This window comes from Zootoca vivipara, chromosome 6 (assembly GCF_965207765.1).
Source record: "Zootoca vivipara chromosome 6, rZooViv2.hap1.1, whole genome shotgun sequence".
In the NCBI taxonomy this organism is placed as follows: Eukaryota; Metazoa; Chordata; class Lepidosauria; order Squamata; family Lacertidae; genus Zootoca; species Zootoca vivipara.
Window position 1 is genome coordinate 7911716 of NC_142589.1, and position 253386 is coordinate 8165101.

A 253386-nucleotide genomic window follows, 5' to 3' on the forward strand; every position below is an offset into this window, starting at 1 on the left:
CGGGAGCTCACCCCATTGCGGGGATTCGAGCCGCCGACCTTCTGATCAGCAAGCCGTAGGCTCTGTGGTTTAACCCACAGCACCACCCGAGTCCCCAAGTTCTTGGTAGGGAAGTCCAATTTCTAAGTCCAGTGCCCAGACTGTTGGCTGGGGTATAAGTTCCCTTTGTTCTGTGCTAGTTACCGGGAGGGTCTTTAATTTACTTAGACACCCTCCTTCCTGATGGTCGCTAGTGAAAGGCAGGCTGTGTGCGTTGGTAGATAAATCATGCCCCCCTGTTGTTTTTTTACTGAGTTAGATGGATCACAGTACGGCAGATTCCAGTTTTCCTAAGAGGCACAAGAGGATTAAAATGAAGCATTCTTGGTGTTTTACTTTAAAAACTGGTATCTTTTGAAGTGAATACTTTTAAAGTTATACATTAAGGGGGAAGGCAGGGGTGTAGTTGAGAGGCTGTTGCATTTCTCTCATTCATATATGGCTGCCACCACGTGGGTAGGGAAATGTGTCTGTGTGTTTTACAGGCAGAATAGGAAAAAGCCACAGACCTGTGCTTTCCAGAAGCCACATTTGCTATCACAAAGCCACCAGCTGGGTTGGGAGGGGCCAGCAGAACAATTACCTTTGCTTTATATCTAACAGCACCTGCAGCCCAAAAGTAATTTATGGCAACGCATCAAATTTTACGAGACATAAAGTCCTACACAACTCTGGCAAGGGATTGCCTGCTCCTTCCATAAATTGTGCTGTTTTCAGGCTTTCATTGTAGCAGGATCCCAGAAGTGATAGCGTGCAAGTTTTTAGAAGAAAGGTTACTTTAAAAAATGCAATCCTCACCATGGCAAAGGAATTTGAGTCACTTCGGTTCTTCCTGAAAGGCTTCCGTCTTCCATTGGCCATGGTTACTATCCAAGGTGCTGAAACTCTTTGTGCCTGAGAAGATTCAGCATAGCTTTTCTTATATGGCCTGTGGAAAACTCCCAACAGGAGGGCTGCTTAACTGGTTAAGCAATTTAACAATGCCTTAGTTGGCTAACAAGAAGCCCCAAATTAATTGGATGCTAGATTTTATGTCTATTTTTAAGCCAAGCACGCAAACATTAAGAGAAGCTGAAGAAGGCACAAGAAGAAATGGTTTGCTTTTAGACTTCAATATCTCTGTTTTTATAGTCCCTGCCATAAACGTATGGTTTAGCATTTAACTGAATCCTTTTCAGGATGTCTGAAGTGCTGTTAATGCTTTAAAAAGAGAGATAATCATAGACAAAGACCGAGACCAAAACATAGATATAGAAATGGACACCTCTGATGGAAACTGGTGGCATCTTCCAACAACGGTTTTAGAAGCTGGGAAAGAATAACAGAAGTTCAGCAAGCAGCCCAGGGAAGCAGCAATGAAGATCTCAAATGCCACCAACAGTTAAGCCATGGGTGGCAAACCCTCAAGCCGTGACCCAGATCATTCTTGCAGAACCATTTGGAGTGGGTCCCCAAGCCCCAACCTCCCCATCAAAGCTCCAGACTGGGAGAAGAGTTTTCTTGCAAAAGGTTAGCCACCCTGGGTCTAAGTCAAACATTGAAAAGGATGGAGAATCATTGAAATGAATGAGAACAAGGCCCTCACGTTTCAGGGTGGATCATGCCGCAAGCTGCTTTTGCTCTTCTCCAGATCTGAGCATCTAACGCGATCTATACAAAAGAGGAAAATGTATTCATTGCTTTGTTTTCTTCCATTATGGAACCCCCAGGGGGCATCTGCCAGGCAAGGTGGCAGCAAGGTGGGGGCCTCCTGTGGCTTCAGAGCCACTTGGGCTTCTCACATTCTGCTTCAACTGATCCCATTTCACAGTGGGTCTCATCTTGAATCGATTAGTTCTCCAGGGATATCTAAGGGGAGAAGAGGGCTCCAAAGATATACATTTGGCCACACTGACATTCAAAAACACGTTGTTGTCTTTTCATCTGACAAGTCAGTACCGTGATGCAAATCAAGCAAGTGAGAGGCAGGCGAGAGAATCCCATTTCAGCTTTTGAATTTCTCAGGCCTCAGAAGCACCCAAAACAATTATTTTCTACACGCCTCAGCCAAGCAGATCTATAATTCTTGGGTGACAAGGGACCAGTGCTCAGGAAGTGAGCTGCTCGCCCTGATGGATGGATGGGTCAATGAAGAGTGCAATGATCAATTGGCTCAGGAAAATTTCCAGCACCCGACAAACATTAAATCAGAGGCTGGCAGGAGCCGGCCTCCCAAGCTGTTATCTGGGATGGCTCTGATATTGGGCAGCTTGGCAGTCAAAGGGCCAAGGGAGCAATCTTCAGGGAGGGTTTGTGTGCCAAGGCAGAGAGGGAGTCTCGCTTCTGTATTTTCACAAACAATTAAACATTCACACCAGACACTTTCAGAAAGCGCACATCCACCGTGTCTCCTGGGCTTGCATGTGCAACTGACATCCAAACTAACTCTCGGTTACCTCTTACGAAACTGTGCTCCATCTAGGAATGTAGAAATCTGTGTTAGACCCAGCCAGCCCTGCATCGTTTACACCAAACTTCCCCAAGCTGGTCGACTCCCAACTCCTATCATCCTTGATCACTGGGCACCAGGGGATGGAAGGCAGCTTTACACTGACTGCTGGCAGTCGTGGCCCTGCTCTGACCTTGGTAGCAAGCAGTAAGCATCCATGGAAAGCTCTTATAGCAACTTGCTCCAACCATGTCCAGGCATGTTACCTGTAGAGGGCAATGGACCTTCAGGGTATGTAAGCTTTCAGACTATGAATTCAGGAGGCAGGGGTGAAACTAGGCTTTCTTCTACCTGGGGCAACAACTCAGTTTGGCATACACACACCCATGTTTACATGCACACGTGCTTACATACACATGCATGTGCACACACACATACACACACAAAGCTCAACACATTTATTCTTAAAGGGCATTAGAAACCCCAACATAACTTAGAATCCTAGAATTGTAGAGTTGCAAACGACCCCAAGGAAGATCCACAACCTCCCAAGGGAGTCAGTTCCATGGCCAAACAGCTCTTACTGTCAGAAAGTTATTCCTGATGTTTAGTCGGAATCTCCTTTCTCGTAACTTGAAGCCATTAGTTCAAGTCCTACCCTCCAGAGCAGGAGAAAACAAGCTTGCTCCATCTTCCATGAGACAGCCCTTAAGATATTTGAAGATGGTTCTCCTATTTCCTCTCAGTCTCCTCTTTTCCATGCTAAACATACACAACTCTCTCACCAGTTCCTCCTAAGGCTGGGATTCCAGACACAATGATCATCTTGGTCGCCCTCCTCTGCACACGTTCCAGCTTGTCAATATCTTTCTTAAATTGTGGTGCCCAAAACTGAACACAGTATTCCAGGTGTGCTCTGACCAAGACAGAATAGAGTGGTACTATGACCTTCCTTGATCTGGACACTAGACTTCTGCTGATGCATCTGCTGCATCACACGGTTGACTCATGTTAAGCCTGTGGTCCACTAAGGCCCCAAGATGCTTTCCATGTGTACTGTTTACTTGCTGCTACTGTTTTCTTGGTTTTATGTGGCTATATGTTTGCCTGTATTTTATTTTTGTTTTTAAACTGAGCTGCCCTGAAAGCAGTCATGTGCTAAAGATGGAGGAAATACATGAAACAGATAATAATAATAATAATAATAATAATAATGGTAACTGAGCCTCCCCAGCATCTGATACTCAGAGATAGACTGCGCCTGTACATTCTGGCTCTATTTTTTTTAACTATCATGACTATGCATCATGACTAATTCGGAAGGAGGGATTTGTCGCAATAAATACCGTGTTTCCCCCTTTTTAAGACACCGTCTTATTACTTTTTTTTCTCAAAAAACCACAGGGTGGCTTATTTTTGGTGGGATGTCTTACTGGTACCGGTATTTTTATTACGAGTCTGAGGGAAGGGAGGTGTGTGCGTCCCTGGTGCAGCCCTCTCTCCCCGGCCCTGGGATGTTCGCGAAGGGCTGCTCTCTCTCTCCTCCAAGGTGGGGACTCACTTAATAGCAATCTGCTACACTGGAGCTTCTTAAATCTAAACCAGTATAATGGAATCTATCTGTGTGATACAGTCCTAGCAGTAGCCTATACCTAAAGCAAGTAAGGATCTCTACCAGCCAGCTGCCCAAGACTGCAAGACTGTCTGAAGTTCCAACAACATAGCACTTTGCAGTGCTATCACTGATAGCAAAGAAGCTACCTGCTGAGCACAAAGAAGCCAGCTAAGCAGCAATTAAGATTGCTGACTTGGTAAATGGTAGCAATTGAGAAGCAATTGAGCCAGCGAGGTGAGGAAGCACGTGTTGTTAGGACCGGCAGTTTAACTTTTGTGTAAAGCAGCGTTTAGCAGCTCCTTTTAGCAGCTCGCAAACAGCGAAGGAAAAAGTCCTTAATAAATAAATAAAAGTCCCCAAGGCAAGGACTGCGATCCAGACTACTTACAAATCCTTAAAGGGGCAGCTCCACAGACAACCAAGCAGCATAAGGTAGAAAGAAAACTGCAGCAGGATTTTTAAAAGGCTGCTTTATGCCCGGTAAAAGCAATGAGACAACAATCAGACACGGGAGATTCCCGTTAAGAGGAAATCAACGTGCATTGAATGGAAGGGAATTTAGGGAAAGGTGGGGGGAAGCGAGAGGTGGGCTGTGTGTGTGTGTGTGTGTGTGTGTGTGTGTGAGAGAGAGAGAGAGAGAGAGAGAGAGAGAGAGAGAGAGAGAGAGAGAGAGAGAGACGCAGGGGGGGGGAGAGAGACAGACGCGCGCACGGAGGTCTCTCCCTAAAAGGGAAAACAGCCTTTGCATTCTTCAATCGCCCCTCTTTTCTTCCTCGTGCCTTCATCTCCTCCCCACCCCACTTTTCTCCCCTTCACCAAGTAGAGCTTACACAGCTTGGCTAAAAAAATTATTTTTGGATCTTTTTATTTAAAAAAATGCTCTCAGAAACGGGGAAGGGAAATCACAAGGCTTCGGCAGCCAGCAGCTACGGCTGTTCGGTGCATTTTTACAAGCTTTTAAAGGAAATACGTGTCTGTGGAGCGACAGCAAAATGGGGAGAGATTTTTAAGGGGGGAGTTGGCTGGCAGGAGGGGGGTTATTGCTAGTGGGTGAAGGGTCTATCAGTATGTCTTATTTTCGGGGTATGGCTTGTATCGCGCAATTGCTTAGAAATCCTGCTATGGCTTATATAATGACTACGTCTTAAAAAAGGGGAAACACGGTACATCCGTCAATAAATTCAAATTAGATTTAATTGTCCCTGAGATTACCCAGAACAGCTGACTTGGAAGGTCCCTTCCAGCTCTGATCGTGTACAGAAAGCACCTCTCTCTCAGAGTTCATTTTTCATTATTACTACAATGTCAGAATGCATAACTGACAAAGTCAAGAATAGATTTTTATGAACTAATTCAACATGAAATAAAAGCACTTGCTGCCCTCTATTGGCAGGAGAAAGAGAAAAATCTATTTTTTATTATTATTTTATTTTATTTGAATTTTGTTTGTTCTTTTAAGCATATCATTTTGTTGATGATGATGATGATGATGATGATGATTTCCAGAATCTCCATGCTTGCTCTTTGGGATTAGAAGTTCCCAGTTCTGTGCTATACAACTTTACTCAGAAGTGCAATCCTACTTAAACTCAATGGGACTTATTTGATTAATGTTCTTCAAAGTCTAGTGGCCATGATGGCTCAAGAGGTAGTATGTTTTTCCATATCAGTCTCTGGGACTCAACAAGTGCAGTTGTACTCAGGTCCTGCTTCCAGACTTCCCATGGGAATGTAGCTGGCCACTGTGAGAACAGGCTCCTAGACTAGATGGGCCTTTGGTCTGATCCAGCAGGACTCTCCTGATGTTCTTACTTTGGAGTAGACATGTACAGGATTGCACCGTCAGACCTCTGCCTCACCTTAGCTCATGGCACCAGCTTACTGAATTGCTGTGGTTAATTGAATAGGTCACATAAAAGAGATAGGTAGCCAGGGACCCGTCTCTGCAGCACACCCAGGTGCCAACTCTGCCTCCGTGTCTGCTACGGCAACATCAATAATGGACCTAACACGGTAATCTACAATATCAGGACGTTGTATTCACCTACTCACCCTCCAATGTTATAAGGTGCCAACATCTGCCAGCAATGCCCTTCTGCATTCTACGCAGGACAAACATGATACCTGTTGTGCAAAAAAATTAAATGGATACATGTCTGACATCACATCAGAAACGGCAGTACCCAAAAATGGTGGAACAGGACAACACTTTTAATTTCCCAGACTACACTGTAACTCTCCTTGGATATGACCATGCTGCAACAGAGATTGCACTATGAAACCAATGAATTACAGTTCCTCCAACGGTTCAGTGCTATCATGTGTGGATTGAAGCAGGACAATGGGCTTTTAAATCACACTACATGTGCTAATTGGCTTACCAGAAGTCTGCATTATCCATAACTTTTCCTTTTTGTAAATGGCCAACGTTCATAACCTAATGATGGCCCCTTGTAATTTCTGGCATTTCAATTCCTCGGACCTCACGGTTGACAACTCCCCCGCCCCAACCCCACAGATTAACATAGCTGCCAGGTTTTCCATTTTCTCGCGAGGAAGCCTATTCAGCATAAGGGAATTTCCCTGAAAAAAAGGGAGAATTTGGCAGCTATGGATTAACATTCTACGCATCAAATGAGGTGTGCTGCAGTCTGGAAAATTAAGACCATCATATAATGGCCCATTGGTATTTTTTTAAAAGAATCAGATTCCCCCCCAGAAACTATGAATGAAAAGCACAGAGGTGGGGGTAGGAGATGGGTTATTTTGATGCCAATGACATGAATGGGCACTTTTAAAAAGTCCCAACACCTCTCTGGGTGCACCCTTGGACTCTAAGGTCCCACCATACTGTTGCTTCTGCTGCAACTGACTAGCACAATGAGAGCAAAGGAACCTGCCTTTTTACAATGACAGACCATTTATCATCTAGCTCCGTAATGTCCACAGTGACTGGCAGCAGCTCTCTATGATTTCAGAGAGTCTCTCCCAGTCCTACCTAGAGACGCTACTGGGGATTGAACGTGGGACCTTCTGCATTCAAGGCAGATGCTCTGCCACTAAGCTATGCCCTGTCCCAAACTGTTGTTGCCATCTGTTTGTCTCAAGGGACAATGCACCTCTCCAGGGATTACCGTAAGTCAAACTGAAGTGACCTCCCCTGGGGCACAAGCCTAAGCAGTGTGTATGGGGGTCCCGGGCTGCCCAGGCAATAACACCCTGCTCATGGCCTTGCTGATAGTGGTCCAAAGGAAAGCAGAGCAATACATTTGGCACCAGTTTGGCTGCAGGAGTCGCTGGAAGGAGGCGTGCAAGGCGCCATCCAACTGCCTTAGGGACTCCACTCCGTATCTGTAGGGTTTACGCCTTAGCTTTTTCTTCTCCTATAGATATCCTGCAAGACAGCAGTGGTTTAGGAGCTTAGGTAAAGGTAAAGGGACCCCTGACCATTAGGTCCAGTCGCAGACGACTCTGGGGTTGCGATGCTCATCTCGCGTTATTGGCCGAGGGAGCCGGCCTACAGCTTCCAGGTCATGTGGGCAGCATGATGAAGCCACTTCTGGCAAACCAGAGCAGTGCACAGAAATGCCGTTTACCATCCCGCCAGAGCGATACCTATTTATCTACTTGCACTTTGACGTGCTTTCAAACTGCTAGGTTGGCAGGAGCAGGGACCGAGCAACGGGAGCTCAGGGATTCGAACCGCCGACCTTCTGATCAGCAAGCCCTAGGCTCTGTGGTTTAGACCACAGCGCCACCCGCGTCCCTTGGTTTAGGAGTTTCCTTCTCCTAAATGGGCTACTTTCTCAGGTAAGCAAGCCCCATCTGCCCCAACTACCCCTCTAGAATTTGTATTTTTAATCTGCTTGGAGCCTTGTGTTTATCTTAAAGAGTTTAAAATTAAAAAGGGGGTTTTATTATGTACAGTATAACATTTCCTAGTCTAGTGCCTGCTAACAATGAAAAGCATTCCCTTAAAAAAAAATCTGTCATGGATACTTTGGCTGAGATTCCTGCATGGCAGGGGGTTGGCCTAGATGGCCCTTGGTGTCCCTTCCAACAGTACAATTCTGATTCTATATGGTATTATCTCATGCACGTGGTCATTCAGCGCCATAAGTACCTAGCTCATTTAAGAGTATATATATTCTTAATATGGAAGAAATTCACAAGTGAAAAATACTGTGTTTTAAAAAAAACAAAATTGTAAATTGGATTTTGTATTAGTTAATACATTATTATTCTTTTGGAACTGTGCTGCAACTTCGCACGTTTGTCTTTCCAGGGTGTAATGCTTTGTAGTTACTTCCCACCCCACCCCCTAGGTTTCCTTTCTTTTTACCATGTTTGCACTTTTTGTTAACAATAAAAAGCATTAAAGGGGGGGCATATGTTTGCAGCTTCAGAGCACGGAACTTCAACTCATGTACTACTGTACAGCATGTTTTTTCTCTATATAAAATGCTTTCGTATTTGAAAAGGGAACCACTAAAATCGAACGGACAAAAATTAAAGGCTTTTGCTGCCGTCTGCTTTTGCAAACGCGAGATCCATTAACCGGCCCGGGCCTGACGTCGCACTCGCGCACACCTAAAATTCGCGTAAGCCTCACGCCCGTTGCCCCGGCAACCAGGCCGCCATCTTCCCCGGGCGCTTTCCGTCCCCGCCCTCGAAACCTCTCCATTGGCCAAACCCGGCTTTCTGGACGGACGGAGACTTGGACCAATCGCAGCCGTCCACGAACACCGAGCTTCTCATCCCTCCTTGCCCGCCCTCTCCAGCGGAGGGAACGTTGGCGGGGACTTACAAACAGATTGGCGGGGCAGGATAGCCAATGGAAGAAGAGCAGATGAGCTGAAGGCCTTGTCTGCGGAGGCGGGACAGAGGGAGAGGGGCGTGCGCAGGGGCCAATAAGAGAGGAGGGAGGAGGGTAAGAGACGGGCGGAGACCTCCGCCAATGGGCGGAGACAAAGTAGAGGAACTGGAGGTTGGATTGGAGGGAGAGGAAACGATGCGCCGGGGCAACAGGAGGGAGGTAGGAGGCGGGAAGGGGAGGCTTTGGGGGAGAGGGGGCTTTTGGGGGGGAGTATTTGGGGTTTTAGGGGGAAGGGGTCGAAATGTGGGAAGGGGGTTAAAATAGTTATTTTTAATTAAAAAATGGGGGTGAACAGTGGAGCTGCCCCTATTTGTGTGTCGGGGAGGGAGGGAGAAAGTGGGGCAGGGTTGGGGGTCAGGAAAAGGAAGAGGGTGTTGTGTGGGGCGAATCGGTAGCCGTGTCTCGTTTGAGGGGTAGAGAGAGGGGCACAGAGGAGACAGGAGGGAGGGGGCTTCGGGCTTCGCTGGTGGGGGGGTCCCCCATTCGTTTGGGAGAAGGTAAAGTGGGGTCACGAAGAGTCGGACACGACTAAACGACTAAACAACAACAAAGTGGGGCATGTTGGAGGGAAAGCTAGGAAGGGAGCAGAACTGGGAGAAGGAATGAGGGGTGAGGTGCCAGGCTGGGTCTCGGTTGAGAAGGTCAGAAGAGGGAACAGTATTTGGGGGGGTGTCTCTAGTGGTGGGTAAGTAGGTGGGTGAAGTTGGCGGAAAGGGGGAAGGTTGGACGTGAAGAGAAGAAAGAGATCAGGCCATCTCTCATGGGTACTTCAGCTGCGGTTCCTGCATTGGAGAAGGTTGGGCTAGATGACCTTTGGGATCCCTCCCAACTCTACAGTTCTGTGATTTGGTAGTGGGAGATCGCGGGTTATTCTTGGTGGCTCTGCCCTAGCTTGATGTTCACGGTTGGTTGGATGCATAGTAAATGTGTTTGGTGTTTTTTTGAACTGAACACTTTATAAATTTGCCGCTGGGCTGGGTTGCATACTGAACCTTCAGACTTCCTGCCTGCAGAGAAGCAGAATGGCATTCAGGTGAGCAGGTTCAGATGCTGTTCAGGTGGGCAAGTAAACTCTACTACAACTTCTGTGGGTTTGCTCCCCAAGCTGAGTTAAGGCTGACCTGTCACAAGAAGGGACAGCTGGCATTGGACGGCCTCTAGAGGCCGAGACCTGCTTTGCAGGTTTTAGGTATGAAAGCCCTGAAGTGGTAGACTGGACTGGACCACTTCGGCTGGTTCATTTTAAAATGGTCCCCTGTCTAAAGAGCTGTGTGCCAGATGATCATAGTCATCTAGTCCAAACCCCTGCAATACAGGAATCTCATCGAAAGCATCCACACTCTGCTTAACAATCTCCCCCAAAAAGAGGAGTGTCCACCATGTCTCGTGGGAGTCTATTTCCCTGTCGAACAGTTCTTATCATCATAAAGTTCTGTATATTCTTAGATGTTTGTAACTGAGAAGGAGCCCAAGGGGTCATCTAGTCCAACTTGAATCCATTGTTTTGGGTTCTACCCTCCGGAGCAGCAGAAAAGAAGCTTGCCCCGTCTTCCATGTGACAGATCTTTAGATACCTGAAGATGGCTATCATATCTCCTCTCAGTCTCATCTCTCCAGACTAAACATACCCAAGGCCTTCAACTGTTCCTCATAAGGCTTGGATTCCAGACCCTTGACCATCTTGGTCACCCTCCTCTGCGCATGTTCCAGTTTGTCAATATACTTCTTATATACTCTGACCCCTGATATGGGGTGTGGTATATAAATTTTCCCTTGGCTTTTTTGCTGGCCCATGTAGGACCAGCATGGATAGTTGGCTCGGTTGAATATCTGATGTTTCCTCCCTTTATGGTCTTGATTTATGGGCTACTACTAAAATGAGGCTGGATTTTAATTAACTGTTTGTTTGTTTGTTTTTCTATTACATTTTATTGTAATTCATATTTGGTGTTAGCCATTCTGAGCCCGGCCCTGGCCAGGGAGGGCGGGGTATAAATAAAATTATTATTATTATTATTATTATTATTATTATTATTATTATTTTATTATATTGTGGCACCCAGAACTGGAGACAGTACCCCAGGTGTGGTACAATCCATTCTGCCACCTCATTATTGTACATGGGTAGGCCTACTCTAAAAGTGCCATGAACATCGGACACTACAGCCTAGGAAAATGGAAAAAGGGGGATTCGAATGGCTGGACAACACAGGTGGCGATTGCCTTTAATTTGTAATTTTGTAATTTGCCTAGCAGGTTGTAGAATCATAGAATTGTAGAGTTGGAAGGAATCAACCTAGCTGGTGTCTAAGTGACTTACAATCAAGTTTAAAAACATATAGAAATGGGTTTTTTTTATAAAAAAAACAAATGGCAACAACCACATACTCCACAGAAAACAGAGAGAAAAACAAGCAATCACTCAAAATAACGCTAATGAAGCTATGGCACAATAGGATCATATTCAGTCAAATATCAGGGAGAGGAGAAATGTTTTAACCTGATCCGTGTTGGTGCCAGGCAGGCTTCATTTTGGAGAGAGTTCCACAGGACCCATGACCAAAAAGGTCCTCTTCCTTTTTTATTTCCTCTGACCCTCTCTCTGAGGGAAAACTCAGGGAAGGACCTCTGGGGGGATGATCTTGGGGTATGAATAGAGTCATGCTGAAGGATGGTATTTGGGTCAGTTCAGAGAGAAAGAGGGCAGCAAGAGGGCCGCCTGGATGATCCTCCTTTGTAAACTTACCCATTTCCATTCCTAGGTGAGGCCTGCAGGAGAAGGAATGTGCCTCTTGCCCTTCCCTGAGGCCAGATGAACCTTGTATCGATGGCAGCTGTGGTGGCAGTGGCAGAGCCGGAGCTGAAATGGGTGTCCCTGTGGCTCCGTGTCCGCTGGGTGGCGGTGCTGGTGGTCCTGCTGGCTGCACTCCTCATGTTGCTGCTCCCGTTGGCGTCTGTGGAAGAACAGTGCCATGTCTTTTACAAGAGCTTGTCCTTGCTGAAGAGCAAGCTGGGATTGGGCTACACAGGGATCACCACGTACACAGGGCAGACGACAGGCCTCAGCGTGACATCGGGTGGATTGCAGCTGCTGGTGTTGAAGCCCAAAGCCTCCCAAGGTATGGGAGTGGGAAGGGGAGTGTCTAGGCTCCAATAAATCTCTGTGTTGATAGCAGTTCAAGTCCACATAACAGGGTGAGCTCCTGTTGCTCTGTCCCGACTCCTGCCAACCTAGCAGTTCGAAAGCATACCAGCACAAGTAGATAAATAGGTACCACTGCGGCGGGAAGGTAAACGGCGTTTCCGTGCGCTCTGGTTTCCATCACGGTGTCCCTTTGTGCCAAAAGCGGTTTAGTCCTGCTGGCCACATGACCCAGGAAGCTGTCTGTGAACAAATGGCGACTCCTTCTGCCCGAAAGCGAAATGAGCGCCGCAACCCCAGTCACCTTTGACTGGACCTAACCATCCAGGGGTCCTTTACCTTTTCTTTTACCTTACTTCATATTATTATTATGGCAATTATTTTATTAATCACCTCCTAAATTGCTACAGTGGAACCTCAGATGTCAAATGCCTCCATAGTCGAGCATTTTGGCTTTCGAACACTGAAAACCCGGAAGTAACTGCTCTGGTTTTCGAACTGGTTTTTTGGAAACTGAACATGCTGCGTGGCTTCTATTTTGAGTTGCCCTATTTCAAAAGTCGGTCTTCTGGAATGGATTATGTTCGAAAACTGAGGTTCCACTGTATCTCAAGGTGATTTATATATAAAAAAAATTAAGAACAGTTAAAAACAATGCATTTAAAACAAGACTTAAGGTAACAAATGGACATGCATGGTAAAGACCCCTTTATCCAGCTGGAACAAAAATGCCCTTCAACTCTTTCTGGAAAGAGCAGATAGTGGGTGCCTGTTATATCTCAACAGGAATGCTGTTCCACAGATCAGGGGCCACCACACTAAAGGTCCTGTGGAGTGGGCTTCTGAGTTCTTAGGAACTTGCAGAAGAAACACTCTCACAGTGATCTACTGTGTGAGGGTGTGTAAGGGATAAGAGCTATATAGGGACTTAAAACAGCACCTTGAACTTGGCCTGGAAGCAAATAGACAGCCATTGCAAATCCCACAAGCAAGGTGGTTTATTTGTAATATTCTGTGGTACATTTGGTATATTTCTATCCCAGCATTTGATATTTGAAAAGCAGTAGCTCATGCGTTAATAGTATAGTGCAACTTCAAAATACAGTGGTTACTCGACTTACGAAATTTCTTGTTACGAATGGAAAAAATTGGTACGCTTACATTTTTTTCGACATCCGAAAGGAAAACCGTTGCGGTTTAGATGGGGTTTTTTCGACTTACAAATTTTAGATGTGGTTTACTCGACTTACGAATTTTCCCGTTTCCAATGCATTCCTATGGGAAACCGCTTTTTTCGACTTACAAACTTTTCGACCTACGAATGTGCATTCGGAATGGATTAAATTCGTAAGTCGAGGGACCACTGTAAATCTTCGCCCCACAGAGGTTAAGGAGGTTGGAGTGAGTTAAAAAGAGCACATCAGCTGCTAAGACAGAGAGAGGGCTCTTGCATTAATCCAAGAATCAGACATTGTATAAAAAAAGCAGTTCCAGCATCCATACTTCCATACAAAAAGAGCTGAGTCTTTGAATAACCAGGTAGACAGGAGGGTAATGTAGCAGGCTGGAATTCCTTTATCACAGCTCTCATCATCCATAACTGTTGGCCATTCTGGCTGGCACCGATAGGAGCTGGAGGCAAACAGCCACTGCAAGAGCCATGGGTTCCCCACCTCTGCTCCATAGCACACCTTTCTGCAATGCTAACCCTGGTTGCTTCATTTCAGAGGTCAGATTAGAAGCCAGAGCAGCCCTGAACCAGGCCCTGGAGATGAAGAGGCAAGGTAAACGGGAGAAAGCCCACAAGCTTTTCTTGCACGCTCTCAAGATGGACCCCGATTACGTTGATGCCTTGACCGAGTTTGGCCTCTTCTCTGAAGAAGAGAAGGACATAATTCAGGCTGACTACTTGTATTCCAAAGCCTTGACCATCTCTCCCCGTAATGAGAAGGCTCTGATCAGTCGTGACCGGACGTTGCCCCTCGTTGAAGAGATTGACCAGAGGTACTTCAGCATCATTGACAGCAAAGTCCAAAAGGTCATGTCCATCCCGAAAGGCAGCTCCGCTCTCCGCAGGGTGATGGAAGAGTCTTACTACCACCACATCTACCACACGGTGGCCATCGAAGGGAACACCTTGACGCTTTCTGAAATACGGCACATCATTGAGACGCGGTACGCTGTTCCCGGCAAGAGCCTGGTGGAGCAGAACGAGGTCATCGGCATGCATGCAGCCATGAAGTACGTCAACACCACGCTGGTGTCCAGAATTGGGTCCGTGACCCTCACGGACATCTTGGAGATTCACAGGCGAGTGCTTGGCTACGTGGACCCAGTAGAGGCTGGGAGGTTTCGGACTACCCAGGTCTTCGTAGGGCACCACATCCCTCCGCACCCTTGCGATGTCGAAAAGCAAGTGCTCGAGTTTGTACAGTGGATCAACTCCGAAGACGCCATGAGCCTGCACCCGGTTGAATTTGCCGCCTTGGCCCATTACAAGCTGGTCTACATCCACCCCTTCGTGGACGGCAACGGCAGGACTTCACGCCTCTTGATGAACCTCATCCTCATGCAGGCGGGCTACCCGCCCATCACCATCCGCAAGGAACAGCGGGCAGAGTACTACCACGTCTTGGAAGTGGCCAACGAAGGCGACGTCAGGCCCTTCATCCGTTTCATTGCCAAATGCACCGAGACCACTTTGGACATGCTGCTCATAGCCACAACTGAGTATTCCGTTGGGTTGCCCGAAGCACATGGCAGCACCACGGATTGCAAGCAGACCATCCCCGTCAAAACCCGAACATGAATGCCAGTGTAGGGGTCGGAACCTGCTTGGCTTTATCGAACACATGACTACTGGCACTTTCTTTTAAGCATTTCATTTATTTAAATACGTTTTAAGTTAAATCTGGGGGGGGGGGAGAGACAAAGGATATTTCAATATTTATTATTCCTAAAGTATATATATTTTTCAGTTTCACTGGCTTTATTATGGAGAGGGGAGCAGGGCAGTGCCCTGAGGTGGATTCAGCCAAGGACATCTTTGCAAATGGTCATTGACATCACTGTGTTTAGGGGAAACTGTTCTGCAATGGACTTCTCAGCCAGCGCTCATTGGACAAGAAAAGCCTGTGGTTTGTTTGCCTAGGACATTCTGGCTGAGGAGTCCCTTCCAGCAAAGCAGTTCAGTTTGGCTTGAAGGCATGGTGGTGCCCTAATTCAGTGGGGGAGTGGGGGCTGTATTTGACTGAATCAACCCCAGGCTGTATTTCAGATCAGGGAGTGGCTAACCAGTGGTCTCCAGGTGTTGTTAGACTCCAGCTCCCATCAGGCTCCAGCCAGGACATCCCATGGCCAGGAACGATGGGAGCTGTAGCTGACCCACAGTTGCAGAGCCACAGGTTAGCTACCTCTGCTTTGGAACGCATATTGCTTTACCCCCATTTTTGTGTGTGTCAGTTTGTATTCCAAACCTGAAACCCAACATATTTCCCTTTTACCCGGTAACTGTGGGGCCTAGGTTGTTCCTTCCTCATAACACATGCTTGCCTATTTACCCACCCACCCCCTTCAAAAATAGCGGGGGGGGGGGATACAACACTCCTGTGAGACATTTCGATTGGTGCACCAAAAGGATACCACAAGTAATTCTGTTGGTGCTGGAGCCTGTTTGGAAAACACAACTTGATGATGCAGCAGGGGAAACTTGGGATATGTGGGGGGATAAGGAAGGTTTGCTGTTCAAAAGTTGGACACCCTGTGTACATACATGTACATGTATGTAAGGGCCCTGGTTTGGTACTGTTCACTTGTACAGTTGATTTCATGGCCCGGCATATATCCACTATTTTTTTTTTAAAAAAAGGTATCTAAAGAAAATTTGAACAGATAACAGATCCGTTATCACCCCTTTTTGATAGCACTTTACAAATTCACTTGACTTGCCAATAAAGTAATAAAGTAATGGTGCTAAGCATGGCACCCGATCTGCGAAAGACACATTTGTACATGAGTGATATTGCTAATATCCAGCACTTAAACATGCATGCAGTATTAGTGGCAGAAGAGTGGAGTCTGAAAGCGCTTGCCCTTTTTTTCCCATCTCTCACCTCATTCTCTGCTCCTCTACTGTCCTAGTCTTCTGACTGAAAAACACGATCATACAAAGCACTACAAAATAAATGTATTAGAATTGAACGGATCAAATTTAAGAAATCAAGTACACCGAGGTGCCAGAGGGAGGATAACATACAGGGGTTATCTGTGCCTTTAAAGCACTGTCTAGATGAGAACATGCTGATCAAATGGGATGTAGCAAGAGAAGCTCTTGTCTTTACAGCAGCCTTTACCAGCCTGAGGTCTGCCAGATGTTTTAGGCTGCAACTGATTTATGGTTATGATTGTAGGCAGCTTTAATTCCAGAACTCTTAAATGCAATAAGGTTGATAAAAAAACTTTTAATAACAAATATCAACTATACTATGCTTGTATAGGCTTGCTGAAACCTTAGTTTCCAGCAGACACAACTTCTGGCTGGCTGGGGCTGATGGAAGTTTGTAGTGCAGAACATCTGGAGGGCCCTACATTGGTAAGGGATGCTATATAGCATTGTGAATTAAACATTCTCTGATGCACAACTACCCAGTATTTTTGAATAGTACTGGAGTGCTATGCACTATGGGCAAAGATGGGCAGAAGGATGAGATCATCTGGTAGAGCTCTGGCTGATTGGCAGATGGGCAAGGTAAGAGAGACAATTGTCTCCCAGTAATAGAGACAATTCTTTTCCATCCTTGGAAAAGACCCTGATGTTGGGAAAGATTGAGGGCACTAGGAGAAGGGGATGTCAGAGGACAAGATGGTTGGACAGTGTTCTCGAAGCTACCAACATGAGTTTGACCAAACTGCGGGAGGCAGTGCAAGACAGGAGTGCCTGGCGTGCTCTGGTCCATGGGGTCACGAAGAGTCGGACACGACTAAACGACTAAACAACAATAGAGACAATAGTTTTTGCACCAAAATACGGCTTCTGAAATTAAGAAAACAGTGAAGTTCAGTTCTAGTATACTAAAAACTAATTATTTCAAAATGTGCTCAGTTGCATTGTTCTAACTACAGGTAGGTAGGCGTGTTGGTCTGGATCGAAGTAAAATAAAAAAAATTCCTTCAGTAGCACCTTAAAGACCAACTAAGTTTTTATTTTGGTATGAGCTTTCGTGTGCATGCACAAGCTCATACCAAAATAAAAACTTAGTTGGTCTTTAAGGTGCTACTGAAGGAATTTTTTTTATTGTTCTAACTGTATGACTTTTGCACCTGGTTCTGGTTAGATCTTGGAGCCCTAGTTTTGTTTTAAAAAAAAAATCAAATCTGAAGCCTGCCCGTGCCTGCACTATGGTATCTGGTTTTACACAAAGCACTGTGTGACTGTAGCTGAGAGTATGATCCTAAGCACGTTTATGGAGTTAGCCTCGTTGACTTCTGTAGGGTTAGGGTTTAGGACAGGCATCCCCAAACTTCGGCCCTCCAGATGTTTTGGACTACAATTCCCATCTTCCCCAACCACTGGTCCTGTTAGCTAGGGATCATGGGAGTTGTAGGCCAAAACATCTGGAGGGCCGCAGTTTGGGGATGCCTGGTTTAGGAGAACGTGAAATTATGGAAAACCTGTGAAATCACTTCCAAGTGTTTATAACCTTTTTTCTGGGACTCTGTTTTCTTTTACAATTCTGTCTGTTGCATTAGGGTGCTTCACATTCTTTTTAAGTGGACAGGAGCGGGTGGCTGGTACTTAAAACGAGGCAAGCCAGGGAAATATGAAGGAAGGTGGCGCCTGTTGCATTCACACACTTTCTTCTCTTTTTTTTTTTTACCCCATCCTTGTTTTGGGCAGGACCAGCCCTTCCCCGAGGCAGCAAATTCCGAGAGGCGGAAAGTGACTCAAAATGTGTGTCACTTGGCCTGCCCTGCAGCCCCTAAGCTCCCTTGCTGCCCTCAGGGTGTGATAAAGGACCCTGTTTAGTCACGATTTTGTGCAGAAGGGGGAATGCAACATTTTGTCCTTTGCCTTTGGCAGCAAAATGGGCCGCTCCTGGTTGTGGGGGCATGGGGTGAGGTCCTTGCCTCAGCTCACCGCTGCTCAGCAACCCTTTGTGGTACATGCCAGTCCTTGATTCGCAGCTGCCTGAGACGCCACCACAGAATCTGAGCCAAACCTGCCCCCCCCCCCAGTGCCTCTGTCCCTCGGCCACTTCCACGCGGCAAGCAATTCTGCCACGTCCCCTTCTTTCCAGGGCTCCGTTTTGAATACCGTACCGTACTGTTACAACTTCACCCCCTCCTCCTATCCTCTTGTTCCTTTGAGGCAAGGGGGAAACAATCATAACACCATGTGATTTTCAAAATGGGAAACCCTCCAGGAAGGCACAAGAGAGCCAGGATGAGAGCCAAAGGGCAGGTGGGTGGGGTAGCAGCTTCTCATCCTCCAGCTGCCGCCCCTCTCAGGTGCTTCGATGAAGCAAACTTTTTCACTTTGCTTTGTGGGTGTACCAGCCCGATGTGATTCCCAGGGAGGCAGAGACCCGGCTGAGCCCAACAGAGCAACTCTTTCCTTCCTCAGTTCTTTGACTCTGGAGCTGGGTTTTCTTTTCGTCGTTTTATAGCCAAATTTAGCATTCTTCCCCACTGTGCCGCTGCTTTCAAGCATTATGGGTGCATCTGCACTACTATGCTTTTTTTCCCCTAAGGGTGGCTTTTAAGTTATCAGCTTCCCTCTGAAAGTCTGTGAACTAATCACAAAGCAGGATATGTATCTGTTAGAAGGAAGAACAGAATTGCCCGGAAAATATCATCTGTTTATTGTGAGACTCGTTCATAACCATACGGAACTGGGTTCTCTCACACTCAGCGCATCCATCCTTTCACATAAACTTTTTAAATTTTTCTTGCGGAGTGGGATAAGGATAGCCCTATTGCAAACCACACACACATACAAACACACAGCCCAGGTGAGCTTTCTCATTTCGAGGCTGGTGCAGATTGCTACAATTTCCAGTAATTCTGGCACGGAGGAGGGACACGGTGGGCGAGTACAGGCGGCACCATTGCTCTCTTTTCAACAGAGGAAATGGGGCCAGCACATCTGGGCCAATCAAAGAGGAAAAGAGCTGCCTGGCTCCTAACACACCCCCACCCACCCCACCCACAGGAAGGCGCTCCGGGGCACTAGTGGGGGTCTCAGTGCTTCAAGAGGGACCAATGGCGTAGCGTTGGGTTTCCGGCACCCGGGGCAGTGTGTGTTTGTGCACCAGGTGGGCAGGGAGGGAGGGTAACCCAGCCCTCACCAGCAACGCCGCTGGAGTGACCCTACTTCCACCGGAGCAATGCAGAGCCATGCTGAGCTGTCGGCCCACCTGGCTGATGCAGGAGGGCTGGGCTGGGGTCACCTGCATGGGGTTGCCTGGTTCGCGCCCCCACAAAAATTGTACCAGTCAAGGCCTCCTCCTAGGGGTTGCAAACTCTTTGGAATTCTTCCAGAGCTGCAAACCCTCTAAGGAAGCTCGGCCGGAATCCAGTTGCCAACCAGGCTCAAAAACAAAGCCCAGAATGGCTGGGAGGAAACACGTTGGGTTCCCTCATGGCAATGTGGCATAGCCTGCCCCCATCTCGCACCAGGAGACGGACCAACCCAAATCTGGCCGCCTGCAAGCTTTCTACTCGGGTGAGGTACAACTCTTTCCACTCCCAGGCAGGTCTCAGATTTCAGAGCTGACGGCTGGCAATGGGTGGCGGGGCTTCTCCCCTGGAGGAGACAACTAGCCTGCATGACGTCTCTTGCTATGAAGGGGCACCTCCACCTTGGCATAGTGGAGGAGCAGGTAACACGAGGACTTTTAATGGAGGAGGAGTGTCGTTTCCGGGGTCTTTTGCCAAGTGGGCAGCGGCGGAATGAAGGACAGTGTAGCGACCAGTGGAAATAAATAAAATGGTCCCGTACCAAGGGAAGGCGCCGAAGAGGCACCGCCCTCTTTCATGTCCACACAGGCATGTGTGTCTGCGCCCAGCGTCACCTCATGACAGGGGTGATTTGGGTGGCAGCAGCGGTGGCAAAGATGGGTTCGTGGAGCGGAGGCCACAAGGGCTGCTGCTGGCTCAGCTCCTTCTCCAGCCTTTTGAAGAGCTTCTTCGACGACTTTTTCCCACACAGGTTCCGGAGGCCATTGAGAAGCCCATGGTCCAGGCAGGTCTGGAGAGGGCGGAAGAGAGAGAGAGTGAGTGACATTGAGGAGCTGGCCACCCTGCCAAGACCACTGCAGCCAACAGCAGCTCCCACAACAGAGGCTTCTCTGGCGAGTCCACAAGCGAGGCTGGAAGGCAGCAGCTCCCTCTCTGTGGCCTGCTCCCAACCTGGCACACAGGGGTAGACTGCCCCTAAATGTGCAGGTTCCACTCAAGTGTCGTGGTTATTAGCTGTGGGTGGGCCCTTCCTTTCACACACCCTCACCCTCAGATTTGCCTAACCCTTTTTAGAAAGCCAACTTTCGTCAGGAGCCATCGCTTGTCATCTGAGACGCTTCTCGCCCATCCCAGAGAGGTTCGGAGGGTGGCAACAAGAGAACGGGCCTCTTCTGTGGTGGCTCCCTGACTGTGGAATGCTCTCCCCAGAGAAGCCCGCCTGGCGCCATCACTACAAGTCTTCAGGTGCCAGGCAAAAACATTCCTCTTCACCCAGGCCTATGGTTATTAAATAATCTATGGTCTGTGAAAGCATGGGGAAGTGGACTGTTATTATGATTTTACTATTAGGCTGTCTGTCATTATGGGTTTTGTTTGTTTGTTTTTTACGTTTCTATCACTGATGTTCTGTAATGTGTCTTTTTCATGTTAACCCTGATAAAGGGCAGTATATCAATTGAATAAATTAACAACAACAGCATCCTATTGATCATTGCTTCCAGAAAGACATGGCTCCTCTGACTTACTTTCCCTGACTGCCAGTGGTTAAACTCACTCTGGCAGTTCCCTCACTGCGAGAAGCCAAGTTGCAGGGAACCAGGCAGAGGGCCTTCTCGGTAGTGGCGCCCGCCCTGTGGATCGCCCTCCCATCAGGTGTCAAGGAAATAAACAACTATCTGACGTTTAGAAGACATCTGAAGGCAGCCCTGTTTAGGGAAACTTTTAATGTTTGATGGACTATTGTATTTTAATATTTTGTTGGAAGCCACTCAGAGTGGCTGGGGAAGCCCAGCCAGATGGGCAGGGTATAAATAATAATTTGTTGTTGTTGTTGTTACTCAAGTGTTTAGGGAAGGGGAGGAGGAAGAGGAGGAAGCTCCCTTCTCCCTGTTCCTCCCCGCCCCCATCCTTTTCTCAGACACCATGTCCCCTGCCTCCCTCTTGGCCATGACTTGTAACTCTCTCCTCCCTGCCCACCCAATACCTCCAGCATGAAGGCTGTGAAGAAGTGGAGAGCAGCCATCCCCAGCAGAGCGAGCTTGAAGTTCAGGTCGTCAATGGCCTTCAGTTTCAAGAGGTATCTCATGAAGCCCAGCGGGTAAAGGGTTAACCAGATCATGAGGCCGAAAAGGATGATTAAGGCTATCAAGAACACCACTGTGGGGCAGAGGGGAACAAGGAGAAAGTATTGTGAGGCAAGGAAAAGGATGAGCACTTACAACATGCTGAGAGGCACAGAGAGACAGACAGACAGACAGACACATACACCGCAAGTCTAACTGGACAGCTCAGTTGGTAGAGCACGAGACTCTTACATCCCAGGGTTATGGGTTCAAGTCCCATGTTGGGCAAAAAAACCCTGCATTGCAGGGGGTTGGACTAGATGTTTCTCATGGTCCCTCTCAACTCTATAATTCTATGATTCTTAAGGCAAAGCTTTCCAAACTTTTCAAGGTAGGTGACCCACTTTTCAGACATTTCAGACAGTAATTCCGTTTTGCTAGCCAACTGGAGATTAAGCCTTCCCAACCCTGGGGAGCAGCGTGGGGAGCATTCGTGTGACACACCTACACACTAAAAACGATGCACAGTTTGGAAAGGTCTGTTCTAAAAGCCTCAAGGCACAGGGAAGCTCGCAAAAGTCAATAGCTGTTTGGGGAAGAGGGAGAAGCCCAAACAGGAAGAGGAAGAGAGGGGCAAGGGACGGACTGAGATTCACTTCTCCCTAAGGCTTAGCAGTGAAGATGGAGGACGGTGTCAAGGAAGCTCTTGGGGAGGGGGCAGACTCACCGTTCGTGTAGAGGGGCTTGCGGAAGGGCTGCCCCTTGGACATGGCCACTGCCAGGATGAGGTACTGGAATCCGGAAATGCAGAAGACAACGGTGTTTTCGTAATTCGGGAGGTTCTGAGGGGCTGCCACCGTACTGTTCAAGGGGACGTACCTGGGGCAGAGGTAGGAGGGGCAGAGGATGGTGACTCAACCACCCATCCCTGGGCCCTGACGGCCGGAGAAAAGGGGTGCTCTTTGACCAGCAGGTTGGAACTGGCAGGGCAGCCAAATCAAATTGGAAAATGCCAGCCTGAGAGCTTGCCATGGCTGACACCGGCTCCTCAACTGCCCATCATGCTGGTTTGACCCCCTGCGCCCATTGCTCACCACAGCTGAGAGACAGTGATGTAGTAGCTGGTGACCTGGATGGCGATAAAGAGGCTGGTCTGGAGGGCGAGGCTGCTTAGGACAATGATGTTGATGAGGGCTCCTAGCGGGCGCTTGGAGCCCAGATCCTTCGCTGGCGCCGTCCTGCCCATCAGAGCAGCCACCGTGGTGGTGATGATCAGGTCAAAGAACAAAAACTGCAGGTCGCTCAGATTGGTGTTGATCTGGGTTGGGGTGGAAAGACAACCAGAGCCTCCATGGTTCAGAAGCAGTCTACCTTTAATTCTGCCGCCTACGCACCCCTCCCATTTGAGATTACAGCGACACAGTACGCATACCTACCAAGTTCCTGTGGGAGAAATAAGGGACCAGACCGGAAGTAGCAGACCGGAAGTAGCGCTGCCATCATTTTGGAACTGGGCGGAGCATGCTCAGAAGCGACTTTTGATGCGGCTTTGCCCAGTTCCAAAATGGCCGCCGCGCCAGAAGTCGCACTGCAACCATTTTGGAACTGGGCAGAGCTGCATCAAAAGTCGCTTCTGAGCATGCTCCGCCCAGTTCCAAAATGGCCGCCACGCCAGAATAAACCGGGGGGAAACAAAAAAATCTGTTTTTTCAGCTGAGAACAGCTAGAAAAACGGGGGTTTCCCGGGGAATACGGGAGACTTGGCTGCTATGACAGTACGAGCCTCTCCTGGAGACAGGAAAACGGGCTGGATGGGTCAGAGCTCTTGCGTTGCAATTGCTACGCACATCCTAACCTGTGGGACTCCTTGCCACGGGATGCTGTAGTGGCCCAATAGCATGCACAGGTTTATGTAAAAGATTAGAAGCAGTTGGAGAGGAGGACAGGCCTCTCTGCTACAAATGGGAGAAGATATTGAAGAAATAATCAACCTGTAATTATATGAGAGTATTTAGTATTCCGAATCCAGAGGGACCTATCAAAGACAGGATCCCATCTGCCTTGAAATCCACCGTGCTCTCTTTGGCATATGGGTCTATAAGTGCGCAAACATCTCTCAGTGGTGGCTGAAAAATACAACCAGAAAGTGCTCTGGAGCCCCCTCAAACTTGCAAATGCACAATAGCGGAACTTCAATAGAATCACCAGCATCCATGTCTTGGGCCCTCAAGGTCCTGACAGCAGCGAGCATGGAAACACGAGAGCAGGAAGGGAACTCAAGGCAGAAGCTTTTCTTTTTCACGCAATCCTTACCGTGTAGAGCAGGAGCACAGAGACAAACTGCACGAGGCTGTAGAGTGCCATGTATTTGAAGACCGCAAAGGAGGTGACCAGAGAACATCTCCCTTCCCTAAAGGGCCAAGATGGCCAGGAAAAATTAACATCAGGGAATGTGTCAGGGTGGGGGAACACCCAGTGAAACTTAAGGGACAAACTCCTCCCTTTCTACCAACTGCTGTTCTTCCAATGTATTTTCATCAAAATTTACCATAGTGGCTAGCATGTGTGAAGTCCATGCCACTAAGTTCACAACCTTTTTTTTTTAAGGGAAATAACTGATTTTTCCGAAGCCACCTCTCTTGCTTTTTTAGAGGAACCCCCAAAAAGATTTCTAGTTACAATTAAAGAGGAGGAGCTACATTTTTTGAGACGATGGTGGGAAAGAGAATCAACTACGGCAAGCTCAGCCTCCCAGAAAGGTCGATTCTCCCCAGACCTACCGGATGGCAATGGGGACACACTCGATGTTGGCTATCTTGGAAGTGAATGGTGACGCCACGGAGGCTTCCGCTTCGGAGAGCGAGATGCCCACATCAGCTGCCTTCAGAGCTCCACAGTCGTTGGCACCATCCCCACACATCCCCACGCAGTAGCTGTGAACCGACACGTGAAGAGGTGAGTCGGTGCCTCATTTCCCCGCTTCCACCAGTGGCCAACACGCTGGAAGCCCCTGGTGTCAATTCTGCCCAACACCCCCTACCCCCCACCAAACCCACCCCCTTCTCTCCAACCTTATCAAAGAGGAGAGCCGAAATGTCTGGAGCAAATGGCAGCCACAATTCAAGGTTCTTCCCCATTTCAAGGTTCTTTCCATTGCTCTCGCGCACGGAAGTGAGAGCGCCATCCCTTCCTGCAGTTCAGGAACAAATCCCTCGCCCATCACACACCTTTGCGACTCCCCCCACAATATCCCGGCAGTGGGGGTGGGGGGTGGGCAGTAGAGCGTTCCCCCCCTATGAACGCCACAGACTTACTTCAGGTCTCGCAGGTTCTGGACCAGGAGAGTTTTCTGGTCGGGCGACATCCGTGCAAAAATGGTCGCCCGGACCAGTATCTGCAGAAGGCAGAGAGAGAATCTGTTTCAGAGCTTCCACTGCCCTGAGAATCCGCAAGACATCCAAGGCAGCTCACACAAGGAGGGGGGATCACTTAGTGGGATGGCAGGACCTCATCCAAGAGCAGCAGAGGCCTGCGGCTCCTGGGCTTTGTGTGCAAAAGTTCCTTGGCAACACCTGCAGGTCAGACTGGGAAATGCCCCTCCCTACTGGGAGATGCTGAACCAGGGTTGGGGAACCTGAAACCCTCCACAAGTTGCTGACTACAGGTCCCATCATCCTTGGCAACTGGGATGGGCTGGCAGAGGCTGATGGGAGCTGCAGGCTGGATAGACTTGGAATAAGGCACCTTCCTTGTTTCCCAGGCTAGGGGGCACTTGTGGTGCAAAGAATCGGCTGTCTTTAATTGACACGAGTGGATTTCTGGCCAATTTTGTTTAATGCCTCTCTCCTCCTCCCCAGCCAAAGGAAAGCTCTGGGGCATCTGCTCCCCCTGCCACTCCCAAGTTTTTCCCTCACCCAGATCTGCCCTATTTCTTTTATTGCACACACACACGGGGGGGGGGGGGAGTAACCTGACTTTGGGGAGCCATGTTACCCGTTGCAGCAGCATTGCACATGGTGCCTCATAAGAGTCTGGTGAATGTAGCACCCTTTAACGTCCCTGCGAACATTCATCAGCTCTAAGAGGTAGCACAAGAAGCCAATCAATCACCTTACTGACGAATAATCATCAATAATAGCAAGCAATCGTGCCAGATTTGAAGAGACGTGCCAGATTTGAAGAGGTGCAAAGCAGGGACAGGACTTTTGAACCGGCCTCCGCTGCATACCTGCCAAGTTGCTGTCGGACAAATAAGGGACCGGGCGGAAGTAGCAGACCGGAAGTAGCGCTGCCGCCATTTTGGAACTGGGAGGAGCATGCTCAGAAGTGACTTTTGATGCTGCTTTGCCCAGTTCCAAAACGGCCGCCGCGCCAGAAGTCGCACTGCAGCCATTTTGGAACTGGGCAGAGCAGCATCAAAAGTCGCTTCTGAGCATGCTCCGCCCAGTTCCAAAATGGCCGCCGCACCAGAATAAACAGAAATAGGGGATTTCTACGGGGAATACGGGAGACTTGGCAGCTATGTCCCGCTGTCGTGGCTCTTGGTGGGTGCATAGGGGCAGAAGAGGGGTCTTCGCCTCCTCCTGCTACCGGACCCTTTTCCACTGGAGATTGTCCCCGAGGGCTTCTGCAGGACAAGCACCAGCTCCTCCCTCCCTCCCTCAAAAGACATCACCGGACTCTAGGAGGACATGTCAGGGGGGGAAACAAGCCAGCAACTTCCATTCTGATGCCGTTAGTCAGATCTTCTGAGGACTTACACAGGAACAAAGAAAGCTGCCTTATACCACATCGGACCACTGGGTCCATCTGGCTGAATACTGCCTACACTTACTGGCAGTGGCTCCCTCCAGGGTTTTAGGCAGGGGTCCCTCCCAGCCAGTGGTGTGTGGTCATTGGACTAGGGAGACTAAGCTAGCCCCCTTAATGTTCCCAATAAATTAGAGTATTAAAGCCTGGTGCCTCCTTCCCGAAGCCTGGGAAGCTTCTGCCTGGCTTAGGGAGGGAGCAGCAATGCTTTGACAGGGTCCAAGAGCCTTCCTTCCACCTCCCCAAAGCCTGCCCAACTTTGGGAAGGAGACAGCAGGGCTCCAGCATCCTGTCAGAGGCCTGGCGACTCCTTCCAAAAGCCTGGAAAGCTTCTGCCTGGCTTAGTGAGGGAGGCTGATGCTAGCCTGCGGGGTATCACCCCCACCCACACCCCAATTGCCCTCGCAAGCTGTTCCCCTACAAAAATTTCACTGCACCCCACTGCCCCCAGTCCTACATGGAGATGCTTGTTGGAGATTGAACCTGAAACCTTCTGCATGCAAAGCAGGTGCTCTATGCAGCCTTTCTCATACAGACTTGCACCTGTTCAGTGCATCTGTGGACTGTGAACAGAGAAAGCCCTTTGCCAGAGGGTGGGGTTAGGTTGGGGGGGGTGGACAGCTGGGCAGCAGCAGCAGGCAGCTCTGCCTCTCACCCTGCAGGGCTCCTGCATCCAGCCTTACCTTCGGCAGGAGGTCCGGAAAGTGATCGCAAAGCACCGCGAAGGATTGCCCATTAACGGCCAAGTGGTACGGGTGCTGCTGCTCCAGGAAGTAGCTCTCCCGTTGGTACGAACCCTGCAAAAACCCAGCAGTCGACATTCAGGCCTCTTCCCAATGCCCCTACAACAACAACAATAATAATGATTTTATATACACCCCGCCCTTCCCAGTTTAGAAACCGGGCTCAGGGCGACTAACAACAAATATAAAACATTGATTAAAAACTTCTTTTAAAAATATCTTTAAAACAGCATAAAGTACAACATAAGTATAGCATCGCCAGGGCTAACTGGCCAAGTTAGTCCTGCTAAGGCCAACAAGGAGACCAGGGCAGAATTTAAATGTGGAGACCCAGAAGGGGTTTTTCATAGAAAAAGGGAAAGGAAAAAAGAATGAAGGATCAGGCTAAATTGAAGGCCAGGCGGAATAACTCTGTCTTGCAGGCCCTGCGGAAAGAGGTCAAGTCCTGCAGGGCCCTGGGACAGAGCATTCCACCAGGTCGGTGCCATCACTGAAAAGGCCTTGCCCCAGTGCCTGGGCTGGTCTCAAGGCCACGCAGGAATGTGACGGAAAGGTTGCAGCTGGCACAGATAGGGAGGAGGTGGGCACTGCAACCCCACTGACTGTAAGGTGCACAGCAGGCCAGCGAGCAGGAAGGGAGCAAAGTGGAGCGAGAGCTCTCTAAGGAAAACTGGCATCAGGTGCCCCGTAGCCGGTCAAGCTTAGCTCTTTTCACGGACAGGCTCAGAGCTGGCCCAGGGTGACCACAGGAGCCTTTAAAGGTGGCATTCCCACCTCTACTCCTCCCCAATCCTAGAAGCGGCCTGGGCGTGCCACCTCCCTGGAAGCCATGAGGGCACTTGCTGTGCCAGGCTGCCCACAGAGGAAGTTTGGGTTGGGAAGCACTTGCATCGGGCTGCTCCAGGTGATGCTCGGAAGGGACGAATCTGAGGGCAGCCGGCTCATCCCGGCCGCGAGGAGGGGCGGCGTGGACGAAGAGAACCCGCTCCTTGGCATTCACCATCCGGCAGCTCCTGGCCACATTCACAGCAGTCAGCATGTTGTCTCCTGGTGGGGGAGAAGAAGAGAGGGAGAGGAACAGAGGTGGTGGGCTTTACCACACCTAGATGGCAACAAACACAAAATGCAGAAAGAAACGCACCCTCTTCCCCGTCTGATACCTGTGACCATCACGGTTCGGATGTCTGCATTGTGCAGTAAGTGGATCACTGGAGCAGTCTCGGGCTTAAGAACGTTCTTCATCACCAGCAACCCCAGGAAGACCATCCCGCTCTCCACATCATCCCTGCCGGCCCAAGGAGAAACCCCCGTTATCAGTGGGCCTCTGGGCAGAGCAAGGGAGCCCAGGTCAGAGAGGGAGGAAGCCGCTGCCAGGTCCCCGGGCACCTTATCATGTCCTGGGCCTCTTCGAATGTCCCAATGGCAGCAAGGGGCTTGAAAGCCAGCCCAAGGACCCGGAACCCGTCGCTGGTGAAATGGCGCAAAGTCTGGGTGAAATCCGCAGGGACTGCAATGCCAAGAGAGGGGGGGGGAGGGTCGGTTTAGGAATGCATCACTGCAAAAGGCAAGAAGGAAGACCTCTCCCAACAGCCCCACATGCCGAAGATGGCTGCTGAGGGTTCCTTTCCCCACCCCTTGGAGGATCCTCTCCTCCTTCCTCCATCATCAAAGCGATGCCAAGCACCCCATAACTGCTCAGCTACTCAGGAGACGTTCCTGGGTGTTCCTGGGCCCAACACACCCCTCCCTGGACCCCCAATGGCTCCAGCAAAAAAAGAAGTGGCATGGCACCCAGGAAGAAGAGAAACCAAGTATGTGGGTTAGTAGAGAGCAGGTTGGTAGTTACACCTGGGGTGATCTGGTGGGAGGGAAGTTAGCCAATACCAGAAGGCTGCGTAGACTGACCCGATTCCTTATCGCAGAGGCTGGCCACCATCTCTGGAGACCCCTTCATGTACGCCTGCAAATGCCCCCCACCGGTGGGCTTCACCAGAACACTCATTCGCTGCAGGGCTGAGGAAAACGGGAAGCGGCGGAGAATAGCCACGGGCGCCGGGTGTTCCTGAGTCGGACACAGAATGGCAGAATGGCCCAGGAATGGTCTCTTGGCAAGGAGGAGGAGAAGCCAGAGTCTTCCACCCTGCAAGCTCACGTTTTAGCGTTGCCATCCCAGCATGCATTGGGAAAGGAGGGCTGATGAGGGAAAGGGGCCCAGGTCCTGTTCTCCCACGGGACCAAACACCCTCAAGCACTGCAAGGGGGTGATGTGAGCTGTTCCACAACACTCTGCAGCTACTTGCAGGGAGATGCCCCACGGCCTCACCTTGCCATGAAGCTGCTCCCCCAGTGGTGGAGGCCTCATCACCGCCAGGGCTCTGGTCCCAAAAAGCTGGGTCGCTTCTGCCTCTGCTTCGTCCCTTTCAGTTTCCTCCTGGGTCTGGAAGGAAGACAGGCATTACAGGAGGCAGAGGCTCCACCTCCATTGCGCCCAGTCAGGGGTGCCCACCTTGACCATTGGGCCCATCTAGACCCTTGTTATCACCACTGCCATTATAACAGGGCCACTGCCCCCCAGGGAGATGACTCCCTAAATTTCAATGAAGGGAGGTGGGAGGAGACTAAGAAGGTCCCAACTCCTGACATCAGCTCTAGTTCCCCAAGGTCTGAATGGACAGAGAGGTCTTCCTCCACCTCTGCAACCCAAGTTTCCTTTAAAACAGCAACCATGAAAGATGCCAGATTGGAAACGGGCCTAGAATCATCATCGTCATTCACCACGATGGCTGCGTATCCCAGCGCTGGGGGCGGCCTCCCTTCTGTCTCCTCCAGCTGAGCTGAGGCCTCCCTTTCCTCTTTTCCTCAGCCGGGGTGACAAGATCCAGCCACTCCTTTGCTCTTGCAAACGTGGCTCGGTGTAGTCAGAAACTCAGTGCCGTTTCCTCAGCAGAGCAGAGCTCAGATCGGTTCCCCTCCCCGCCTCTTTCTCTGCCTCTCTGCTTCTCTCTCACCCATCCAGTGGATTCCAGCAGCTTGAGGTCAACAGGGTCTCCAATTAGCTGCTCCCCAAGCCAAGAGAGGGTGTGGCAAGTGGCCAAGCAGCAGAGCAGCGGGCCGCTGTCCAAGCTGCGCAGCTCATGGACGAGGGGCAAGAAAGAGCCATTCTCCAGGGGAACCACGCCCCAAATGTCCAGGCCGTCCTCCGTGAGGGTCCCTGTCTAGGGGAGGCACAGGCTAAGTCAGAGCATGGGCAAGGCAACAGGCAGGTGAGGTTAGCAGCCCATTCCCTCCCAATCCCACACTGCCCTAGGACCCTCACCTTATCAAAGCAGACCAGGCGCACCTTCCCACAGAGGTTGATCCGTGGGGGGCTGATGCAGAAGATCCCTTGCTGCTTCAGCCTGTTCTGGGCATAAATGGTGCCCACCGTCATCGCAGCCGGCAAGGCCGGGGGCACAATCACCGTCACGACATCCAGGGCACGCAGAATGATCTGCCGGAGCGTTTCCTGTTGGAGCGAAGGATGCAGGGAATCACGAGAGGGCTGCCTTGCCCTGGGTCAGCCCCTTGGCCACCTAGCTCAATACCTCCTACACTGGCTGGCAGCAGCTGCCCTCCAGGCAGAGGAAGCCCTACTTGGAGATGCTGCTGGGAATTGAACCGGGGACCTTCTGCAGGCAATGCCATCTCCAGCCACAGCCTATCCTCAAGAAGGCCCCACGCCCCCATGGTTCACCAGCAGCCGGGTTCTCCACACCTGAAGCGTTCCCTGCAATATCCGAAATGCTACGCCAGCTGCACGGATGAGGCCTGACACCGCTCCACTAAAGGGTGCTGCCTGGTTCTGAGACATCCAAGGAGACTATTCTCCTCTTCCTGAAGTGTGTATGTGTGTGTTATTGGCCAGACAAGATGGAAGGACTCCTGGGGACACCTTGGCAGGAACCACCCCATACCCAAGCATTCTTCCCATGGGGAGTCTCATTCTCAACCACCTGCAATTCAGAGTGTTGGGCGCGATACTGGCAGCCCTATTAACGCTCTAGAAATGGGGTTCTGCCTCTTCCCACTTGAGTCGCCCACCCCGAAGCAGAGACCCTCGTCATTGGAGGCCCTGCCAGAGCCTTTGTGCCCCCCCAAGTGATGTCACTTCCTCTTGCCAGGAGAGATCTCCCTGATGTGCCATTTCTTCATTTCCTTCCTTCCTGCTCTTTCTCTCCCCAGGTTTTCAAAGTTTCATTATGCCAGGCTCCTTCACCTGTGGTGCCCTGGAATTTTTAATTTTCACTGCCTTGCTGCTGACATGAGTCAAAACGAGCCAACGACTTGCTTGTTTGTGCTCGGCTGGCATTCCCCGAAGTTCCCCCCCCCAATGCTTTGGTGGGGTTTTCCTGAGTTCCTGGGAGCTGCCTTAAACCCCTTGCTGGGCTAAGGTGCAGAGCAAAAGTGCAGCTAAAACAAGCAAAGCAAAACACCCAAAGGGCGCCTTTCCTGGAAGGCCGACCAGAAAGACGGGTACGAAGTGCAAAGGGGTGTGGAGGTCCATTAGGCCTCCGTGTGGTGGTGGCTTGCTCTGGCACAACTATCAGGTGCAACTCTCTTAAGTTGTGAGAAGCACCTCCTATTTGGGGAATAGGAGTGCAGGACGGGGGGCTCAGAACCCCCCCCCCATGAAACTTCACTGACCTGGTTTCGGTATAAGATGTAGATGCTGTAGCCAGTACCAATAGCAGCTGGAGGACGAAGGAGAGAGAAAGGAGATTTGACTGTCACAAACCCACAATGGGGAATAATCCCACAGTAACCCTGAATTCTAGCATTAGGAGAAAGGAAGGAAATCTTTTTTCCTATCCACATTTCTGCATGCTGTGCATAATTTTATTTATTTATTTATATAGTTTTTATTAGGTTTTCTGTTTGTACAATTTGAAGTACTCATTTTTACATCTTTAAGATATCAATGACCTCCCTTCTTCTCTTTCCATGATTCATTTTGCATATCATAAATCCCTACATATTTTACAAAAACCATACCATTCAGTATTCCATCATTACATCCATCAAAACTTATTTACACCGTTGAATTTATCTTAACGCTGCCCGCGTTTTCAGCTGTACCACAGTTATTCCCCATATATTCAATAAACGCTTTCCAGTCTTCTCTAAACGTATGTTCTTCTCGTTCTCTTTATTCTATATGTTAAGTCTGCAAGCTGCGCATATTCCGTCGACTTAAGGTGCCATTCTACTTAGGTTGGGACCTCGCTCATTTTCCATTTGGGGGCTAACAAAACATGGGCATACATAAATAACCTTTTCTGACACCTGGGAATTTCAGTCTGGATTATCCCCAACAGAAAGGACTCTGGGTTTGTTTTTTTTGTTGGAGTTTTTTTTTTTTTTGGGAGAAAGTACTTTTGAACATTTCCCCCCCAATTCATTATGTATCATTTCCCAATACTATGCTATGCATAATTTTATAAATTTCCTATCACAGCACCTCTTACTCACCTTTTCCCTAAACTAAAACGTCCCCAAACATCGCAACCTTTCCTCATGCCCTTTTCGGAACCTTTTCCAACAGTAGAATCATAGAGTTGGAAGAGACCACAAGGGCCATCCAGTCCAACCCCCTGCCAAGCAGGAAACACCATCAAAGCATTCTTGACATATGCCTGTCAAGCCTCTGCTTAAAGACATCCAAAGGAGGAGACTCCACCACACTCCTTGGCAGCAAATTCCACTGTTGAACAGCTCTTACTGTTACAGTCTCCTTTGTTAGGTGCGGGGTTACCAGAACTGCAGACCGGACTCCTAAGGCAACCACACCATAGATTTGCGGCATTATGACACTAGCAGGTTTTTTCCCCTCGTTTTTTTCCCCCACACGATCCCTGGGGCATGAAGTTTGCTTTTTTCATGGCTGCCAAACAGCGGGCTGACATCTTCACAAACTTACCCAGGACCGTGAGGAAACCAACAAACTTCCATGCGTCTTTATAAAACCGAAAGCTGAGTGGCTTGGGGTGAAGGATGGAGCTGATGAGGTCTCCTTTGGCTGTGTAAAAGCCTGGCGAGAGAGAGGGGGGAAGGGGGTGAGGCAGGCAGAACCCAAAAACACGCCGAGGGAAAAGTCCAAAGTGCAGCAGCAGCAGCAAACTTCGAGGGATCAAACTAGCATCTACAGCTCCAGGTCTCTGGCAGGCAGCAGAGCCAACCCATGGGCAGGGAGCCCTCACTGCAGGCTCAAAATCGCTTTGCCCTGGGGGCCTTCTTCCCTTGGGAGTGTGCAGGGGGCATAGACACACCTGCCAGACTTTTAGAAGACATCTGAAGGCAGCCCTGTTTAGGGAAGCTTTTAATGTTTAACAGACCATTGTATTTTAATATTTTGAGTGGAAACCCAGCCAGATAGCATAGCTGCCAAGTCTCCCGTTTTTCGCGGGAAACCCCCGTATTTTGTTACCGTTTCCAGCTGTTATCCCGAATTGATTATATCCCGTAAATATCCCGTAAAGCTCCTGCCGGTGGCCATGTCCTGGCTCCCGGCTGTCTGTGCATGTCTGGACATGCACAGAAGCGATTTGTGGTGCCCAGACATGCAGACACGGGCAGCCCGGCACCAGAAGTCGCTTCTACGCATGTCTGGACATGTGTAGAAGTGACTTCCGGTGCCGTGCCGCCACCGCGTAGAAGCGACTTCCAGTGTCACGCCACCATTGATCCCGGATTTTTCAATCCGGGAGTTGGAGGGTATGCCAGATGGGCAGGGCATAAATATATTATTATTATTATTATTATTATTATTATTATTATTATTATTGACCATGAGGCTGCAGTTTCAGAAAATGCCATCTCAGCCACAGGAGAATAAGGACACTCCAGGAACACAGGGGGTTGCTGAGCAGATTGCTCTCCAAAAGAAGCTCAACACCTTCAGCTAAGGGACAAAAAGGGGGGGGGGGACATCCCACTTCATCAGGGTGGATAAAAATCAATGTTTGTTTGTTTTTATTTAAAAAAACAACAGATTTTTTTTTAAAAAAGATAAAAAATCAGATTTTTTAATTTAAATCAGTTTTGGTTTTTTTTTAGATAGGATTTTTTTATTTACCGGTAGATCGGATTTTAAAAATAAAATGCTTTTGGAGGAAAAATCTTTCTAAAGATAGTTTTCTATTTAAGTTACATTACAGTCCAAAGGCTATTCATCAGGAAATAAGCATATGTTTTAAGTTTTAAGTTTAAGTCTAAGGGGGTGTGTTTTAAAAAAAATTGTTTAACCACATCAGTTAACAAACACGGATACATATGGTATAATGTTATTGTTTTAGTTAAATAAATTGCTTAAATTGTTATTAAGGAAATTATTGTTTTTCTCCTTCCAATAAAGTACAGCAGAAAAGTTGTCCAAATGTTAACTTATTAAACCTCACAATAATTTCATAATTATCTGTCTATGTACTTCTAATAGTATAACCAAATCAGTAATTTTTGATAGAACTGTAAAAACTACTCTGAAAATTGTTTATTATTCCAAAAATGAAACCTTCATCTGGTTGTAAATACAGTGGTACCTCTAGTTGCGGACACAATCTGTTCCGGGGTGCCATTCGCACCCTGAAATTCTGCAACCAGAGTGGCGCTTCTGCGCAAGCGCGGAGTATGATAGAGCGCTTCTGTGCATGTGTGAAGCGCGTAGAACACTTCTGCGTGTGTGCCAAAACCCAGAAGTATACACATCCAGGTTTGCCGCGTTCGCAAGCCGAAAAGACACAACATGAACCTAACGCAGGCATCCCCAAACTTCGGCCCTCCAGATGTTTTGGACTACAATTCCCACCATCCCTGACCACTGGTCCTCTTAGCTAGGGATCATGGGAGTTGTAGGCCAAAACATCTGGAGGGCCGCAGTTTGGGGATGCCTGACCTAACACAACACAAGGTATGATTGTATTAAGATTATACCAGCAAGAATGAGTCTTTCTGTAAAAAAAAATATTTAAATCAAGTCTTACTGACTAGTGATTTAAATCAAATCAACTCTGCGCTTCATTAAGCTGACCTGTGCGAGTGACCACTGCCAGAACCTCTGGGCCCACGTAGGGTCTTGCCTGGATGACCTGCGTTCCGCAGAACAGCGTGTGGCGCTTGTGTTCCTCAGGGGAATAGACAGTGCTGGTCGCTTGGGGGCCTTCGGGCAAAGAGGTCTTCATCACTGGGATGCTCTCACCTGGAGGGAAAGAGGCCCGCTGAGGATGAACGGTCAACACCCAGCCAAGCCCCGTGGCAGGCCCTAAAGCAGCTCATCCCCCAGCCAGAACCCTGCTCTGTCCTCACCGGTCAACATGCTCTCGTTCACCAGGCACTCGCCTGTCAGCAAGGCGGCATCGCACGGGACCTGAATTCCATCCAGGGGCACAACAATGCAGTCGCCGGGCACCAGGTCCATGGAGCTCACTGTCACCATCTCTGTTCAACACCACCAGCCACCAAAAGAGAAAACGGGTCACACCTCTCCGGGAAGGAATAAGGCAGGAGTTCTCAGAAGTTTTAAAAAGAACAAGAAAGGGGGGGGGAGGCTACAACTAGAGCTAATTTCTAGAAAGGTCAGGTCCTCTCCTGCTTTTTTGCCATTGGCATAATAATAATAATAATGTGATAAAACATCAAACATTAAAAACTTCTCTAAACCGGGCTGCCTTCAGATGTCTTCTAACAGTCAGATAGTTGTTTATTTCCTTGACATTTGATGGAAGGGCGTTCCACAGGGTGGGCGCCACTCCTGAGAAGGCCCTCTGCCTGGTTCCCTGTAACCTCACTTCTCGCAGCGCGGAAACCACCGGAAGGCATCCCAAGAGATGGGAAAGCCCAAACTCGACACAAGAGCAAACGTCAGATTAAAACGTTGCCGAGGAATGAAACGAAACAGAGAGGAACTCAACCAAATATAAAACAGAGGCAACCCAAGGAAAGCAGAGCGAATGGCAAAACTTGTTTACAGGCCGAGGCGAGCAAAGGAAGTGGGTGGTCAAGGCCAAGGAGAGCGAGCTGAACATGGAAGAATTCCCTTCCCAAGGGCCAAGGGGGAGCAGCCTCAAGGACGGGGGGAGCTGTCGACGGCTGCTCACTTACCTCCGGAGGCTCTGCGGATTTGCAGGTTGACGGCCATCTTCACCATCTTCTGCAGGGTGATGCTTTGCTGCAGGGACCAAGCGTGACCAAGCGTCAGGAAGGGCAGGACTAGTACCAGCCGCCAGACCTCACTCTGGAGCTCAATGGGAGTCCCCTGCTCTGCCCACATGCCCAAGAGGTGCCAGGCCTATTGTAATGCCAAGGGACTTTGTAGCCAAGGGAGCACGGCTGCTGCCCAGCACTGGAACGCCGCACCTGAGAGGCACTGGTGGGTGAGACTGCATTCAACGGTGCCTGGCAGCCCCTTCCCCCTCCCTGCAGGGGGCTGTGCTTGAGGGTTGAGGCTGCCTGTCCAGGCTCAAGCACAGGGTTGTCATACATCTAGAATCTCCCAGACAGTGTCTGGGTGGAAATCGGCAAGACGTCTGGGAAAAACTGGACGTACGGGAACGGTTTTCCTTAAAAACAGCTCAAAAACGTCAATTTTGCCAACAACTTTGTCCAAAAAGAAGCTCAACAACTCTTTGTGTCCAGATTTAAAGTATGGCAACCCAACTCAAGCCCCCCGCCTTTGCGCAACTGAGGCTAAGCCCACCTTCCTCGTCTCGTAGAGCGAGAGACCGATGGAGACCGCAGAAATGAGGAAGATGCAGGCAGCATAATAATAGTACTCATCAAAGCTCCACAAGACAATGCTGAAAATCTGGAAGATGTAAAACGGGTTCAAGACCTGGAGTGGGGAGGACAGCAGAAGGGGAGGGCAGAGTTAATAAAACGTTTATCAGAAGATGCAAGGCCACTTGCAGGAAGCTTGTGGGGGGCGGTCTGTGAGCTGGTGGCTGTCAGCACAGGGGGGAAACCCTCTCCAGATGGTCCCCAGCTAAAAGCATTTTGTGGACCACACTGGAGCTCAGCTTCCTCAAAACCTAAGCTTCTGCCCCACTGAAGGGCAGGGGAGGCCGTTCTCTATCAAATGACACACCCACCCCCGGCCAGAAAAGTATATTCAAATGAGCACTGCCAGCCTGTCTAGTCTAGGGACCCATTTTCCCAGGGAAGGAAAAGGTCTTCCCCTCCCCATGTCCAGCAAACCAGGGTGAAATTGACTTTCCATAAAGGCAAACCTCATCTCTCAGCAGCCTGAAGTAAGAATTTACAGGTACATCGATCAGGTTCCGCCCATAAATCTTTCTCCTGTCCAAGCAGAGGGTGAAGAGAGAAGAGAATGCACAGGTCAGTTTGGCACAGGATCCAAAATATCACCAGATGTTCTGTGACTGGGCTGAGGGTTGCATCTGTTTGCATTTCTAGCCAACCCTACCTGGCTGGGGGAGCTGAGAGGCTCCAAGAAAACATCAACATCAAAGAGATATAAAGCGCTGATTTTTAATAATAAAAAAAAACACATGGAAGAGTAAAACAAAAGAAACTAATCTACACCCCTTCCTAGCTCAGGCCTTGCCACAGAGAACCAAATCAAATAGATTTTGCAGCCCTTCTGAAGGAGGTAGAGGCTTGGGTTGGGTTGCAGAGTCCCTCCGGCGGAAGCGAGTTCCACAGTTGTGGGACAGTCACCACGCAGCTAAGCAGAGATGGCAGCCTTGAGCACTGGAAAGGGGGGGTAGAAGCCGAAGGGAGAAAGTTGGCGCTCACGGAGAACATGCACACATTGCATCGCATCTTATGAAGGCTGGAAAACCCAAAGCGAGATTTAATCCAACAGTTTTGGGCAACAGCCCCTCAAATGCACCACAGCACCCCTTTTGAACACTCTGAATTTAGAAAGCCTTTTTTCTGCCGAGTTTCATTGCGTGTGCCGACAAATGTTCAGTTAGTTGTTGTTTTATTGTGACTACAGCTTGCATCAGTCTTGGACATTTTGTAAGCCATTTTTATAAGAGTCAACAACACACACATGGTGGAATATACATCTATAAAACAAAATAAAGCCCCTGTGTTTGAATTAGAGCATTAAGTGTGAATTGCTTATTTCATAGATTTAAGGAGCGATTTCAAAGAAATAATTAGTGTTACTCAAGCCAAGATAAATCTGCCTTTATTAATTGATCCCTCTAACCATCCCTTTCATTTCATTGCTGGTGTGGGGAGCAAAAAGAGAATGCGGGCATTTGAACCAACAGCCTCTGAACCTTTTGGCAGAATCTGCTGTTTTCACAGGATCCTCAGTTGTGCAAAATTAAGAGTAAAATCCAGATTTCTGCAGAGCAAAAATCAGAGAAGTTTGGCAAACGAAAGACAGGTGGCAGCCATGGGGCAACTTTATGACCTTTTGATAGGCATCAGTGCTGCTCACGCTCACCTGACAGCTTGTTCTTCAGCGCTTAGTCCACAGAGGGAGAGGTGGATATCTGAGAAAGTCCAGCTTTCATCCAACACACTGCAAAATACACAGAGAGACAAAGAGACAGCCTGTATCTGCCAGTTAAAAACAGGCATTTCCTTATTTCGGAGCCCTGAGGTTCCATTGGTTAAGTTGCTGTGACATTACAGAGGGTTGCATTCAATGCTTGGCTCACTCAAATCAGACTCACTGAAGTTAACGGACACAACTAATTTAGGTTCTATAATTCCAATGGGTCTAATCGAAGTACTACTTAGCTGGATACATTCCAGAGCATTCTGGCAACCAATGGCAAACAACCAGTCATGGGACAGAACGTGCTAGAGGCAAAATGAAAAGCTAGAGAAACCTGCTACATACAAATTGCAGGAATCAAATTTGGGGGCGAGGGATATTTGCACAGACCCATGCAAACTATACAATTTCAGCTGCTGGCAGCAAGAGAGTGAGTGCACTCCCAGACTGGTGCACCCCGAAGGCAGAGGCTTACCTGGCCTTGCAGAAGGTACCCCACTTCTCAATCCAGACATAGCGCAAACCTTCAAATTGGTAGTAGCGAAGGACGTTCTTCTGAAAAGATTTTTTAAAAATGTTTTACTACTACTTTTAAAAACTTCATTTTATGCTCTGCTGGTCTGCTTAGCAATGTACGAGTGGGATGTCATTGTTCCCCTTTTCCTAAATGGAACCCGGAAGAGAGAGATGGATGCAAAGGGGGTGAGTGGGTGGGGCAAAGGGGGCACATACAGTGGCACAGAGGAGAAAACAGGTCAAGAGGCAGGGGTTGCCAGCGTTTTAGCCAGGTACCTGTTGCATTTTGCGACTGGCAACCAGCCTTTTGCGACTGGATGAAGATGTCCAGGCACAACCCTTGGCGCCAAGCATCTCCACCTGCCTGGCTGCAGTTAGCTGGTCTGACACGTCTTTTTTGCTGCCACGCTGACGGATGAATCAGCTGTTGAGACTCCCTGATTCACCCGGCAGCAAAAAAATTACATATATTTTAAAAAGGTGACTTATACATTCTGATTTGGCACCCACAACCCAGGTCCCAGGAGCCATTTGGCTCCTAGCTTTTCTATCCCAGTTTCTAACACTGGGGTTGCCTTGAGAGAGCTTTGGCATCTCAGGGGGCAGCCTTGGGCAAGTCTCTCTAGTTTCCCAATGCCGCTCTCAGAATAGACAACCTTGCAGGGTTCAAGCTGAGATAAGGGCATATTTAAAATTAGAACCTAGAGGCACCTGGAAGCCCATCTGAGTTCTCTGGCTCACATCCATGCCTGTGAGGCAGCACAGGTGGGGGTGAGGGTTCCAGGAAAATTTGGGAGGATACTTGGGGCAGCAGCGGAGCAAACCGATTGGGTGCCCAGGGCAGTGGGGGCGGGGCCAACGGCGTGCGGGGCTCCTCCCCCTCAGCTGCCCTACAGGAGAGATGTGTGGATCAGGTGTGCTGCAGGCCCCACGGTGAGTGCTGCCCAGGATTTGTCACCCCTTTCTAGGGTGGCACCCGGGGTGCACCGCCCCTACCACACCCCCGTCGCTCTGCCCCTGACTTGGGGGTATTCCAGTGACCTACGCAGCTGGGTCAGGCAGACAGAGAGGTTCTGGATTCATGGGATGCAAGGGGCTGAACTGACCTCCTCCTTCTGATGGAGCCCAATCGTATCTCGACTTTCATCTTCGTCCTCAAACATACCCACAGCGATGCTGTCTCCTCCACCATCTCTTCCGTACTCGAGGCTTTGCAGGAAGAGGGAGGGAAAGGGGCGAAGGAAACAGCACAGCACTTAGCCATCAGTTTGACTCTCATCCTCTTTGAAGAGGAGGGTTTAGCCTCCAAATGCATTTTCTCCTGAGCAAGTCCCAGTCATGCTGAAGCATGCAAAGTCGTAACAAAAGAGAGTGTGCCTCTCTCAGTATGGGCTGAATGACTTCCCCATTCAACCTGGATCTGGCATTGAGGGCGGGCTTCAACGGGGAGGCAGTGTTAGAAATTAGCCAGGCTCCAGGCAACTGGCATGGGTCCAACTGCCACCATGTGGAGATCTCTGGGTGCCAGGTTGCCGACTGGGGAAAGCAAAACGTCACTTAATCAAGGATCTGAAATATTTTCCTTGACGCGTGAATTTGTTTTATCCTTGATTGTTTTAAATCACTTTGAGATTAGTTCTTTAAAATAGAAATAGAAATGATGATGATAATATCCTGGAGGAGGGGCGAGAACTAGACGTTCCACTGTGGCAACCATAACCTAGGTTAAAGGTGCCATTTGGCGATGAGACTACAGTGGTACCTCTACTTACGAATTTAATGCGTTCCGAACGCACATTCGTAAGTCGAAAAAAATTGTAAGTCGAATCCCATAGGAATGCATTGGGAGAAAAAATTCGTAAGTCGAAGCAACCCTATCTAACCCGCATCCAAGATGGCGGACGGAGCTCCATTCGTAAGTAGAAACATTCGTAAGTAGAGGTACCACTTTTACAGGGTGGGGTGAACCCACTGGAAGTTGGAACTGCTGCAATGCCATTTATACGTTTCAGGTCTGCATTTGCAAGGCCAAAGGCCCAGAGGTTGGACACTTATTGTGGGGCACACCGACCCACAAAGAGTTTGCATGTCCCCCAGCCCCTTTCTGATTCATTCATGTCTTCTGCAAATTCAAGACCAGGCGAGAGTGGCCCCCAACGCCTCACTCACCTGCCTTCTCTCATCTGCTCTGTTCGGACACAAGCTGTGAAATACTGGCCAAACTGGTCCTGGAAGAGAAGCACAGAGGGCACTTGGCTCAACTGTGGGGAAAGAGTTTGGCTCACAGAATCAAAGAAAGGAGAACAGGAAAGGAGAACAGTGTTGGCCCTAATCTTGATCAAACAGCCAGCCAGTTCTTTCCTGCAGCTTTAAACCTCCCAGACACCTGAAATCATAGAATGGCAGAGTTGGAAGGGACCTCAAGGGTCATTTAGTCCAACCCTATGTTGGAGTGCATCAATCTGCAACTCACCAAACCAAACACAGCTCACAGCCCACAAAAAAATTCTTCAATATCCAGACAGGCAGGGAAGAATTGCTTATAATTGTTTTTTCTACGGGTTTTAGTACCTTTTTGAATATTTTTGAATTGCATGGATTAAATCTGCTTTATTGTGCTTTTTAAATTTGGGGTTTTTTATTGAAAGGCAAGGTACAACTCCCTCAAACAAAGGAAGCTCAGAATTGTTGATCCCCTCAAGGGCCACATTCCGCATGGAGAGGGGTCAAGACTTGGACAAGCCTGACTGAACTGCCTTGAGGCTTCAGGGTTTGTTTTCAAATGTGGCCCTCAAAAAGGAGGTTACCATCTCGCCATGGAACAAACGGCTCAACCTGCAGCATGCCACCAGTGTGGGAAATTGCAGTCAAGCATAGCTAGCAAGTATAGGGCTAGTTAGTACATGAAGGGGTTAAGACAATAGTTGTGTTCCTAGATTCAACTAGATCACGAGCCCTCAGAAATGAAGCTTTCTACTTCCTTTCTCTCTCTTTCTGCACCATGAAACCAACAAAGGAGGACATGTGTAAGCTTGCTCCCAAGCTTAGAGCACATGTTTGGAACCATATTCTATATTTTCTACTCAAGAGTATTTTGCTGGTGTTCTCCTTGAAGCTGCATGGAACAACATACACATCAGACCTTTGAATCTGTAAGTAATACATTTTAAACTTAAACTGTGTGGTCTATTCGTTGAAAAAGGGGTAGAAAAAGGGGAGCAGCATGAATGGGATAAAAGGGTCCAACAACCTATATTCCTGACACTGTACTGCTGCACAAGTTGTGACGATTTTAAACTCTGCTGGGGCTTTCTGTGTGCTAGCCCCACATTTTGAATCTAGGCACCCAGCCAATTCTTTTTGTTATTCACCCACACACTTCAGTCCACAGGGATTCATATATTTAATTCCCTTATAACCAGGACCCTTTATCATTTCTGAATATGTGACATTTGGGGTACAAATGGCAAAAGTGTGCCTGCACACCAGCTCCATCGCACCGCCCCTTCTCTCCCAAGCCTTCTCCCCTCGCCACCCACCAATTCCACTCACACGGATGACGACCCAGTCAGCTTGATGAAGGGGGCAGCGGCTGCATTTGGCCTGGACTTTGAGGTGTGGCTTCCAGTGGAAAACTATCAGTGGGATTCCCACGGTCAGCAGAGAGAAAAAGTGGCAGAGGATGATCTTCCATGTTTTGCTTTGGTAGCCTGTGACTTCCTGGGGGTGGAACAAAAACAGGCATTTTAGGCCCATGCCAATTATGACCTCCACAAACACACACGGCCGGGGGGGGGGGAACCCTTGCAATTTAGAAAGGTGCATTTGAGAGAGACCCCAGCATCCTCCTCCTGAGATGGGGAATGACTTCTCTCGCCCAATTAAATGGCATTTTGGTTAAATTGCAGTGATAGCAGCTCACAAAGAATTCTACTGCAACTGGAGGCCCTCAGGCCAAATCTGGCCATCTGAAGGGATGTGAATTGACTGTCCAGGTTGCTAGCCTGATGGCAAAAGAGCAAAGCGGTTCCCATGGCAACGAAACCTCCTTTAGGGAAGGGCCAGTTATACGGCTTTCCTCCCCTCCCCATCTCCTCCCCTCACTTATCCATGTGGCTTTCCAGGAAACTTTGTTGTTGATCAGGGTTTAAGGACCTTTAAGAATGACGCAGCAGAGGCAAATGAGCTCTGTCCTTGATTTTCTCTTTTTTTTCGGCACCCCCCCACCCCCACCCTGTACTTACCATGCAGGTATTAGGAGGGCTCTGGTTGAGGGTGCAGTAGCCGAGTCGCCGGCCTCCCAGCAGCCTCCTGGTGTCTGCAATCAGAAAGAGAATGAGATCAGTGCAAAATTATGTTCCGAAACGCAGGACACAGGCAGAAAGGTGCTTCATCCTGCTGTGGCTATGGACCAAAGGGTAGGTTGAAATCCCAGCCGGGACTGCTCTGGGGTCTTTCATTCTGTTAAGCGGTATGTAATTTTTGCTTGCTTGTTTTGTTTATTGAAAGCTGCCCCTGCTCCCTCTCCCTGGTAAAGGAACCAAGGTCTCGGGAGAGCTGTGAAATGAATGAGTTATGAAGGAGAATGAGTGGATCTGAATGAAGAGGGAGAAGAGCAATGCTCTTGCAAGCCCCATTTCAATTAGCTTGGAGAGCAGCCGAGGTCCTGCAAAACCCTTGCAGCCAATCACACATACTCTGCCCATGCAAAGACACCCTAAGTGTCAACCCTGTTACTCAGAGAACTCTCAGCAAAGCCAATGCTAGTCCACATTTTCTCCAATTCATTCATTGACTATTACTCCTTCTTTCAGAAGGTGGGGTCTTGGGACAAAGGCGGAAGAGCTTGAGTGAAGCTGCCTGGCCTTCCAGCCGGTCTTGAACCCAGCAGCACCTCCGCCTTTCACCAGCTCTCATCCTCTTGCAAAAAGGCCGCTGGGATACAGGGAAGCAGTTCGAGGCTCTTACCTTCTCTGGGTTCTGACCTGCTTCCCACCCCAAATCCCTGCTTACTTGTTTCTCCTGGGGTCCTGTCCTGTTATTCCAAGGGAAGACGTGGCCGAGCTGCACCCGAGGCTGCGCTACCTATCCGCCACCAGCCCCACCCCTTTCCCAAACACAGTTGCAGGAAGCAGCAGGCTGGCACCAGGCCAGGGGAGCACCAAGTTGCTCCACAGCTTATCCACTTCACACAGCTGTGCCATTTGCTGTCGACAGCCGGCTGGCTGGCTTGGCCCTGCCGAGGAAGCTTGCACACCTGACGCACCCACGTTGCAGGAAGCTCAGTCCAAAAGCCACGCTGTGACCGGGCAAGATGCCTCCAGCCAGACCCAGAAATGCTCCAAGTGACCAAACCGGTTTTCCCAATGAGCAAAATGGGCAGCCAGTGATGGGTGCAGGGCAGTGATGTGTACCAGGGAGAGAGAGAGAGAGAGAGAGAGAGAGAGAGAGAGAGAGAGAGAGAGAGAGAGAGAGAGAGAGAGAGAGGAAAGAGCAGGTAGGAGGAGGGGTCTGGAGGAGAGTCTTTGGCAGGGGCACTTGGACCTTTCAGAAATGGCCTCTTCTGATGGAGGTAAGCAGGAGCACCTCCAGAGTTTGGTGGTGTGTGGGAACACAACAGGGGACTGAAGTGGCCCATGGTTGTCACAGCCTTTTTCTTCTTCAGCACTAAAAAAACCCCTCCTGAGCTGTGTTTCCCCAAATGTGTTTTGGGACTACAACTCCCATCGTCCCCTAGCTAACAGGACCAACAGTCAGGGATTATGGGAACTGTGGCCCCAAAACAGCTGGCAACCCAAAGTTTGGGAAACACTGCTCTGCAGCAAGAGGAGGCAACCAGCTGTAGGGGCAGGGGGCAGAATTGCAAAGGCGAGCGGAGCCAGGAAGATTCTCCGCACACACGTGTCTGTTTACCAGCCAATTAATCTTATTAAAACATTATGAATCCCTGCTGAGCTGCAACAGGCGTTCACTATTTGTACTTTCAGGAAACAATTGAAGATGTTGTTGGTTCAACAAGCTTTTCCAGCTGGGTGAAAATGTCTCTGGTGTAGGTGCTCTCTTTTTTTTGCTATTGTTTCAAAACCTACATTTGGTTGTCTTTTGTACTGGGTTTTTAATTACTTTTGGTTGTTGTTATGTTTTAGGAGATTCCTAAATAAACAAACCATTATTATCCAGACGTTTGGCTCCAGTCTTTATACTTTTTGTTAACATTTGTTATTTTTTAGCTGGAAGCAACCAACGTATTGGCAAAGTCTCGCTGCAGATTCACATTCTCAGGAATGTCCACATTATAGATTTGGGTGGAAATCATTTTTTAAAAATCAATATTCTCCCCTGAAACATGGTCAGAGGACATCTCTCCCTCCAGTTCCTCCCCTCTCTTGAATCCTTCAAACTATTATTCAGCGGAGTTTTGTTGCTGTTGTTGATATTAATTTTTAGTTCTTGAGATTTAATGTAGAAACTGTTCAATTTGGTTGTGTACTTTTTGGTCTGTTTTATTTGTTGTTTATGACTACATCTTTTATGTTTGTGATTATGTAAATCTTTTTATGTTATAAGCCACCTTGAGCATAGCATCCAAAAAAAAAATGATGATGATGATGATGATGAAGAAGCTGGAGGAAAAGCCACTGAGCAGTAAATAGCTTACCCGGTTTTTCAGTTTTCCCATGATTTCTAGCCAAAAAACTATGAACATGTCAGGTTTTTTTTATTCTTGTAAATGATTCAAAGTTAGGAATCAGCATAAGCAGATAAAAAGTCTTATAAGTCTTCCCTTCTGCCAACTCCTCTTCACAAAGTAAACAAGTATTCCAACAGATGGGGAGACTGGTATCAGTTTCACAAGAGGCTCATAAACCATTTAAAAAACAGCAGATTTTTCTGTGACTGTGTGTGCTCTGGTCCCGCACATCAACCACCCACAGGTCAGTCCCATCCTCAAAATGCCCCTTGTCTGCTTGCAGCCCCAGGATATACAACTGCCACCACCTCTTCCTCTAAATCCCTTCTTTCCCACGTGGCTCATCCCCAGCTTCAGGCAAGCTCTGAGATGCCTAACAGAAATGGACTTAGTTCAACTGCTAGATCGGACCTGAAGAAGGATAACGACCACCAGGCTCCTCCTCACCTGGCACTACCCCTCAGTGGGAAAACCATCCTCCGTCATTTTTCTAGATAGGACGATTTATATCTTTTAAAAAAAACCTCCCAAATGATGTTCTAAAACTGCCTGACCAAACCTTGCCACGTTCTGCAGCCTCCGTCATGCAGATCTGGCTAGAAACATGCTTTTTAAAAAGGGCCGGCTGCTTTTGGCAGGAAGCCACATTCAGTGGGCTCTCAGTGCTTCCCTGCCCCCCTGGTCCTGCTGAGTGCTGGTGTGAAGGGCCTTTATGGGGTCCCCAGCAGTTGGGGGCAGGGATTCAAGGGCATCTTGCCTCAATTTGCTACATGCATACTTTTTTTTAGAGGGACAGAAAGTTCTTAGTGAGGCAGTGTTTGAAATTAGCCAGGCGCATTTTGCACCTGGCTATTGACCACTTGCAGCCAAGTGAAGATGCCAGGGAGCCAGGATGGCACCTGATATCTCCACCATTGGATCTGGACTGTTTTCATACACTGTAGAATTATATCAGTTATATTTTATTTGGAATGAATTTCTGGAACCAAAATGCTTTTTCTGTGCAGCCTGAGCAGAAGCAGTCACCATTAAGAAAAAGAGGTCAGGACAGGCCAATAGATATGTGGGCTGTCCCTGGATCAAGTGACTTTTCTTCTTTCAAACCTCAAAGTTCTTAACCTAGCTTAAGGATGTCATCTGAACTAGCCAGACTTTTAATTGAGAAGCATTCACAGTCATCCCATCATTTGAAAAACAAGACTTTAGAGCCGTCTTGGTCAAAAATGGCAAGTAGACACCCTGTTTTGCCAACTGCAACCTTTGTTTAAGGGCCCATTTCACGCCTAGCTTGCATATCTGAGTTTCTAACACTGGTGCAGAATTAGGATTTCCTCAACACATTTTCTTTTCCAGGGCAGAGTTTGTAACACACAGCTGGGCCCAACACAAGCAACTTTCTTTCCCCTTTCTCCCTCAAGCCAAGATGGTCCCTGTGACGTTCTCTGCTATGCAGCCTTACACAATCCCAGTCACAAGACCCACTTTCCACCCCGCTCAAGGCATAAGATGGCCCAGAATCTTCCACAAATCAGTCTCTCTCATGTTTCTCCTGCAGAGACTGCCCCAGAGGCCCTTCCAGGTGGGAAATGGAGGGGCCAAAGCCCCAAACTCCAACTTGCCATTGCCTCAGCAGGACTCTGTGTGGTGTCCACATCCACCTTCAGAATGGCAACTGGAGCCTCCCCATTAGAGAAGACTGATTTGGAGCCGGTATATGGGGTGGAAGGGGGGGGGAGAGAAGGACAGGGAGCAGTTGCTGCCAGTCTGTGTATTACAGGCTGTAACAAAAGGATCAAAAAGAGGACAGACCACTCTGGTGCTCAGATGAAGCAACTCAGAGAAGGATAACAATCACAATAGTCAGGATAGCTGCATTCACCTCCAGAATCAGAAGCAGCAGTCTTTCCAGGTGCTGGGAAGTTTGTGGTGGTGGGGAGATGATGCTCAGGCCCTGCCAATCGCCACTGGGGCGTCTGAATGGCCACAGCGGGAACACAATTACTGAATTATTATTTATTAAATTTATATACCACCTTTCGTTCAGAGATCACATGCGCCGTCTAGTACAACCCCCTGCAATGCAGGAATCTTTTACCCAACGTGGGGCATAAAACACAAAATGCATATAATAACAACAACAACACCAGACTAGAGGGGGAGCCTTGGGCCTGATCCAGCAGCTCTTTGTGCTCCCATATGTAAACCTCCCCCTCCCAATAGAAAAACTGTGGATTATATTTTAAACCTTCATCCTTTATAACCTCCCCCCCCCCGCGGTTCAGTCCTTGGCTCCGGTGACGGTACTGGTGTTCCCAGCCTGGAAGCCCCACTTTGCGTAACTTCAGAAACTTTCCCTTTCTCCCCTTCCCCCTTTTAAAAAAAAATCGCTCACTGAGGCGAAAGAAGATGAAAGAAAAAGGGAAGTCAGCAGTTACGGGAAACGTGGGGCAACCCAGGCTGGTCCGGGGTTGGGGAGTACGCCTGACTGCCTCACCGTGTGCCCCCCCTTCTCGGCTCAGGCGCCCCTCTCCGCTGAGCCCACCGACCCCCTCAACAGCAGCAGCAGCTGTCCCTTCCTGGGCCGACCTTGCAAGGAGCGCCCCGTACCTGCTCCCTTCCGCGGCGCCCCGGCCCGGCCGCCCTGGGAGCCCCCCTCAATCCCAGGAAAAGGGCGAGACCCCCCCCCTTCCCTGCCTCGCCGGGAGGCTCACCTGAGCTCATGGCCCCCCTCCACGAGGAGGAAGTGGAAGTGGAGCAGCGCCGCAGCGGCAGCCGCCTCCTTCCCGCGCGCTGCTCGCGAGCGCGCTGCAGCTGCAGCTGATGGACCGGGGCCGGCCAGCTGGAGGGGCGGGGCCTAGCGCAAAGGCTGCCGGGAGTCGTAGTTCCTCCCCTCAGGGGCTCAAGTGGCGCCTCCCTCCCCCGGTATCGGGGACCAGGAGGGCCCAAGAGCAGCAGTCCCGTATTCCACATTCTTTGCATCGTTTTAAAATAAATTCCACCCCCCAACACACATATTTATTGAAAGAGAGGGTAATTTAAGCTGCAGTTTATTCCAGGTCCAGAGGCGCCAAGCCATGGCAGAGAGTAAAAAGTGTTATAAATAAAAAGGGCAGTGTGGCTTGTTTGTAGGGGGGCAGGTTGTTGGGTCAGGGTAACCCATCTTGATTCAAGTGCCGTCAACAACACAGTGAACCTACTATTTTTTATATGTTCAGACTGCTGCCTGAGATTCCTCGCTCCTGCCTGCAATATGTGCCAAACGTGGCCTCTCTTTTTCCAGAAGGGGCGACATTAACCAATGTTCTTGTTGAAATGTGGCCATGAGCACAGGAAAATCCCATGGCTGCTCCACACTACTTTGTAGTAGGTGCTTGCTGTTTACATATTTGCTCTGCCCTCCCATTCTTTGATTTTAAATTGATTTTCTGGAAGTATTGGTGTTTCGCCTCAAAGCTTGATAAAGCAGCAATAATGAACTACAGGCATCGGAAAGATGCTTCACCTAATTTGTGGTACCCTGAAGTCACAGCAAGCTCGTCTCTCCCTCACAACAGAGATTAAATTTAGTTAACATTAGTGGGGGATATGGTGGGGGTTTCCCTCCCTTTCCACCCACCCACCTGAAACATTGCAAACAATTGGCCCCTCTTGGCATGCACCCCCTTTTGACAGCAGTTCCATCCTGGCAGAGTCTTGCCACCACCCACCTTGCACCTCAGGCTGCCTTAGGCCTCTGTTTTATTGCAGTCCTCCCCCCACCTGGAGAGAATGTGTAACCCTGGTGGAAATTCCTTTTAAACGTACATTGATGCCTTATGATAACATCACTGATAAATGTTGAATTAAACTAAACTTTGTGACTTTCGGGGGGGGGACACACAGTGAACCAAGCTTCGGACAGGGCCAATAAAAACAAATTACTATATAAATAAAGGACCGACCCACAGGATGCTGATGCAAAAACACCATGCAACAGAATGAAAAGATCAATAATCCTCCCGAACCCTCTCTTCCACCACCCCTCCAATGTCTAGGACAATAATGTCTGTGAAAAACGGTCTGTGAAAATGGCTATGAATTGAAAGTGGATACTATATGTGCCTTTCCTTGCTCATTTATTTTATTTTATTTTTGATATCACAAAACTAATTCCAAAAAATAAATGAATAAAAGAGCAGCTTGGATCAGGACCAGCTGCCTGGGCACCAGGCCCAGCACAAACTGCTCCGTTCAGGCCCCTGGAAATCCCTGAAGAGGTGGGTGGGAGCCAAGAAAAACCACACACAGAAGTCCCTCTGGAAGACCAGAAGAGAGCATGATAGTGGGGGGCTCGCCTCCTCTTAGGGCCAGGCCCCCCCCTTGCTGTCCGATCCAGTGGAGGCAGGTGAACAGAAGGTAGAGGACAGCCATCCTTTTTCACCTGGGTGGGACAAGCAAAAATCTTCCCCCAAAAGCTCAGCCTGAGCAGAGAAGACAAGTCAGCCCCACCGGCCAGCTAAGTCCACACACAGCCTTTGAAAAGCCAGGCCTGCCTTTACATCAGCTGGCTCGCCTAGAAAGGAGGAGGCCATGTGACACCATGTGGCACATAGGCTCTGGCCTCTGGAAGTGGCCACCTTGAGAGCTGAACAGAAGCCCATGGGGTCCTTTGGACCAGCTGCTCAGCAAGAGTCGCAAACATCAAGGTGAAGGTCTTTTCCACAGAGGCCTCAAGCAGTGTGTGCTTTAGGGTAGATTCTCTTGAACAGCTTGCAATTTGGCCGACGGCAACATAGAGGAAGAACAGGAACCCCAAAGGAAACAATATGGAAGCTTTAGAGCAAGGATGGATTTGGGGCTCCAAGCTGTGGGGGAAGAGGCTGCCATATGAAACACTGCTTCTCATCGCAGAGCCTACAGAAGGTTGGAAGCAGCCCTTGTGGGAGCATAGCCCCACAAGCTATGCTCACTCTCGCCCAACCTTCCTGTCCCCTTTGGGACCATTCTGTACAAACCCAACACACACACACACCCCAAAAAACCCTTCAGTCCCAGCCAGTCTGCAAGCAGGAGACAGAGAGAGGGGGCCAGTCTAAGGATGCAAACAGGGTGGGGAGGAAGATGAACTGAGAGAGAAAGAGAGATTTGCTAATGATTTTATTAGTCCTTGCAAGCTTTCATCGTATATGAATGCCCATGGAGAAAACCCACACAAACTGGGCAGGGCCTGACACCGCAAATATAAGTTAGCTAACTTCCGGCAAGGGACAGGGTAAGTGGAGCTGTGAAGCAAAGCCCTTGGAGGGATGTCAGGCGGTGGCTGCCTTTTCCTTGTAGGTGGCCATCATCTTCTTGATCTCAGCAATCGCTTTTCCAGGGTTCAGCCCCTGAAACAATAACAGGAAATGTTGAGAAAGTGGCATCCTTCCTTCAACTGCTACCGGTAGTGCAACCCCATTGCCAAGTCCGACACAAGAAGACAACATCTGCTCATCCAAGAGGCAAAAGGAAATGTGGCAGCAGGTAGGGGAGCTCCCTTCATCCCTTTGCACAATAACTGGCAGGTGGGGAGAGAAAAGAGCCCTCAAAGTACTGCTGGAATATGATTCCCACCTGCAGAAGTCCATGACCACCAACCCTGCCGGGTGGCATGATAGGGCTGCTGGGAGGGCAGCAACACCCAGAGGGCCCCATCCTGGCCACCATCTGCCCCTGACCCACATGGACTGAGTCACCCATTTCCAGAGGCTGCCCGCCCCCAAGAAAACACAGCAGAGCCGCACAGAGTCGGTACCTGCTGGACTCACAGGGAGCTGGAAGCATCCCAATGTCCTTCTCAAAGTGTCCCAATAGCATTTCTTGCCAAGCCCCTGGGGGAAGGGGGAGAGAAACAACTGCCAGCTTCTTCCCTCCCCTCCATTCCCCTAGTGTGGACTGTGCTGGGGGAGTGCGGAGAACCCTCACCTTGGGGCAGGTCTTTGTGCAGTTCATGATGGTGTGGCAACGGTATAGGGAAAAGGGGTCCTGCAGCTGAGCTAGGCGCTCCTCTGTGTAATCATCCCGGGAGTCAATCATCCAACGATAAGCCTGGAAGACAGAAAAAGAAGGTGCTGGGTGTGAATCCTTGCACAGAAGAGGGGCTTACATGCCCAGGGGTCTCCCTAACACCCGACCCTCCTTCCCCCTCCCTCTGTTTTTCACCATGACACCTTTTGCCCCGTTCAGCTGCCTCCCTCTTCTCTTTCCAGGGTCTTCTGCACCCATTTGCTGGCCCACCAGAAACTCATCCCCTGGCTCCTGTCCATCACAGCCACTCCCTCCTTCAACCTGAGAACCGCTGAGCATCTCCCCACACCTGGTCCTCCTCTCCCCTCATACCCCACTGGTGATTGACAGGAGTCTCCCTGCCCCACTGGCAACATGGATTGAGTTCTGGGCTTCCCCACCTGGCTGTTCCCTGGCAGCCAGTGGGCACTTCTGGTCTTTTTACCTGCATGAGCACAGCGGGGCCCAGGTACTTGTCTCCGTTCCACCAGTAGCTGGGGCAGCTGGTGCTGCAGCAGGCACAGAGGATGCATTCGTATAGCCCATCCTGGCAGGAAGCAAAAGAGGAGCCACAGAGTCAAAAGACTATTTAGCAAATGAAGTGCAGCCTGAACAAAAGCAGGGGAAGGGCACTTGGTGGGTAATGCCCCAATTGCAGTTTGTCCCTAGCAAGTGGCTTTCAGGGGTGCACTGCCTTGGAACATGGAAAGCTCCATCCCAAACTGTAGTGGCAAGGAGCAGCCACTGACATGGCCACTGAAATGTCACTTAGAGGTCTTCTGAAACCACCCAAGAGGGGGTACCACAGTCACCACATCAAATGGCAAATCTGTAAAACAAGAATTGTGCAGGGTGTGTGTGTGTCATAGCTTGTGTGCAGCAACTGCAGCTCCTGTTTCACTACATGTCCCTCCAGGAAAGGGAGAGGATGAATGGCATGGAGGGCCTCTGCCTGGCTCCAGGCTCTGCCAAAATAGAATTGCCCTCCTCCCACCTGGCTCCAGGCTGAGGGACCTTTGAAGATGAGCCACCCTCGGTTTGCCCCGAAGGCTCCTGTAGGACCCTTCAAGGGGAGGAAGGCCAGTGATCTGCTGAAGGAGGCCACTTGGGGGCATGAAGCGGGAGAGGGGGGATCCACCCCTGCGCTAAGAACTGCCCCAGTCTTTTAGCCAGGCTCGATGTGCAGACCCTGCCCGATTGCCCCTGGCAACTCAGCTCAGCCTCCAAGGGACCAGGCAGGACTCCTTGAGAAAAGGTGGCCATTTTCATCTCCTAGAGCAGGAGTCAGCAAACTTTTTCAGCAGGGGGCCGGTCCACTGTCCCTTAGACCTTGTGGGGGGCCGGATTATATTTTGGTAAAAAAAAATGAATGAATTCCTATGCCCCACAAATAACCCAGAGATGCATTTTAAATAAAAGGACACATTCTACTCATGCAAAAACATGCTGATTCCTGGACCGTCAGCGGGCCGGATATAGAAGGTGATTGGGCCGCATCTGGCCCCCGGGCCTTAGTTTGGGAACCCCTGTCCTAGAGGCTACCCCAGCCTCAAAGTCCAGAGCAGGAGCTGCTGCTGCTGCCACCCAGGAAAATGAAGGATGCACGACTTCCTGGGCAGAAAGAGAGGCTGAGGTGGGATGGGGCAGGTTCGTGGCTTGAAAGGGGGATTTAGACAAATTCACCAAGGAGGACAAGACTTTTGATGGCTACAGTTGTGCAATACCTCCATGAGGTAAGAAGCCTTTGTGTGCCAATTGCTGGGGACCACAAGGGCCAGAGAGTGGTGTGTCCTGCTCGAAGATGCCCCGCAGGAGCCTGACTGGACAACGCTATGAAGAGAGGATATTGGGCAAGATGGACCTGATCCTGCTTCAGGGTTCTTCTTAGGTGCCCATAAAAACTAGTGGGAGGGGCTTGGTGCACAATGTCCTGGGTTCAGTTCCTGGAGGCACTTCTTAAGCAGACCTCTTGGGTAGCAGCAGGGACAAGAGAGGGTTTCCTCTGACAGTGGAGGAGCAGAACCCTGAAGTGGAGTAAGCCAGGCAGGCCTCTCGGTGATGGGGGTCTCAAGACAGGAAATATGGGTGACCTGGGGAGGTGAGACTGCAGCTGCCAATACTAGAGGCTGCCTCCCTGTGGGAAGAAGTTAAGACAGGCCAAAATGCCAATGAAGCAGAATGAAAAGAAAAGAGGAGTAATGACCAGCTTCTCCCGATCTTCTATGGATTGGAGGTATTGCTCTTTGCCTTGCTTGGACTCGTCCTTCTTTTTCAAATACGGCTGGATGGCTTTGTACTGGGCATAGAAGTTGCTCAAGTCCTGGAATGGGAAAAAGCATTTGTTGAGTGCAACGGACTCAAGAAGGGGCAAAGGCTGGGCCCAGTCAGACAGCCCCCTACATCTCAGAGCCCCTCACCCCCGTACAAGGGCAGGGGGCCATCTCAGAGAGAAAAAACTTGGCACCCCAATACATTCTGCTTTCTTTCCTTAGTTCTCCTGCTTCCAGAGAAATAACATTACCTTCTGCCAACTGGGCTACAAAGAAGGTGTGAACTTACTGGTACAAGATCCTTCACCACATACATGTGTGGGAGAGGGTATATTTTGGCGACCTTGCCAAGGTCAGTGTCAATCCTTGTGGTACAGGCCAAAGTGTTCCCTCCACCAATGTTCATTGCGCAGGAGCCACAGATGCCTAGGACAAGGAGAGGACAAGTCACAACAGGGCCGGCGGCTCACTGCCTCCCACCATAGGAATACAGAAAGCTGCCTCACAGCAAGTCAGGCCATGGGTTCATTATCGGCACAACGGCTCTCCAAATTTCAGGCAGGGGTCTCTCTCAGACTGACTGAGAGTTGCTGGGGACTGATCCTGGGACCTTATGCATGCAAACCTGATGCTCTGCCACTTAACTAAGGCCCTTCCCCTGGTCTTACTAAAAATCTCCACCTTCCTACATCTAAGATCCTCACATCAAAGCTGTTTTAATTTTTCAAAAGGAAGCATTGCTTCTCTTTCCACAAAGCCTCTTGAAAAAGCAGTTAATCTTGTGGCAATTTGAAGAGACAGTGCAAACTCTTTCAGCATTTGTTTGCTTCTTGTTTTACCACAGGCCAAAGTGGAGAGAGTATGTTATTAAACAGAGCTATTTATAAGCCATGTTATGTATGCCAATTACAGATCTAATTATAAACAACAGAGAACTCTTGTCCCAACGAGCTTTGGGGTTATATCCAAAGCTTTTTTTCCTGGGAAGTCATGGGTCTGCCCCAGCATAGTTTCCTCAAACTGATGCCTTCCATATGTTTTAGAACGGAGGTTCCCAATTGGTGGTCCACGCACCCCAGGGGGGTCCACAGCAGAATTCACATACAATAATTACCATAGAGCTATCAACATTTTCAAAGGCCTATGGCTTTTGAATTGAAAACCGCTGTTTTAGACTACAGCTACCATCATCAGCCTTGGTCATACCCATGGGGCCAGAGGATGCTGAAGCTGATAGGAGTTAGTCCTACTCAGAGTAGCCCCATGAAAATTAATCCTCATTATCAGCTTCGGTCCATTAATTGCAATGGGCCTATGCTGAGTAAAACTTAGCTGGATTCACCCATTGATCTAGCAATTCTGATTCCTAACTCTGGTTAGACGGGCTTTAACCATCTCAATCTCAAAACTTGCAAAAGCTGCCATGTGTTGATTTCAGAATTTGGCCTCCTCACAAGGTTTTAGCAGGTGATGGAGAGAGGTGACTCTCTCCCATTTAGGCCAACCTAAACCAAGTTGTTCAAAAGCTCTGACAGCAGAAAGACTGTGATGTGAACAAGTAGGAGGCGGGCCTTGCCTTGACCATCGCTCACCTGAGCCCACCTGGGCTCCTCAGAAGACAGCAAACAGGGCAAAAGTTTACCTTCTCTGCAGGACCTGCGGAAGGTCAGCGTGGAGTCCATTTCATTCTTAATCTTGATCAAGGCGTCAAGAACCATCGGTCCACATCTAGAAAGAGAAACACCAAGTTATCTGCTCATCTCTAAGCCCACTGCTCTCCTTCCTTAGATGGTCCACACACACACCCCACAGATGTTCTTAAAGCAAAGGAAATGGGTTAAAGCAGAGGAAATATGTCACCGCATTACCACAACAAAGTCACAACCTGTCCAAGCCACCAAATATGATGCCAGGTCACTGCTAGCAGCAGTAATTCACATGTTTTGAAAAAGCAGGCAGCTGCTCTAAAGGGAAACCCAGGGAGGCAAGCTACATTTCTGCCTGCTAAGTTGGCCTGACTTAACTTGCGGCCCTGCTGAAGGTGCCTGCTACAAATTTCCCACGCTGTGAATGCCTCTGTCTTGGGTTACCAAACTGGAGGCACCTTCATCTTTGTGCCTCAACAACTGATACAAACACCCTTTGCTTGCTGCCATTGAGGTGAGAAGCCCCAAGCAAAGGTGTGTAACAGCTTTTAAAACCTCAGAAAGTATTCACCCCCCTTTTACAGAAAGACCACCCCAAAACATCACAGATACATCACAAGTCTGTCAACTGAGATGCCTGACAATACCTGATAATTGCCCTTCCTGACCTAACCTGAAATGGTGGCTACCTTGACTCCAGAATCCATTGTAAAGGACCTTTTTCTTTCATACAGAGATATTTGCCATTTTGACAAGTCCATTTCCTCAGGAAGAATTTCCTGCTAAGTGACTGGAGAGGGTCTTTGGGGTTGACTACAGGCTAACCATGGACTTGTTCTGTGTTTCTGTTTCATTCTCATGATTTAGATGCAATTTTGTTGTTGTTTAGTCGTGTCCGACTCTTCATGACCCCATGGACCATAGCATGCCCGGCACTCCTGTCTTCCACTGCCTCCCGCAATTTTATTTGAAGGCAAAAGGAGATATTTGGGATTATGCATTTATGTAATGCTATAAATTGTAGAACATGATGCACAGCAGCACCCAAGGGTGGACAACATCCCTTGGCGGAGGGCAGAGGGGTCTTGTCCAGCCCCTTCACTACTCACTTGTTCAGATCAACTTCATATGTCTGCATGCGAGGTTTCTCCCCGGGGTTGTCTGGGTTCCACCGATATATTGCAAACTTCTTAATGCGGGTGGCTGTCTGTGTGTCAGGTGCAGCGGCGGCGGCAGCTGCGTGTGCTCTGCGGCAAACCTGTACACCAAGGAAGAAGGAAAGGAGACCCGAGCCCTGAGCAAGAGGCATGCACAGCAGGGCAGACAGTTCCATCTCTGAGACAAGTGTGCGTTTGGGGCCGACCAAGTTTTACTACCATCGGCATTATGTCTCTTTTGCACTGCGGGTGGGGTGGGGGTGGGGACTTGGACTGAGGGTACCTTGCCTGAAGCAATACAGACACAGTTGGTAGGGGCCCCTTGCCCTCCTCCATTGCCTGGCAGGCTATGGCTGCTGCTCCCTCCTTCCTGCCGCTGCGGCTTCCCGTAGCATTTGATGGTGGGTGCTTCCCCCCCATTCGAGAGTGGAGATATAGGAGCCAACTCCTAGGGGCCAAAGTCCCTTCGCTCCCTCCCCCCAAGTCGATGAACATTGCCATTCAATGCCCCCTCCGAATTTTATTCACTTTGGCAGCCCTGGGCAGAGATGCCCAGGCATCAGCCTCTGCCCGCTCCAGCCCCTCGCCGCTGCAAACAGAGTCCCCATCCGCCCCTCCGGCTACAGCGGTCAGGAATGAAGATGGGGAGCGGGGCGGCCGGGATGAAAAAGCCTCCTGGGCAAAAGCCTCCTGGGTATGACCCAGCCGCCCAGGCAGCCACGTTCCTCGGAGCCAGGACGGCGGAGGACCGGACCATAGCTGCCAAGTTATCCCTTTTTTAAAGGGATTTTCCCTTATGCTGAATAGGCTTCCTCGCGAGAAAAGGGAAAACTTGGCAGCTATGGACCGGACTGGCCGGTACCTTCCTTCTCTTCCTCACTGAGGACTAGCCGCCTCCCGAGGCCAACCGCTGCGGAGCCCCTCCCCTCCCCGCCCCGCCGGGCCACTCCCGTCTCGCTCGCCTGCAGCAACCGCAGCGCCCCCGCCGGGCCTCGCCGAAAGGACAAGGACGCGCCCGCCGCCCGCTCAGCCGTCAACGCCGCCGCCACCGCCACGGTCACAGAGGCCGCTGCCATCTTGCGCCCTCTGAGCGGACACCCTGACAGCTGCTTCCGGAAGGGGAGGGACCGTAAGGCCCGCTTCCGTTCTGCGGACATATTGAGAGAGGCGACAGGGAAGGCGCCTTGTTGGGAGTGGCCGTGGGTACATAAGTACGTAGGTGCGCGCGAGTGGAGGCGGTCCCGCGGCATTTGGAGCGCCTGACGCGAGAGTGGGGTTTTAGACGTCGGCCGTAGTGGGACTAGTGTGGCCGCCATGTTGAGGGTGGCGGGAGGAGGAGATCGTAGACACAAGAAAGCTTAAGAGCTGAATTTCCCCTGACTGCGGCCATGGAGGAGACCTCCCCTTGCTCCCGGGTTAAGGGGCTCGTGCATGCGCGCTTCCTGCCCCTGCTCAAAGGTTGGCGTGGCCGGCTTGGGTGTGTGTCGAGGGGGTCCCAGGGAGGGTCGCGGAGCGTGTCCTGACGGTCGCCTGGTGGGTGCGCCACGGGCTCTACGTTCACGTGTAAATGGGTGGACGCGCGTTGAGCACCCGAGAAGGCTGCAATTCTCCCAACTCGCCTTCCTGAGTCTTTCCAGCAACGGGTAGCCTCCCGACTGTGGAGGCAGAGCAGAGCCATCGCGGCTTGTAACTGTTGACTGCCCTCTTCCCCAGAAATTTGTCTAATTCTCTTACAAACATGAGTTTGACCAAACTGCGGAAGGCTGTGGAAGACAGGAGTGCCTGGCGTGCTATGGTCCATGGGGTCACGAAGAGTCGGACACGACTAAACGATTAAACAACAACAACAACAACTTACAGAATGGCAAAGTGGTCTTCTGATCCAACCCCCTGCAATTAGAGTTGCGACCTGTGTTCTGGGAAAATATAGGACAGGATAGCGGTGTTGGGGTGGTGTTCTTTTTCCACCTGGTTCTGAAAAGACTTCAGAGCAATCCATTGCAGTCTATTGCAGCCTAACCGGGTGGCCCCTCTGACATTTGTCACACGCACATAATTTTGTAAATCTCTGCTTTGCTATCCAGAGCTGGAATACACGACCTTTTTCACACATATGCAGTCCTGTGCAACAATGCATGCAGGAGGCGGGGGCATATTCTGATGAGGGGATGAGCTTTGTTCCACATGTTAAATTTCTGAAGGAGAGGGGGAAAGGGTGGTTGGAAGGGCAAGGCTTGTGAGGAGCTGCTTCTCCCCTGCCCTCCTCCTCTCTCAAATATAATGCAGATCATGTTCAGAGCTGAGGCTTCTGGGCTACGCTGACACAGAACGGCTTGTTGCTAGAGCCTCGGAAGGTACAGGGCCTGGTGCTCCCAGGTGGATCATGGCCACCTTAACCCACATCAAAACTGCAGGGGACTGGAAAGGACAACCTCAAAGCCTTGCCCTATGTGACGTATGTAAAAACATAGAAGAGGAGAAAGATAATACTGAAGGACAATATGCTGAACCAATGGATTTATTTCCTGAAAAGAACACTGTTCTACTGGTGGGAGGGGTGGAACAGGGAGGGAAAGTAGGAGAAAACACTGTTTCACTGGTGAGAGAAGTGAAACAGGAGAGGGTTAAAGCAAAAAAGCACCCCAAAAAAGAGGTTGGGAAAATCAGCGCCCCGGTGAGAGAGGGGAGGACACAAACAGTTGGGGGGCAGAAAGAGGATGAAAAGGTGCAAAGATACAAAGTGATGGGATTACAGAAGGGGGGGGCAAGAGTTCGGCAAAAGTTGGTATGGGACAGACTAGGGGTGGGTTGAGAGGTTCTGGATTATTTGGTATTGTCTGAAATAATATGGTCTGATCTCGGAATGTATTAAGGATTGTATGAGGAACCTGGCTGATTCATCTGGAGACTTCGATTCCAGGGAAGGGGGGGTGGGAACTTTGTTGTGTGGGTGGAAGTAAATGGGTAATAAATTAGGATGTGAATCTTATATATTTTTGGGTAAGGGAAAGAGACTAGGGATTAGATAATAATAATTTTGGAGAGAGGATGTTAAGAGAAAAGAGGTTAAAGTACAAGGAGAATGGATAATAGCAATGAAAAAGATGAAAAAGTTGAAATTTAGAAATAAGAATGTGAAGTTAGAATGGGAAAATGCGAGAACTATTTTTAACAATAAGAACTCAAGAGGGGGAAATGAGGAAGTCTGAATCTGTTTTTGTTTTTTTTGTTTTTTGTTTTTTTGCCGTTTTTTTTCTATGTATTTTTCTTTTTTGTGCCTTTTTCTTTTTTCTTGTATTTCTTGTTAAAATCTAATAAAAAGTATATTAAAAAAAAAGAGAGAGAGAAAAAAAAAGCCTTGCCCTGGTTTGCTCCACCTTGGGACGAGATGAGAAGAGGGAATGAGGAGAAAAAAGGAAAGGAAAGAGGTCAGAGGCAGGGGGAGCAGCAGCAGCTGCAGCAGCAGGGCGGAAATAGGGAAAATACAGGACAAATCACTTTACATTGAAATAAGGGACAATCCTGTATTCTACAGGGTGGGTGGCAACCTTACCTACAATGCAGGAATCACAGCTCAATAATGACTACACAAAAGACTTATATATTGATGTGGTTTCTTGGGAGAAGCTATTGGGGGGGGGGGAGAGAGATGAAATTTGCTGGCTGTTGTGCTTTAAATGAAAACTATTTGAAAATGATGGAATCATAGAATCTTAGAGTTTGAAAGTACCAAAAAGGCCATCTAGCCCAACCCCCAGTAATGAAGGAATCTCAGCAAAAGCATCCATGGCAGATGGCCATTCAACCTTTGTTTAAAAGCCTCCAAGGAATGAGAATCCATCACCTCTTGTGGGAGTCTGTCCCAGTGCTGAGCAGCTCTTACTGTCAAAAAGTTTTTTCAAATGTTTAGTTGGAATCTCCTTTCTTGCAACTTGAAGCCATTGGTTCGAGTCCTACCCTCCAGAGCAGGAGAAAACAAGCATGCTCTCTCCTCCAAGTGACAGCCCTTAAGATATTTGAAGATTACTATCATATCTCCTTTCGGTCTCCTCTTTTCCAGGCTAAACATACCCGGCTCCTTCAAGCGCTCCTCATAAGGCTTAGTTTCCAGACACTTGATCATCCTAGCTGCCCTCCTCTGCACACATTCCAGCTTGTCAACATCCTTCTTAAATTGGGGTCAGAAGGGTCGTTCTTTCAGATGTGGTGGGCATGTAAAAGGCTAAAGGCTTTGGGGAAATGATTTATAATGAAATGAAGAAGCTGTTCAAGTGGGCTATTCCCAAAAGACCTGAAGCTTTTCTTATAGGGATAACAAGGACAGACATTCTGAAGAAGATGACCAAACAATTTATACATGTGACAACAGCAGCTAGAATATTGTATGCACAGAAATGGAAAGAAGAGAAGGTTCCAGTGAAGGAATAATGGGTTTTAAAAGGACTGCGTGGAAATGGCAAAGTTGACAACAAAATTAAAAGACCAAAATGATGAACTTTTTATAGAAGAGTGGAGGCAGGCATCCCCAAACTTCGGCCCTCCAGATGTTTTGGACTTCAATTCCCATCTTCCCCGGCCACTGGTCCTGTTAGCTAGGGATCATGGGAGTTGCAGGCCAAAACATCTGGAGGGCTGCAGTTTGGGGATGCCTGAGTGGAGGCCTTTGTTTAGACAATTCGGATTATTCCTACCTAAGTGTAGAACCTCGTATTTGTGCCTATTGAGATTCATTTTAGTTAGCTTTGGTCCCGTTCTCCAATCTGTTAAGGTCCTATCGAATCCCGATTCTGTCTTCTGAGGTTTTCGCTGCCCCACCCTGTTTGGCGTCATCTGCAAACTGGGTGAGCATCCCTCCAGTTCTTTCGGCCAAGCAAAGATGCTGAACAGCACCAGGCCTAGGACAGAACCCTGCGGCACCCCACTTGGCACTCCCCCCCCCCCAGGATCAGTGATCTTTGGGTTCTGTCAATCAGCTCCAAATCCACCCTGTTATTGTTTAGTCGTTTAGTCGTGTCCGACTCTTCGTGACCCCATGGACCATAGCACGCCAGGCACTCCTGTCTTGCACTGCCTCCCGCAGTTTGGTCAAACTCATGTTCGTAGCTTCCAACTGTCCAACCATCTCATCCTCTGTCGTCCCCTTCTCCTAGTGCCCTCCATCTTTCCCAACATCAGGGTCTTTTCCAGGGAGTCTTCTCTTCTCATGAGGTGGCCAAAGTATTGGAGCCTCAGCTTCAGGATCTGTCCTTCCAGTGAGCACTCAGGGCTGATTTCCTTCAGAATGGATAGGTCTGATCTTCTTGCAGTCCATGGGACTCTCAAGAGTCTCCTCCAGCACCATAATTCAAAAGCATCAATTCTTCGGCAATCAGCCTTCTTTATGGTCCAGCTCTCACTTCCACCCTACATTGACATTGTCTGCCCTACCTTTTACCAACTTCTCAAGAAGGCTTTGTGGAAAGCCATAATGAAATCAAGATGTTTTACATTCACAGCTTTCCCCTGATCCACCAAAGCTTGCAACTCTTATCAAAAACAGAAGTAAGGTTGTTCTGGCATAACTTGTTCTTTAGAAGCCCATGCTTGCTCTAGTGACCACAGTATACTTTTCTAAGCCTTCACGGACCAATTGTTTAATTATCTGTTGTAAAGACCTGTGCTGGTATCAAAGTCAGCCTGTCTGATTTGTAGTTCCCTGGGTCCTCTCCCCCCACCCCCCACCCCCTTCTGAAGATTGGGACATTTGCATGCATCCAGTCTGCAGAGACCTCACCTGTTGTTCTTCCCTGTTTCTCCTCTCTGGTTTTAATTAAGTGGGATGGGGTTGAAATATGTGGAAACCCGCTGCCTTTAAAGCAAGGGTAGCATTAGGACCCAGGGGAGAGGCTGCATTGCAAGACAGATTTCTTTCCCCCTCTCTTGAAAGTGGGCAAAAGAGATCCAGGCTCTGGGAGGATAGCAGGGGGACTGAGAAGAGAAGAGACCTTTCAGACCAGTAAGTCACTCCTCTGTGTCTCTGTGCATGCACAGAGGTTTTGTGCCATTTTTGGCTGTTCCTCTGCAGAGCTCTAGAATTTCGCCAGTAGGCAAGAGTCGTGGGCAAAATGTAAAGGGACCATTTCGCCTTCAGTCAGGATCATGACCCCCCCAAAAAACTAAAGCAAATGGCAGTGAAGGAGAAAGGGGGCGGGTGGGAATCATTCGTGTTTTTCAGAAAGGCAGGTTTATTTTTCTTGTTTTAACTGCAGCTTTTAATCCAGAGCGAAGGCGGCTTTGAGGGGGTCCTTGGTTAACGCTTGTCTAAATACTACCAAATTGCATGTTGGCATCGTTTTAAGGAACTTTCCAATGGAATGGGGAACTTTTGAAGGATGAAGAAAAGGTAGTGAGCTTAAGGACAATATGTGTGTTCTATTCATTGTAAATGCAACAGCTCAGTGAGCGAGTTGGCGGGGCAGATGTTGAGCCCCCGCCCCCCACTTTCCATTTGCTGATGTCTGGAATTTTGGCTGAGGCCAGAGAGGAGTGGGATTCCATTCCTTGGAAAGTCACTATGAAAGCCTTTGTAAGTAAGGTTTTTTTTGGGGGGGGCAAGACATTGTGGACCGATTTTGTAGGTCAAAAATCCCCTGTGATATCTGGTTGGTGGAGGGGGGGTTCCCTTTTGTTCTCTGCTCCCTCTCCTGGCCTTTGGAGGAGGGGGCTTTTCCTAGAAGGTGGGGTTTCAGGAGGCTCCTGAGGCATTCTTTCCTTTGCAGGAGCTGACTGATTGTTCCCAGATGTGCCTTGCAAAAAAACACATCTGGTTTCCCTAGAAGTGTTACCCTCCCACATCTTGGGCATTGAGGAGGGCCTTTTCTCTCTCCCCACCCCACCCCCATTTCAGCATCTTCTGCCAAAAGCATCAGTGCAGTGGGGGCCTTCCAGGAGGGAGGGAGGGAGAGTGGGAGCAGGGTCGGGGAAGGGAATAGCCTTTCCTGGCTAGAGAGGGATGGTGGGGGAGGTTCTTTGATGTGGAGGAGGGAGGGCTCAACCGCCACATCTTGCTGGAATGCCCCTGGTGAACTTGCATCACATCTCTGCCCATGCACAAAGGGTTCCCCCCCACCATGTAATTGGATCCAACCCGACCTACAAGCCAAATTTAATATATCTATTTAAACCAATTGCTGAGAGGAAGGCCCTATAGTTCCTGTGTGCTTAATTATCTTCTCGGGGTTTGGTGGATGTTAGGGTTGGGGGACACATTGTGCTCCAGAAGAAGAAGAAGAAGAAGAGTAGTTTGGATTTGATATCCCGCTTTATCATTACCCGAAGGAGTCTCAAAGCGGCTAACAATCTCCTTTCCCTTCCTCCCCCACAACAAACACTCTGTGAGGTGAGTGGGGCTGAGAGACTTCACAGAAGTGTGACTAGCCCAAGGTCACCCAGCAGCTGCATGTGGAGGAGCAGGGAAGCAAACCCCGTTCCCCAGATTACGAGTCTACCGCTCTTAACCACTACACCACACTGGCTCCTGGGGTAGTTTGTCCACCTTTGGCCCCCTACCCCGAGCTCTCACATGTGGCTTCCAGAAACCGACAGCGGCCACACGCTGGGAACAGCACCAACCACCCAGCTAAACCAGGTGAGGGTAGCCGATGGGTCTCAAACCCTCGGGTGAGTTAGGGTCTTCCCCTGCGTGCAAAGACAGGCTCTGGGGGGATTGAGCAGACGAGACCAATGGTCAAGAAAGTGGCTTCTGCCTGTGCTGTAGAAAGAAGCAAGGGGCAGATGGTGCTCATCAACCTGAGAAGGTAGCTCACCAAGAAGAAAACGCTTTTACAGTTCGCCTAATTCCTACGACAAGGGGAGCAATAATGTTTTAATCTGGCAGCAAGCAGGCTGCGCTGGGGGTGTCCAGCCAACTCTTTCTCCCTCTCTCCTGAACTGTGCAAACAGGCATGGCGAGAGAGGGGGCAGGGAAGATTGCTGCTGTTGGAGATGGATTCAGAATCCCAGCATGGAAGTGTTTTAAATGACTTCTGCAGAGGCCGGGGGGGGGGGAGAGCATTCCAGGAAACTTTCCTCAACTACAAGGCGAGTTCCAGGCCAGGCCTCTTTGTTCAGAGCGACCTGGGCATCTTTTCCAGTATCTGGCGAGGAGCTTTGCGCCTGTTTCTTTTCCCCTTCCCCTTCCCGCTCCTGCAGTGTTGGGCAACGATGCATGGAGAAATCAAAGCAATTAAAAATTAAAAGGGCACCGCAGGATGCATTGCTGGAAGGTGGTCAGGTTGGGCTTCTTTCATCAGAACATTTCCTGACAGCACCTCCCCTCTTAATTGGTGTTTTTGGTCTTTTGTGACCTCCAGGCTTGACGCCTTGCACCGCCTTCTACAGACATAAAAAGCGTTACATGGAGTCCATAGTTAGGCTCCCTACCCACAGCCTACAAAATTATGGTGGGAACAACACTGACAAAACAAGGATGGAGATCCTGTTCTTTTGGTCTCCTGACGGACAAGTATTCAGATGCTGAGGGTCTTTGAGACAGAACTATAGATTTCAGCCTCCTATGGGAGTATAGCATCTAGATCAAGGGAAGTAATAGTACCACTGTATTCCGCTCTGGTCAGACCTCACCTGGAATGCTGTGTCCAGTTCTGGGCACCACAGTTCAAGAAGGATACTGACAAGCTGGAACGTGTCCAGAGGAGGGCAACCAAAATGGTCAAAGGCATGGAAACGATGCCTTATGAGGAACGGCTTAGGGAGCTGGGCATGTTTAGCCTGGAGAAGAGAAGGTTAAGGGGTGATATGATAGCCATGTTCAAATATATAAAAGGATGTCATATAGAGGAGGGAGAAAGGTTGTTTTCTGCTGCTCCAGAGAAGCGGTCATGGAGCAATGGATTCAAACTACAAGAAAGAAGATTCCACCTAAATATTAGGAAGAACTTCCTGACAGTAAGAGCTGTTCAGCAGTGGAATTTGCTACCAAGGAGTGTGGTGGAGTCTCCTTCTTTGGAGGTCTTTAAGCAGAGGCTTGACAGGCATATGTCAAGAATGCTTTGAAGGTGTTTCCTGCTCGGCAGGGGGTTGGACTGCATGGCCCTTGTGGTCTCTTCCAACTCTATGATTCTATGGGGTACATTTCCTTAGGCTTCTCTCGCAAGGGCTGCATGCAAAACCATACCCTCCAAGTGTCCTGGTTTTCCAGGGACAGTCCCAGAATTACGAAAGGCCTCCTGGTTTCTGATTTGATCCCGGAATGTCCCCATTTCCCTTGCCGGTGCTGAGCTTTGGAAGGAGGATGAGCCGGCACTTGTCCCTAGACAGCTTGTGACTGGGGGAGAGCATCCCGTTGCCAGCCTCCTTCCTTGGGCAGCTCATAGTGGCTGCTGGAGAGTTGGTAAGGAGGAGGAGAGGTTGCAGCCGGCTCTGAGGGGCAGGCAGAGGGCAGTGCCGCCCTGGGCAGGAAGAAAGTGGGGAGCGAAGCAGAGTGCAAGGAGTCCTGATTTCTTGTTTTTTTTTAAAAAATGTTTTGTGTGTCTGCGTCTAATCTTGCCCCTTTCTAAACATTTATTTATTGGTGCGTGTCTTTCCTTTTGTAAATCTACCAAGGAATAAAATGAAACCGGGACTTGCCCATCTTCTGATAGGAAACGCTCCGCAGGGAAGGGAAAACATTGAAGGGGTGAGATTCGAGGAAGGTCAGTTGTGGGGGAGTGAGAAATGTCAGTGTGGTGTAGTGGTTAAGAGCGGTAGACTCGTAATCTGGGGGACCGGGTTCGCATCCCCGCTCCTCCACATGCAGCTGCTGGGTGACCTTGGGCTAGTCACGCTTCTCTGAAGTCTCTCAGCCCCACTCACCTCACAGAGTGTTTGTTGTGGGGGAGGAGGGGAAAGGAGAATGTTAGCCGCTTTGAGACTCCTTCGGGTAGTGATAAAGCGGGATATCAAATCCAATCCAAACTCTTCTTCCCTATTTTCATCTGAGGAATGTTGGTCTGCAAGACCTGAGTTATCTTTCTGCGCAAGTATAGTTTATCTGAATGAATTCGCCATGTCCCTCAGGGTGACAGCCGTGAGCAATCATCCTTTGACGAAGACTTTGCAGAGGGTTCTTAGCAGTTAAAAACGAAAAGGAGGGGCGGGTGGCAACCAGGGGCAGCCATCCTGTGGGTTTTATGCAGCTCTTGGCTTCGTTCTGAAAGCTTTGTGCAAGCAGTCAGCTTAGACTTCTGGAATGAGCCATCTAACCCTCAGAGGAGGAGGAGGAGAACCCACCTTTGGCTTCTTCCAGAGTTAACATGTGTCTTCCCCCTGACTCCCCACAACACGCTAAGGAATGCTGCAGCCCTCAGGCGGAAAACCGCTTGCCTGCCCCAGCTTTTGGCGAGAGCTCTTGGTTTTGTGTTGCTTGTTAAATGTACAATGTTCAGTCAACAGAACATTTGGCAGGTGCCCCCTTTCCAGTTTTCCTCTCCCCGCCACGGTACCACAAACCACGTCTGGCTATTATGCTGCTGATGGAAATTGCAATGGAAATCCCCAATGGAAACCAACAACAACACAACTAGGCAGCTGAGCCCACACATTTGACTTACTTTGTGCCCAAATCCCTCCCAAAGGTTTCCTGGGTCTCCAGCGTCATTTGGGGACAGCTTTATTGGTTCTGCAGAAGGGCACAAGATCAACAGGGCATTTGCAAAGTCCGCAGAACTGCTTGAGAGCTTGTTTTGAGGGAGGGGCATGGGGGGGGGTCTTCTGCTTTCCAATCCCAGCAGATGCTGGAGGCAGGAGGTGGGACGAGGTGTATGCATTGCAGACACTGCTAGGCGCACAGAGGCCATGCCTGGCAGGATCCAGGGGGTTTCTTGGGAGTGGAAAGGAATCTCCATCTCTCTTTCAGATAGGAGGCAACCCAAATCTCCTCGTGTGTTTTTCTGCACAGTTGCCACGTGAGAAAGAAGATTCCACCTAAACGTTAGGAAGAACTTCCTGACAGTAAGAGCTGTTCGGCAGTGGAATTTGCTACCAAGGAGTGTGGTGGAGTCTCCTTCTTTGGAGGTCTTTAAGCGGAGGCTTGACAGGCATATGTCAAGAATGCTTTGATGGTGTTTCCTGCTTGGCAGGGGGTTGGACTGGATGGCCCTTGTGGTCTCTTCCAACTCTATGATTCTAGGATTGCTTGGCATGCCGATAAAATAAATGCAAAAGGGGAGCTGTCTGAAACATATTGCAGCACAGAATGGCATTAAAAGCATAAATATGGGCACACTTTCCATAAGGATAGATGTGGTAAGGAGGAGCAGTCAACTCAAATGTCAAATGAAACGGCTGCACTTTAGTCCAAGCTGTGCTACTCAGCCTTTTCCTTTTCCTGACCCTACAGGTGCTTCTTCCCCAGCCCAGCACGACTGCCCCAGACTGAGAATGAGGAGGACACTGAATCTCTTCCTCCTGTGCCTGCCAGGTGAGTGGACCCACCCCCACCCCGGCAACAGCACATTTCAAAACAGTTGAGCGAAGTAATGGAAGCAATCTGATCCAGGGCTCTGCCTCTAGAACCTCTCTTAACCTGCTGCCCTGGAAAATACAAGGTGTGACTGTGAAATCGTACAGCGAGAAATATTCAAACATACATGCCTTACAGGCCTTCAAAGTAGGCCCCCTCTGATAACAATGCACCATTGACAACGTTCGTAGAACTGTTGCAAACTTCTGGAGACGTCCTCTTTTAATACCGTTTTCAGTTCCCTTGCCGCAGCAGCTCGGACTTGTGAAATGTTGGGAGATCTGTGGCCTTTCAGTGCAGATTTCACTTCTGGAAAAAGAAAGAAATCCGGTGGGGCTAGATCGGGAGAATACGGAGGGTGGGACAACTCGGTAACGATTTCACATGGAATACGCAATTACAGTGGTACCTCTACTTACGAATTTGATGCGTTCCGAACACACATTTGTAAGTCGAAAAAATGTGTAAGTCGAATCCCATAGGAATGCATTGAGAGAGAAAATTCGTAAGTCGAAGCAGCCCTATCTAAAAATTCGTAAGTAGAAAAAATCCTATCTAAACTGCATCCAAGATGGGGGACGGAGCTCCATTCGTAAGTAGAAAAATTCGTAAGTAGAGTTATTCGTAAGTAGAGGTAGCACTGTATTCCGCCATCATTCGGACGGACGAGCGCCGATCCCACGTCAATAACTCACGAACTCTGTTGACATTTGCCGCCGTTCTGCTCGTCAACGGTCTGCCAGACTGAGGGTCATCTTCGATGGTTTGATTTCTGTGACAATTCACCGAACTTTTCGGTCACACCTTGTATTAAAAAAATGATCATCAAGAGCTTGGTGTAGTGTGTGTGTGTGTGTGTCCATCCGTCCAGCAAGACAAGCATTTCGGGGAATGAATGTGGCTCAGGGGTGGAGAATCTTCGCATACAGAAGGTGGGCTGCACTGGTGTGCCTTTTCCATTTGGCCCTTTGGGGAGCCAAGCTTGGCTCTTGCTGCAGAGCGCTCAGGGCAGGCAGTTGCTTTCTTCTGGATTCTCGCAATATGCAACTGCTGCCCCTATGGTCTGGTGGTGATGGGGAGACCCAGCTGAGCCCCGGTCTCTTTCTAACCAGCAGCACTCCTGGCTCAAGGGCAGTACGACATCGAGGACCCGGCCTACCATGACACACCTTACGTGCCTTACGAAATAGGTGAGTGCATTGCAGGCTGGCAGAAGCTCCCCTCTCCCTGTCTCCTGCCGTTCAAATCAAGGTCACTAGAACGTGACACTCAGCTGTGCAATCATAGCTGCCAAGTCTCCCGTTTTCCCTGGGAAATCCCCGTTTTTCCAGCTGATCCTAGCTGAAAAAACGGATTTTTTGTTTTCCCCCGGGTTATTCTGGCGCGGCGGCCATTTTGGAACTGGGCGGAGCATGCTCAGAAGCGACTTTTGATGCTGCTCTGCCCAGTTCCAAAATGGCTGCAGTGCGACTTCCGGTCTGCTATTTCCGGCCCGGTCCCTTATTTCTCTGACAGCAACATGGCAGGTATGCTGTGCATACCTTTGAACTCTCTCCCTCTGGGGAGCAGCCAAAGGTTGCAACCCCCAGGATCACCCAGCCACGATGTGGGGAAATGCTATCTCCCCTGCCCCCTGCCCCCCGCTCCTCATCCTCCTCTCAAAGACAGCCTCAGTGGAATTAAACTCTGCATCTTTTCCTTCCTTCTTTTTTTTAGACAGTCAAGATTATTATGATTATGCTGGTAATGGTAAGTCAACTTTTCCCTCTGCTCTGGGGGAGTTTGGGGGAAGGGAATAACTTATTTCCACCCCGATCCCCCCCCCCAAAAGTGCGTTCTGAGCCTTAGACTTTGGGGTGGAAATGGGAGAGCCAGGCTGGCTGAAGCTGAACCTCCCTGCTCTCCCTCCTCACTTTCCACAGCAGACATTGCTCCGCAGACCCCGGAGGAGCAGTATCAGTACCAGTCCCAACAGCAGAACCAGCAGGAAGTCATCCCTGCGCCAACCCAAGGTAAGCCCACCTTAGGGAGGTAGGGAGGTGTTGTGCAAGGGGCATTGCACCACAACCTCCAGAAGGAGAAGCTCCAGAAGGAGTCAGGGCCAGATGAAGACCTTCAGAGGCCCTAAGCACTTAAGAGGTCTTGGTGCCCCCATATATATCCAATTCAAAATATAAACCATAAAATAAAATGTTTATTTTTGCATACTCCCACTTTATTTACATTTGATTTTTTTTATCCTACTTTGATCAGATCCTCAAAACCAGGCACCCCCCAAACTCAGCCCTCCAGCTGTTTTGGGACTACAATTCCCATCATCCCTGACCACTGCTCCTCTTAGCTAGGGATGATGGGAGTTGTAGTCCCAAAACAGCTGGAGGGCCGAGTTTGGGGGTGCCTGCTCAAAACCAATCTTACATAACACATCTGCTTCTACAATTAGTAGAGAACAGGCATCCATCCCGCCTTGTTGCATAGTTCTTCTGAAGTTGAATATATACTTCAGCTGAGAAAACGAAGGCTCAGCTGAGCAATGGGTGACCATTGATGTTAAAAATCCGGTCATGGAAAATTTCTGTGGTCCCGGTCCCCGCCCCCACTTTCCCTTGATGCCGTAAGCACGGGCTTATTTTGCCTAATGGTTATTCCAGCCGGGGGGGGGGGCACTTGGCCCCTGTTGCTAGAAGCTGTGCAAAAAATGTCAGGCTCCTCCTCTTCTGGAAGGTCCAAACTGACCTGCTTCGGTTATAGATTTTAACTATTGAGAAATCCCTGGCTGGCTGTGCTGTGGCTTTCAGATTCCGATGTAAATAAGGGAAAGGCCAGAAGCCCATCCCTGTTTGCACCCGTGCTTGCAATGAAGACTATCAGGAGCCCTGAAGTTGGATCTGTAACCCTAATTCTCTTTTCCCCTACCTACCCTGTTCTAGGTGTTCCCGAGACAGAGCCCACTGAACCAGGCCCCCTCGGTAAGTAAGCATGCTGCGAAATTTGGGGTTGCTTGTTGGAATTTAAATCGGCTTCCCAGCTGAGACATTCATGTTCCCATTCTTATTCGTAACCCCAATACTGTGCTTTCTTAACAGGGAGGGGGTTATGATCATACCCTCCCAATTTTCCAGGGACAGTCCTGGAATTGCAAAAGGCATCCCAGCTTCTGACGTGATCCCAGAATGTCCCTATTTTCCCAGCCTGTACTGCAGCTGCTGCCGAGCACAGGGAGGAAGATGAGCCTCGTGTTTTTGTTCTTATAAACCAGCCTGGAAATTCTTTTGAATGAAAGGCAGTATAGGAATGATTCTAAATAGAAACGCTTGTGACCATTGCTCAAGTCGCTTGCCTCTTAGTGCTAGCAAATGAAGGCAGCCGATTGCAGCGCTGAGCTCAGCGTTGACCCCAGTGCCGTGACTTGATGCTTATAGAATCATAGAGTTGGAAGGGACCACAAGGGGCTCAGCACCGGCAGGGGAAATGGGGACATTCCAGGATCAAATCAGAAAACAGGAGGCCTTTCGTAATTCTGGGACTGTCCCTGGAAAACCAGGACACTTGGAGGGTATGGTTTTGCATGCAGCCCTTGCGAGAGAAGCCTAAGGAAATGTACCCCATAGAATCATAGAGTTGGAAGAGACCACAAGGGCCATCCAGTCCAACCCCCTGCCAAGTAGGAAAGACCATCAAAGCATTCTTGACATATGCCTGTCAAGCCTCTGCTTAAAGACCTCCAAAGAAGGAGACTCCACCACACTTCTTGGCAGAAATTCCACTGTCGAACAGCTCTTAATGTCAGGAAGTTCTTTCTAATGTTTAGGTGGAATCTTCTTTCTTGTAGTTTGAATCCATTGCTCCGTGTCCGCTTCTCTGGAGCAGCAGAAAACAATCTTTCTCCCTCCTCCATATGACATCCTTTCATATATTTGAACATGGCTATCATATCACCCCTTAACCTTCTCTTCTCCAGGCTAAACATACCCAGCTCCCTAAGCCGTTCCTCATAAGGCATCGTTTCCAGGCCTTTGACCATTTTGGTTGCCCTCTTCTGGACACGTTCCAGCTTGTCAGTATATGCATTGGCCTGTAGACTCTGGCATCAAGCTCAGGGGTCACTGCACTTGTCATAACTCTCCCCATCCCCTTCTTCTCCATTCCCAGACTGCCAGGAGGAGCAGTACCCTTGCACCAGACTCTACTCGGTCCACAAGCCTTGCAAACAGTGCCTGAACGAAATCTGCTTTTACAGGTGAGCAGCTGCTGGAGGGAGGTCACTATCTGGCTTGGGGGAGAGTCTTTCACCCGAGGACCCACAGAGGATGGATGGGGACAGATCTAAAGAGAGTGTTAACTTGTGCTTCCACCAGGCGTGGAAAATGCCTCTGTTGCTCTTTCAAGGCTCGCAGGAGTGGATGGGCCCCCAAAAAACATCTGGATGGGCCACAGTTGGTTGCCTTCTCTGCAGAGATTTGAGCAGAACTGGGCGATATCTGGTTTCCAACATCGTGATATATCACCAGCTAGGGACATGGGTGGCGCTGTGGTCTAAACCACTGAGCCTCTTGGGCTTGCCGATCGAAAGGTTGGCAGTTCAAATCCCCGCGACTTGAGTGAGCTCTCGTTGCTCTGTCCCAGCTCCTGCCAACCTAGCAGTTCAAAAGCAGGCCAGCGCAAGTAGATAAATAGGTACCACTGCGGCGGAAAGGTAAATGGCATTTATGTGCGTTCTGGCTTCCATCAGTGTCCCGTTGCGCCAGAGGCAGTTGAGTCATGCTGGCCACATGACCCAGAAAGCTGTCTGTGGACAAACACCGGCTTCCTCAGCCTGAAAGTGAGATGAAAGCCCCATAGTCGCCTTTGACTGGACTTAACCATCCAGGGGTCCTTTACCTGTTATCACCAGCTAAGCATCGCGATATGCCAATATATATCACGATGTCTGAAATAAGGATGGAGCTACGCAGAGGCATTGGCTGGCTTCGCAGTTTTTCCCACATTGTGATTCTTTCATAGCACACACAAACACACCAGGTCAAAAATTATAAAACCTGTATTAGAGGGTGATTTCTAGGGCATCTGGGCCTCAGTGTGCTCTGTTCTGTGCTACGAGATACTGAGCCCCACTCCAAATGCCTGCCAAGGCAGAGCATTGAGAAACTCTGTGCCAATGCTTAGCAGGCCGGTGCTTTTTAATTTTTGAATACCATAAATCAACTTTGCCACTTAACAGCCAGCGCTGTCCTCTTTTAATGGGCTTCGTGCACAAGTCAAGTTGCACAGGAGGACCTTGAACCCTGGAGGGTGGCAAAGGGTGGAATTGCTCACTAATATTTTGGGCAGAGCGAAACGGTGGAAAAGGTTCTAGTGCAGAAACGACCATGGAGGGGAGGGAGGGGAGGCCCAACTGCAGGGCTGCGACGTTCTCTTCACCCCTCGCACCATCTTTCCCTAGTCTCCGCCGCGTTTACGTGATCAATAAGGAGATCTGCGTCCGCACAATCTGTGCCCATGAAGAGCTGCTCAGAGGTAAGTGGGCCTGGATGTGCCACCTCCCCCCCCCCCCCGTGCGCTGCCTCGGAAAGCCCAGCAGATGAAGCAGCCCTGGGGGCAGACGTGGGCTGCGAGGGGCGTGGGTGGGGAGCAGCTTTCCAAAGAGGGCACCTAGCCCCGATAGGATGGATCTCTGCCTGCTTATTAGGTCCCTGAGCGAAACCTCTAGGCCCAAGAGAGCCTCCTTGAGGGGCTTGAGGAGACCTCTGTTTGCTCCCCCTTCCCCTGCAGCCGACCTTTGCAGGGACAAGTTCTCCAAGTGTGGTGTCATGGCGAACAGCGGCCTCTGCCAGAGCGTGGCCACCTCCTGTGTCAGAAGCTGTGGAGGCTGCTGAGCTGGCGCTGGACGAGAGGGGAGGCCTTTCTGCACCATGGACGCCGCCGCAGGAGCCGACCCCCGGAAGAGGGAGAGCAACTCAGCCGCAAGACTGCCTGTTTTGTCTGGCGTTTTCCTCCTCCTGCTTGGCCTCACAGGAAGTCATTGGTGCTATTTGAGGCGGTGGCCGGGGGGGGGAGCAAGGGCAGAGTCCCACCTTGTGCACATTCATAGTCTAGTGTGTTTAATTTTCATTACTTTTTTTTTATTAAAAAAACAACGGTGCTAGAGGGAAAGCAGCTTAACCTGTGATTCACGGGTACTGCAGGGCCGGTGGGATATTAAAAACCACCAGGAGGACCAAGGGGATATTGTGACCCCCATTTCCATTAACCCCCCCCCCATGAAGCGCAACCAAAGGTCAGGGTGCAGCTGTTTTTACTTTCCCCATAGCTGTAAGCCCACTTTTTGTATGATTCCCCCTCCCTACTTTTCTACAAAACGTTTAAATAAATAAAACAAACCCCAAAGTATTACAATTTCTTTCCTCCAAGAACCAACCAGGTGTGAGAAGAGGAGGTTTTTTTTTTAATTCTTGTTCACATTTATCCATAATAACAAACACCACCAGAAATATAAAAATATAACTTTCTACGTTCGTTGATTAATGGATACACAAAGAACCAAAGAAAGAGAAATATATACATACACAATTAGTGTGTGCATTTTGGTAAAAAACAACAACAATACAACCACCACCTTGGTCACATTTAAGAAAGGGAGGAAACGTCAGCCTAGACGGATTGACATGTGTCTCCGCTCAGGCCCCTCTTCCTGCACCCTCACAAGTCCCCCAGCCGCCCACTGGGGTGGGGTGGGGAGAATAGCGCTATTTGAAAACAAACTCTGCGTCAAAATGCATCTCTTTGCAACGCTGAGCCGAAGGGAGGAGTTTCAGATGCAGCCCGAAGAGGCGTCAATTAAAATAAAAACAGTGGCTTGTGGCCAACATTAGTCCTATTCAGAGTAGACCCACTGGAATGAATGAACTTCAGCCTATTAATTTGAATCAGTCAGATCTAAACAAATGGCCAAAAAAGAGAGAAAGAAACCCTGTCATTTGTCTTTTACACAAATCAACGGAGAGGTTTGCAAATCCCAGAAGCAGGCTGGCCAAATGATGGTTAGCTTGTTTAGTAGTAAGGAGGGGGGACACAGGCCTCTACCTCCCCCCCCCCCCCGCCAGTGGAGTCTGGAGACCAAGGAGCTGTTCAGGGTGCCGAGAAGATGGATGCTGGGGTGAACTTGGCTTGGCCCTTCCGTACCTCCTGGTGCAGCTGCTCCTTCAGGGTGGAGATCTGTGGGAGAGGCAGGCAGCAGGGGTCATTTGGGTCCTCCCGTGGTCATAGCATCCCCACCCCCAGGACTGCCACAGACGCACCTGCTCCTCAAGGCTTTTGACCCGCTGCCGGTGGGCCCGCTCCCGGGCATCCAAGGTATGTTCTGCCTGGAGCTGAGAGCTGCGCAGCCGCTCAGCCTCCAGCTGTAGGTCCTGCCGATGTCGGGTTGAGGAGTCCGCCCTGGTCTGGACCTGCTCCAACTCTGCCACCTGTGCCTGGGCAAGAAGAGGGTGAAGGAAAACCTCGCCAGCGGGACCAGCGCCGCCTTGAGCCTCATGGTTGCTGGGACACCCAGCCGCCTCCCCAGCAAATCTCCCAGAATTCAATAGTTGCAACCACCTCTGCTTTCAACTGACAGCTACCTAAGTTCCTAGTCCTTAAGACTGGAGATCAGCCTTTTGAAAGCATGTGCAGTGCCTACTGATCTCCTGCAAGCCTAGGCAAAGGCCCACCCAGGGGCAGGTGGTCAGTGTTCTGCAGAGCTCCTTTTTGCCCCTCCATGGTTGAACCAGAGAAATGAGGCAAAAAGGCTATGCTGAATCTTTGAGCTCCTTGTGGGGTTTGGCAACGCTTGCATTTCCTTAGCAGGGCCAAAGGCAGAACCAGCAGGAGGAGACTGGCAGGCAAACTCCTTGTGGAGAGAGACAGGGCAGGAGGCAGAAGAGAGGAGCGCTCCTTGTCTCCTCCTAGCCAAGACAGCTGGATAGCTCAGTTGGTTAGAGCGTGATGCTGATAACACCAAGGTTGCAGGTTCGATCCCCGCAAGGGACAGCTGTGTATTCTTGCATTACAGGGGGTTGCACTAGATGATCCTCAGGGTCCCTTTCCAATTCCAGGATTCTGGGATTCTATGGCTGAGGTCCAGCCTTGGGACATGGGGGGGTTGGAGCAGGCAGGGCTGCTCCCCGGGAGGCACCTGGGCCTGGCTTTCCAGAGCGCCCTGGGAAGGGCACCGGGACTCCGCACTAGGGTCCTCCGGATGGTGCCGAGCTTCTCCAGGGGGAAGGCAGCCCAATCAAAGGAGAGAAAACAGTTGAGCACACCAATCGGAATGGAGGAAATTTGAGCGGGGGAAATTCAAGCATCGCCTAAAAGCGGGGAGCAAAGCTTGACTGGGTAATCGCAGCCGGGTCAGATTCCCCAAGGCAGAAACCCCACAGAGGCCACTTGGGGAGGGGGCCTACTCCTGAGTAGGTGCGCCTAGGACCGCTGAAGCAGATGGAGAAAGGAGATGTGATGGCCCTCCAACAAAGCAACTGCAGACAGAGGGACTGGGTGCAAAATTTACCATCTTGAGAACGACTTCTTTTAAAGGGAGAGAACTGCCAACAGAGTGTCTTAGTTCTTGGTATGGTGGTCTCCCCTGCACAGGCCCCCAGGCAGACTGGCACATTTGAGTCAGCTGCAGAAGGGAGGAAAACCTTCATGGGGGGGGGGGGGAATCGTTACCTCAAGGAGACGAATCTGCTGCTGAGCCTCCGTCAGCTCCTGCTCCACACCGGTGAGGGACCTGTCCAGGCGGTCCTTTTCGGCAGAGAGGCGCACAGAGTCCTCGTGGGTCTTCAGCTTCTCCCGCTCCACCTGGGAGTGGGGGTGTCAAAGCAGAGGTGTCAGGAAGCCGAGGGCCCGCCCCCTACCCCCCGCTGTCTCTTGCCAGATGTGTTTCTTCACGGAAACGCACTCTGCGCATGCTCAAGCTGTTCTTTCATTTTTTATTTTTATTTTTAAATAATTGTTATTGGATTTTACATAAAGAAAAGAAAAAAAAGTAAATACAAGTAATATAAAACAATATCATCAAATCTTGTTCTTCAATGTTCTTCACATATAAAAACAAAAATAAAAAGAGAAAAATAAAAAAAAGAGATATAATCATACTTTTCAAATTCGAATCTAAACCTATCGGACTTCCTCATTCCCCCTTCTTGAGTTCTCAATAATTCACTAATTATTGCAGTTTCCAATTCTAAACACACATTCTTTCTTCTAAATTAGAACTTCTTTTTAACTGTTAACCCTTCACACTTCACATTGCTTTTTTTTTACCCAATATTCTCTACCTTTTACCCAAAAATGTTCAGACTTAACTAGTAAACTCTTTTACCCCCTTATCGTTCCCACCCACAAAATTAAATCTACCCCCCCCTTTCCTTGGAATCGGTGTCTCCAGAGAATTCAGCCAGCTCCTTAATACATTCCGAGTTCAGACCATTTTTTATCAGTCAATAAAGATTAATACAATTCTCCCTCACCCCGCTCCTGCTCTGTCCCAATCTAAATTTTGCTGAACCCTTTCCCCCGTTCTTTCAGAAGGAAGGCAAGCTCCTAGAGACCACCACCTGCCCCTGCCCTCCCTTCTGCTCAGACCCCGAGGGGCTCACCTTGTCGAGGGTCTTCCTGAGGGCATTCCTGTCCTTCTCCAAGCGCAGGGACGAGCGCTCTGCCTCCCGCTTCTCGTTCTCCAGCTGCGCCAAGGCACGCTGCAGGCTGCTGACACGCTCCTGGAAGAGGCGCCTGTCCCCCTGCACCTTCTGCAGGCTCCGCAGGCCGATGGCCTCACTTTCCTGGCTCTGCCACAGCAGCTGCAATGGAAGTGAGGAGAGAAAGGCAATGCGGAGCTCTGCAGGTGGGCCTGGCGGGACCATTCGGCTCCCTCCATCCCTGCCCACCTGCCTGGTTCAAACCACACGGTGCCTCTGGGGCAACAGGTAGGAGGCTCAGGGGGCAGGGGGAGGCCCGGCTCTGGGCACAGGATCCCACCTCCCAGCACCAAAATTTCCATAAAAAAAAACACCAACGAAAACATCTCAGGCTCGAGTCTGCCAGACCCTGCTGGGACCTCAGGAGGAAGTCCTGCAGCTACTTCCCAGGCAATAAAACCGTTCTGCGTTGTATTATGCATGCCTGGCGGAATTTGTGCAGCAGGTTGCAGAATTCCATTTTCCCTGGAGCAGAACCAGAGTATTTTTGCTGGAGGGGGCGACCTGCTGCCGCTTCCCCCTCAGTGTTCCGCTGTGGGCCTCTCCTCCAACCCCCCCATCCCATGCTCTGTCCAGGGGAGGGGAGGGGAGGGCCAGGGACTCACTTCTTCCTGCTGCTTGACCAGCCCCTCCAGCTCTTCCTTCTGCAGCTCCAGCTCCCCCTGCTGCCCCTTCATCGCCTGGAGCTGCTCGGAGAGGATCCCGTTCTGCTTCTTGGCTTCCGAGACGGCCTGGCGGGCCGCATCCAGCCGCTCCTGAAACAGGCAACAACGTGGACGTGGGTTCTTTCTGTGAAGCCGCCCCCCTTCCCCCATTATGCTGCCTCGCCTGCCCTTCTTGGGGTGGGGGACTTACAGTACCAGTGGAGCCAACCCAAGGGCCTGCCTGGCACTCTACTGATCAGCCTGCTTACCTGCAAGACCCTCCGGTCGTGCTCACTGGCCGTCAGGGCCTTCTGCAGCTGCAGCACTTTCTCCTGGGCTGAGCTGGCGCTGCTTTGGCTCTCGGAGAGGGAGGCGCTGAGCCCCTGCACCTTCTCCTTCAGGGAGCTCTCGGCCTCCGTAGCCTTCGCCAGAGAGAGATTGAGGCGGTCTAAGGACAACTGCAAGGCGCTGGCTTTCTGCTCGGCCTCAGACACCTGAGGGGTGGGAGAGGACACAGATTAGGCTGCGGGGGGGGGGGGGATAGAATCATAGAGTTGGAAGAGACCACAAGGGCCATCCAGTCCAACCCCCTGCCAAGCAGGAAACACCATCAAAGCATTCTTGACATGTGGCTGTCAAGCCTCTGCTTAAAGACCTCCAAAGAAGGGAGACTTCACCACACTCCTTGGTAGCAAATTCCACTGCCAAACAGCTCAGACCCTCTAAGTGTCTCTATTTTCCAGGAACAGTCCCGGATTTACAGAAGCCATCCCGCTTTCTGATTTGATCCCGGAATGTCCCGTTTTCCCTTACGACGTCCCTATTTTCATTGGAGAAATGTAGGAGGAAAAGGAGTTATGCAACACACACACACACACAGAGAGAGACCCGAGCCAAGGAGAGAAGTAACTATACAACCTTTAGAAGACATCTGAAGGCAGTCCTGCATAGGGAAGTGTTTTTTTTAAAGTTTAATGTTTTATTATGTTTTTATATCTATTGGAAGCCGCCCAGAGGGGCTGGGGCAACATAGTCAGATAGGTGGGGAAGAAGAAGAAGAAGAAGAAGAAGAAGAAGAAGAAGAAGAAGAAGAAGAAGAAGAAGAAGAAGAAGAAGAAGAAGAAGAAGAAGAAGAAGAAGAAGAAGAAGAAGAAGAAGAAGAAGCTATTTATACCCTGCCCATCTCGCTGGGCTTCCCCAGCCACTCTGGGCAGCTCCCAACAGAATATTAAAAACGTGATAAAACATCAAACATTACGAACTTCCCTAAACAGGCCTGCCTTCAGATGTCTTCTAAAAGTCAGATAGTTGCTTATTTCCTTGACATCTGGGAGGGCATTCCACAGGGTGGGTGCCACCACCAAGAAGGCCCTCTGCCTGGTTCCCTGTAACCTTGCTTCTCGCAGGGATGGAATTGCCAGAAGGCCCTCAGCGCTGGACCTCAATGTCCGGGCTGAACGATGGGGGTGGAGACACTCCTTCAGGTATACTGGGCCGAGGCCGTTCATGGCTTTATTGAATAGGACGTCCCTATTTTCATTGGAAAAATGTTGGATGGTATAGAAGCGGTGTCCCAATGGCTCTTGAGAGGTGGCAGCCAAATAAATCCTCTTCCCCACTCGCCGGTTGCATGTCCTGTCCACAAACTGCGGCCAAGCAGAGCCGGCTGCCACCTCCTATGTTCGCAAGAAGCCTTCCAGGCTCTGACCATGGAGGTCCTAGCTTCATCCCCAGAAGCACCTCAAGGAAAGCTGAACCCCTTACCTTCCCACCCAGCCACCGTCCTCTCAGAGGCTGCAAAGAGCAGCCGCTGGCAGTCACTGCAGGCAAGGCTGATCAAGATGGCTTGAGGGGGGGAGGTCACCTGTCTCTGCAGGACGTCGATTCTGTCGTGCAGCCCCTGGATCTCCGCCTCGCGGTCGCTCAGCACCAGCTTGGACCTTTGCAGCTCGCCCTCCAGCGACCGCCTCAGGAGCTCCAACTTGGTGCTGCGGCTCTCGGAGGCATCCAGGATGTCTTTGAGGCGACGCTTCTCCAGCTCCTGCTTGGCCTCGCTGGCCTTCATCTTGCCGATCTTCTCCTGGGGGAAGAAGAGAGGAGCCATTGCCAGTTGCCTTAGGGCTTTTCTGAGGAAACTGGCCGGGTTGAAGACTGAGGGAACAGAGAGTCTGGAGGGAATGAGAACCTGCTGAGAGGCAGAACTGGACAGCGGGCCCAACAGTGTTTTGGGGGGCACAGAGGCGTCCACGAACTGCACCTTGCCAGGGTCTTCTTGCTCCTCTCAGCCAATGGCTTCTGGGGGTCTCTCTGGCAGAAGGACTCCAGAGGAATCCCAATGATAATTTGGGGTTCTGGGCTTCATCTGCATTAATTGCCTTAGAACAGGCATCCCCAAACTGCGGCCCTCCAGATGTTTTGGCCTACAACTCCCATGATCCCTAGCTAACAGGACCAGTGGTCAGGGATGATGGGAATTGTAGGCCAAAACATCTGGAGGGCTGAAGTTTGGGGATGCCTGCCTTAGAATTTGCCTCCTTTTTCCCATTGGGAAGGATATGCTTCCTTTAACTTTTCCTCTGCATAAATTATTGCTCTTTTTATGGCTTAGTGTGGAGGGGGGAGGTCAGTGGTTTCAAGGAGGTGCCCGAGACACAATAGCTTCCGGCAATTCCCTCAGTCCTGAGGGAAAACTCTTTCCCCCTAAAGTTGCCTCCTTTCCCCCGAGAATTTGGTCACCTCACATTTGTCCGGGGAGGAAATGACCTGGGATAGGACTCCCCCCCCCTTCACACGCACAACTACATGATTATAAAACCTCCAGTGTTAACCACACCAAGCCGGGGGGGGGCAGTCTTGAAAACAACCCTTTTCTTCTCATCTGGCCATTTTGGCGATTAATTCTCCCCACCAGCGCTCAAGAGATCTCACTGCTCTCCTCCAGCCAAGTTACCTCACCCACACAAGTGCCGCCCTTTCCATAGAGAAGCCTGGACCAGCCCCAGGCACGGAAAAGCACTCTGCACACGCTCAGTGGCACTTTAAAAACAAACCCCAAAACCTTCTTGTTGTATCAACACTTTTCAGAGCAGTTCAAGTATCGCGGGGGAACATTTCGCAAGAATTTGAGCAGCTCAGCAACATTTGCCAAGAAAGAAAATCTCTCTCTTCTGAGCCAACATTTAAGCAAACATTTTCTAGCATTTTGTTAGGGATTGGTCACACACTTTAGTGCCCCCCATGCCTCCTGCTCCTCTCCTTCCCTCCCTCCCCACCCTCTCAGCCCCCCCCCCGGCATGGGGACCCCTTCTTCCAACTCTCAACCCAAGAAACCCAAGAACAGCAGCCTCTTTCTCTACGGGAAACAGTGCCAAGCTCAGGGAGAGCCCGACTGGTGGCCCAGACCTGAGCTCGACCTGCTGCTCCAGCTTCACGGCCCCCTCCCCTCTGCCCCATCAGCTCAGCATGTTCCTTGGCCTCTGCCAGGCCCCTTGGCAGCCGCCCAACTTTGCTCCGTGATCAGAGCAAAATATACGCCAGGAGGCTTAAGTTTGTTCAGAACTGAGTATACACTTTCAGAGTTAATGCTAAATACATTACTTCCGGTCAATGAACCACCATAGCTGCTAGACGGCTGTGAAAATTTGCAACCCGGGCTTTTTAAGACTCATCTACCCAGATATTATCTGAAACCAAAGGGGCACATTGGTTGCCAAATGTGGATTTCTCCCCCCCCCCCCCGCGGCTCTCCTACCCCACAAGAGGCGTGATCCACACAGATTGGCTGATGGGCAGGCCTTGTGTGGGTGAAATGACCCCTCCCAGCCCATCCAGTGATGGACCTGGTGACTGGGGAGGGAGCTTCAAGCCCACTTTCTGTTCCCCCTCCCCCCCAGGTTTTGATGCCAGGGCCAAAACTGAGGCCTTCCAGGAGTGAGGAGGGCTGGCAGTAGAGGTAGAGCTCCTTCCTCACACACTGACCTCCTGCTGGACACCTTCCTCGCCCTGCGGTCCTGCTTCCCTGCCTAGCATGGCCTCACCTGGGTCGCCCTGCGCTCGCTGTCGGCCGCCTGCAGGCTCCTCTCCAATGCGGCCTGCCTGTCCGCTAGGGCCTTGCGCTCCCTCTCGTTCCGGCGCAGGGTCTCCTCCTGCTGCATCAGGGCCGTCTGGGCGCCGCTCAGCTTCCCGTCTGCACTGCGCCTCCCTGCAGAGGAGGAAAGAGGGCAGAGCACTCAGCAGGCAGAGTCAGGGCAAAGGGAGGGCAGTGCAGGGTGAAATCTCCCCTTGAAATTTCCCCAAGAAACCTCCATCTCGGCGGAAAGCAAGGACACACACCACGGTGTGGATCTCACAGTGACTCTGGGGAGTCAGCAAATGCCCCCCAACCCAATCTCTCAGCAGGAAATGGCGTCACCCACCTCAGTCCCTTAAGGCTGATGAGTAGAAAGAGACCTCTCCTTTGCCACCACCCCCCCCCCCACACACATGGGCTCCATCCTGCCACAGGCTGCTACGTCCTTAAGGCCTGCCATTTATTTTAGTGCAGGGGGGCATCCCACACTTCACTTCCCCGGTGGGAAATGCAGTTTAACGGCTTAGCTGATGTTTTCTTAACATCCCCCCCCCCCGCTCTTCTTACAAAACTCAGGAGGGGGTGTTCTTCAAGGGAACCTTTGAAAAGACCACCACAGAAACGAGGCTGGTGGTGACTAGCGCTGGGTGATATATCAATATATCGTCCAAAAACTATTTGAAATCTGTATTGTGATATCGGTTTCATAGCTTCTGACCTGGCAATATATCATGAACCACGGCGTTTGTGTGTGCTGTGCAAAAATCACAAGGTGGGAAAAACCATGAAGCCAGCCAATTCCTCTACACAGCTCCATCCTTATTTCAGGCATTGCGATATATCTGCATATCACAATGTTCAGCTCGTGATCTATTGCGATATTGGAAACCAGGTATTGCCCAGCCCTAATGGTGACACAAGGGAACCAGGTGGCGCTGTGGGTTAAACCACTGAGCCTAGGGCTTGCTGATCAGAAGGTCGGCGGTTCGAATCCCTGTGACGGGGTGAGATCCCGTTGCTTGGTCCCAGCTCCTGCTGGTTCGAAAGCACGTCAAAGTGCAAGTAGATAAATAGGAACCGCTACAGCGGGAAGGTAAATGGCGTTTCCATGTGCAGCTCTGGTTTGCCAGAAGCGGCTTTGTCATGCTGGCCACATGACCTGGAAGCTGTACGCCGGCTCCCTCGGCCAATAATGCGAGATGAGCGCGCAACCCCAGAGTCGGTCACGACTGGACCTAATGGTCAGGGGTCCCTTTACCTTTACCTAATGGTGACACAGCAGAGCAGACTGTGACCTCCGACCCCCTCCAACCCACCTTCATCGCATTCGGCCACCTGCTTCTGCAGCTGCTGCACACGAGTCACAGCGACGTCCCGCTCGGCCTCCATCTCTGCCAGCTGGCCGTTCACGGTGCCCAGCTGGGAACGGGCTTCGTCCTGGACCCCGAGGAGGACGGATGGAAAGGGGGGAGAGGAAGGGAGGAAGAACAACAAGGCGATTGGCTGTCAGGATCTGAGCGTGGAAGTGGCCTTGGCCCACAAAGGCTCAGAACTTTGTGGGAAAGCAGAGATCCGCCCGCCCCTGCACCAGCCATACCCGCTCTCGCTGCGTCTCCCTCAGTTCTTGCAGGAAGTCCCGGAGCGCGGAGCGCACCACCTCTGGGTCGATGTCGGCTACCAGCTGCTCGCTCCGGCTGGGGGAGCCAGTGAGCTCTGGGGAGAGGGGACGGGAGGCCAAGCTGCCTGCCTGTGGCGTGGGGCTGCCTGGCCCATCTGTGGGGACGTCCCCTAGAGAGAGAAAGCACAAAGGAAGTGGCTGCCAGTGTCGAAAAGCGCCAAGGTCTCAGCAAAAGGCCAGTGAGCAGAGGACTGTGGCTCTCTCCCGGCTCAGAGGGTGGCACTTACCCTTCGGGGGGGAGAAGAGTCTCTTGGGGGAGCCGCCACGGGCCCTGAAGGCAGGGCTGGGGGCGCGGCCCCCATGGCCGATGCCCATCGTGCGCCGGAGGGCTGAGTGGAGGCGGCCCAGCTTGAACTCCACGTCGCGCTTCAGGCCCTCCACGCGGGCGAGCTCCGCTTCCAAGCCGTGGACCCGTCCTTCGGAGGCGCTCAGCCGCAAGCTGAGCTCGGCCCCCTCGGCCTGCGCCTTCTCCAGCTTGATCTCCAGGTTGCGGCCGTTGTCTACCAGCTTCTTCTCGTTGCCGCGGGCCTCCTCCAGGCTCCCCAGAAGGCCTCTCTCCCGCAGGCGGAACTCGCCCTCCAAGTCCACGATCCTCCTCTGCAGGTTGAGGAGCTGGCGAGGAGGGAAGAAGAGGCACAGGCTGGGCAAGCATATAAACCACCCCAAACTCTGTGTTTACCATCAGAGGCCCTTCTTCATGTGCCTCCTCCAGGTGAGGTCCGGAAGGTGGCAACGCGAAGAGGGGCCTTTTCTGCAGTGGCTCCCCGTTTGTGGAATGCTCTCCCTAGAGAGGCTCTCCCAGCGCCTTCTTTGCGTATCTTTAGGCGCCTGGAGAAGCCAGGCCTTTGGCTGATTAATATCCTACAGCCTTTTAAATATGTCTGTGGGAAGGGAGGGTTATTGTTTCGTTGTCTTGGTTTAATTATTCACTGGTGTTTTATCTTGTCTTTTACTCTGTGAACTGCCTTGAGATCTTTGGATGAGGGGCACAGTATATAAATTTAATAAATAAAATAAAATAAGTCTGTTGCGGGCCACATACAAGAAGTGGGCAGAGTCAAGAGGCAAAGAAGTGCTGCCAACTGAACTGTACTGGCTTCAATTTTTTACTGGAGGAACGTCAGAATAAAACTTTTGGTCTTGTGCAGGTCTACTCAGAAGTAAGCTCTGCTTGGGTTACTCCTAAATAAGTGCACAAGCAACTAAGGGGGAGGGATGCAGTCCACCCCCCCCCCTTAATCAGTGGTGGGGCTGACAGAACGAGCCAATAATTTTATAAGTTGTGTGTCCTTGTTTCTCAATTTGATCCTTTTACATGGTTGGGTCTGTTTTGTGGTCTTTTATGTCGTTATCTTTTACTGTTTATAGTTTAGTAGTTCTTTACTGTAAAAGTGCAAACTGCTTAATTATTACTTGCTGATATTTAATTTTACTGTTTACTATGCTATTCTACGTGATATTGCTTTATTTCATACGAGTTGCTTATTTTAAAGTTATATTTTTAGTGTGACTTTTGTGTTAGATCAGATAGCTATTAGGTGTGTGATCTGTGCTATTCTGTTCTTTCTTCGGCTCGAAATCCGCCTAGTGTCTAGTAATACAGAAAGGCAGGATACAAATATAAAAACGAAACGAAATTGCACATGGCAGATCAGAAACGGAGCTTTCAGCCAAGGGCACCCTGAAGCCACATCTCCAGGCTGGGCTCAGGTCAATCACACTCTGCCGTGGGAATTCACCATATATCAAGGTCCCGGGAAGCAGCACCCACCCCAGGAGAGCTTGAGGGGATTTCCTGACTGCCCAGGACAATGCCCAGCTGCAAAAGGCTTGCAGGCCAGGCCCTCACCTCCTTCCGGGTCGACTCCCGGGTGGCTTCGCTCTCCACGATCTTCTGCTTGAGGCTGAAAGACTCCCTCCTGCTCTCCTCGTCCCGCTGCTCATCCAGAGCCACCCGGGCCTGGAGCTCAGCCACCTCCTGACTCTTCTTGGTGTTTTCGCTGTCAAGCATCTTGACCTGTGCAAAGGGCGGCAAAGGGAGGGATCCTGGTTCTTGCAAGGTGAGAGAGAGCAAAGGGGGTGGACCCGGAGGTGGGCGGGCCCTTGTCTTTTCAGAGGGGCAGAAGGAAACTTGAGAGGGAGGAAGGATGTGGCGCTGCAGCAGAAGTGGGCTGCCGCCATTCACAACTCGTCGCAACAGGGTGAGCTCCCATTGTTTGGTCCCAGCTCCTGCCAACCTAGCAATTCGAAAGCATGTCAAAGTGCAAGTAGATAAATGCTCCGGCGGGAAGGTAAATGTTCTTTCCGTGTGCTGCTTTGGTTTCGCCAGAAGCGGCTTACTCATGCTGGCCACATGACCTGGAAAAACTATCTGCGGACAAACGTCGGCTCCATCAGCCAGTAAAGCGAGTTGAGCGCCACAACGCCAGAGTCGTTCGCGACTGGACTTAACTGTTGGGGTCCCTTTACCTTTATAATCTGTTGGAAGGAAGTGATATTGTCCATTCTTTTGATGTTGGACATTGTTTGAAGAGCGTGAGGCATTGGAAGAGGTAGCTAAATAATAATCTGTACATAGCTAGTAGCACATAGGCCAGGCATCCCCAAACTTCGGCCCTCCAGATGTTTTGGACTACAATTCCCATCTTCCCCGACCTCTGGTCCTGTTAGCTAGGGATCATGGGAGTTGTAGGCCAAAACATCTGGAGGTCCGCAGTTTGGGGAAGCCTGACATAGGCAGTCAGGTAACCACACAGGTTAGCTACCTATAAATCAGATGGTGTTGGGCTGAGTTCTGAGAAGCTCGTGCAACGGACTGATCGATCGCAGGGCCGTGCAAACTAAGGCTACCTGGGGGAGTCACTTCTCCGCTTCTTGAGGGCTTCCAAGTGGCACATTGAAGTCCTTACTTGGTACTGTATATAATGCTTGCTGTTCAGAATAAAATATTTAATCTTCTCACTCACTTGTGTTTGCATTACCTCTGAATCTCATTTTAAAAGAGCCGCCTTGCATTTGGCAAGACATAAATTGGCCAGAGCAGTAGTCAACAGAATACCTAGTCTCGCCTTTGCATCAACTGACTGTCTCTTCCCACCCAGTGGAAAGGGAGGCTGAGTCGTGGCTCCCACTTCCCTGGCAGCCCCTCCCCTCTCCCGTGCCAGGCCTTACCTGCCGCCGCAGCTCCTGCAGTTCCCGGCGGGCCTCCAGCCGCGAACGCTCCACGTCCTGGAGGCTGCTGCGGAGGTCGGCAGCCTCCTTGCCCACAGCTGCCCGGGCCTCCTCCAAGATGGCGACTTTCTGCTCCTTCTCCTCGTTGGCCCGCTTCAAACTGGAGGCAAAGCAGAGAGGAGGGGTGTTTGGACCCCAGCAACGTGGTCCTTCTGGCCCTCGGGGTGAGAGGCCTAGGAACCAACCACCAAGATGGAGCCAAGCTGCGAAGCTACCACATGCTTCCTCCGTTTACTCTGCGGAACTGACTTTGCCATTATGCCCCTCTTTAGAGACAAATAACTGAGGCTGTGAGACACCATGTGGGGTGGAGGAAGAGATTGAATCTGTGGCAGAGGAGGGATTTAGGCAGGCAAACCCTGGTCCCCTCCAGGTTCAGCCTTGCCGGTCTTTAACACATCTGCCCCTAGATCTGGCACTCTTAGTTACCACACCATCGTAGATCTCTTCCCAGACTCCCTTGCTGGAACCCCCAAGGGGTTCCTTAACTTTCTGTGCTTGGCACCAATATGGTTTTCACTTTGTGTTTTATGGCCCTTTTATACTTATCCCCTTATTCTTCTGGCTGGTCTCCTGCATCTTGGAGAGCAGGCCCTGGTTCTGATTTTGAAGAATCACCCAAACAGGGGGGAAAATAAATTAAAATAACCCTTGTGACAGATCAATTATATGCGTGCTATAACTACACTGCTACAGCTCTGTCTTTTATATATCATAGTTTTATCACCCTGCAATATATTATAAGATGTACTTATAACAAGATGTGTTGTGTACATAATAGATCTGTCACATGGTTGATTGATTACTTTTCCCTGTTGGGGCGATTACTCAATATCAGGACCATTTCTTTCTTTCTGTCTTCTTTTGCAGCACTGAGAATCGCCTTTTTCCTTCTCAATGGCTTCTCTTTCGCGAGGTATGCAAATATTCAAGAGGTGGAGTTTAACTGTACAGGTGGCCTAACTAACTTGGATAAGTGTGGCAATTTCTGACCCTCCAAGTGTCCCTATTTTCCAGGGACAGTCCCACATTTACAGAAGCCGTCCTAGTTTCTGATTGGATCCCAGAATATCCTGCTTTTCATTAAACAGTAAAGGGACCCCTGACCGTTAAGTCCCTGGAGCGGAAGGCAACCGAGCCCTCTCTCCCCACCTGACGCGCTCGCTCTCGGCCCTCTTCACAGCGACTCGTAGCTCCCCATTGGACCTCTGCAGGGCCTCCTTCTCCTTGGCCTCATCGCTCAGGCACCTCCGCAGGTCCACGGCCTCCTTGCGCTGAGCCTCCAGGGCCTCGTGGGCCTCCCGCGACTTGCGGTGGGCCTCCAGCAACTCCCGGCGGGTCTGGTCCCTCGCGTCCTCCAGCATCTGCACCTGCATCTTCAGCTCCTCCACCTGGGCAGGAAGAGGATGGAGCAAAGAGCCAGAGTTGGGCTCCTGCTGGGAATTCTGAGGCTGCCTGGAGCGGGAGGGCAGGAGTGCGGGGATCTGCCTTGTGCAGAGTTAGGCCCTCAGCCTGTCCACCTCTGCTGTGACGGGCAGCGGCAGGTGCTCTCCTGGGTTCAGGCAGGGGCTTGAACCCGGGGCCTTCTGCGTGCAGTGCAAAGCAGCTGCTCCACTGAAGGGGTAACAGACCTCCTGCAGAAGAATGGTGGGATAACCAGCCTCACATAACCAGCATGCTTAAGTCTAATTAATGCATGAAGGAGTTAATGCCATAGAGTAGGCTGTCCTGCCAGGCTTAGCAATGTCCATTGCCCTTACCTTAAGTGGAAATACCGTCTTTCCCCCTTTTTAAGACGTAGGCATAATATAAGCCATAGCAGGATTTCTAAGCAATTGCGTGATACAAGCCATACCCCGAAAATAAGACATACTGATAGACCCTTCACCCACTAGCAATAACCCCCCTCCCGCCAGCCAACTCCCCCCCCCCTAAAAATCTCTCCCCATTTTGCTGTCGTTCCACAGACACGTATTTCCTTTAAAAGCTTGTAAAAATGCACCGAACAGCCGTAGCTGCTGGCTGCCAAAGCCTCGTGATTTCCCTTTCCCGTTTCTGAGAGCATTTTTTTAAATAAAAGGATCCAAAAATATTTTTTTAGCCAAGCTGTGTAAGCTCTACTTGGTGAAGGGGAGAAAAGTGGGGTGGGGAGGAGATGAAGGCACGAGGAAGAAAAGAGGGGCGATTGAAGAATGCAAAGGCTGTTTTCCCTTTTAGGGAGAGACCTCCGTGCGCGCGTCTGTCTCTCTCCCCCCCCCTGCGTCTCTCTCTCTCTCTCTCTCTCTCTCACACACACACACACACACACACAGCCCACCTCTCGCTTCCCCCCACCTTTCCATTCAATGCACGTTGATTTCCTCTTAACGGGAATCTCCCGTGTCTGATTGTTGTCTCCTTGCTTTTACCGAAGGCATAAGGCAGCCTTTTAAAAAGCCTGCTGCAGTTTTCTTTCTACCTTATGCTGCTTGGTTGTCTGTGGAGCTGCCCCTTTAAGGATTTGTAAGTAGTTTGGATCGCAGTCCTTGCCTTGGGGACTTTTTTTTATTTATTAAGGACTTTTTCCTTCGCTGTTTGCGAGCTGCTAAACGGAGCTGCTAAACGCTGCTCTACACAAAAGTTAAACTGCCGGTCCTAACAACACGTGCTTCCTCACCTCGCTGGCTCAATTGCTTCTCAATTGCTACCATTTACCAAGTCAGCAATCTTAATTGCTGCTTAGCTGGCTTCTTTGTTCTCAGCAGGTAGCTTCTTTGCTATCAGTGACTACAAAGTGCTACATTGTTGGAACATCAGACTGTTGGAACTTAAGTCTTGGGCAGCTGGCTGGTAGAGATCCTTGCTTGCTTTACGTATAGGCTACTGCTAGGACTGTATCACACAGATAGATTCCATTATACTGGTTTAGATTTAAGAAGCTCCAGTGTAGCAGATTGCTATTAAGTGAGTCCCCACCTTGGAGGAGAGAGAGAGCAGCCCTTCGGGAACATCCCAGGGCCGGGGAGAGAGGGCTGCACACCTCCCTTCCCTCAGACTCGTAATAAAAATACCAGTAAGACATGCCACCAAAAATAAGCCACCCTGTGGTTTTTTGAGAAAAAAAAGTAATAAGACGGTGTCTTAAAAAGGGGGAAACACGGTAGGTAATTTGGTCTTCCCCAGACTACCAGAGCAGCTCAGGTGGTGGTGTCATTGTCACTGAATCTCAATGAAGGCCTCCCTCCCTCCCATTGCCCCCTCACCTCGCGGAGGGCCGACTCTCGCTGCTTCATCAGATCCCTGGCCTGTTCGTGGAGGGCCTTCACCTCCCGTTCGTGGCCCATAATGGCCTCCTCAAACTGGGCACGCAGGCCCCGCAGCTCTGAGTTCAAGGCGTTGATGGTGCTCTGCAACAAGGCGAAGAAATTGAGCCCTCTGGCTTAGAAGAAGCACCCCACCCCCACCCCTCAGCAGCCAGGCACCATTTTGTCTGGATAACGGAGATAGGGAAGAATATTCCAGAGGGAGAAAATACAGAAAAGGCCATGGTGGAAGAGGCCTGAACGAAGCCCTCCAGAGCCAAGGAGTTTGGCTTCTGCTTTTTCTTATCCTTGCATAACGCTCCATATCCTACCAGCCAGGGTCCAGTGCTATTTTTCTATCTAGAAAAGGAGGTGCCGGAACTCACCACTAACACCTCCCTTGTTCTCTTATAATGGCAATGGGACCCAACTAAGTTCCGGCTTTTTTTTAAAAAAAAAAAGCCCTGCTTGTATGCAACACAGACTGAAACACCACGCAAAGGGTGCGACCTCCTGAGAAACTCAGATCATGCTTGAAACAACAAAGGAAAAGATGGAGCAAGTTTCTAGCCCTCAGTGTCAAAAGCAAGTTGGAAACATCCGCTTCCACTTCCGCTGTCGAAAAGGGAGAGGCAGAATAAAGATTCTAGCAGCACAGGGGGGCTTTCAAGCACTGCAGAGCTCCTTGCTCCAGAAAAAAAAGTTGTGTATGGGGGGGGGGGACGGACGAGGAGCTCAGAAAAAACTGAAAGTACAATTCAAGTCTGCCCCATTCACATAAGCTGAGCCAGGTTGCAGGAGCTGGCCCTTTGTGCTACAAATAGAAGACATGTGAAGGCAGCCCTGTTTAGGGAAGCTTTTAATGTTTAATAGATTATTGTATTTTAATGTTCTGTTGGAAGCCGCCTAGAGTGGCTGGAGAAGCCCAGCCAGATGGGTGGGGTATAAAAAATAAATTATTATTATTATTATTATTATTACCCACCTGCTTCCACACACATTTGTTCTCCATCAGACAGCCCCCCCCCCCCGCGACCCTGCCACCGCCTACCCGCTCTTGCTCCTGCAGACTCTGGGCGTCTCGCTTGTGCCTCTCCGCCTCCAGGCTGACGCTGGCCAGGCTCTGCTGCACCCCTGAAAGTTTCTCCAGGAGAATGGCCTTCTCCGACTCCTTGAGAGACAGCGCCTGGGGGCGAGGGGGCAAGGGAGTCAGTAGTGGCCTCCGGAGCAGCAGGGAGCACCCACTGGGGAGCCACATCTCCTCTCTTGTAGCCCTCCTGCGCACAGAGGGAGGCTCAGCGCCACAACTTCACATTGACAGAACAGCCTCAGTGGTCTCTGGAGCTAGGTGGGCCGTCTCTCTTTCCCCACCCCAAAGCCTTGGGCTATGGCCAGTGAGGAGAGGCACCAGGCGAGGTTCCTCTTTGGCAAGATTGGGTATCCCGCTTTAGAGAATTTACGGGGGGGGGGGGGGTCTTGCAGAGCTGGCAGTGGGCTGGGGCCTAGTGGCATAGCATGGGTTGCCAAGGCCCGGGGCCATGCAGAGAGGGGTGGTGGGGTAAACAGATGCGACTGTGCATGCGTGTTCAACTGCCTAAAAGAAGAATTGTTCCATTCCCTGGTGAGGTCGCTTACTGTTTCGTACTGAGGAGCCGTTTTCAACGGAGCCCAGTGGTGGAAGCATACATCTTCAACACAGCAGCACTGGGTGTTGAAATTTTGCACCCGGGACAACCTCCCCCGTGGGCCCCCACGCTACACCACCGCTTGCACCTCCTTCCTTCCTCCCTGCCCCGTCCCCCAGACTTTCACCTGCTGCTTCTCATTCTCGGCCAGAAGGAGTCCCTCGTCCCGCTCCTGCTGGAGGCTGGTGATCTCCTCGCTCAGCTCCTCCTTCTCCGCCTCGTGGTGGGCCAGGATCTCCTCGCGCTCTTGGCTCAGCCGCTGCAGCATCTCCTCGCGCTCTGCTTCCAGCTCCAGGCGCAACGCTTCCTGCCAGGCGGACAGGGTGAAGAAAGTATTTAGGAGTGGACCCTCCCCATGTGGACATCGGGGCTGCCAGCACCCATAGCAAGGCCTCCTCCACAGCCAAAATAAAATAATCACTCCTTGTCAATCAACCGAAAAATAATCACTCCTTGTCAATCAACCGAAAGCTCTCATACCAGGTGAGTGCGCGCTTGTCCCAGGACTGATTCCTGCAGCAGGGCTGGGCAATAATTTGGGTTTTCAACATCGTGGTATATTGCCAGGTTATATCACCCGGGTCACCTGCCAACGACTGAGCAGCTGTGCATGCTTAACAGCTTAGGGACAGCGAATGCCCTGCATGTTGGGGATCTGGCAAGGCACCTTTGTATCCATTTGTGCAAGCCCCACAAACATCTGGGGCCTTCTGCAATCCAGGCTCCTCACTCCTCTCTGCAGCCCTATTCCCCCCCCCCCGAGGGCAGCGTGTTACCCGGGGACCAGATTGGTCCTGGACCCAGCACTCTGCACCTGGCCGGGGGGGGGGGGCGGTACGTACTTTCTCCCTCTGGAGACAGTCCACGTCCTCCTCGTGATTCGCCTGCGCACTCCTCAAGGCGGCCTGGGTCTCCTGCTCCGTCTGAATTAGCTTCTGGGCTGCCAGGTCCTTGTCCCTCTCCAGCCGGCTCACCTCGGCCTCCATCTCCTTGCGGACAGCGGACAGCTCCGCTGGGGCAGGACAGACAAACAGAGGTCAAGACAGCAAAGGGGGGTGGAGCGAGGAGGGGCGATTATCAGAAGAGGGGCTTGATTGGGGGCAACGACAGCCCAGCGGGCACCACCGTGTGCAAGGGGGCGTGGCTAGGCTTGAGAGGGTGGCGGCTTAGCAGCCGAGAGCCCAGCCTCTGTCGCGAGAAATTCCCGTGTCCCGCCCCCCTTCTAAAGAAAGGGAAAGCAAGGAGGGTCCCAGGTGCATTCAAAGGGGGCAGGCACATAGCTTAAAAGTAGGTACAGTGGTACCTCTACTTACGAATTTAATGCGTTCTGAACGCACATTCGTAAGTAGAAAAATTTGTAAGTTGAATCCCATAGGAATGCATTGGGAGAAAAATTTTGTAAATCGTAGCAACCCTATCTAAAATTTCGTAAGTAGAAAAAATCCTATCTAAACCTCATCCAAGATGGCGGATGGAGCTCCATTCGTAAGTAGAAACATTCGTAAGTAGAGTTATTTGTAAGTAGAGGTACCACTGTACATCTGCCAGTGAAGTCGGATAATAATAACCTCCATCTTACACTCCCACACCCAGTCATTGAAGGGAAAGAGACGGGGTGGCACAAGAGGACCCAAGGGAAGACCTTCCTCCCAGGATACCTTGCAAGGCTTCCTTGGCATGGAGCAAGCCCTGCCTCTCGGCTTCCAGCTGCTCCTTCCGGGTCTCCAGCTGGGCGAGGTGCTGCTGGATCTCAAAGAGGGTCGTCTCCAAGGCGTCTTTTTCAGACCTGGGCAGAAGTGGGGGGGGGGGACGGACATTATCATTCCCCCCCATCTTTTGTTGTTTTGGCCTTTGCCCATCAGCCACCTTGCATCTACTCTGCCTGGCAGGCTCCTTCTGCCTCCTCTTTTGGGGCTTAGGCCAGAAATCCCGGCTGGGTCGGTGGGGAGGCCTGTGTGGAGAGGCGCATGGAGGTGGGGGTGCAAAGCTGAGAAAAGGGAAGCAGCTGAGCAGAAGCTACCCCTCTGCTGGGGGAGCAAGGCTCTGCCTCCCTGCAGCCTCCCTTGCCCCAGCCTGTTTGCAAACACTGTGTGACTTGGTTACCATCTTTCAGCAACCTCGAGGTTCAGGTGGGCAGAAGAACCAGACGGACGACACACTGCCCCTCCCTGCCAGCCCCTTAACAATGCCCCAGGTTAGGACGCAGGAGGGCTAGGTTTTAAATCTCCACCTTTCCACGGAGCTCACTGGGCGACCTTGAGCTGCATCTCTCAGCCTCACGGGGCTGTTGCAAAGAGGAAATGGGACAGTGAACTGTGTTTGAGCTGCTTGGAGGAATGGTGGGAGGCAGATGGAAGAAATAAATCAAAATAAATAATAATAGGTGCTAAAGTGGGGTCACACACACACACACCTGAGGCCAGAGATCTCCTCTGCCAGGCCCCGATTCTCTCGCTCCGAGGCTGCCAACTGCACCACCAAGCTGGCTTTTTCCTTCATCAGCGACTCCTTCTCCCTGGCTGCCCGGAGAGATGCGTCGCTGTGGCGTTCTAGCTCCCTGCGCACCTGCCCCAGCTCCTCACCGGTTGCACTCCTGTGGCGGGAAAGCTGAGAGGGAGAGAAAGAGAGGGAGGAGAGGAAGGAGGGAGAGAGGCAGCTTAGACACCACTTAGATGCCCCCTTGGCTTTCATGGTCCCTCTCTGCTCCCCCAGCCCCTCTGCCCAGCAGGGCTAAAGCAAGAGCCTGGTGTTTATGATGCCAACCTCAGTCCTGCAACAAAAACCATTCCCTTCCCAGTCACTGCCAGCTCAACAGATCCCAGATTTGGGTGCGAATATGAGAAAACATTTGCTTTGCAAGCCCTGTGTTATGAAGACCTGAGCAACACAGCTTCTGCAAAGGTCTGCTCCCAAGATCTCAGTTGTGAGCTCTCTTGCAGCTGAACGTTACATTCTTGTGAGCCGCCCTCAGATCTTGTGATGGGCGGAATATAAGTCTAATAAATCATCACCATCATCAAAATAGTGGAGGTCTTGTGAGGAGTGACCAGCAACTCAGACATCACAATGATCAACTAGCTTGCACAAAGTAGCTGTGTCCTGTCTTGCAGGGCAATCTGCTTTGAGTTTTAGAAAAGTGAATTGCAGACACAGAGCAGGAGGAGGAGATCCTGGAAATGGAAGGAAACTGGCCTTAAGAGGACTGTTATAATAATTTTAAGGTCTCAAATATTGAATGAATATTCATAAATGCACACATATCTAAATATATGAACCACGTGTCTGAAATAGTATGGGAGAGCAATCCTGAAGCCATTTTGACTCTCCCAGTGACCTCAAATATTCCTCTGTAGTAAGGGAGGCAAATGGGGAAAGCCTTCCCATTGTCTTTTTGCTTACAAATCCTATCTTGAGGGCGTAGTTGTGTATGGATAGGCTGAGCCTGTGACTTGGATACAGGAACTAAAGTATTAACCATCACAACAGAATGGCCAGACTGCCCAGGTAATGCAATCAGTGACCATTATCAGGTATCCTGGCAGAAAGGATTTCTGCTGTAGACTGCCTCCATCTGTGATGTATGTATGTATGTATGTTTTGGGGGGTGGTCTTGGGCTACAGGGTGGGCAATTTCAAAAGTCTATGTTGGGTAACGTTATCAGCGCAGCAGCTGGGGCATAAGGTGAAAATCCTGTATGCCCACTGGCATTCCAGCCGCGTCACAAAATGCCCTGCGCGCTTCCACTGCACCTTTCTGCTTTTAAAGTCTCTTAAAAGCTTTCTCCTTCTCAGTTCAAATAGCAAGGTGTATAGCGGTGAACAGCGTTATCAACTCCTTGCGTCTGTAATAAATCGGAGCGATTCCAAGCTCGGTAAAAACACAGATTTATTAAGAGCTCCTCAGCCAGGGCTTGTTAGGTCCATCTCGGCTGAGAGCAGCAACAGGACAGAACAGGAAATATACAGCGTTTCATATTACACAGAAAATACAACAGTACACTGCACTTAGCATTTCTGGGTGTGTGAAACGTCACAGGCCCCATGATGCAGGGCGACTGTTGAGCTATTAACCCTCTCAGCTCACAGTCTATATAAGGGCTTGCGCACCATTGCTCAGGGTTCCTCCTCCCTCCTGCGTGTGGTGAGTGGGGACCCTGTGGCAACAGTTCCTTGAATATAGATCAGGCTTACTAGCCGCTTTGCTTCTCAATATCCTCTGGTTGGCCTCTGTTATTTTCTCCTACCGATAGGGAGCCCACTTAAGGACTGTATACAGGCTCTTGGGTACCCCATAAGGGAAAGGGAGCAACTTTTTCTCAAAACAGGACAAAGGGCCCTCCATCCCTCACCTGTCCCAGCTGCTCCTGGAGCTGCCCTCTCTCCTTCTGCAGCACCAGCACCTCCTGTTCCAGCGTTGCCCGGCTCTGCTCCGCAGCCTGCAGGGAGTGGCCCAATCCGTGGCGCTCTGTGTCCAGGTCCAGCTTCTCCTGCTCCAGCCGCACGAGCTCGTCCCGGATCGTGGCTTTCTCCTGTTCCACTTCCTGCTTCTTCCCCAAGAGAGAAGCCTTCTGTTCTTCCAGCTGAGCCCAGAAGGGTGGGGAGGGAGACAGTGGAAGGCTGGCAGTGAGGGTTACTCAGCGCACAGGATGCTGAGCGGGGAGGAAGCTGTTCTGTCTTTCTCCCACCCACCCCCCAAAAAACCCACACACGTATACAGACACAATAGGGCACATTTCACAGAAAGTTGTTTTGCCATCGTTGGGCATGACTGTATGCTTTGGAAAAGCCAAACACCCACCCACCCCGTTTATAATAGATTTAGTTCACACAGAAATGGAAAATGTATGTGCAGTAGCTTCGTAGCTTCTCAAAGCTACGAACATGAGTTTGACCAAACTGCGGGAGGCAGTGCAAGACAGGAGTGCCTGGCGTGCTATGGTCCATGGGGTCACGAAGAGTTGGACACGACTAAATGACTAAACAACAACAACATGTGCAGTAACAAAGTTTTGAAATGGAAAATGGCTAAATGTGCATTGCTGAAGGGTTGCTAACATTGGGGTTTTTCCAGTGTTGTTTTCTAAAGGACTCTGAGCTCCTTAATGGGGTAATGAATAACTGCTGATTGTTTTGGAGAGTGAAACTTTAATCATATGATAAAGGTAAAAGGGTAAAGGTAAAGGGGCCCCTGACCATCACATCCAGTCGTGTCCGACTCTGGGTTTGCGGCGCTCATCTCGCTCTATAGGCCGAGGGAGCCGGCGTTTGTCCGCAGACAGCTTCCAGGTCATGTGGCCAGCATGACAAAGCTGCTTCTGGCGAACCAGAGCAGCGCACGGAAACGCCGTTTACCTTCCCGCCGGAGCGATACCTATTTATCTACTTGCACTTTGATGTTCTTTCGAACTGCTAGGTGGGCAGGAGCTGGGACCGAGCAACAGGAGCTCACCCCGTCACAGGGATTTGAACCGCCGACCTTCTGATCAGCAAGCCCTAGGCTCAGTGGTTTAACCCACAGCGCCACCTGGGTCCCTACTAAAGGGATAAATGATAATGATAAAGGTATTGAGTTGCAAATCTGCCATCTTGAAAGGGTGGCGGCTGTTGAGTTTCTCTGAATTATGCATGTCAATGGCTCTCCAAGAGCTGCATTAGCCTAAGCAGGCAAACTTGGCCCTCCAGATGTTTTGGGACTACAATTCCCATCATCCCTGACCACTAGTCCTGTTAGCTAGGGATCACAGGAGTTGTAGTCCCAAAATAACTGGAGGGCCAAGTTTGCCTATGCCTGGCCTAAGGCCAACTGAGGCTGGGATGGGGGAAGAAACATAGTTTGGATTTTTGAAATCTTTTATTTCTAAGAAGACGCTGAGCCTGTGCTGGACAGAACAAGATAATGAATGGATTTTTTTGGATGTATCTTTGATGCTTATGTTCTGTGTTAAAAAGAGTTCTGCAAGTAAAACTTTGAATAATATTTCCATGTGCCCAGACAATGATTCCTTCCAAAGGGAGTCAGTTCTTACGGTTCCAGCCGCTTCGACTGCACAATATTAACACCTGCAACTTCTGCTGCCCCAAATAAATCTGGGCAAAGCAGTGCTGGACCTCATGCCCAAGCCGGAAGGAGGTTCTTCCTGAGCAGGAACTGTTTTTCCTGCCTCTGCTCTGTCATGGACAAAGACCTCCAGACATTCTCCCACCCCCTGACAAACCCTACACTCTGCCACCTCCTTCTGGCACAAATCCTTCAGATGTGGACGTTCTCGGTTTGCAGACAATACAAGACACACTTCCCTCTCTGCAGCTGCTAGCCCCCACTCCCTCTTAAAGGTAAAGGTAAAGGGGCCCCTGACGATCAGGTCCAGTCGTGTCCGACTCTGGGGTTGCGGCACTCATCTCGCTCTATAGGCCGAGGGAGCCAGCGTTTGTCTGCAGACAGCTTCCGGGTCATGTGGCCAGCATGACAAAGCCGCTTCTGGCGAACCAGAGCAGTGCACGGAAACGCCGTTTACCTTCCCGCCGGAGCGGTCCCTATTTATCTACTTGCACTTTGATGTGCTTTCGAACTGCTAGGTTGGCAGGAGCTGGGACCGAGCAATGGGAGCTCACCCCATCGCAGGGATTTGAACCGCCAACCTTCTGATCAGCAAGCCCTAGACTCTGTGGTTTAACCCACAGTGCCACCTGGGTCCCTCCCACTCTCTCTTACCTGGATGATTATCCGGTTGAGCTCCATCTTATCCTGTGCCAGCCCCTCATTGAGGGCACTCATCTTGGAGAGCGAGTCACGCAGGGAGGACTCCTCCGACTTCAGGCGGCTCAAGGCCAGCTCCAGCTCAGCCCGGCTCGCCTCGACCTGAGACAGGAAAGGAAAGGAAGTGCGCAGAAGAGCCTGTGACCCCCAGGTGCAAACCTCAGGCCCCTGCAAGAAGCAAGAGCCATCCCACAAAGGCCTGGTGGCTCAGGTTCCATATGAACCTCCCGGGACCCTGAGATCATCCTCTGAGGCCCTTCTTCATGTGCCTCCTCCTCAAGAGGTCCAGAGGGTGGCAACACGAGAACGTGGCCTTCTCCACAGTGGCTCCCCGTCTGCATAATGCTCTCCCCTGGGAAGTTTGCCTGGCGCTTTCATTACACACCTTTAGGCGTTCCTTTTTAACCAGGCCTTTGGTTGATCTGATTGACACCCTATGTACTTTTAAAATGTGGCTCTTTTTTGGGGGGCGGGTGTTATTGGGTTATTGTTCTTATTTTGATTTTATATATTGTGATCTTTTCTGTGAACCACCCTGAGACCTCCAGGTATAGGGCGGTATATAAATTCTAATAATAATAATAATAATAATAATAATAATAATAATAATAATACCTACTTGCTGGGACTGGAGCAAAGCAGGTTGCCAAGACAGGCTGCAGGGCTGCCTGTGGCCTGATCCTGCAGAACCCACCTCATGGTCTCAAGCAAGCAGGATGGGGGGGCATGCTCAGGATCCCCAAACACAGGCATGAGGGCAGCCTTAGCCTCATTGCACTTCTTGCTTTGGAGGTATTGAAAAGCACCTGGGGGGGCTGCCAAATTTTATTTATTTATTTAATTTGTATACAACCCTACTATACCTGCAGGTTTCAGGGCAGTTACAACATAAAATCAGAATATACAAATACCTAATACAGGCTTCCTCAGCCTCGACCTGCCAGATGTTTTTGGCCTACAACTCCCATGATCCCTAGCTAGCAGGACCGGTGGTTGGGGATGATGGGAATTGTAGTCTCAAAACATCTGGAGGGCCGAGGTTGAGGAAGCCTGGCCTAATAAAAAGAAAAGCAAAAACAACCTCCCCCCAGCCTTCCCCCAACACATTCTCTTTATTCTAACATAGTAACAATAATAAATAAATAAGAATAAAATGTGCTCCCCGCCCCGAGACCATTCCATTGTAACTATCCAACCTCCCAGAATTTCAATGCCTCTTGCGATGGTTTGACCCCTTTCTGTTTTAACAGTACAAATTCTACAAACACCTTCCATATCTCCTTGAAATCATTTCTCCTGCATATTCCCCATCTTAATGTTAATTTATCATTAATAGCTATATCCCACACCTCTTTATACCATCCTTCCATTTTATATTCTGCTTGCCCCTTCCACTTCCTAGCTATCATAATTCGTGCAGCTGTCAATAAATTTGTGAGCAAGTCCTTCCCAGCCTGCGAAACTTCCGCCCCAGGCATCCCCAACCTTCGGCCCTCCAGATGTTTTCTACTACAATTCCCATCATCCCTGACCACTGGACCTGTTAGCTAGGGATCATGGGAGTTGTAGTCCCAAAACATCTGGAGGGCCCCAGGTTGGGGATGCCTGTTCCACCCCATAGTAAATTGATAATAATGCTACCTCTGGAACCCCCAACACATTTCAGAAGGGCATTGGGTGTCAATGCCTATGGGGGAGCCCCCTCCCCAGTAGATGCCTACTTGCCTTGGACAGGGCTTCATCCCCCTCGGCCTTCTCATGCTCAGAGACCTCCTTCTCCAGGAGGGCTTTGCTCAGGGCTTCCTTCACCAGCACAAGTTCCTTCTTCAGGCCAGACTTCTTTGCTTCCAGCTGCTCCAGCTGTTTGCGACTGGGAGACAGAAGAGGGGAGAGAGGACAGCAGGCTCGCCCACTTGCAGGCACTTTTCCTGTCTCCCGAGAAGAAGATGCCAGCCGTTCACCCCCACGGCATTCTTCCTCGGGTTAAACAAAGGTGGCATATTCACAGAGAGACCCTGATGTCAAGTCAGGTTCCCAGGGCATTTTGAAAAAAGGACCGGCAAAAACAGCTCTATGCTGGAGATGTGGCAAGGGCAATGCCTCCATGAAACATGTCTGTAGAGTGTTCTCTGGGAGAAAGTGCTGAGCTGCGTAACGACGACGGCTCAGATAAAGCTAAAACTGCCAGCGGAGAATATTCTTTTGAACGATATACCTATCCCCTTCATGGATCAATGCCTTGTCGTGGTGAAGGGGCTTGAATAACTCAGAGAAGCTATGAGCTATGCCATGCAGGGCCACCCAAGATGGACAGGTCATAGTGGAGAGTTTTGACTAAACGTGATCCACCTGGAGAAGGAACTGGCAAGCCACTCCAGTATCCCTGCCAAGAAAACTCCATGGACAAAGACAACAGAGGACGAGATGGTTGGACGGTGTTCTCAAAGCTACGAACATGAGTTTGACCAAACTGCGGGAGGCAGTGCAAGACAGGAGTGCCTGGCGTGCTGTGGTCCATGGGGTCACGAAGAGTCGGACACGACTAAACGACTAAACAACAACAACAACAACAACAACCTATTGCATGGAAGTTAACAATGGGACAAGGCACCCTAACGGTGGCCAAGAGACTGAGACTGGATTGCAATAGGACAACACTCGCAACTTATGAATGGACTGCTTATTAGACATAAGCTTTGTATAAATACGACGACATTTGGGATGGCTTTCTGCGAAATGTAGCAGGCTATCCATATCTACATATTTATTAGGATAATAACCTGTCTGGGCAATCTATCCAGAAGATATTTGATGAGTACCTTCTTTGTTGTTGGACATTGTTTCAAGAAAGTGAGGCATTGGACTAGGCATCCCCAAACTTCGGCCCTCCAGATGTTTTGGACTACAGTTCCCATCTTCCCCAACCACTGGTCCTGTTAGTTAGGGATCATGGGAGCTGTAGGCCAAAACATCTGTAGCAGGCTATCCATATCTACATATGTATTAGGATAATAACCTGTCTGGGCAATCTATCCAGAAGATATTTGATGAGTACCTTCTTTGATGTTGGACATTGTTTCAAGAAAGTGAGGCATTGGACTAGGCACCCCCAAACTTCAGCCCTCCAGATGTTTTGGACTACAATTCCCATCTTCCCCGACCACTGGTCCTGTTAGTTAGGGATCATGGGAGCTGTAGGCCAAAACATCTGGAGGGCCGCAGTTTGGGGATGCCTGCATTAGACGGCTAATGAATAATCTGCATGTAGCTAGTAAGCAGTTGGGCAAACCACACAGGTTAGCTATCTATAAATTGGATGGTTGTGGGCAGAGTTTGAGAGTGAAGTTCATGCACAGACTGATGGCCATGGGGCCGTGCAAACAGAGGACTTCCAAGTGGCAGATTGAGGTGCTTGCTTGGTATGTATATATTGATTGATGTTTAGAATAAAGCCTTTAATCTTCTCACTCACTTGTGTTTTGTATTACTTCTGAATCTCATATAGACATAACCTCATATCTATTTAAAGAAGCATGTATGGGAGTACAGTCATACCTCGGTTTAAGTACGCCTTGGTTTGAGTATTTTCAGTTTAAGTACTCCGCGGACCTGTCTGGAACAGATTAATCCACTTTCCATTACTTTCAATGGGAAAGTTCGCTTCAGGTTAAGTACACTTCAGGTTAAGTACGGACTTCCGGAACCAATTGTGTTTGTAAACCGAGGTACCACTGTATATTACATTGCATTTTTGCATACTGTTTCTTTCTACAAATTTCCGTTCTGTTTATTTTCTCGCTTTTCTTTTCCTTTTCTCTGCATCGCATTGTTTCTTTATCACTGCAATTCTTTCAATAAAAAATATTAATACAAAAAAAAAATCATGCTTCCTGGGCAGACAACATTCAACATTTTTTCAGAGTCCACTGCTTTTGACTTGGTGTTTTGAAGGAAGCTCCGTACCTTCCCAGGGTGCCTCTGTGTCGATGCAAGGTGTACCCCAACCCTAGTACCAGAGAACTGGACCTGAGACCACACCAGCTTCAGCCCCTCTTGAAAAAAGGGGACCCCCTCCCCCAAGAAAAAAAGCCCTCACCAATCTCCCACCTTACCTCCGCTCAATTTCCTTCCGAGCCCGTTCCTGGTCCTTTAAGATGTCCTCTTTCTCCTCTTCCAGGCCATCACACTGTCGCTGAAGGTCGCTGTTGGCCAGCTGCAGTTTCTCCTTTTCCTGATGGAGGAATTCCAGCTTCTGCTGCAACAGCTGCAAGTTCTTTTCCAGGTTCATCTTCTCGCTGGAGAGGAGAAAGGAGGGGGACACTACAGCACGGCGAGGACAGTAAGGGAGCAGAGGACAGCGCCCATTCCATCAACTTCCCACAACAGCCGTCCCAGTGCATTCACAACCATGACCATCTCTCTCTCTCTTGAGAAGAGGGGGAGTCACATGGGCAAGTGGACAGCCAACGGTTAAGGACAATAAGTTTAAAACAACCCCCCAAAAAAGAAAAGAAGGTAATATAAGGTTAATTATAGGGAATGGGGTGTGAATTAGAAATAACTGGGAAAACAATGCAGCAACAAGAGGCGGAGTGCAAGAAGCCAATTTTTGGAAGCGATGGGGGCGGAGACGCTCCTTCAGGTATACAGGGCCGAGGGACTCCCACAGCACAGTGCTGAATTACTCCTCCAGACTGAAAAGAAGGCAGCCCAGAGCACAGACTCACACAGAGACACACAAGCCTCCTCTGGATGCAGGTTGTTTTGCTGCCCCTCTGTGCAGAGCGGGGTTCAGTCTTTATATGCTAACATACAGTGGTACCTCGGTTTATGAACACAATTGGTTCCGGAAGTCTGTTCATAAACTGAAGCGTTCATAAACTGAAGCGAACTTTCCCATTGAAAGTAATGGAAAGTGAATTAATCTGTTCCAGATGGGTCCGCAGCGTTCGTAAACCGAAAATTCATAAACCGAGGTGTTCATAAACCGAGGTTCCACTGTACACACAAGCCCTTTCAGCGGAGACTGCTGGGAAGGAGACACAGCCAGGGCACGCACTCAGACAGAGAGGCAGCGGGGAAATTTCACAAAGGCATTCCTTGCCTTCCCGGTGCTCCTTGCTTCCTTCCAGAGGGCAATTCAAGGTGCCTCACCTGCCCAGCAGTTCCGCAGATGACCGAAAGCGGTTGGCATCATGAGCCGCGTCCTCCTTGGCTTGCGACAGCCTGTCCAGGTCCCCCTTCAGCTGCAGGATCTTCTGCTCCAGGGAACGGCGCTCATTGTCGCTCTCTGCCAACTGCCTCTTCAGGGACGACACAAGGTCCTGCGCAGCCTCATATTTCCCCCGGAGGTCCTGGGCGTAAAAAGTAAAAGCCAGCAGCAACGTCAGGCTCAGGAACAGACCGGCAGGTAGCAAAGCCCACACCCAGACGGGGAAAAGGAGAACTCTGGTCGCTGGGGTTGTTACCGCTGTCTTTCTCTCCCAGAGAGCAGCTCACAGCACAGCAAAGAACCGTCACCATAAAAGATGCAGTTAAAAGATGTCTAAAATGACCTAATCACCAACAAACACAGTTCAGCAGAGAAGGATACTAACATTTCTGGGACTCTGGTTTCCAGTTTCCTCAAGTCGACAGATAGTGCAGAACAACCAAAATGCACAATGGGTAGTAAATTTCGGCTAGCAAGGAGGTATACTTGTCGGCCTTGCATTCTGGTTGCACATGTTTTGTGTACTGAGGCAATTCACATGTTTACTTTCTCTACCTATTGTTGTCTTGTACAATTCTATGGAAGCCTCCTGAGAATCTCTCTTTCTGTCTGTCTTTCCTAAAGGTATAAGGGTAAAAAGGTAAAGGACCCCTGGACGGTTAAGTCCCGTCAAAGGCGACTATGGGGTTGCGGTGCTCATCTCACTTTCAGGCCGAGGGAGCTGGTGTTTGTCCACAGACAGCTTTCCAGGTCTTGTGGCCAGCATGACTAAACTGCTTCTGGCGCAATGGAGCACTGTGACGGAAACCAGAGTGCACGGAAACCCCATTTACCTTCCCACCGCAGCGGTACCTATTTATCTACTTGCACTGGTGTGCTTTTGAACTGTTAGGTTGGCAGGAACTGGGACAGAGCTCACCCCATCGCGGGGATTTGAATCACCGACCTACTGATCGGCAAGCCCAAGAGGCTCAGTGGTTTAGACCACAGCGCCACCTGCGTCCCCTGTGCCTTTCCTAAAACCAAGTTATTAGCCCCCCCCCCCACATCATGGCAGGTGATGGGGCTGCCAACTAAGCCTGCAAAACCAGAGGTGAGAGGCTGGATGCCATCTGGAAAACAGGTGACAAGAATCAGAATAAGTTATGGAGAAACGAGACCAATTAGGGACATTTGCACAGCCTAAGCAGGGCAGAAACCCAGTTTGTGTTCCTGCTCTCACACAGGGAGAGTGAGCGGTGCCTTTTTGGGGGTGGCCTCTCCCCTTGCAGTTTAGAGACTCCTCTCTCCCCTTCCCGCCACCCAATCTTGAGTGAGACGAACATGGTTTAGGGAAGCTTTTCAATGTTCAATGTTTTATTATGCTTTTATATATGTTGCAAGCAGCCCAGAGAGGCTGTGGCAAAATCATTTATTATTATTATTATTATTATTATTATTATTATTATTATTATTATTATTATTATCTCCCGCGCTCCCTTCCATGAAGCAGCCCTGCTCAGGATTTTGGCAAAGACCTTCTTCCCCCAAGTGCCCCCACTTGCCTCCCTGGCCTTTGGGGTGATTGGGGCTGTGGGGTGGGCATCGGACGCCCCCTCCTCCCTCACCTGAAGCTGCAGCTGGCGCTTCTGCAGAGCCGACTGCACCACCGCCAGCGTGGAGTCTGGGAAGATGGGGGACAGGCTGCGGCGGTGGGGGGAGGAACGGCGCAGCGGGGAGGGCGTCCGGAAGCTGGAGGACAAGCCCCGCAGGCTGAGCCCGGTGGCGTCGCTGTCGGAGGTTTCCATGGCCGGGAGGTGGACGGCACTGTCCGCGTCGGAGATCACGGCCTACGGGGAGAACAAAAATTAAAACTCACAGCGGGACCAGGCAGAAGTGCCCCCTCTCCTTCACATCCCAGCTTCGAAAGAGATGAGCCATACGCCACGAAAGGGACGGTGTATGTGTGTCCCCTCTTCCCTGTACCTGAGCGAGGTCACGCAGGGTCTGCTGCAGCAACTCAGATTCTGTCCGCAAGGCTTCCACCTCCTCGGCCTCCGCCACTGCCTGTTCCTGCGCATGGGAGGCTTCCTGGAACCAGACACGAGGCAGGGAAATCAGCAAAGCAAGAAGGGCTCTCTTGCCAGGTTCCAGCTGCTGGGCATTTAATGCAGGGAGCCAGCTTGGAGGGAACTCCGAGGAACTGAGGAGCCTGCCTGACCCCCGAAGCCCACCGGCCTCAGTCTCTTCTACACTGTCTAAAATAAAAAGCAGCTCTCCAGAGTTTCAGCCCTTCCCAGCCCTACCTGGTCCTACTTACCAGGGATGAATCCTTAACCTGCTGGGTGCCCCAAAGATGGAGCAAACTTGTTTTCTGCTGCTACAGAGAGGGGAGCACCCCAGCCACCGGATTCAAAATACCAGAAAGGAGATTCTGAATCAACGTTAGGAAGAACGTTCTGAGGGTCAGAGCAGTCCGGCCGTGGAACAGAATCCCCCAGAAGGTGGTGGACTCTCATTCATGGGAAGTTTTTTTTATCAGAGGTTGGCTGGATTGCTGTCTGTCAGGGAGCCTTCGGCTGTGATTCCTGCATTGCAGGGGGCTGGACTGGAAAACCCTTTGGATTCCCTTCGAACTCTGCAGTTCTACGACTCTAGGATTCACCCAGGCAGGGTCTGAAGGACTTTAAGCATTAAGAAATCTCCTCCCACTGGTTCCACGCCCCCTTGCCCCCGGTAGTTTTTCATCCATGGCAAGGCTCAAATGAAGAGTGAGAAGAAGATTAGACAGTAACGAACACATACACCAAAAAAGGATGCTAGGCTCAAGGCCCTTCCTTTGAGTAAGTTAAAAGGCTCCAAACTCTTGCTAACTGGGCACTGACAGGGTTCTTGTGCCCCCATGTTTCCAAGGCCCTGCCAGTATTCTTGGAGAGACCCAGTTGGTGGCTCTGCTTCCTCCGTGGGGTAGTGGGGGAAGGAGAGGAACATGGGGCTCTTAGCCTCAGGGCTGCAGGTTTGAGCCCCACATTGGGCAAAAGATTCCTCCATTGCAGGGGGTTGGACTAGACGCCCCCCTTCCAGCTCTACGGTTCAATGATTCGAACCAAAGCCGTGGTCGAAAGAAAGGCGGCAAACCCCACCGCCTTGGCAAATGGTGACGCCTCAGGAGACTTGGACAAGCCAGTCCCTTCAATTTGGCTTCAGGCTCAGACACTGACAGGGGAACTCTCCCAACGGTCAATTTCCATTTGAACCGTAGCAGTGCGACAGAAGCGATGAGGAAATTTACTGTTGCTCTCCAAGGAGGCAGAGGAGAGAGGAGTTGGGCAGTGTGAAGAAGAGCTTAGGAAAACTCTCTCTAATCCAAATATTTGGATTAGAAATGGGAGAAGATGATAATGTTTTATGCCTTTTTATTTTTAATGTGGGCCTTTTTTCTCTTTTTTTTTCTTTACCTTTCCTTCACTCTTTTATACACAATGAGTAAGAATGATTTAAAAATAAGGTTATGAAATGTGAGATAAGATGTAATTTTATGATATTTAGATGAGATTTGGAAATGATAAGAGTTAACTATAAACTAGGATAGTAAGAAAGGGAAGGGAAGATGCTGGAAGAAGTAAGAGGGGATATACATTGTCTTTTTCTTTTTTGCATTTTGTGTTTTTGTATCTCTTTCTTAATTTTTTTTTCTTTTTCTTTTCTTTTTCTTTTTTCTCTATGTAAAATTAAATAAAAAATATTATTATTATTTTTAAAAAAGGAAAACTCTCTCTCTTCCCTTTTTAAACATCTCAAAAGGGAATATTGGGGGTACAAAAAAGGTAAAGGACCCCTGGATGGTTAGGTCCAGTCAAAGGCGACTATGGGGTTGAGGTGCTCATCTCGCTTTCAAGCCAAGGGAGCTAGCGTTTGTCCACAGACAGCTTTCCGGGTTTGGCCAGCATAACTAAACCACTTCTGGCATAATGGAACGCTGTGACGGAAACCAGAGCGCACAGAAACGCTGTTTACCTTCCCGCTGCAGCGGTACCTATATATCTACTTGCACTGGCGTGCTTTTGAACTGCTAGGTTGGCAGGAGCTGGGACAGAGCAACGGGAGCTCACCGCGTCGCGGGGATTCAAACCGCCAACCTTCCAATCGGCAAGCCCAAGAGGCTCAGTGGTTTAGTCCACAGCACCACCCACATCCCAAGTAATATTGGAGCATAGAAAGCAAGAGTGAGGGAGACAATGGTGAGATGAAAGCAGCGGAGTCCCAGGCTCAGGTGGTAGAGGAAGGGGAGGAGGGGACATATGCCAGCTTGGGGGGACACCGGGGGGGGGCGCAGCACCAGGGAGACCCCTTAGGGCCACACGGTCCCTGCCAGAGCAAACTGAAACATGTCCAGCAGATGCCTGGTGAGCTTCTTCTTCAGGGGCCACCCAACACACACACCCCTCCTCCCCCCAAACCCAGCTGCCTCCTCTCACCAAACTCTCCAGCTTCTGGGTCAGCGCCTCAATTGCCTTGGTCTTCTCCATGTTCTGGCCTTTCAAGCGCTCCAGACTGGACGTGACTTCGTTGATCCTGGAGGGTAAGAGAAGTGTACGTCTTAGAATCATAGAATCATAGAGTTGGAAGAGACCACAAGGGCCATCCAGTCCAACCCCCTGCCAAGCAAGAAACACCATCAAAGCATTCTTGACATATGCCTGTCAAGCCTCTGCTTAAAGACCTCCAAAGAAGGAGACTCCACCACACTCCTTGGCAGCAAGTTCCACTGCCAAACAGCTCTTACTGTTAGGAAGTTCTTCCTAATGTTTAGGTGGAATCTTCTTTCTTGAAGTTTGAATCCATTGCTCCGTGTCCGCTTCTCTGGAGCAGCAGAGAACAATCTTTATCCCTCCTCCATATGACATCCTTTCATATATTTGAACATGGCTATCATATCACCCCTTAACCTTCTCTTCTCCAGGCTAAACATACCCAGCTCCCTAAGCAAGTTCCTCATAAGGCATCGTTTCCAGGCCTTTGACCATTTTGGTTGCCCTCTTCTGGACACATTCCAGCTTGTCAGTATCCTTCTTGAACTGTGGTGCCCAGAACTGGACACAGTACTCCAGGTGAGGTCTGACCAGTCTTGGTGGTCAGTTGTGGGCTGATGGGCATCCTTTCTGGTCCTGGGGGGTGGGGTGGGTGGGGAAGTGGCCCTCCTGCAGGCAAAGCAGGCAGGGCCTGAGCCTGAGCCAGGCTCCTCAGCAGAAGCCCCACATGCAAAGAGTGGGAAACATTTTGGTGGGGGGAGGCCATAGCTCAGGGGCTGAAAGACAACTGAAGGCAGCCCTGTATCAGGAAGGTTTTATTTATTTTCTTGTGTTTTTAGGTGTTGGAAGCTGCCCAGAGTGGCTGGGGCAACCTAGCCAATGGGAAGGGTATAAATAATAAAATTATCCTCTCGTTGAACAAGAAGAACATACGTTTAAAGAAGACTGGAAAATGTTTACTGAATATATGGGGGAAATTGTGCACACTTGAAAACGCTGGCAGCATTAAGATAAATTCAACAGTGTAAATGAGCTTTGACGGATGTAATAATGGAAGACTGAATGGTTTAGTTCAGGGACGTCCAACTCCCAATAGACTGTGATCTACTCACAGTATTAAAAAACTGGCAGTGATCTACCCATTGTCATAAAAAAAATCTAGCAGTGATCTACCCAAAGTTTTTGAGCTTTCTTGGGAAGCAAGAGTTGATTAGCTTTTGTAGGAAGCCAAAGTTGTGGAGCTTTTTGGAGAACGGCAATGTTGTGGAGCTTTTTTAGAAAGCCAAAGTTGTTGTTGTTGTTTTGCTTTTTTTTTTTTTGCTTTTTCTAAGGAATCATAGAATCATAGAGGGCCATCCAGTCCAACCCCCTGCCAAGCAGGAAACACCATCAAAGCATTCTTGACATATGGCTGACAGCAACGCGTGGCCGGGTCAGCTAGTAGAATAATAGAATCATAGAGTTGGAAGAGACCACAAGGGCCATCCCGTCCAATCTCCTGCCAAGCAGGAAACAGCATCAAAGCATTCTTGACATATGCCTGTCAAGCCTCTGCTTAAAGACCTCCAAAGAAGGAGACTCCACCACACTCCTTGGTAGCAAATTCCACTGCCGAACAGCTCTTACTGTCAGGAAGTTCTTCCTAATGTTGAGGTGGAATCTTCTTTCTTGTAAGATCGCTGGGAGATCGCTGGGGGGCCAGAGATCAACCAGGATCTACCAGGAACACCCCGTGATCTACCAGTAGATCACGATCTACCTGTTGGACATCCCTGGTTTAGTTGATGTAAAATATGCAGGGATTTATGCTATGCAAAATGAACCATGGAAACAGAAGCAGGGAAGTCACTGATATTGTAAGGATGTTGAGTATTTAAAATTGCAAAAATTATTATTACCCCTGCTTCACATGCAGAAGGTCAATTCCCAATAGCAGCGTCCCTGGTGGGGCCGGGAATGTCTCCTGCTTGAAACCCTGGGGAGCTGCAGCTGCTGGTCAGTGTAGAAAACACTGAGCTAGATGGGCCAAAGGCCAGCTTCCTCTCTTCCCTCCAGACATTGATGGGAAACCCCTTGTATCCCTGACCACAGGCCATTCTCCAATGCTCTGGAAACCTGCGTCCCCCAACCATTTCCCCCTCCACGGTACCTGTTGCCCAGCTCGGCCTTCTCCATGTCGCAGCGGACCTGCAGCTGGATCATGTCGCGGACCTTGTCCTTCAGCTGCTCCTCCAGCTGCGCCATCAGCAGCGCCTGCTTCTCCAAGGTGGCGCCGGTGCTGCTCTCCGACAGGCGCAGGTTGCTGCTCAGGTTCAGGCAGGCGGCATGGACTGTGCGGCTGGAGCGGGAGAGTTCGTGGCCCAGCTCAGAGAGGTCCCTGCCGAGACAGGGAGCAAGAGGAGTTGCTCAGGGGAGAGAAATGCAGGCAGCAATCTAAGTACCGACATCGCAAAGGAGCAGAAAAGACTTTTTATGTATGGGACAACAGCCGCTCAGGTGCTTTATTATTATTATTATTATTATTATTATTATTATTATTATTATTATTATTATATTTTTATTGATTTTTGCCTATATATCCATGTAACATTTAACAATCATTCCTATCCTATACAATATTTTTTTTTGAAAATGCTTTTTATTTATTTCAATCTTCAAAAGCCATACAAATTTACAAAAACGTAAAAGAAATTGAGACATTTCACTTTTACATATAAAGAATTCCACATTCGAAAAAAGTCAAAAAAGAAGAATAAAATGGAAGCAGGGAGAAAGGGGAGGGGGGAAAAAAGGAAGAAGGGAAAAAAAGAAATGAAAAGCAATCTTCCAATCATATCCTGTGTAAGTTATATATATCTATTTAAATTCACACTTAAATTTCATATCAATATTTCCTTGTCCTTTTAAATTTCAACGTGGTTCAATTCTGATCTGCTTTCAGGATTTGGCTATTTTAATCGAAGTTATATGATCGTAGTTAGTGTATAACTCTTATACAATATTTTTGACTTCCATCAACCACTTCTCAAGATTTTCCAATTCCATAACTACTTCTTGTATTTCTAATTTCACTATTACTTTTTATAACCGTAAATCTATAATCCTCCTCTTATTTTTCCTCTGTAATATTTAAATTCTTTCCCCTTAACAAAACTTCCTGCAAACCTACTAGCGTAACCTGTTGTTTACAATTGCTTTTCAAATAATTCTCAAATTTAGTCCAATCCCTTAAGAACTTCTGGTCCCTTCGGTTTCAGATTCTTCCTGTCATCGTGTCCAATTCTGGATAGTCCATTACAGCTACTAGCCCAGAGATGGAAAGAAGACAAACCCCCCTACCAGAGAGGAATGGCAAGCTAAGCGGGTGGACTACGTTGGAATGGCAAAGCTGACTGGAAAACTCACGAACCAAGAGGACAAAAACTTGAAAAAAGAATAGGGAAAAAATTATAATTTATCTAGGAGACGCCTGCAAGCAAATAGAAACATTAGCAGGATTTGAAACCCACTTGAAATGTAACAAATACAATGGATAATATGGATTGATTTAAAATATAGGTAGAATATGGAAATAATATGCAGCAGTAAATTAAGCACTAGGACCCACAGAGGGGATGGGGGGGGAGTCTCGAGATTCAGAGTAATCTCTATAGTATATGGATATGCATTTGGAATGTTATAAATTTATATTTGTAAAATCAAATAAAAATTATTTCAAAAAAAGAGAAATAAATGGAGGCAACAGCATGCACCTCCTCCTCACGAGCCACTGAGCAGGCAGCACCACCAAGAGCGCACTTAAAACTGTGCTCCGGGCTTCTTAAGATTCCCAGCTACCATTTAGTTCAGCTTTCTAGACCTCATGAGGTTTACTGATCTAGCACGGTTTTCAAATGGCTGGGGCAAGGGGCTCAGTCGCTTCCTGCCCCTACAAAATGACAAGCAGACAAGGGAAAAAACATTCCACACACAAAAAAGCACTGAGGGACGTATGCTCAATTTAATCAATTTGTATATTTTTGTGCAAATTATTATTTTTTTATTATTTATTGAATTCATATACCACCCTATGCCCGGAGCTCTCAGGGCAGTTCACAGAACAAAATCAATATATAAAACCACAAAATATATGCAGTCGTACCTTGGATCTCGAATGCCTTTGCTCCCGAACGTTTTGGCTCCAGAGTGTCCCAAACTCGGAAGTGATTGTTCCAGTTTGCAAACTGTTTTTGGAAGCCAAACGTCCGACGGGGCTTCCGCAGCTTCTGATTGGCTGCAGGAGCTTCCTGCAGCCAATCAGAAGACACGCTTTGGTTTTTGAACATTTTGGAAGTCGGACAGCCTTCTGGAATGGATTCCGTTCGACTCCCAAGGTACGACTGTTATCAAAATGAAAACAACAAACCAATAACACCCCCCCCCCCAAAAAAAAACCATCGCATTTTAAAAGGGCAGAATCAAGCCAATTTGTATAACTTTTCATTTATGCACAGATCTGCCCAGTTTTCTCAGTGGCTGTTTATGGAAATGTCCCCTAATACAGGCTCCGAGGGAGTTTGTGGCACAGTCAGGGCCGGATTTAGGTTTGATGAGGCCCTAAGCTACTGAAGGTAATGGGGCCCCTTTATATGTCCTTTGTCAACAACAAATTGCAGCTGTTTTTTGTCTTGAATATATTCTATATGGTAATTTATGGACCTAATAGGTTTCTAAAGCCATTTGCACATATTGCCATGCAACCAGTAGGCATTCTATATATAGAAATGAGCAAACCAGTGATATTTTAGGGAGCAGGCTAGCAGGCGGGGCCCACTACTTTCATCATAGGAGCCTACACAACACAAAACACTCTTGCTGTATGTAGGTTTTATTTTATTTGTTTTTTATCTTATATTCATCAAGGTTTTTTTTCTTTAATTTTTTTGGGGGCCCCCGAGAGAGTGGGGCCCTAAGCTATAGCTTGTTTAAAGAAGGTAAAGGGGCCCCTGACCATCAGGTCCAGTCGTGTCTGACTCTGGGGTTGCGGCGCTCATCTCGCTCTATAGGCCGAGGGAGCCGGCGTTTGTCCGCAGACAGCTTCCGGGTCATGTGGCCAGCATGACAAAGCTGCTTCTGGCGAACCAGAGCAGCGCATGGAAACGCCATTTACCTTCCCGCCGGAGCGGTCCCTATTTATCTACTTGCACTTTGGCGTGCTTTCGAACTGCTAGGTGGGCAGGAGCTGGGACCGAGCAACGGGAGCTCACCCCGTTGCAGGGATTCGAACCGCCGACCTTCTGATCAGCAAGCCCTAGACTCTGTGGTTTAACCCACAGCGCCACCTGGGTCCCTGTTACAGCTTGTTTAGCTTATACGTAAATCTGGCACTGAGCACAGTAACAACAGCAGCTTGAGCCCGGGCAGTGCGGACAGGCCCAGGGTGTGGGCTGTGGCCAAGGCTCCTGGTCTGAGGGCTGACCTCTCCATTGTGGTCTTCATCTCCCCAAAGTGCCTCCTGAAGCCCACCACTTGCCGCCAGAGGGTGAGCAGGCGGCTGTGCTCGTTGCGGAAGTACGCGTTGAACGTCTGCAAGGGAGAAGGAGAAGCCGCAGGCTGAGGACGGAGCCGGCAACAAGAAAGCGCTTCGCAATGCCAGCTCACAAAGTCACCAGCCGGGGGGGGGGGTGACCTGGGGGCTGGCAGCCGGCTTCTCAGGGAGGCAGGTCCCGCAAGCCCCCCCCCCCCCAATTTCAAAACCTGCCAAACCCTTTTCACCAGAGGCGATGAAGGCACCGAGGGAGGACAGGTTCTGTGCTCTGGCATCCCTCTGCCTCTTCTCGGACCGCTTTCCAATCCCTCCCCAAACCTGCCCCCTGCCTCAAGCCCCCACCCACCCCAGGTTCTCCCGTGCCCCAGACCTCCTCCTCTCGCCTCCAGTCCACCTCCCGCTGCTCAAGTTCATCTCTGGCCTTGGTCCAGTCAGCCGTCAGCTTCCGGATGTCCTCACTGAGAGCCTGGTTGGCCGTGTTCGCCTGGTCCAGCTGCTCCCTCAGCATGGCATTGACCTGGGCAAGGCTGGTGCTCCTGGAGGCGACAGGGGGCAGCAGGTAAGGAAGTAAGGAGGTAAGGAGGCAGGTCTATTTGGATATTGTGTGTGTGTGTGCGTGTGCGCGCGCGCCTCCCTGCAGATGCATAGGAAAAGGGTGAGAATCAAAAAATTTCTGGGAATTATAGGGATAGAGGTAAAGGGACCCCTGACCATTACAGCTTCCGGGTCATGTGGCCAGCATGACTAAGCCACTTCTGGCGAACCAGAGCAGCGAATGGAAACGCCATTTATCTTCCCGCCGGAGTGGTACCTATTTATCTATTTGCACTTCGTGCTTTCGAGCTGCTAGGTTGGCAGGTATATAAACGAATGCAAATGGCTCGCTGAATCTTTCTGTTTGTTTGCTTAAATTAGGTTGATTTCCAGGGGGGGGGGGTGCTGAGTAATTTATTTATTGTTCTGAAAATTTATTATTTACATGCCACCCACCCGACTGGGTTTCCCCAGCTGCTCTGGGAGGCTCCCAACAAAAAAACAGTTAAAAGCGCAACACAACATCACACATTAAAAACGTTTGGGAACTACTCACTTAGGGGGTGGACAAAGGGAGTTGGGGTTTAGTGACTTGGGTGAGCTGTGCCTTGTAAAAGCCCCCGGCCCTGCCCTGCTCCTCCTCCCCCACTTGCCTTTGTTGCTCTTCCTCCAGCCGGATGAGAGCACTTTCCAGGTCACTGCTGTGCTCTTCCTCCTGGCGCAAGCGTGACTCTGTGATGTCCAGACGGCTCTGCAGGAAAAGGGAGCAGAGAGAACCCACCGCTGGGGCTTTGACAGACATGCAGGGGCTCAAAAAAAGCTTAGCTCCGGAAACTGGGGCAGCGTTCATCTGAGCATGCACAAAAGCACGGCTTAATCCAGGCTTCCTCCCCCCTTCCCAGCGGATTCCACACCCAATTGTAGTCCTCAAATATATGCAGGGATCCTGAGCATGTGAAGAGAGCCACCCATTCACACAAAGAGCACCCCAATGGCAACAGGGAAAAACCGCACGCCTCTGGGAAGCAGAAACAGTCGACAGCTCGAGGCTTGGAGGGAGAAAGGGAGCAGCAAGCATGACCCTCACCCCCAGCGTGAAAGAGGCGCTCACCACTAGGCGCTGCTGCTCCAGCTCCGTAGATTTCTCAAGCAGTTGCTCTTCCTGCTCCCCACACTTCTTTTTGTACTGGACAACCTAGAGAGGAGGGAGGTATGGACTACAAACCAGTTCTGGACAATATCTATCACCCAGCCCTAATTGCGATATCGGTTTCCTAATTTTTGAGCCGGCAATGTGAATCATGAGGGGGTGCATGTTTGTGTGTTTGCTCTGCAAAAATCACAACACGGGGAAAACCATGGAGCCGGCTGATGCCTCTACAGAGCTCCATCCTTATTTCCGAAACTGTAATACAGTGGTACCTTGGTTGTCGAACTTAATCCATTTCGGGAATCCGGAACCGTTCAAAAACCAAGGCACAGCTTCTGATTGGCTGCAGGAGCTTCCTGCACTCAATCAGAAGCTGCGTTGGACGTTCGGCTTCCAAAAAACGTTCGCAAACCGGAATACATACTTCCGGGTTTGCCGAGTTCGGGAGCTGATTTATTCGGGAGCCAAGCCATTCAACAACCAAGGTACCACTGTATATCAGTAAATTGCAACGTTTAGCTGCTGATGTATCATGATAATGAAAACCAGATATCGCTCCGATCTACTCATCGGCCTGGCCAGCAGGTGCTGCCGTGGGGCAGGGAAAGAAGTGTTGGGAGTGCTGCTGGCGGTGCGACCTGGTGCGTGGAGGGACTTATGGGGGTCTCACCTTGGCTTGCAGCTTCTGCACCAGCTGGGCCTGCCGCTGCTGCCCCTCCTGGTAGGCCTGGAGCTTCCTCTTGTAGGCTGCCTGCTCTTCCTCCAGCCGCCGGCGCAGCTCCACGTTCTGCTGAGCCAAGCTCTTGTTCTCCAATGCCTCCCTTTCCCGCTCGCCCGTCTCCAGGCGCAGCGCCTGCTCCAGCTGAGGAGTCCCGGGAAAGAAAGGGGAGGAGGATCAGGGCCCCTTGTGCCTAAGCCTCGCCTGCCCCAACTCCCAGGAAGAGCGAAAGAGCCCTCCTCTAGGCTTGTGGCCGTTGCCCATCGCGGTTGCATGGAACCTCCATGTCCCAAGGCAGCCTAACCTCTGGGAGCCCGCAGCCTGTCAAAGGAGCCAGCTCTGGGCTGATGGACTGCAGAGGAACTGCCGCAAGGCTAAGACGAAATAACAGCCAGACTGAACCACAAACACCAATTTGGCAGGGAAGCAAACTAATCCTTTCTTTTAATCAATCTTCCCAAGCCTGGGACAATTTAAACACAGAGCATCTGTAGGAAATTGCCCTTTGCTCCCACTTTCAAAGGCTTTGTCAAAAGGGACCGAGATGTGCGCGGTTTTGGATTTTTTAACAGAAAAATCGCTTGGGGGGGTGAATTGGGCGCAAGATGTAGAATGCAGGAGCGAAGTTTGCCCTCTTCCCAGGCAACGGCTGCCATGGCAACCTGCAGCCCATTTAAATTATCCTGCTAGTCTCCATGGTCACCGGAGCATGTGAGCCCAGCCCCCAACACAGCCTTGTAAGGAGAGGAGCCCCCAAACCAATAGCCACCCCCCCAGCCTCAGCCAGAGCAGAAATTCTTAGGAGAATTATTTCCTTTTCTGCCCTTCCCTACAGCCAAGAGGTAGGCAGACCCAGCTACGCTTTGAAGAAAACATCCCTCCGGTTCAGAGCTCTAGAAGGTTTCAGGAGCAAAAAAAAAAAAACCAGCCTGAGCATATATTGCCTTAGTAATAATAATAATAATAATAATTTATTATTTATACCCCGCCCATCTGGCTGGGTTCCCCCAGCCACTGTGGGCGGCTTCCAACAAAACATCAAAACACAGAAATCCATCAAACATTAAAAGCTTCCCTAAACAGGGCTGCCTTAAGATGTCTTCTAAAGGCTTGGTAATTGTTGTTCTCTTAGACCTCTGGTGGGAGGGCATTCCACAGGGTGGGTGCCACTACCGAGAAGGCCCTCTGCCTGGTTCCCTGTAACTTAGCTTCTCATAGCGAGGGAACCGCCAGAAGACCCTCGGTGCTGGACCTCAGTGTCCGGGCAGAACGATGGAGGTGGAGACGCTCCTTCAGGTATACTGGACCGAGGCCGTTTAGGGCTTTAAAGGTCAACACCAACACTTTGAATTGTGCTCGGAAACATACTGGGAGCCAATGCAGGTCTTTCCAGACCGGTGTTATATGGTCTCGGCGGCTGCTCCCAGTCACCAGTCTAACTGCCGCATTCTGGGTTAGCTGTAGTTTCCGGGTCACCTTCAATCTCAATTGGACTCCCCAATCTCAACCTCAGTTCCCCAGCCCCAGCTGCAAAAGAGGGAGGACGACACTGTCTTTCTGTACAGAACTGTTGCAACTATTATGGAAGCCCCTTGAAATTTGATTTGTTTTTCTACAAAAAGCCCTGGGGTGCCATAGGCAGCCCCTTGAAAATTGCTGATTTATTCCGGTGGCATCTCAGGAGAGGCGTTGCTGCCAGCCCTCCTCCTCCCTCCCTCACATTTCTAAGACGGGGCCGGGTAGTAATTTAAACACAAAGAAAGCTTGGGGGGGGGAACGAAATGCTTCATCCTGTTGTGACATTACAAAGAATTAAACTAGCTAGCTAACTAACCTAGCAAGGTTTCTTTGATCCAATGGACTGTCCTGCTTTGAACACTGAGAAGCACGAGATCACTGTCAATACGTGTGTGTTTTTTGCGCGCCTCCTTCCTTCCAAAGTGTTTCACGCCTGGTTCTTAAATCCATTAATTCAGGTCAAGCATGAGTGGCAGGGAACACGCAAACAGCCGCATGTCCCCTTTGCAAACTGCACAGCCCAGAGGCAGGTCTCAACCAGCCTGGGTGCCATTTAGCCAGCTGGACCTGTCCAGGCAGGCCAAAGCTCTTGAACGTGGAGGAAGAATAAAAAAAATGCCCAATTCCCGCCCCCACACCCCCAATACTCTGGAAAGCAGCCAGGAAATGTTTCCCATGGAGACCCTTAGCCAGATCTGAGCACAGAAGACAAGACTGGGGTGGGGGAGCAGGGCATGCTGGGAAACTGACCAAGGAAATAATGGGACCCATTCTAGTATGCCAGGACTTTTTTTGTTTTTGGAAGGGGCAGAGTTGGATCCTGGCAGGGCCCTCTGGTGCCTCTCTTTCTTCAGCTCCTCAAATCTCCCTTGCCAGAGCTCAATCCCATGGCAGGTCCACAGAGAATCCCTCCCCCTGCGCCAGCACATCTGTAAACAGCTCAAGCCATCCTCACTCCAACAGAGTCTGGGTCTTCCAACTTGCATTCAGTGTTCGAAACTAGCCAGGCGCCAGGCGCATTTTACACCTAGCTGCCGGTCACTTGCGACCAAGTGAAGATACCCGGGCGCCAGGATGGCACCTGACATCTCCACCATCTAGAGCAGTGTTTCCCAACCTTGTGCGTCCAGCTGTTTTCGGACTACAATTCCCATCATTCCTGACCACTGGTCTTGCTAGCTAGGGATGATGGGAGTTGTAGTCCCAAAACATCTGGAGGCACAAGGTTGGGAAACACTGATCTAGAGGTGCATGCCTGGGAATCATTGTATCTGGACCACTTTCACACACTAATACCCCACCCTGTGGAATTCTATGAGTTATATTTGATCTGCACAATCAAAATGAATCTCAGGAACCAAAATGCTTTTTTCTGTACAGCCTGAGCAGAAGCAGTAAACAACATTGCATTTGTACCTTGGTTGTTGAACACCTTGGTACTCGGACGTTTTGGCTCCCGAACGCCGCAAACCTGGAAGTTGAGTGTTCCGAGTTTGCGAATGATTTTTGGAAGCCGAATGTCCGATTGAGTGCAGGAAGCTCCTGCAGCCAATCAGAAGTCGTGCTTTGGTTTTCGAACAGTTTCAGGAGTCGAAAGGACTCCCGGAACGGATTAAGTTCGACAACCAAGGTACCACTGTATAGTTAATAGTTGAAGCTTGTTTTCACTTATCCCACTGCCCTGCCCTGCTCAAAGTTGTGAAGATACTTACATTATAAGTGGTCCATGTCACCATTAAGAAAAAGAGGTTGGGATGGGCCAATGTATACGTGGACTGTCCCTAGATCAAGTGACTTTTCTTCTTTTAATCTCTTAACCTAGCTCAAGGTTGCCATCAGAACTAGCCAGATGTTCAACTGGGAAGCAATCACAGTCAGTCCATCATTTGAAATATAAGACTTTAGAGCTGCCTGGCCCCCAAATGGCAACTAGACATTATGTTTTGGTGACTGTCGTTTAAGGAGCCATTTGATGCCTAGCGTACGAAAATGGTCAAAGGCCTGGAAACGATGCCTTATGAGGAACGGCTTAGAGAGCTGGGTATATTTAGCCTGGAGAAGAGAAGGTTAAGGGGTGATATGATAGCCATGTTCAAATATATAAAAGGATGTCATATAGAGGAGGGAGAAAGGTTGTTTTCTGCTGCTCCAGAGAAGCGGACACGGAGCAATGGATTCAAACTACAAGAAAGAAGATTCCACCTAAACATTAGGAAGAACTTCCTGACAGTAAGAGCTGTTCGGCAGTGGAATTTGCTACCAAGGAGTGTGGTGGAGTCTCCTTCTTTGGAGGTCTTTAAGCAGAGGCTTGACAGGCATATGTCAAGAATGCTTTGATGGTGTTTCCTGCACGGCAGGGGGTTGAACTGGATGGCCCTTGTGGTCTCTTCCAGCTCTACGATTCTATGATTCTATGTATATATCTGAGTTTCTCACACTGAAAATCTGTTTCTCACACTGCAAATATTCAAGTTGCTCTGCAAATCTGCAGATAATTCCTCAATGGCTTTCGGAGAAAGAGGGAATACACAAGTAAGGTTGCCTAGCAGAGCAGAGCTTCCAAATGACACCCACTCCTGGCCTCTTCCCCCAGAGCAGAGAACCTGCACTGCCTGCTTGCTGGTGCCAAGTAAAGACTTCATAGACCCATTTGCCTGGAAAGGCCTGCTGGGAAGGGTGGAGAGGACCCTGCCAGCCTCCTTCACCTACCCGCTCACTGATGGCGTTGTACTTGATGGCCAGCTCATCCCGCTCAGCCCGGCTCTGGGCCAGCAAATCCTCCACGCGGGAGAGTTCCTGCTGCAAGATGCGGTTCTCCTCCTGGAGGGAAAGCAAGGACGACATCTCGGCGTGGGAGGCCACTGCGGGAAGAGAGGAGCACAGAGGTAGACAGACACAGACACACACGCATCAAATGCATTTCTGCAGTTGGACAAGCCGCCCTGGGCTCCCTTTGGAACGAAGGGCAGGAGAGAAGTTTAAGAAATAAACAGAACAAAGCAAAGCAAGGGAACCTGGGGTGCACTGCCAGAACACCTGGCATACAGGTGCGCTAAATGGACTGTTGCGATGCCATAGAACAGGGGTGTCCAACAGGTCGACCGGGATCGACTGGTCAATCCCCGGGTGCTTTTGGTAGATCCGGTGGCTCCTCCATCCAGCCCTCCCCCCCCCCATCCTCTAGATTGCTAGAACGGAAGATGGAGTTTGCGTGGCAAGGCTGACTGTCTCCTTAGCGATCGATTGCTGAGCACCTCTTTCCATTTATTAGACCTGAAACCCCCCCCCAAATAAAAGGGACATTCCTCCCTAAAAGAAGATCAACAAGTTTGACCTGAACCCCCCAAAAAGGGGTAGATCACTGCCAGATTTTAATCGTGTGAGTAGATCGCAGTCTCTTAGAAGTTGGAACATTCCTGCCATAGAACATTCGCAAACATTTTCTCGCTGCTGGCTGGAAAGGCATCGGCAACAGGTTGTTGCTAATGGGGCAGCTTCTGCCAGAGAAGAGTCAGCGCTCACCTTGTCCCAGATGGTGTCCTGCAGTCTTCACCTTTTATTTCAGCCCCAGAGACTCTCCTTTATTAGGATGAGCAACCATGGAAGAAATGGAGGGATTGCTCACCTTTGCAACCACATATCTTCTGTAAAGTTCATTCTTCTTGGAACTGCCGGCGCCGGCGTCAGCCGCCCTCCCCTTTAACGGACAACTGATTTAAAGGATTTGCTGCTTTGGCCCGGACCTCCATGTCAAGTAGCAGTCTATCCCCGAATGCCAGATACCCAAATGCGCCAGCAAGAGAAAGTTGTGGCCTTCCCTGTTTTGCGGGAGCATTTGTCTGGTCACCATGAGCACCATAAAACTGGGTCTGATCCAGCAGCAGCCAGATTCCTTCTGATGTCTTCTGTGAGTTCCGCAAAGGTGCATCACCCACTGAGAGTCACTCACACAGAGTCTCTCCCTCCCTCTCACGTACAGAGAGAGCTTCCTATTTGCTGCCTTCCCTCCTTCCACTTCTACCTCCTCATCCATCTGTTCCGAATTCCTTTCACTTCCCAGGGATTGTTTGGAAACAGAGCATTTCAACACAGCACAAAGCCCCTGGGCCCAGCCTCCTTGTCCTGTCCAGAAGGGGTGACAGGCAGGTGGGCCGGGCAGGGTGCCCTGAAGCTCAGCAGAGGATGAAGTGCCGGATACAACAAGATGGAGTACCAGAATGTCAGGAGCTGGCTCTGTCCTTTCCACCTGTCACCTGCCAGGAGTTGGAAGAGGAAAGGGTCCGTCCTGCCAGGTACCCAGCCAGAGCAGAGCTCAGCTGCCTCCTTTCTGTCTTGCTTGCAGCGGAAACTAGGCCAGGCCAGGAGATGAGGACCCTGGCAAGGGAGGCGGGCCAAGAAGGCTCCCTTCCCAGCCCACAGTTCTCCAGTTCCAAGAAGAAGCGTCTTCTCCAAACATACCTTGGCAATCGCTTTGCGAGAGGTTCTTGGTGACGATCTCCCGGATCCTAGCTGGCAAGCGGGTGGGTGGAGAGTCTTCGCAGGAGCCCCTGACAGAGAGGCTCTTCCCTTCTGCCGAGATCAGGATGCTGTCTTCCACTTTCTGCCGGGTAGAACAAGCCAGTCTCAGCAACCAGGGACCAGCCCTGAAGAAGCCAAGACAGAGTCTCCTCTGGGCCAAGACAGCTTCTCGAGGAGCCCAAGATGCAGAGGCAGCATAGAGCAGGAACAAGCCACACTGGCCAAAAAAGGTTGCCAGCTGCACAGCAGGTGAAGAGTTGGCCCAGGCATCCCCAAACTATGGCCCTCCAGATGTTTTGGCCTACAACTCCCATGATCCCTAGCTAACAGGACCGGTGGTCAGGGATGATGGGAATGGTAGTCCAAAACATCTGGAGGAACGAAGTTTGGGGATGCCTGAGTTGGCCTCTGGTGCCAGGAGAACTTAGGGAGCCTCTTGCCTCTATTCTAAGCTCCCTGGCTTTGGGCTCTTTGAGTCAAGCCTCTCCCTCAGTGGCCCCATCAATAAAATGGGAATAAGAGTGCCCTGTCTCTGACAGACAGACACACACACACACACACCAACATCATTGCCAAATTAAAAACCAGATGAACTTTCTCTATAGTTTTACACACCTATATAGCAGTCAGTGAACTATATTTCACTCTGGGGTTTGGGTGGAACCGAAATTTCCATCCAGGCCGACCCATACATCAGTCCCCAGCCCAGTTCAGCACCTGGGACTGGACAGGGTGCTGCAAGGGGAGATGAGCAACCCCAGAAGGAATCCACGGTGGGGGTGTGGGGGGGGGGGCTGAGACCAAACATATTCAGCACTTAGGGGGCAGCTCTATCCTCATGGAGCAGAGGGTGGCCTGTCTCAGGAGTGGGGGTCCCCAGTACAAAAACCCAACCTTCTCCCAGAATCTCCAGCCCAGGAAACTCAAGGAGACTAAAATGAGCGACTGGGCCTGGCTGCAAAAGGGGCTCAGAACTTCATTGTCCCCTGAGCATCTTTGTGGCTTGGGGGGTGGAGAGGTGGAAAGAGAAGGGAAGTAGACAACTCAAGTGGGCAACTTGGGGAGGGGGAGCATCTCTCTCCCTTGCCCAGGCCGGACCTTGAATCAGTGCCCCCCCCTCACCGTGCCTTGGGACCCTGTTCCTCCATGGCTTCAGTATAAAAGGATGTCCAGATTTAGTGCCCTAATGCCCAGCAATCCAATAAGGTGCCTCCTTGGCCCTCCGTTATCCCATAGAAGGTTTAAAGGTCACCTCCAAAACGGGACTCAGGACTTGGCTGACTTCTTTGCAAAGTGTGGGGGAGGGAAAGGCTCGCCGCCGCCCCAACTTAGGCACTCAAATATTCCAATAATAATAATAATAATTTTTTATTATTTATTCCCCAGCCACTCTGGGCGGCTTCCAACAGAAAAATAAAACACAGTAATCTATTAAACGCCTCCCTGAAAAGGGCTGCCTTCAGATGTCTTCTAAGAGGCTGGTAGTTGTTTTCCTCTTTGACATCTGTTGGGAGGGCATTCCACAGGGCAGGCGCCACCACAAGCCCTCTGCCTAGTTCCCTGCCCACCTCCTAAAATTATACTACTCCCTCTAGCTCCCAGACTCAAGACACATTCTCCAACCTGTTCACAGAAGTAGCAGCCAAGGATGGAGACCTGAAAAAAAAACAATCCTGGATCTTTTGGTCAACTGGCCCAGACATTCTTCATCAAGCGCTCCCCAAAACTGAGCAACCCCCCTTCCTTGCACAAACCTTACAACAACTTTGCAAAGTAGATAAGTATAGTCATGCCCTTGTTTCAGAAGGGGAGCTGAGGCTGAGAGGTTGTGGCTGGAATGGACACAGGGAGTTTATTCAGTTCGATGGGACTTCATCATGCCGCCTTCTCGCTGGATCAAGCCCACAGAGTCCTCCAACACCTTCAGAGCCACCAAAGTCCTAAGGAGTGCAGAAGACTTCACTCCAGGGTTAGGCTGCATTTACTTTAGATGATGGCCCGCCTGTTAAATCAGGGCGGAGGACTGGGCTGCAACTTTAGATTGAAGCGTGAATTTAGCTTTATACCTGTAAATCTCCTGTAACACTGAGGATCCAACAGCAGCTCCTACACAAATAAGATGCTTCTCTTTTCCAGTACTTGGGTTGATTTTAGTTTTCTAATGCAATCCCTCACGATTAAACCTTGCATTCCTCAGCTTTTAGATCAGCTAACAAAACCTAGTTGTTGTTTTATGCATAACTAAAAGGGGGAGGAGAGAGAGATTTCCTTTCAAGAGAGGAGACATTACAAACCTTTGTCCAATGGTACAAATATTTTCCAACATCCAACCCGCCCCCCAAGGCAAGACTAATTTGGAGAAATTCCCATCAAAGGCAGGGAAAGAGTAGAATAAATTAGGGCTCCTACTTTTAGGGGGTTGTTTCTGGCGCCAACTTCGGAGTCTATATGGAGAAGATGCGCCCAGGTGCCCCCAAAAGGAGATTATATTCTAAAGAAAGAAAGAAAGAAAGAAAGAAAGAAAGAAAGAAAGAAAGAAAGAAAGAAAGAAAGAAAGAAAGAAAGAAAGAAAGAAAGAAAGAAAGAAAGAAAGAAAGAAGGCAGGCGGGTTGTCGGAGAGGGTTGAAGGATGCTGCCGCCGCCAGGCAGCCCCCACGGACCTGAACCGCAGCCTCCAGCTTCAGCTCCGCAGCCTCCGCGTTGCTCATGGGGAGGGGGCCGCCACCGCCGCTCTACGGCCGGGTTCCGGGGGGCTCCTGCCGGGCAGGGGTGGCCGCCTCCATGGCCCTTTGCACAGCAGATGTGATGCTTGCTGCTGCTGCTGCTGGAGGAGGAGAGGGGCAGGACCCAGGGAGGAGCGCGAGCCCGAGCCGCCCCCGCCTCTTTCCCGGGTCCCGCGGCTGCTGGGGGGAGCCGGGCAGGACCAATCGCCGCCCGGCAGCAGAAAATGGGGTGGCGGCGGCTGCAGGCTGCCTCCCCCGCGGACTCAACCCGTGGCGCTCCCGGGTCCTAGAGGCCGCCTCTTCTCCGGCTGATACGGCCCCTTCCCCAAAGTTTGCAGCGCAGGAGCAGGCGCCCCCTCTGCCCGGCGGAGCGCCCCGCCCTCGAGCTCGGGCTGCAGGCGGATACAGTACTGTATTCGGCACGGGGCAGACACGGGCGGAGTAGCAGCCCGAGCCCCACCGAGTGAGCCGGTTCAACTTTCTCATCGGGGAATGTGCCCCACAGCGCGCGCTGCGGCCCCTTTGCCGGGAGGGCATGGAGCAGACATTCAACAGATGGAGCCTCGCGCGTGCCTGCTGCTACGCTCCTGACCGATGCTGCACCTGTTGGATTTCTGCCCCACCCAACCTGACAAAGGGGGAGGAGCCCCATCAAGCAGTTGTGAGGTGCTGTGCAAGCGCGGTGGGGTCCGGGGAGTTTTTTAAGTCGATTAAATTCAAAGACGCGAATTCGTTTGCTCCCAGATTCCAAGACGTGTCCCGTGTGTGGGCAAAGGGGTACCTCGGTCCCGACGCTGCGCTTCAAGAGAGGGATGGACAGGAGGTTGTTGTGCAGTGCCTCGGAGCATGTGTGGAGTGCACGGCCTTCCTCTCCCAGCCCTCCTCCCTAGAGAGCATCAGCCCTGCCCCTGGCCTCCAAGTGCCCCAGGACAGAGCTGCCCCCCATCGCCAAGCCAGCCCCTCACCTGGCACAGGTGGCTCGTCTGGTCCGCTGCCTTCTCAAACCGCAGCAGCGTTACTATAGCGCCGCCGGGCATCGGTGGAGAAGGGCGGGCTTCAGACGGCGCCCTTGGCCGGCCCAAGAATGCCGCTTCCTCCTCCTCCTCCTCTTGTTCTTCCAGGCCAAGGCGCGTGCCAAGGGCTCCGGTTGCACTCGGGGGAAACCCAGGCAGCACCAGCATAAGCTGCTTAAGTCTCCGGGAATTACGGCCGCCCTGCGGGGCGGCTGAGCGCTGCCTTCTTCCCGAAAGGGAGGCTTTTCTCGCATGTCCAAGTGACCCCCAACCAGGACACAGCCCCCGCTTCCCGCCAGGACTTTGCAAAAACTGGAAGCGGCTCTGCAAGCCAGGCCTGACATGTCGGGAAAAGGGAAAGGGTGGTGGGGCCTTTGGGAGGTCATCTTCTTTGATAGCTAGAAGCTTGTTTGAGGCCTGGGGACACCACCAAGCACCAGATATTCCGGGGCAAATCCAAAGCCAAGCAGATTGTTCAGATGCAGCAGTGGATGCACTGTGATTTCCCTGTCCCGGAGAAAGACAAGCAGGACTCAGCATTTGGCTTGAGAGGGGGGGAAATCCCACCTTGCATTCCCCCAAATGATACTGCTTTCGGGGGTTCTGGGGCTGGTTTTTTTTGGCTGGAAAAGGTTCTTTGCTCACAGTCACAAATGCCAGCCAAGGAACTTGGGGTGCAACAGAATTGTACCTCTGGGCATGAACAGAGTGCCAATCCTCAAAAAAACAAACAAACACAATAGGAGTGGAAGTCCTAATCAGAGGAGCCCCACTAAAATAGCTGCATCTATTAAATTCAATGGGTCCAACATGGGGCACCACCCTTAGGTGTAGGAAGGTGTCCTTGGGAACCCACCCCTGAGCCAACCAACATGTGACTCTCACTGAGACACTGTTTTTACTCATTCTTTTGGCCTTTTCGCTCCCCCGCCTGGGTCCATTTCTGCTTCCCCAGCCCCTTTCCCAAAGACAAATAAAGGCTTTTATACAGATAAATATACATATACATTTTTAATAAGGAACCAGCTCAAAAATAACAAAACAAAAGGCAGGAAAAAAACTTTATGGAGTTTCATAGTAAGAAAACGTCCTGTAAAAGGCCTTCGTCTTAGAATAAATAGGATAGGAGTGAATACAAAGATCTGTATTTCAAAAGAGAATTAAAACCCGGTTCCATAAGATGGCCCAGGGGGCAGTTTTTGTCCTTCACAACATCTGAGGCACCACAGGCAACCACCTGTGAAAGGAGAAAAACCCAGGTCTCTCCGAAAGTAAAAGGGTAATTTGTCGTGTGTGCGCGCACGTTAAAAGTCACACCAATATGGAATGTGAGGAGTTCCACTGCTCTTGCTGCTCAAAAGGCCAGTTTTAGCAGAGAAGGAAAAACAGAAGGCACTTCACAAGGCAAAGCAGAGCCAGGGACCCCCGCCCTCAAATGACATCGACGTGGCAACATTGCTCGCCGCCTCTGCAACAAGCTGACGACTCTTCTCTCACTCCCAGCACTGCTACCTCCACCACAACCATCAGAGGCAGAGCAACATGACAGAATAGGGGGCCCAGCGTCCTTCCAGTGTGGAAGGCACCCTGGAAATTCCGAGGGGGAGATATGCGACAGGTAAGCCATTTCAAGTTTACAAGGTGGGCTGCGAAGGGAGGGCGCTGCCAGTCACCTCCTGCAAGGGAAGCCGCCTTTGCCCATGTGCAGAGTGTGTTTCCTGGGGCAGCTGTGCCACAAAATCCCTCCAAGCTAGTAAGGGGGCGAGGTGAGGCAAGCATATCAAAGAAATACCATTAAGACACCACACAAGACAGGAAAAAAGGCAAGAGAGAGGAAGGAGCCTCTTTCTTTCTGGACAGGCCCAGCTGTGCCCCCTCTTTCCCACTCCAGGGTTCCAGGTTCCTAAGCTGTGACCTGAACCCAGAAAAAAAACTCCCTCCCCTTTCAGGGACCCCGAATGCTGAGGGGGTAGATGGAGGTGGGGAAGGGAGAAGAGGATCTGCACAGCCCCAGCTGACCCCCACCTTCCCTATCCCATAAAATGCCCAAAGCAAACATCCAAGCACATCCAGAACTGGGATCTCATGATGTACCACGAGGGCAAAGTGGCTTCGTCTTTGGTCCACAAGGGTCCTTCCGTGGCCTTCACCCCAGACCAGAGAAGCACAAGATGCTCGGGCTCAGAACTGGACCCAGCTGGTGGAGCTCTGCTGAGTCTGACCGGAGGCAGACCTAGGAGGAGAAAGAAGAGGCACTCCCTTCAGCAAGGAGTATATCTGCAAGGGCCCAGGGCCTGCACTGCACTGGGGACAGAGAGGGCCCCCCTCGCCCTGAACATCTGGACGTAACCTCTGGGACTTGAACATCATGAACCTGGCACCCCTTGGATCCCACCAACAAATGTTAGATGAGTTTTCTGGCCAAGTGTACTAAAAAGGGTGGGGTGGGTGGAAAGGGACACATTTCAACTTCTGCAACCAACATGTGACTCTCACCCAGAAGCTTTGGTGAAGTCTCCCCAGATGTCCGCAGCTGCTTCTGTAGAATTTGAAGCCTGCGGAGGCGGCCACGGGATGGAGACATCTGCTGATAAACAGGATACAGGGACGGAGAGACAGAGAGATAACCTTTCGTCACCAGGGATATATTTCACAGCCCCTTCCTGGCCAGCCCTTTAAGAGCCCCTGGGACCTGGTGAAGAGAAAGACCCCAGAAAGGCAGGCAGCCGAGACAATGCTAGAGGAGGTGGGGGGAGTTTAACCTAATCAGCCTCCTCTGCTCCGAAGCTTGCCTGCCCCGAGAAAACCTTAGACTCCTGCGACGCAAGGCTGGGAAATCACCTGCCCGTAACCACAAGCAGGCCTGGCCTGGGGAAAGCCAGCTACAAAACAGGACGGCTGTGCACTGCCATAAGGGACTTTCCACTTTTGCGAGTGAGATCGACAGGAAACACAGACCTGCCTCAGCAGCAGATGAAAGCTGCTCCCCGGTCAGGGAGGCCTTTCCTCCAGGAGGGGGTGGGATGAGGCTGGGGCCCCCAGAGCCTGTTGCTCGGGGCCTGCTTGCCGAGGAGCCGTCCTTCTTCTTCACGTTCTGAAAGGAGATTGAACTGCATGGTCAGTCACTCAAAGGTGTGAAGGGCATTCCCCGGCCCACAGCTGCGTCTCTCTGCATGGGTAGCAACCCCAGCTGAAAGGAGGGAAAGGCCTCATCCACCTTGCAAGCAACCTGCAGCTCCAGCCAGCATGTTGGGGACATTCCCTTGACAACAAGTCAAGGCCTGGGCTGAGGTGACTTTGAACTCATCTCCTTTGGCTCATCTCCTTGCACACATTGGCACAGAGTAGACACACCTGCGCAAGACACAAGAGCAAAAAGACTCTCCCCCGCCCCTTTGGCCTTGCATAGTGTTGTTCATTTCTAAAAAGCCATTATCATGTGGCCAAGTGATATAGAGGCAGAAACAGGGCACAGGGTTGGGATGGTGGGATACTGGTGTGTGTGTGTGTCTCAAAAGAAATCCCTTTGGGATGAGAGAGGGTATAATCTGCTGGTGATCAGATTAAAGGTAAAGGTAAAGGGACCCCTGACCATTAGGTCCAGTCGTGACCGACTCTGGGGTTGCGCGCTCATCTCACATTATTGGCCGAGGGAGCCGGCGTATAGCTTCCAGGTCATGTGGCCAGCATGACAAAGCCGCTTCTGGCAAACCAGAGCAGCACATGGAAACGCCGTTTACCTTCCCACTGTAGCGGTTCCTATTTATCTACTTGCATTTTGACGTGCTTTCGAACTGCTAGGTTGGCAGGAGCTGGGACCAAGCAACGGGAGCTCACCCCGTCACAGGGATTTGAACCGCCGACCTTCTGATCAGCAAGCCCTAGGCTCAGTGGTTTAACCACAGCGCCACCTGGGTCCCCATGGTGATTGAATTAGTCCCCACCATTTGGGGTCAGAAAGGAATTTTCTTCCAGGTCCTACTGGCTATCGACCCTGGGTGGTGTTCCTTGGTAACCCATGGCTTGACTTGCTGATTTGAGCCCCTTGTTAGCATTTGCTTTGCGACTCCTTTTCCACAGCCCACCCCTGCCCCCTCTGCCACAGCCGGACAAGCCCAGAGAGGTCCCTCCTCCTCCTCACCGCAATGTTGAGCTTGATGGTCTGCCCTTCCTTGAAGCCCAGGTCCAGTTTGGGGCCCTGGTCTGGATTCAGGGCCTGCTTGGCCAGCTCACTCTGCTGTTTGACCCACCTGTTGAGAGAATAAATTGGGGGAGGGGGTGTCACGAGGCAGCAGAGCAAAAAGCATAAGGTGCTGGCAGGGTGGGGCGGGGGTGTTGAGAAAGTGGCTGTGTTGCACTCAGCACCCGAGCCCATGAAAGCAAGCACCTTCTCTTTCAGAAGGAATCTGTCACAGCCACAAAGGCAGCACCCAAAACCCTGTGTTTGATTTCAATTGGTGGGGGGGGGGAGTCTGCAGGGAGTCATGGTTGCTTTTCCCCTGCAACCCTCATCTGCCTTGGATATCCAACCCGCCCCCGCCTGCCACCCCAGCCTGGGTAGATGGAGAGTTGCAGGGGGGAAACTCCTTCCAGCTGCTGCTCCTCTGCAAGTTCCCCCCTGCTTCCATCCCCAGAATCAGCCCCCTTCCCGGTTCCCCTGGCTCGCCTGCTGAAATCCTTCAATTTGTCAGGGTTTACCAGAATGCAGGCTCCTTCAGCAAGGCAGACACCAGGGAGCAAAAGGGGACTGCAAGTCATGACAGAATCTGCCCCCCACCTGCAACCGGCAGCTGCCCAAAACCCCGCTCTCTTTCCTTCACTTCACTGCTTCTTTCACAGAGGGAGGGGTTGAGGTTTTTGTTTTGTTTTGCACCAGCAGAGCCAGGCAGGGGCATTCGAAGGAAGCCCAGGAGGCAAAAGGTAGCTGCAACTTGTACCACCTCAGGAGAATTAGCTTGGCTTGCGTGGAAAGGCGCCTTGCTCTTCCAAGGCTCCAACCGGTGTAGCAAAGACTCCACCCTGCTCCCCCTGGGCTGGGGAAGGTCTGGACACCCAGGCACTCTGGCAAAGTGGGAGGCAGATGCTCACTTGAAATGGTCCTGCAGAGCGACGTTGAAGTCGAAGGCATCACCTCGGTCCACAAAGCCGACTCCAATGAAGGCCCGGCGCCCTGCAAGAGAAGCCATGCTCATTCTGTTGGCAGCCGAGCTTTCAGTGTGGCACACCAAGCAAGTGCTGAGAGTCCCCGGCTGCCCACAGAGTGCAGAGGCAGCCCTGGGAACAGAGGAAGGGCAGCACCTACAAGAGGGGCAGCTCAGTGGCACCAGGGGTGTTAGGAGTGGCTGCGGCAGCAAGCTGGGCAGAGGCAAAAGGCCTCATGGGACCTCACTGGCACTGAGGACTGAAGCCACTTTCCCAGGGACAAAACCACACCAAAGCAGAAGGGCCTCTCACACACCATGGCAGGTGCAAAGGACATTGCCCTCTCCTATGATTGGACCTGACTAGCAGCCCATTGTTAGCCAATCCAAACAAGGCAAAAAGCAGGAAGCAGGAAGAGATCTGAGGGCAGAGTGGGGCGGGGGGTGACCAAGAAGAAGCAGCCCTGGGGGAGCCAAGCTGTGCCGGCGCCAAGAGGGCCATAAAAGAGCATGCTGAGGAAGAGCAGTGAAGGGGGAAAGGGGTGCAGAGGGTCCTCTTCCCAAAGGCCCCCCAAGTCCTGGCAAATCCCAGCTTGCTGCAAGAAGGAAGCTTTGGGTTTTGAGGGAAAGAGGAAGGGGGGCTTGCAGGCACTGCCTTAGGATCATTCCAGGAGATGCACAAGTGGGGAACTGGTTCCCGCTGCCCTGCGTGCCTAGGAGGACACGATCCGAACCTCCGCCTCCATACCGTTCCCGTCCTCAATGCGAATGACAAAATATCGGCTGGAGTCCGTCACACTCTCCACAGTAATGCTGGGGAACTGGTCCACAGAAGCCTGGGCAAAAAGTTCTCCTGGAAGGGGGGGAAGTGAGGATGTGAAACCAGCTGGTCAGCTTCTCCCACCCACCCAACCAAATATACCTTCAGTGCCGTGAGTACATCCCACACTTAGCAGATTGTGTTGCTTCTCTTCATACTTGTGCATTTTGGTTCAATGAAAGTGACACACACACACCCAAACCAAATGTGTGTGTGGTATTGATGCATAGATTCTGAATCAATGCTCATTCATGTCCTTCAAAATGCTTTGAACTGGAAATTTAAGTTCACAAATAAGTTGGAGGGGGGGGGGGCGACTCTGCAGTTTAAGCTGTGCCCTTTCTGCCTTCAGGAAAATTAATTATTGGACTCCTGGGCACTGCAAGCAAGTCAGGGGAAGCTTGCTAGTGCTCACCACCACCACCCTGAATGTAGAGTTTGCCCATCACATGGACACCCTGCAACTGCTCCCCTTCAGGTGTGGCAGTGAGGGCTGGGATTCAGGGTAGCCTGACAGACCCGTAAAAAAACCCCATTCTGGCTTCCTATGGACAATCAACCTGGCTAAAAAGGATTGCCCTGAACCACAGTCACTGTGTCTCCTTTTGCCTGAGGCTTAGCTAAGCCCTAAACCTGAAGCTTAGCTAAGGCTAGGAAAAGCTCCCTCCCTCCAACAACCATGCAGCACAGAGACAATGGACACCTCACTCTCCATTACCTGAGTTCTTGTCCTCCAACTTGATGTAGGCCACGTTCCCTTTGGCCGTTATGCGCATGCGCCCACTCCATGCTGGCTGGTCCAGCTGCCACTCTGCAGCTCTAGCACCAGAGAGAGAAGACAGCGCCGCTGCTCAGGGCTAAAAGTCACCCAACAGAATCAAAAGCGTTGGAAGGGGGCCCCGAACACCAGCTTGCCTAACCACCTCCCCTCTTTTTCCAGTGCAGAAAACCTGCAGCTGCAACATACACAAACACATCAGGCGGCCTCGTCGCGCTTCGGAGCAAATTTCTCTTTCACGCCATGTTTGTTAAAGGAGTAGGCTAAGCACCCTTATCCCCCCCCCAAAAAAAACACCTCCCATGTTCCTCCTTCGCTGCCACTCCTTCAAAACTCCCGTTTTAACACGACGGTGGTGCCACTGTACGCTCCTTCCGACCCCCCAGCACCTCGAACTGAGACTTGAGCCCCAACCCGCAAGAACCGCATTGGTTTGGAAGTGGGGGGGGGGAGTCCGAGGCGGGTAAAGGAGGGCACTCTGCACATGCCCCGGGGCTCCCCGGCTCACCTGTAGCCCCGGTTAGAGGCGCGCGGAGGCACTCGGTAGACGTGGACTTCCGGCTTGACGCAGAGCACCGATTCGTACTCCTCGCTCTCCGCCATCTCGATCGCCTACTCCGCGGAACCCGGAAGCGCGGCTGCTCTCCGCCCACGGAGTCGCATGCGCGGACGCGCGCAAACCGGAAGCGTCCGTCACCCTTCTTTTGCGTCACGGCCTGCGGTGGGAGGGGGTTTCCGGCTCCAAGGCTCCTCCTGCCTATTGTGTCGAAGGCGAAGACGGCAGCGAAATAAAGCCTCGCCGGCCAAGGCAGCGGAGCCCACTCAAAGGCCTTCCCGGCTCCGCGGCCCCTCCTTCGCCTCCGTTCGCTTTTGCGGACAACCTCTGCTCGGGGAATGGCCCTCGTCGTCTCCCGCCGTCAGACTGAGGAGGGCGCATAGACTAGTGAAAATTGTAGATTGGTGCTCGCTGTGATTTCAATGGAAGCTTCCGGGTTCTTCGGGCCTTTTTAACATTGTGGTTCCGAGGGGCTGCCCGATGGAAAACAGGCAAAATCCACGGCACTGAAGCGCCGTCTCCCCACCTTCGCAGTAGGCAACAGAAAACGTGGGATCCCATCCTTCTGGTCTCCCTTCCGCGCTAAGGACTCCGAATCCAGGAATTGGGACGTGCCACTCTACACTTTCTTATATCTACGCGGGCGAGGTGGGAAATGTTTTGGTTTTCCATGGTGGAAGCATAGGACTAGGAGGGACACAAAAGGCATAGAGCTCGAGAGAGAGAAAATGGTTTCCGCTGTGTCCCGACGCGGCTGTTCCCCCTGGTGGCCGGGAAGGACGTCGGCAGCCGCGTCTCCGCTGAGCCGACAGAGCTCAATGTGTAAAGGCGCTAAGCCTCGAACTTTCGGGAGGCGGGCTGAGAAATATTTTAAGGGACCCGGTTCGAGCTAGGGCCCCTTTCCCGGGGAGGTGAGTGTCCAGGGGCTGGAGCCAGCATTGCACGGTGGTGCAAAAGAAAATCGAATTCATCAATGCTAAAAGGTGGGGAGCGGGGGCTTGACCCGGCGGCTGCAACTGAGCAGGAAACAAGGGACCGGCGGGCGGTGGAATCGCACCCGATGCCGGAGCAGGGGGAGCATCCCCCTAGCTGATTCTTATAAAATGACTTGAAAAATAAAAGTGTCGTGATTTTGAACAGTCTACGCAGAACTTCTTGCTTCCGCCTGCAAAATGATATTTTTTGGATCTGGAAAAGGTTCAGAAAAGGCCAGCGAGAGAGAAAAACGATCCAGCAAGCAAGGTGTGCTGTAAAATTAGGCTTGATGTGGGTCCCCGCCGCCCTCTACAAGCCGGGACCGTCTGCCGAAGTTGGCTGTCCGGAGAAGCACTCAGCGTGGCCAGAGATGCTACTTGGAGGCTACGGAGTCCCCAAACTGGCAATGTATGGCCATCAGGAACTGCCTTCACGATCGGAACCCGCAGTGGCCACTCACAGGCTTCTCCAATAGGCATGAAGCCAGCAGTGCTTTTTCATTGGGTAACTCCAGGATCGGGCATGCGGGAGAGCCATCCCCCATAAGTCCTAATGCACGTTGCCTAATGTAGGGGAATCCCCCCCACACCTCTTGCCAACATAGCCCAGGTAGACTTCTGTCTCCTCCCCACCCCAATACTGTATCTCACTTTAGTCAGACCTCTTGTTTTGCAACCAGAAGCAAAACCCCACCACCAACGCTGCTCTTCAGTCCTACAGGAGAGCATCTGCATCCATAAAAGCTGGCCCACATCAAAGTAGCATGTTCCTTGTTCTCTGGCATTATGCAAGGCAGTAGCTAAAACTCACCAGTAATCAGAAGACAAGACAGCCTTGAGATGCCATTTGTTGTTTTGGGGACAAGGGCCAAACCCAGCAAGAGCTTCTGGCCTGTTGAAACTTAAGGTGCCTAGCTGACTTCTGTAATACAGTAGCAACAGCAGGGGGGGGGGGAAGGCTACTTTGATTCTAGGCTGTATCAACAGAGGTGTAGTGCAAAACCACCTCCTAATGACAAAAGGACACGGCAAAGGAATGGTATCTGCAATATATAAAATGCTACTCCAAAAAATCCCACCAACCCCCTAGACGCAATAAAAAGACAATGGGAGGATGGCATAGGTCATAGGATATGAAATCAACCCTACCCAATGGACCAGAATGTGGTCTAACCCCCCTTTAAATCTATATCAATGAAAAGAAAAGAACTCACCCTAAAACTCACCTACAGGTGGTACCTAACACCAAGAAAGCTAGCACTAATACTCCCAGAAACCTCACCAAAATGCTGGAGAGGGTGCACTTCTGCAGGTACATACCTTCACATGTGGTGGGAATGCCCCAAAATCCAATTATTCTGGGCAACGACCATACGAGAAATATGTAAAATAACCGGACAAGTAATAGAAATTACCCCAGAATTGGCCCTACTTAACATCTTTCAAGCTAATAATGTCCATTTAGACCACAAAGACCTCATATCCCACCTACTTTCAGCAACCAGAAATGTCATAACTAGACATTGGAGTAAGCATGGACCAATGGTACCAAGTAGTATGGGAAACAGCCTTACTAGAAAAACTAACCAACAAGCTGAAACTAGCATGGGGACAAATAGAAGAGGATGCCTTCACCCCGGTATGGTTCCCCTTTATCACACACACAGCCCAACAAGACAATGACACAAATTTACTGTCAGCATACAAATCAGTATGGCTAACCTGACCCACCCACCCCACTCGCACATGAAAACAAAGACCATCATAGCCAATCACAAATGAACAACCACATCCTTGGCCAACCCCAATCTCTCTTACCATCAAAAGAACACAAGCGAATAAAGGAGTACCAACAAAAACAAAGCTGGCATCAAGCCCTACATATATTAAGCAAAACAGAATCATCGTCACCTACTCTCACCCCCATCCACCTCGTTTTCCCTCTTCTTAGTGTCTTAACAAATGAAACTGATTTGCAAAAATGATACATGTTAAAATATTAAGAGACACTGCACACACCTTTGTAATTCAAGGAATCTTTAATAAAAATATTTTTAAAAAGAGCTGTAGTGTGGGGTTACCAGATGTCCCCAGATACAATGGGATTTTTTTTTTTGTAACCTTAGTGTAGTGTCCAGATCAAGGAAAGTACTAGTACCACACTATTCTGCCTTGGTTGGTCCACACCTGGAGACCTGTGTCTAGTTCTGGCCACTGCAGTTTAAGGAAAGATATTGACTAACTGGAACATGTAAAGAAAGAGGGCAACCAAGATGGTCAAGATTCTGGAAACCAAGCCTTATGAGGAATGGTTGAGGGAAATGGGTATGTTTAGCTGGGAAAAGAGGAGACTAAAAGGGAACATAGAAGAGGGAACAAGCTTGTTTTTTCCTGCTCCAGGGGCTAGAACCCAAACCAATGGCTTCAGAGTTACAAGAAAGGAGATTCTGCATAAACATCAGGAAGAACTTTCCGACACTAAGTGCTGTTTGACAGTGGAATGACTTCCCTTGGAAGGTGGTGTGAGTCTCCTTCATTGGAGGTTTTCAATCAGGGACTGGGTGGTCATTTGCCATGGATGGATGCTTTAGTTGAGATTCCTGCATTGCAAGGTGTTGGGTTAGCTGAGCCTTAGGGTCCCTTCCAACTCTACAATTTGAAAATTCTACGCCTGGGAAATGCATGCAAGTGCACCAAGAGGAATAAGAAGAATAAATGAGGCCACATACTTAAAAGTTAACACATTTATTTAAAATACATTTATAAAATGTTTTGTCTGCATATGTAGGATGGCTGTGGGCTGGTGCAGCCTCTTTGCTTGCCATGTGGGAACCCATGCACACACCCTAAGAAGTGCCCCCCCTTTCTAACACACACACTCCCCCCCACCCCCCAAAGAGGGCCTTCAACTTATTCCAACACTGATTCCTGGACAAGACCGTAGCCCCATTGTCCATGCCAGAGCAGCCCCACAAAGGCAGACAGCGAAAAGGGTGCCACCTCCCTGCCTGCAGGATGGAAGCACACACCCCCTTTTTGACCGTGGTGCAGCTGGTGGCACAGCAGTAACCGCTTTTCTTCTTGGTGGGGCCTGGGCCCTCCTCCTAGGAGCAACTTGAAAGTAGCTAAGTACAGCTCCGGGGGAGATGGGGGAGACTTAATCCTAAGTGGAAGAAAGGAGGCAGCCATAGAAGAGCAGTTGGGAGGAGCAGCAGCAGCAGCCAAAGACAGCATTTCCCGCAAGGCAACCAATCCCAAAGCAGAGTTAAGGAAAGTCATGGTGATGCCAGGCAGTTATTGCTCACATATTTTCCCCTCTTGGGCAAGAGGGATAACGTTTTCTCTCCCACCTCCCTTGCTATACCCGGAAAGAAAGCGTCAGGGCCATGTTACAAAAGCCATCCAAGGGTCAGGGTCCTGCAGAAATGTCAAGCTCTCCCAAGGCCCGAGCGCTCTGAGGAGGAGGACGAGAAGACCATATTGCTGCCAGTGTTTGGGGAAAGCAGCGCAGAGCAGCACATTAGGCTGAAGGATGCCACTGGAGGAACCAAATGGAGGAAGGGAGCAAATTCAAGACAGCAACGGTCCATCGTGTCTTTCACTTTTTATACACAGGTAGTTTTATTGTTATTATTACTCTTTTGACCAGTTATTTATTCTGCAATATTTTTGTACATGTCTCGGGTTGATGTACAAACAGACACCTTTCCCCATAACTCCCACCCCCTCCCCAAAGTAGGTAAAAGTTCCGTTCCAGCGCAAGAGGAGGCATTGCTGCGGTGCACTGGGCACTTGGCCCCAAACCAGTCAAAGCAGCTCCTGCCCCCCCACATCCCACCCAGGACATCCTCCAAAACCAGACAGTAAAACCAAAAGAGAGAGAGAGAGAGAGAGAAAGAAAGGCAGACTCTGGAAACACAGTGAAGCAAACAGGCCCACAGTCACTCAGAGAGGGGGGGGTGCTGGGGGAGCCCCTCCCCAATATGGCTACTAGAGAGGACGGGGGAGGCCCAACCGCTTCGGCCCTCAGGAGCACCTACAATGCAGCAGACCTGGGCCAGCATGCATAGAGCTGCTGGCTACACGCCAGGGCCTCAGGTGGATTGGGCCCAACCAGGGGCTTCTTGTTGCTTGAGGAAAACCCAACTGATTTTGTCTGAGTTAGAAAAGCAACGCAGAAGAGCTTTTTGCCATCCTGAGTCTTACTTGGTGTCGTCTGAAAACACATTTCTGCACCCAGCAAGACATGCAGCAGCTGAGCACGATGCCCTCCCACTTTGCAAGGGAAGGCAATCCATTCCCTGCCCCGCACGGCAGCTATTGCTTGTGCCCAGCTCCTTTGCCCCCTGGTGGCAAACTGACCAGGGACAGGACCAGAAGCACACCTGGAGCAACAAGGCCACGATCCTGGCTCACAGCTCGCCTGCCACGGCTTCCGTTTCCGGCCAGCACAAGCATTGCTAGGCCACGGGGCTTCCCCCCATCCCTTTTCATGGCCTCAGCAGAGGACAGCAGCAGGGAAACTAAACTAGTCTAAGGCCGGGGAAACTCATCGCCCCAGTGGCAAAAAAGCACCTGCCCACCCTCCGCCTGGAAGCAGCACAAGCAGTTGAGGGAGGCACCGGTCACGGCCCCTCCGCCCTCCAGGCCAGGCGTGCAGGCCAAGCCGAGTCACCCCAAGCCAGAGGCCTCGCCAAAGCCCACCACACAGGCAGCTGAGAGCCCTTTCCATCTGCTACGCAGCAGCAGATAGGGGAAGCCGGACACGTTAAAACTTTTCCCCACTACTATCTGAAGCGCCTCAAAATCCATTTCGCTTCTCTTCGAACTATACCAATCCCCGCTTCTGAGATAAAACAAGCCAAACAGCAAACACACCCGCCCCTTCGTCACTGGCGTCTTCTTCCCCTCCGTTTCCCAGAAAGCAAACAAATGCAGTTCTGTGCACGCCTCCCGCTGAGCCTATCTCCTCGCTCCTCAAGCAACCTGGACAGACATGCACATTCCCAGAAGCAGAATGCCGCCCGGCCCTTCTGCCATCCCGCCCGGAGACGCAAACGTTTATTATTACTATTATTGCTGGTGCTGGCTTTGGCAGGCGTGGCTGTGCGGGCAAGCCCAGCAACCTGGAGGAGCCTGCTCTGCCCTGCCCTGCCCCTGCCCGCGCCCTCTCAGTATGCCAATCCCAGTGGGGGAAGCGGCAGGCGGGGGTCACAGTGCCAGGGGCAGAAGGGCACAGGAGGCAGAGCAAAGGGGGGGGGAAGGAGATCACAGTGCAAGTCACCCGGGTAGTTTCCCCCTGCTCAGGTTCGTGTGTCCACTGCCACCACCACCACACAGCCCAGGATGGGGGAGGTGCCCGCTCTCGTGCCGCCAAGTCGGCCAGACGGCCATTCCTATCTGCGCTGCTTGAAGCCCTGTGAGCCGTCGGGGCCCAGCGGCTGCCGGATCACATTGCTGGGTTGCCGGGCCTCCTCCGGCTGGGAGATTCTTGTGGGCCTGTCAAGAGAAAGAGAAAGAAGGCAGCCTTAAGAGGACGGCAACGCAACGCAGCACTCCAGAGACTCGCACAGAGGGGACTCCCAGCGTGGCTGAGCAAAGGGCCCACAGGCAACATGAAATAGGCAATTCCCCTGGAGGCCACGGGCTCAGGACAGTTCCCTTTCTGAGAGGGCTGGGTTCAGGGGATGCAACCTCCCACCTTCCGGCTAGAAAGGAGAGCGGGTACAAGCCAAGCTCCTCATCTGTCCCCAGTAGGGCTGGCTTGGGATTGTCAAACTAAGCCTGCTGCCAGCGGCGTAGCTAGCCGCTCAGATGCCTGATGCAGGGGCGTGTCCTGCAGCTGGGGGCGGGGCGAGCCTCTCCGATGCTTGGAGCCTCTCCGCCGCCTCCCCCTCAGCTGTAGGGCGGCTGAGGGAGAGGCAGTAGGCAGACGCAAGTCCCACACTGACGTTTCAGGCAGCACAGAACCTGTAGGTGCCTAAGCCATCACGTCACTCCTAAAAAGTTTTGTGAACCCCCCCCCTTTTTAAAGAAAACTCATTTTGTCACACACCCCCAATCAGTGATGACACCCAGGGCGGGGCGCACCCCCTTCCTCCACCACTGCCTGCTGCACTTGGGGGGGCAGAGGGGACACCCCAAGAGCTTCTTTCTCTCTCACAACACAAGCAGCTGGACAACAGCTGAGCCCCTGGTGGGTCCCCATTCCCAGCTAGCACATGACACATGCCTGCTTGCTGGGGCGGAAGAGCTCCGCTCAAGGCAAAAAAGGGGCCAGCCAATGTGCCCCCATCTCCTCCTGAGCCCCAGTCCCACCAGCGCCATGCCCCAGAGGGGGAACTCCAGCTTGTCTGGGCCTCTTGCTGTAGGAGATCAAGGCCCCCGCTGTTGCTGCCGCAGCCCTGCACCTGTCGAGGATGGGCTTGTCCTGCTCCTCCTCCGGGCTGGCGCTGCCCAGGATCCGCTTCCGGGCTTCGGCGTATTCGGCCTCCCTCTGTGCCAATGTCTTCACCGGGAGGGCTGGCCGGCTGGCAGAGTTGGGGTTGCTGAGCACCCCGTTGCTCGTGGGCCGCTTTAAGATCCGGATCTGCGGAGGCGGCCCCGAGGGAAGGCTGTCGTCCTGGATCACAATGGGCACTTTAGGGGGAGACTTGGATTTCCTGCTGTTGAAAGGGAGAGAGCAGAGGGGGAAATAAGGGGTCCCGCTCTTTGCAGAGGGGCTGAGAACCCTCACCTGGCCGAAAACAGGCACATGCAAAACACAAGTTACAGAAAACACACCTCAAACAATGTTTATAGTCAAGGAACCGTCAGCATGCAATAAAACCCACCAGGCCTCCCCCCTGCGTGTTCCTCTACCACTCCCACCGCAGACGGTTCAATTCCCCTTCTCGCAAGCACCAACACTCCTGCAAGAAACACACGAGGAACTGAGGCAGCAGCCCTGGGCTCCAGCCCTCGTCTCCTGGCAGCTGGATCAGCAGGGCCCAAGTGAGACTGGCTGGGAGAGCAGAACCAAGCAGCATTCATCTGGGATAGCTCAGTCAGTAGAGCATGAGGCTCTTCGTCTCAAGTGTTGTGGGCTCAAGCCCCACAATGGGAAAAATGTGGATTCCTGCATTGCAGGGGGTTGGACTAGATGACCCTTGTGGTGCCTTCCCTCAGCATTCTCAGCACTTTCCCTCCAAAGCCACCTAGTGGCCAGAATCAGCAGAAAACTGAAGGCACTACCACCCTGCAAGCTTATGCTTTGGGCAGCTCTTATTTCTCAGACAACCCTCCATTTGAAGGAAGTGAAACACAACCCCAACTCTCCCCTGACCCCCACAAGGTCCCAGCAATAGCCAAGCCCAGAGACAGTCCGAGCGTCCTCACCTTTCCTTCTGCGTGATCTTCAGCTTTTTTTCTAGACGCCTGTCTATTTCCTGCAAGGCACAAAATGGGGCGGGGGTCAAATTTCACGTAGTGCATTTCAGAGTCACAAGTGAAGGGGGGGCCATTGGCCTCCCCAAGCCAGGGCACTTGACAGGGGCGAACCCTCCGTGGCTGCCCTGCTGCTCCCAGGGGAACTTGAAGATGCTCCTGTGGCATCACAAAGATCAACTGGGTCCAGCCTCTTTGCATAATTAAAGTCTGGCACTCACTTCCACAGGAGCAGAGATAGTCACTAACTTGGATGGGTTTGGGATTAGGCAAATTCATGGAGAACTCGAATCTTGGTTGATGGATTTTCCTAAGGGGCATCTGCTTTGCAACTGCAAAAACAAAAAGCTGGAATAAATGGGCTATTGGCCTGATTGAGGTACAGTGCTCCTCTTATGCTCTTATGTCATGGAGGAGGATAGGAGTGGGCATCCAATGACTATCCGGAGGGCCACAAATGTTTCCTGTCCGGGGGGGGGGGGGGAGGATGAAAAAAAGGTACATGAGGATTGTGGAGGAAGGGCAGAGCCTCCCCTTTGCCAGGCTCTGTCCTGACATCAGATCCGCCTGTAACTATTCCTGCCAACCGCTCTTTGGCGGGCGCTTGGCCACCAAGCTGCGCAGAAAGTGGGTTAAAATTAGTGTCCGACTTTCAGCCTGGCCAAATGAAGCAGCTGACAGACAAGTCTATTTTTACGGGTGCAGCAAACACCCCTGGGTGCAAGTGTGGCACAAGGCAAATGCATCCCTTGGGTGGCCTGTACCTCCCAGGCAGACCCACAAGGAAACCGGTGGTTGGGGTGGGTGCCAGCTGTCTTGGGCCCAAAGCAGAGAGTGAGCACCTCCAGTTAAAAAAAATATCAGGGGGAGGGGAGACTCCCCCAAGCAAAATCACAAGGCCCCTTGCAACGGCCCAACTGGAACAATCCCGCTCATAGGGGGTACCCCTTAAAAAGATACCCCCCTCCTCCTACGAGGATCAGTTTCATCACCACCCCACACCTGTCCTGGGGATTGCCTGGAGGAGGGAAAACCCCTCACCGTGCCATGTGCTAACTCTTTAGGGTTCAAAAATTAACTCACCCGCCAGACTTTGGACTAGGAGACAAGTTCTGTTAACAGAGCCATTAAATTAGAGCCTCTCCATTGCGAAAGAGGCAGAGTGTGAACAGACACTGGGGCATGGGTGCAGATGGCCCCTGGCCTCTCCCCCCCAAAAAGGAAGCCCACAAAGCACACATTTGAACAACTGAAGCTTCTCACAAGCCTGCTTTTAAACCTCTTCCAAACAACTACCAGGCAATATGTGGGTGGGTGTGGGATAACGCACAACTCCCACTCCTTCAGATCTCTGCCACCCAGAACGCAGGGTGCAAGACTGAGCAATGAGCTGCCCTGGCACCCTCACACACACATATGGCCAGCTACCAACGCCAGCCTGCCACACTCAAATCTGGAGGAGAATTGGAGGATGTGGGCAGGCTGCTTGGATGAGTGAAGCCAACCACTTGTCTCCTTGACTCTTGCCCATCTTGGCTCATGAAAAAAAACAGGCTGGGCTGGGCAATGAGCTCCATGGAGTGGTGAATGCTTCCCTCTATGAAGGAGTCTTCCTGGAACCCCTTAGTGGTTATTAAACCACTTCTTAAAAAACCATCTTTGGACTCGGCCATTATGGCCAATTATCACTCCATTCCAAATCTTCCATTCCTGGGCAAGGAGATTGAGCGGTGGTCGCAGAACAGCTCCAGTAGTGGGGGGATGAGCGTTTGGACCCTTGGGCACCCACTTGTGGGGTGCCTCAGGGCTCTATCCTCTCCCCCATGCTTTTTAGCATCTATATGAAATTGCTGGGACATCTATATGGTTTGGGCAGGATGTTCACCAGTATGTGGATGATACCCAGCTCCACCTCTCATTTAAATCGGAACCAGTGAAGGTGAAGAATGTCCTGTGTGAGCATCTCAAGGCAGTTAATGGGTTGAGGTTGAATCCTGAGAAGTCAGAAGTACTCTTTCTAGGGAACAGGAGGCAGACAGGTGTGGGGGCTCCCTGATCCTGAATGGGCTAACTGTGCCCTTAAAGGACCAAGAATGCAGCCTTGGGGTCATTTTGGACTCTCAGCTGGAGGTGCAGGTTAATTCTGTGTCCAGGATGGCTACAAGTTCCATCCGGTATGCTAGCTGAGACTCTACTTGCCTGCGCGCTATCTTGTCAGAGTACATGCTCTGATTATCTCCCAATTGGATCAGAGCAGTGCACTACCTACAACTAATCCAGAATGCGGCATCTAGACTAGTGACCAGCAGCCGGGACCATATAACACCAGTCCTAAAAGATCTACATTGGCTCCCAGTACATTTCCAAGCATAATTCAAACTGTTGGTGCTGAACTTTACAGCCCTAAATGGCCTTAGCCCTGTATCCACCACCATCATTCAGCCTGAACACTGAGATCCAGCTCTGAGGCCCTTCTGGCAGTTCCCTCACTGTGAGAAGTGAAGTTACAGGGAACCAGACAGAGGTCCTTCTTGGTAGTGGCAACCACACTGTGGAATGCCCTCCTACCCGATGTCAAACATATAAACAACTACATAACTTTTAGCAGACATCTGAAGGGAAGTTCTTAATGTTTGATGTTTTCTTGTGGTTTTTTATTTTGCTGGAAACTGGCCAGAGTGGCTGGGGCAACCCAGTCCAATAGGCAGCATATAAATAACACCACCACCATCATCATTATAAAGCTCTCTGGCTGGAAGGCGGAGAGAAAAACTGTGATAGACCTTTGCCCACCAGCCCTGCTGTAGCCTCTGACAAGGTACTTGGGGCTGCCATAGGCAAAACCAAAAGAGATCTCAGTTGTCACTACAGTACCTCTTGCACAAATGAATGGTCCAAAGGCACTGCATGCAGCACCAGTGGGAACCAAGAAAAGGGTGACAAATGTATCGGGGTCTACATAGCTGACCAATGGCTAGAACCTGGGTGAGCAGACCTGCTGTCTACTGGTGGGCCACTTATGAAATTCCTGGGATTCTTCCAGGGGAAGCTCTTCCAGGGAAGAGGGGCCAGCTCAGACTCTGCTGATAGGAAGCAAGAGGGCAGACTCCAGGCTGCTCTGTGGTTAAGAGATCTAGAGCCTACAAGCTCCTGCTGTGTCCATTTCAACACATGCAACGCAGGCAGCCTCTCAAATCCAGGCCATACAACCAGCCTCCCTCTCTACACTCCTTGTCCCTATTATTGAAATCCCTGCCCTGGCGTTGCCTGAGGGCAAAGCTTCCTGGAAATATTCTCAAAGTCACTTACTAGTCCTAAGACTTCGCTTGCCTCCAAATGAGGCATCATGCAACCATCACTAGCAGCACAATTTACTCCGAGCACGTTTACTCGGAGATAAGCCCATGGGTGCTCAGGAAGGCTCGCTCCCAGGGTCTGGAGGCCAAGCACTGGCAACCTTCTCCTCCACAAACCCGGCTGCAAGAAGGCATTTCGAGCTGCCGCAGAGCACTCACCAGGGGCTGGGCCTTGGCTCCACGGTGGAGCCCCCGCTTTGCACGTAGAAGATCCCCAGAGACATGGAGCTGCCCCTCGCAGCCCCAGGAGAGGAGTCCCAGCTGGGCCAGCAAGCGAAAGAGCCTGGTCCGGCCCAAGGCGTCTCCCCCTCTGTTGTTCAAGAGGCGACGCGGGGCCTCCTGCAGCCCCTCAGAGGCCGGGGTCCCTCTTCCCTCGGCCCCAACGAGCAGGGCGAATGCGGGGAGATGCAGCTGAGCCTTTTCACCCTGAAGTGCCAACCACCCCTCTTTTGGGTGGGCCACGCAGAGGAAGGAGAGGCGTCCCATCCCCACATCGCACCCCTCCTTGCAAAAGAGGAACGGGAGGGGGAAGCCCCCCCACACGCGGAGATCGGAGCCCCGGGACACCTCCTCTGCAGCTCCCTTAGGCAGCCCCTTTGGAGAGCTTGAGGGGGGTGCGGTGGGGGGTCCGCGCAGGGAGCACGTGGTCCGGGGGAAATGGGGCGCGGCCCCTTTAAGAGGCCTAGCAGGCACCGCGGAGCCCAAGGCGCCTCACCGGCAGCCATGAGAGGCTGGGCCCAGTCGCTCCTCCCGCGGCCTCCCCTCGCTGTTGGCGGCCTCCCCCGCCGCCCCCGGTCCGGGCTTGGGCTCACCCCACTGTCGGCCGCTTCCTCCCAGCTCTCGGCGACCTCCTCATCTTCCATTGTAATTCCCCTCCGCCGCCAGCCAGCCCAACGCGCATGCGCGCGACACTCCCAGTACTGGCGGCGGCGCAGCTGCTCTCTCGGCTGCCAAAGCGCCACTGTTCACTTCAGCACACGCACGCGCACGCGCGCCTCTGCTTCTCTCGGCACATGCGCGTTTCTGGCGGTTCCCGTTCCCTTTACCGAAGCAAAGGGTTTTTCCTGCGCGTGCGTGGGCAGCGCGGCTCTCCCCTATGGAATACACATATTGATAGGGCGCATGCGCATTCGTCCTAGTCCATGACAGGAGCATATAAATCTCTAAGGCTGTAGTCGCCGCGCATGCATAACTTTCTGGCTCACTGGTGTTTAGCGCATGCGCAAAAACAGATGTGTTATTTCCCCGGTAATATAGTATGTAGCGGTACTGTACTGTACTGTATTCCCCGTCTCCCGAGGTAGTGCTTGTCCGCTCCCGAAAGAACCAACTTTAGCGGAAACACAGAGCCTCCTGAGAAATCTCTATGTAGGACAAGAAGCCACAATTAGAACTGGGCATGGAATAACTGATTGGTTCAAAATTGGGAAAGGAGTACGACAAGGCTGTGCATTGTCTCCCTGCTTATTTAACTTATATGCAGAATTCATCATGCGAAAGGCTGGACTGGATGAATCCCAAGCCAGAATTAAGATTGCCAGAAGAAATATCAACAACCTCAGATATGTTGATGACACAACCTTGATGGCAGAAAGTGAGGAGGAATTAAAGAACCTTTTAATGAGGGTGAAAGAGGAGAGTGCAAAATATGGTCTGAAGCTCAACATCAAAAAAACGAAGATCATAGCCACTGGTCTCATCACCTCCTGGGAAATAGAAGGGGAAGAAATGGAGGCAGTGAAAGATTTCACTTTCTTGCGTTCCATGATCACTGCAGATGGTAACAGCAGTCACAAAATTAGAAGACACCTGCTTCTTGGGAGAAAAGCAATGACAAACCCAGACAGCATCTTAAAAAGCAGAGACATCACCTTGCCAACGAAGGTCCGTATAGTTAAAGCTATGGTTTTCCCAGTAGTGATGTATGGAAGTGAGAGCTGGACCATAAAGAAGGCTGATCGCCAAAGAATTGATGCTTTTGAGTTATGGTGCTGGAGGAGACTCTTGAGAGTCCCATGGATTGCAAGAAGATCAAACCTATCCATTCTGAAGGAAATCAGCCCTGAGTGCTCACTGGAAGGACAGATCCTGAAGCTGAGGCTCCAATACTTTGGCCACCTCATGAGAAGACTCCCTGGAAAAGACCCTGATGTTGGGAAAGATGGAGGGCACAAGGAGAAGGGGGCGACAGAGGACAAGTTGGTTCGCCACTGTTCTCAAAGCTACTAACATGAGTTTGATTGACCAAACTGTGGGAGGCAGTGGAAGACAGGTGTGCCTGGCGTGCTATGGTCCATGGGGTCACGAAGAGTCGGACACAACTAAACAACAAAGTATGTACTGTATTCTCCGTCTCCCGAGTTAGAGCTTGTCTGCTCCCGAAAGAACCGTACAGTTTAGTGGAAACACACACAGTAGCACAATAAGCACAAAACACAGTAAAATTATAATATCACCATAATAAGGGAGACAATGTAGCATCCACTGCTGTAGGCTATGGAAAAAACCATTTTGTGTGAGATGAATGGAGCCTCCTCATCCAGGGACAGTCTGCCTCTTAACACCAGTAGCTGGAACAGGAACCAACAGAGAAAAGGGTTTTCTGGAAGCACTTGCTTGGTGGCAGGATAGTGGGTTGGAGGGATCTCCTGCCTGACTCAGGACTCTTCTTTCTAAGAGCATAAGGAGATCCCTGCAACTCGATCAGCTCAAAGGAGGCCCACCTAGTTCAGCAATATTTATGAACAATGGACAACCCGGCCTCCGGAAAGCCCACAAGCAGGACCTGAGCGCAGCAGCAGCCCTTTCTCCATTTGTGGCCTCTAGGACTCGTATTCAGAAGCAATAGTGCCTCCGACACACTTTCCGCTATGAATTTGTCTTTAAAACTATTGCCTCTTGAGGCGACTGGTTGGCTACAGGTTTCTCGGCTGACTCCGCCCCACTGAGACCCCTCCCCGTCGCCCCACATGGCGTCACAATCCTTCTCAAGATGGCGCGCGTCTGCCGACAAGGGTCCCATTAGGCTCCTCCCCTTCTTCCCATTCCATCCCTCGCCGGCGCCGCCTTTGCCCTTCCCAAGATGGCGGTCGCGTAGCGCCCTTTACGTGTGGGGGCACGTGACACTCGCTATTCAACAGGACTTTTCACAGCCGTTCCGCCGCGGGTCACGTGTCCGGCGGTCTGCCCGCGCGCCTGCGCGTTAGCAACGCTCGTCCCTCTTCGCCACCTCTCCCTCGGCCCCATCCCTGCCCTCCCCCTTTCCTCCTTCCCCGGCCGGGACGGCGGCGGCGGCGGCAAGATGGCGGCAGCGACGGTGGCCGGGAGGGCTCAGGCCCCGCGCGAAGGTGGCTTGGGCTCCTCTGGGCGCCCGCCCAGGCGGCAGGAAAGACACTGAGGCGGCGGCGGCGAGGAGGAAGAGGAGGAAGCGGCAGCCAGGTGAGGAAGGGGCTCCCTCGACTCCCCCTCCCCCTGCCACACCCTCCCCCCGCACGCGCACCTGAGCACCGGGAGGGAGGGGCGCCCCACCCTCCAGGAGACGGCGGGGGGGGGGGGAGAAGGGCTGAAGGAGCACCTCTACCGTGATCTCTTATATGACCTCTCTTATATGGGGAGGGGTAAGCAGGTAGGCAGACTCCTCCTCGCAATAGACATCCGTGGCACCTGCGGGGGGAGATGAGGAGGGAGATGAGGAGTCCCCCCCCAATCCACTCACGTTGCTTGTTTTCTCCAGGGGGAGGGGGCTTTGCCTAGGCAAGTGGGGGGGAGGGTGGGGTTGGCCCGAATGGGTTCCTGAAGGGAATGGCTCCCCTGGATATCTCCGCTCCTCCCCCCAGCGTCCGAGGGATGCCTGGACAGGCGGACCTGGCAAGGGGTTTTTTGGGAAGGGGGGGACCCTCTTTAGCTCAATTTCCAGCGATGCCTGAAAAGGGGGTGCAGTTATCAAGCGAGGATCTGAAAAGGGGGTGCAGTTATCAAGCGATGGGCGGTGTTGAGGGGTTTCCACGCAGCGAAGGCTGGGAGGGGGGTGATGCCAAAAGCCGGGGCCCTGACTGAGGCTTGGAGGAAGTTCCTTCTGGCCCAGGCAAGGCTGAGGACAGGGGCCACCTGGCCCTCCCGCTCCTTTGCTCGTCATGGAAAGGAGAGGCTGGCCCTGCCTGAAATGGCAGCCGGTATAGGGGCCCCATCGTGGGACTGGGGCCAGGCCAAGGCAAGGGCCTCCTTGGCTGGGTCTCTCTTTAAGGAAGCTGAGCTGCCTGCCCAGCAGGGGAAGGAAGCCTCCACTGCCTGCAATGGCGGCTGTGCTGAGCTGCGCCTCTCCTCTCCAGCCCAGAGGGCCCACCCCTCCTTTTTTGCCCAGGTGGGCTCAGTGTTTCCCTGCTCCGCTGAGGCCCCCAGAGCCTCTTTGCCCAACAGGATGACACAGGCACGGGCTCCTCTGCCTCAGCGCCTGCTGCTGCTGCTGCCAGAATTTGTCATGTGAAGAAGACAAATTCAGCTTTCACTTTCTTGGCTTTGCTTGTGCTGATCTGATGTGGCAGAAATGGCCCTGCTGCCGGGGAGGGGCATGTGGGTTGTTTGGGGGGGGGGATGCCTTCCCAGCAGCTATATTGAGGTTTCCCACCACTGTTATCCATAGGCACTCTTGCCAACTCCTTCTACATGGTGGCGGTTTTGAGAGTGGTACCTCCAGAGCAGGGCTTGGCACAGTGGGCCGTTGTTCGTTCGTATTAAGTGGTATTTTGTGTTAAGCGGTATCAGAGAATATTCTAGATTCTTAGCCCAAAGGAGGGGTTGATTTAAAAAAGCAAAACACTTTAGCCAAGAAATGGACGTTGCTTGTTCAAAGTGGGAAATACTGGGGGAACTTCTTGAGCAACATCTGAATCCAGCACCAATCCTAGCACACCCACTGTGAACAAATGGAGATGTCCCCACTCCCTGAACTTAACTTCAGCTGAGCCCTTGGAAGCCTCTTTAACCAGTCCAGTGTCTTGTCTCTCATGGTGGCCCAGAGAAGTCACAAAAGCAGGTCATGAGGCCACACTCCGTTGCACCTTCTTGTTTGCCGACCCACAAACTGCCTCCTGGGGGAAAGGGCCAAGGTGGCTGGTACTCCTGGGGCTGGCATCCTACATGGCATTTAACGCCCAAGTCAACATGGGCAGGACTGGAGCGTAAACTCTGAAAGGAAGCTCTGAAGTGTTGCTTTGCTTGGGCAGCAATAACTTCAACCAGAGGCTGTGAGGGACGCTCCATGGCCAGGCTCTACCTCTGCTTCTCGGGGTAAGAGAACTGTATCTCCCACTTCTTGCCAGCTGGTGCAAAGCTCTTTCCATGCACCCTGGGTGCAAATGTCAACTGTGGCGCTTTGAGGAGGGACATTGATCTCTGCGGGGTGGAGCACGCACACCCCTAGCCTCACTTTTGGAGCAAACAGGACTGGTGTTCCTCTGCTGGCTTTCCATGGCCCTCTGAGGGTTGGTCTTGGATTTCAGCTCCTATCAGCCACAGCCAATCCTTGTAGTCAAAGAGAGTTGTACTACAGGAACTTCAGGGAAGCTCAGGTTAGTCATGGTCCAAGGGCATAAGCCTCACTTCGGGTGCTAAGTGACTAAAATTCAAATCCAGAACTAACACATTTTATTGTCACTTTGCAATATTTATATACTACTTGATTGTAATAAACCTTGATGCCCATGTGAGCAGGGAGGAGAGGAAAGCACCTGCCAAAGAATTTGAGGGGAAGGACGCTTGCTTTGCATTCAGAAGGTTCCAGGTTCAACCGTCAGCACGTCTAGGTAGGACAGGGAGAGACTCCTGCCCGAAACTCTGGGGAGTTATCACTGCCAGTCAGTGCAGGCAGTACTCAACTAGGTGAACCTAGGTGACTGCACAGAAGGCAGCTTTCTAGGCTCCAAAGTTTGAACAGGATGCTGCATCCTCATTGAGGAACCCCAGAGTTGACCTGGAGACACCCTGATCGGCTTGGCATAAGGGCCCTGAAGAGAGTTTGGGGTGGGTGGGTTCCTACCACAGGGGAGGGGGACAGACATTTTCCCCTTTGTCTTGTGAGGACAGGCAGCAGGTCATTCCTTGCAGTTTCCATTTATCAAATTTGGAGATTGATAGAGTGTTTTATTTTGAATTTAGAATTATTCCCCCTCTGTCGGTTTTGAAATTTGAGGCAGCAATTATGATGAAGCACAATGCAGATGCAGAGATATAAATACTGTATATAGGAAGTTTTTGCCAACTTCAGTTGCCTGTGGCTCTCACTGTGAGGAGGCAGCCCATAATAGTTCCATCTGGAAAGGCCAACTTGTCTTGACATTTGGGCCCTGAATGGAAACAGAAGGCCTCCCGCTCACTTTCTTTTCCAGAATGTTGGCGCAGGAAGGAGGGAATTGATCAGCCAATGACAGCTGAATAGGAGGGGCGGGAAAGGGGGGAGATGTGGCCCTCAATGCCTCTGTCTGGCCCTTGGGACTCTTCCAGCTCCCACTCCTCACTGGCCTCACTTTGCCGTCCCCCCCCCCGAGTGCTTTTTGCCTGGATGGGATATGGTATTGAACTCTGATGGCACCTCACTTTTCAGGGGCATTTGTAGAAAGCGGCCTACTCAAACAGAGGCAGAACCCACATTTGTTGTTCCACCCACTTCTGCCTCTGGCCTCCCCCCCCCCCCCCCGGGATGTGGCCCTTGGGTTGTACAGCAGGAAATTGTGATCCTGTGTTCTTGTGTGTTAATTGAAACTCCTGGAAGGGAAAAGGCAACTTTGTCCCCCCTTGGATTTTCTGCCTCTTTAGATGTGAGAAGCCATTATTGGGGGGGGGGCATTCTCCTTTCCACGGGAGGCACTGGTGCCCTCTGACGATCCATTTGGTCAGTTGGCTTCTCAGCATCTCTGTTGCACCACTAAAAACCTCTGCAGCGGGGCTGCCAGCTGAGCGAACAGCCCATTTTTGCAGTGTGGGAGTGGTCTCTGGATCTGTGCCCCCCATTCTTCAGATGCTGTATTGTGTTTAGGGAGGCTTTTAATGTTTAATAGATGATTGTATTTTATTTTTCTGTTGGAAGCCGCCCAGAGTGGCTGGGGAAACCCAGCCAAATGGGCGGGGTATAAATAATAAATTATTATTATTATTATTATTATTATTATTATTATTACTATTTTTGGTTGGGAGCTGCCCAGAGTTCCTGGGGCAAGATGGGTGGCATATTATTATTGTTGTTATCATCATCATCATCATCATATCGTCCCTCTGGTCCCCTCTCCCCTGGGTCTCCTGCCCTCCATGGACCGCAGGGTTCTCACCTTCCTTGCATCATTGCAGCAACCCACTAGGGAGGATTTGACTTATCTGCCCAAGAAGCCGCTATCATGGCTCAGCAGAGATTTGAAGGGTCCTGATCCCCACCACCCCAACCCCATATTGCTGGCTGCTTTCATTGATTACGATCTTCCATCTGGATTTGAGCGGAGGAGCAGTTTTCTCCCTTGTTGTGCAGTGGTAAAGCAGGTGACTTGCTGGCTAGGTACAGCCTTTAGTTTTGCAATGAGAAACCTGTAGCCAGTACTGGGAATGAATCTTACCTGGTAGGGAAAGGATGAAAGCAAAGCCTGACTTGCATGTAGGAAGACCCTGCCAGAGAACTTGCCCTAAAATCAGCAGGGGGCAGAAGCTCTGGCTGGATTGGGGGGCTTTTTCCTGCTTTAAAACCTGAGAAGAGCCCCCCTAGAGGGGCTCCGCAGACTTTTCCCTGCAGGAGGGCACACAACACCCCCCCTTGAGGTTGTAGCTTATCTCTCCTTCCGTAAGGGCCGGCTTCTGCCTTCCGGGGGCCAGAGCAGAAGTCTCTGTGAGAGCCAGCTTTGGACTTTCCTTTCTGCCAGCCATTTGAGCAAGATGGGGGTTGGTGGGGGGCGTGGACCAAAACCTTTGCAAGCTGTCTCTGCCCCAGCAATTATAACGTCAGACAGATTCCGAGGCAACAACCGGCAATTAAGAGGGTTGGGTTTCCCCTCTTTCTCCTCCCATGAAGTTCAGGGAAATTGGGCTGCAGGCTGTTGGGCTACATGGGTTGGGGCGCCTGGGAGAGGTGCACAAACACACCCCAGGCAGGGAAAGGCTCCTGGTGGGAATGTCTGGAGGCTGGGAAGGTTTGCATTTTGAATGCCTGCCAGCCCGCCTAGAGAAAAACCTGTTAATCATAGAATTGCAGAGTTGGAAAATGAACCCAAGGGTCATCTAGTCCAACCCCCTGCATCACAGAAATTGCAACTAAAGCATCCCAGAAAGGTGGCTATCCAACCTCTGCTTAAAAACCTCCAATGAAGGTGAGTCCACCACCTTCAGGACGCCTCCCCGAGGCTGTGGCAGAAAGCATAACTGGCCAGCAGTGAAGGGAACATTTTCTTACCTGACGGTATAAAGTGCTCTACAGGAAAATAATTTGCAAAGTTTGCAGGAAGGGTTTTCACTTGCTCGCACACAGGCTGCACGATAGACTGTGCGTGCAGCTGGTATGAAGCTCACAACTCGGAAGCCTAAGAATTTATGCTTAAAAAACCCAAGTTGCTAGTCCTTACGGCTGCAGGTTCACCCTCCAGCAGCTGGTTCAAAGATGGCTGTCCTCTGGCCCCTCCTATTCGGGGGGGTGCACTTGGCAACAGGCCCCCAGCACAGACCCACCGTTGCCTCCAGGCTTGGCTTGGCTTCAAGTTATTTTGAAAAATACAAAAGAGACGTTCTTACATCAAATGTGAATCCTTGGAACTGCCAAACCCATTGTCCTTTCATCTCAAACCTGTGCATCTTCCATTAATGCATTCCTTCAGAGCTAAGGGTGTGTGCCTGGGGGGCAGAGATCCCACCCAATCCTTTTCTGAGGGAGGGGTCTTGCTCCAGCCTGGAAGGGCTTAAGGGTGTGGATGGAGACCAAGGACATAGTCAGGACCCCTCAAGGAGGGTTTTGCTTAATGACATCCTTCTTAGCAAGGAACATTCAGAAGAGACATGTGTTTTATTTAATTTAAAGATGTTGAACTCTCTAGCAAATCCTCAAGAGGGGTCTTAGCCTGTGAACCCACAGGGTTGGTAGCTGGAGCACAAACTGTTTTCCTTTTTTATGGACTAATATTACTATTAAAGCATTTCTACCCTGCTGTTCAGCCAGAAAGGCTCCCAGAGTGGTTTATGGAACAATAAGTAAAACAAGGCAGTTCCTGCCCTCAGGCTGACAGTCTGAAAGACATGACACAGAAGGAAAATTGGGTGGGGAAGGAGGAGGAAGAAAAACAAACTTAGGCACCAGTTTTGAAGTTACAGCTGAAGGAGCCCTCCTCCTCCTCCTCCTCCATCTCTCTCTCCGGCCCTTGAGAAGGGCAATGTATTTTATTCTCTAAGTGGCAGTGATGGACAGGCTCTCTCCTCTCAACAGCTTCCCCTTGTCTCAGGGGTGGTGGGGTTGCAGGCATAGCACCCTCCTTTGAGGACAAAGAGAACCCTGCTGGGGGGGGAACCAAAGCGTGAGGCTGATGAAAGCTCCCTGAGGCATGCAGGGCACTGATACTGAATGTTTGGAAGCATGGGAAGGGTGAGCTTTGTGGGATGGTTTGGGACAAGCCTGGCTGGCGTGTGTGTGTGTGTGTGTGTGTGTTGGGGAAAATGGGGAGAGACACTCCTTTTGTGACCCCCAGATAGGGTGCATTGGCCACGACCTGCACCTGAGCCATGTTGGGTGGAGGTCTCTTGATGCCCCCCAAGAGTCCTGAGCAGGTGCAGGGGACCTGTTGGGGGGGGGTGTCAGCCTCTGTGTCAACCCTCTCCAGACCTCTGGGGGTTGTAGGGCTGGCGGCTGTGCCGAGGAAATGGCAAAACTGCCTGTCGTCTAAGGTGGGGCAGAGCCTGCCCCTCTTTCCTTCTCACACATCTCTCTTGTGAGAGCAGCAGGCAGGTCGGGAAGCGAGGGAGGGAGACGGCAGCTGCCTCCGCTGTCCGCTTGAGGGCTGGGACCCTCTGGGGACCTGTGGCTGGGCCAGACTGACAGCCATGGGGTCTGAATAACGTGTGGCTTTTCTCCCCCCCCCTCTTATTTTGAAGCTGCCACGTGGAATGGTGCCATGGCCAACTCCTCAGACAGCGACGAGGACAGCTTCATGGCCGTGGACCCCGAGGAAGCTGCGGTCGACGGGGCCACCATGGAGCAGGATGAGGGGGAGCCCAGCGCCAGGCCGGAGCAAGAGGCCGAGGGCGAGGGAGGGGGCGCCCGGCTCCGCCGGTCCATGCAGGAGCTGCCGGAAGAAGTGCTGGAGTACATATTGTCCTTCCTCTCGCCCTACCAGGAGCACAAGATGGCAGCCCTGGTTTGCAAACAGTGGTACCGCCTTATCAAAGGTACTCGCGTTTGGTGGGGGAGGACAGCTGGAGTCTCCCCTGATGGCAAGCCAGGCTTCCCCGTAGTTCACAGGCCTCTCCCAAGTTTTCTAATCCCAAAGAGACTCGCCCAGAGAAACAGCGGAAGTCAGAAGCAGGCTGCGCAGAAGGTGTTTGTCCAGGGTTCTCAGTATCCTGCTCAGCCCTTTGCTGGCAGAATCAGCCACCTTGCGCTGCTTGAAATCTCAAGGGAGCTGCAAGAGGTGCCTAACCTTTGTAGTCAGGGCAGGCCCAATGTCTCAGGCAGGAAATTCCCGGCGGTGATGCCTGCCTTACTCTCTCTTCCTCCTTCAGGTGTGGCCCACCAGTGCTACCATGGCTTCATCAAGGCGGTTCAAGAAGGCAACATCCAGTGGGAGAGCCGCACCTATCCCTACCCTGGGACCCCCATAACCCAGCGCTTCTCACACAGTGAGTCCCTGGCTGCGGAGCTGACTGCAGGGCATTGGGGTGGGTGGCAGAGGCCTGCAGCCCTGGGACCCCTTTCTCAGCTTCCTTGCATGGAAGATTTCAAGGCTGGAGGTGGACTGGGGGGGCTTACCCTTGTTTTCAACAAAGAGCAGGGGAGGTGGAAGGTGGGGATTGGGAAGTGGGCCATTGGGGGGTGGGAATTCAGCCCTTTGCAGAGCAGCTGTGGGGAAGGGGAAACTTCTGGCTCCTTTGCTTCATGATTCCTGCAGGAGCCCCAGGTGACCCACAGGCCCATTCTCCCTAAGGCATCTGGTGCGGGGCAGCTAAAGTTGTAGCTGCTCCCCGGAAAGTGTGCTGCGCCAGGGGTGGCGCCGAACTGCTGCGTTAGCAGCACTAAAGTGACCTCCCTGGGACACAAGCCTGGGCAGTGTGCATGGAGGTCCTGGGCTGCCCAGATGACAAGACCCTGCTCTCGGCCTCACTGAAGTGGTCCAAAGGGAAACAGAGCAATACCTTTTGGCAATCAGATGGGCCACAAGAGTTGCTGGAAGGAGGCGTACAACGAGGGGAGGGGTGCCACCAGCCATGTCAGTAAATGGGCAGAGGAGAGATGCCTCTGTGGAGCCTGCATATTCAGAGGCAGTCTACCACTCAAGGACAGTCAGCTTATGGGGGCTCTGTTGCAGCTGAGCACTGCTTGGGGGTTTCTTCCGGGCCACAGTAAGGCAAGAGGCTACTGGGGCAGGTGGAGTCTTCTGGGGGCCAGGGGTAGGCTTGGGCCTGGCTCCTGTATCTCTCCCCCTCTCTCTCGGGGCAGGGCTTGAGCTTGCCAGGCACTCAGGGCTGGTGTTCCTTCCTTCTTTCCTGGTCCCTCCAGGCGCCTGTTACTATGATGCCAACCAGTCCATGTATGTCTTTGGCGGCTGCACCCAGAGCAGCTGCAACGCTGCTTTCAACGACCTCTGGAGGCTCGACCTGAACAGCAAAGAGTGGATCCGGCCACTGGCCTCAGGTGAGAGCAGGTGCAAGCTTGGGGTTGGCTGGGAGGAGGCTACCATCCTGGGGCCACCCAGAGGAGTTCTTGGCCAGAAACCTGGGCTGAAGCGGAGTCAGAAGGGGCCCCTTCTCATCCATGACTCTTGGTCCTGGGGTGCAGCTCCTTGAACACTAAGGAGGAGGGGAGGATGACATCCAAGGCCTTGTAGACGTTGCTAGACCTCACTTTCTCAGGAGGAAGGATGCAGAGGGGCAGGGAGGCTGGAGAGGAGGTTTCCGAAAAGTTTCCGTTCGACTTCCGAAATGTTTGGAAACTAAGGCGCGGCTTCCGATTGGTTCCCGGTTGCGCAGACGCAGCAGGAACAATAGTGGAAGCTGCGCCGGACGTTCGTCTTCCAAAAAAAGTTCGGAAACCAAAACACTCACTTCCGGTTTTCAATCATTTGGGAGCAGAACGTTTGACTCCCAAGGCGTTCGGGAGCCGAGGTATGACTGTGTAAGAATCCAGTTGTGTAGTGTGGCAGGGTCTGCACTTTGGAACTCCCTGCACCTGACATCAAGCAGGTGCCTTCGCTGTATTTTTTTTTCAATGCCTTCCCAAAGCGTTACTGTTTAGACAAGCCTGTCCAGATGCTTAGGAAGTTGAATTTTGACTTTATATATGTTTAAAAGTACCGCCGGTAAGGTTTTGTTGATTTTATTGTTTTATCTCTTTGTAAACTGCTTCGAGGGGGGTTGCAATATGCCATCTACCCAAAGCAAAAAAAAAGTGGGAGAGCTGATGGGTGCTAGTGGGGGTGTAGATGTTCCAGCAGGCAGTGGGGACATCTAGGTGACACACACACACATCCCGGTCTGGATGCTGAAATGCAGCCCAGCTGTGAGTCTCCCTTGCAATGGCAGGAGAAACAAAGCTTGAGTTGGGGAAGGAAAGCCCCCCCCCCCCCCGTAAATTGTCAGGGAGTTGCAGGCGGGGTGTCCTCAACCCCCCCCCCAAACACCTGCCCGTCAGCCTGGCAGGAAATTAGGGGTTTTTGTGATGCTTTCCCTTTCAAGAGCTGCCTGATGAAAGCATTAATTAACTTGTACAAGGAGCTGCCAACTCCTCCCCTCCCTCGACTGCTCCCCCCCCTCCACAGAAACAAGGAGGGAGTTCAATTTGCAGCCAGGCGGCCGGTCCCTCTGCTTCCGGCAAATGGGAGCAAGATATGTAGGCTATTCTCTTTTTTGGTGGGGGGTCTGCCGTGACCGCGGGGCCCCCTTGCATCCCCAACGCCCCACCCCCTGGAGCAGCTCTGCAAAAGGGCTGTGTGTTTGGTGTTTCTCCTTTTCATTTCTTAAAGCAAACCAAGAAACGGGTTCCTAGTCCTCAAGGGGGCAGACGTGGAACTGGCAAAGAGGGAGGGGCTGTGGGCAGATGTGGCCCTGTCCTGCATGCTCTGTGTTCCTCTTGCATTTTTCTTTGGGTGCAGGCAGAGGAGCAGCCTCCCCACCCCAGAAATGCTGGTTCCTCTGAAGTAAAAGCGTAGCCCTTTCACACACACAGAGGCTCTCTGCATTCCTGACTCTCTTCCCCCTCCCCGGCACTTGACAATGCAGTTTCCGCCAGGGAGGGCTATTTTTGTCCCAGCGCTGCACTGCCCTGTCCACTTCCTCTGGAATTCAGGGAGGTTCTCCAGGGAACTGTGGGATCCGTTGAGCCTGGGGCGGGGGGGGGGGGTTATGCCATGTGCCAGGCTTTGGATGGTCTAGCTTTAGGGGCCTATTTTTGCAGCCTTGCAGGCGTGAGCTGCAAATAGCCCCATCCCCAATTTTGGTCTTGGATCCTCCTTGCAACTCTGGCCTCTGACTCTCAAGGTCGCCTTGGAAGTGTTGGTGGCGCCAAGTTCCCAAGGAAGCCTCTGGGTGCCCAGTTACCTTTCCTACACGTCTCTCCTTCCCCCCCCCCCTGGTTGGGTAGGACTGAAGTATCCCACCCACCAGCCCTGTCTGCTCTCTCCATGAAAGGAGAATCCTCTGGAGGAAGAAACAGCGTCTCCTGGTTGGAGCCGCAGGCACTTTCCTCTCTCCGTGTTATCTGTCTCGGGGACATTGAGGAATTATAAAGCTGTAGAAGTGGAAGGGACTCCAAAGGTCATCTAGTCCAACCCCCTGCAGTGTAGGAATCACTGTGAACCCAGTGGTTAGGATTCCATGAACTTGCTTAGAAGCATTGGGTACCACTTCGTAGCAGCAGCTTCTCTCAGTAAAAACCACATTTGATAACAGAAATAACCCAATGCTGGCAGGATAGGTTGGGGCAGGTGGCATTTCCAGGGGGCAGAGAGCCCAGCTTCCTTGCTGACATTGGCACTTGGGCAACAGGGGAGGGGCAGCCGCAAGACTCCCCTGCTCTTGCTCAACTTCATTTGCAGACAAGATGCAGAGGCTTCTTCAAAATGGGATCTCCTTGCCTTCCGACCAGGGCTTCATTCCCATTCCACTTTGGAGACAGGCAGTGGCTTGTGTCCCCGTCGCTTGCCCAACTTCAGGCAGAACGGCAAACTCTGGCCATTGCAAATCGGGTAGTTGGGGGGGGGTGTATGTGTGTGCTGGAGGGTCAGGTCCTCGGCTGTCTTTGGATTTTTCATGTATGTATGTATCCATGGAGCCCTTTCCTAAGCGAGATCTGCTTTTCTCTCCCTCCTCCCTGCAGGCTCTTACCCTTCGCCCAAGGCGGGGGCCACCCTTGTGGTATACAAAGACTTGCTGGTGCTGTTTGGAGGCTGGACGCGGCCCAGCCCTTACCCCCTGCACCAGCCAGAGAGGTTCTTCGACGAAATCCATACCTATTCGCCCTCTAAGAATTGGTAAGAGCTGTTCAGAACAACGGTCTGCCACTCTCAAACCTTCATTTCAGGTGTATAGAATCACAGACCTGTAGATTTGGGGTCCCACGGGTCACCTGGTCCAACCCCCTGTGGTGCTGGAATCACAGCTAAAGAATTGCTAGCAGGTGCCCATCAAACCTCTGCTTAAACACCTCCAATGAAGGAGAGCCCACGAGTGTCTGATGGAGACCTTCAGAAAGCTCCTCCTGATGTTTAGTCAGAATCTCCTTTCCTGGAACTTGAATCCGTTGGTTCAGGTCTGGAGGAGCAGAAAACAAGCTGCCTCCATCTTCCATGGGACAGGCCTTCAGATGTTTGGCTATCTAAAGGGCCATCACATGGACAACGGAGCAAATCTCTCTCCTGCCCCTCCGGTGGTTTGTACACTGCCCAATAACAGCCGTCCTGCATTGATTTTATTTTTGGTTTATTTATTTTTTGCTGTGAGCACGTGAAGAATTTTTATTAACTTTCATCTATATAACCCAATTAACAAAATAACATTTTGTGGGGCAAACGAACGAAAGATAAACTGAGCCAAACCGAGGCCAGGGTGGGACGTTACGTGCGCAAGAGAAAGCGATAAAGCTGGCTATCCAGAGATCTGCGATAAGATACAGACAAGTGGGCCCAGCTGTGGGCAGACTGAGGAAGTACCACTCCCTTGGACCTGCCCACAAAAAGCACTCGCTGCTTCCAGGAACTCTTCTCGTGGTGAGACTGTTGTGGGCGAGCTGAGCGTTTGTGGGACCCTGGGGTGAGAACCCGTAGGCTGAGAGGAAGGAAGTGTGTGTCCGAAGGGAAATGAATTGATATTTATGTATATGTATCAGCAGCTCTCTATTAATGCAACATTTTCATATATATTTTTGTAATGTTTTGTTCAAATTGCCCGTCGCTGCTTCAGATTTTTGCACACCACTTGGAGATTTTAAGCAGTGTAGAAATTTAAAGATCAATCAAGGGAGGTAGGGGTGTGTGTGTGCGCGCGCACGCGCATGCATGCATGCACATGTGCACTGTTTTGTAGCTTCATCTGGCCCCTCTTTCTTCTCCTCCGGCCTCCCCTTCAGGTGGAACTGCGTGGTTACCACCCATGGACCCCCTCCCATGGCTGGCCACTCCTCTTGTGTCATCCAGGACAAAATGATTGTCTTTGGGGGGTCCCTCGGATCTCGGCAAATGTAAGTCTGTTCTTCTCCCCTCCCCTCTTCAAATGAAAAACATGATAATGTCCAACACCAATACCAAAAAAAGGACAACTTCCATATAAGGTTCTTTGCCCGTCTCTCTTTCTGGCAGGAGTAATGATGTCTGGGTACTGGACCTGGAGCACTGGGCCTGGTCCAAGCCAACCATCTCCGGGCCCACCCCTCATCCGCGAGGAGGCCAGTCGCAGGTGAGCGTCTCTTTACCCGCCCCCCTCAGCATCTCTGCTTGCAGTGAAGCCCACCAGGGGCCAAGTGTGGCAGGACACCTTCCCTTTCTTCTGCATCCCCTGCCCGCAAGAGCCCGCCAAGTCCCATCTCCGGCACCTAAAAGGCCTTATGCCAAGCTAGCCCCCTAGTCTGCCTAGCTCAGTGCCGCCTCCACTGACTGGCAGCAGTGGCTCTGCAGGAAGTCTTTCCCACTCCTGCCTGGAGATACTGCCAGTGGGGATTTAACCAGGGGCCTTCTGGGTGCCCTGTGCCGTCGGGATACAGCTGCTCCTGACCTTGGGAAGGTCTTGGGTGAGCAGCTGCCGGTGGGAGTAGGCAGAGCTTGGCTTCAGTGGGCCAGGCAGGGGCCTGACTTAATGGAGGGCAAGCCGGTGGTTTGTAGGCTCCTGGCCTCTCTGGGCTCCCCAAGACTACATACCCACTTTTCTCTCTCCCTCTCTGCCAGATCGTCATAGACGACAAAACCATCCTGGTCCTCGGAGGCTGTGGGGGCCCAAATGCGGTGAGTAGGCCGTGTTGCGGGGGCTCTTCACTCCCCCTTTCGTTCCCTTTTAAGGCTCCAGTCTACTGTAGAAGCACCCAGACAGACTCTGTGGGTGCTGTTTTCCTAGAAGCCACCCGAGACCGGCTTTCTGGCTCTCTGCTCCACTTAGGCAAAGCAAGTGAGCTGCCCTTCTTTCTGCCCGCTGCCTGTCTTTGGTGGGGGAGGAAGTGGGGGGGGGCGGTTCTGCAGGAGTAAGATCCTCATCAAAGGAGTGGGATGTTGGGCCTGTCCGGCACTATTCTGAAAGAGGCTCCTTCTGTCCTTCGAGGTCAGCACTGGCCACCTTCTGAAGAGCAAAGTCAGCCCCTCCTCATCTTGGGGGTGTCCCCAGCTGGCTCCCCTTTGCAGCCCAGAAAGAGGACCCCCTCCTGTGCCCGGCTGACCCCTCCTTCCTTTTCTGCCTAACAATGCTGACCTGCCTCCTTGCCCCCAGTTGTTCAAGGACGCCTGGTTGCTGCACATGAGTTCCAACCCTTGGACCTGGCAGCCCCTGAAGGTGGAGAACGAAGAGCAGGGCGCCCCAGAGCTCTGGTGCCATCCGGCTTGCAGGGTGAGCGGGGGGGGGGTTGGGGGGCGGCGGGGAGGAACAGCTGCCAGGGCTGCCTCTTCACCCACAGGTCTTTCAGTGTGGTGGGCTTCCTTTTAAAAAAAAATTAGAAGGGAGGGGGGGAAATATGTGACCCCATCTCGCAAGTGGGTTGGTCTGCTGGCTGAGCTGGGATTTGAACTTGCAGCTCTCAAGCCCAGTGGCAAATGTGCCTTTTAAGCACTTGTGGCACATCCATATTGTGTACCACCAGTAGCGACTCTCAGGGGCTTTAAGGCAGGGGTCCCCCAGACTTACCCGGAGGGCGGGGGAGGGCGCGCCCGTGTGCATGCGCACGCACACTTACTGGCACGGTGGCGCGCTTCCAGGTCGGAAAAAGCACCGGAAATCGTTTATGCGTATGGGCCTCCCCCGACCCAGAAGTGCACCGGAAATGACCTCTTCTGGGTCGGGAGAGGCCCATACGCATGCGCACAAACGATTTTCAGCGCTTTTTTCCGACCTGGAAGAGTGGGCGGCGGCAGCGGGTGGCGGGGGTCGTCACGGGCCGGATTGGGAGGCCAATTGGGCCGCATCTGGCCCGTGGGCCGTAGTCTGGGGACCCCAGCTTTAAGGTGAGGGCAATTCCCAGCCCTGCCTGGAGGTCCTGTTAGGGTTGAGTCTCTCCCACCCACCCCCACTTTGAGTGGGGCTCAGAGAGAGGAGGAGCCCCTGTTGCACTTCTCAGCCCCCTTGATTTCAGCAGCAGAGGGGTGATGCTGTGCCCCCGGCCTTTCTTCTCTTACAGGTGGGGCAGTGCGTGGTGGTCTTCAGCCAGGCCCCTAGCGGGCGGGCGCCTCTCAGCCCCAGCTTGAACTCCCGCCCGTCCCCCATCAGCGCCACCCCGCCGGCCCTGGGTCCCGAGGCGCGGGAATATCGCTCCCAGTCCCCGGTGCGGACGGCAGATGAGGCGCCCTGCGTCAACGGCCGGTGGGGCACCCTGAGGCCCCGGGCACAGCGGCAGACACCCTCTGGCTCCCGGGAAGGTAGCCTCTCGCCGGCAAGGGAGGACAGCTCACCCATCCTGAACGGCAGCGGGGGCTTGTCACCCGGCCCCTTGGCCACAGGGGGGGCCTCTCTGGACAGTCCCCTGCAGGCCGCTTCTCCCGGCACGCCTTCCGCCATCAAAGGACATGACCCCAAGGCCGGCCTGCCCCTGGGCCCCCGGCGAGGCTCCCTTCCTGACCAGAAGGACCTGCGGCTGGCGGTGGCTGACTTAACCTGGGAGCCGAAGCCTCCGGCCACTTCCCTGGCCTGCCAACTGGACGCTGCAGAGAACAGGACGGTCAGCCTGGCCTTCAGGAACCCTCCGGAGCAGACCAACGGCCTCCACACCCCACCCCACACGGCCAGCTCCTTGGTGGGCGCTGTCTCCCCTGGCGCCTTGAGGCGAAGTCTGGAGGCGGTGAAAGCCCTCTCGGCCAAGGGGCCCCCTACTCTGGCTGTCCTCAGCCCCCCTCTGGTCTCCTCGCCAGCGTCCCCTGGCAGCCAGAGCAGCAGCGCTAGCGGTACGGAGGCGGCGGCAGCCCCCAGCATCCCCCGGCCCGTCTCCGCCCAGGGGGACGGCCATGCCTTGCCCCCCATCGCCCGCCGGCTCGGCCACCACCCGCCGCAGTCCCTGAACGTGGGCAAGCCCCTGTACCAGAGTGTGAACTGCAAGCCCATGCAGATGTACGTGCTGGACGTCAGGGGGGCCCAGGAGCACGGGCGGGTGGCCTGGAAGGTCTTCCACAGCAGCTGTGTGGTCGGGCCCCCCGAGACCAGCCTGCACACCGTGGTCCAGGGCCGGGGGGAGGTCATCATCTTCGGCGGCCTGATGGACAAGAAGCAGAACGTCAAGTACTATCCCAAAACCAATGCCTTGTACTTTGTCCGAGCAAAGAGATAATGCAGCAGCGGAAGCGGCTCCCCCCTCCCCTCAAGACCCCCTCGTCGTCGTCCTCTTCCTCCGTGCTCTGTCAAGCGGGCTGTGAATCTGGGCATCCACCCACCAATAAAAAAAAAGATCTAAGCAACTGGCACAAATGCTCTTACCCCTCCAGGTCCCAGCATGAGCCCAAAGTGCAAAAAACCACCCTTTTTTCAGAGAGGGGTGGTGGTTCCAGAGTGGAGGGTGGTGAGCAGACCCTTCAATGCACATTGTGGCTTTCTCAACATACTTCCAACCACATAGCAGTTGTGGAGGGTTGCCAAGGGATGGGGGGGGGGACACCATTCTGCTCCCTGCTCTGGGGCTGCAGCAATGCTTGGGACCCACCTTGGATGCTTTCCCCTGACCATTATCCTTTGGGAACCCCCCACCCCAGTTCTTTCTCTTGTTGCTGTAGCCCCCCTGAAAGTTGCCTCAGGCGGCGTCTGGTTGCTGTGAGTCTCTGGATGAATGTCCCTTGGAGCAGGGTGGTTGAGATGTTCCTGGCCATGAGGAGCAGCCTGGCAGGGCGTGCTGGTCCATCACAGCAAAAGCAGCTAGCTGTCGGTTGGGGTGGGGCCAGAGCGGCTTAAAGCAGTACCAGCTTATTTTGCGGATGCCACAGGAAGGGCCCCCATTGCTAGCCCTGTGTGTGATGGGAGGGGCCTTTGTCCGTGGAGTCCTGCTGCTCCCGCATGCGCAAGAGAGTTAGCAAGCAAGCAAACCTGAAGTTTGGACCTATACTGTTTCAGTGGCTCGTGTTGCAGCCTCCCTGCCTGCCTTTCTTTTGCAGCCGCTACAGTGGAAATGGACTTACTTTGGCATCAGATTCCTTTCTGGTTCCTAGAGGAAGCACTAACTCCTCCCAGCGGCTAGGGTGGGGGGAGAGGCTCTTGTGGCTGCTGCTCCCCACCAAAGCATGCTTCCAGATTGTGAAGGAAGAGGGGCAGGATCCACACACAGGCCCCCCGGGTTCATAGCTGAGCAGGAGCACTAGGCTGCCCCCTTGGTCCCTGGCTTTGGCAGCCCTGGCAGGTGCCATCGGCGGGGGGAGTGGGGGACAGCAGACGCTTCAACAGCAGAAAGAGCGGGACAGGCCCTGGAGGGAGCAGGAGGCAGCTCTGGGGGCTGCATGTTGAGCAGAAACTCCCTCTGATGTGATGAAAAACTACATATGTAGTTCACTCCCATCTTTCCATTGCCAGCAATAATACGAAGTGGCTTCTAGAGGTTTTCCAAAAGTGCTCCAGGCCAAAATTCAGGCCAGCCTTCACCCCAGATGGTGGGCAGTTGGGAGGGCCGTCCCTAGAGGCCACTGGCTGCTCTCGCTGGTCTATGTTTTTGCTTCTGGCCACCCTGCCTTGCCGGATGTCCCGAGCGCTTTTCATCTTCCCTACTTCTAGGACCAGAAAGGATAAAAAGAAAGCTCCATACATTTCCAAGCTCTCTTTTCCTGGCTCTGCATGCTGGGTAAGGCAGGAATGGGGTGGGGAGTCCAGGATCTACCACCCCCACCCCATATGATACCAGCTGATTGAAATCCCACCTTCCTGAGCTACACGACTGCCTTAAAACATGCTTTTGACTTGACAGAAGTGGGGCATGAACCCCCTCGCCCTCCACCTCCAAAGCACTTGGCAAAATTTTCCTTTGCATTGCAAAGGTGAAGCTCAAAGCTTTCTTAGTTGTTGCGAAGTTGCCACAACTGCCCCCCCCCCAACAAAATTTAGAGGTGTTCTCTTCTTGCCCACCCATCCACCACCCCGCGGCCAAGAAATCCAGCATTATGTTTTGGGCAACATCTTCAGCTACTAGGCGCATTTCACCCTGCCTCCCTTCCAATGCCTTTAGTCCTTGTTTTTTTGCGGGGGGGGGGAGCTGCTTTATTTTGTATTCGCCTGATGGAAGTACAATAGAGACGCAGCCATTCCTCCCTACTGACTGGAGTGACAATGCCCCCCCCCAACTTCTGCCCTACAAAAGGGAAGCAGTGCCGCGTGGGGGGCTGCAGTCGTGATCCCCACCTCTTATCCGGCCTTGAAATGCACCCTGGGGAGAACGGTCCTGTGGGTGCTTCGTTTGTGGGTGTCCCACCCGTGGCAGAGATCCTGTGATCTCCCAGCTCCCCCCACCCACATTTCCTGACTTATGAATGGCAGGAAGGCCCCGCCCAGCTTCCACGTCCCCCACCGCCAGGACCAGCAAAATCCACACCGTCCGTGACCTGCGTATAAGATGGCAATATACGTTCTTGCCCCCTCCCGTTGCTCGAAAATGACTCCGGTGCGCCCAAGACGCACTCCAACCACCACCCGTCTCCCCCACTCGTCCTTGTAGACTCTCCCCCACACCCGGTGTAAGAATGGAAGTGGATCGTATTTAAGAAAAGGGGTCTGTGTAGATTTCATTTTCCTTTTGTTCCATGTTACAACCACCCCCTACTCCCTGATGGATTTTTTGCAAAAAAAATAAATTAAAAAAAATCAAGTGCTCTTTGCTTGCTCCGGTGTGTGTGTGCTCTGCAGACGCCCCCTTTCGATGCTGGGGCAGCTCCGAGAGTCGCGGGGTGGGGGTGGGCAGGGACATGGGCAAAAGTTGTCCAGTAGCAAGATAAAAGTGTTCGTGGTGGAAAACGAGCACAAAATTTTGGCATCCTTTTGGAGGGGACCGAAGATTTCGTTAATTGCCAACCCCCCCCCCCTATTTACAGGGTATTTTTACCCGCGATTTCCCAAGAAAAGGTCAACAACTTTGATTTCCTTAAAAAGATGCTCAACAACTTTGGCTGCCGCCCCAACACACACACAAAATCCTGGTCGAAACAAAAAATAAAAAAATTCCTTCCAGTAGCACCTTAGAGACCAACTAAGTTTGTCATAGGTATGAGCTTTCGTGTGCATGCACACTTCAGATACCAAATCCTGGCTACGCCCATGGCTGTGTGCCACCTTAAATGCTAAACAATTTAAAAACAAAAGCAACCCGCTATCTACACAAGCAAGCCCTCAGCGAGCAAGAGCAGCGGCTCGTTTCTTGCCCAGCCACAAATACGCGCAAATCTTTCATTGATTCCTGCGGCCGGACCACTTTCTCGCCCTTGAATGAGATTGGCATTCAAACGCGTATCTCGAAAGAATGCGCCTCTCTTCCCCTTTCGTAGCTCTTTGGTGAACGGCTGGAGGGCGGGGGCGGGGCTGAAACCTTCGTTTACGTGGTGAGTGACGCCAGACGCAAGCGAGGTGGAAATGTCTGCCCAGGTACGGCGGGGAGGAAGCGGCGCACCTTCTTAAAGGGGCAGCTCGCGAAGGGACGAGGTTTTCTTTCGTGGGCTGAGCAGGCGGCCTCGCGAGGGTGGGGAGGATCGATGGGTCGGAAAACACATACACACGCCGGGGGGCCCTGCGGAGGTCGGGGCAGCTGGGTACCCTTGCCCCGGGCCTGGCAGGGCTAAGGCGACCAAGGGGCCAAGCCAGGGTCCAGGGATCGGGTGGTTTTTTGCATGCGGGGTTTGGGTCTTGGGAAGCTTGTGCTGCGGGGCTGGGAACTGCCGCCTCCCATTAGAGGGCTCCTTTCTGCCTAACCAGGATTGATGTTGAGGGGTGGGGTGAGATGGGGCAGGAAGCCCACCTGCCACCATCCTCTGTCTCGCAGATTCGGAATGAAATGTCTCAATCAGAGTAGTTCTAAATTACTTTATTTTGATCCCAAGTTCTAGTTACAGGTAGGTAGCCGTGTTGGTCTGAGTTGAAGCAAAAATAAAAAAATTCCTTCAGTAGCACCTTAAAGACCAACTAAGTTTTTATTTTGGTATGAGCTTTCGTGTGCATGCACAAAATCTGAGGAAGTGTGTATGCACCTGAAAGCTCATACCAAAATAAAACCTTAGTTGGTCTTTAAGGTGCTACTGAAGGATTTTTTTATTTTTGATCCCAAGTGCTCAGAAAAATCCGTCCAAGTCTTCAGTCGTTTGAAAACTAGGAAGTTAAATAGAATAATAACACCAGGGAGTACCGGTACCTTCCATGAGGTTTACGAGTATAGTTTTGCAAAATTGCAAAATCTTAAACTAAAGCAAGTTTTCTTGGATTGGCTGGAAACCTTTTCAGTACTGTACTTCCTTCTCAAACTCATCCTTTTTCTTCCAGTGCAGTTTTTCTGTGCACATTCAGCAAGCTTAGCCCATTGAGACACTCCCCTATCATCCTTGACCAGGTCTTTACTCTCCACAAGTACTGAAGGACCGCTCTACTGCATGACTGAGCAAGAGAAATGAGCAGAGCCTTTTTTGTGGTACGGTAAAATATTTTCGCCTCTTTTACTAGGTCTGCTACGTTCAGCTCCTTCAACTGCTCTTTGTGAGCATTTCAGTTTTAAATATTTTAATTATTTCTACTTTTAGTTAAGTATTTTTATTTATTTACTTGATTGTGGGGGGGGGGGCAGCTGACCCCCTGGCTACACCCATACCTCTCGCCCTGCCCCTTTTTCCATGGAGGGCAAGGCTACCAATGGGTCTCTGTCTCTCTCTCTCCTCTGTCAGACGCCTCATGCCTGGAATCACAGGGACAGGCAAAGTGCTATGACACCTGTGTCCATCTGGGCCAGGTGGGCCACTGGCCTGATCCAGCTGCAGGCTGTCCTTATGCATCCCTACTTCCACTCTGTGTAGGGGTGCTTCCTCAGCCAGCGCCAGCTCAAGGTATTCTTCTGCCTGAAGCACTTGAAAGGCAGGATTCCCACCCAGTTCCCTGTACAGGATCCGGCTCAGCTGGATGTTGAGTATCAGGCAATAGGACAAGGTGGCATCAGCAGCTTAGGAGACTCCTGGCAGATGCCTCGCTCTCTGTCTGATGATAGGGCCAGCCCAATTCTTCTTGGCTGCAGGCGATTCCTTTCTGAGGCTTCCTCCAGGAAGGAATAATGGAGAAGGGATGTTTCTGAGCATGTGCAGAGTACATTTTCATCTCCACCAGCCTCTATGTTACTGGAGAATGTAGGGGTGGGTGGGCGGTTAGGGTGGAAACCACTAGGCTTGAGTTTTCAACACCCTTCTTCTGAATTCCCCCCCCCCCCCGACATGTTCTGGGATCACACTGCACACACACACTGCTTTTCTGCTTGCCATTTCCTGGGGCTTCGTGCCGTGTGCAGTCTCTTCCCTATATTCTCGTAGTCACCATTTGCTCTGTCTTGCTTTGCAGAAACATCAAGGAAGGTGAGTATGATTGTCCCCCCAGGATCTGTCGTCGTCACAGATTGGCACAAGACTCAAGAGGGCAAGGAATACTTCGCCACTCTCTTGCGCCAGAACAAGCGCAGGCTCTTTGGTGAGTAGGGGGGGTGACAAGAGCCTTTTGGGACGCAGACAGGAGTGCAGACTTTCCTGGCAAGGAGAAGGTGCTCTGCACGTACTCACAGGCACTGTCAGTTTACTACAATCACTCTGACATGTTTCCACATTTTGTGAGCTGGGAGTGTGTGCTTTTGGGGTTGCTTGAGGCTGCAGCGGCCAACTCACAGGGCTTGCTGTTCTTTTCCAGGGCTGACTGAAAGGCCAGTGCTGCCCCCACAAGTGGGTGCCGATATTGCAAGCTACAAGGTCTTCGTGTCAGGGAAGAGCGGCGTGGGCAAGACTGCCCTGGTGGCCAAGCTGGCTGGTCTGGAGGTGCCGTTGGTCCACCATGAGACAATAGGTGATGCTGACAAGGGAAGGAGGCAGTCACGGTTTTCTCCCTCTCCAAGGAAATCTTTCTCCTTTTGCAAAAACTGAGCTCATTGCCTCCATCTTAAACATGTGTCAGAGACCAGGCTGAGGAGTACTGCTCTGATGAGGAATTTGGGAGCTTCCCCCTCCCCCTGCTCATGACCAGGATCCTGAAGCTGCCCAGGAGCAGTGGAGCAGTATAGATTTGGAACAGTGATTTGCAGAGGGGCATAGTTCTGAAGATGGAAGTTGGGAAGAACTGGGGGGGGGGGTGAAAGGTATTCAGCATATCAGTCCAAGGTCACATAGAGCAGATAAAGGGAACACCTTTATTCTGAGACATGGGTGGCACTGTGGTGTAAACCACTGAGCCCAGGGCTTGCTGATCAGAAAGCAGTTCGAATCCCTGTGACAGGGTGAGCTCCCGTTGTTCGGTCCCAGCTCCTGCCAACCTAGCAGTTCGAAAGCACGTCAACGTGCAAGTAGATAAATAGGTACCACTATAGCGGGAAGGTAAATGGCGTTTCCGTGCGCTGCTCTGGTTTCGCCAGAAGCGGCTTAGTCATGCTTGCTGCATGACCCGGAAAAACTGTCTGCAGACAAATGTCTGCTCCCTCGGCCAGTAAAGCGAGATGAGTGCCACAACCCCAGAGTCGTTCGCAACTGGACTTAACTGTCAGGGGTCCTTTACCTTTTATTCCAAGAACGGATGCTTTGTTCTGTTGCTGTGATCATTAAAGACTTAAATGGCAACGGACTCTTTTCACCTTGTCCTGCTTATCTACGGCCAATGCGGGGAGAGGAAGCCAAGTCCTCAGAGCCTGACATGTCAGAGAAATGCTATTTTAGGCAAAGTGATATGTTAATTTGGGCCACATCACCAGGCTTCTGGATTTCACAGAACTCATCATCAGACACTTTCCCCTAAGCAAATATGTCGTGAAATTCAGAAAGTTGCACACTCCTGCACTCCTTTTATCTCCTTTGTCCACTGGGACCCACAAAGCAACTTCTGCCTGTTGAACTTCATGATTACAAATATAACTCTGGCATCATGAAGCCTATAGGTTTGCTGTTTTTTAAGTCAAAATCCGAGACACCCGTGATTCTGTTCTAGCTGAAGTTGTTGTGTTGCAGGGATCCAGACCACAACTGTGTATTGGCCAGCCAAGCTCAGAGATAGTGGGAAAGCCATCTTCTTCAAGTTCTCCTTCTGGGACTGTGGCGAAGCTGTCCTTAAGAAGTTTGATCATGTCCTGCCGGTGAGTGTGCTTGCAGAAGGAGGTTCAGGCCTCTTCACAGAGCCGAGCTGCATCCTGACGTTCAGAGAAACACCTGCCTAGGGGTTGTGATGCAGATCGGGTGATTGACCTTTATTTGTTGGGACCAGGTCAGGAGCACCTTTGCTAGTGCCAGCCTGCCCACTTCTGCTGCCCAGTTTGTGTGCCCACCTGTGAGAGCCATGAGGTACGGGGGACAAGGGAGGGTTGTTGTTTTTTTAACTGTGGCCCCTTACCTGTGAAATTCCCTTCCAAGAGAGATCAGGCATGTCCCACATCTCTACATGTTGTACAGCAGGCCCTGTTCTCTGCTGCTTTTTCAGAACGGTATGTATTTGTCTGTTTCCTTAATATATTTTTTAAAATAAAATTTTCAATTTTTACAAATTGTAAGTAATATAGCATCTCTGTAAGGGAATAAAAGAAGGCTGTGAAAGGGTAGATGGGAAGTCAACGGCTATGAGAGACTTGTTTTGACTGTATTTTAAAGGAATACGTAAAATTTCAGAACGGTTTTAATTGGGCAGCTAACATTTGCGTTGCTTTTATTTAAAAAAACCAAAAACCTCTTATCGTACTTGTGAGGGACGAGGGATACAGGGAAGTCCCTCCCATCTTAAGTTCCAGCCCATCCCCAAGCGCGGGAGAGAGTAAGGAGAGCTCTGCCTCCAGCGGAGAGTCAGGAAGTGGTGTCCGAGGCTCAGGCAAGGTTGTGGAGCCCAGGCCGCAGGTGGGACAGGAAGTAGGACGCACAGGGGGGAGGCCAATTCCCCCAACTCCCGAATTGCGACGCAAACGTAGGGGGAAGAGGTTGGGTCTGCCAAAGCTGTGGTGCTGGAAGAAAACGCGCCAATCGCCATTCGGGAGTTCAGACACCTCACCTTAAGGATGCATTTTTACTGCTCTGAACACTGTAAATAATCAGCACTTAATAAAAACCTTAAAAGACCATGCTGGAGTCGTTACTCTAGAGTAGCCATACCAGGCCCTCTGACAGCAACTCCCGAATCTTTTTTTTGGCTACTTTGGAGTGCAGCGATGAGCGCTCAAGAGGCTGAGCATTGGAGGCTGGAGGCCGAAGCAGCGAAGCAGGAGCTGCAGAACCTCACAGCGCACGCACAGCAGCAATTGCATGCCGCTCAGGAGGAAGCGCGAGGGGCGCAGGAGGAGCTGAACAAGCTGGTGGACCAGGTGAGGACAAAAGAGGAGACTGAGAAACAGCTAAGGGTGATGGTTTTGGACCTACAGAAGAAGTTGGAAGAGGAGAAAGCCGCTAGAGGTGGGGGGGTGCCCCAGCCGCAGCTAGTCCAAGTGAGAAGGGGACAGAGCCTAGTCACCAAGTTTAGCGGCGACCCTAGGGAGTACCTAGGATTCGAGACAGAAATAAATTATGCGCTGGAATTGCATGCAGCAGAATTCCCAGATGACGCGCACAGAGTCTCCTTTATCATAGAGCATTTGACGGGGGCCGCCCAAGAATGGGTAAGACCGCTCATCGCGCAAAAAAATCCTTGCATGAAGAACGCAAAATTATTTCTAGAAGCTTTAAAAATAATGTACGCTAGTGACAGTGAAATGGAGGCCACTAAAGAGGAGCTTCATAACTTAACACAAGGAAAATCGACAGTTAGGGACTACTGGGCGAGATTCACCATGCTGGTGCACAAACTGGGGTGGGATCTGCAAAGTGAGCCAGTGAAATCAGCCTTCTACATGGGTTTGCACGCAGACGTTAAGGATGAGCTGGCAAGAGGTCCCAAACCGCGAACTATGGATGAGTTAAGCAAAGCGGCGCTAGCGGTGGGGGTGAGACAGGAATCCAGATGGAATGACAAACAAGCGACGCGCGCAGCAAAACCTTGGTTCCCACGCTCCCAGGACAGACCACATCACCAAACCCCACCCCAGGGCCCGCCCCCACACCCGCCCAGGCCAAGCCCAGAGCCGGAACCGATGGAGATCGGAGGAGCGCGCGCGCGGGCTTTTCAAACCCCGGCGGCGCCAAGACGCAAGGAGGGAAGAGGCGGGAATTGCTTTCTCTGCAACTCCCCCAGGCATCGCGTCAGAGACTGCCCTCATCGCAGAGAGTGGCAAGGAAAGGCGGGAACGGTTGTACCTTCCCCAGCTGACGCAGCACCACAGCAGGGAAACGAGACAGCCTGGCTGCAGGAGACAAGGGGGAGCGGCCGGGCACAGTCAGCAGACAACAGCCCCCGCCCGCCCACCCGCACAGAGAGGAGCACAGCCAGCCCACCCCTCCCAGAGCAGGAGTGGTTCTAGAAGTCACGCTCACGCTCCCAAATGGCTATCCCCTGACAGTCCTCGCCTTAATTGACAGTGGTGCCTCAGCCAACTTCTTCTCGAGAAACTTTGCGGAAGAGCACCAGATCCAACTTCTGCAGCTGGATTTTCCCCTGCACGTGGCCACCATTGACGGCAGAGAGCTGCTGGGAGGGGCCATCACGCATCAAACCCCCCCCCATGAGAATGACGGTGGGAAGGCACTCAGAGACACTGGCTTTCAACGTCACAACCATCTCAGACCCCCCCATCGTCTTGGGCATGAGCTGGCTGACGCGCCACGACCCCTCCATAAGTTGGCACCAGAGATGCATCACTTTTGGATCGGACTTTTGTCTGGAACATTGCATGCAGCACCAACCAGGGGAGGGGCCTCCGATAGCCACGGTGGCCACCATGCACGTCAAGGGGGGTGAGGCAATACCCAAGCCGTACTGGGACCTGCAGGAGGTCTTCAGCGAAGCGGAGTCCGACCACCTACCCCCACACAGGCCTTTTGACTGCCAGATCAACCTGGTGCCAGGGGCAACTATACCCCCAGCCAAGCTGTACGCCATGTCAGATCAGGAACTGGAGGATCTGCGCGCTTTCATCGACAAGAACCTCAAGCGGGGGTTCATCAGAGAAAGCAAGGCAGCAGGGGGCAGCCCGGTCTTCTGGGTGGACAAGAAAGACACGCAACAGCGCCGTCTGGTGGTGGATTTTAGACGGCTGAATTCGGTGACAGAGCCAATGGCTTTCCCCATGCCCAGAGTGGATGATCTCCTGACAGCGGCACGCAGGGGCAAGATCTTCACCAAGCTCGACCTAAGAGGGGCGTACAACTTGATTAGGATCCGGGAGGGTGATGAATGGAAAACCACGATGTTCACGCCTCTGGGCTCTTTTGAATATCTGGTGATGCCCTTCGGGTTGCAAGGGGGCTCAGCATGCTTCCAGGCCTTCATGCACCACGTCCTGGGGTCCCTCCTCTTCAAGAACTGCTTGGTCTTTCTGGATGACATCCTTATCTACTCCAATGACCCAGTGCAGCATGTGAAGGATGTCAGGGAGGTGTTGCAGCGCCTGAAGGACAACCACCTGTATGTGAAGCTGGAGAAGTGCAAGTTTCACACCAAAGAAGTGGACTTCCTAGGCTACAAGCTGTCAGACAAGGGGCTGGCGATGGACAAGGACAAGGTGCAGGCCATCCTGGACTGGCACAGCCCCAGGACGCGCAAAGATGCCCAACGCCTACTAGGCTTCGCGAACTTCTACAGGAAGTTCATCAAGAACTTCTCTCGCGTCACGGCTCCTATCACCGACTGCCTGAGAGGCAAGCAGAAGTTCCGGTGGACACCAGAGGCGCAAGCAGCGTTCGACAGCCTCAAGAGGGTATTCGCTTCAGACCAGCACCTGTTCCACGTGGTGCAGGATGCGCCCCTACGCCTGGAGACAGATGCTTCGGACAAGGCTCTGGGAGCGATTCTGTTGCAACTGGACGCCAACAGAGAGTGGAGACCCTGTGCCTTCTTCTCCAGGAAGCTGACCCAGCCGGAACGCAACTACACAGTGTTTGACAGGGAACTTCTCGCGATCCACGCTGCGTTCCAGCACTGGCGACACTTCCTGGTGGGCGCCAAGCACCCCATCCAGGTGTGCACAGACCACAAGAACCTGGAGTTCTGGAGAACTGCCAGGGTGCTCAACCAGCGGCAGATACGGTGGGCAGAGTTCTTCTCGAACTTCAACTTCTCCATCCACTACATCCCGGGAGAGCAGAATGTCAGGGCGGATGCCCTCTCCCGCAAGCCAGAGTACATGGAGGAGGAGTTGCCACCGGCACCCAGGCATATTTTCCCCCCATCAGCATGGTCCTGCGGAGCAACAGTGGTGAGCGAGGCAGAACTCACAGCACTGACAGCAGCTGATGAATTTGCCACCCGCATCTTCAGAGAACTGAGAGGGGGGGGGAGCAGGCCAAAGACTTTGAGGAAAGGAGGGGTTTGCTTTTTTACAAGGGAGCCCTGTACCTGCCAACCAAACAGCTGAGAGGTAAGGCCCTCAAGCAGATGCACGACAACCCAACGGCGGGTCATTTTGGAAGGGACAAAACCACTCACCTAGTCATGAGACACTTCTGGTGGACAGGGGTGCGGGAGGATGTTCGGGATTATGTAAGGGGATGTGACACCTGCCAGCGAGCAAAGGTGGTCAGAGCGCCACCAGCTGGTTTGCTGGAGCCCTTAGCCACACCGCACAGGCCGTGGGAAGTAGTGTCCATGGACTTCATCACAGACCTGCCGTCGTCCAGGGGCAAGACCGCAGTGTTGGTGGTGGTGGACCTCATGTCCAAAATGTGCCATTTTATACCGTGTGCCAGGGCGGTCTCGGCAGAAGAGACGGCCAAACTGTTTGTTGACCACGTATTCAGACTGCATGGATTGCCTTTAAGGGTTATTTCGGATCGTGGCCGCCAATTTGTTTCCAGGTTCTGGCGGCGGCTCATGAACCTCCTGCAGGTGGAGGTCAGCTTGTCGACGGCTAGGCACCCGCAAACCAATGGACAGGCGGAGCGGGTCAACGCCATTCTGCAGCAGTACCTGAGATGTTACGTCAGCCAGAGGCAAACGGACTGGGTGGATCGCCTGCCACTGGCAGAATTTGCCTACAACAATGCGGTGCACGTCTCCACAGGGGTGTCGCCCTTTAAGGCCAACTACGGGCGCGACCTCAGATCTTTCCCGGAGAGGGAGGGGGAGGAGGAGGAAGAGGGCCCACAGGCAGAGGATTGGGCAGAGGACCTGGAGACGGTGCACCAGCAGCTCAGAGAACACTTGGAGAGGGCCAAGGAAGCGTACAAGAAGGGGGCAGATCGCCACAGGCGACCGGGAGAGGTCATCAGGGTGGGGGACAAGGTTTGGTTATCCTCGGAAGGTCTTCCCACCAGGGGGCGATGCAAGAAGTTAGCACCCAGGAGGCTGGGCCCCTTCACGGTCACGCAACAGGTCAACCCGGTAGCCTTCAGGCTAGCACTGCCGGAGGACATGAGAGTGCACCCAGTGTTTCATAGATCGCTGCTGTCGCCGTACAGGGAAAGTACCAGGTTCAGGGACAGCGATCAGCCTCCAGAGGGAGGGGGGGAGACGGGAGACGCCCGACAGCTCAATGAGGCAACTGAGATTTTAGACTCAAGGAGAGGGGTGAGAGGACTGGAGTACCTGATAGCATGGGAGGACACTCCGCCGTCCCACAATGAGTGGATACCGGCCACAGAAGTACCTGAGGAATTTTTAGTGGAAGAGTTCCACGCCCTGTTCCCCCACAGGCCCAAGCCCTGGCACATGGAAAGGGAGGGAGAGGGGGAGGGGCAGGAGGAAGGGATAGCAGGCAGCAGCTCTCCATGGAGATGGGAAGCGGAATTTGAGGACACGGAAGAAGAGGTGTGGGTTTCACCGAGGTCAACGACGTCAGAGGCAGGAGAGGACTGGCAGAACATTTTTACTCCCACCAGCTCTGACGCCACTGACTTCTTGGGATTCCCGTCTTCTCAGGGGGAAGGAGAAAGATCGCAGGATTGGGGGGAAATTTTTACACCCACAGGCTCGGATGCCACAGACTTCTTGGGGTTTCACTCGTCCCCAGCAAGCGGAGAGCCACTAGGAAGGGGGGGAGAGGAGCCTGGGAGGGGGATGGATGTGAGGGACGAGGGATACAGGGAAGTCCCTCCCATCTTAAGTTCCAGCCCATCCCCAAGCGCGGGAGAGAGTAAGGAGAGCTCTGCCTCCAGCGGAGAGTCAGGAAGTGGTGTCCGAGGCTCAGGCAAGGTTGTGGAGCCCAGGCCGCAGGTGGGACAGGAAGTAGGACGCACAGGGGGGAGGCCAATTCCCCCAACTCCCGAATTGCGACGCAAACGTAGGGGGAAGAGGTTGGGTCTGCCAAAGCTGTGGTGCTGGAAGAAAACGCGCCAATCGCCATTCGGGAGTTCAGACACCTCACCTTAAGGATGCATTTTTACTGCTCTGAACACTGTAAATAATCAGCACTTAATAAAAACCTTAAAAGACCATGCTGGAGTCGTTACTCTAGAGTAGCCATACCAGGCCCTCTGACAGTACTGTATTGTGATTTTACAGTTTTGCTGATCATTCTTTTAACGTACTGCCTATTTCATTAATTGCTTTAAAATTTTGCTTAACATATTGCTGACTGTATGTTTGCTTAATTTGTCCTTGTTTCCTTGTGGGAAAATGCTTCTGAAAAGCAGGATATATCATTTGTTAAATAAATGATGAAACAAGGGAAGAAAAAGGTGGGCTGATTTCTGCTTCTTCTCTCCCCATACCCCAACAGGCTTGCACAGAGAAAGTGGACGGTCTCCTGCTCCTCTTTTCATTCACAGACCGGGCATCCTTTGATGACCTGCCAAACCAAATTTCCCGGGTGGCTGATGGAGCCAATAATGCCATCAGAATGGTGGTTGGCACCAAGTATCCTTCCAGCTCCTTGGTGTGTGTGCGCACTCTGTCATTAAAACTCATGACTTGTTGCAAGGTGCTTGAAGGGGAAGGCAACTCTGCACATGCTCAGGGGCATTTTACGCTTAGGATCTCTTTCTTTAAGTGAAAAGTTTGCACAGGAGGAAGACACTGCAGACGACCACTTGTTTGTTCTTTATCCTGCCTTTCCAAGATAAAAATCACACTAAAGGAGACTTGCAGGTAAAAATGTAAGGTAAAGGTAAAGGGGCCCCTGACCATCAGGTCCAGTCATGTCCGACTCTGGGGTTGCGGCGCTCATCTCGCTCTATAGGCCGAGGGAGCTGGCGTTTGTCCGCAGACAGCTTCCGGGTCATGTGGCCAGCATGACAAAGCTGCTTCTGGCGAACCAGAGCAGCGCACGGAAACGCCGTTTACCTTCCTTATTTATCTACTTGCACTTTGATGTGCTTTCAAACTGCTAGGTGGGCAGGAGCTGGGACCGAGCAACGGGAGCTCACCCCGTTGCAGGGATTCGAACCACCGACCTTCTGATCAGCAAGCCCTAGACTCTGTGTAACCCACAGCGCCACCTGGGCAGTGCTATTTTTCTAGAAAAAGAGGTACTGGAACTCACCATAACACCTCCCTCGTTCTCTTAGAATTGCAATGGCACCCACCTGAATGGTGCTGGAACTGAGTTTCCCCTGGGAAAAAAGCTCTGGGTGTAGGTTTGAAAAAAACCATCATGTTGAGCCAGCTCAGCAACTTCAGATGAAAAACATTGTCACCAGATGCTCTGTGTAATAAAATATACCAGTTTAAGGAGCCCATATAAAAGCAAGTAAACGCGGGTGGCGGGTGGCGCTGTGGCGCTGTGGGTTAAACCAGGAGCAAGTTCTGGATTGGGCGGTTTTTGCTTCAGAATAAAAGCGGCCAGTTTAACCACACTGTTAAAAAAATGCATGTTCCTCCCCAAAGGGAGCTCATCCTTCAGGCCGGGGTCTTGAGAGAGGAGCTGCTGCGCCTTTGTTGTGGTCTGTGGGGAGAGAGATTTGCCGGGCCCACATTGACCTTGATGGGGAGCTGAGTGTCTGGCGATACACTTCCTTGACCGGCTCCTTCCAGGTTTGACCAGTTCGCCCACACCGACGTCACAGGCCGGGACGTGGCCGCCTTCTGCCATACTTGGGGCTTGCCTGTCTTGCGGGCCAAGAGCGTCAACGCACCACGGTTGGCCGACGGACAGACCCTGGACGGCCGTGCTGGACTCTCGGATGTGGCCCACCTCCTGAACGGGCTGGCAGAGCACCTCTGGCGGCAGGACCAGCTGGTGGCCGGCCTCATTACTGCCTCCGTGACTCCTGGGCCTCTGGAAGAGCAAAATCCCTGGTGAAAGTACCCTGGTGTGGCCCATCTTTTTTTCATAACTTTCCCCCCAAAAGAGCCATTGGGTGGCACTCAAGAGCTTTGAGTAAAAAAGGCTTCTGCCAAGCCTGGGCCTGGAGGACCGCTAGGCTGAAGCCATCGCTGCCATGGCAACCACAGTGGCAGGAACACATTATAGCCATGCTTAGGAGAGAGCAGGTCTGGCTGATGGAGAAGAGAGCCTCCTCAAGGCCGGGTGGCCTTCTGAGAGACTCTTCCCCCCGCCACCCTCCACGAAGCCCACAGCACCCTTATTGTTTGCGCAGATTAATCCGGGGTCTGTTAACACTGAATTTGGGCTCTGGGCTTCGACTTGGTAGGAAGAAGAATGAGGAATACTTCTGCCTTCTCCTTAGCCATGAGCAGGTGGTGTCCCAAAAGGAAATCGGCCTCTCCCTGTGGTGGAGTCGGATCGTGCCCACAGGGAGTGGGCAAAGTGTACCCAGCCTTCTCTGTAGTTTGGTGTTGCTTTCACGCCAAGAAATGGCTTTCATTTATCTGAGAGCTTGTGTGGCATGTGTTTCATTCTGCTAAAGGCTCAGTAGCAGCAGCCCAACCACCGCCCCCCCAGTCAAGTTTGGGCTCCTGCCGAGGTCAAAACAGCAGCACCCCCTGCTTCTTTCCCCATGGATCTCCCCTTGCCCTCCAAATTCTGTGTAATGAAAGACTCCGCAGGTCTGGAGATGCTGTTCGCCTGGAAGGCCCAACTGCTTTGCAGTGAACGCTTCCCAAACGGCAGGCAGCAGATGGCCCAAAGTGTCTTGGGACTTGCCATGCTCGCTATCTGCCAGGCTTACTTGGGGGTAGAATGGGGGCGCAGGCGCTGTCTCCACAGAACTGCGGCTGCTGGCTGCCCTCCCCTCAGCTCAGTGCTCCTGGGATGCAGACAGGCTGGTTCTTTCTCTCCCTTTTTTGATGATATTAGAGGTTTCCTGACACAACCCTGCTGGAAGGCTCTGGGTGGGCAGAAAACAGCAGGCCCTCAGGCAGAAAACAGGAGTGTAGAAAAATGGTTGCATTTTTAAGATCCTTGCCCACCGCTGCCTCCCTGCTGAACCTTAAAAAGGCCCCTTCCTACCAAGGGAGCCAGACTCGGTGGCTACAACCCAGGGCTGGCTTCACCTGTGCCCTCATCCCTCCTGCTGGCATCTCTTTCATGGTCATCGGGGAACTCGGTAGAGCATGGGGTGCTTATTCTCAAGGTGATGATTGTAGCGGGTTGGACTAGATGACCCTTGTGGTCCCTTCCAACTCTGCCCTTCTGTGATGAACGTTAACCCAGTATGCAGTGTTTTAGCATTTGCCTTCACAATCGTCCTCCCAAGATGGGCCAATGGGGGCGGGATTGTAACTGGCTGCTTTTCCCCAAACTCTGTGCTGTGAGAAATCGTGACGTGCAAGGAAAGGCTCTCAGCCAGGGCCTGACTGCTCCCTATGTCCACTTAATCTCTGCCCCCACTGGCGCTGCTTTGCTCTGCGCAGCTTAGAGAGGAGGCTAATGGGCCTGGGAGGTTTTCCTACCTCTCCGGAGAGGCGGAGGCAACTTCTCATATGTCAATACCCCAGGATCAACATCTTTTTATTATTAAAGATTTTCTTGATTTACAGAAATATATGCAATGTCTCGTAACATTTTCACAAATCGGTTTCATTTGCTGAGACATTGGGAAGAAAGAGGGGGATAGAAGTAGGTGGGGGGTCAGGTGACAATGTTTCTATTTTACTTAATATATGTTGGGGGGGGGGTTGTCAGCGTCGCTTGTGCAGGTTCTCTGTTGTTCCGTTGTGTTCCTTTGGTGGTGGGAGAGGTTGGGGTTGGCCTAAGGTATGGTTATTCATTTGTGGTTGGCTGTAATGGTCTTTGTTTCGTGTGTGAGTGGGGTGGGTGGGTGTCTTGGATCAGTTTAGCCATATTGATTTGTATGCTGTTGGTGGATTTTTGTCATTGTCTTGTTGGGCTGTGTATGTGATAAAGGGGAGCCATAGCAGGGTGACGTCTTCTTCTATTTGTCCCCGTGTCAGTTTCAGCTTATTGGTTAATTTTTCTAGTAGGGTTGTTTCCCATAGTATTTGGTACTATTTGGTTTCGTGAAGCTGAGGCTCCAATACTTTGGCCACCTCATGAGAAGAGAAGAATCCTTGGAAAAGACCCTGATGTTGGGAAAGATGGAGGGCACTAGGAGAAGGGGACAACAGAGGACGAGATGGTTGGACGGTGTTCTCGAAGCTACGAACATGAGTTTGACCAAACTGCGGAAGGCAGTGGAAGACAGGCGTGCCTGGCGTGCTATGGTCCATGACAGGGGTCAGCAAACTTTTTCAGCAGGGGGCCGGTCCACTGTCCCTCAGACCTTGTGGAGGGCGAGATTATATTTTGGGGGGGGGGGAATGAACGAATTCCTATGCCCCACAAATAACCCAGAGATGCATTTTAAATAAAAGGACACATTCTACTCATGTAAAAACATGCTGATTCCCGGACCGTCCGTAGGCCGGATTTGGAAGGTGATTGGGCTGCATCCGGCCCCCGGGCCTTAGTTTGGGGACCCCTGGTCCATGGGGTCACGAAGAGTCGGATACGACTAAACGACTAAGCAACAACAATTTGGTACCATTGGTCCCTGCTTACTCCTGACAGCTCTTTCCAGTGTCTGGTTATGGTGCTTCTGGTTGCTGAGAGTAAGTGGGTTATGAGTTCTTTGTAGTGTACTTCGGCATTATTGTCTTGGGAAATGTTTAGTAAGGCCAATTCTGGGGTCATTTCTAATGTTTGCTTGGTTATTTTACTTATTTCCCGTGTGGTTGTTGCCCAGAATAGTTGGCTTTTGGGGCACTCCCACCACATGTGGAAATATGTGCCTGTTGAGGTGCACCCATCATCATCTTTTTTTTAAACGAGGCTTTTTGATAATACAATACATTAAAAACCAAACTAATCTAAAGGAAAACAAAAAGAGAAAGGGAAAAACAACCCAACAGAAGCAAGAGCAAAGCAAGAAGAAAAGAAGAAAAAGAAGATAAAAATAATAAAAGAATGAAAAACATAGAATCGTAGAGTTGGAAGGGACCCCAAGGGTCATCTAGTTCAACCCTCCGCAATGCAGGAATCTTTTGTCCAACGTTTGACTCGAACCCACAACCCTCAGATTAAGAGTCTCATGGTCTACCAACAGAGCTATCCTAAAGTATTCACTCCATCTGCTCGGTGAGATTTTCCCAGTCTTAGGACTCAGACATTTCAAGTTCATTCATTTTTCCTTCCACACAAAAAGTCTAAAAGGGGTTCTCCAATTATTATTATCAATAAATGTCAGCAAAAGTCTCCCTCCAGACCAGCATAACAACTTTACCCCAAATGTTGAGAAGCAATGAATCCTTCATCTTTATTCACAGTTTCTTCACTGTAATCACATTAAAACAGTAATCTATAGTTATTTACTTATTGTATATTAATTAATTCACACCCAGTGTCATATCTTCCATTCCTGATTCTTGCTTGCCATGGTTTTCCCACCTGATTTAGAAAAATAAAATCCTTCTATTTCCTCTTCCTCTAGTCTTCTTCCAGGAGTGTTGCCAGGAGCTTGGTAGCTTTCCCCTCGAAATTAACTCCAAATTGTATACAGAATCCTTTCTTTCTCAGTTCTAGCTCTACCACCTCAGAATATTTCTTCATTTCTCCATCCATTGTTGCATCCCACTACTCTAGCATCATAACTCCACCACATGACATTTTCACTCCTCCAGGCCCCTGTGTGAAGGTCTCCATTTTGTCATCTACTGCCTCGAGGTTTACCATTCCAATCTCCTGTTCTGACAGTCCTCCATCAATAGTATTCTCCAAAGGTTCTGGGTCTTTAACCCCATCTTTCTCTGATTCATTTTCAATCACCACGTTATCCATCTCAGTTCTGATCTCTTTTAGTTGCTCATCCAATAATTGTTGCATGATGCCAACAATGGGATAACGGGGTATCCAACAGTGTTTTTACCGTTACTGAGTGCTCTTGGTCTTATTAACAGCGTGCTTTCTTGAAGATCTCTCTGCTTTGAGTCTGAGTCCCTTGGCTTCTTATCAGACCACATTTTCCGCGTTATTTTCTCACAGTAGCATAACTATGCTAAAACAAAATTTAAAAATTCCTTCCAGCAGCACCTTGGAGACCAACTAAGTTTGTCATTGGTATGAGCTTTCGTGTGCATGCACACTTCTTTAGATACCATCTTGGTATCTGAAGAAGTGTGCATGCACACGAAAGCTCATACCAATGACAAACTTATGCTAGTTGGGCTCTAAGGTGCTGCTGGAAGGAATTTTTTTATTTTGTTTCGACTACGTCAGACCAACACGGCTACCTACCATAAGATGACCGCCGACTTTTGAGAAGATTTTCCTGGGTTAAAAAGTAGGCTTATATACAGGAATATACAGTACCTGTAACTAGAACTATGGAAGGCACCACATTGAGCCGCATGAAATGGAAGTCCATCAACTGGTATCTGAAGAAGTGTGCATGCACACGAAAGCTCATACCAATGACAAACTTAGTTGGTCTCTAAGGTGCTGCTGGAAGGAATTTTTTTGTTTCGACTATGTCAGACCAACACGGCTACCTACCTGTAGCTATAATTATGCTAGTTAGTTTCATTTTGCAACCAGCACTTTAGCCAGAAGGACAGAGTGTTAAAAATAAAAGACAGCAAAGATTTCTAACAGTTGGAACACCTCTTAGCTGTTTAAAATTAAAGCATGTGTTTTGTTTTGCTCTCAACCTTTTGCTTTTTGTCTCTCTTAAGCCAGCAGCCAGGTTGCATTCTAGATTTATATTTCAACTGGCAGACAGAAAACCTCAGTCGTAATTTATAATAGTCTCACAAATAAAGGGGGGGTTTAGCCACTTTATGTCCCTTGGGACTATTACGAGGTTTTTGGGCAGAGCAGTGGAAAACAGCCTTTCAGAGCCTCGGAGCGTAATCTCGGTTATCTCTGTTTTCCCAGAGATTATGTAATAACCGAGATTTATGGCTTGGCTATCATTAACCATCACATAATTATCTCCATGGACAGGGTGTCAACAAGAAATATGTAGTCCACCATCTTTCCTTCCTGGACATTGCTGTGAATACCCCATAAGAGCAGTCAATTTGTGTTTGTGACTCTGAAGATCCTGACCCAGGCTCCATTTTGCTAAGGCCACCACTTCCTGAAAACATTACCGAGGATTTTAGACAGCTCTTTTCTCGTCCTGCCTGCCTGGAGCCAGAGTAAATATTTAATGCAACTCGAGGAAGCAGAAGGAGGGATGTTTCTGGAATTATTCTCCTAATAGCGTGGGCTCCTCAAATTCATCTCACACCAGGCTGGGCCAGGCTGGAAGGAAGCTGAAGAGCTGAAGATTCTTTGCAACCTTGCAGGCAGCAGCTTCACTTGCATCAAAGGTTTGCCTACAGTCAATCATAGAATTTAAAGGGACCCGTGGGGTCATCTAGCCCAACCCCCTGCATTGCCAGGCCTGCAGGTACTGAGGGTCTTACAAAGGAAGAACAAGACCCTCGTTTATAAAGTTCTTTCAGAGGACCAAAAATAATGCTACCTGAGGCTCATCAATGGATTGCAGCTCCCAAAAACCAGCATCCCACCCCAGCCTTGGGTTCTCCCTGGGCTGGTCTAGTCTGCCTCTTCTCCTGGGCTCTTTGGAGGCTGAGGGGGCGCAGCCTGGCTCCTGCTGTCTGCCAAAATCACACCCCTCCTTCCTCTTTCTCAGTGCTGTTTACCAACAGGATTATCACCCCCAAACTCCAGTCTGGCTTCCCTCCTGTAAACTGCAGTGGTAGCCAATGCTCCCTTGCTGACAATTCCCTTCCACAGCAGTCAGAATTATGGGAAGGGTCCCATTGCATCGAAGCCACACACACACCCAAACTGGCCCTTTCCAATGCCCCTCTCTCTCCTTTTGCCGTCAGGATCCAACATGCCCCCGGTCCAGAATTTTAACATTTACTGGAGAGGCCGTAGTTGGCATGCAGAAGGCGCCAGGTTCAATCCACGACGGCAGCATCGCCAGGTAGGGCTGGGAACAGACCCCCTGCTGAAAACCCCCTGGAGAGCCACTGCTGCCAGCCAGTGCAGACAATGGTGAGGCTGGCTGAAAGAATTTTAACAACCCAGGGGGTAGTTAGAATGGCAGAGTGGCACCCTCTTCTTGCGGCCACCACAGAAGTACTGTCCCCCCCCCCTCCCAAATCTACAGAGCAGATGTGATTTGGCTAAAAAAAAGGGGGAGCTGGGGGGCAGGACTGGTGGACTGTGCCCCTCCTTAATTTGAGGACCCTCTTCTAGACAGGAGGCAGGAGACACCATCTGCCTGCTGGAATGTCCGCCTGTCTCCGACTCTGTCTCTCTTACACAAAGAGAGGGTGCTCTGATTTCTCCCTGACCACCCACCTCTCCCCCTCCTTGCACAATCCCTCTTCTTTGAAGGCCCCCCACCCCTCCGTGCCCCCCCACCCCACCAGGCTGACAGCCAGCAAAAGATTGTGCCGGGAAGCCTCCTCTGCTTCTGCTGCTGCTCCTCCTCCTCCATCCCATAGCTATTCAGCAACAGCAGAGCAGGGGCCTGCAAGTGCGTGGGGCTGGGGGGTGGGTGGCAACAGGCAGGCAGGCAGCAGGCAGCGGGCTGTCGTGGCTCCCAGCGCCCCTCCTTTACCAGGCCATAGGCGCTGCCTCTCCTCCTGCTGTTCCTCTGACATCATTGCTCCATCTCCTTTGCAGGACCAGAAGGTGCTGCACAGCCCAGCAGGAGGAGGAGGAGGAGGGAGGTCCCCAGGCCACAGATGAGGAGCTGGGGGAGGGCAGGGAGACTCTCTGGCTTCGGAGGGGCCCCCACCCACCCAAATGAGCTTCTCTCCTGCATCCCCCCTCCCTCTGGAAGGACTGAAGCGGTGATGGAAGCTGCAGCCTGAATCTCCTTCCCCGACAACGCCCCCCCCCAGCCCACCATGATTCGCAAGAAGGTTTCCCAGGACACCAGCCTGCTCATTGGCCTGGGAAAAAGCCCGTCGGGTCTCTACGAGGATTCCAGTATTCTCCCCAACGGAGGCGCCACCTTCGTAAGTACACAGGGAACGCAGGGCAAGCAATCCCAGGAGGGGGTTCTTTTCAGAACCAAGGGGTGCTGGGCTCGACGCCTTTCATGCCTCTTGCCCTGGGGGGGGGCTTTTCCTTGGGTCCCTGAGGGTGTTTGGAGCCTAGTCGCAATTGCCGAGTGGCAAGGGGGGAGGCACTCTGTGTGTGCTCAGGGGCTACACTCCCCCGCCAGCTTTAGAACCAAGTCCTGGGAGTGTCTCAAGAAATAAAGGAAAGAAGGAAAGGGGTTCAAATCTGCAGGTGTAAGACACACACACACACCGTGCCGCTAACAACATCACTTTGTGAGGTCCCTCCTTCAAATCCAGCCCTGGGAGGAGGGAGGAGGCACAATTCCTGGCACAATTCTGCTGTCGGACACAAACAACCCACAAAGAAAAGCAGCAGAACTTTTGTCCCCTTTTTAAAAATGCAATTGTGGGGTTCAGCTGCCCACTGCTACTATACACAAATAGGGCGGGGGTGGAGCCAGCGGGAAAAGCCTTTCCATCCCCCCTAGGTCTTTTTTGCTGCGAACTGTGAGCCCCCACAAAGCTACATTGCATGAAGGCTGAGCTGCTGACTGAGGACTGGCGGGTGGGAGGACCAGGCCAGGCCGGTTAATCCCAGATTAAAAAAACCAAAACAATAAGAGCAGGTCCTATTGACGGGAAGGAGGGGGGCTCTTGATGGTCCCCTATCTAAGGCTGGCTGGTCCACTTTGTAAGGCTGCAGCCGCAGGCACCAACCAAGCTCTACAGGGGCTTCCGCCTTCCATCTCAGACGCAGCATAGTCCCCCAACTGTGCCCCCCTCCCCGCCCCATCCTGATTTTGTTTTCAGGATGTGGATGACGACGATGACCCCATCTACATTTATGGCGATGAAACTTATGGCTACACCAGCGGCGCCAGCGGGAATTACTTCCGAGATGGGAAGACGAAGATAGGCAAGTACAACCCCTTCCTCCTGAGTTCTGCCCAGGTTGCAGCTTTGCAACTGCAGAGCAAAGGGGGCTTCGGCTTCCGCAAACTCCAAGCAGCAGGCAGCGCAAAAATGTTGCTCCGGCCGCATGTGCAGGGCCTTGCGGGGGGAGGCCACTTCGGTGGTGATGGCTCCCTTACCATCTCCTTCTCTGCCTGCAGATTTTGTGCTGGTCTGGGAGGAGAAGCTGCGTCCCTCGAAGAAGAGGCGCAACAAGCAGCCCCACCCGGAAGGCGAGAGGGCAGCGGGCCAGGGTGCCGGGTGCGATGCGGCCCGTGGGCGTCACGAGAGGTGGAGGCAGAAGTTCCTCAAGAACCTGCGCAGTGCTGGACTCCTGATGGAGAAGGTGAGGGGTCTTTGCTGGCAGGGGTCTCCTGGAGGGCTTTGGGCAAAGTTGTACCAAGGCTCCCTTGTGCCCTTGGCAAGGAGCTACGCTGAAGCCGATATAGACCATGAAGCAGAAATTCAAAAAGTTTGCTTTCTGCCTGCCAGCCAGCCAGCTTGCCTTCTTCCCCTCTCTGCTTGCTGCTTTCCGGTCTGCCTCCTCCCTTTTTCTTCCTCCCGCAACTCTCACCCACTCTCTCCATCTTTCTTCCCTCCAAGCCCTGCTGGGTGCTCCACTAATTTCATTTCACTTTTCCATATTACAATACTCAATGTGGTTCACAGCAAAAAAATATACAGGTGAAACTCGGAAAATTAGAATATCATCGAAAAGTGCATTTATTTCAGTAATGCAACTTAACCAAACTGCGGGAGGCAGTGGAAGACAGGAGTGCCTGGCGTGCTCTGGTCCATGGGGTCACGAAGAGTCGGACACGACTAAATGACTAAACAACAACAAATGCAACTTAATTTTTTTTTCTTTTAATTTTTACAAATGCTGTCTTTTGGAAATTCCACAGTAATAAAACAAATAATAATACAAAATACAATAATACAAAAGTAAACAAAAATAAGCATCGCTATTACATTTCATTAATTCCATTCCATTTATAATTGACCCGCCTAACGACAAATAATTACAATTACAACAAATAAAGGCTTGACATATCTTGCTTTGCATGCCATGCATCTATCTCTTATATTGGTTTCACCTTTTAAGTTGCTTTACTGAAATAAATGCACTTTTCGACTATATTCTAATTTTCACCTGTACAACAAAGAACCCACATCTTATAAAAATCTGATCAAATACAAAAAGTCATGATAAAATATAACTTTAAAATGGGATGGCTTATGTTGGACTTCTAGCCAATAAAATACAGTCAAATCTCGGTTGTCGAACATAATCCGTTCCAGAAGTCCGTTCGGCTTCCAAAACGTTCAACAACCGTGGCGCGGCTTCCGATTGGTTGCAAGAGCTTCCTGCACTCAAGCGGGAGCTGCGTCGGCCGTTCAGCTTCCAAAAAATGTTCAAAAGCAGAGCCGTTCGTGAGCCGAGGTGTGACTGTAGTATCCAATAATCTTTGGGAATATAATAGTACACAACTAACTCTCAAAACATTGGCAAATAATGAAACAGAAATTCACTCTTAGCATATACAGTAAATAATTACTAAACTGTGATCTGTAAAAACAAAAAGATAGGGGCAAGTCATAATGCATAAAATACTACAATACGTACAAAACCATGTAAAAGGATCAAATGGAGAAACGAAGACGCATGATGATTTATTTTTAAGAAATCCCAAACTCTTCCACTCATGCTTCTTATAGTGCCACCAGCCAACTGGGGAGGGGGCCCTGGCTTCAGGTTCGTGTTTTCTTGGGGGCCACAAGTCTTTGTGCTGCTCTCCATGTGGAAGAGAGCTTGGCCGAGGCTTCCAGGAAGTCCCCCACCCTCTTCTCAGCAACCTGTCTCCTTCTCAGGAGGAGACTCTGAGCGATCGCAAGGGCATTCACTACATGAAGCTGAGTGCGCCCTGGGAGGTGCTAGTGTACTACGCCGAGGAGCTGTGCATGCGGGCCCCTCTCCAGGTGAGTGCCGGGGCATGGAGGTGCGGTGGTGGGGCCCCCATTTGGCTTCCTCGCGGGCTGCCTCCTTGCCAGCGGTCTACCTCCTAGCCCCTCCGTCTCCTCTCATGCCCCCATCGCAGGCCCACCCCAACCCGGACCGCAACAGCTCTGACGACCTGCTCCGGAAGCTGCACCTGCCGAACATCATGGCCCAGCAGGTGCCCAAGAAGCCCGTCGACTACTATACCTGTGCCTTTCGAAAGTCCAAGTTGGACAAGTGAGTGAGGGCAAGTGTGGGGAACCACCAAAGGGGGGAGGGAACCTCCAAGGGGTGAACCCCAGGTGGCCCTCAGGCCTTTCTGTGTGGCCCCCAGGACGCTTCTCAGACCACACCCACCCTCTCGGTCTCCAAAGGAAGCCTTTCAGCAGTCGCGCCATGTTTGGACCTGGCTGGGAAGTGTCTGAAGATGCTTGCAAGGTCTTTTGTCCAACTAGAGAAGGGCTGCTGCGGGGGGGGGGGGGGAGAGAGCCCTGTGGCTTTTGTGTTCCTGGAAGATACCAAGAGAAGAGTCACTTCCATTGCCCCACCCAATTTTTTGCTTCTAGCCCTGCCCACCATTGCCACGTGGCCCTCAAGGACCACCTCTTTCCATATGAACCCACCCAGACCCTGCAGTCATCTTCCGAGGCCCTTATTCGCCTGTAGTGTAGCAGCATGAGAACGGGGCCTTTTCTGCATTGGCTCCCCATTTTGTGGAACGCTCTCCCCAGGGAGGCTCGCCTGGCGCCTTCATTATACACCTTTAGGTGCCAGGCGAAATCGTTCCTCTTTAACCAGGCCTTTGGCTGACTGGCATCCATGCCCTTTTAAAATGTGTTTGGGGGGGGCATTTATTGGGTTGTTCTTGTTTTCGTTGTGCATTTTGTGTTTTTATATTGTGATTTTACGTTGTAACTGCCCTGAGACTTGTGGTTATAGGGCAGTATATAATAATAATAATAATAATAATAATAATAATAATAATAATAATAATAACAACAACAACAACAACAACAACAACACAAAAGGTGCCCAGGTGCTTCCACCCCAGCCTATACCCAGCTCTCCTTCTCTCCTTCTCTCCCTCTCTTCCCCCTCCACTGTTTCAGGTTCCTGGGCAGCGAGCAGCACGATTCGTACTTCACCAACACGCAGAGGCATCGCATTGTGAGCCCATGGGGTGGGGAATGGGGCATGCCTTGTGGGTTCGGGGCAGCCTGGCAACAGGGACGAGGAGGAAGAGGAGAGGGAGGAGGCGGCAATTTTGACCATCTCTCTTGTCGATGCCCTTTCCTTTTCCTCCCACCTGGCTGATGACCACCCCTCTCTCTCCCAGGTGTATGAGATCTTGGCCCGGACCATCTACGGGAAGAGGAAGCACGCAGAGATGGGCATTGACCGGCTGCTGAACGAAGGGGTCTACTCCGCAGCCTTCCCACTGCACGAGGTGAGAGGCTGGTTCCAGCTTAGGGATCCCCTAACGCACGAGAGGGGGCCGAGACCCCCTGCTCCTTGACTCCAGGTCTGTCTGGGTGCTGTTTGCAGTTCCTCAGTGCTGGGTCGGGGGTGGTTTGGCAGAGGAACAGCTGCTCTGCATGCAGAAGGTCTCAAATTCACTCCCTGGTGTCTCCAGCGAGAGACCCCATCTCTGAGACCCTGGAGAGCTGCTGCGGCTGTCGGTCAGTGTGGGCAACACTACACTGTATGGACACACACTGACCTGCTCTTGGTGTAAGGCAGCTTTCTATGTTCCCAGGGAGGAGAGCACTTTGCATGTGCCCCAAGACACCTTTTCCCTCCGCTTATGGTCATCACTGTTTCACTTGTGCTGTTTTACCTGTGCAGAGCTCGTCCAAGGTGGAAGTGCCGTTAGAATAGAATTTAAAACTCAAAACAAAGAAGCAGCCAGCCTGCGATGTGGCTCCCCAGCCAACATAGCCCTCCCAGGCCCAGGGCTAGGGTACCTGGCCACCGCATGGGCTTACTTGCCTCTCACACAAATAATAAACCCCGATGTGGAAAAAATTGTATGTAGATTATATCAGATTTTAAAAAATCGGTGAGAACGGTGTTAGCCAAAAATTGGAAAGGAGATAAAGTTCCATCAATTCAAGATTGGCATCTGAAATTAGTAGAATATATGAATCTAGCCAGAATGGCAGCAATAATTAGGAAAATATCCAAACAGAAATTAAAAACGGAATGGAGCTACGCAATAGATTATTTCCATAAAGAGGGATTAAGTTCAAAATGGGTGATATGCCTAGAATAGGACCAACAAGTCATCTGATATATAATCAAATTAAGTAAGATAGAATTCAATAAAAATATAAATGTAATACTTTTTGAGGAATATATAAATATTACGAAGGACTACATTGAGGAAGAAACATAATGATTTAGGAATGGTGAAAGGGAACCAATTTCAATATCTGTTTCTTTTTTATTGTACACCTTTTTTATTGTATTTCTATATTGTATCCTTTGTTTTTTTCTTCTTTTTCTTTTCTCTTTTGTATCCTGTATGTTTTGTAATTTATGGTTTGCTTTTTTTCTTTCTCTTTGTTTTTTGTTTTTGGCTATTCTATGTAAAACTATTGCTATTCTATATACAGTATTACTATTTGTATGGTTTTCTAAAAGAAGAAATAAAGATTTTTTTTAAAAAAAATCAGGTTATATCTAACAAAAAAGGCAAGCAGTGAGTGCAAAGAACAGCGCATAATATTTCGCAGGATGTTACAGGTTGTTATGTTGTATTCATTTTTTCTTGGCAACTGTTTTTTCATCTTTAATTTTTCCCCAACTAAAATTAAAATCCTGCTATTTTTCGTGAGAATGTACACCTTGGCCTCTACACCTCTTCTCCCTTGGGAGTCTGGGATCCTCCCCAGGGATGGCTGTGCTACCTTCTGACATCATTTCCTGTGGGTGATGATTTGACTTCCTGTGGGTGACTTCACCTCTTCCCTTCCGGCTCCTCCTCCTCCCGCAGGGCCCCTTCGAGCTGCCCGAGTACGAGGTCCCGGGCGAAGAGCTGAACCCCCGGCAGATCCTGTACCGCTTCTGGGCCCAGTGGCGCTGCTGGTACAAATACCAGCCTTTGGACCACATCCGGGAATACTTTGGGGAGAAGGTGGCCATTTATTTCGCCTGGCTGGGTGAGGCACCCTCTTTTGTCTCCTCCTTGGCTGTGGCAAGACGCTGTTCAGAACTCCGGAAGCACGGAAGGTGCAGAGGACGACGGGGGCCAAAAATCACTCTGCGGTTGCTCAGAGGCCATGTGCACACCAAGCCTTTGAAGCACATCCCCAAAGAATCCTGGGAATTGTAGTTTGTTCAGGCTGCTGGGAAATAAACTACAGTTCCCAGGAACCTTGGGGGGTGGGGTAGCTGTATGCTTTGAAGCCTTTGAGGTGTGAGCTGCCAGGGGTCTCCCTCTTTTTTACATTCCCATATACCAGGCATCTCCAAACTTCGGCCCTCCAGATGTTTTGGACTACAATTCCCATCTTCCCCGACCACTGGTCCTGTTAGCTAGGGATCATGGGAGTTGTAGGCCAAAACAGCTGGAGGGCCGCAGTTTGGGGATGCCTGCCATATACCTTATTTCTCTTCTGTTATTGTCTGTGCTCCCGTTTGAGCCTTGCACTCTCCACGTGCTCAGAGATAACTTTTGAAGCGGCTTTGGGTCTCATGAGGTGCCGAGTTCAGCCCCTGTTCTGCATCTGGGTCCTGAGCAGGGAGACTGGGGTTTGGGGTGGGGAAATCTGGGCATGAGGAAGGCGGAGCCCAGCCCATAAGCTCCGGCCTGGAAGAGGCTCAGGGTGGGGGGGGGGGTAGCAGGGCGATGTTGGGTGCCCTCTGCTCACAGGCTTGGCCTCATCTGTCTCCGCTGCAGGCTTCTACACAGCTTGGCTCCTCCCGGCCGCCGCTGTCGGCACTTTGGTCTTCCTTGCCGGCATCTTCACCATGGGGACAAACACGCCAGCGTGAGTGGGGCAGGTGCTTGTGGGAGAGCCTGCATGTCTCTCCCCCCCCCCACACACATCTCTTTCAAAACCCTCATCCTGCATCTTGGGCCCCATGGGGTGGGAAGCTGCTGCTCCATCTCTTTTATGGCTGTGCGACAGGCAGAAGTTCAGCTGGTAAAGCATTTCCTAGCCTGCATTTGAGACTTCTGAAGGTCGCGGAATAAGGAGGAAGAGAGGAGTCGCCTCTTCGGAGCAAGCACCTAGTTGGTCACTGAAGAAAACACGATGCAGAGCTCTCTCTCTCTATTTTTCTTCAAAATAATTATATTAAAAGGAATAAACGCAGGTCCCTTTATTCATCACGCTCCGTAATGCAGACCACAATGGGCTGCCTTGGCCTGATCCTGCCGTTTCAGCTGCAAATTGCCTGGTGCTGGAGTTATACCGCATGTGGAGAGGACTTTGTGCCCCACTTGTGGGTTTCTGGCTGCCCCCCTGTTGGAAGCAGGATACTGGGTTGGGTTAGATCAGGGGTCAGCAAACTTTTTCAGCAGGGGGCCGGTCCACTGTCCCTCAGACCTTGTGGGGGGCCGGACTATATTTTGAAAAAAAATATGAATGAATTCCTATGCCCCACAAATAACCCAGAGATGCATTTTAAATTAAAAAAAAACTCATGAAAAACATGAGTTTTTCTACTCATGAAAAACATTTTTCTACTCATGAAAAACATGTTGATTCCCGGACCGTCTGAGGGCCGGATTTAGAAGGCGATTGGGCTGCATCCGGCCCCCAGGCCTTAGTTTGGGGGCCCCTGGGTTAGATCAGGGAGTGGATTCTTCCTCGTCTGCCTTTTCTCATTCCTGCCCTCTGAGCCAGGATCCTGGTCCTCTACAGCCTCGGATAGGTGATTGTGCCAACTCTGGACAAAGGAAAGGGCATCTTCATATGCCTAGAGGTGCTCTCTTTTGATTGCTTCATGCACAAAGAGCTCTGGTTATTTATTTACCGCTTCCTGAGTCAGATTTAAGCTCTGGGCAGAGAGCTGAAGGGGACCCAACTGGCCTTGAGCATCATTGAACACACCTTGTGTGAGCCCCTCGCCCCGCCCCCCTCCAACGCTGAGTGACACCCTCCCACTGACCCTCACCCTCTGCTCTTCCCCAGGCAAGAGATCTGCAGCAGTGGGGGCCAGTTCCCCATGTGCCCACTGTGTGACACCTGCGGCAACTGGAACCTCTCCGAGATCTGCCCCATGGCAAAGGTGAGGGGGCTTCCTGGCTGCTGGGCCCCTTCTGGGGATTGTTCTTGGAGGGGGGAAGAATGGGAGGGAGGGCATGTGGTGACGTCACAGAGGGCAAAGGAGCTCTCTCTGTGGGGCGTGGGAATGCAACAAATTGCCTGCCTCTCTTTTTTAAAAAATTCAAAAAATAATAATTGGTTTTTCAAATTACATTTTTTACAATCACATTTCCAACATACAACTTAATACAAGATTCCAAAGCGTCTCCTGGACTCCCCTCCTCCCCTTTGTGGGTCCTCTTATTAGTCCTTTCCTCCTGCATCTTTTATGATAATCCAAATCTTTCACATCTCTGTTATGTTCAAAATTCACCATTAAACTACAAGTGTTATTCCAATTCCACTAACGATTTTAGCTGTTAGTAATTTAGTTAGTTAGTTAGTTAGTTAAAATAATTAATTTTACAATTAATTATGATTTCTCCTTATTCTTTACTACAATTTTGGTCTTCCTGATTTCTGATTCTTCCAGTCATTTTTGCCATTTCAGCATAATCCATCCACTTAATCTGCCATTCTTCTCTGGTCGGGACTTTATCTTTTTTCCATCTCTGGGCCAATAACATCTGAGCAGCCATGGTCGCATACATAAATATTCTTTTCTGCTCCATTGGGATTTCGGCACCTAAAATTCCTAAAAGAAAGGCTTCGGGTTTTGTTTTTTTGTTTTGTTTTTTTGTTATTTTTAACATTTTAGCAGGTTCTCTCCCTGTCTCATCGGATCAGGCAAGCCAGCCTTTGGTAACCTCAGTTCCCCCATCTGCAAAATGGGAACCGTAGTGATCTATAAGGGATTTTTGTTTTGCTTTGCTTTTAAAAACGTTCGTTCGTCATTCATCTATTCAGTACCGGCAGCCTTGCACCCAGCATGGCTCAGGAATGCTAAGAACTCTCCAAATGAGTTTATTTATTTATTAAATTTTTATTCCATTTTCTTTTTCAATTATTACATACATCACATATCCATAACATTCATGTTACATTCCCTCTCCCCTCCCCTCCCTGGGCTTCCCCCAACTTCCACTTCTGGTTTATTTTCCCCCTATTTCACACTCCTGTTGCTAAAAAACACACACTACAGTGGTACCTCTACTTACGAATTTAATGCGTTCCGAATGCACATTCATAAGTTGAAAAAAATTGTAAGTCGAATCCCATAGGAATGCATTGGGAAAAAAAATCCGTAAGTAGAAGCAACCCTATCTAAAAATTCGTAAGTAGAAAAAATCCTATCTAAACTGCATCCAAGATGGCGGACGGAGCTCCATTCGTAAGTAGAAACATTCGTAAGTAGAGTTATTCGTAACTAGAGGTACCACTGTATATTATTTCTTCATCCTCTACATATTTTTGTTAAATCGGTGCAGTTTTTAGAGGCGCAGCCCACAACCTTGATTCGAAATGGCACATGGCTGTATCCAAATATCGGCCCAAACCTGCTCCTTCCTCTCAAGCCAATTTGGTTAGGATCTCTTTAAGAGGTGTCCAAATACAGGGAGCACAAAACATTTTCTCCAAAACGGGCATGGACACGGCATAGCTTCCATTGGGTGGATTTGATTCCATTGGAATGTCTGTATGGCAGCTGCTCCTGGACGTCTCCCCCCCTCTCCTGTTCTGACCACAGGTGGGCTACCTCTTTGACCACCCAGGGACTGTCTTCTTCAGCATCTTCATGTCCTTCTGGGCCGTGACCTTCCTGGAGTACTGGAAGCGGAAAAACGCTACGTTGGCCCACCACTGGGACTGCATGGACTTCCAGGAGGACGAGGCAAGTGGGAGGCAGATTGGGGCTTGCCAGGCCTGCCTTCGACCCTCCTTCGAACTGGGTGGGTGGGTGGGTGGGCACGATCTCAGGGAGCGTTCCCAGCGGCAGCAAAAGACGGAAGCAGTTATGCTGCTCCAGACACTGGATGGTGCCAGCGCTAATGCCAGTCAGGCTAGCATGGTACACCCACTGATGGTTGGGCAGGAGTTTGTGCCCTTGCCTCCTGCCGCAGCTCCCATTGCTGGATGCCAGCAAGAGGCATTTTGCACGACGTTTCTGACGAAATGCCATTTCCTAACGTCTGAAAAGTGTTTCTCTCTCTCTTGCCCTTCGGTGTCCAGACAGCGTCCCCAGGTCGTGCTCAGAGAAGCAGGATTTAGGAATGAATATGTTAATAACGTTGGCAGCATTAAGATAAATTCAACAGTGTAAATAAGTTTTGATGGATGTAAAAATGGGATACTGAATGGTTTAGTTTATGCAAAATACGCAGGGATCTACGGCATGCAAACTGAACCATGGAAAGAGAGGAAGGGAAGTCACTGATATTTTAACGTTGTTTAAATGAATATTCTGAAATGTAAAATAGAAAAAAACTTAATAAAAATAAGAAAATAAGAAAAGGCACAAAGATATTAACGTGCCAAGGTAGGGCACAGCAATGGAACACCATGAACGCGTCACAAAACGGTCGTTTTGATGACCTCGTAGTCCCTTTCCAGCTCTGATTCTGTGAACCACAGAATCCTAAACATCTCCGCTCAGTGTTAAAGGCCATTTGCGTCCAAAGGGGTGTCTCCTTTGTTTAGGGATTTTGAGAGCTCTGTGTTCCCCAACCCCTCTTTGTCCCCAGAAGCCATTTCATAGAATCGTAGCGTTGGAAAGGATCCCCAAGGTTCATCTAGCCCAACCCCATACAATGCAGGCAGGGCTGGTGCTAGGGTTTTTGCGCCCTAGGCAGATCACCTTCTGGCACCCCCCAGGGGGTGAGAGGGAAAGAGAGAGAGAGAGAAAGGGGAGAGGGAGGAGGGGAGAGAGGGAAATAGTGAGAGGGAGGGAGGGGAGAGCGAGAGAGAAGGAAGGAAGGGAGGCAGGGAGGGGTAAGAGAGAGAGAAAAGGGGAGGGAGGAAGCCTGCTCTTGCGAGAGGAGGCAGCGAGCGGCAAGGGAGGGCTCCATCTGGGCCGCTTTCCCTTCCCCCACCCCACAGTGAGCCGGGGAGAAGGGAGACGTGGCCGCCCGCCCCTGCAAGAGGTGGCGACAGGATCAGCGCCCCAAAAGCGCTCCTTTCGGGGCACTCATCCCGCCGCTGCCTCTCGCAAGAGCAGGCTTCCTTCCCACCCCCCTGGCAGGCTGGCCAGCGCCCCCTCCATTTTGGCACCCTAGGCAACTGCCTAGTTCGCCTAAATGGACGCGCCGGCCCTGAATGCAGGAATAGCACCTAAAGAATCCCTGGCAGATGGCTGCCCAAGCCCTGCTTTAAAATCCTCCAAGGAAGGGAGAGCCCATCACCTTCCAGGCTTCATCTCTCCATCTCTCAACCTCTCTCTGTCTCTCCTTCCCCCAGGAGCGTCCTCGGCCAGAGTTTGCCGCCATGGCCCCCCGCATGGAGCAGAATCCCGTCACGGGGGTGAAGGAGCCGTACTTCCCTGAACGCGACCGTCTCTCCCGCATCCTGACGGGATCCATGGCCATCATTGTCATGGTGAGGGGGGCCCCGCCCCCCCAGCATGTGCCAGACAGAGGCCCAGGCCCTGGGGGGGTGGGCTGGGCTGAGAGGCTTCCGGTCTCAGCGCTGACCCTGAGCTCTTTGCTTCTCCTGTCAGCTCTGCGTGGTGATGATCTTCCTCGTGTCGGTGATCATGTACCGAGGAATTGTGAGCACCATGATGTACCACACAGGGAACACGATCTTGATGACCCAGGTGAGAGCAGAGGGGCCGTGAGGCCTGGTCCACCCCACCCCCCGCTTAGGAACATGGAAGCCCGAATGTTAAGCGATGGATTTTGTAGGGAAAAGGTTGTGTGCAAAGTGTACAGTGTGTTCTCCCCTGCACTGCCAAATTCTGGGAACTGTAGCTGACCCCCCATAGAGCTACAATTCCCAATATCATTAAAAATCGTTAGTAGGATTGGAATATCCCTTGTAGTTGAAGGGTGAATTCTGGATGTAATGGAGATGTAAAAGATTTGGATCATCATAAAAGATGCAGGAGGAAATAGGACCCACAAAGGGGAGGAGGGAAGTCCAGGAGATTCCTTGGAATCTTGTTTTTATGATTTATGTTTGATTTATCTCTGTAAGATTTTAATTTGAAAAGCCAAATAAATATTTATTTTAAAAAAGAAACCACAATTCCCAGCATCATTAAAACTACAGTTCCCAGAATGTGGGTGTGTATGCTCCTTTCTAAATGTGCTAAAAATGCACCATGTGTATGGAGGCAAAGTCTATCTCTCTCTCTCCCTCTTTCTGTTTTGCATTCTCTGGATATGCATATAAAAACTCCAGGCAGAATTCTCCTGCAGTTAGGGTTGGATTTTAGATTGTAAGCTTTTGCTGGTCTTTGACCGTATTAAAGTTTACTTACTTACTTACTAGATTGTAAGCCTCTCGGTGGCAGAGACCTGCCCCTCTCGTCCTCTGCCAGGCACACTGGGCATTCAGAAATGAGAGTAAAGGCTCCTCCACACGTCCTTTCTCCCGCTGCTCTTTTGCACTCAATTGGAGCAAACAGCAATTTGGGTTTCCTCCAGATTGACCTTTGCTCCAATTTAGCACTAAAGAGAGGGGTTTCCTTGTGTGTTGAGCCCAGGGGGTCTCTGTGGTCCCACACCCAGAATTTCTAGGCTGTTGGGTTCCCCTTCCTCTCTGTGCGTTTTGAGGAGGGAGAGAATTCGCTGGTCTTTGGAGAGGACTAGAGTGCCGAGACGTTCGGTCTTTTCCCTGCAGGCGGGGAACATTGCTAACACCAGCAGCTGCATGGTGAACCTGGCGCTCATCCTCCTCATGAGTCAGGTCTACACCTCTCTGGCTGAGAAGCTCACCAGGTGGGGTGAGTCTGAGACGCCAACCCCCCACCTTACCCCAATTTCCCAGCAAGCCCAGACTCTGTCCCTATTCTGTCCCTGCATTGTGCCAACTGGCTGAGCTCAGTTCATGAGGCTCCCTTTGTGCATGATGGCTGCAAAATGCCCCTTGGGGATTTCTGGAGCATCGAGCAGCCATGGGGCTGGCTGCCCCAACTCTCCCCTTCTCCTGATGCTGCTGCTCCTCCCTCTCTGGCCAACATGCCTCCCCACCCCCAACCCCATGTTGGGGGTCTCCCCTTCTGCAGAGATGCACCGGACTCAGACGCAGCACGAAGACGCCTTCACCTTCAAGGTCTTCATTTTCCAGTTTGTCAACTTCTACTCCTCCCCATTCTACGTGGCCTTCTTCAAGGGCAGGTGAGGCTGCTCTCTGGACCCCTTTCACAGGGGCAGGGAAACGACCCCAGTCGGCAGGAAGGGAGGGACTTCCCAGCCACGGAGCACGAGCCCTGCTTCACCGGGGCTGCGGCTACAATGAGGCGGGCTCCACCACTTGGGCTGGGCACCCCCAACTCCCCACTTCCTCTATGGCTATGTCTTCTCCCCATGGGGCTCTCAGCCTCCCCTGGGCTCTCCCAGTGCAGAGCTGAGAGCTGCCATTTTGAGCGTTCCCCCATTGCGGGGATGAGGCTTCCAAACCCCAGGCAGACCCTTCTCTTTGTCCCAGCAGGTTTGTGGGCTACCCTGGCCAATATGGAAAACTCCTGGGCATGAGGAACGAAGACGTAAGTACCAGGGCAGGGGGCAAGTCTTCTCTCTTGCCTCAGTCTGGGCACTGCCCACCTGGCGGGCTCTGCATCCAGATGCTGGAGCCAGGCAGGTCCTTCTCCAAAGAGTTTGCTACTGGGGGGTGTGTGTGTGTGCACGCACGTACGCGCACGTGTTTGGGTTTCTCCTGCTGTCACCCCAGATCAAACCTTGTTTTTTTCAAAGCACCCAAGGTCCTTCCACGCCAGTTTTGCTAAAGGCAGAATTGGGATTTATTCTTATAGAATCATAGAGTTGGAAGAGACCACAAGGGCCATCCAGTCCAACCCCCTGCCAAGCAGGAAACACCATCAAAGCATTCTTGACATGTGGCTGTCAAGCCTCTGCTTAAAGACCTCCAAAGAAGGAGACTCCACCACACTCCTTGGCAGCAAATTCCACTGCCGAACAGCTCTTACTGTCAGGAAGTTCTTCCTAATGTTTAGGTGGAATCTTCTTTCTTGAAGTTTGAATCCATTGCTCCGTGTCCGCTTCTCTTTCCAAGGCATGCCAGGGAAAAATGGTCCCTCTGGGAGCTGTTTCCTTGGGGCACAGGGTTTCCCTAGAGCTCTGCTGACGTCCTCTCCTCCCCTTCTGCCTGCAGTGTGGTCCTGGCGGGTGCCTGATTGAGCTGGCCCAGCAGCTCTTCATCATCATGGTGGGGAAGCAAATCGTCAGCAACATCCAGGAGTTTCTGATTCCGTGAGTTGCTAGCTGCAGGGAGGAGAAGGAAGACCTGGCAGGTCCAGGGGGGCTGCTCACTAACACTCTCTGCAATTCTGGCCATGGGAACAGAGCATCCCAAAAAAACCTAATGTTTGTGTGGAGAGGGTCCATTGCAAAGGGGGCCCCTCTCCCCTGTTCCAATGCCTCTCTTGCTCGATTTCTTCCCCTGCAGGAAGCTGAAATCCTGGCGCCAGAAGAGGAAGCTGGCCCGGGTGCGAGGGGCTCAGATCTGCCAGGAGCCCAAGCGCTGGGAGGAGGATTACGAGCTGATTGAGTGCGAAGGCCTCTTCGAGGAGTACCTGGAGATGGGTAAGTGGAAGGGAGGGCCAAGCCAGTTCGGGTTATTACCCCGCGCAAGCCAGTCCATTTTCCGATCGCTTTCCCTTTTGCAAAACGCCCCGTCTTTTGTGGGGTTGCGGGTTCGTTGCACGAGAACTCCCAGGCCATTATAATGGCCCAGTTGCTGGGATACGACTGGATCCCAGGCAAAAACAGGGCTGGGAAGCAGAGATCACTCCGTTCTCCTTCTGCCACCCCAGCTCCAGCTCGCAGCTGTATGTCAGGGACCGGCAATGCCAGCCTCTATTCTGCCCCCTTCCTTTGGGGAGGCTTGTCGATCTAACCCTGATGAGCTTCCCTGCTCTCCCTCAGTGCTCCAGTTTGGCTTCATCACCATTTTCGTGGCTGCCTTCCCACTGGCCCCGCTTTTTGCCCTGCTCAACAACTGGGTCGAGATCCGCCTGGATGCCCAGAAGTTCGCCTGCGAGTATCGGCGCCCCGTGGCCGAGCGTGCTCAAGACATCAGCGTCTGGTTCTTCATCCTGGATGTCCTGGCCCAGATTTCCGTCATCGTCAACGTGAGCCCGGAAGGAACTCAATACCCCCACCCCCACCCCCACCCATGAACACACAAAGCTCAGAGCTTGGGGCAGGGGGCTTCTCCACCCAGCAGCCCCACCCCAAAGCAGCTGCTCCCCCCCCCAAGCCAAGTGGCTGCTGGTGGTAGGGGCTGCAGAAGCCCAAGAGGGAAAGCATTTCATCATAGAACAGCAGAGTTGGAAGGGATCCCCAAGGGTCATCCAGTCCAACCCCCTGCAATGCAGGAATCTCAACTGAAGCACCCCTGACAGATGGCCACCCAACCCTCTCTTTAAAAGCCTCCAAGGAAGGAGAGTCCACCACCTCCCGAGGGAGCCCGTCCCGCTGTAGAATGGCCCTTAATTTTCTTCTGGTTGACTGTGGTGGGGGGAGTGGCGCCGAGCGGATTTCTGCATGTTACCCAAGTCCTGACCAGGCAGGGAAGGAGTGATGATTTGCATGGCAGGACGTTGAGTCTGTGCCTGGTTTTCTATGAAAACTCTCTTACGTTCTGTGGGACCTGGGCAGTCAGGCTGCAAGAGCAAGGGCTGGGGATCTGTGAGTTGGTCCCAGCATTTGCAGGGTCCTAGCTGCACTTCGAGGTGTGACAGGGCCCCCAGATCACCCATCCCCCCCCCATATGAGTCTCCTTGTCTCCCCACAGGCCTTCCTCATTGCCTTCACCTCGGACTTCCTCCCTCGCCTCCTGTACCAATACGAGTACGACAGCCACCTCCACGGCTACGTGAACTTCACCCTGGCCTACGCCCCACCGAGTTTCATGGACGGCAACCACACCATGTGCCGGTGAGAGCAGAGGATCCCCCCCCCCCACAGCCCCAGGGAATGCATCCTGGCACACACATGCACGCCAGTCCTGTTGACCCACAGAAATGGCATCTCCCCTCGCAGGTACAAGGCCTTCCGCAACCCCCATGGGAGCCAAACCCTCTTCTACTGGAAGCTGCTGGCCATCCGCCTGGGCTTCATCATCGCCTTCGAGGTGAGCATCGCGGCTCAGGAGGGGGGTGTAGCTTAGTGGTAGGGCAGCCGCCCTGCATGCAGAGGGTCCCAGGTTCAATCCCCGCCGGCAGCATTTCCAGGTCGGGCTGGGGGGAAACCTGCCTGCCTGAAATCCAGGAGAGCAGCTGCTGCCAGTCCGTGTAGGCAGCACAGAGGCAGGTGGACCCAAAGGTTTGACTCAGTATTCAGTTGGGGCTGAGGGGACATAAGCACATGATAGGGCTAGTGGAAGGGCAGCTGGCACTGATAAGTGAAAAAAATGAAGTTGTTGTCCTGCCTGGAGCAAGTGGCTGTATTTATTACTATTTATTAATAACAATTGATTCCCTGCTGTTCCAATGGAGGACAGGGAAAAACAACAGAGAGATCAGTTCTAGTGCTTTGTCATAGAAAGGGGGAAACTTACAATGCAATCATAGAATTGTAGAATTGGAAGGGACCCTAAGGATCATCAAGTCTAACCCCCTGCAATGCAGGAGAATATGCAGCTGTCCCATATGGCAGCGTTTCTCAACCGCTGTTCCGCGGCACACTAGTGTGCCGCGAGACGCTGGCTGGTGTGCCGCGACGTGCGGCGACGAGAAGGGCGATTTGCATTGTCACGTGCCTGGCGGCCGCCAATACACAACACTGACCCGCCGGAAAGCAATATTTGGCAAGTGTTTCTTACAGTCATAATTATAATATAGAGCGGCACAGAGTTAAAAAAAATAATAATGGTGGTGTGCCTCGTGATTTTTTTCACGGAACAAGTGTGCCGTGGCCCAAAAAAGGTTGAGAAACACTGCCATATGGGGATCAAACCTGCAACCTTGGCATTATCAGCACCGTGCTTTAACCAACTGAGCTATCCCAGCAATGCTGGAGAACTTGCTGCCTTTGCAGACTCAGGGCAAACACGGAAATGCAACAGCAAACGTATGTCATGACCGTCTGCGATAGGATAATATGTTAAGAATTACTGATGCGGAAGACATTGTACATTAGCCGGCCAGTTAAACCCCCCTGTCTATGAAGACCTAGGCAGCAGGCTTCCAAGTTTCACCCATAACTCCCCTCCCTAGGCCATAAACATAGCATCAAACCAAAAATTGTATCTCAGTTTTGGCAGCTAATAACAATGAATCTCAGTGTTAATTTGACTACCAAGATGACATTTACAGGCCTTCTGGGACATTTGCGTCCTCTGGTTCTACCCACCAACCCCCCACCCCAAGGTACCACGGTGGGGCAAGGGCAACAATTAAAACAGTCATCTCGCTGGCCGCAACGAAGGTACCTTTGATTTCAGAGGGTAGAAGTTTATCTGCATTCAGCCCACCAGGAATCTCATGGAGACAGCACCTGAGTTTTCATGGGGTGCAGATAATTGCACCATCTCTTCCAAGGCAAAATTTCAAAAAGGAAAGGATGTATGCCTTCCCCTTTAATCTTCACTTTGACTGTCCCTTTTAATTGAACACGATCTTCTTAATTAGCCACGTTTCATTAAATTTTACTTTAATTTGTTTCATTCAGTTGAATACTGCCCCCACCAAAAAATGATCTCCTTGTCTGGAAGCAATGTTTTGATTTGTAAAAAGGGACAAAATCTTCTGTTGACTTTGGCTGCCTTTTACTGAGCCTGCAAAAAAAGTGTTAAGCTGAGGACAGGGAGCTTCGCCTTTGCAGTGTTCCACCTTAAATTGCTGACCAGAGTTGCCCCAGTGGCATTCCCTTTCGAACCAAGACTCAGTTTTCCCATCTGTGGCATGGGGAGAATAACACACACCAGCTTGTAGCTGAGCATCACAAAGAGCCATGGAGGCCCCTGGGCCCCTAACCCGTGGATTTTCCTCCTGGCTCCCAGCATGTGGTCTTTTTCTGCCTGCGCCTCATCGACTGGCTGGTCCCAGATGTCCCCGAGTCCCTGGAAGTGAAGATCAAGCGGGAACGCTACCTGGCCAAGCAGGCTCTGGCCGACAACCAGGATGTGCTGCTGACGGTGAGTGGCGACTCCTCCCCCTCGCCAGGTCAGTTTGCGGAAGAAGCACCTGCCTGTCCGTGCCGTCTTCTTGTTGCAACACCAGAAACCCAGGAGCAGGAGCAGAGCGCAGAGGTGGGGTCTGCGGGAGGGGGTTCTTCCACACAAACCCAGCCCTTCCGCCAAGGGGCCCGCTCCACTCCCAAACGTGTTGCCTTGTGGGGAGGCGAGGTCCGCTCTTGGTCTTTGCCATCCCATCCATTAGGGATGGGTGGAGGCTCGGCACACCAGGCTGCCCACAGGGAAGAGCACCTCTGGGCATAGGCAGAGTGTACTGTCTTTGCTCTCAGCACATCCAGGGCAAGGGCCTGGCGCTTCTCCACCGGGAGGTGTGGCCGACAAAACCAGAACTTCTTTCTGGGCATTTGCTACACTCCCACAGTTGTAGAAGAGTTTGAGACTCTTTGGGCCTGAGAGGAGAGAGAGAGAGAGAGAGAGAGAGAGGTGGAGGGGGGCGGAGATTCCCTTTTCCCTGCCCTCCCCTCCTGTGCCTTCCTGACAAATTCTCACTCCTCCTCATTGCATGAGAGGCAACAAGGAATCAGGAGTTCATCCCACCTGGACAAGGCTGAGGAGCACATGGGAGGCCACGTGCAGGAGTCTCGGGCCTTCTGGGGACTGGCATAGCCACGAATCCGCTGTCCACAGAATCCTCTTGCGTTGCTGCAAGAGAAGCCCCTCCATGCCTGGGGGGGGGGCTGCAGTTGGCAGCCGGCAACCCCTGTTTCCCTTTCTGAAACTAAGCCCTGCCCCTGTTACTGGGTAGCTGTGCGCCGTCTGTTTTGTCGTGCTGTGGTGTGTCCAGTGTTGTGTTCCAGGAAGTCCCACAAATTGTTTCTTCTCCGTGGCAGCATGGTCATCCCTTCCCAGTCACGACTGTCTCGCACGGCCCAGTGACCTTGTGCTGGGCGTGGGCATGTTGGCCCGCTTCCACACTGGCCGTGTCACATGGAACACCTGTGCCTCTGTGGCACTTGGTCCACGAGACGCCGTCCTCCTTCTGCAACCCAGCCACATCTCAGGGTCACTCCCCCCCCCCTGCTGCCAAACCATTGCTCTTTTTCTGTTGCGATTCCTTGGTAGGGCAACAAATTTAGGTTGTTCGATTCAAGTGGATCTGGCCCTCTTGTGCGAGCATCCCCCTTCCCTTCGGTGGCTGGTCTTTGCTTGAACAGAGTCTGACACTGCTTGGCCCCAGGACCTATTTGTTGATGCCAAGGCCGAGCCCCGGGCAATGAGCAAAGTGGGAACCAAGGTGGGGAGGGTTTCGGCCAACGGAAATAAGAGCCATAGAACCCACAGAGAGCCAGAATGGCACCCTCCAGGTGGGGCTGGACTCCCAGTTCCTGTCGGTCCCCTCAACCAGCATGGCCAATAGTCAGGGACGCAGCTTGGAGTCGCAGTCCAGCAACATTTGGGACGTGCCCTGGGCCTCTGTGATTTGGGGCGGATCTGCATTCATGGTTTTTAACGTTAAGGAAGGGTTAAGGAATTGCTTTGATAATGTATATGGATACGTGCTCTGGTCCATGGGGTCACGAACATAGCTGCCAAGTACCCCATTTTCCACGGGAAACCCCCGTTTTTACTTACCTTTTCCCGGTGGTCCCCCATATCACTTCGTCTCCCGTTTTTCTCCATTATTTTCTCCTGCCGGCGGCCATTTTTTCTGATTTGCCCTTCTATGGGCACAAAAAGTGGCCGCCGCCAGCTTCAAAAGTCATATCTACGCATGACCGGAAGTGCGTAGACGCGACTTCCGGTGTCGGCGGCGGCCATTTTTTGTGCCCATAGATCGGCAGGGCGACATCAGAAGTTGCGTCGACGCACTTCTGGTCATGCGTAGAAGCTACTTTTGAAGCCGCCGGCGGCCATTTTTGGTGCCCATAGAAGGGCAAAGCGACACCGGAAGTTACATCGACGCAACTTCCGGTGTCACACGCCTGCCGGTCCCGGATTCTGCAGTCCGGGACTTGGAAGGTAAGGTCACGAAGAGTCGGACACGACTAAACGACTTAAGCAACAACAACATGGACAAATGACATCCTGCTTTTAACACTCATAATGCATTATTAAAATGTGACACCAGAGCAACCACCAGGAGGGAGACAGTGTTTTGACCGGGGGGGAGAACCAAGGTAAAAAAAATTGCTTTAATTCACAAGTATGTCCTGTGATGTTTTAGAACGACAGATCTATTATCGTTCTAATAATGTTAAACAGGTCAGTGTAGATCCAGCCTTGGAACAGCTTCTGACAGGAACCTGAAAGCACGCCATCCCGATTGGTCAGAAAAAGAAAAAGAAATGTTCCCCTTTGTCCCCCACCCGCTGCTCCTGGTTCCCACAAACCTCTGAACCTGCTGCCCTGGTTTTCTATATTTGCTGTTACTGTTGTTATTATTACCTCTTCCTCCTTTTCCTCCTCCCAATACAGCAAGCAGCCTTTTACCCAGCAGCGTGAACTAGCGCCCCCCGCAGGTGCAGCCACTTCTGACCACACACACCGGCTCTGTTGAAGAGGAGGCTCGGTGAAAGCAACGGAGGAAGGAGGCTCGGAAGGATTCCCAGAGGGCTCTGTCACTGGCACAAACACAGCCTTGAGTCTCGTGGCCCCTTCAAGGACCCGGAAGGTGGGCAAGAGAGGCTGGGCTTGTGGGGTGCGGAGGGTTGCATGCCCTTTGCACCCCCCGTCACTGCTACAATGAGGGCCACTTTGCTTCCGTGGCTGTCCTGAGGCCCTCCTGCCTAGCCTCTCTTCGCCTTCCCCTCTCAACCTTTTTTCCTGCTCCTCAGAGATGGACCGCAGGGGGGACTGTGGAAATGGCATCGCCAACCATTTCCCCAGCCCAAGTTCCTTTCCAACCCAATCCTTCTTCTGACAGTTTGGAGGACAGGCTGGCTTGCATGGCCCTCTCCTGCCCAGGGCCATTGCCTCCCAGAAGCTTTTGCTTCTCTTGAGGACAACAACGGGGGTTTCGGCAGCAGCGTCTTCTGGGCCAAGGAGAGAGGAGGCCGGGGTTGCACTTTTGCAGGCAAGGTCCTCTGCAGAGGGTTTCTACCACAGATCCCTGATATAAGGGATCGCGTCCGCAATATCGATCCAGTGTGTTGTGGAACAGCCATTACCGCCGCCACAGGCTGCTTCGAGAACCCACGCTTTCTGTGTTAAGATGTGTGGGAACGGCGTCCCCGCTGCAAAACCAAGCAAATGTGCTGTTTTGCTTACCTGCCTGCACTTCCCTTCTCAGGGTTGTGTGGAAGGGAAGCCCTTAGCTTGCAGGAACTGTGTTCTCCTGGGAGCATGCATGCAGAAATCCTCGAGGTGCAGCAGAGGTGGCGGAACTTCGGAGTGTGCAATAGCTGAATATTGTTCATGTTTTGATCCTGCTGCATCTGCCCAAGGGGAAGCGAGGACGTGGAAGGAGGTTGGAAGCAGGGCCCCCCTCCTCAAACAGGAACACTGGGCGCCTTCCACACAAGCCCCGGAGCATCATCGGCCGACTCACTTTGTACAGTGCACCCACACAACGTGGTTGTTGAATTGTTGCATTCCTGTGTTTTCTGTGCCCACCAACACCTGGCCTTTCTGGACTGGCAAAGTGCAAGCGAGGCTTGGAGGAGGGGCTCCTTTGCCTTGAGTTAGAAGCTTCCTGCTGTTTGCAGTTTCTTGCTCTGGTTTCTGTCCAGGGCTGTGGGGAACTACCATCTTAATCCCACGCCCTCCTGATTGTGGAAAAGCAACGCCTCGAGAGTGCTGAAGGACCCTCAAGCGGAGGACCCCCTGTGGGCATCATGGCTAAGCAGGGAATCTGAAGCCAATTCTACGCCTAGCATTCTGTGCTCACTGCTCCTGTGGTTGGGCTGGCCCAGAAGGACTCTGAAAGTCAGGCTGACCATTGAGTGCCACCCAGGCCTTCCTGAGCAGCTGCAGCAACAGGCAAGGGACATTTCCATCAGAGGAGCAGAGGGAACGAGAGAAGGGCGGGCCTGGCAGCAGATGGCACAGGAGGGCCAAAAAGGAAACTCAGGAGCTGGCGGTGGCATCGCAAGCCTCAACTCTTCAGAAGAGGAAGGGAGCCACAGCCAGCCTGCCCTGGCTTTGGACATAGTTGGCTCGCTGGCTAGCGGTTTTTATGTGATCTCAAAGCCACCCCTCCCTCTTCTTCCTCCCCTCCCTCTCCCGCAGAAAAGCAGGAGGGGAGGGGAGATGAACCCTCCATTGTTGTTCTTGCCTTGCAGATGAGCTGGGCTTAGGTTCCTGGAACAGCCGCCCCCTGCCACAAAACCCCCTTTCAGCTCTAAGTCAGGAGCCTGTGAGATAAGGGGCTGCAAATTGAAGGAGGGGAGGGGTGTGCCCTTGTTGCTGCTGATCTGGGGGGGTGGGGCATGCCGCATGCTGTCCTGTGCACGATTATTGCTGCTCAGTGTGACACCCCCCCTTCCTGCATGGTCTCTCTCTCTCCCACCCTCCAGCTGCCCTCCCGTGGCAGCCAGAATTGCCCCACGTTCTGTATATCACACAGGAGAATGAATAAAATGTGGAGTAACCTCGTGCGTTCTTGGTGGGGCAGGGAAAGCAGGGGCAGAGCTTCTCCCCAGGCATTTTTGTACCTGAGGGGGTCAAGCTTCCCTTCCAAGGGGGGTCTTACCCAGGAGCAGGGCCGTCTTAAGCCCACCCAGCGCCCTAGCGCTAGGTCCCTCCAGCGCCCCCCTCCAGCGCCTCTCCAAGGGCCCGGGAGTGCCAAGCGAACCGCGGCAGCAGCGGGAGGCCACCTCCGAGGACTCCGCGCTGCGCCTCCTTCTCGTTTCCCAGCATTGGGATCCGCTCAGTCAAGCTTCGCCACCAGCGCGCGCACCGCGGGACCAGCAAGAGCTGCTTGGGCGCTGTGCGCGCGCTGGTGGCGAAGCTCAACTGAGCGGAACCCAGCGCTGGGGAAACGAGAAGGAGGCGCAGCACGGAGTCCTCGGAGAAGGAGCGCAGTCCTGGCCAGATCGCTGGAACCCTGCGCTCACTTGGCGCCCTTCCAGCGCCCGGCACCGTGGTTCTCCGCGTCACTAGCCTGTATGGCTAGGACGGGCCTGCCCAGGAGGGACTCAGAAAAGAGGGGAGGGGTCCACTCTGTTCTCTCGTTCACCACCACCACCACCCTCTGTGAGCCCCCAGGAGAGGGAAGGTTTGAAGACAAGTCAACAAGCAGCCTTGATCTTGACTGGGCCTAGTCAAATGGCTCGGAGGATGCAGGAAAGTGTTCTGTGCCCCTCCAGATGTTGCCGGACTCCAGCTTGGCTTGTAGGTCAGGGATGACGACGGAGTTGAGATTCAAGGACTTCCCCCATCGCTGTGTCAAGGTGAGCCAAGTCTGGTTTGAAAAAGATGAAGCAATTGACAAACAACTGAGCATGTGCAGAGTTGCTTCGGCACGGCTGCTTTGTCAAAGTCGAGGAAGGTCCATCTAGCTCAGCCTTGGCAGCACTAAATGGCGGCAATGACTCTCCAGGGCAGGCATCGGCAAACTCGGCCCTCCAAATGTTTTGGGACTACAACTCCCATCATCCCTAGCTAACAGGACCAGTGGTCAGGGATGATGGGAATTGTAGTCTCAAAATATCTGGAGCGCCGAGTTCACTCCAGAGTTTCAGGCAGGGAACATTCCCCATCCTCCCTGTGGGTGGGGACGGGTAGCGCTGGAGAAGTCCTCCCCACCACATCCTCTTCTGAAAACCAGAACAGATAAGTGAACATGGAAGCAAATGAATACACCAGCAAATCTGAGCCTCTGGAATCCAATGCCGAAAGCAGCGAATGTTCACCCCCATCCCATAATTTATTGGGTGGATTTTTGTAAGTGGGAGAGTATTATTATTATTATTATTATTATTATTATTATTATTATTATTATGCCACCCATATTGGTTTACCCCAGCCACTCTGGGCAGCTTGCAACAAATTAAAACACAATATGGCATCAAACATTAAAAAAATAATTAATTAAAACAATTTATCTCTCCAGTCTCAGGTGAGTGAAGTTTAAAGCTTTTAGCCTTTTCTGAGTTAAATTATTACCATCCCAATAAAGGTTACAGGCCCAGTCAGGGAGACCTTTCTTTAAAAAATAAAATAAAAATTATTGCAAGATTTTCAAGGATAACAAAGGTACATTTCTGAGCAATTATTCGTGCTCTCTTAAATCCCTCTCTTTCCGAAGGAATTTAAACAGATTTTTTTTTTGGGGGGGGGAGGTGGAGACAGATGTTTTTTTCCTTTGTTTGAAATTTTAATTCACTAATGTTTTGAATTTGGGGGCACTAGATGGCACTGTTGCTCAAGAACCGCTTCCTTTTCCCCACAGTGAAGTAAACAGTCAGTTTTCTCTCCTCTCTTTTTAGAGGCAGTTTTTGTTTTCATTTTTGATCTTTTCAAAGATGGACAGGAGAATATTGAGGAAGAATGCTCCAGGGTACCTAATTTAACTCAAACTCAAACATAGATAATTTTACTCAAACTCAGACATAGATAATTTAACTCAAACTCAGACATAGATAATCAAAGTCTGCCTAAGCATCCTTGATAGGGTTGCCATATTTCAAAAAGTAAAAACCAGGACACCCCGAAAGTTGTTGAGCTTGTTTTTAGACAAACCCCCCAAGTTGTTGAGCTTTTATTTAAAATAATTCCAAAAAACGCAATTTCAGGTTTTTTGATTGACTTGCCTAAGATCACAGACAAAGCACCACCTTTCAGAAAATCTCCCCCAGCCATCAATTCCCAGTAATGTCCAGGAAAATCCGGGCATATGGCAGCCCAATTGTTTAACCTGGAAGGTTATGCAGCCTTGCTTAAAATCCTTATAGAGATAAGCTGTGCACAGGTGGTGATTTTCTCTGCTGAAATAGATATTTGCCTCCCCACACAAGTGAAAAGAGGAATAATAATTAATAAAATACTGTCTCCTACTCATCTAAATCCATCCAACAGGGGAGAGCGGAGAAGAGGACACCAGGCCACAGAAGGAAGGGCAAAGCTGCCAAGGGGACTCCTGAGGACATCAAGAGTGCACCCACTCACCCCGTGCCAGCTCCATACCAGTTGCTTCCAACACATGCTCTGCACCTGTGGGTGGGGAAAGGACACTGACTGAGGGCGAGCGATCAAAAGCAGACTGAGGCTGAAAGATGAAAGGGCGAGTTGCCCTTTTTAGGGAGCAATTTGGCACAGTCCTGCAATTACAGAAGTCCCACTTCCAAACATAACCCAAAACCACATTTTTCAGTGCAGTTATCCGAAAATGTGCAGATTAGGGGAAAGGGTGCAGAAATCTGCAGATATTGGGGAAACTAATATACAAACGTTCATTATATTATGGAAATTCCCTTGCAGAAAGAGAGGGGGAACACTAAAATGCTGATGAGTTCAAATTACTATGAAAGGCACAAGAGCAGACCTGGCTGTTTTCCTTGGTCACATGGCAATCCCACTCACACTCTGGTCTCTCCTGTCCTGCCCCCTGGATCTGCTTATGCTATCTGCATCCGCAGGGAACTGCAAAATGAAAGCAGACAGTCTTGCAGGGCCTGTAGAGCCAGCAGTCCCAGGTGGCTCGAGTCAGTGAACCAAGCTACAAAATGCAGTGGTTAGGAGGCAGCCTGCCCACCTTGCCTCTTGTGTTCCAGTCTCTTGCTCTGGAGGGGCTCCTATTGGCTTGCTATCGTCCTATGGACTCAGGAGGAAATCCCCTTTCATGTTCTATGTAACATCCTGCATATGTGGAGGGCTACATTATTACTGCATCACATACACCAGCAAGCAGGAGCTGTATAACCCCGGTAGACCCCCTTGCTTTGTGTGCAGGAGGTCTTGGGATTCAATCCCTGGCAGGCTCTCCAATTACAATGATTTTTCTTGCTACCAAGGCAGGGAGACACCAGCAGAACCATCTCTGCCTATGGCCCCGGAGTCCCTGGCCTGATCCTGCAGCTTCTTCCTGTGCTCAACAGCTAGCTGACAGCACTGAGACACTTGCACGTATGACACACACTTCAAGAGCCAGGGTCGTGGCCACCTTTCCCAAGCGCCATTTGAATCAATCATAGACTTGTAGAGTTTGGAAGGGACTGTGAGAGTCATATAGTCCAACTCCTGGTATTGCAGGACTCTTTTGCCCAACGTGGGGCTTGAACCCACCACCCTGAGATTAAGAGTCTCATGGGGTGGATCTACACCCAGGAAGAAACACGCTATAAATAAGTCAGAAATCAAATCGTTAAAAAAACCTATATAAAAATCGCATAGAAAAACTGTTTGCTCTCTGGCGCCATCTGGTGCTGCATGTTTATAATGCATTCAATGTGTTTTTTTTACTAATGTAGCTGAGTCCTTTGCTCTACCAACTGAGCTAACTGGGACAAAAGAGGTGTGAGGTCTCCAAACTCAGCCCGGGATACCCAGGAGCACACACCCTGGTGAGAAAGGAGTCTTGCACCTTTAATTGTAGTGTAATTGAAGGGAGTTCAGCAGAGCTGTAGCACTTAGAGGTGCACGAGCACACACTCACCCCCCAGACCCTCCTACAAGGAGGCCTGACGAAAAGCTCTCTATGGGTACATGTTGCCAGCATTTTTAGGGACAGCAGCTCCTGCACCTTTAACTGCTGCTTGGCAGGTAGAATTTCATGTGGTGTGGCTCCCCCCCCCATTGCAGCTTCACCTGTTGATGTTCCCCCATTGCTGTTAAAGGCACAGCGCCCCCCCCCTTTGTTAGAAAAAGGTGGCACTTCTGGTTCACATTGAGCCCCTCTGGCTGCAGCCCCTTTAATTTTAAAAGGGTGCTGCTAAGGATCCACTGAGAAAGTTATTTCTCTGCAGGTGGGCAGGGCCCCTCCCTGTTTTTCTCTGTGTGCCTCCCTCTTTCTTTGATGTCCTTGTGGTCCTAGTTTGCTCCAGCTGGGAACTTCTGGGTTTAGTTTTTTTTTGGGGGGGGGGCTGCTTAACAGGGGGGTGGGGCAAAACCTGATACTTCCTCAGGGAAAAAATGAGTGGTTCCCCCTGCTTCTGGCTTTATTGGCTTCTCTTAGCCCTAAAAAAATCCTCTTGGCCAGCATAGCCAAACCTTTCTTGAGGTCTAGTAACTTGTTCTCTCCTGACTGAATGCGAGTGCCCTTCCCCATGAATTGGGCCCTTAGTTTGTGGGGAGGGTAGAAGAGAGGAGGAAAGAAAGGCCAGCAGGTATCCTTGGAGACCCATTCTAGGGTATTTCCCCAAGCACCCCTAAATATTTGGTTATCAACCTTGGTTATCAACCTGAGATCTGGAATGCATATTTAGACATTCAAGCTGCAGCTGAAACAAATTCCAGGGTTTATGGAAAGGTTTAATGAGTGTTTCTGTAGTGGATAATTATACTGTAGATCAGGGGTGGTCAACTCCCAAGAGACTGCGATCTACTCACAGAGTTAAAAACTGGCAGTGATCTACCCTCTTTGTTGAGCTTTTTTTAGGAAGGAGGAAGGCCATTTTGGGGGGGTTCAGGTCAAAGTTGTTGAGTTTTTTCAGGGAGGAGGTAAAATGTTGAGCTTTTTTTTAAAGGGGAGCCACAGTTGTTCAGCTTCTTTGGGGGGAGCCAATGATCTACCAGTGATCTACCGCAGACGTCCAGTGATCTACTGGTAGATCGCGATCTACCTGTTGGACATGCCTGCCGTAGATGGTTCTGCAAGAAAGTACTACAAAAAAAGGATGTTTTAGGAAAATGTAGTACAGTATTAAGAAAAGGTGGAGAGGCTGGTAGGGGAGGTGGAAGGAGAGTTTAATTTAAAGCAGATAAATGCAGCCAAGTTGTTAGCTGGGTTGTTGTTGTTTTTTTAAGTGCTGCATATGCCGCCTGCATTGATCAAATGTGGCCTGAAAGATTAGCTGCTGCTGTTTAAAAAATGAGTGCTGGTTTGTCAAAATCCTACGGTAGTACTGTACCAAGTGATGGGAATGGATGAAGCCATAAACTGGGTCTGATGGGAGTCGGAGCCTGAAACACCAGGCTGCTGTGAGCTCACTAGGCAACTTGCCAGGGCTAGTGGTCTGTGATCTGTTCAGCCTTCCTTTGGCCTTGAAGAATTGCAGCTGCCTGTGGAGCACTGACAAATGAACAAGTGGAGTTAGCAACATCCATACAAATTCAGCAGTGGCAGAAGTGCGATGACCAGTGTAAGATTTCAGGATTGGGTAATGCTGTGGAGGAGGAGCTGGTGCTTTTCCTAGACAGAAAAGGAGTCTCCAGCCAGCATTAAACACTGGAGCCCATTAAACAGAATTGGAGAGCTGGAAGGACACCCACAAAGGGTAATCTCTAGGACACCCCTTGCAATGCAAGAATCACAGCCAAAGCATCCCTGACAGATGGCCATTTCATGGAGAGAACTGCTGTTCTATATGGACACTGGAATGTTTATCAACTTGCTTTGAGGGTCTAGGTCAGAGCTTTCCAAACTGTGTTGTGACACGTTGGCGTGCTGGCCGCAGTGTGTAGGTGTGTTGCGCAAACTCTCCTCCCGGGGCTGGAAAGGGGCACGTTTAACCTCTGGTTTGCTAGGGAAACTGCATTATCGTTTTGCGAAATGATGCATATCCAAAAAGTGTGCCGCCAACACAAAAAGTTTGGAAAGCTCTGCTCTGAGTGCTTAAAGTACCACAGGAAATACTGAAAGGGAGGAAGCTAATGATCCCGAACGACAGGAGGGCCAAACAGGATCCACTTTTCCCATTCTGCTGGTCACAGCACTGCCTTCAACTGAGATCTGGGAGCCCGTTGCAGGTTGAGGCACCCGCATGGGATCTTCCCTTCCAGGAGATGCCAGCGGGAGGTGGCGCTATCTTGGCACTTGCTTGCTGTGGCTTGGCTCCTTAGCTCCCTGGGGTAGCTGGGGTGGGAGTGGGGGGTCCAGCTTGTCAACATGATTCTTAAATTGTGGTGCCCAGAACAGGACACAAGACTCCAGGTGTGGTCTGACCAAGGCAGAATAGAGTGGGACTATGACTTCCCTTGATCAATCCCCTAGACTTTTGTTGATGCAGCCCAGAATAGCGTTAGCTCGTGTGTGTGCGCACACGCGTGCCAAACTGTGAGATACATATCTCCAAGTCACTGCAGAATCAGCTTATAACAATTTTTCCCAACTTGGTGCCCTCCAGATGGTTTGAACTACAAGGATGCTAGAGGGCAGCAGATCAAGGAGGAAGAAGTGTGCCAAAAAACCCACCACATGCTCAGTTTGCTGTTCCTTTCCTGAGCACTGGAGAGCAGCAGAGTTCTGCTCTGGGATACTTGAGTTTCCTGCGGAATCCCAGCTCCTTCACACAGAGTCATCCTTGACTCAAAGGGGAAGCCTGCAGGGTCTTTGATGTGGGTTTGAAACCTGCGGATCTTAATTTGTCTTAGCAAGAGTCTGAGAATTTCTGCTGCGAGTTGTCCTTGGAGGGCTTCGATGGTTGTTGTTGGGGGCAGGGATCAGGAGGGTCTCACACAGGCTTTCCTCTAATTATATTTAATTCTGAGTCATCTTTTTTTTTTAATTTAAGAAGGCAGGCAGTAAAGGGGAGGCAGGGGCCCCTCTCCTCTCCACCCACTCGGTTGCTGTGTTTAGCTGTGCCAAGAGCACCAGACCCACCCATTTCTGCTGGATGTGGTGAATCTCACAGCCTCCTTGGGACGGAAGAAGCTCAAACCTCCCATTGGAGCGAATCATAATAGCAAGGCCGTGTGGTGCATTTGGCACACAAGTCATCTCAGCAATTTGGACTGATAGAGGAGTAGGTGCAGAAAGTGGGTGGAGAGAAAACTTCCTCTCTTTTTTAATAGTAGAATTCAGGGACATCTCAGGTTGGAAGATTCAGGAGAGACAAAACATAGGGCTTCCTCACACAGTGCAGAGTTTAGTTAAGGAATTTGCTCCCGGATGATGCCGTGATGGCCTGAGAAGGAAAGCACTGTTTCTTTCTCACATTCCTCTGGGCAGCGGAGCCCAGGGGCCTTGGATCTCTTGCATCGAGTCCTGGTTTAGTTCTCCAATCTACACACCTGCCTGTTCTTAGAGTCCTCTCCAAAGGGAGCCGCCACGCTCAGAGGGCAACACGGCGGTGACTCCGCGCACAAAGTCGTCTCCTGGCTCTATGCCACCCTTGAAGGGCATTTGGAGTTAATAATTAGCAGGTTAATGGGCAGAGATTTCTGCAGAAAGTGTCTGCTGGTCCACTGCTCCGGGCACCAAAAGGTGTTGGTTACTGGTGGCCCCTGGAGAAGACAGAGAGAAACCAGGGGAAGTGGGATTTAGCTCAATGGTAGAGCATTTGCTTTGCAAGCAGAAGGTCCTTGATTCAATATCTGCTGCTGGCATCTCCAGGGAGGGACCACTGCCTCAAGCCTTTGGCAACCAAAATGGTCAAAGGCTTGGAAACAATGCCTTATGAGGAACGGCTTAGGGAGCTGGGCATGTTTAGCCTGGAGAAGAGAAGGTTAAGGGGTGATATGATAGCCATGTTCAAATATATAAAAGGATGTCATATAGAGGAGGGAGAAAGGTTGTTTTCTGCTGCTCCAGAGAAGCGGACACGGAGCAATGGATTCAAACTACAAGAAAGAAGATTCCACCTAAACATTAGGAAGAACTTCCTGACAGTAAGAGCTGTTCAGCAGTGGAATTTGCTACCAAGGAGTGTGGTGGAGTCTCCTTCTTTGGAGGTCTTTAAGCAGAGGCTTGACAGGCATATGTCAAGAATGCTTTGATGGTGTTTCCTGCTCGGCAGGGGGTTGGACTGGATGGCCCTTGTGGTCTCTTCCAACTCTATGATTCTATTATTCTAAGTCCTAGGCAGCTGCTGTCAGTCAATGAAGACCAGGGGCAGAGAAAAGCTGTGGCCCTCTAGCTGTTGTTGAACTCCAACCCCCATCAGTGCCAGCCAACATGGCCGATGGATGTTGGGAGTTGTAGATGAGCAACATCTGGAGTGCCCCTACTTCCAGATACAGTCGATGCTGAGCTAGCAGGACCAAAGCTCCGGTTCGGAATAAGGCAGATTCCAAGGCCGTGTGTTTGCGTTCCGCTTCCCTCTGCAAGATCCGGCTTGGCTCACCCACAAGAGTCATTGGCGACCATTTGCACACCTCTGCGGGAGGGCAGATCTCCACATGGGATGGAGATAGCCAGTGGCGACAGGCCTGCTTGTTGGGTGGTGAGTTGGGCTGGCGCCTCCCTGCCCCATCCTTTCCAGCTCTCCAAGCCAAGGTCACACACACAGCAGGGGACAATTATTTGCCCGAGATGCAAAGTGCCCTTGGGGGGGGGGGGGCAGGACAGCATTTCCCGCTAGAGCTGGGCAAAGATTCCCTGCCTCAAGCCCTGGAGAGCTACTGCCAGTCAGTGTAGACGTTACTGAGATAGGTGGGCTAAGAGTCTGAGATAGGGTAGCTTCCTGGGTTCACGGGTTCTCCTTAGGCAAAGCAGCTTTCTCATAGACTGTGGGCTCCTCTAGCCGCCTGGCATCTCTCCAAGGCCTCAGGAAGAGCAACCTCTTTCTCCTCCTTCTGCACGCCCAACAGGTGCCCCCACGGCCCCTCCTGAGCTCCCTGTTGGTAGGTTGCCTTCAGTTGAGGGAGCGGATGTAGCGGGAGTTCGAGGAGCCATGGACAATGGATGTTCCTGTGGCTCCTTGCCACACATATTTTTGCAGCTGAGCAATCATCCCGCCCGTCCCCGTTGGGAATGAAACGTCGTCCGTTGGATGAGCAGCTTCCTTAAGCTCCCCATCCATCTTGGTCGCCTTTCTCTGCGAGATAATTGCAACAGTTGTTCTGGCTGACAAGTGGAAGGAATGTGGCAGACCCGCAGCGGTGGGGAGAGGGGAACCTTGACAGATACGCCTTTGATTTTCACCGGGAAGGCAAACAGTCCTGACTTTGATCTTGAACAAGGAGTTGGCTGCAAGCCAAAGCCCTCAGACTGGTCCTTGTGAGAAACGAGGGGCCCAAACGGCCTCTCAGAACCGTTTGTGCTTGTGCCCAGGAAGCGGAGAGCAGATGAGAGGAGCTGCAAAGGGGCCCTCACAGGGCAAGTGGTTTTTCAGATGACTTGTGCAAGCGAGCCAAGTTACAGGAGGGGTGTGGTTACTGTCCAATATGACCAGGAAAATAGAAGAAGATATTCCTCTTGGAACCTTAACTAGATTGATCAGTCTGAGCAAAAACCCATCCCTAAAACCCACCCTTAAGGAATTGCTTTGTTGAGCCATCAAGGTCTGTTTCAGAGATATACTGCCTCTGCACATGGGGGTTCTTCATTTCTTCATTCTTGTTTGTCCATGTTGTTTATACTCTGCCTTTCTTCTGTGGAGCACCCAGCAGCATGAAGGAGGTTCTCATCACCCAACTGGGTTAACTTCAGAAAGGGAGTGGGACCTTCTGCCTGGACCTCTCTGGCCAATTCATTTTTTTAAAGCCCTCCAAGCTTACCGGCCATCACCAGTAATGTGGTGTCAGCGAGTTCCACAAGAGAATCATGCACTGATTCATGCCAGAACTGAGCACATCTCCACTTTGCCCAACATTTGTGCCTCTCGTTGTGGTGCCTCCCCATGCCCTAGGTAGATGGAGAGGGTGGATGGAAAACTCTAGGATGCAAGTTGTGGCTGAGTGGTAAAGCAACTGCTTGGCATGTAGAAGCTCAAGGCAAGTCTTCGTTGCCTCCAGGTAGAGCTGCCTGAACTCTGCTGCCAGTCAATGCAGATGGCACTGGACTCGATGGATCAAATAATAATAATAATAATAATAATAATAATAATAATAATAATTTATTATTTATACCCCGCCCATCTGGCTGGGTTTCCCCAGCCACTCTGGGCGGCTTACAACAGAAAAATGAAATAAAACAATTAAACATTAAAAGCCTCCCTAAACAGGGCTGCCTTCAGATGTCTTCTAAAAATCTGGTAGCTATTTTTCTCTTTGACATCTGATGGGAGGGCGTTCCACAGGACAGGCGCCACCACCGAGAAGGCCCTCTGCCTAGTTCCCTGCAACTTGGCTTCTCGCAATGAGGGAACCGTCAGAAGGCCCTCGGTACTGGACCTCAGTGTCCGGGCAGAACGATGGGGGTGGAGACGCTCCTTCAGGTATACTGGACCGAGGCCATTTAGGGCTTTAAAGGTCAGCACCAACACTTTGAACTGTGCTCGGAAACGTACTGGGAGCCAATGTAGATCTTTCAAGACCGGTGTTATGTGGTCTTGGCGGCCGCTCCCAGTCACCAGTCTAGCTGCCGCGTTCTGAATTAGTTGTAGTTTCCGGGTCACCTTCAAAGGTAGCCCCGTGTAGAGCGCATTGCAGTAGTCCAAGTTGGAGATTAACCAGAGCATGCACCACTCTGGTGAGACAGTCTGCGGGCAGGTAGGGTCTCAGCCTGCGTACCAGATGGAGCTGATAGACAGCTGCCCTGGACACAGAACTGACTTGCGCCTCCATGGACAGCTGTGAGTCCAGAATGACTCCCAGGCTGCGCACCTGGTCCTTCAGGGGCACAGTTACCCCATTCAGGATCAGGGAGTCCTCCACACCCGCCCGCCTCCTGTCCCCCACAAATCTGAGTTGGCATAAGGCAGTTTCCTTTCTTCCACCTGCCTGTCCTCCACTCTGGCTTGGATTTGTGTCCTGTCAAGGCCTAGAAGGACACAGCAAGAGACTCTCTTCCACAGGTGCAAGAGCTTCTCAGGGAGGTCAGGAAGCCAGTCCTTGTTACCATCGGTGTGTTTCCCACGGGGAGACACGTATTCACAGTGGTATTTCTAGCTCAGAGCCAACTTGCCACCCACCCTTCTGCAAATAGCTGTTCCCAGCCTGGTCAGTCTCACTCTCTGGGACACACCTGTCCCAACAAAAGGCCCGGAAGAGACATGGATGTGGCAAGAGCTTAATTTCCTTCAGGCTCAGTAGGGTGTGTGTATCCCCCCCCCTTGTGCTAGGAAGCTCAGGCTCTCTCTCTCTCTCTCCCTCACCCCAGCCCCTCTGTTCCCAATAAGGCAGGTAAGTTCTCATCTGTGCAAATATCTGCTGAGAAAGACCAGGGGGCCAAGATGATATCTTGACAGGTGACATTTGCAAGCTCCTGGGCCAAAGTTCGGGAAAGAAAAGTGCCCGGGGTGCTCAGCCACGCAGCCCCACACTTGGAGACCTGCTTTGGCTGTGATTTCTGACTGAGGAGGAAGAGGGGCAAGATCTCTTCCTGACCCCCCCCCCTCCTCTTTCCTTGTGGGAAAAATATTTTTTGACTGATTTCTTTCTTTCTTTCTGATGCACAGCTAAATCTAAGGGGCAATGTGTTTGGGTGGGTGCATTTATGTGCAGAAGCAGGGCAGTCTTGAGCAGGTCAGGCGTCCTGGCGCTGAGGGGCGGAGATTGCTCCGGCGCCCCCGCCCTTGCAGTGCGCAGCATGGCTTCTGGTCTGCCTACTGGTCCAAAATATCCAGCTACCTAGTGCTCTTGTGACTTTAACAGCAGATGCCTTGCTCAGAAATCAGAGAGTGAGGCACCAAGTGAAGATGTTTTGCTTGCTACCGCTAGCATCAAAACCAATGCAAAACATTTTGGTGCTTGCAAATCCTCCCCCCCCCCCACTCCAGTCTTTGTGGATGGGCCTGCCTGGTCAAGTTATTTTGGCACCTGACTCTGAAAATCCCACAAATACTTAATTTCCCCACCATGGGCATTACAAATGTAACAATAATAAGTTAAGTATTTAACGATTGCCTACCCGCTTATGAATCCCACAACGGGTTGCCTGCAGCCACTCCCTCACTCAGTCCACCAGGAGAGCTGACAGCTGAGTTGCTGGGAAAGGAAATTCACGCAGGCTTCTGGTCCGGGGCACAAGGAGGTTACCTTCCTCCTGGAGGAACAAGGTCGGGGCAATTCTGTCCCATAGCAGCAGCTAAGCTCTCCAAGAGTCAGGCCAAACGTTATAGCAAGCCTGACTCTTGGAGAGCTTAGATTAGTTCAAGGGAAAAAATAGCTGTAAGGGGAGCATTTCTGGAAGCCAAGACCCAAGTTTGGAGTGAGTACACTTTGGTGAGAGAGTTCCGGCAGAGCTTTAAAATCACAAAATATGCAGCAAAGTCAAGCATGGAAATATACACTGTTAGACTCTTTGTGAGTTCCTTCAAAAGTTCCCCTCTTTCCTTGGTGTAGAAAAAGAGCAAATATTTGGTGAATTAAAAATGGTTTACTTACAAACTCCCCAAAGGCAAGGTCCATGTGCTTTTCCATTTGGAAAAGTTGCACAGGCAGTAAAACTTGGCTTAGTTACAATGGTGAAAGTTCCTAAATGGAATAGGCATAGGAATTCTAGAGAGGCTTGTGAGAGCCATGCAGTCTTGTCTGAGCTTAGCAACCAGCTCAGACCTAGAAGTGGATTTAGGGGAGCTCGACCAGTTCAGCATTGCAACCATGATGTAGAATGGAAGGCAAGAGAAGGAGCAAATTTTGGTGTTGCACAAGGCACTGCTGAAATTTGAGACCCCAAGCTCCGCCTTTTTTGATGTTGCATGTTGAGCTTCTCAGATAGGGGGGAACAGAGGCCGTTTCCTGACACAATAGGCTTGATTAATAATATTATAATAATTTATTATTTATACCCCGCCCATCTGGCTGGGTTTCCCCAGCCACTCTGGGCGGCTTCCAACAGAAAAATAAAACACAATAATCTATTAAACATTAAAAGCCTCCCTGAACAGGGCTGCCTTCAGATGTCTTCTAAAAGTCTGGTAGTTGTTTTTCTCTTTGACATCTGTTGGGAGGGCGTTCCACAGGGCAGGCGCCACCACCGAGAAGGCCCTCTGCCTAGTTCCCTGCAACTTGGCTTCTCGCAACGAGGGAACTGCCAGAAGGCCCTCCGTGCTGGACCTCAGTGTCCGGGCAGAATAATGGAGGTGGAGACGCTCCTCCTACCCATTTTCTCCCGAGGTAAGGGGAAGTGACCAAGCTAAGCTGGGCAGGATAGCTTACTCTATGGTATTAACCCCTTTGTTAGTTAATTGAACTTTAATCCTGTTGGTTGTATGAGGCTGGTTATCCCACAGCAATGACCTCATCAAATCGGTTTGCAAAACTGGGCACCCCTCCATCGTGATCTGGCAAAAGGTGTGTTTCCCAGCTGGTTGGTTGCAAAGCAGGGCTGCCTGCTCTACTGGCAGGGTGGAGAACATGCAGGTTCCCAGAGTGGCCTTGTTCCAAAGGGGTGAGAAGGGCAGGTGTGATTGATGGGAGGAAGAGTCATACTGTACAGGGGAAATCCAGGAACAGAGGAGGAGGAAGAGCACCTGGGTGTGTAGGCAGAGGAATCAAGGCCTTAGGCAGGGTGAGCTGCCACTGCCGCCGAACTAGAATTGGGTTTGAGGCACTGGCTGGCTTCAGAGCAGGGCTGAGCAGCCCTGGAGCGCTGAAGGGTCTAAACTAAGCCCAGCAGCCCAGCCTGGCTCCTCCACATGCCCTGGGGATTGGGGCTTCCTTGGCCTTTTCTTCCAAGCTGCACCTTCTGAAGAATACACATAGCCGCAACAATCATGCTTTACATTTTCTACTCAAAATTGGAAAATTGCAAATTGGCTGACCGGTTTCCTGAGATTACTGCCAAGGCAGCTTGGTTTTTTTTTATGGCGGCAATAGTTTGTCGAAGCAGGATCCTGTCTTAATTTAAAATTATTAACACCTTACGTTGTGGTTTTCTTTTTTTGGAAAAACAACAACACAATTTTAATATAATTATTTTAAATTTCTCGCTGTTTCTTTAATATTTCACATTGTTTTTATTTCTACATTTTATTGTATACTTAATGTATTGTGTTTTATGTGCTCTGCTTTCTTCCTATATCTCTGCTGGTTATTGACCGAGATACACACACACACACACACACACACACACACACACACACACACACACACACAATATACAGTGGTACCTTGGTTGTCAAACTTAATCCATTCCAGAAGTGGCACCAGACGTTCGACTCCCGAAAAACGTCTGCAAACTAGAACACTTACGTCTGGGAGCCGATTTGTTCGACAACTAAGCCGTTCGGGAACCAAGGTACCACTGTCTCTAAACTACACATTGCTTTTGTAAATTTGTATCCTCCTCCTGGAGCACAGGAATTTGTGGGTTTGCGGTTTGCCTCTCCTTTGGGTAATGAGGAAGCAGGGAGTCTCAAAGCTGCCTGGAAGCAACCTGCTCCCTAATCCCTGGCCGCTAATTAGGGAGAGGAAAGCGCTCTGCCCATGCTCACGAGGATGCCTCTGAGCATGCTATCCTGTGCTTGCCCAGCCCTTGTCCTTTCAAGATTCAGGTGGTAGCAGGAGGAATCCCTCTCTTTCTGGAGGGGGTGCCTAAGTTGGTGGTGGATCTGTGCAGAAAAGCGCCTCCTCCCCCCCACTCACAAGCCAAAGCTGTCGTGGGGGGACATGATGGACACCCCCTTATTTAAGGCGTTGCTGCGGAACAGCCTTTTATTAGCAAAATCCAGACCTGGCAACCCGAGACGGCAGGAGAACCACAAGAAGTGCCTTGGCAGCTGCCCAGCTCATCCTTGCCTTTAATCCCTTGCCAGGAGGGAGGGGAAGATTCCAACCTCAAACGCAGCAGGGCAGGGGGGGGGGGTGTCCTCTCCCTCTTCTGTCTCCCAGGCTGCTCCCCACCCCCTTGCCATGGAGAAGCCTTCCTAAACTTGTGGAAACTTTGGTGCACAGCCCAGCTGGATGCCCGGGTCTCCTTTGTACCAGCAGGACTTTCACCGCCAAGATTCATGTCAAGCAGTCGTGTCCCTGAGCATGTGCAGAGCACCGCCTTTCCTTTGCAGCGGTCTGCAGCTGGCCGTCAGCCCTTTGAGGGGCCTTTTCCCTGACGGGTTGATTCCCAATGGCCTATTTGGCTTAGAAAGACACATTGCAGGAGGCAAGGGGAGAGAAATAGAGATCTGGCAAAGTGGTTGGGGGGGGGGAAAGTGCCAGGGAAGCGTCCCTCTGCGGAGTAGGATTTTCCCTGTTGAAAGGAAGTGCTGGGTGAGGGGAGAGAGACCCTGGAAGGTGGTTCCAGCTGCAGAGGCTCTACCCAGAAAGCAAGAGGCGCTTGGCTACTGAATCAGTCCCCCAGTGGTGCAATGGGTCAGCGTGCCTGGCTGTTAACCCAGAAGGTTGGTGGTTCGAGCCCACCCAGGGATGGCTGTGGGCAGGATTCCTGCATCATAAGGGGTTGGAATAGAAGAAGAAGAAGAGTTTGGATTTGATATCCCGCTTTATCACTACCTGAAGAAGTCTCAAAGCGGCTAACATTCTCCTTTCCCTTCCTCTCCCACAACAAACACTCTGTGAGGTGAGTGGGGCTGAGAGACTTCAGAGAAGTGTGACTAGCCCAAGGTCACCCAGCACCTGCATGTGGAGGAGCGGAGACGCGAACCCGGTTCCCCAGATTACGAGTCTACCGCTCTTAACCACCACACCACACTGGCTCTCAATAGATGCTCCTCAGGGTCCCTTCCAACTCTCTGGTTCTATAAGCATCTTGGTCCACCCAGCTCAGGGTTGGCCTCTCTCTGGCTCTCAACTGGCTGCTTTTAGACCTCTGTTCCACCCAGCTTAGTATTCCCCTGACGGTCAGGACTCCAGGGCTCCCTGGAGGTGCTGCCAGGGGTCGAACCTGGATCTTTCTGCATGCTGGGCACGTATTCTGCCTCCGAGCCACAGCCCTTCCACAATCCCTTCTATGAACAGCCCCTTCCCACCCACCCCGTTTGAAGGACAGAGCTCTAGCACTATGACCCTTTTGGCGTGTGTCCCCCAGAAGGTTCACCAGGTGGGAATGTGGCCCTGATAGAATTAGAACCATAGAATTCTAGAGGGGCCCTGAGCATCATCTAGTCCAGCCCCCTGCAATGCAAGGAATATGCAGCTGTCCCATACGCGGATCGAACCTGCAACCTTGGTGTGATCAGTTCAAAGTCTAGCCAAATGTGCTAGCACCTATACGGAGGTGTTAGTAAAAAAAATAAGGGTCTTAAATTTAATCAGTTGATTGTTTAAGAAACAGGTGTTTAGTCAAATCAAAACAATATGGCTCTTTTTTTCTAATAGCCTTCCCATGTTTGATTGTCAGTGTCTCCATTTCCCGATTGGAAGCTGCCAGCGGAGGGGGCTTGCCGGCTGCTTTTTCTTTTTCCTTTTTCACGAAACAACTTTGCCACAGGGCACCCTCGGCTGCGTCTCAGCTGGGCACACGGCAGCTCCAGCACGAATGACACCTGCTTGTTAGTCCAACCCCGGAAAGGGGCTCAGCGCCAGCAGCTGCTGTAATCCTGCTCTATCCAGGGCTCAGCTGTGTGGGACTTAGTTCCTGGCACCTGCCTGGAAGAGGAATCCCCCAGGCTCTTTTGAGGTGCGTGTGGGGGGTGGTGGAATAGCACACCTGCGAGACGGAGGCTTTGCCAACCTCAGCCAAGGCAGAACATCGGATCTCTTTGTTGTGGGATCCTTACATGGGGGAGGGGGGAGGGGAGGGAAAGGCTGGGGGCCAAGTGGAGGAGCCCCTAACGGTGTCGGCTGGGTGCTCGCTCGATCCCCTCACTCCAGAGCCTGGTCGGGGTTACTCAGCACTGAGGGAGATAGCCACTCTGTGCATGCCCAGAGGCACTCCCAGCTCTCACACTACAGGTTTCTGGCACGCAAAACCCCGGAGGATGATGAGCTGACGAGGCACGACATAGAAGTGGCACTGCATACAAGTAAGGCCTGCTCAGGCACGTTCCAGGCCCTGCATTGAACAGCATTCAGCCTTGGCTGTGCTGCTGCCCTGTGTTGCTGCCAATGCGTTGCCTGTGTTGCTGCCAAGCTCAGGGTTTCGGGTAAGAGGCATTCCTAGCCCTGCCTGGAGATGGAACCTGGCACCTTCTGCATGCAAAGCAGGTGCTCCGTTGCTATGACAGCCCTTCTGCTCACAGGAGGGATGGTGGTTGTTTTTGACATGCCTGAGGTTGCATTTAAACTGGGCCTGTTTCCTCCCTGGCTGATTCTGTCCGCGAAGGATTTGGCCACTGACCTGTACACAAGCACACCTGTTTGTTTGTTTGTTTGTGTTGCACCAGTGAAAAACTTGCGCCATCTTCTCCTTCGCAAAAGCCAGGTCCTTCTTCTCCCTCGTGGCTTTGGAGCTGAGCCGTGCCTGGCAAGATCTGAACAGCAGCCGCTCAGAGGAAGAGGGCAGCACGCTGGCTGACGTTTTGGCCCTCTGCCGGGGCTGAAAGATGGCGCTTGACTAAAACAACAGTTTTTAATGGCAGCTCATTCTAAATTGGGCCTGTTTGGAAATGCTTTGTGTAGCTTTAATTTATTTCTTTTTTTTAAAAAAAAACTTTGTTTGTATTGTCATATCCCAATGTGTAAAGTGATGATGGGCAGACTACCGTATTTACTCAAATGCAATACAAGTTTTGGCCAAATGACGTCATGGAAATTAGGGTGCGCATGAGATTTGATGGTGCATTACATTCACGTGAATAAGGTATTTAACATTTAAGTTTGAACACTACTCCACTAATTGCTCTGGATTGAGAGACCTGGTCATAAGGCAAAGTCAGACCCTGTTTTCCAGGGACAGTCCTGGATTTACAGAAGCTGTCCCGGTTTCTGATTTGATCCCTATTTCCACTGGAGAAATATTGGGGGGGGGTGCCTCTAATTTCATCAGAGAAACGTTGGAGGGTATGCAGTGGGAGAAGACATCACCCCCTCACAGCAACCCCATTAGAACATGATGCAAACCATTCAACGACAAAACCAGGAGAGAGAGGAGGGGGGCAGAGGGAGTGTCATCTTGAGCCAAAGTGCTGTCACAGGGAGGGAGAGGCCTTGGGGCTGGTGCCAACCACCTATGGGACCTCGAATCGTGCAGAGGTTCAGAGAGGGGTCTCCCCTCATGACCACAACAACCAGGTAGGTTGTGGTGGGTCAAAACTCAGCTCCTTTAGGCAAATGCTTGTACAACTGAGGGCCACGTGGAGCTCCTGAGCAACACACTTTCACCCCCCCACCCCACCCCAGCTTGCTTTATGCCAGGCACCCACAAACTTTGGCCCTCCAGATGTTTTGGACTACAATTCCCATCTTCCCCAACCACTGGTCCTGTTAGCTAGGGATCATGGGAGTTGTAGGCCAAAACATCTGGAGGGCCGAAGTTTGGGGATGGCTGCTTCGTGCAATAAGGAAAATGTCAAGAAAATGCATGGGAAAGGATGGGGTCAGAGGCGGATTTAGGAGAACACGACTGGTTCACCCGCACTGGGTGCCGAAGGTCCTATTCCATAATAATAATAATAATAATAATAATATTTATACCCCACCCATCTGACTGGGTGGGGTATAAATAAGGGACGCGGGTGGCGCTGTGGGTTAAACCACTGAGCCTAGGGCTTGCTGATCAGAAGGTCGGCGGTTCGAATCCCTGTGACGGGGTGATCTCCCGTTGCTCAGTCCCTGCTCCTGCCAACCTAGCAGTTTGAAAGCACATCAAAGTGCAAGTAGATAAATAGGTACCGCTACAGCGGGAAGGTAAATGGCGTTTCCGTGTGCTGCTCTGGTTCGCTAGAAGCGGCTTAGTCGTGCTGATCACATGACCTGGAAGCCGTACGCCGGCTCCCTCGGCCAATGAGTGCCGCAACCCCAGAGTCGGTCACGACTGGACCTAATGATCAGGGGTCCCTTTACCTTTTACCCCACCCATCTGACTGGGTTGCTACTCTGTGTCGCTTCCAAACATATATAAAAACATAATAAAAGATTAAACTTTTTTTTTAAAAAAAACCTTCCCTATACAGGGCTGCCTTCAGGTGGCTTGAGGGTCGGATAAACTCCATACCCTCCAACATTTCTCCAACACTGACGCATGAGGATGTTCACTGTGGGAGCTTGCATTTTATAAATCCTGCAAGCTGCCAGGCACCTTCCTGAAAAACAGCTGGAGACGAAAGCGTATGGGGTTGTGCTGGGAGATAGGGACTCCCATTTCTGTGCCAAGCCATGCTTTGCATTGCTCCGCCCCGAGGCGGCTGCAGGCCAGGGCCTTTCTCTGGAAGTGCCTCCATCAGCCGGGACCCTCCGGCCTCCTTCCTTCCTTCCGTTCCCGGCTGGCTTAGCCCGGAGCCTCGTCCGCTGGCGGGTGTTTTTCAGGCCCTTGACCTCTGAACTTCCTGTTTGTGTTGCTAAGGCCTGTCTCCAGGGCTGGCTGAAAAGGAAGTGCCGAGCTCATCAGGTCCGGCCGATAATGCGGCCAGGCCACTGGCTGCCGGCCTTGGCACAGGGCCACGCTGGGAACTGGCTCTCCCATTCAGCCCTAAACCTTCCAGGGCTTTGGGCGCTTTGTCAGCAGGACAAAAAACGGGAAGCTGGGCTTAGGCCAGGATTCGCTGGCCCTCCACATGCCTCGCCTGTGCTCCTCTGACACTTGCCGCCCGCCCCACCCCCTGCCCTGGCCACCGCCATGCGGGAGGGGCTTTTTAAAAAACCTGTATCCAAAAGATGCCTCTTTCACCCCTTCTGACATGCTCCTAATTGTAGGAAGGCTGTCCAGAATCAGCAGTGGCTTGGAAAGGAAGTGAAGCCAGCCAGCTCCCCAAAAAGAAGCTTCCCTGGAGGAAGAGCATTTTGAAGCCAGTTTAAATTCAGCGTGCCGATGTGTACGCATGCTACAGAGGCAACCCTTGCCCCACGTGCTGCATACCCTCCAACATTTCTCCGATAAAAATAGGGACTTCTCGGTAGTGGCGCCCGCCCTGTGGAATGCCCTCCCATCAAATGTCAAAGAGAAAACAACTACCAGACTTTTAGAAGACATCTGAAGGCAGCCCTGTTTAGGGAGGCTTTTAATGTTTAATCCATTATTGTATTTTATTTTTCTGTTGGAAGCCGCCCAAGTGCCTGGGGTAACCCAGCCAGATGGGCGGGGTACAAATAATAAATTATTATTATTATTATTATTCCATCATCACCATCATTTTACTATTTCTACCCCTCCCACCTGACTGGGTTGTCCCAGCCATGCTGGGCGGCTTCCAATATACGGTACCTATATCTGCTTTCAGGTGTCTCCCCTTGGCTTGGGGGGGTTTGCATAACTCTATGCCCTCCAACATTTCTCTGATGGAAATAGGGATGTCCTAAGGAGAAGTGGGACTTTTGGGGATCAAATCAGAAATCAGGACGGCTTCTATAAATCTGGGACTGTCCCTGGGAAAAAATGCTTGGAGGATCTGCGTGCTGCCTGCATCTGAGTCGCTGTGCACTGGATTCTTGAAGAAGGTCCCCAAAGGCCATATAATCCAACCCCTTCCTGTGGTGCAAAAGGATCTCAGAGAGGTGCCCCCCCACCTCTAATTGTAAGCCTCTGCCACTTCCCCAGGCTGCAGCTTCTGTTGCCCCAGTGAAGGGCATCCAGGACAGGTGCAGTCGTCACTTTCCTGCACTAGGTTGAGAGAGAGAACTCTTCCTGAACCCCAACAGCAGGAGCTGGGGATAAACATCCTTGATCCAAACCTCCCTGGTTACATCCAGGAGGGGGGGTTCAATTACGGCCAGATTGTGTTGCAGGACTAAAGCTGGGGTTCATCCACCTTCCTGTTGCCCCAGTGCTCCCCACCCACCCAGGGGGAAACAGCTTTTAAGGGCTCAATCAGAGCAAACTAAAGAGTGGAAAGGAGAAGGGAAAGTGGGAAACTGCTTGGACCCATGATTTCTAGTGGAAGTGTGGATGAGCCCTTATTTTGGAGCTCTGGGACACCAAACCCACTTTCCCAAAAGACCGGACTCTGCATTAAGGAAGTTCTCCATGCACTGGGAAGGGTGGGATAATATTAGCTTCCCGCAAGCAAATTGGGTGAATTCCCAACAAATCGCCAACTGTGTTTAACCTCTGCGCTCAAAATTCTTAGGGGCACAAAATTTCAACATCCCGTGCTGCCTCACTACAGCTGTGCACTTCTGGGTTCTGTTGAGAACAGCTTCTCCGTGCGAACCAGGAAGTGACCTCTTCAGACAACGCAATGACTTCTCTTTTCTTATCTCTAAGGCTCCGATCTCCTGGGTGATGCTGGCGCAGGTAGGCAGTTGAATGCGCATACATACTCTGCCCATTTCTCTCCTTCCCTCCCATCCCCTCTGCGCCGCCCGCCCCGGGCTCTGACAACCCACGATAAGCCACTGCACATACTGCAGCTGGCAGTCCCCCTTTTTGACCCCAAGTGTGGGACAAAGGACCGGATAATACCCATCCTTTAGGATGCTTTTAAAAGGGGGGAACTGGAAACTCTGTAAAGGCACTTGGAGTCACACGTCCCCAGAGTGCACAAGCTCCCCAACCTCTGATCCCATTTCCGGAGCTGGGGTGCTTACTGGTAACTTCCAAGATCAAAACCAGTGGCAACAGGAAGCAGCAGGCAGGAGAGGCAGAGTCCCACCTCACAGGAGCCAGCCTGGTGTAGTGGTTAAGAGCGGTAGACTCGTAATCTGGTGAACCGTGTTCGCTTCCCTGCTCCTTCACATGCAGCTGCTGGGTGACCTTGGGCTAGTCACACTTCTCTGAAGTCTCTCAGCCTCACTCACCTCACAGAGTGTTTGTTGTGGGGGAGGAAGGGAAAGGAGAATGTTAGCCGCTTTGAGACTCCTTCGGGTAGTGATAAAGCGGGATATCAAATCCAAACTCTTCTTCTTCTTCTTCCTGGGGCTGGGGCCTCTCTGGGTTCCCAGCACCCCGACTCTTCACCAGCACATGCAGGAGTTGGTCAGGAGAGCCCTTCCTGCTGACTCACGCGAGCCCTGTCTGGTTCTCTCACCCCACCACCCAACAGGAGCTTCCCTCCCATAGCAACCGGCTGCCTCTGGCAAACAAAAGCGGGGAAGAAGCAGCAGGAGGGAGGGGCAGAGTCCACCTCACTGAGCCCTCAGTACCTGACACGCCTCGGAAAGGAATGTGCGCCGCATTCTTGGCCTGTGTGTACCGGAGGAGGAGGAAGTGAAGCAGGGAGAGAATGACAGCCGCCTCCTTGCCAGTTCATCCTCACGGTTCTCTCCCCCCCCTCCACCCCCCCCCCAGTGCTGGTTTTCTCCACATCAGACACTGGCATAATTTCACATGGCAATGCAATAATTATCGAAAAGCAGACAACATTCTTTTCCCTCCTTTTTAGGAAGGAAAAAAGAAAGCTGAAAATACACCGGGGAGGGCAAAAAGGCCAATTTTATGAGTTTGGAATAGCTTGCATTTTTTTTTTGAAATTTGCAGCCTTTTTAAGAAACAATAAAAACCTGAACCTAACCTCCAATAGGGTTGCTAACTCTTCCTCTCTGCTCAGCTGTCATGTCTTTAAGAGCTGAAATGTTTTTCACTTCTTATCTCCATATTCCAGGAGGATAACTTTATTTCGGAGCTTGGAACATCCGAATTGCAAAGCAGGTTTAGGATTGCCTTCGTTTAAAATGAAAATGAAATTTCAGCCACTATTTATTATTATTATTATTATTATTATTATTATTATTATTATTATTATTATTTTCCACCCCTTACCCAAAGGTCACAGGGTGTTTTACAATACAAAACACAAAACACATACCATAATAACAAGCAAAAACAATAAACTCTCCTTCCCTCCCTGCTTCCACAAAGTTTAAAAGGCCATAGATTGTTTAATTAGCCAAAGGCCTGGGAGAAAAGGAACATTTTCACTTGGCGCTTAAAGATATGCAACGAAGGCTCCAGGATAGCCTCCCTGGGGAGAGCATTCCACAAGCAGGGAGCCACCACAGAAAAGGCCCCGTTCTTGTGTTGCCACCCTCTGGACCTCTTGTGGAAGAGGCACCCGAAGAAAGACCTCAGATGCTGATTACAGAGTCCGGGTTGGTTTATGGAGAGAGGCAGTCCTTGAGATATTGTGCTCCCGAGTCGTTTTAGGACTTTATAGGGCAAAACCAGCACTTTGAATTGGGCCCACAAACTAATTGGCAGCCTATGTAGTTGGACCGGGATTGGTCTGGCAGTTGTGGGAGGGGGAAGAGAAAGCAGTCAAGCCTCTGCCAGACACCTGCTTCTACTGGTGAAGCTTTTCTGCCAGCCTGTGTGATTTCCCACATTGGGAGCACAGATGCACCCCTTGGAATATTAAATGGCAACCAGAGCTAACAACTTCCAGGGGCTCTGTTACTGCACTGGGGCTGCCTTCCCCAACCTGGTGCCCTCCCGATGCATTGGCCTCCAGGTTGCACCAGCTGCAGCCAGTCATGTGACTACTTTGGGCCAAAGCCTGTGGCTGTGTTGGCTGTGCCCGATGTGAGTTGCTGTTGAATACGCAGGGAGGGCATCTCTCCTTCCCTCCAGGATCAGTGCTTCAGTTTTGCCCATCAAACCATCAGAATGCCTCTGGTGGTTGGCAAAGGTAGCGGGCAGAAGCTTCCTGCTAGCTCTGCGGGCCTTGCCCAGCCCAGCTTGCATTCTTCTCCCTTGAGGTGTTTTGGGGGCGACCTTCTGGCAAGTCCGCAAGATGTTTTCTGTAGAGCCACGAAACAGAGTCTGTCTAGAAAAGGCAGAACCAGCCATGCCAGTTAAAATATCTACATTTCAATGCAAAAGTGTTCAATGTTTGTCCAGAAGAAGAAGAAGAAGAAGAAGAAGAAGACGCAAACACTTTATTTTTTGTTTGGTTTAAACGTTCACAAGTGCACTCAGTTGTTACGGTTGCCAACAAAAGCATGGCACTCTTGAGCAAAGGTGAAGCCACATGGTCTCTTTTGCTGGTTTAGCAAAAGCAGAATTAACAACAATTAGGCGTCTTGCCGCACCCAGCCCTGGCAAAAGCTTCTTCCTCCATCGTTCACAGAGCTCACTCTTGGGCAATAAGATCAGTTGCAGACTAGGATAAGACTAGGCAGCCGGTTCTTGCAGGAGCACAACCTCCCCGGCACTGTTTTTAGTGCAGAGGCCCAGCTCTGGAATAATAATGCAGAGACCACTTGGATACATGCACAAGGACCAGCCTCATCGCTGGGCAAGCAGGGGCAGCTGCCTCAGGCTGCAGCTGCTAGCAGATGGGCAGATATTCCTTCTGAATGGCAGAGTTGTGTGTGCCTTTGCTGCCCTACCAAGCCAGGTTTAAGGTTCTTGCATTGCTATACACAGCTCTGAACAATTTGGATACCTTAAGAACCAAAACTGAACCCTCAGACTCCAGCCTGACCACTGAGAACATCCAGAGCAGGGTAGGCAACCTAAGGCCCAGGGGCCGGATGCGGCTCAATCGCCTTCTCCATCCGGCCCACGGACGGTCCGGGAATCAGCGTGCTTTTACATGAGTAGAATGCGTCCTTTTATTTAAAATGCACCTCTGGTTTATTTGTGGGGCATAGGAATTTGTTCATTTACCCCCCCCCCAAATATAATCCAGCCTACCACATGGTCTGAGGGACAGTGGACCGGCCCACGGCTGAAAAAGGTTGCTGACCCCTGATCCAGAGGAACGCTGCTAATTGCGTGTGCGCGTGTGCACACACGCGCGCACACGCACACCCCCCAGCTTTGTTCTTGGGGTTGGATGCTGAGGTCTGCAAGCCAGTATCAGGCTGTGGGGCCCCCTCCCAGCAGAGATTCAACATACCTCCTCCCAACCGACTTCCAGGAGTCTCTGCAGGACTTTGACAAGGCTTTGTAGCTGCTTAATTCTTTAATTTACTGATCAGTCAGTCACACTCGTGGTTTTTCATGTTTCGATGCTGCATGTTGCCCTGATACCTTATAATATTTTGGGGGGGGGTACAGAAATACTTCTATAAACAAATAAATGTCTTGCTCACTCAGCTTCTGAAAATGCAGCAGGCTGGGAGCGCCGCCTGGTCCTTCAGATTGCAAAATATCCCGGGTTGACCTTGCCTGGGCTGCCCTGTCCACGGAAGTAAACAAAGGCACTGCACACACTCCAGGGACTGGAGTCAAAGGTTCCGACTCCAGCCTAGCTACTCCTATTCTGAGGGAGCAATAGAGGCTGAAGGGAGCCCTTCCCCACATACTCACTCCACCCTACCTCTTGGATTCATTCCTGGCTGAATTCCGAAGTGACTCCTGGTTTAAAGACCAGGAAGCCAGTTTGGCTAGAAATCCCTCCAAGTGTCCCTATTTTCCAGGGATTTACAGAAGCCGTCCCAGGTTCTGATTTGATCCCAGAATGTCCCGCTTTTCCTTAGGATGTCCCTATTTTCATCAAATACCGGTAAATGTTGGAGGCTTTGGAGTTATGTGACCCCCGAGCCAAAGGGATATGTAACTATACAACCTTTAGAAGACATCTGAAGGCAGCCCTGTATAGGGAAGTGGGTTTTTTTTAAATGTTTTATTATGTTTTTATATATGTTGGAAGCTGCCCAGAGTGGTTGGGGCAACCCAGTCAGATGGATGGGGTATTATTATTATTATTATTATTATTATTATTATTATTATTATTATTATTAAATAAAGGTAAAGGTAAAGGGTCCCCTGACCATCAGGTCCAGTTGTGTCCGACTCTGGGGTTGCGGCGGCATCTCACTCTATAGGCCAGGGGAGCCAGCGTTTGTCCGCAGACAGCTTCCGGGTCATGTGGCCAGCATGACAAAGCTGCTTCTGGCAAACCAGAGCAGCGCACGGAAACATCGTTTACCTTCCCGCCGGAGCGGTCCCTATTTATCTACTTGCACTTTGATGTGCTTTCAAACTGCTAGGTGGGCAGGAGCTGGGACCGAGCAACGGGAGCTCACCCCATTGCAGGGATTCGAACCGCCGACCTTCTGATCAGCAAGCCCTAGACTCTGTGGTTTAACCCACAGCGCCACCTGGGTCCCGATTATTATTAAATAGGATGTCCCTATTTTCATCAGTGAGATGTTGGAGGAAATGGAATAGTGGCTCTAAGGAGCCAACTACGGTTCTGGGGGAAGCCAATCCTTCTTCTTTAAATGTATGGAGCCCATCTCCGAAGCCTGAGGATCCAGACCTGGGTTTGGAGGCCATTTGCCTGCTGTCCGGGGGCTCGCGCTAGGGGCTCCAGCTGCGAGGCTGAGCTCCAACGCCTCCCGTCACCACCAATTAAGCCAGCGGGGCAAGAAGCGGGCAAGCCGAGGCCTCTGCACCTGCCCCAGCCAGCCAGCTGCTCTCTTCCCCTTGCCCACAGCTCTGGCTGAGCAGCCCTTGAAGAGGCTCTCGGCCCACAGCAGGCTTCCCACCCCCACCCCGCCCTGCTTTCTATCCCTTTTGTCAGGGAAGGAAACGCAGGCAGCCAGAGCAGGAAGGGCTGGCGGGAACCCACAGGCAGAGCACAGGCATCTCCCAGTTAGGAGCAGAAGGCCGCCTCTGGAAGCGTCACCAACCAACTGCTCCAATCTTGAGGATGTTTCTACTGCCCTGCTACTTTTCTGCATGCGGGGGGCAGTGCCAGATTTACATATAAGCTAAACAAGCTATAGCTTAGGGCCCCACTCTCTTGGGTCCCAAAAAAATGTAAAGGGGAAAAAACCCTGGATGTACATTTCCAAAATATAAGATAAAAAATAAAACCTACATACAGCAACAGTGTTGTGTAGGCTCCTATGATGTAAGTAATGGCCCCCACCTGCTGGCCTGCTCCCTAAAACATCACTGGTTTGCTCATTTCTATATATAGGGTGCCTACATTCTGCATGTGCAAATGGCTTTAGATACATATTAGGTCTATAAATTACCATATAGCATATATTCAACACAAAAAAACAGCAACAATTTGTTGTTGACAAAGGACAGCTGGACATATAAAGGGCCCCATTACCTTCAGTAGCTTAGGGCCTCATCAAACCTAAATCCGGCCCTGGAGGGGGGGTCCATATAAGTCCCCAAAGTGACCCCCCCCCGGCTATAGCATTAAAGGTAAAGGTAAAGGGACCCCTGACCATTAGCTCCAGTCGTGACCAACTATGGGGTTGCGCGCTCATCTCGCATTATTGGCCAAGGGAGCTGGCGTATAGCTTCCAGGTCATGTGGCCAGCATGACAAAGCCACTTCTGGCGAACCAGAGCAGCACATGGAAACACCGTTTACCTTCCCGCTATATCGGTTCCTATTTATCTATTTGCATTTTGATGTGCTTTCGAACTGCTAGGTTGGCAGGAGCTGGGACCAAGCAACAGGAGCTCACCCTGTCACGGGGATTCGAACCGCCAACCTTCTGATCAGCAAGCCCTAGGCTCAGTGGTTTAGCCCACAGCGCCACCTGGGTCCCTAGGCTATAGCATTAGCATCAATTAAACACACACACACACACACACACACGTGTAAAGACAGTAGTGGCTGGAACAGTTGTAGACTTAGAAGGGGACCAAGGGTCATCTAGTCCAACCCCCTGCAATGCAGGAATCTCACTACATCATCCAAGACAGATGGCCATCCAACCTCTGCTTAAAAACCTCCAAGGAAGGAGAGTCTGCCAGCTCACTGCGAAGCAGCTCTTACTCTCTAAAAGTTCTTCCTGGTGTTTAGCTGGCACCAAAGGAACCCAGGGACCTCTCCCTCCTTCCCAGTGGGGCCTTCTCTTTCAGCATTTCATCTCTGCTCCCCACCCCACCCCCTCCGCCCTGGCATGCCGAGGCTCTTCCTTGGTGGGGGTGGGGAGGTGGGAGCTTTTGCTTCAGCAGTAAAAAGCTGAGCTTTGAAATTCCGCTGCAGGATGGCGAGCCTGGGTGGTGAACAGTTTTACAAGCCCCAACTTCTTTCAAAAAAAGAAGGCGGCAGCGCACCCCCGCCCCCTTGTATAACCATTAAGGGCCCCCCCTTTGACAGGAGGGAAGCCAGGAAGCATCCTTGCTAATGGCTGGGGGAACAAACAGGCCTTGCTTGGGGAGGTGGGCTGGAGTGTTGCAAACTGAGGGCTATTTCCTTGCTCATTAAACAGCAACAAAGATGCAGCTCAGCTGGTGGGGGGAGGTGTGATGGGGAGGGGGGCTGGTGGAGGTGGTGGTTCCCCCCCCCCCCCGCTTTTCACATGCAGAAAGCCCCCTCCCACTCCTCCCTCCCCTGGCCAAAGAGATGAGGCTTGAATTGACATCTGGCTGCTACACCCCCCCCCCCAACATGATATGTACCATTTTCAGGCCCAATTTTTTCCTGTGCTAATCTTTGTGGTGCAAATGTGTTACTTCCAATTTGAAAGGGTTCAGGTGGGTGTCTGAAGGCTGTATGTATAACAGCAGGGGTCAGCAACTTTTTTCAGCCGTGAGCCAGTCCTCAGACCATGTGGGGGGCCAGACACTATATTTTTGGGTGGGTGGGTGGGAATGAAAAAATTCCTATGCCCCACAGATAACCCAGAGATGGATTTTAAATAAAAGCACACATTCTGCTAATGTAAAAACACCAGGCAGGCCCAACAAATAACCCAGAGATGCATTTTAAATAAAATGATACATTCTACACATGTAAAAACACGCTGATTCCCGGACCATCCGCGGGCTGGATTGAGAAGGCGATTCGGCCACATCCGGCCCCCGGGCCTTAGGTTGCCTACCCCTGTATAACAAGGACTCCTTTGGGGCACGGGGAGAGCTGCTCTGTTATAAGAATTATTGTACTGAGCTCTTTTTATCATAAGCAAATGTCCCACTGAGGGGCTGTTGGATCCGTTAAGTTCTGGGCAGCACAATTTAAGGAGAATGTTGACCAGCTGGAACGTGTGCAGAGGAGGGCGACCAAGATGATCAAGGGTCTAGAAACCATGCCTTATGAGGAACGGTTGAAGGAGCTGGGTATGTTTAGCCTGGAAAATAGGAGACTGAGAGGAGATATGAGAACAATTCAAATACAGGCATACCTTGGATCTCAAATGCCTTAGCTCCCAAACAAAATTGGCTCCCGAACGATCGAAACCCGGAAGTGAGTGTTCCGGTTTTCGAACGGATTTCGGAAGCGCCTTTGTTTTTGAACAGTTCCGGGAGCCAGAATGCATTCTGTTCGAGAATCAAGGTATGACTGTATCTCAAGGGCTGTCACATGGAAGCTTGATTTCTGCTGCTCTGCAGGGTAGGACTCAAACAATGGAATGGGTTTCCCGACTAAACACCAGGAAGAACTTTGTGGCTGCAAGAGCTGTTTGGCAGTGGAATGGACTCCCTCGGGAGGTGGCGGACTCTCCTCCCTTGGAGGTTTTTATTTTTTTTTTATTTTTTTTTTTTTTATAATATTTTTTATTAATTTTCAAACAAAACTAAACAGACTACACAACTACACAAACATACAATACAACACTGTCCCTTCGTCTTCCCTCCACCCACTGGTCCACCTCTGCCACCAGTGAAACCCGTGCGCTTTGAGAATCAAAGGGGGTCCATTGTGAGCTGGGTTTGACCTCCCCCCTCCCTCCTCCCCCCTCTTCCCCCCCCTGACCCTTGGAGGTTTTTAAGCAGACGTCGGATGGCCATCTGTAGGGGGGGAATTCTGCATTACAGGGGGTTGGACTAGATGACCCTCGGATCCCTTACCGCTCTCCAATTCCATGAGCCGAAGAAAGGAGCAGGGCCAAGGGAAAACTGCTTGGACTCAGGCAGGGCACAAGGGGAAGTCTGACCATGGTTTCTTTTGCTCAGTTGTGGGCTGGACCTGACTGGGCTCATTGCTGAAGGAATTTGGCACCTCTTAGAGCAATCTTTAAGTGAGCTCCTTTTCGCACAAGAAGTCTCCTCAAACTGCAGGAGGTGGGAATGTGTTAAAAAGTTATTGGGAAGTGACAGACAGGATGGTGAGGGCCTTATGTTTTCCCTTTGCTATATGCCTTCCACAGCCAATCTACTCCAATCCACCTGCATTTGGGTAAACATTGCTTGGCCGGGGAAACTGCATGGCAGACTTTGAAGGATGGAAAATAAAATAAAAAAATTCCTTCAGTAGCACCTTAAAGACCAACTAAGTCAGGTATCTGATGAAGTGTGCATGCACACGAAAGCTCATACCAAAATAAAAACTTAGTTGGTCTTTAAGGTGCTACTGAAGGAATTTTTAAATTTTGTTTCGACTCAGACCAACACGGCTACCTACCTGTAACTTTGAAGGATGGCTGCGTTTTGGTTTGTGGGCGGTTTTGGAAAGCACAAACCAGACACGTTCTGCCCCCTCCCTTCTTGGGAGAGCTCACCAGCTCCAGGCCCCAAGCTGATGTAAGCTCCCAGCAGCTCACGGCATCTACCCAGCACCCTTCCTGCTGGAGAGGGGAAAGGGGTGTAAAGGTTAATAAGCCCCTTAATTGCTAATTGCTGTGAAATGGACAGGCAGGGGTGGCGGCTGCCTTTCCCCCGCTTTGCTTTGCTAGCCATGAGCCCAGAGGGGAGCTTGCTGGCCTGCCAGGGCCTTGAGGGAGTGGCGGTCTCTAGCCCTCGTTTTGGAAGCTGGCCTGGGGTTTGAGGGATGCCAACTCCTGCACAGGCTACAACAGCTGGATCTGGGAACGCATCGCCTCGGGGCTGCTTTCCGCAGATGCCGCAGGAATATGCTTTTCTTGTTTGTTTGTTTGTTTGCTTGCTTATATTTATTATTACATTTATATTCCATCTTCCCTCCAAGGAGCTCAAGGTGGCAGACACCATTCTCCCCTCCCCAACTTTATGCCCACAGCAATCCTGCAAGGTAGGTTGGGCTCCAGCACTGCAGTTCCCAGCACCACCAGCACCACCCACTCTCCAGCTAGGGCTCCTCTGCCTCTAACAATAATTCTAGTAGTAAAAAGTGGTGCTTTTCCCCAACGTGAAAATGCAGAGCAGGCGCTTCTCTCCCTTGTCCCAGGCACAGAGTGGGCTGTGCAAGGATCAGGTCCAAAGGGTCAGAAACTATCTAATGGAACAGATAGTTAAAACAGTACAACGCATCATCAGAGATCTACAGCCTCTCCTGGACAATGACAGCTTCCTTTCTCAAGCTCTGGGAGGAAGACCTTTCATTGATTACAGACAGCCACCCAATATTAAACAACTCCTCACCCACAATAATACAACCACCAAACTTAACATGGACACTGGTACCAGAGCCTGCAATAAACCCAGATGCCAACTTTGCTGCCACATACACCCGGACAACACCATTACTGGCCCCAACAACATCCAACATACCATCTCAGGACTATTTAATTGCTCATCTTCTAACATTGTGTATGCCATCAAATGCCAACAGTGCCCTTCAGCTCTCTATATTGGACAAACAGGCCAAACCCTACGCCAAAGGATAAATGGACATAAATCATAGAATCATAGAGTTGGAAGAGACCACAAGGGCCATCCAGTCCAACCCCCTGCCAAGCAGGAAACACCATCAGGAACCACAAGACAGAGAAACCAGTAGGAGAACACTTCAATCTCCCAGGACATTCTATACAAGATCTCAAGGCAGCTGTTTTATTGAAGAAAGATTTCAGAGGCAGACTGGAAAGAGAAGTTTCTGAATTGGAACTCATTACCAAGCTTAAAACCATGGAACCACCTGGGATGAACAAAGACATTGGATTCTTATCTCATTATGCATGATCAAGCTTTCTTCAGCACCTCAGCCCTTGCTTTTCCCCGCAAGACCAATTGCAGTCATCAGCAGTCGTTAACAGCCATCAACAGGTGTACCACTCCTACCAGCCCATCACCCACCCCCACCCACCCCCACCCTCTGTATATACATAAGGGTCTGGCCCTTCTGTTTCAAGAGTATCTGACGAAGTGTGCATGCACACGAAAGCTCATACCAAAATAAAAACTTAGTTGGTCTTTAAGGTGCTACTGAAGGAATTTTTTATTTTATCTGATGGAAGTGAGCCTGTTTTTATTCTAAAGGCCTCTCTGGTTTAAATCAACCTCCCCCAAGCTGGTGTCCCCCAGATGTTTTGGACCTACAACTCTCATCAGCCTCCGGTAATGTAGTCCACTCGGAACCACAGGGTGGGCACCAGCTTCGGGAAGGCTGGCCTTGAAGTCTTGCAGGGTTCATTGGGTTCATTCAAATTATAGGAACTAATTTGGAGGGCATTTGGATTTGCTTATTCGGCTGTTGTTCACCCTGCAAGATTTCTTTTCCTCTCCATAGAGCTTCCTCTGCCTTCCTCTCCCCAACTTCTTTCTCTGGGTGAGAGATCCATTTTCATCTGGGCAGAAATTGTCTTCCTTGGCCCACCTCCAAGGAGGAGAAGGAAGGGAGGGGAGAGAGACAAAGCAACAGATTAAATTTGAGGGTTTGAGGCAGATGTGCAAGGAGTGTGATCTGCCCCTGACAAGTCCAGGTGTGGGGAGCAAGGAGGGGGTGGAACAAAAGGCACAAAGAAGGGTTGAATGGGATTTTTAATCTTGGCAAAGATCCGGGGTGGGGTGGGCAGGGGTGGGGTAGAGATTTGACTGCTAGAGGCAATCACATAAACGTGTGGGGCTCAAACCGTTAAGGGTCAAAATTATTCTGCCTGGGAAGCTAGACGGATCCACCACAGGCCCTGCAGCAACTGAGTGAGTCTGTGCACAAACAGCCAGCTGGAAATGCAAGCAGGTTGTTCTTTTCCTCTGGGTCAAGGCTGGTTTTGGAGGGGGAAAACACATCAAAATACATTATTTCCTTTTTAAAAAACCAGGATATGAATATGAGTTGTGGGCCAGCGCTTTCCCCCCAGAAAAATAGGTGCCTGAACTCACCACGAAGTTGTTACAGTAAGTTGCAGGGCAACTCAGGGCAGCCCTGAACAGATGCCGGTTTGATAGCAGCTGTGTTCATCAGCCACGGAGGTGCTAAAAAACTACGGCAAGCTGTCTCCCTAGCTGGTTTGGGGGTCGCCCCTGGTTCTGGTGCAGGTCAAATAAATACTCCCCTGCCTCCCTTCGATGGCTAGGGCGGATGGCTCGGGCAGCTTGGAAGGTCCCTCGTGCAAACACGCCCACGTGCAACGGTAGCGGCCTGGCTGGAAAGCTTAAAGCCCACTGCCGCTACATGGGAGATAGACTGAAGAAGAGGAAATATGAATTCGCCTCGTCCCATAGCTTGACCAAGGAGCTAGACGGAGTTATAGATCCAAAAAAGCTCTAGACTCGCACACGCTGGCCAGCTTCTTCTTTGACTCGAAATGTTTGTTTTGGGCTTCTCGGAAGTGCATGAAGGGAAGAAGTGGGTGGAGGGAACACCGGCCCGCAATGGCACCCACCTGAGAGGTGCCAGAACTGTGCTCTGGCACACTCTGGCTGGAAAAAAAGCATTGGTTGTGACTAAGGCCAGCAGTGTGCAGAACTTTGGGTGCAGAGCAATGGGTTTGTGAATGCAGCTGGAGGCTTCATTCAGGTGCTCAACTGGCTGGGGCAGCCCTTGTTTCTGGACCCTAAGACACTGTCCCTGTCCTTACCTGTTGGGGGGGAGGCCTTTTAAAAACCAGGGTTCACGTGGGTACATTATCAGAGTTCCCTGCCCTGTGTCAGCCCTTGAGAGTGAGACAAAGGTCACACAGCCAGTCACAAGAGACAGGCAAGCCAGGGGAGCCCACTGTCGTGTGGGGTAACACAGAGAGGAGTGTGGGGTTCAAGGAAGGAAGAAACCCCTCGTCCCAAGCAGGAGAAGGATCACATTTTTGTTGCTGGGGTGACAAACATCGCAAGGAATGCTCTGGAGGGTGAAGCTCCCCTGCATGGAGAACTTCCTCGCCTGGAGGGTAAATTCCACAGGATGACACCACCAGCCTGAACCCAGGAAGAGATGCTCCCCTCCCTCTCGTCCTCTCCCCCAGGGCTAGAATCTGGGAGGTGACTGTACAGTACAAGGGAAGGCCGGCAAAGGGAAGCTGCAAGCCATGTGGGTGGGTCAAAAGAAGACCCCTCCGAGTTCCTATCCCAGCTTTCCCACCAGGATGCCCAAAGGCCTGAGCCTTTGACTTTCCAAACAAGCCCATCTCCAAAGCCTTTTCCTGGTGTTGCCTCCCCTGAGCCCCCCAAGGCGTTCCCAGTATTAGCAGACACAGGGATGGAACAAGTGTTGGATCTCTGGCAACCGAGGTCAGGCAGGCAGGCAGGGGGGAGAGAGCCAGTAGATTCTAGTTGGCCAAAAAGCCCAGTGGGTCTCTTCAGCCATCTCTCAGAATGCTGGTCAAAGTGCATGGGCTCAGGTTGTCTTTGGGTGGAACACCGAGGGGTTTTGGACACTGTTGGTGAGGTGCAAGGAGCAGGCGTTAGGGACACCGTTGGTGAGGTGGTCATAACTAACTTGGTGTTCGGGAAGTTAACTCTTTATTCAGAGAAACAAACAGCTCAGGCCATAAATCTGGACATAAATCTGACATCAGGAACCAGAAGACAGAGAAACCAGTAGGAGAACACTTCAATCTCCCAGGACATTCTATACAAGATCTCAAAGCAGCTGTTTTATTACAGAAAAATTTCAGAAACAGACAAGAAAGAGAAATTGCTGAATTGGGACTCATTACCAAGCTTAAAACCACGGAGCCACCTGGGATGAACAGAGATATCGGATTCTTATCTCATTATGCATGATCTAGCTTTCTTTTGTGCCTCATTATGCATGATCTAGCTTTCTTTTGTGCCTTGCTGCCCCCCCCCCCCCGCAGGACCAATTGCAGTCATCAGCAGTCGTTAACAGCCATCAACAGGTTCACCACTCCTATCAGCCCATCACCCATTCCCACCCCCCCCACCCTCTGAATATAAATAAGGGTCTGGTTGATTCTGTTTCAGTGTATCTGAAGAAGTGTGCATGCACACGAAAGCTCATAACAAAATAAAAACTTAGTTGGTCTTTAAGGTGCTACTGAAGGAATTTTTTTATTTAGCTCAGGCCTAGTGAGCACGGCAACTCTTCCCAGAAGTGTACCCTCCAACTGTCCCGATTTTCTAGGGACAGCCTCAGAATTACAAAAGCCACCCCAGCTTCTAATTTGATCCCAGAATGTCCCTCCCCGCCCCCACCAGCACTGTCACCGAGCTCGGGGAGGAGGATGAGCCAGCGCTTGTCCCAAGCAACACTAACGGCATCTGCAGCTTTTTGCTGTAGGAAACTGCCCCAACTGCGTGCATTAAAGCCAAGGATGGAGGCTTCCCAGGGCCGGCAATCCTCCCTCAAGCCGCCTTAGGTAGACCTCTCTGGCCTTGCTGCGAGAGAGGATGAAAACTTTGGGGATTGTAAAGCACTCTCTGTGCCAATGAGAGCAGCAGGAGGAACACAAATGATGATGTTTCTCCAAAGACACCCTGAGGACCCAGAAACAAGATCTTTGTTCGACAGAAGACGCTCGTGTGACCTCTTGGCCCAACCACAGAACTGACGTAGAGTATGGCGCTTTCTTTTTGTGACAGGATTGGCCCTGGGGCATTTTTTCAAAACAGGCCAGGAAGATGCCCCACATCTAAAAAGGAAACGCAGGTGTCTGATGACAGCAGTAACTAAATCGCCAGTCTACATTCCGCAAGACTGACTCCAGAAAGAGTTTTTTCCCCGCAGGACCAATTGCAGTCATCAGCAGTCGTTAACAGCCATCTACAGGTTTACCACTCCCATCAGCCCATCACCCATTCCCACCCACCCCCACCACCCTCTGTATATACATAAGGGTCTGACTCTTCTGTTTCAAGTGTAATCTGAAGAAGTGTGCATGCACACGAAAGCTCATACCAAAATAAAAACTTAGTTGGTCTTTAAGGTGCTACTGAAGGAATTTTTTTATTTTGCTTCAACTCAGACCAACACGGCTACCTACCTGTATACAGAAAGAGGGGACAGAGAGAGAGGGACAGAAGCCTGACCAATTGGCTCACAACGCCCCCCCCAGCAGTATTTAGTAAACCCAAGTCACTGCATTTAAGTCATAACATTTTAAAGCCCATTCGTTCATCTGTCTATAGTTGGCTAAACCCTGCAGAAACCAATTGAAGGTGTCCATTTATTAGTGCTAATAAATAGCCTAAACATCATGTAACTGAAACAACGGCCTCTTTCCTGCTTGGATCCCTCTTCCTCTTCCAATCTACTGTCTCCTTTGTACTGAGGTCTAGACTGCAAGTGCCTCAGGGCAGGGACCTCTCCCTGTATAATTTGTAAAGTGCCACACACACAGAGAGAGAGATTATTCCTGTCTCTATTTCTTTTGCACAAACTTAAATAGCTTTCTTGTTGGTTTTTGCCCATTCCCACGCTGTACCCAGCCATTCTTTAGCAGTCGGAATTGTCATTTGCTTCCAATATCTGACATATGTACATATATCTGCGCATAGCAATGTTTAGCTTTGGGGATAAAAGCAAAAACGGAGCCAGCCTTGCCTCTGAATACCAGTCGCTGGCAATCCCAAGTTACTGTGCTCATGTCCTGCTTGCAGGATTCCCAGTGGGTCCTCTGGTTGGCCATGGTGAGAGCAGGATGCTGGGCTGTTCGGGCTCCCTTGGGCCTGGGCCTGCTGCTGCTACAAGATTCTTTTTGGGTTCTTTCTGGCCTGGGTGCCTGAGCACGATTCTACCCAGCCACAGCTGGGCAGACATGGGGTGAGTTGCGAGCCTCAACGGAGTCTACTTGTCATTTGTGATGGCCAGTTTGGCCAGTTCACACGGGCAAAGCAGGGCAGTGCTGGGCTTTCCCCTAGCTTAAAGCAAAACACATGTCCCCTTCTGTCCACTCAGGATCCACACCTGAATTATAGCTGCAGGGAAACACACAGTGCTTTTTTTTTCTTTAAAAATATGTTTAGGGGTACTCTCATTTTCCTACTCATATTGAAATACTGACCCTCAATGAGGCCAAACTTAGATTCACAAAATGTTTAGGGGTATGCGTACCCCTGTGTATCCCCCCAAAAAGCACTCTGTGTGTGTGTGTGTGTGTGTACACACACTTTTTATGAAATTTTCTGTTTTACAATTTAAAATACTCATTTAAACACCCCTAAAATATCAATGACTTCCCTTCTTCTCTTTCCATGGTTCATTTTGCCTATCATAAATCCCTGCATACAGTACTTTACAAAAACTAAACCATTCAGTATTCCATTATCGCATCCATCAAAACTTATTTACACTGTTGAATTTATCTTAATGCTGCCCACATTTTCAGGTGTACACAATTTCCCCCATATATTCAATAAACGTTTTCCAATCTCCTCTAAACGTATGTTCTTTTTGTTCCTCTTATTCTATATGTTAAGTCTGCAAGCTGCGTATATTCTGCCAGCTTAAATTGCCATTCTTCTTTAGTTGGGACCTCGCTCGTTTTCCATCTTTGGGCTAACAAAACAAGGGACCGCAGTAGTTGCATACATAAATAACCTTTTTTGACACCTGGGAATTTCAAGAAGGGATTTCTAACAGCTTGTGCAAGGCTTGTTTGGGTGAAAGATAGGGCTGCCGTATATGAGGGGGGAAATTTCTGAAATGTGGCGTTTTGTCTTGGATCAATAATTTTGGGGTCTTCTTTAAAAAAACTCAATGACTTTTGGGGTGTCCTGGTTTTTACTTTTTGAAATATGACAACCCTATGCAGGAGCCTCCAGTGAAGGCAACAGATCCAGATTTTCACAGGCGAAACTGAAAATGAACAGCAAGTCAGGCCATTCTCAGGCTTGGAAGCCATTTCTGTGCAGCCCAAATGATTTATCACCCACTGCCAGGGCACCCTCCTCTCCAGAGGCCTACCTGTGACCAGTCAGACCTAAGAAGACGTCCCTGTTAGCTTTGCCTGTTTCAAACTGGGGAAACTCCACCCTCTCCTGGGAACAAACTGGTTCCATCCCCAGGAGCGACTTCTTCTTCTTCTAGTTACAAAATCTCACCATCTCTGCCTCCTGACCTACTTTCATGGGTCACGGCAGAGAGCAACATCTTCCCAGCTGCCCGTCACCTTTTGCCAATGTAGCAGCCTCTTTTGTGCAAATATCCCTGGGGCAGCCGGAACCGCTGAGGGCTTAAAGGCAACATTTCCACCACCAGAACATTCCACATTCGTCAATGAGTTTGTGCAAAAGTCTGCATGTTTGGATTCAGGGCCACACTCAGCCCATTTAGAGGGCTTGATGTGAGTTGTTGTTGTTGTTGTTGTTTTATATGCTACCCATCTGACTGGGTTACCCCACCCAGCCACACTGGGCAGCTTCCAACAAAATATTTACAAGGTCATGCAACGTTGATAGGCCACTAATAAAAGAAGAGAATGAATGAGAAGGAAACAGCAACTTGGAAATATGAAGATCTTAAAGCGTATGTCCACGGCAATCATGCCACCTGCCCTGGTGTTTCCGTCCCTTAGGGCACACTGTCAGTGGCAATAGAGAGGGCACTCTGTATATGTTCTGAGGCACCCTCTCTTTATTTTCATTTCAAATACTCCAGGGTTGAGTCCTCCTGACATTTTAAGCAGGTTCTGGGCCTGAGACCTGCCTCCAGTTAAGCCCTAAGAAACACACTTTACTGGCTTCTGATGTAAATTTCAGGAAATGCTTCTGTCCAGAAGGAAGAGAGACCTTAAAAAACAAAAGCAGAGAGGTCACTAAGGGTTCCTCCCTGTGTGTGTGTGTGTGTGTGTGTGTGTGTGTGTGTGGTTTTTGTTGTTTACATGGCACTTTGCAAATGCCACTCCTTAGAATGTCATGTGCATAGTGGATAATGTAACATTCTGACAGTTTGGGGCTGATTCAAATCCTGGACAAGATTTATTTTATTCAGTCTCTGATGGGTAGAAAAAGCACAACACGACCCACACACACCCCCAACCCTGCACAGATGAGGCACCAGGGAGCCACTGAGGTCAGGCTCAAAGGGCACTTAGTCATGAGTCAGCTCCTTCACAAGTGCTGGGTTTCACTGTACGAGCATCAACTCGCTCTGGCTCCTTCCAGGGAAGAATGTTCCACAACATCCCTGGGTAACTTGTTCTGAGGTTGCCCAACCATTCTGACTAGGAAGTACCTTGAGGCAGGCGTACCTGGCTGCGTTGCGCCACACGTTTCTCCCTTGGAATTCTTTTCTAACGAAAGAAACCTTTTGCCAAAAAATGTCCTGCCCTACATCAATCCTCCCATCTGTCACCTTGGAGGTACGAGGCCGATGACCCGCCTTTCAGCTGGGACTTCTGGGAGCAGAGGTGCCACCATCCTGGGCACCCTTCAAAGGCTGGTCGATCTGATCTGTGAGGCTCAGTTAAACCACCGCAAGCTGCGCATCACCCGCTCGTTTTCGAGCATCTCGCGCAGGACAGTTTCCTGGCCACTTGAGCTGCAGGTTACCTTCTGCAGATTGCCAGCTGCACATTTCACTGTAAGGCACCGAAATGCTTTCGGAATGGCCTTGCTTGGGGATTAACCCACAACCGCTCGAGATGCATTTAATGCAGTTTTAACCTCCCCGCCTTCACACACAAGGCCTCCTCTGCGGACCCTGAGGCTGGCAGCTGCTGCTTTTTGCGGCAAAAGCCAACAGCTGGAAAGAAGGGGCTGAAGAGGCTTCCTGGCGTGCTGGCTGCTCTCTTCAAAACAAATTGCTGTTACGGCTCTGGCTGAACCTTTTCGATCGGCTTTCCTGCTTTTTTTCTGCCTGGGATGGCGTTTGGCCTGCAGGCCTCACCTGAACTTTACAGGCTCGCTTCTCCTCCTCCGTTAATAAATGCCACACTGGTTTATATTTTTAGAAGGGTCACCTAGAACTGGAGGGGAGGGGTGCAGAGTACAGAAGGGAAACAACAATTTCTCCAAAGGGATGCAAGAAAAGCAGGCAAAGTGGTCCTTGGGGGAAGAGGGTGGCAACTAGGCTTGCTGTTAAATGCCTCTTTGCATATAATGTGCACATTTTTTTTAAAAAAAAAAGGAAAAATGCGCAAATAGCAGCTGTTGTGGAGTGAGCGGTGGGGCTTTTAATTAAAGGCAAACTGTAAGAAGCCAAATGGTGAAATGAGAAAGGAAAAACAATCTATATCAAGGAGGAATTAAACAGAACGCCAGAGCATTGCAGGCAAGGTGACCAGCGGTTTGGAGCATGGAAAAGCCAATGTGTTTGGGGTTTTTTTTAGTTATAGAAAAATAATAATACCTCCCCATAGGAACACTGAAGTTGCAAGGATATAATTTTATGTCTCATAAATGCATCAATTTATTTCTATAGATAATTAAATGATGTGCATTACCAGATCTTTAAACTGTTTTATGGTGCAATGTTAAATGTACAGTAGTTTGATATTTTGTTTTTAAGAAGAGAAAATGGTGTCTGGCGGGGCGGGAAGGTTTATTAAAATTATGCTTAGCAAGGAGTAAATGAGCTTCCCACTCGCATCCCATTAGACTAGATTGCAATAAGTTTGGCAGCACATCCAGGACAGGCAACAGGAAGTGCTTCTTCACATAACCCATAGTTCCATGTTTGCACCCTGCCCCCAAGCAGCAGCAGCAGCTTACAGGCTGGGCTAGATTTAAGAGGTGACTGTTCTCATTTCCAGCATTTATGCCTCCACCTTTCTAACAACTATTCAATGCAACTCAACTGCACAGAGGTGGAGAGGCCCGCATGTTCAGAGGCAGGATGGCGAAACAGAGCCTGCATGTTCAGAGGAAGTCTACCTTTGGAAAAACCAACCGCTGAGGCCAAGTGATGGCAGAGTGCTGTTGCCTTAATGCCCTGCCCCAGACTCCCTGAGGGCATCTGGCTGGCCACTGCAAGAAGCAGGTGGGCAAAATGAACCGCCTCAATCTAATCCAGCAGTGCTCTTAATGTGTTCTTAAATCAGCCCATGCACTTCCACAATATACATTCCACTTCGGAAAGGGTGAAGCAAAACAGCTCTTCGTTTGAGCTCGTTGAATTTTTTTGAAAAAGCATTTTGAATGCCAGGGGGGTCCATGACCACCTCTGAGCATGTGCAGAGTTTATTTAGTGAGAGCAGGTGTAGTACAAACTTGGGAATGTAACCAGTAGGTATATATTTTAAGTTTGGCCATGAACTGAGGGGCTGCAAGCCTCACACCTGCAATGTCAGAGTTGTGAACAGGGGTCTGTCCTACAGAGGTCTTGGAAGGGTGACCAAGGATTAAACGATGAGGCTCTTTTAAACAGAAGGTGATCTTCTAGCATTTGATCTAGCATTTGATCAAACCACCAGCTTTCCCAAAGGAAAATCTTTTGGAAAGAAGAAGTACCCCCCACCTCGCTCCCCACTGGCAGTGCTCTCAAAAAGTCTGTCCTCCAGAAGTGAGCTCACTTTTTACCTTGATAAAAGTGTCGAGCTGGGATGCCAAACTTTAGACGAAAATTGTGAAAAATTCTTCCCATACCTCCCTTTGGCTAAATTCTCTGGGGAAATGATTTCTGCATTAGGTCACCCAAGAGGAAGGCGAACAAAAGAGCTTCTTTTAGAGGTGAATTTACTGATGTCATCCTGCCCACGCGTGCCTGTCCGTGAATGAGAGAGACAGGGAGAGAAGCTATTCCTGCAGAATCCAGAGGCAAAGGTGGCCGCGTGGAGAGACTCATCGCAATCTCTTAAAACAGCCATTACTTGACTCGTGTGTGCTCCATAAATTTCAGACTGCGACTCCCCTCAGGTCCCAGCAAGTATGTCTTTCAAAACATCCAGAGCGCACCAGGTTGCGAGTGCCTGTCTTAGATCCACCAAAGAGGCCTCTTTGGATTCTTGCCTCTCGAGTGCCAAGTCTGGATTATCAGAGACATACAGGGAACCTGTTCCATGGCTATGGAAGGCTGGAGACACACCCAACTCAGAACCCGAGCGCCTGTCCTTTGGGTGGCCTTTTCAGAAGTGATGCAGCTAAGGTCATGCTCACTGACTCTTCAACAGGGGTTTGGAAGAAGAGAGGTGATCCTGAACCAACCCTAAACTCTATCCAATGATTAGTACAAGGGCCACCTTGGGGGGGGCTGCATTCCTCTGGTGGGTGGGGCAGAGCAACGGACATGACTCTTACCTTTGTACAGGCAAGAGTCAGGGCAGCTATGCTAAAGCAGAGGCTTCCACCATCACAGCACAAGGCAAGTGTTTTTTTCCATCCTCTTTCCAGGCAAAGCAAAGGGGCATCGTCTCAGTTCAAGGACCCATTGCAGCCAGGCAAAAGCACTCGAGGAGGGCCATGGGCAGGCATGTTAGCAGGGCAGGCTTTTGTTAGGGGGGCAGGCTTTTGGTGGGGGAGCCAGAACCTCAGATTTGTATTGATTTGTATTGATTGAAGGGGGCCCTTGGCTATGCCCATGAGGAGGGCACAGAGCAGGCCGCACAGAGTGTGGCCTCAGAGGTGCCCTGAGAGCCAGACAGACAGTTCTGGA

At 51.0% G+C, this 253386-nt stretch overlaps 10 protein-coding genes and 1 long non-coding RNA gene across 28 annotated transcripts; 6 read left to right on the forward strand and 5 right to left on the reverse strand.

The window, feature by feature from the left end:
- Positions 1 to 9000: 9000 nt before the first annotated feature.
- FICD (FIC domain protein adenylyltransferase) lies at positions 9001 to 16100 on the forward strand. 2 transcript variants are annotated; one of them, XM_035118405.3, is made up of 3 exons: positions 9001 to 9117; positions 11721 to 12077; positions 13828 to 16100. In XM_035118405.3, the coding sequence occupies exons 2-3, from the start codon at positions 11771 to 11773 to the stop codon at positions 14907 to 14909; spliced, it is 1389 nt and encodes a 462-aa protein (XP_034974296.1). In that variant the 5' UTR covers positions 9001 to 9117; positions 11721 to 11770; the 3' UTR covers positions 14910 to 16100. The 2 variants fall into 2 exon arrangements, with proteins under 2 accessions (XP_034974296.1, XP_034974297.1); XM_035118406.3 differs by lacking the exon at positions 9001 to 9117 and adding an exon at positions 9857 to 9991.
- Positions 16101 to 18936: 2836 nt separating this feature from the next.
- ATP13A2 (ATPase cation transporting 13A2) lies at positions 18937 to 48724 on the reverse strand. Of its 3 annotated transcripts, none has more exons than XM_035118402.3 (29): positions 48601 to 48724; positions 43443 to 43516; positions 42751 to 42918; positions 41368 to 41426; positions 40305 to 40407; positions 39158 to 39237; positions 38626 to 38703; positions 37430 to 37499; positions 36901 to 37035; positions 36306 to 36372; positions 35511 to 35642; positions 35236 to 35403; positions 33130 to 33240; positions 31857 to 31903; positions 30490 to 30678; positions 30182 to 30388; positions 29497 to 29610; positions 29079 to 29235; positions 28560 to 28680; positions 28334 to 28458; positions 28063 to 28220; positions 27114 to 27227; positions 24936 to 25015; positions 24402 to 24554; positions 23935 to 24031; positions 22716 to 22939; positions 22349 to 22500; positions 21543 to 21715; positions 18937 to 20348 (listed from the first exon to the last, which is right to left on the reverse strand). In XM_035118402.3, exons 1-29 carry the CDS (start codon positions 48608 to 48610, stop codon positions 20169 to 20171), a joined length of 3546 nt encoding a protein of 1181 aa, XP_034974293.2. In that variant the 5' UTR covers positions 48611 to 48724; the 3' UTR covers positions 18937 to 20168. The 3 variants fall into 3 exon arrangements, with proteins under 3 accessions (XP_034974293.2, XP_034974294.2, XP_034974295.2); XM_035118403.3 differs by having other exon boundaries at positions 39158 to 39234; positions 48601 to 48722; XM_035118404.3 differs by lacking the exon at positions 48601 to 48724 and adding an exon at positions 44212 to 44274.
- On the forward strand, positions 42208 to 43617 carry LOC148685238 (uncharacterized). The gene is made up of 2 exons (XR_015950427.1): positions 42208 to 42350; positions 43450 to 43617. It is a non-coding gene; the product is annotated as an uncharacterized LOC148685238 (long non-coding RNA).
- Positions 48725 to 51008: 2284 nt separating the features above from the next.
- On the reverse strand, positions 51009 to 58074 carry SDHB (succinate dehydrogenase complex iron sulfur subunit B). Its single transcript, XM_035120604.3, has 8 exons — positions 57949 to 58074; positions 56939 to 57087; positions 55826 to 55911; positions 54473 to 54609; positions 54117 to 54233; positions 52359 to 52460; positions 51833 to 51955; positions 51009 to 51255 (listed from the first exon to the last, which is right to left on the reverse strand). Exons 1-8 carry the CDS (start codon positions 58060 to 58062, stop codon positions 51178 to 51180), a joined length of 906 nt encoding a protein of 301 aa, XP_034976495.1. The 5' UTR covers positions 58063 to 58074; the 3' UTR covers positions 51009 to 51177.
- A 149-nt stretch (positions 58075 to 58223) lies between these two features.
- Positions 58224 to 74873, forward strand: MFAP2 (microfibril associated protein 2). Of its 7 annotated transcripts, none has more exons than XM_035117940.3 (9): positions 58224 to 58444; positions 68364 to 68444; positions 69602 to 69676; positions 70203 to 70235; positions 70409 to 70498; positions 71417 to 71455; positions 72639 to 72726; positions 73930 to 74003; positions 74259 to 74873. In XM_035117940.3, exons 1-9 carry the CDS (start codon positions 58375 to 58377, stop codon positions 74360 to 74362), a joined length of 654 nt encoding a protein of 217 aa, XP_034973831.3. In that variant the 5' UTR covers positions 58224 to 58374; the 3' UTR covers positions 74363 to 74873. The 7 variants fall into 7 exon arrangements, with proteins under 7 accessions (XP_034973831.3, XP_034973830.3, XP_088527606.1 ...); XM_035117939.3 differs by having other exon boundaries at positions 58267 to 58444; positions 69599 to 69676; XM_088671480.1 differs by having other exon boundaries at positions 58267 to 58444; positions 70412 to 70498.
- Position 74874: 1 nt separating this feature from the next.
- CROCC (ciliary rootlet coiled-coil, rootletin) lies at positions 74875 to 127709 on the reverse strand. 2 transcript variants are annotated; one of them, XM_060276317.2, is made up of 37 exons: positions 126945 to 127709; positions 123197 to 123338; positions 121448 to 121599; positions 117173 to 117364; positions 116464 to 116547; positions 116006 to 116103; positions 115189 to 115354; positions 114750 to 114856; positions 111441 to 111668; positions 109238 to 109334; positions 106746 to 106850; positions 106388 to 106609; positions 104723 to 104922; positions 103681 to 103863; positions 101294 to 101438; positions 99524 to 99670; positions 97161 to 97391; positions 95225 to 95418; positions 94470 to 94597; positions 93654 to 93823; positions 92939 to 93118; positions 92178 to 92312; positions 91088 to 91231; positions 88998 to 89236; positions 87786 to 87945; positions 86464 to 86631; positions 84842 to 85226; positions 84534 to 84724; positions 84253 to 84373; positions 82905 to 83068; positions 80732 to 80947; positions 79137 to 79361; positions 78829 to 78978; positions 78125 to 78325; positions 77193 to 77324; positions 75785 to 75958; positions 74875 to 75701 (listed from the first exon to the last, which is right to left on the reverse strand). In XM_060276317.2, exons 1-37 carry the CDS (start codon positions 127530 to 127532, stop codon positions 75615 to 75617), a joined length of 6651 nt encoding a protein of 2216 aa, XP_060132300.2. In that variant the 5' UTR covers positions 127533 to 127709; the 3' UTR covers positions 74875 to 75614. The 2 variants fall into 2 exon arrangements, with proteins under 2 accessions (XP_060132300.2, XP_060132301.2); XM_060276318.2 differs by lacking the exon at positions 126945 to 127709 and adding an exon at positions 125917 to 126088.
- Positions 127710 to 127973: 264 nt separating this feature from the next.
- Positions 127974 to 134350, reverse strand: NECAP2 (NECAP endocytosis associated 2). Of its 4 annotated transcripts, none has more exons than XM_035117935.3 (8): positions 134240 to 134350; positions 133672 to 133772; positions 132882 to 132986; positions 132081 to 132162; positions 131134 to 131242; positions 129951 to 130086; positions 129489 to 129576; positions 127974 to 129225 (listed from the first exon to the last, which is right to left on the reverse strand). In XM_035117935.3, exons 1-8 carry the CDS (start codon positions 134332 to 134334, stop codon positions 129174 to 129176), a joined length of 768 nt encoding a protein of 255 aa, XP_034973826.3. In that variant the 5' UTR covers positions 134335 to 134350; the 3' UTR covers positions 127974 to 129173. The 4 variants fall into 4 exon arrangements, with proteins under 4 accessions (XP_034973826.3, XP_034973824.3, XP_088527604.1 ...); XM_035117933.3 differs by having other exon boundaries at positions 129489 to 129579; XM_088671478.1 differs by having other exon boundaries at positions 133672 to 133810.
- Positions 134351 to 137990: 3640 nt separating this feature from the next.
- On the reverse strand, positions 137991 to 147114 carry SZRD1 (SUZ RNA binding domain containing 1). 2 transcript variants are annotated; one of them, XM_035117932.3, is made up of 4 exons: positions 146855 to 147114; positions 142639 to 142688; positions 141672 to 141926; positions 137991 to 140760 (listed from the first exon to the last, which is right to left on the reverse strand). In XM_035117932.3, the coding sequence occupies exons 1-4, from the start codon at positions 146903 to 146905 to the stop codon at positions 140658 to 140660; spliced, it is 459 nt and encodes a 152-aa protein (XP_034973823.1). In that variant the 5' UTR covers positions 146906 to 147114; the 3' UTR covers positions 137991 to 140657. The 2 variants fall into 2 exon arrangements, with proteins under 2 accessions (XP_034973823.1, XP_060132299.2); XM_060276316.2 differs by having other exon boundaries at positions 146202 to 146919.
- Positions 147115 to 149116: 2002 nt separating this feature from the next.
- Positions 149117 to 165339, forward strand: FBXO42 (F-box protein 42). Its single transcript, XM_035119480.3, has 10 exons — positions 149117 to 149480; positions 156150 to 156443; positions 156777 to 156893; positions 157771 to 157905; positions 160585 to 160738; positions 161833 to 161943; positions 162062 to 162158; positions 162644 to 162700; positions 163176 to 163292; positions 164077 to 165339. Exons 2-10 carry the CDS (start codon positions 156170 to 156172, stop codon positions 165214 to 165216), a joined length of 2202 nt encoding a protein of 733 aa, XP_034975371.1. The 5' UTR covers positions 149117 to 149480; positions 156150 to 156169; the 3' UTR covers positions 165217 to 165339.
- Positions 165340 to 168442: 3103 nt separating this feature from the next.
- On the forward strand, positions 168443 to 182022 carry CPLANE2 (ciliogenesis and planar polarity effector complex subunit 2). Of its 4 annotated transcripts, none has more exons than XM_088671485.1 (7): positions 168443 to 168588; positions 169388 to 169527; positions 170439 to 170564; positions 170778 to 170930; positions 172079 to 172203; positions 178855 to 178991; positions 180108 to 182022. In XM_088671485.1, the coding sequence occupies exons 3-7, from the start codon at positions 170459 to 170461 to the stop codon at positions 180373 to 180375; spliced, it is 789 nt and encodes a 262-aa protein (XP_088527611.1). In that variant the 5' UTR covers positions 168443 to 168588; positions 169388 to 169527; positions 170439 to 170458; the 3' UTR covers positions 180376 to 182022. The 4 variants fall into 4 exon arrangements, with proteins under 4 accessions (XP_088527611.1, XP_034975368.3, XP_088527610.1 ...); XM_035119477.3 differs by having other exon boundaries at positions 168443 to 168494; positions 169383 to 169527; XM_088671484.1 differs by having other exon boundaries at positions 168443 to 168494.
- A 5384-nt stretch (positions 182023 to 187406) lies between these two features.
- Positions 187407 to 210574, forward strand: LOC118086986 (anoctamin-7). Its single transcript, XM_088670983.1, has 23 exons — positions 187407 to 187517; positions 188376 to 188485; positions 188613 to 188862; positions 190389 to 190496; positions 190616 to 190752; positions 191625 to 191682; positions 191852 to 191962; positions 193511 to 193676; positions 194417 to 194507; positions 195657 to 195753; positions 197419 to 197562; positions 199125 to 199262; positions 199384 to 199482; positions 200511 to 200613; positions 200896 to 201007; positions 201321 to 201375; positions 202002 to 202099; positions 202296 to 202432; positions 202775 to 202980; positions 203646 to 203788; positions 203894 to 203984; positions 205854 to 205988; positions 208464 to 210574. Exons 1-23 carry the CDS (start codon positions 187407 to 187409, stop codon positions 208488 to 208490), a joined length of 2727 nt encoding a protein of 908 aa, XP_088527109.1. The 3' UTR covers positions 208491 to 210574.
- Positions 210575 to 253386: the final 42812 nt, after the last annotated feature.

What these genes read in the sequence shown, in the direction of transcription:
- SZRD1 (XM_060276316.2), bottom strand. Translation starts at nt 146,528, where the DNA reads ATGGGACGCCTCTCCTTCCTCTGCGTGGCCCACCCAAAAGAGGGGTGG. An exon ending in GAGCCAAGGCCCAGCCCCTG is followed by an intron (nt 142,689 to 146,201) that starts GTGAGTGCTCTG and finishes TGTGCCTTGCAG; the next exon opens with GAAATAGACAGGCGTCTAGA. An exon ending in GACAAGCCCATCCTCGACAG is followed by an intron (nt 140,761 to 141,671) that starts GTGCAGGGCTGC and finishes TTCTCTTGACAG; the next exon opens with GCCCACAAGAATCTCCCAGC.
- LOC118086986 (XM_088670983.1), top strand. Translation starts at nt 187,407, where the DNA reads ATGATTCGCAAGAAGGTTTCCCAGGACACCAGCCTGCTCATTGGCCTG. An exon ending in TGGACTTCCAGGAGGACGAG is followed by an intron (nt 197,563 to 199,124) that starts GCAAGTGGGAGG and finishes TCCTTCCCCCAG; the next exon opens with GAGCGTCCTCGGCCAGAGTT. An exon ending in ATCCAGGAGTTTCTGATTCC is followed by an intron (nt 202,100 to 202,295) that starts GTGAGTTGCTAG and finishes CTTCCCCTGCAG; the next exon opens with GAAGCTGAAATCCTGGCGCC.
- NECAP2 (XM_035117933.3), bottom strand. Translation starts at nt 134,334, where the DNA reads ATGGCGGAGAGCGAGGAGTACGAATCGGTGCTCTGCGTCAAGCCGGAA. An exon ending in GCCTCTAACCGGGGCTACAG is followed by an intron (nt 133,773 to 134,239) that starts GTGAGCCGGGGA and finishes CTCTGGTGCTAG; the next exon opens with AGCTGCAGAGTGGCAGCTGG. An exon ending in TCGCATTGAGGACGGGAACG is followed by an intron (nt 132,163 to 132,881) that starts GTATGGAGGCGG and finishes CTTCTCTTGCAG; the next exon opens with GGCGCCGGGCCTTCATTGGA.
- CPLANE2 (XM_088671485.1), top strand. Translation starts at nt 170,459, where the DNA reads ATGATTGTCCCCCCAGGATCTGTCGTCGTCACAGATTGGCACAAGACT. An exon ending in GAACAAGCGCAGGCTCTTTG is followed by an intron (nt 170,565 to 170,777) that starts GTGAGTAGGGGG and finishes GTTCTTTTCCAG; the next exon opens with GGCTGACTGAAAGGCCAGTG. An exon ending in GGTCCACCATGAGACAATAG is followed by an intron (nt 170,931 to 172,078) that starts GTGATGCTGACA and finishes GTTGTGTTGCAG; the next exon opens with GGATCCAGACCACAACTGTG.
- FBXO42 (XM_035119480.3), top strand. Translation starts at nt 156,170, where the DNA reads ATGGCCAACTCCTCAGACAGCGACGAGGACAGCTTCATGGCCGTGGAC. An exon ending in TATTCGCCCTCTAAGAATTG is followed by an intron (nt 160,739 to 161,832) that starts GTAAGAGCTGTT and finishes CCTCCCCTTCAG; the next exon opens with GTGGAACTGCGTGGTTACCA. An exon ending in CGCGAGGAGGCCAGTCGCAG is followed by an intron (nt 162,159 to 162,643) that starts GTGAGCGTCTCT and finishes CCTCTCTGCCAG; the next exon opens with ATCGTCATAGACGACAAAAC.
- ATP13A2 (XM_035118402.3), bottom strand. An exon ending in GCCCTCCTAATACCTGCATG is followed by an intron (nt 42,919 to 43,442) that starts GTAAGTACAGGG and finishes TTCCACCCCCAG; the next exon opens with GAAGTCACAGGCTACCAAAG. An exon ending in ATCACCTGGAGCAGCCCGAT is followed by an intron (nt 27,228 to 28,062) that starts GCAAGTGCTTCC and finishes GGGTTTTTGCAG; the next exon opens with GGTTCGTACCAACGGGAGAG.
- FICD (XM_035118405.3), top strand. Translation starts at nt 11,771, where the DNA reads ATGAACCTTGTATCGATGGCAGCTGTGGTGGCAGTGGCAGAGCCGGAG. An exon ending in GAAGCCCAAAGCCTCCCAAG is followed by an intron (nt 12,078 to 13,827) that starts GTATGGGAGTGG and finishes GCTTCATTTCAG; the next exon opens with AGGTCAGATTAGAAGCCAGA.
- MFAP2 (XM_035117939.3), top strand. Translation starts at nt 58,375, where the DNA reads ATGGAGGAGACCTCCCCTTGCTCCCGGGTTAAGGGGCTCGTGCATGCG. An exon ending in CTTCCTGCCCCTGCTCAAAG is followed by an intron (nt 58,445 to 68,363) that starts GTTGGCGTGGCC and finishes CTGACCCTACAG; the next exon opens with GTGCTTCTTCCCCAGCCCAG. An exon ending in CATCCCTGCGCCAACCCAAG is followed by an intron (nt 70,499 to 71,416) that starts GTAAGCCCACCT and finishes ACCCTGTTCTAG; the next exon opens with GTGTTCCCGAGACAGAGCCC.
- SDHB (XM_035120604.3), bottom strand. Translation starts at nt 58,062, where the DNA reads ATGGCAGCGGCCTCTGTGACCGTGGCGGTGGCGGCGGCGTTGACGGCT. An exon ending in TATGAAGTTGATCTGAACAA is followed by an intron (nt 55,912 to 56,938) that starts GTGAGTAGTGAA and finishes TTCTCTTTCTAG; the next exon opens with ATGTGGACCGATGGTTCTTG. An exon ending in TAGAAGATCGGGAGAAGCTG is followed by an intron (nt 52,461 to 54,116) that starts GTCATTACTCCT and finishes GCTTCCTGCCAG; the next exon opens with GATGGGCTATACGAATGCAT.
- CROCC (XM_060276317.2), bottom strand. Translation starts at nt 127,532, where the DNA reads ATGCTGAGTCCTGCTTGTCTTTCTCCGGGACAGGGAAATCACAGTGCA. An exon ending in GTCTGCAGGAGCAAGAGCGG is followed by an intron (nt 91,232 to 92,177) that starts GTAGGCGGTGGC and finishes GCCTTGTTGCAG; the next exon opens with AGCACCATCAACGCCTTGAA. An exon ending in TGGTCAAGCAGCAGGAAGAA is followed by an intron (nt 78,326 to 78,828) that starts GTGAGTCCCTGG and finishes CTTCCATTGCAG; the next exon opens with CTGCTGTGGCAGAGCCAGGA.